At 61.5% G+C, this 244,755-nt stretch overlaps 12 protein-coding genes across 15 annotated transcripts; 4 read left to right on the top strand and 8 right to left on the bottom strand.

Annotated features, from left to right (window-relative positions):
* Positions 1–5,404: 5,404 nt before the first annotated feature.
* On the top strand, positions 5,405–68,765 carry FRMD5 (FERM domain containing 5; the record flags this gene model as incomplete). 2 transcript variants are annotated; one of them, XM_084268322.1, is made up of 14 exons in its annotated part: positions 5,405–5,506; positions 52,616–52,720; positions 53,270–53,312; positions 53,811–53,889; positions 57,250–57,347; positions 58,787–58,910; positions 59,916–60,003; positions 60,791–60,879; positions 61,897–61,960; positions 62,531–62,622; positions 64,077–64,151; positions 65,005–65,073; positions 65,234–65,340; positions 68,182–68,765. In XM_084268322.1, the coding sequence occupies 14 exons, from the start codon at positions 5,405–5,407 to the stop codon at positions 68,763–68,765; spliced, it is 1,719 nt and encodes a 572-aa protein (XP_084124448.1). The 2 variants fall into 2 exon arrangements, with proteins under 2 accessions (XP_084124448.1, XP_084124449.1); XM_084268323.1 differs by lacking the exon at positions 52,616–52,720.
* Positions 68,766–71,779: 3,014 nt separating this feature from the next.
* WDR76 (WD repeat domain 76) lies at positions 71,780–83,288 on the bottom strand (the record flags this gene model as incomplete). The annotated part of the gene is made up of 12 exons (XM_084268255.1): positions 71,780–72,180; positions 72,998–73,051; positions 73,841–73,993; positions 74,450–74,661; positions 76,274–76,426; positions 77,564–77,717; positions 77,800–77,843; positions 77,927–78,031; positions 79,063–79,180; positions 80,368–80,423; positions 81,866–81,958; positions 82,887–83,288. The coding sequence occupies 12 exons, from the start codon at positions 83,286–83,288 to the stop codon at positions 71,925–71,927; spliced, it is 1,800 nt and encodes a 599-aa protein (XP_084124381.1). The 3' UTR covers positions 71,780–71,924.
* Positions 83,289–84,231: 943 nt separating this feature from the next.
* Positions 84,232–101,174, bottom strand: BLM (BLM RecQ like helicase). The gene is made up of 17 exons (XM_084268099.1): positions 101,071–101,174; positions 99,435–100,183; positions 98,090–98,266; positions 97,360–97,478; positions 96,104–96,217; positions 95,219–95,317; positions 94,973–95,121; positions 93,989–94,095; positions 93,119–93,279; positions 91,921–92,116; positions 90,898–91,088; positions 90,180–90,327; positions 89,661–89,860; positions 88,719–88,911; positions 88,182–88,304; positions 86,084–86,291; positions 84,232–84,444 (listed from the first exon to the last, which is right to left on the bottom strand). The coding sequence occupies exons 1-17, from the start codon at positions 101,163–101,165 to the stop codon at positions 84,264–84,266; spliced, it is 3,210 nt and encodes a 1,069-aa protein (XP_084124225.1). The 5' UTR covers positions 101,166–101,174; the 3' UTR covers positions 84,232–84,263.
* A 4,323-nt stretch (positions 101,175–105,497) lies between these two features.
* Positions 105,498–112,567, bottom strand: CTSH (cathepsin H). Its single transcript, XM_084268021.1, has 12 exons — positions 112,451–112,567; positions 111,971–112,002; positions 111,772–111,877; positions 111,600–111,670; positions 111,102–111,206; positions 110,736–110,822; positions 109,960–110,015; positions 108,878–108,959; positions 108,732–108,800; positions 108,232–108,338; positions 106,431–106,556; positions 105,498–105,825 (listed from the first exon to the last, which is right to left on the bottom strand). Exons 1-12 carry the CDS (start codon positions 112,524–112,526, stop codon positions 105,750–105,752), a joined length of 993 nt encoding a protein of 330 aa, XP_084124147.1. The 5' UTR covers positions 112,527–112,567; the 3' UTR covers positions 105,498–105,749.
* A 750-nt stretch (positions 112,568–113,317) lies between these two features.
* On the bottom strand, positions 113,318–144,467 carry RASGRF1 (Ras protein specific guanine nucleotide releasing factor 1; the record flags this gene model as incomplete). Of its 2 annotated transcripts, none has more annotated exons than XM_084268192.1 (27): positions 113,318–113,771; positions 115,725–115,793; positions 115,940–116,057; positions 116,783–116,862; positions 117,558–117,755; positions 117,998–118,082; positions 118,346–118,449; positions 120,080–120,140; positions 120,472–120,584; positions 121,174–121,280; positions 121,606–121,776; positions 122,236–122,361; positions 123,376–123,746; positions 124,891–125,160; positions 125,876–125,958; positions 126,807–126,943; positions 127,170–127,233; positions 128,050–128,210; positions 128,666–128,784; positions 129,461–129,570; positions 130,002–130,195; positions 130,668–130,747; positions 132,096–132,349; positions 133,337–133,429; positions 134,160–134,307; positions 135,199–135,305; positions 144,192–144,467. In XM_084268192.1, 27 exons carry the CDS (start codon positions 144,465–144,467, stop codon positions 113,679–113,681), a joined length of 3,792 nt encoding a protein of 1,263 aa, XP_084124318.1. In that variant the 3' UTR covers positions 113,318–113,678. The 2 variants fall into 2 exon arrangements, with proteins under 2 accessions (XP_084124318.1, XP_084124319.1); XM_084268193.1 differs by having other exon boundaries at positions 124,891–125,139.
* A 37,435-nt stretch (positions 144,468–181,902) lies between these two features.
* ANKRD34C (ankyrin repeat domain 34C) lies at positions 181,903–183,504 on the top strand (the record flags this gene model as incomplete). Its single annotated transcript, XM_084268034.1, has 1 exon — positions 181,903–183,504. The coding sequence occupies one exon, from the start codon at positions 181,903–181,905 to the stop codon at positions 183,502–183,504; it is 1,602 nt and encodes a 533-aa protein (XP_084124160.1).
* Positions 183,505–185,108: 1,604 nt separating this feature from the next.
* On the top strand, positions 185,109–187,895 carry TMED3 (transmembrane p24 trafficking protein 3; the record flags this gene model as incomplete). Its single annotated transcript, XM_084268373.1, has 3 exons — positions 185,109–185,270; positions 185,720–185,968; positions 186,713–187,895. 3 exons carry the CDS (start codon positions 185,109–185,111, stop codon positions 186,947–186,949), a joined length of 648 nt encoding a protein of 215 aa, XP_084124499.1. The 3' UTR covers positions 186,950–187,895.
* An 838-nt stretch (positions 187,896–188,733) lies between these two features.
* Positions 188,734–191,447, bottom strand: LOC311194989 (gonadotropin-releasing hormone II receptor-like; the record flags this gene model as incomplete). The annotated part of the gene is made up of 5 exons (XM_084268254.1): positions 188,734–189,188; positions 189,319–189,523; positions 189,751–190,286; positions 190,925–190,976; positions 191,382–191,447. The coding sequence occupies 5 exons, from the start codon at positions 191,445–191,447 to the stop codon at positions 188,734–188,736; spliced, it is 1,314 nt and encodes a 437-aa protein (XP_084124380.1).
* A 2,861-nt stretch (positions 191,448–194,308) lies between these two features.
* Positions 194,309–195,622, bottom strand: MESP1 (mesoderm posterior bHLH transcription factor 1; the record flags this gene model as incomplete). The annotated part of the gene is made up of 2 exons (XM_084268370.1): positions 194,309–194,371; positions 194,723–195,622. 2 exons carry the CDS (start codon positions 195,620–195,622, stop codon positions 194,309–194,311), a joined length of 963 nt encoding a protein of 320 aa, XP_084124496.1.
* Positions 195,623–199,131: 3,509 nt separating this feature from the next.
* LOC311194988 (uncharacterized protein) lies at positions 199,132–200,899 on the top strand (the record flags this gene model as incomplete). Its single annotated transcript, XM_084268253.1, has 2 exons — positions 199,132–199,885; positions 200,799–200,899. 2 exons carry the CDS (start codon positions 199,132–199,134, stop codon positions 200,897–200,899), a joined length of 855 nt encoding a protein of 284 aa, XP_084124379.1.
* Positions 200,900–201,280: 381 nt separating this feature from the next.
* On the bottom strand, positions 201,281–206,909 carry ANPEP (alanyl aminopeptidase, membrane; the record flags this gene model as incomplete). Its single annotated transcript, XM_084268367.1, has 20 exons — positions 201,281–201,704; positions 201,974–202,055; positions 202,169–202,309; positions 202,391–202,558; positions 202,641–202,751; positions 202,924–203,015; positions 203,168–203,315; positions 203,397–203,452; positions 203,558–203,691; positions 203,808–203,884; positions 203,983–204,155; positions 204,358–204,423; positions 204,567–204,632; positions 204,767–204,910; positions 205,033–205,146; positions 205,225–205,379; positions 205,497–205,623; positions 205,704–205,840; positions 205,927–206,069; positions 206,284–206,909. 20 exons carry the CDS (start codon positions 206,907–206,909, stop codon positions 201,546–201,548), a joined length of 2,919 nt encoding a protein of 972 aa, XP_084124493.1. The 3' UTR covers positions 201,281–201,545.
* A 4,377-nt stretch (positions 206,910–211,286) lies between these two features.
* On the bottom strand, positions 211,287–221,034 carry AP3S2 (adaptor related protein complex 3 subunit sigma 2). Of its 2 annotated transcripts, XM_084268371.1 has the most exons (9): positions 220,774–221,034; positions 220,542–220,633; positions 220,332–220,443; positions 218,973–219,044; positions 217,455–217,546; positions 217,246–217,357; positions 215,828–215,899; positions 212,295–212,402; positions 211,287–211,873 (listed from the first exon to the last, which is right to left on the bottom strand). In XM_084268371.1, the coding sequence occupies exons 1-9, from the start codon at positions 220,840–220,842 to the stop codon at positions 211,745–211,747; spliced, it is 858 nt and encodes a 285-aa protein (XP_084124497.1). In that variant the 5' UTR covers positions 220,843–221,034; the 3' UTR covers positions 211,287–211,744. The 2 variants fall into 2 exon arrangements, with proteins under 2 accessions (XP_084124497.1, XP_084124498.1); XM_084268372.1 differs by lacking the exons at positions 218,973–219,044; positions 220,332–220,443; positions 220,542–220,633; positions 220,774–221,034 and adding an exon at positions 217,669–217,826.
* Between the last annotated feature and the right edge of the window lie 23,721 nt (positions 221,035–244,755).

Below are 244,755 nucleotides of genomic sequence, written 5' to 3'. Positions count from 1 at the left end.
CCTTCATCCTTCCTCTTCTCTTTCTCTCTCTCCTTTCCTCACCTTTCTTCGTCTCCTCCTTTTCTCCTCAGCTCAGTGTGGACCACGCTCACAGAGTGTGGTGGGAGGCAATGGGGCACTGGGGCACAGGAAGACACCACTGAGAACAGCAGCACCTTCCTCTCAGCAGGGGCAGCTGGAAATAGTATCTGGATCTATAGAAAGAGTAATGGGACCAAAGGCACACACAGACACACGCAGGGCATAGAATCGTAGAATCAGGGACTGGTCTGGGTTGGAAGGGATCCCAAGGATAACAGAGCTCCAACCCCCTGCCACAGGCAGGGACACCAACCTCCAGGCCTGGAGCTACACAAGGTTGCCCAGGGTCCCATCCAACCTGGCCTTGAACACCCCCAGGGATGAGGCACCCACCCCCTCTCTGGGCAGCCTGTTCCAGCCCCTCACCACTCTCTCCGGAAAGAGCTTCCCCCTAATACCTCATCTCACCCTTCCCTCCTTCAGCTTCACTCCATCCCCCTTGTCCTGCCAGTCTCTGCCCTTTAACAAGCCGATTCCCCTCCTGTTTCCTGTGGCCATCCATGCTCAGGAGGGGATGAAGGATGTACAAACACTGGCTGAAGGGCTTCCACACCCCACGGAGAGGCACCGATGGCGGAACACTCCCTGCCCTGCATCCCGGGAGGACCCTCCCACTGTAACCAGCATGCCGCTCCAAACTACTGGCCAAAAGCCAGTGCTGGGTGCCTTGCCTGTTACCATAGTGTTTGTGATTATTCATCACTGTAGAAAAACACTGTATGGAGAATATACAAGGATTTCTCTGGGTAAACACAGGGATACGCAGGGGCCTGTTGCGATAGCTGGGTGAGCCTGGCAGAAGAGGTTACATCTTCTTTTCCAAAACTCCTCATCAACAGAAAGTAATTAAAGGATTATCAGAGAGTTTGGTCTTTGTTTCCTCTCTTTTCAAGCGTAGAGCAAACTGAGGGCAAGTGTGACCTGGAGAACCGATGCCTGCGCCGTGCTGCAGGGAGCTGGGGAGAGCAGAGGGATGGGAGCCCCGGTGCCAGACCCTGCGAGCTGGGTTTGGGTGGTGCTGGGCTTGTGCTGTTGTTCTTATGTAATTTCAGATTCAGGTACCTGCTGAAGAGCAAAGCAAAGCTGGCAGCCACGTCTCCTGGCCCCAGATGAAGAAAAGGCAGAGAGAACCTAAACAGAGCCGGCTGCAGCGAAACATGAAATGCCCTTCACGAGCAGAGCTCTGGAGCTCTGTCGTCTGGAGCTCAGCAAGTACTTACTGCTTACAAACATCAGCACAGTTTAAAGATGAACAGTCATCCTTCATTGTGTGCCAAGTCAGAGTGCAGCTGCTGCCTCAAGAAAGCTGTACCCCCAGCCCCAAGCAGCAGGGTGTCCCTGGCAGGCAGGTCTGGGGCACCTCACTGGGGAGCACCCAGGTCTGGGGCACCTCGACAGGGAGTATCCAGGCTTGTTCTTCACACTGACAATGCATCTGCTGTGAAAGCTCCAACCAGCTCTGGATACTAAACCCCTGGATTATGGATGATAAATACTGACACACCCGAGATGGGTGAAGAGCAACACACTGTGTCTGGGCTGAAGGCAGCTATTGCACCTCTGTCTCCGTTAAGATGGAACATTGAGAGCCCTTCCCAAGCATCACCTGAACACACCAGCAGTGACTCTGTCAATCTATTGTTGCACCAAATCAATGCAAAGGAAGGCAGATAACCAGCTGTTTCAAACATTCTGGAGATACTTAGCCCCAATCACAGTAGTTCAAGCCTGGGGCAGTGATGGGGTGGGACAGGGCTGCTGGTGCAGCCTTGGTCCATAGCATGAAACCTGATGGTTTGCAGCACCTTTGGCAGGCAGAGCTCTGCAAACACTCATCCTGCTGCATGCTGGATGCTCTGTGAGGGTCTGTAACACATGTGTGGGGTGGGGGCTCACACTGCACTGGTGGGGAGCATTCTGCTCCAAGCAGCAGGCATCCCTGCTCTGTCCTCCCTGGCTCTGGAGGCAGTCTCTTGGAGCTTGACCTGCTGGATGCACCTGAGAACTCACTTTAAATGCCCATTTGGGAAGCTTTCGATTTTTGAGTCCGGCCCTGAAAGTAAGAGAGAGTCCAAAGACAGGGAATTGGTGGGATTTGCTGCATTAATTATTGAAAAGAAGAAGAAGGAAAAAAGAGAGATTGCTCATCAAAACTGCATCCGTGTCGATCAGAGCTGGGAGCACAGAGCACTTTATAAAGGCATCCCCCAGCCTTCGACAGGCTGGGAGGAAACCGTGCCAGGGAGCTGGAGAGAGAGACGCAGAGCTGCCCTCGGATGCCGCTCCAGCCACGCTCCCGGGGCCGAGCCCGAGGCAGCGCAGGGGGACGAGCTCAGCCAGGGGCTCCCTCATCACCTCAGCCAGAGACTTTAAAGCACCCCAACCTTCCTCTGCCGGAGACTGGAACCTCGGCAAGACCCTCCACTGGGTCGAGGAGGAAAGTGGAGAGCCGAGCCGTGGCACGGGGAGAGGCTCCCTGACAAAGCCGTGCCGGCGCTGCCATGAATGGTCTCTTCATTAAGCCGCTCAGCTGGCGCAGAGGCTTCTGCTGGGGATGAAAGCAGCACCTGCTAACGCTGAGGACCCATTCTTCATCCGCAGTTCAGCTGGTTCAGAAGGGGAGCTCAGAGGCAGATGAACAATTTATGCAGAGTGGGATACATGACAGAGTGGCAGCTACTCCAGTGAATACAAGCATCTTTGTGAAAGTGCCCAGATGGTTCAGGAGCGAGTCCCATTGCCGGTGAAAAGCGTCGTTGTTGTTCTGGGCTCTGCATCACGCCTCCCAGCAACGTGCTGGGCACAGCCCCTCTTCCTGGGGCACCGCAGAGCTCGGCCTCCCAACACATCCCATGCAGGCCAAGCCCCTGGCTTTGCCATCCCTTCTTCCAGCACAGTAATTCCATCTTCACAACGATGCCCGCTGCCCATGTCTCACTGCTGCAGCACCGCTGCCTGCAACATCTCCCACCCTTAACTGGGCAGTGAGTTTAATTGCCAGCTGGATACCCAGCTCAGCGAGGCAAGTTCTCCTCTGTGGCCCCTCCAGGAGCACCACCATGGCTGTGACAGCGAGCCTGGCTGGGAAAGACTCATCTGGGTACTTTGCATGGGCACAACTCCTGAACTGTGCAGCCCAAGAGAAAAGCACCAGGATCCCATCCCTGCACACAAGAGCTTGAGCTTCCCACAGTGAGGACGGTGTGTCAGGGGTATGAGAGCCCAGGGACGCACCAGCACCTTGGGAGAAGGGAAGGGCTCAGCAGGGTGTCACGGTGTGGGAAGGGATGCTGCTCTACAGCCCGGAGAGGTCTGGAAGGGTGGGTGGGAAGGAGCCTGCGCTGACAGGGAGAGGCGAGGAATGTGGGTCTGTAAACCATGTTCTGGCAAAGCTGAGACAATAAAGGAACCAGTTAGCAGCGCAGTTGGACTCTGGGGCATGAGGGGAGGACAGGAGCTGTGCTGCAGCCTGCAGACATGGCTGGAAGGATGAATGTCTCCAGGCAAAGATGAGCTGAGTCAGGAAGGTGCAGCGGGGACAGGGCCCGTGGCGCAGCAGGGTACAGCCCAGGCAGCTTCACACCAACCCTCACCATGGCCTGTTTGGTCTGAGCATTCCTCAGCACGTGAGGAGCCAGGGCAGCGGTGGGAGCAGTGCCGAGCCCCTCGGAGGGGCCTTCCTCTGCGTGACACCCAGCTGGGGCACAGCCAGGGCTGGAGGCAGAGACCTGCAGCACTGCTGGCCTGGCTCCAACCCTGGTCTCAGCTGGGCTCTATCCCTGGTCTCAGCTGGGCTCTATCCCTGGTCTTAGTCGGGCTCCATCCCTGGTCTCAGTCGGGCTCCATCCCTGGTCTCAGCTGGACTCTATCCCTGGTCTCAGTCGGGCTCCATCCCTGGTCTCCAGCCGGGCTTCATCCCTGGTCTCAGGCTGGGCTCCATCCCTGGTCTCAGCCGGGCTTCATCCCTGGTCTCAGTCAGGCTTCATCCCTGGTCTCCAGCCAGGTTTCATCCTTGGTCTCCAGCCGGGCTCCATCCCTGGTCTCAGTCCGGGCTCCATTCCTGGTCTCCAGCCGGGCTCCATCCCTCATCTCAGTCCGGGCTCCATCCCTGGTCTCAGGCTGGGCTCCATCCCTGGTCTTCGCTGCCAGCAGCTGTTTTGCTTCCCCAGAGGAGCCCCAAGCGCAGCAGAGCTGCAGCGGAGCAGCGCTGCCCATGTCTAGAGCCCATCTTGACTCAGAACCAGAAGCTCCAAAGTTTCTTTCCAGAGGGAATGACCACTAAGGGAAGGACCCCCCCTCCGCGTGGACCAGCACCCCCGTGCAGCTCTGCTCGGAGGGCCACACAGCTGACCCCTCCGTCGGAGGACAGTCCTGGTACCCGTCTGTCTGTTTGTCTGTCTGTCTGGGGAGAGAGCCGGGCGCAGGCCGGGGCTGCAGCGGTGGCTTGAGGCCCGAGCGAGGGTCGTGCTTGTCCTCCTGCCACCCCCAGGGACGCGGCCCCCTCCTTCCCGGGGCGGCAGCAGTTCCCCGGGGGCATCTCCCCATCCCTGCCCGGCTGCTCGGGGCTGCGGGTCCGCCCGCCCCGGACCGCTTCCGACACGCAAAGCCCACCGCGACCGCAGCGCTCTCGACGCCGCTGCCCCCACAAATCGGGGGGCTGCTCCCCCTTTCTCCCCCACACCTTGGGGGGGGGGGGGTGTCAGGCTGCGGGGAGCAGGGTCGACCCCGCGGCCAGAAGTTGCGGGGGGAGGAGGGGGGGGGCTGAGGACACCTGCAGAGGAGCCCCGCACCCCGCGCCCCCCCTCCCACCCCCCACCGCTCCCGCCGCGCGGAGCATCCCAGCTCACACCGCCCACCTCCCCAACCGCCCCCCGCCCCTCCGCGCCCGCGGAGCCCCCTCCCGCGCGGGGCTGTCCGGCGGAGGCGGCGGATCCGCGCCTCCCCTGCCGCATTGGTTTGCGGCGGAGCCCGTCACCGCCGCGGCGCCGAGATTGGCCCCCGCAGCCGGCGGCGGGCGCCCCCCCGGGCCTGCCTCCCACCCCGCCCGCCGTGCGCCGCGGCCCGGGCACGGGCACTGCGCTCCGCTCCGCGCCGCTCCGCTCGGCCCGCAGCGGGGGCAGGGCCGGGCCGAGCCGAGCCGAGCCGGGCGGGGAGCGGGGAAGCGGGGAGGGGGTGGGGGTGTGGGGGGGGGGGGCGCGCCCCGCCGCGCCGCACCGCCCCGCACCGCCCCGCACCGCGCCGGCAGCGGGGATGTGAGCGGAGGCTCCGCCGGCAGCGCCCGCCGCTCCGCGCCCGCTCCGCGCCAGCTCCGCGCCCCGGGAAGATGCTGAGCAGGTGGATGAGTGGCAGCAGCAGGAACCTGGACCGCGAGTACAACTGCACCGTGCGGCTGCTGGACGACAGCGAGTACACCTGCACCATCCAGGTCAGCGTCCCGCGGGGCTTGAGGGGGGTGGGGGGGGGGTCGGCGGGGGCGGGACGGCTCCGCGCCGGAGTCTCGCTGCCCCCGGAGCCGCCGGCGCTGCCGCCCGGAGCCGGCAGACAAAAGGAGCGGAGCGGCGGGGGCGGCCCGGTCCTGCCCCGCCGCCGCGAACAAAGGCGGACCCCCCCCTTCCCCGCTCCCGCCGCCCCCCGGCTCCCGGGAGGGGACCGGAGCGTCGCTGCAGGGGTCGGGCCGCGGCTGCCGGTGGCGAGGAGCCCCGGGGCAGAGCCCCCCGCCCGCGCGTCTCCCTCCTTCCCTCCCGCACCGCTCTGCCGCACGCATCCTCCTCCGCCGCGGAGGCGTGCGGGGATTGCGCGGAGAGCCGCCCGCCGCCACCCGGCGCGGTGCTGCCCGCGGCCCCCGGAGCGGGGCAGGGCGGGCAGCCCGGCACGGCCGCTCCGGGGCCGGGGAGAGCCGCGGCCGTGGCCCGCCGAGCCCGGGCGGTGCTCGCCCTCCTTTGCCGGCTGCGGAGGCTCCGCGCATCGCGGGGAGGACTTGGGTGCAAAGTAAAGTCCCGGGGACGCGGCTGGACTGGGATGCGCGGGGGATGCTGCCGGGCAGAGCCGGGTTCCCCCCGGCCTCCGCCGATTCCCGGGGTGCCCCCCTCTGCCTCCCCGCCAACCCCCAGCCCTGCCCTGATGTGCGCTCGGTTTTGTAATGGTCCGAAGCGGCGCGAACGGGATGCGCATTTCCCGTGTGCCGGGACCGGGTCCCGGGGTCCGTGTGTCCCTCCCTCCATCCCCCAGGTTGCTGCCGGGGCTGCGTGGGGCCGTCGCTCAACGCGCAGAGCCCGTGGGATGCCCTATTCCTGAAAACGAGCGATCCACGCTCCCCGTCCCCGGGAGCCGGGAGCAGCATCCCTGGCACCGGCTGCTCTCACGCTCCCTTCCCACAGTTACCGCCATCCCTGCGAGGGAGCTCGCCCAAACCCGGAACGCTATAGCGCTTGCAACTCTTCCTGCTGGTACCGGCTGACTTCAGCCCAGTCCGTAGGCAATGGAAAATTCAGGGCAGAGTTTGGAGTAAAGGTGACTCAACACCTAAACAGCAACGATTCCCGCCCCCCCCCCCCGCCCCGGCCTGCGGCGGGTCTCCCCGCTTCTCCCTGTCCTGCGACTCCGAGGAGGAGGAGGAGGAGGAGGGAGCATCTTTCCACTCACAGGCAGAAACACGCTTTCAATGATGATGCTGAAGTGTGGCTACCGAGGAGTGCCGCAGGCTGCGGGAGGCACCGGCCGCTTTCTGCTTAACTCGTCTAAAATGGATAAATACCCTGGTTTGTGCAAAAAAAAAAGAAGGGCTGAGGGATGCTGATGCTCCTTCCTCCCTCACCTCCCCCACCTGAGTTGTAAAGTGTGACCCAGTAAACAGCTGTAACGGCAACCCAGTTCATTTGGCATGAGCAAATTTGTCTCTTGGAGGTTGTTTTTGCTGCGAATTGGATGGAAAGCTGGACTTGGGGAAAGCATCAGCAGAACGGGGGGGGGGGAAAATCTGGATTTTCTCTCCTTAGGAGGATTTAACAAGGTGCTTGGCATTTTGCATGTCCTTTTTGTTTTGTTTTGTTTTTTTTAAGAGAAAATCCCAACCCGGTGGCCTGTTCCAGCCGCTTCTTTTCCATTCTGCATAGCAAACAGCGAGTCCCGGTGTTTAGTATGCGCGACCCAAGGTGGCAGGGATTAGCCTGCGGTACCCTCGCCAGCAAGGTTACCCCACTTCACCATGTGTTTTCTCCCTGCTTCCGCCCTACCTCACCAGCCCAGCATTTATAGTCGGTGCAAAATCGAAGCGTGAGGAGTAGGGACGTAAGGGTGTCTCGCGAGCGAGCGGAGCCGGCGCGGCGCAGGCTGCGAGCGGCGAATGAGTTTTGAAGGTCATTCCCTCCCGAGCGCCGATGTTCCCCGTCTCGCTGGGCTCCCGTCGCCTCTCCTCGCCCAGGCTGTTTCTGCGCCTCTTGGTTCTAATTTATGTGGTTCTATTTTTACTTAAATATGGTAGAAGCTGCCCGAAGCGGAGCGGCTGGCGGCTGCCACGGGCAGCGCCGCTCATCGCCGGAGCGGGGCGGCTCGGTGGAACTTGGTGGCGGGTGGGTTTGCTGCTGTACCCCTGGGTTGTGTGCCGCTCGCCCCGGCAGCGTGGGGGGTGCAGAGGGGCTTCGTACCCCCCCCAGGCTCATCGCCTGTCTGACACGTCAGCTGGCTCCTGTGCTGCTGGGGAAGAGAAAGAAGCCCTCAGAGGTGGAGCCGATTCTCAGAGGTCTTGCTGGCATTTCGGATGGCGGCACCAGTTAAAGCTCCCATGAGAATGACCCTCTGGCTGTGCTTGGTGAAGGTGTGTGAGGAGGGCTGGGTGCTGCCAGGTGATACTGGAATATTCTCTTGCTGAATAAAGCCCTTTTTATTTGGTTGCCCGAAGCTGACGTTGGTAATACACTTGTGTGGAATGAGAGGCTCCTTGCTGGAGCTTGGATGAATCCTTCCTTTCTCATGCCCTAATTCCCACCCCTGAACAACCCATTCGAGCAGGAGCCTGAGGAGCTCATCCTGGGTCCCATGGTGGGCTCGGATGGTTTGGGGGTTGGGATCAGGGCTGCTGTGAGCAGTGGGACTGTGTGCCACTCTGTTGGTACCTGCATAAACAGGTTTGTGTTGGGGTTTTTGTGTGTGTTCCAGTAGCCTGCAGTTTTGGGGAGGACACTGTCCCAGCACCCATCTCCAGGGGGCTTTGTGCCTGTCAGCGAGCAGGGCTGCGGGTCTCAGCCACCTACCAGGACTTGGGGGGTCCCAGCAGCTGCTGGAATGAGAAGGTGTTGGGCTTGCTTGCCTCAGAAAGGCCTTGGATGCCACAGAGGCACCTTCAGAAAGCAGAGGGGGCAGTGGTGGGAGCAGTGGTTTGCAGCGTGGGCACCGCCAGGTGCGAGAACGCAGCGGTGCCATTGATGCTCCATCCCTCGGTGTTCTGCTGGCTGCTGGCCTTGGGTGCTGGGGACCCCAGTCCTGTGGGAGTCACCATCCCCCAACACAGCCCCAGGGAGTGGAATGGCCGGTAGAGAGGGGCAGCCATCCCCAAGGGCTTTTCGTTCATCCCATGGCAAGGAGCTGGTCTGGCAGTGCCTTTAATTTCTGTCCAGATTCGGGCTCTGGGTCTCTGGGTGCGCAGGCGAAGCTGTTCCAGCACGGCTGCCTTCCGCTGCCCGAGGAATAAAGCGAGCTTTGAAGGACCCGGGGCGATGCTCTGGCGCTGTGGTTTTGCTGTGACTGAGCTGCTTGTCTGAGGGAATGGTTTAAATTCTTCGCCGCGGTGTCAGTGGTGGTATAAAAGGCTCCAAATAATTAATGATTTGCCATTGCTCCGTGCATCGAGCTCTTTCCCCGGGACACAGTGGGGTTTTGTTCCAGCCCCCAGCAGCGGTGCCGGAACGCGGGGATGCGAGGAGATAACTACAAAAATGTGGTTGGATTCCAAACGTAGGAACTCCCTTATGTAAGACTGAAAACAAATGAAAACGGGCCCTTGTCTGTGCTCCTGGGTGAACCCCGCGCTTCCCACATGAAGCACAAAGTTCATTAGGAGGCCTGACAGGGCCATTAATAACAGGCAGTCAGCACAAAGGGGAACCGTGGGGCTTGGCAGCGCTGGCTGCTGTGAAGGTTACTTCTTCCTTATCTTTTTATCTTCGGAGAGTTTCCCGTGGCTTTTAGCTGGGAAATAGGTTAGCAGGGCGCTGCTGGCGCTGCAGGGACCCTTGTCTGAGGGCCTGAGCCCAGGTGATGTGTCCTGCACCGGAGGCTGACGAGAGCGCCGGAAGCCACGAGGCCTCGTGCCGAGAAGTTTACATCTGTTCCTGGAGCCTTTCCCTCTCTCCCACAGCCCAAACCCGGGGTGCAAACCCTGTCATCAAGGAGCAGAGTGATGTGGACCTTGTGTCCAGGGCTGTGGGTCCACACCGCGCGTCTCTGAGCATCCCCGGTCTCACAGCCCAGCACCAGCGAGGCTCTGGCAAGGCCACGGAGAAGCCCATCCGCAAAGTCTCTGGGCTGCAGCGAGGGCAGGATCTCGTCCCTCCCAGCCTGTGTGTCCTGGCACAGGGAGAGCAATGCCTGTGGCTGGTTTGCTGATGGTGCCTTTGGAAGCAGTGCCTGTGGTTGCAGTGTGGGCAGGGTGCTCACCACAGAGCCCCATCCGTCCCGCTCGGCAGGGCAGATCCACTGTGCCCTGCTCCGGCGTTCACACACTGTGGGCTTGGAAGAAACCCACCCACAGCGTGTGGGGAGTCTGAAGGCAAAGCAACGGAGCTGAGGCTTCATCTCCTCTTCCCTCTCACGTTCCTTTCCGAGGATATAACTAAACGCCAAGGGTGCAGACAGCAGCTGAGGAAGGCACCCCCTGAATGTCCCCTGGAAAACCAGTGACTTATCTACTTGCATGTTAATGGGCAGCAGGAGCACGAGTTGTTATGGAGACACGTTGGGAGCCCTTTGAGTGCTGCTGTGTCTTCCCAGCTGAAATGTCTGTTTCCCATGAACTTTCCGTGCCTGCTTTGCCATGTCACCTGCCCTGAAACCTCCAGCTGCCACCTTGTAGGGAACAGAATCCCAGAATCCACAGGTTGGAAAAGCTCATCAAATCAAACCGTTCCTGTCCTGTGCTAAACCATATCCCTGAGCACCTCATCTCCCCATCTGTTAAACACACACAGGGCTGGGGACTCAACCCCCTCCCTGGGCAGCCTGTGCCACATCCTCACAACTCTTTCAGAGAAGAACTTTTCCCTCACATCTGAGCTGACCCTGCCCTGGTGCAGCTTGAGGCCATTTCCCCTTGTCCCATCTCCTGTCCCCTGGCTGAAGAGACCATCGCCCACCTCTCTGCACCCTCCTGTCAGGTCAGTGTAGGTGGGGAGAAGGTCTCCCCTCAGCCTCCTCTTCTCCAGGATGAACACCCCCAGCTCCCTCAGCCACTCCTCATAGGATTTGCCCTCCAGCCCCTTCCCCAGCCCAGTTGCCCTTCTCTGGACTCGCTTCAGGACCTCAATGTCCTTCTTAAGGTGAGGTCCTCGAGACAGGTTCCTGAAAGAGCCACACTGGTTGTCACTGGCCCGTAGAAGATGCTGAAGACAGAGAGAGATGCGCATGCGCGCGGTGAGCCCGTGGTTGGAAGGAATGCACAATAGCGTCGTGAAAGGAGAAATTTTCTGCTTCTGTCATGTAAAACTTGGGTAACATGCAGTAGGAGGCCTTTGAGAGGGTGTCTGGGGAACAGTCAGAGCGCCTCGAGCAGCCCACTTATTTTTAATTTTTGACTCATTCTTCGGGAGCTTAAAGTGATCCTGCACTTGGGAATCAGGCCTGTGGCCACCTTCAGCCAAGCCAACCCCTTCCCAATGCACGATAGCTGGGCAGGGGGCTGCAGTCCCTCACTGGGGGTACACTCAGCAGCTCCCTGTGGTACCCAAACCCCCAACTGGGTTCTCCCGGGCACCACCGGTGAAGATGGGGAAAGGCCCGTGACGAGCAAGACCCTGGCTGAGATGTCAGGGCAAGGTCCTGAGGGAGGTGCCGTCAGTCTGTGGAAGTGTCCATAGCTGGTGTGGGGGTGGGTGGTCCTGAGCACGGATGGGTGCTGGGGATGCCTGTTTGGGTGTCAGTGGGATGTGGAGTCCCGGTTGCTGGGGGGATGCGACACCAGAGAGCCGGCAGCGCTTGGCCTGGCCTGCTCCAGGATGGTGTGACAGCTCTTCTCTTCACATCGTGCCACACAGGTGAGGGTTTGTTGGTGGGGAAACCCAAACTCTCTGGGCAAAATCCACCCCGAGGAGCTTTGGCTGCTCAACCCTTCCACCTTGGAGCATCGTGTGTGCAGTGGTGAGCACAGTGTGAGCAGGAAGCCCAGCACTCTAAGAAGCACCCACACATGGTCCCACCCCAGCAGGAGCCATCCCTCTGCCTCACAGTTGTCGCTGAGGGGGGTGGCATCCAGCAGACCCCCCTGAACTCACCATCCTCCTGCTTTCTGAAGGGCAGAGGGAATGGCAGCGCAGTGCTGGAGGAGGCTGGGGAGCAAGCAGGGCTCTGCCAGCGAGGAGCACAGTGGTTTCTGTGCTGCCTGTTCTGTGGAGCACAGACAATACCTTGTTAGTGCAGGGGTCAGGCGTGGGTGCTGCTGCAGAGAGAACCCAACAGGGCTTCTGTCATCAGCCACTTGTTTGCCATCAAAAAACCCCGGTGACTGTTTGGTTACAGAAAGCTTGGGAGCCGCTCCCACAAACGGGGAGGTCTCAGGTCAAATTCTTCTCTTTGAAGTTTCTCTGGAGGAAACGATGGCAGCAGCACGAGAGCAATTTCATATTGATGATCCAGAATTGCCCACGAGGCTGAGGAACCCAGCATCTGCAGACAGTGGCTCCTGCATGGCGAGGAGGAGACGGGCAGCAGGCTGTGGCTGGCGCAGTGTCTGGGGGCTGGGGTGTATCCTGCTGGGCTTGGGCTGGCTGAAAGGGACGGGGCTGAATCCCCTCCTGAGGCAGGGTTTGGGGGGCTCTGGTTATTTTTGGTGGCTGTTCCTACCAGCTCCTGGAAACTTCGGGGCTCAGGAAAACGTGATGCTCTTTGTTTCTTCATCCACCCAGCTGCCAGTAGAGTTACGGCTGACGGGGCTCTTGGTGGCTTCCTGACGTCCAACCGGATTTGTACAGCTCCATCGTCACCCCAGCAGCTGCCGTGAGCTGGCAGAGCCCTGGGAAAGGCAAACCCACCGTCCCTGGTCCCAGCATAACAGGATTGATACTGGGAGCATTTCTTGGAGCTTTGGCCTAAACAGGGCGATGCCTCAACCAGCTGTAATCCATCACAGGCACTGTGCCAATGAGTCCCCCCAGCCCCTTTGGGACACTGACCCCAGGAGTTCCTGCCACTGGTGGTACCTTTAGGTATCCGTTCTGCCGTTTGCTTCCAGACTGGAGAGTGCTGGCTGCCTTTGTTCTGGCAGCAGCTGGAAACGGGAGGAAGATCAGTGAGGTCTGATGTCACTGTGACCTCATCCCCTACGTCTGCATGGAGACATGACGGGCACGTGCCATTCCATCTCTCTGTCCTATTGGGCACTGGCATGGGGTTTTGCTATGACCTGGTTTTCCAAGAACTTTCCTGGTGAGATGCACCAGGGTTTGGTTGTTTCTGGGGTGACCTGTAGGGTCTGGGGCTGGCCGGGCGGTTTTCCAGCTCGGGGACGAGGTGGTTGTGTCTGTGATGTGATTACAGCCAAGGCTGAACTGAGCATCTGCACAAATGGCCAGACCCTTGGCCTGGGGGCTTTTGAGAAGGGCCAGTGCAGATGGATGACAGGGGAGCTCCTGGAGAACGGCTCATTTTCTGAAGCAAAAATTGGGTATTTGTGACTGTGGGTGAGCTGAACCGGTGCGATCCTGGGGAGCAGCCGGGTGCTTTGTTCCTCCCACATCATCCTTTAAAGATACAGACCATGCTTTGCCCTTAATTGCACTGGGGCAGTTACCATCCCTGTAGATTACCATCACTGGTCACAGTGGTCTCTGTTGGCAGAAGTGACTCAGCAGCCAGGATTCTGTGGGGCGCGCAGCCCCCAGCCCATTCTGTGCGAGACGCCATCGCACTTCCCCATCTCCCTATCGTCAGGGACAGCGGGGTGAAGCAGGGTAAGACCGTGCTCGCTCAGCGGAGTCAGCAGCTGTCTCTCCGGATGCAGATCAGGAGCTGCGCTGCCGAGCAGGATGGGGCTGGCTGTGCACAGTCAGTGTGTAAAGCGGAGCAGCCTTCACGCTACCAGCTCCTCTGGCCGCTCCGACATCAGCTTTGTCCTTCCCTTGTGGGGATCCCCGGCTCTCCTCATGGGAACTGGGGGGTCTGTCCTCCCAAATGGTCCCATCTTCTGTGCCCATGTAAGTGGGGATGGCTTTTCCACAGGCAAGGGACTGGGCTGGACAAACCATCTGGGTTTATGGGATGTTTATGGGATGCTGTGCAGCCACAGAGGTTAAAGAATGCCTTTCACCAGTGTTGCTGGGCTCAGAGCTGCGGGCTGGCTGCACCCTAATCATTTGAATATAATAATTAAAACATATTTTCTTTAGATTTCTGAGCTGGAGCCTTCCTCTGCTCCTGGGTGGGCTGTGGCCAAGCCGGAGTCTGGTGTTGCACTGAGACCCCTGCGCTTTCCCTGGGAGATCCAGATTTTGGCACCGCCTGAGCATCCCGTCGGGAAGTCGGGTTGCCACGGGGAGTAATCTTCCACATCCAGCAGTCAGGAATGTAAGCACTGGGCTCCTGAGCCAGGAGAGGAGTCTGAGCCTGGTTCGGGATGTTGCAGGAGCAGGGAGATCAGGCCGGCCAGTGCTTGCAGGGGACCGGTGTCTCACCAGATACACGCGGTGTTTTCCAAAGGGATGACTGACAAAAGCTTCGTGGCTCCATGTTTCAGGAGGCCAGTTGGCCTCGTGTTCACATGGGATGTCAGAACTTGATCAGTGTTGCAGCTGGAAATAGGCTGGTTTGGCTGCATAACGGTGGTTACTGAGGGCTTTAATCAGGGCAGCGTAGCTGTCCTACCGATGGGGTTCCTCTGTTCTCCAGGGGTTAGAGCAGGGCCTGGCACCAAGCCTGGATCCATCCCAAAGCCAAACCCATCTTCCCTCCTGTATGAAGTTTTTCTCTAATAAAAAATGATTTAAATGGATGAAGCCACTCTGGAGCTTGAGAGAGACTGTTGGGATCTATGGATCAGGCAGTTTATAGCGATTGCAGCTATACATTATCTATATCCTTAGCTCAGAGAGTGGGCAATGTACTGGGACTGGAAAACCCCCGAATCCAAGGTAGTTATATCGGAAAGACAGGGAGGAAACGTGCTGAGCAGGTGCTTTTTGTGCATCGATTTAACTCTCATTAGCTGCGTGCTGACTAATACTGCTGGGCTGCGAGCAGCGATGGCCTTGAGAAGGGAGCAGGGAGTAGGAACAGAGCGCCTTTGGGCCCCGAAATCCAGAGGCTCCAGGGGCTGCTGGAAGAGGGAAAGGAGGAGGGGAAGTGTGAGGGCACCAGGAAACGTTGTGGGAGGAGAGGGATGGGGTTGGGGGCAGGACCAGGGCCGTAGCAGTGCAAGGGATGTTAGCCATGCCAGCTCATCCTCACTCCGCACGGGGACCCCCGTGACCCCACGCTGCCGGGGCCACTGTCTGAACCCAGCCTTGGCTCCTGCCCGTGCAGCCACGGCCAGAGCTCTGGTTCCCCCCATGCCTTCGGGCACCTCGCTGCCAGCACAGCAAGGTTGCTCTTCACGCTGGGCGGGTGCCGGGATGGGTACGTGTTCTGGGTACACAGACACTGGTGGCACTGCCACATGCCATGGGGAGGCAGCAGCACATGCAGCAGGGGAGGGCTGGTGATTTAAAGGCGACCTTGTTTCTGTCTGCAGCTTTCCGAGCGCTGGCTGGTGGCATCCATGGGGCCGGTACCCCTTTTGCTTCCTACGATGGCAGCAGCAGCAGGCCCAGCTCTCCTTGGCCAGTCTCATGCACACAGATCCCAGCTGGACCAGGGCCAGGGCTGGGCTGTGGCAGGGGGCTTGGAGCTCTGTGATCCTTGGGTCCCTTCCAACTCAGCCCAGTCTGTGATTCAATGGGTCTATGATGGGATTATTTAAGATCCGTGGGCGCTTCCCGGGAAGACTCGCGCTGGTGCACCCCGCGCCCTGGCCACGTTGGCACCCAGAGGCTGCTGAAGGCCCTGTGCTGTTCCTTCCCTGTCCCGGTGTTGTCTCTGTGGCTGGGCAGAGGAACATGGTGCTGGGCAGAGGAATGTGGTGCTGGGCAGAGGAACGTGGTGCTGGGCAGAGGAATGCAGTGCCGGTCTGCTGCCGTGTCCCTCCGAGCGAGCAGGCTGGCATGGAGCAGCACCCAGAGCCAGGGAGGTGAGTGCGTACGGCCCTGCCGCCTTTAGGTGTGTTTGGGGAAATAAAATCACCGGATAAACGGCAGGAGCCAGAAGAGATCACTTGGAATGCACTCAACTCCTCTCTAAGTGCTGCAATTACGCTGCCCTTTATTTAGCGTGTCAGCTAACGCCGGGAGAGCACCAGGGCGAGAACACACCAGGGCGAGAACACACCAGGGTGAGAACACGGCGCTTTCACCCGGCTCCCATCCGCTGGGATGGGCTGGGAAGGGCCGGCAGAGCCTGGGGCTGGGTTAGCAATGGATTCACTCAAGCCCTTAAAACATTGATGGTGTTGTTATCCATACCCATTTTAAGCACATTTGACATCACCCTGCGCCAGTCTCGGTCTGTTGTTGCTGATGGAGAGGCTCTGGAGGGGGCTGCAGGTACCACGTGCCCCAGGTTTGTGTTTGTAGCTGAGATTTAGGATGGGGCTGTAAAGTCTGTTCCTGCACCTGCAGAGGGGACTGACAGATCCTGCAGCACATGGGGTCGTTCGACTGTGGGGGCTCAGCCCCTCTTGTTCACCCAGAGCTGCCCCCCACTCTGCCCCCGGCTCTCCCATGGGGGAAAGAAGCCTGAGGAGAAGATGCCTCAGATGTTTCCTCAGTGACTCGAAGTCAGCCTGTCATTCACTGCATTCCCAAGGCTGTGGCCACCGCAGCAGCTCTGAAGGGACAGGAGCCTCTCCTCTCCAAAAGGAAGAGAGTCCCTTTTAACCACCCAGTTGCCTTCTTGCTTGAGGGATAATTCTTGTCAATCTGCTGCTTTTTCCTCTGTCAGGCTAAAAATAGTGTATTATTTCCAGGCAGTAATTGCACATCCTGTACCCGTAATGAGCTCTTAAGGTAATTACATTTTGGTGGGAGAGAGCTGAGAGTGGGGTGCGTTGGGCTGGCGAAGAGGGGTGCAGTAAGCCTATGGCTTCCACACTCACTCAGGAGAGGGGGTCCCACAGCAGGGGGAAACATCCCCATTTCTCCAGTGCTGGGGGAAGGGCGGCCTCCATGACACATCACCGCAGCCTGTGCCACGTCTCCTGGCAGCACTGGAGTTGGCAGCAGCGGTGTCACCATACGGAGAAGGGGCTGTCACCTGGGGAGGTGATTGGGGTTGTGGGAGTGATCGGCTGCCTGCATGGACGCCTGTGGCATCCCTTCTGGAAAAGGCTGTTAGACGTGTTTAGCTTCCTCAGAGTCCAAACACACGTTGCCACAGCTCAGGGTCAGCGCAGCAGCAGTTACAGTGCAGCCTGAGGAAGGGTGACATGCCACCCGCTATCCCACTCTGCCCTACGAGCAGTTCCCCTGCAAGCCAGCCCTTCCCTGTGCACCCTTATGAAGGCTCGATGCTGGGGGGCTGCCAGAGCGGGCAGGGAGGGCATGGACCTCCTGCAAGCTGTGCCAGGGTCAGTACATAATCCCTTGTCCTGCTGCTTTGCCTCCCAGCTCAGTAAATCAGTTTCCCGTCCTGTAGAGTATCAGCGCTTGCATGGAGCAGGTAAATTATTTCTGCTGCTGGTGCACCTCTGTAACTGATTTGATGACATATTAAGACTATAAACCATTTAGAATGTTTTTGTCTGGACCAGTTTCCCTCCCACGAGACAGAGGTGCTGATCTCACAGCGCCATGCGTTCCTCAATCCTCTGTAATCCCGTGGCTTCCCCTTATCGCTGTCTCCAATGTATTCCCACAATTACAGGAATTTATCCCCACAATTACAGCCAGATTTACCTACCTGCCGCTCTGCTCCCGCACGGTGATGCTGGGATGCAACCTCCCCAGCCTCGGGTTTCTACAGCCGCCCCAGGTACACACACACCCCCCTTGCTACAGGCGCAGAGCCTGTCCAGCTGTAATTCACCCTTTGCAGAGCCAGGATTTCTCCTATTCCTGTTTTTTCCGAGCGTGGCCATAGCCAGCAAAGTGCTGGTGTAAACCCAGCCCAGTCCTGCTGCACTGGTGAGGTGGGTGTTAGAGCTTCCTGGCAGGTGAGGTGGGTGCTGTGGGTTAAGAGCTTCCTAGCAGGCATCAGGGAATAACAGGGGGGGGCTGGATTCTCTGCGCGGCCCCTCTTGCTTCCACCCTGGCCTGCAGCAACTGGTGGGACCTCAGCATCCTGGCCAGCCAGTGTTGTGTGTTGCTTTGCACGACCTCTTCTGAAATACAGGCCCGGATGAGGAGTCAGGCCCTGTAGCCGCCTCGTGAGCCTTGTTGGTCAGGATGAAGCTGTCGGAGTGGATTGAGCGCGGTTCGCCTGACGGGCCTTCACTGGCTGCGCGGCTCCCAGGACAAAAGCCGGCTGCTTATGCAATCCCTGGGGAGTGGGGAAGGATCCCAGCCCTGCCCTTGACACCTCTGAAGCAGCCCTGATGGAGCCAGCAGGGTGATGGGTGCTGCAGGACGGACTGACAGCTGACGCTGGGGACGGGCTGTGTTTAACGAGCTCCTCCAGGCAGCAGGCTGGGACGTGGCTGGGTGCCTTTGCCTGGCTCCATCTGTGGGTGCCCCAGACCTGTGTCTCCCCCCACGCCAGCTCGGGGGTCTGCTGGGGCCCAGAGGTGCAGGCAGAGGACAAGGGGCTGTCCAGAAGCTGCTGCAGTGCCATTAGAGCAGCTACTCTGCAATATAAGTGTCGTTGCTTTAACAATCCCCCACGGATTTGTGGCATGCAGATAATGGCCATCGTGTGGGATCAGCATAAGCAAAGAATTACGTTAATAATAACTGCTGTCCTCATGGTTAGAAGGATGCAGAGGTGGTGTGTACGCCTGTCAGAGCGTGGGGCTACAGGCTGAGGCATGAAGTCTTCATCCTTCAACTGGGTGACACCGTGTGTCATCACCTTGGCTGGTGCAAGACATTCGCTGTAATTAACACTACCAACCACATCTGTTGGGGGGTGCAGGGGGAAGCCCTTCGTCCTGTGCAGGTGTCTCCCTTTATTGCTGTTGGGGGTGTGACCAGACCCCAAAAAGCACAACCTGCCCGTGCCTGTGATGTGGGAAGGCGCTGGGCACAGGGTGACCCTCTGGGGCTCAGCTGGTGGTCCAGAGCCCCTGTTTCCCTTGCCAAGCTCCAGGAACTTCGTCCGAGTGACAGAGGGGGAGCCATGCACCTTGGAGACGGCGAGCAGTTCGACATTGTGTTCCTGTGTTGGATACGGGGCTGTTTACAGGGAAGCCGCTGCCTGGATGGCAAGGGGAGGTGACAGCTCTCATGCTGGCTGCTCTCCCTGCTTCTGATGCCCCATCAGCGCTGACCATGCAGGTCCCTTAATTTTTTAGCAGCTCAGAGTGACAGGCCGGTACTCCTCTCTCAATTTACCCATCTATTTCTGCAGAGCAGGGACCTAATTGAGCGAGTAATCCCCAAGCTGACGGCTCCGAAAGCCATCGCACGGCACGCAGTGTTTGGGGAAAGCTTTTTATTTAGAGCTGTTTGCTGTGCCCAGGCAGGGTGCTCAGTTACTGACACACAGCCCCTGTCCCTGCTCGAGGTCAGCAGGACACGCATCCTGCCAGGGTCCCAGTCCCTGGGAGTCTCCGATGTGGGGTTGTACGGTGGGCACAGGGTGATGGAGGGAGTCTGCTTTGACTCCCGGGGTTGCAGCATCAGTCCCCAGCATGGTCAGGTGGAGCCCAGGAAACATCCCTGGTACAAACATCCCTGTTCCTTTGGGAAAGGGCAGGTCTGACCTGGGAGCTCAGTGGGGTTCCTCAGTGGGACCTCAGTGGGGTGCTGGTGCTGTGGAGCTACGGGCCCCTGGGGAGATGCTGAGCAAAGCCAGTGCCCACTTCCAACCTTTTTTTAAGGCTCTCAACACAAGACAAGGAGTGAGTCCAGAGGAGGCCATGAGGATGATCCAAGGGCTGGAGCACCTCTGCTACAAAGCCAGGCTGTGAGAGCTGGGATGGCTCAGCCTGGAGAAGAGAAGGCAGGCTCCAGGGAGATCTTACAGCACCTTCCAGTCCCTGTAGGAAAGCTGGGGAAGAACTGTTCCCGAGGCCACAGAGTGATAGGACAAGGGGTGATGGTTTAAACTAGAACCGGGGAGATTTAGGTTGGGTGTTAGGAAAAAGCTCTTCAATAGGAGGGTGGTGGATCACTGCCCCAGGTTGCCCAGAGAGGTGGTGGAGGCCCCATCCCTGGAGACATTCAAGGTTAGGGTGGATGGTGCTCTGAGCGACCTGATCTAGTGAAGATGTCCCTGCTCACTGCAGGGTGGGACTGGGTGGCCTTGGAAGGTCCCTTCCAACCTCACACATTGCATGATTCCAGATGTGAGCAGAGCCCAGTCCCTGGCAAACCACTGGAAACCCAGTTTGGCCCAGTGCTGAGCCCGGAGGGGCTGTTCCTCTTGTACCTCGGTTTAGTTTGTGCTGTGCAAGCATCCGCTCTCGCAGCCAGAAAGGGGGTGTCCAACCCCCCCAAACCCACCCGATCCGCTGCGCACCCTGCGCGCTGTGAGCCGGCGTGGATGCGCCTCGGCTCCGTAGGTGTATCCCCACCCTCCTTCCCGCGGGCTGCGCGAGGCATCGCTTCCCGTCAGCGGGGCCGCGCTCTAATGAGATGTGAAACCCGGCCTGACGTGGGTAAGTGGAACAGACAGGCAGAACCTTTCCGACATCAAACGTGAGGCGCGGAGCCCCGTGCGCGCTGTGCTGGGTGAGTGTTATCTGCAGCCTGACACCGCAGCTCCGCGCGCTCGCGCGCTCCCGGGACGCGCGGCTGCGCCTCTGAAGCCGCACGGCTCGGTCGCTCCCTGGGAACGGTGAGGTGAAGAGCTCAGGGAGCTGCTGTCGTTGGGGCTGTTGCCAACATGCGTCCTGGTCTCCAAGGGTGGGTTTCTCTTCCAGTCTGGTCACTCTCTGCTTTACGTGCCCCTCGTTTGGGTGGGGGGGGGGAGGGGTTAAAGGGCGTCTCCAAGGCTGGTTAGCCTGGGAGTTGACCTGTTGTTGTGCTGTCACATCTCAGGAGGTCCCCATGGGGCTGGGCCAGGCTTTGCTGAGTGGGGAGCACTGGGCGAGCCCCTGAACCATCGCTCTCTGTCCCATGGACAGTGGAGGGAGCGCTGCACGTGCTCTCCCTCCCCAAACCACCCCCTGTCTCACCCCACTGTGGTTTTCCCAGGCCTGAGATGACCCACCGGCACCGGTGGGTCTCTGTTTGGCACGGGGTCATGAGAAACTCCTCCTGGGTAAGTCAGGACAGAAAGCCCCAGCAGAGAGGGGGTGAGGAGAGGCAGAAACAGCCCCTGAGCTGGGGAGTGGAGGTGTTTCTCTGTGCAGGCATCAGTGAAGAGGCAAAGGGGGCTCCTACATTCCTGTCTTGTAGCAGGAACTGCTGCCGAGGAGGAAGAGGAGGAGGAGGGCTGCTCTCTGTGGCAGTGGCACAGGGCGCTGCCTCGCTCAACCCCACGTCCCCACGCCTGGACAGCATAAAAATCAGAGCTGTGCCCTGCAATGAGGGCTGGAGCTCTCCATCACCAGCAGCACCTCAGATCATTAAGCCTGAAATAACTATAATTGGATCCAGAATTCACAAGAGAAGGGGTTTTATTTCTGTGTCTCTGCTTCTGCTGCCACTGTGGACTGGACTCCTTTTCCTGCTAGCACAGCCGAGTCCCTGCGCAGCGGTGGCCTTCGCATCCCGCTGCTGGGTCTGCTTCCAGCACAGGACAGGATTTAAAGCCTGGGAGAGAAGCATTGTGCTCCCTTTAGGGGGGGATCAGCCCCACTTGAAGAGCTTGAAGCTGTTGATGTGGGTCGTTGAACCACACTCTGAGTTTCCTGCAGAGTCCGTTCCCCCGGGAAGGAGCCGTGTGTCCGGGGGGCCGTGTCCCTGCCCCGCTGCCGGGGTGGGTTAGGGGCGTGCAGGGGAAATAAAATGTCACCATTTTTGGCATGTCCCCATTAAAAGCCAGGCTTTTGTCTGAGCAGCTGAGCGCCAGATCAATAACCCTCACCCACAGACAGGCTCCTCCAGTGATGTGTCTTTACAGCACGTGGACGTCTTACAATGTGTTAGGAGCTGATCAGACAGGGATGATTCAGTGCCCTGACTGCACGGAAAGGCGGGGGAAGAGTCAACATTAAAATCTGCCTTTAAATAGACTGGCCTAAGAACATTGGCAGCCCAGAGCACGGTGGGTCCCTGTAGAACAGGGGTGGAGAGCTTTGGTGTTGTCTGTAGACTTTGGCAGCAGCAGGGGTTGGATACAGGAAGGTGCAAAGATGCCACAAGGCTTCAGAATTAAACTGTGCTTGGACAGAGCTCTGCAGTGGTCCAGGTGTTGGAGCAGCAAACAATTTCAGTGCCTTTACCTGGAGAAGAGGAGCCCTGGTGGGAAGGTCCATAGGAGAGGGAAGAGCCCTTGTAGGAAGGTCTGTGGGAGAGGGAAGAGCCCTTGTAGGGAGCTCCATAGGAAAAGGCTTGTTCAGATCAGTTCCTCCCTCACAGTTCTTGCTCTCTTCAGACATTATGGAACAAATCTCATCGTCTTTTATGGCAGGATCAGGCCTGGGAGATCAGGATGGTGGATGTCCCCAGGTGGGATCCTGCCCGGCAGCCTTGCTGTGTGTAAGCCAAGCAGGAACCTTGAGCGCTGAGTCGGTGGTGCCAGAGCCGAGCTCGGCACAGCTCCTGGCTGGTCAACAAACCTTGGCTGCGGAGGGGTTGGTGTGGGATTCAGGGCGGGTATTTCTTGCTGTGCTGAACTGCTGGTCATGGAGCATCTGATGGAAAACCTGTCGTGGGGAAAGCTGCCGCTGTTGGCACAGCTCCAGCCCGGGTGCCTGGGAGGATGCTGAACCTCAGTAGTGGGGTTAAAATGGGACGGGGAGGCTTCTCCTGGTCATGGTGGGGCTGCAGATGGTTTGCTTGAAGCAACTGGGTGATGCTTCAGAATGTACCCAGGGAGTGTCCCAGGGAGCCTCGGGGGTTTAGTGGGATTTGAGGAAGGCTCTGCTATGTGAGCAGCACGGGGCTGCACGGTGGTCCTGGCACAGTGGTCCTGGCATGGTGGTCCTGGCACAGTGGTCCTGGCCTGTGGCACTCAGGTGGCACTCGTGGGCAATGTGACACAGCAGGCTGGGAGTCAAGAGTGGGGGTCGTGGGGAAAGGGGCTTACAGAGACCTCAGCAAGGGCTGGGAAGGGCAGGCTGGCAGGGTCTGGAGCTGGCTGGCGGAGCAGCCAGGGACTCGGTCCCAGGCTGTGCGGGGTGCCGGCGCCAGCCCAGCCCTGCCCTTGGCCTCGGTCCCTCTCTGTGGGCGTCTGGCGAGTGGCTTTCGAGGAAACACCCCCACACCTGCGGCTCTCCTGCCCGACCTGCCCACGCTGCCACTGCTCCTGTGGCACCGGCGAGCCCCCGGCATGGGCAGGGGCTGCCCACCGCCGAGGGGTGAGGGGATGTGCAGCGTGATGGGCAGGGCTGTGGGGAGAGGCGGGTGCCAGTTGTCACCCCAGCGCCCAGGCAGCGCATCCATCCCTTGCAGGGAATCCAGCACCGGTCGGTGTGTGCGAGGGCGGCAGCGCCAGCACAGCGCGGTCCTGGTTTGGGGTGCCCTGAGCTCCGGGCAGAGGCTGGGGGCTCTGGATGCAGCACTTGTCCTCCAGCCTGGCTGGGCATTGGGTGAGCTCTAACATGAAAACCAAGGACAATTTGTGTGCAGGTCTCGGAGCCAGGGTTTGGTTGCTGATGTTTGGTGTTTCCTTGCCCTGACAGGTGCCCGTGATGCCATCGGGTCACCCCGAATTTGAATGTTTAACAAGATGCTTACATATTTAATTGCATGCTGTGAGTGTGTGGCACAGAGGTGCCGTGATGCTGCTGCCAGGGAGTTCATTCCATTCCAGCAGAACAGGGGGCAGTGGGCGGCTGTGGGCAGGGGTCTGCAGAGGGGGGCACATGTCCCGGCTGGGCACGGCTCCCAGCGCTCTCCCAGGGCAGCTGGGTTGGGATCATCCATCCTGCTGCAGTACTGAGGGCTCCTGATGCTGCTGGCTGGGAGCCACGATTTGGGGTAATTCCTCCAGGGATAAAAGCTGAGCCCCTGTCCAGCGCAGGCAGGGCTGGTGCCTCTGGCATGCGCAGCAGCCCCCTCAGAGAGTCAGAGACCCTCACTTGCCCTTCCCCTTAGTGTGGCACTGCCTGGCCCCTTCTTGTTCTCTCTCCTGATGCCTCCATCGCCCTTTCTGCTGCACCATAAACAGGGAGTTTGTGCCTTTCGTGCCACCTTCCCCGGGGGGCTCCTGCCTGTGCCCCGGCCCCCGTGGTGGGATCAGCTCCCAGCTCGGAGCGGGGCTAATCGGCCGTGCGCTCACTGCAGCTGAATTCGAGCAGAGAGAAGCAGCTCATGGCTCCAGCGTGTCTCTGCTCGAGGCCATCTGCAACTTGCTGGGCTGCAGTGACGTTCCGTGTCCTCTCTGTGGGTTCAGCTGCAGCTCCCACAGCCAAACACAGCACCCACCACGCCAGGGCTGCGAGAGCGGCTGGGACGAGCCCGAGCACCCCCCCGCCCCCCAGCTCTGACCCCCAGGCTGGTTCTGTCTTGGCTCCTTGTTACACAACCCAGAAACTCCCGTCCTATTTTTATTGGTAATTATTACTGTCATCCAGGAAGAGCCCTGATGTGGGGGTACTGAGGTGGGCTTGGCTGGCCCGGGAGCATGGCAGGACACACACGTGGCTCTGCCCTGTTGCAGCCATGTCATCTCTGAGCCCCTCTCCAGGTCCTGGACTGTCACAGAGGGGCAAGATATTGTTCCTTGTGCTGCCCCTCGGTGAGGTCCCACTGCCCAGGCTTTGGGTAAGGTTGGGTCCCAGGGAGCAATGGGTGCTCCAGGGAAGCCCAAAGCATCCCCCAGTGATGAGATGCTCGGGGTGGCCCTGGGGTTAGCAAGCCAAAGGAGCCCAGCAGCGTGTCTCGTGCCACTGTGGGCATGGTGATTTCGGGGTGCAGCTGTTGCAGAGGTGCCCAAGCCTGTGGATGCCGTGTTTTCTGTTAAAGGAAGGTGCAAAGCCCGTGTCAGGGATGTTCTGAGGCTGTGCTGGGTGCTGGAGGTGGTGCACCTTCACCTTTCATTCTCCGTTCACATCCTGTGCTGATGCTGCCACCTGCCATGGATGAGGCAGAGCTGGCAGCAATCAGCCCAGTTGCTGCTGATGGAAGATGCTCTTCCTCCTCCTCCTCCTTCTCCTCCCTGGCTATCAAAATCCCCGGGGCTTTCCATGTTGGGAATTTCCATGTTGGGGGTCCCCAGTTTGGGTGGGAGGGTGGGGAGCACTGGGAGCTGTGGCTGCGCTGGCACAGTCCTGCCCTTGGTCCGGCTCCCTGGGGCACTGGTGGGGGGGTGAGTTTGGGGGTTTGGGTCCCCTCCACCTCGGCCTGGGGAGGAGGTGGGTGTCAGAGCAGTGTCTTGGCCCCGGCTGGCACAGAGCCTGCGGGCCATGGCCAGGCTGTGCAGGGCTGAGCACAGGGAGTCGGGGCCGGCTGCTCCCCGCAGCTGAGCACACGGTGACCCCCAGAAGCCAAGGGCAGGCAGTGGCTGGGAGGGACAGACATATCCTGTGTGCCACCGCCAGCCTGTGAGGATGCTCCCTTAGGAATACCGGAGCAGCTGGATGGAGCAGCCGTGCTGATGCGGGTCTCACCCCGGCTCCCATCCTGCCCAGCCCCGTGTGCTCAGCAGCAGCACTGGGGGTCCCCAGCACTGTCACAGCACAGATGTGGGTGCTGAAGGCCAGGAGGTGCCTGGCAAGTCGGGACCCTCAACTGCACGGGGCTGTTCCTGGCGGTTCCGTTCCTGGAGGTGAAGGTGGAGAGTGTGTGGAGGGCAGAAACGAACCATTCCCTGGGTCCATGTCTGGATCCTTTCCCGCCGCCCGCGGGGTGCTGGATGTGAGCAGCCTGCCCAATCAGCCTGCCAGGCAGCAGTGCCAAGCTCCAGGCCCTGTCGTGCTGTGGCAAGCCCGAATCACGCTGGCAAACCTCTTCAGTGGCTTTATCCTCCTGGAATTAGGAACCAGAATCACCGTTCGTAAATACTGACACTGAAAACCCTCCCAGGGCTGGATCCTCCGCCGCAGGTTCCCTTCGGTGCCCGTGCCCTCCGCTCGCGGCTCCTGCAAGGCTGTTATCTCCAGGATGCATCGTTACACAATCCTCATCCTCATGCTGCCAACGGCTTCATTATGGAAACATCACATCAAAGCAGAGCCAGAAACAATCAAGTTCCTGTTCAGAATCCAAGATGTTTGGGGAGGATGGAGAGTTCAGGCTTGCAGAGGGCTCCAGCGAGCGGAGGAAAAGCGGCTCCGTCCCCCTGCAGCCTGGCAAAAACTTGGGGCTTCTCCTGAATTCCTAAGCAGAGATAAATGTGGAAAGGCTTTCATGGCCCAGTAGGCACACTGAATTAACTTGAAGTGATTGGGAATAATGTGTGAAATAAATGAACGAGGAGCCCGTGTATCTGCTGCCTGGAGAGCGGGAAGTGGCTGGCCCGGCAGAGCGGGATGCTGGAGCAGGATGCTGGAGCAGGATGCTGTGTGCTCCCTACGTGTCCACCCTGCCCTGCATCTCTCCGGCTGACCAGAGGATTCTTCCAAGCCCAGAGACTTCCACAGGGTTTGAGATGTCAGACCCCACAGGGTCCTCTTGTGCTGGAGTGACAGGGATGAGGGTTTGGGGGAGTGTCCCAGTTCCCTCCCTGCTTTGGCTGGGGCAGCTCTCCGTGCTTCAGGGCAGCGTGGGGGCTGTGGATGAAGGACCTTGCATCATCCTGCTTTAACGAACTCCTTTGCCAGTCCAGGGCATGGACTAATTTGGTTCTGGTACCAAAGGGAATTGGGTTGTGGCTGGTGACCCCGAGGGTCTGTTCAGCCACCAGGGAGCTGCTGTGTCTCCGCAGAGTAACAGTGTTACCTGTAACCACATCATCTGTGTGGCTGATGGGGAGGAACAGCGGTCCAGCTCCTGTTACACCTCATGGGCATCACTGGAGCAGCTGCCCAGCCATGGGGAGAGCGGGAGCAGGGCCAGCACGGCACGGACCTGCTGTAGGAAGGCTCCCTGCTCTCTTGTCCTCCACATCCCAGAATTCCTGCTAAGCAGGAGCCCAATCCCAGTTAGCCCTTGCTGGAAAAACCATTTCCTAATGCCAACTTTGGAAGAGCCTGAGACTTTTCGAGTAAATGATGGATCTCACGTAGCACTAATGAACTGCTGGGTGTTATTAGCAAGTCTCCATCCTTTCTTCTGTTCCTCAGTGTAACAGAGGAAGGAAGAATTAGTCAGGGAGCCGAGCTGAATTGTAAAGTGCCAGGAAGGAGAAGTGGATGGCACGAGGAGGCAGCTCTCCCGTGGCTGATGACTCCGGCTCCAGTAGCCCTGCAGCCGAGTGGGGCAGCCGTGGTGTGAGGGAGGGTGGGCAGTGAACAATGCCCATGGTGTGCACCACACAAAGGGGCTTTTCTTCACCCAAAGCGCAGGCGGCCGCTTGCTCCGGCTCCTCTTTACCCCCAAACAATGGCAGGAAAACCCTTTCTTGGCATCGGAGTTCCCCCTCTTGCTCTCATCCTCCCAGGCAGGGGCTGCACAGTCCGGGCTCAGCTCAGACCTGGGGCAGGGGGAGTTGGAGCCTTCCTAATAAATTCCCTGAGCTGGTGGCAGGCGGTGGCTTCTGCACGAGTCGGTTGGTTTGTGTGCTGGGCATCATGGTCCCCATGGCATGAGCTGGCAAAGGGCTGGACCTCATCCTGCCTGTCACTTTGCAGCTCCCAGCACCCCTCCTCCCGGAGACCCTGGGGGCTCGGCCCCAAGCACATGGTGCTGGTGGTGGCATGGCCAGATCCTGCTCCATCCTGTTGTGGGAAGGAACCTGTGGGTTTGCCCTGTTACATGTGCTGCAGCACCAGAGCTGCCTGGAGCTGGGAGTGGAGCTCCATCCCAGCCTCAAGAATCCCATGGGAGGTTCCCATCCTGCCCTGCTCCAGCCCCCCCACTCTGTCCGATCTCACCCACGTGAACAAGGCAGGGAAGATGTTTTAGGTCAATAACTGGTGCAAACTGTGTGAATGGGATGCAGGACACTGGCAGGTGTGTAGGAAGCAGCTTCACAGCATCGGTGGGCAGGAGCCCCCCCGAGGGCCGTCCTGGGGAAACTGAGGGATGAACCTTCCTGATGTGGAGAAGGACTCAGCTTCCCATTTTTCTGACTGTGGCTTTGGGTGGGAATAGCAGGAACAGCATCAGCGCTGTGACCATGAGGAGGATAGTAATTAATGAACCCCCTTTTTCCTCTTTAAACCAGGTGCTTTATCTCTCTGGGCACCCTGTGTGCATCAGCCAGTCGCTCCTCCTGCCCCACCAAACTCACTGGAGAAGCTGGAGCAGCTGGGCTATGATGCCACATGGATGCTGCTCCTGCTGCTCTCTGTGCTTGTGGTTGGGCTCAGGAGCTCAGCTGCTGCAGCCAGTTTGGCAGTTTCCAGCTTTCCTGGGTTGTTTCATGTTTTAGAAAGGTTTGTTGGAATCAGATGCCGGATGAAATGCTGCTTTCAGCTCGCTGACCTGCTGGGGAACTGCAGCCTTCCGGCGGTGCCGGCGGGGAAGATCCAAGCCTTAGAAGTTTCCCTGGTATAAATTAATCCCCTCGTAGGTGTTTTGATGCAAAACTGCATTAAGCAGAAAGGGGGGTTGGGGCACCGTGTCTGTTGGCTAAAAGAGGAAACTTCTCCCTTGGCTGGGATGGCCGAGTCATGACCAGGGTTGGTTTGGGATAGTCTTGGAGCGGATGCTGGTGGTGCTGTGGAGCGATAACAGCTCCTGGCAGAGGCTGGATGCAAACCCCAACCTGCTGCATGCTCCCAGAGCCAACCACAGCCACACAGAGTCGTGGGGAGGGCTGGATGAAGAGCTGCTCAGAACAGGAGAACGTGGGTGAGATGAAAGACGTTGTAAAGACCTTGTTAGGCGCCGTTTCTCCAGAGCCTTCCTGAGGGTGATGGTCTCAGCCCCCACACCAGCCGCCTTCGGCCACAGCAGGGTGAGATGAGGGTGTTTAAACTGAGCCTGCCCTCTGAGCTGCGCCTTGGTAAGCCTGAGCTCCACTTGGCCCTGATGGCACGTAGTGCTGGTGCTCTGCCGAACTCCGCTCCGAGCTGTGCCCTGGCTGGGGGACACCAGGCACAGGCCAGTGCGGGGCACTTGTGGGGTGCTCTGGTTGCCTGAGGCTGCAGGATGAGCTGTTGGCACCTGACCCAGCTGCAGCCCAGCACTCTGGTGGGGTAGGATGGAGACTTCCATGCTGGAAGGTCCCAGGCTAGTGGGACTGGGCAGCTCTGCCCATCCTTCTTCTTCAGTGCTGTGACGACCCCTGGGATTTAAACTGACAATGTGGGGAGAAAACACGCCAAGCTCAGCAGCCACATGACCATCACTTTCCCCCCATTTCACCCTCCCTCTCACCCAAAGCCCTGGGCTGGGAAGGTCCCAGGAGTGGTGAGTCAGGGTGGGTGAAGCGATAACCCCAGGCAGCATCTGGCTTTGCTTCCCCAGCAGCATCCGGCTTCGCTTGCCCGGTCACCCCGGGTAACGTTCATCAGTTCCAGGTGCCATCGATACTCCTGCTCAAAGACCAACCAGCCAATGGCCTTCTGATGTTCAGCCAGCAAGCCCACTCCCAGAAGCTCAGTGAAACACAGCACTCCCCGGCAGCGTGGGCACTCCTTTTCCAGAGATGCTCGAGATGCTCTGTCCCCTGAGTGATGGGGAGCATTCCCCTGGGCTCACAGGAGATGGGCACGGGGAGGGCTCCAGTTTTGGGGTGTGTTTCAGCAAAGGGAGCTGGTACCCGCTGCTGTGAGGCAAGGGATGTCCCGTGCCACTGGCAGCCCCCAGGACAGGGAAAGCTCCGGCACAAAGTGGCACAAAATGGGGCACAATAAACACGCCTTTTTTAACTGCCCTGCTATTAATTATTAATCACTGGCTCTGTGTTTCAGAGCATGCAGGCATGGCAGGGAATAGCAAACCACTTAACTCGGAGCTGTGTCTCTGGCGTTCAGCCTCCGAGGAAACGCTCTCCAGGTTTTCCTGGAGAGCTCGTTACAGAGACAATAAAGGCCCATGATAAATAGGATGCAGCCGTTATTAACACGCGGTCCCTGGAAACTGCTCTGAAAAACTCGGCGCTTGGACAATAAAACTGTGTCCTTGATTTGTGTGGTGGCTGTTCCCTCCCGTTGCCATGGCTCCGGCATCCTCCAGCGATGCTCCCAGCTGCCGCCTGGAGCCTGCTCGCATTAACGGTTCTCAGATCTCTATCTCCTCGGGTGGGTATTTGCATTTTAACCCCTCAGGAATGCCTGGATTCAGAGCCATGAATTCCCATTTATACCCTTCCCGGAATTCTGCCGGGGTGGGAGCAGAACCGCCTCCCCTGGCAGAGCTGGCACAGGCACGGCGTGCCCTCTCCGAAGGGAAGATGGCAGCGAGCTGCATCGCTGCCTCTGCACTAAAACCTGTGTGTGGGGAAGGGGCTGCGTACCAGAAGGGCACAGCTTTGGCAGCCCCAGAGTTGGTGCCAAGGGGTCCAGGCAGGTGCCCCCATCCCTGGGGTCCCACCGAGCCCCTGCAGCCTCGGCCCCCCGCCCCATCCCTGCCACCCCCAGCTTTGGTACTCCCTGTGCACAGGTCCATGTGTGCCCCGTGCCGGGCACGCTGGAGGTTGGGGATGCAAAGTGGGTGATGGAGAACAGCGGGTGATGTCCAGCACGTGGCCAAACGCCGTGTCAGAGGAGCAGCCCCGTGACATCCCCAGCAGCTGTGTGCCCAGACCCGTGCCAGCTCCAGGGGTACAAGCAGCAGTGCAGCGATGCTGGCAGGAGCTGGGCTCAATGTGGGGGGGGTCAAGCTGTGGGATCCCCTGCTTCCCGGTGCAGTTTATTCCTCTACCTAATCACCCACCGTTTTACAAACCACATCTTGTTTCTAATTCCAGTTTGCCTGCCTCCAGCTCCCAGGGGCTGGTTCTCTGCCGCTTTTCTTCACTTGATTGAAGAGCCCTTTAGTCGCTGGTATTTTCTCTCTGTGAAGGCACTTACCCATGGTAATCGTGTCACCTCTCACTCTTCTTTTTGATATATAAGAGACACTGAGCCCTTCAGCACTCCCACTGCAAGGCAGCTTCTCTGGCTCCCAGACGATTCCCGTCTCCCTTCACAACCCACCCAGTGCTTCACCTCCCCTGCACTGTCCTGGCTCCGACCTTCCCATTCCCTTTTCCCTTTCCCCTTTTCCCCTTTTCCCCTTTCCCTTTTCCCTTTTCCCTTTTCCTTTTTCCCTTTTCCCTCTTCCCTTTCCTCCCCAGCGTTTCCCTCCCCATCTCCCCTTCCCTTGCCTACAGCATCCCCCTGAGGCCAACCCCAGCCTCGGTCAGTGCAGGCCATCCCCTCCATCTGCCAATGGAAGGGCTGGGCATGAAGCTCAGACTCGGGGCAGTGGGGTTTCTGCACTGGAGGGAGCTCCTGTCCCCGGTCCCCTCGTAAGGCACAGCTACCTCTGCCTGCCAAACCACGGAGATCCCACAGAGAAGCCAGTTGCTGCCTTCTGGGGTTGAAAACTGGGCCTGCCCGTGGGCAGGGGCTCTGGGCATCCCCACACCAGGAACGAGCCCACCCATCCTGCTGTGGAGATCGCGGTCCTGCCTTCACCAGGGAGGGAGGTGCTGCCCTGCATCGCATCCGGACCTGGCTGCAGGGAAGGGGATGCCCTGGACACTGGATACTGCTCCGGTTGGGAATGTGATTTCAGAGCTGAGAGTGGCCCTTGGGCGACGGGTGCCGCATCTGGCTGTGGACATGGTGCCACATCCCTGTGTGCCCTGGCAGGATCTCTCAGCTCCTTTTCTCAGCCGATGGGGTTTTGCTCAGGGAAGCAGCGAAGGTAAAAATGTAAATGCAAACACAGAGAGAGGCTTTAGAGCGAACAAACTGGAAGGCAAACTCAGTGGAACAAGGAGAAAAAGCCCGTGACACACAGGAAATTGTGTGGTTGGAGACCGAGCTCAGCCAAAACCAAGCTGGCTGCATGTTCCCTCCCCAGATAACTACAGGGAGGTGAGTTCCTGCGGTCTGGAGGGGCTCTCTGGGTTTACTCTGCTCCCTCAGCTTGGAATGAGGGGCTGGAGCTGGTTCTGAGGGTTTGATTTATCAAGGGACTGCCTAGGTGGGGCTGGGCTGGTCCCACACCAGGCGAGGAGCAGGATGGAGGGAGCAGAGCAGGTACAGACCCAGCATGATGCTCTCCGGGCGCAGCACCGACCAGTATCTGCCTCCTCCACAGGGCTCTGTGGCCAGTCCCCAGCCCCTGGGTGTCTGCTGGGAGGGGATCACAGAGACCCACAGGGATGCAACTGCCCACCCAGCGCCCACAGCTAGCAGCCCTGGGGGTCACTGCAGCCCCACGGGCTTGTCCGTGGCGCTGCCTCCTGATCCAGCTGCCGGAGCAGATTGCCGCCTCCCTCGTTGGCGGGCGCCTGCCTGACACAGAAACAAGGTGACACTTTTGCACATGATGTCACACCCATGTAAAAATACTCCCAGCTGTCCACCAAGATCTCTGTAGAGCCAGAGCTGAATCTGGGCCATCGGTGCCCAGGGCGGCGCGTTTCCATGTTGCCACGTGCCGTTAATAATCCCATTCCCCCCGCTCCCGTCTCCCTGGGAGCAGAAGGGGCTCGGTGCTGCAGGGATGGATCTTTGTCACTCATTAGCAGGGGGGTTGTGGGTGGGCACGGCTGCCAGCTTGGTCACCATGGACAGGATGTTGGGGGGAACAAAGGGAACGTCCCTCGGGTGCGCTGGGTGCTGCGGGATGGGCCCCGGGAGGGTTGCAAAGACTGTGGAGGTGGGTGAGCTGCAAATGCCCTTTCTGGACCTTCTCTGCTCTCTCCTGACATTGGTGTTTGCAAACAAACCCTTGGTGCTGACCAGTCCCCAGAGCAGAGCCAGACGTGTGCCTTGGGGACACGTGGCCTTGGGGAGACGCCGCAGCCTCGGGGAGATGATGTGGCCTTGGGGAGACAACGTGGCCTTGGGGAGACGTGGCCTTGAGGAGATGGGGCCTCAGGGAGACATGGCCTTGGGGAGACAACGTGGCCTTGAGGAGACACAGCCCCTTGCCCCACAGCACCAGGGAGGAGGGAGAGGGAAGGCAATGCTATCTGCAGCATCCTCCAGACAGCACGTGTGCCCCTTCACTGCGGGGAGCAGAGCCAGGCTGTGGCCACGTGTCGTGGGGCAGCTATAGACCCTCTTAGGAGATGCCCCTTCCAGATCCTGGTTTCCTCTAAGAACTCCTCCCAGAGCTCCATCCCAGCCGTCCCACTGCGCTCCCGGGGGGTCGGAGCCGTGGCTGCCCGGGGGTGTTCACGTGCACACGCACACATAGAGAGAGGACGACGTGTGCAGCGTCTTTCCAAGTCCTTTGCAAGGTCACCTTATGTGACAAGGGACATCAGCGCTTCAGCGTAAGGCGCTGAGCGATGGTGAAGGCTCAGCCAGGCGCTGGGATGCTGCACGGGTCGCTCTACCAGTGTGGCTGACTGGAGGGGGTGGTTGTGCCAAGGCGTGGTGCCGATCCGTGAGGCAGGGACCAGGCTGGTGTGGGGTGAGCGAGGAGGAGGAGGAGGAGGAGAAGGAGAAGGCAGCACAGGATGCAGGGCTGGGGGTGGCAGAGTGGTGATGCTGCAGCAGCTTGGCACTCAGGGGACAGAGATTTGTAGGTCACCTGGGTCCTGTAGCTGGGCGCATCCTGGGGTCCTGCAGCTGTTGCTTGAGCCCCTCGGGTTTCTTCTGCTGGGATGGGTAATTCCAGGGATGTCTTGGGGGGAAAGCCCCCCTCCAGCTGGGTTTTCTGCTCTCCTTACCCCCCCTCACAGCCCCAGGCTGCCTTTTCCCTCGTGTTTCCCCCACGTTTTCCCCGCTCAGCACTTTAAGATGGGTACAGTAAACAATGTCATTAGTAGGTGCTGGGAGGGTTGATTTAATTATCGCAGGCACAACTGGAGTCCTGAGGGGCTCCGTTTTCCTCTCACAAATGTCTCTGTTTCAGTGTCACAAACTCTGAATAATTCTCTCTGGCAGCTTCTCCTCTTCATGGCAGTAATTAGCCAGAGAGTAGCACGAGGATGACGAGCGCCGGGCAGAGCTGCCCTGGGATCCCTGCTTGAGAGCTGCACAGCACAGGCAGGGCACCTCCCAGGCGGTTTAAAGGTGGCAGAGACCCCAGCAGTTAATAAGGGGGCACCTGAGGACCCACAGCCAAAAACTTCTGCTCCAGAAGGGGCAAACGGGGCACTTTTTCTACCAAAAAGTTGCGTTTTGCTCCCCATGGGGGGATGCTGTGGGGTCTGAGGGAGCCAGGCTGCTCTGTCGGGCTCAGAAGTAAGGAACCTCCCTGAGAGTGTTCAAGGCCAGGTTGGATGGGCCCTGGGCAGCCTTGTGTAGCTCCAGGCCTGGAGGTTGGTGTCCCTGCCTGTGGCAGGGGGTTGGAGCTCTGTGATCCTTGGGGTCCCTTCCAGCCCAGCCCATCCCATGATTCTATAATTCTATGAAGGAGAGGAATGAGAAGATGCCACACAAAGTCCAGGGTGGCAGGGACTGGGCAGGGACAGGGACACTGATGGCACTGTGAGGACACAGGAGGTGGAGATGTGCTGCTGAGGAACCAGCTGCTTTGCACCCCTCACAGCAACAGTGCTGAAAAATTCTGGTCCCACCCCGAAAAGATTGCCAGGTGCATGCACAAGCTTCTCCTGGTTGGAATGTTTGGAGGCAAATTGGGAACGGGCACTGACTGGCACGGGACACCCCTGGGAAGGAGACATGGACCTTTGCTGAACTGATGGCTGCTGGCAGCTCCTCCATGAAACCCAGGAGCAGCTCAGAGCTGGAAGGCAGAAGGGGAGGAATCATGGAGCTGAGAGCTGTGGTCTTCTGAGGGTCACTGGGGATCCAGTGACCTTCTAGGGATCCAGCATCCCTTGGGAATGTGGAACCCCCTGGGGTTTGTCTGTGGTGAGGTGGTTCCTCCTCTTACGGGTGTTATGGGAAACTGAGGCTGGGCCCGAAGCCAGGGGACAGGTTTGATCCTGCAGGATCTTGGGTGGTGCTGAGCCCCCTGAGAAGGGGGCACTGGGTGGGTCTGGGTCGTGGGGGGTGTCTCTCCCAGCCCCTTTCTCCGGGAAGAAAGTATTAATGGTCCTTCATGTTGTTAATGGTCCTCCCAGCAAGGTGTTAATGGTCCCAAGCGCACCCAGCTGGGCTCCTGCTCCGCCCCACCGAGGCGGGGCCTGGACTACTTATGGGGAGCAGCTGTGGGGCAGGGAGCCCTTTGGGTGGGTGTTTCTTAGGATGTTTGTGTGGTGAGTACAGAGCCCTATGTGAGATGCTGTGGTGGTGCCAAGCTCGGTGGGATGGAGGGAGGTTTGCTTGGGGTTGGGGGGGGGGTTTACTTGCCCCTTGCAGCACCTCTCTGGGGTGGGCTTTGGGCTCTGTGCTGGGACCTGCTGGGGGAGATGCTCTTGGCTCCCTGCTCAGGGTGAGGCTGGGGCTGAGAGAGGCTCAGCAGAGTGCTGGGCTCTCAAGGGTGGGAGGAGAAATGGGTGTTGGGGGCTGCAGGGTGGCAAGCATCCCCCTCCCATATCCCTTGGGACTTTCAACTTGGATCCTGTTGTGATGCCTCTGCTTCCAGTGAGACCTTGGGGGCTGGTTTGGTGGGACACAAGGCCCATGGTGGGATGGGGGCTGTGGTGGAGTGTGTTGGGCAATGTGAGGTGGGTCCTTATGGAGAAGAGCAGAGGAGTGGTCCCGAGGGTCACCAGTGCTGGTGTCACAGTGGAGGAGCAGAGCAGGAAGCTGTGCCCCTCCAGTGAGCAGCTGATCCCAGTCCAGCCTTTTCCCTGCAGCTGTGTGAGGGTGCTGATGCTGCCTTGGGGGCAGGGGGGCCTCCCTGAGGGTGGGCTGTTGGAGAGGGGTGCTCTCATTGGGGAAGAAGGGCTTTGTTCACTCATTCTTATGCTCTGCCAGGATTTTGGGCTGGGCTGAGGCTCAGCTGTGGCCTGGGGTGGGGTTAGGTTTCTCTTTGTGTCCCCATGAGGCTTCTCTGGGGCTGCCCCATGGATATGGGCAGGCTGTGATGTCCCCACCTTGGTGCCTGTGGCTCCCCATGCCCACCCCTCCACCCTCCTCACCACCCTGTGCTCTTCACTCCCTTCCCTGCTGTGAGACAGGGATGCTTCCTTACCTTAAGGAGGGAGCAGTGCAGAGCACTTCCCATTCCCTGGCACAGAGGGGCTGTTGTTTTTCAGCCTGTGTTTAGCTTACTGGCAATTCCAGTTGTGCTGTACTGGTGGCCTGGCACCTTCTTGTTGGCTCCACGTCTGCCAGCACCAGCACCATGCTGCCTGTTTGTCTGGGGGTTCAGGTAAAAACCCAGGAATCAGACCAGGGTTGTTTTTTGGAGGCTCCCAGTTAAACACCCAGCAGCAGCTGCAGCATCCTCAGCACGTGTGGTGCCTGTCATGGAGATGTTGTGTTCTCACTTTTAATCTCAATGTCCTGTGGTACCAGGTTGAGTGTCGTAGGGGAGTCTAAATGTGTTAAATCAACACTGTCACCTTTATTAGCCAATTCCTAAGCTCATCCAAGAAATGAAATGGATTTTCCAGGGCCTGTTTGGAGATGCAGCAGCTTGTCTCTGCCATCCCTTCGCTGCTCCCTGGGTTGGGGCTGAGGGATGGTGTTACTGGTGGGCAGGATGCTCTCCTCCTCCAGGCCTGTGGAGCTGCCCCGTGGGGGGGTATGAGGTGGGATGGATCCCTGGTGCTGAGGGCTCTGTGTCACCCCAGAGCACCCTGTCAGTCCCTGCCCCATCAAAGCTGCAGTTTGAATCCTTTCACCCAGCATCTGCCTGATTTTCTCCTGGATGTTTGAATCCCAGCACTGGATTTGAAGTGTGAGATGGGCCCTGTTGGGGTGGGGGGGAGGGAAAGCTAATGAGGAATTGACTAATTGCCTCAGGTTTGGTCACCCTGAGATCCCTGACTGGGAATAGGGATGGGGGGGGGAAGAGGGTGGTGGATGTTCAGATCTGCCCTTGGTCCTGCCAGAGCAGATCCAGGCTGGAGCCTTTTCCCTTGGCTTCCCTGGGAAGATGCTTCCCCTCCAGCCCAGGGGGGTTCCAGCCTACCCGAGTCTAATTTATGATAATTATTTTTAATATCACTTTTATGTGGCAATATATTGTTTTAATCTCCTAACAATGCAGCATGTGATGCTGAGCGTTTCCAGCCGGGCTCCTGCTCCCTGAGGCCGTATTTATTAGAGTCTTTTGTGTCCTTACTTCATGTTTATTACTGCCATCTTTAATTAAGGGAGGTAAATATTGCTGATGTGGGCTGAGGGGCCTTTTTAACATGAATAATTTGAAATGCTCTCGGTAATACAAGGCACGGCAGGAGGGGGAAGGAAGGAGCTGGGGGGTGTTACTGCTGGCTGGGGGCAGGGAGGGGGTGGGATGCTGGCTGGGCAGGGAGCTGCTGAAACAGGATGGACACTGCTGACACCAGCTGTCGCTTTCTTAAAGTGTTTTTATTTCTCTGTGGCCGGGGGAACCAGCAGTAGGGGGACCCTGCTTTGGTCCCAGCCCCTTCATCTGCAGAAGCAAACCTTGTGCTTGGGAATTCTCTCACCCTTGGGAGAAACTGCCCATCGCTGTGCCTGGTGCTGGCGGCTGAGCAAGCTGCATGTGGGGGCTGCCTCCAGGCTGGGGGGTACCCGGGATGCTGTTGAGGTGGTGCAGCCAGCATCCCAAACGTCCCCAGAGCTGGATCCCATGGGGGCTCGCTGAAGTGTGGCTGCTGTGCTGAGTGGGGGGTTCCCCTGTGGCCCGAGGGGCTTTGGGGCTTGCCTGGGGATGCTTACCATGGCACTGTGGCTGTGGGAGCCTGGCCCTTGTGCTGTTCTCTGGCCCTGCTCCAGCATCGTGGGGATCAGGGCTCTGGCCTCCAGCCCCCTGAGCACGGCTGCTTGCTGCTGTTCTGTGTGCTGCAGTGTCTCTGCTCACAGCCATGGCTTTGGCCTGTGCTGATTAGAGGTCTGGGGTGTGAGCTGTGGGGTGGGTGTGTCTATCTGCCCATTGCAGAGGCTTTTTGGAACATGAGCTCCAAATGAAATGTGCTTTGGCCCCTTGGAGGGGATCCAGCCCCATGTTTGAGGGATGTGGCTGTGGTGCAGACCTGGGAGCAATGGAGCATCCTGGAATCTGTATCCTTCCTCTGCATAGAGCTGGGCTGCAGAATGGGGTGCTGTGACACGAGTTCCTGCAGTGGTTGGGGGCACATGCTGTTGTCCCCCCATAATAGGGCTGTTGGGGTGGTGCTTTGGGAGGTGGCAGAGGCTGTGGCTGCTGCTGCCCCCAGATTGTTCTGGGCTGGTGAGAATTCGTTACCAACTGTTGGCACATCTGTTGCCCCCCTGCTCTGCAGACCCAGCCAGGAGAGGGTTGAGCTCAGAGAAGCCCTTTGAGGAGCAGCTCAAATGCCTCGTTTGCGAAGGTGGTGCTGGGATGCTCTGGAGATGCTGGTCCCTGCTGTGCCTAAAGGAGAGGGGCTTCTTTTGTGGCTTCCCTTTGCTCAGGCTCCTGTGTTCTCACTTTCTTCCTGCACCTCTCAAACAGTCACCGTGGAGCCACTTTGTCAGAGCTGAGTGGTTCCTCTCCCTGCGCTCGCCGCTGTGGCACGGGGTGAGCAGGATGGTCCAGTGTCTGCCACTGAGCAGGACCCCCTCCCCATGGGCAGGGATGTGCTCCATCACCATCTCCCCGCAGAGGAAGGAGTCTCCCATGGAGGATGGCATATCCTTCCCAGGGAGGTTGCCTGCCTGCTTCCACAGCTTTAAGCATCACCCCAACCCCTTGTCTGTGTGTGCTCTGAAGAGGAGCCGATCCCTCTTCCCAGCTGCGGAGGGGAGCTGGTGAGACCCCTGAAGAGGGGGATGCTGGGGGAGGGGGGGGGGCTGGCATCAGGTGCAGCATCACCCACTCTGAGCTCGAAATGGCCTCAAGTCCCCTGACCTGTCTTCTGCCAAATGCCATGGTGCTGTGTGCTGTGGCTGCTCTCGGGGACGATGTCAGCCCACATCACCATCCCCGACTCGCGGTACCGGAGAACGGGCTTTGCCCTCTCAGGTGGCTCTGGAAAAGGTCGTGTGTGGCACCAGTGTGTGATGGGAAGGGCAGAGGCCTTTGGGGCTTTGCTTTAAAAATAGCAGGGGTGCACTGAGGCCCTCGCAGCTGGAGATGTTCCATCAGCACCACGACAGCTCCAGGCTCAGCCCCTCGCTGGGCTCGCTGCTCCGTGGCCGTGTGTGCTGCTCAAGCAGGGTCCTGGGGGTCTGTGGGGATGCAGTGTGCTCAGCATGGTGCCTGCAGCCCCTGTGCCTGCTGCTCGTTCTGGAGCAGAGCCACCAGCCCTCCCAGCACAGGGAGCAGCGGGAGGTGCTGGGCTGTGCAGACCCTGCAGACCCCCAGGGCTCCTCTGTGGCCAAGTGACGTGATGCTGTGACAAGCTGCAGTCCTGACTCGCTGCCTTGGTGACTGCAAAGCTGGTGTCTGTTCTCACAGTGCTGGGCATCGCTCCTGGTGTGGGCTGTAGAGGGGCAGTGGCACAGCTCTTACACAGGACAGCTGTGTATCCATAGGGTTCCCAAGGACTGGTTAATGTTTCCTTTGTGAGAAGCCATTACCACCCACCCCCCATGCACACCACAGTGGGGTTGGTGGGCTTTAGAGCTGTGGGGTGGGTGTTACTTCCCTTACCTCTCCCCATCACAGCTCCTTTTGGTGAGCTGGAGCTTTTGTCTTGCTGACCAAGCCGCAGAGCTGGGGCTGCAGCCCTGAGGCCCCTCATGACCTTTCTCCTGTTTCATCACATCAGAGACAAGTTGTTTCCCCTGAGATATCTCAGTGCACCATGTGCTAATGTTGTGGTCCTTCAGGCAGAGCTTTGCATCCTTATGTAGCTTGTTGCTGGCCAACTAATATTTATCAGAAGCAGTTGGAACTGCTTGGGTGTCCCCATGCACCCCCATGGAGGGGACTTCAGCATCCCCTGCCTGGTGCAGAGCTGGGGGGAGGCACCACTCTGCTGGTACTTAGTAGCTCCATGGGGTAGCTCCAGACCTGGCCAGATCCTGCTGTGGTTTGAGGACCCCAGGGCAGCACCGTGGTGCTGTGGCACCAGCCATGACCAGCCTCTCCCCAGCAGCCCTTTGGCTTGCAGAACTCTGATCTCCAAGCACCTTCATCCTGGTGCCCATCACCAGGGTGCTGCTCCGGGCCAGCACAGGGGTCAAAGGTGACCATTCTTCCCAGCCAGGTCAGAAAGTCCAGGTTGTCTTCAGAGGCTCTGGTTCACAGATGAAAGCAGAGAGAGGTGGGAAGTGAATGGGAAAGGTCAACATTCATTCCTGCAGAAGCTTTGGTTGGGTCCCAGGGAAGCCAGAAATTTGCATTTAAATGAATATGTATTTTGGGCCGTGAAGCCCAGGGGTGATAACGGCTTTGCTGGGCTGACAGACAGACGTGTTGCTGCTGGGGCTCGCTCCTGCCCTTGTGCCAGGCAGTGCCTGGAAATAAAACCAGCCTGGTTAAAGCAGCTTTTCTCCCTGCTCTGTGCTGAGAGCCCTGGCTGGCTGGAAACACTCCGTGCAGACCTGATGGTGCTTAAATGATGGAGTGACAGAACTGTTGAGTTTGCAGGGTCTCAACAGGGACTCTGCTGGGAGGCTTGTGCGTGGGCAGGCTGAGCCCTGGGTCCCACAGCTGGAGCACATGGCACCAGCTTGCTGCTGTTGGGGCACACACAGTATGTCTGGGACAGCCACTCGTCCAGGCTGGGACCTGAGGTGGCTGGTGCTGCCCTGGGGTCCTCAAAGGCTGTGTGGCATCTTCTGTGCTGAGTCAGTGCTTTTGATTCCCAGTTGGTGCTGAGGAGATGGGAGCTGCTGACCTGCCCTGTGCCACCACGCTGCTCTGTGTGGGAGATGCAGCCATCGCCCGGTCGCAAAGGGCTGCCAGGGAGGCGGTGGGCAGGGGTCCTGTGCCTGCCCAGGGGGTCCTTGGAGGGACAGGCCCCATAAAACACACAGTTATGGGGCTCTGTCGCTGCTGCAGGCTCCCATCCCAGCGTGGTTGTATCTCAGGCTCGTGCTGAATAGAACAAGGGCTCTTCCATGCGCTCTGAAGTCGACACCCAGCTGCTTGACAAGCTTGTAAAGCGTTTAGTGGAGGAGCGGGGCTGTGATCAAACAGGTCTGCTGTCTGCTCACACGCTCCCGGGGCTGACAGCTGGCAAGAGGCAGCTCCTTGCCTGGCAGAGGTGATGCCATGCTGCCTGTGCTGCAGCCTGCACCACAGCCTGCCCCCCAGAGCCCCTGCCCACAGCCCTGCCTGCTCCTCTGAGACGTGGCTTTGGGGTACCAGGGCCTGGTGCTCCTTCCCTTGGCGTCTGGACAGTGGAGGGGCTGGTGGGGCTGTGGCATGCCTGGGGTCGGCTGCATCCCTGAGGGCACACAGCAGCACAGCTCTCATGATGGGAACATGGCATCCCTGCTCACTGAGGGGCTGTCCTGGCACAGACCAGTGCTGGCACAGCTTTCCCTGTGCACCTCTTTGGGAAGAGGGCTCGCAGCATCCCAAGGCATGCCCAGCCCCTGGAGGCTGCTCTCACCCAGGCTGGGCTCTCCGAAAGGCATTGTGCGGCCCCCACGGGTTATCTGAGGTTTATTCCTCACCCTTGTCAGTGAAATCACGTCGCCATGGTGATGCGCATCATGGGGTGCTGGTGTGGGTATCTCATTTGCTTATTGGGAGGTCTCTTCTGTCTGTCCCCTCGTTGGTGTGGGTCGTCTGCACCCCGGAGTGGCTCTCCTCCCCCTCTCAGAAGGCACCTTTCTGAGGATCAGCAGCCTCGGGGTCGGGTGATGCTGCCGTTATTAAAACAAAAACTCAGCCCTGTTAGTATTCAGGGAACGCTGTGATGTCTCTGAGGACAAAGATCATCTCGCTGCTGGGTAAATCGGAGTTCATTATCATGCTAATCCCACTGATTGCGGGCTCCCAGGAGGATTCCACTATGGTCATTTCTGTTGTGCAAATAGGATGGGCTTTGCCTTAATGGCAGGGCTCTGCCCATCCTGTCCTCCTCCCACTGTCTTTAGTCTTGATGGGCACCTTGGGGATGCAGAAGTCACAATGGCTTGTGAACCTGCTCGTGGGTCTGATTCCACGTCGAGGTTTTGAACTTGTAATGTGTGTTGGGATTCAGGGTTTGGTTCTGGTTTTGGGTCCCCAGGAGCTGTGCCCCCTCCTCCGTGCAGGGGAACATCACTTCAGGGGAACAGCTCTGGGGGAGGCTGCAAGCCTCAGCGCTAGTCTCAGAGGAGGAGTGGGGTCTGACATCTCACACCACCTTATTCCAGTGGCTTACTCAGCACGACAGCAGGGGCTGGGGATGCTTGATGCTCATGGGGTGCAAAACCCTGTGAGAGAGTGGTGAGGGGCTGGAACAGGCTGTCCAGAGAGGGGGTGGGTGTCCCATCCCTGGGGGTGTTCAAGGCCAGGTTGGATGGGGCCCTGGGCAACCTTGTGTAGCTCCAGGCCTGGAGGTTGGTGGCCCTGCCTGTGGCAGGGGTTTGGAGCTCTGTGATCCTTGGGGTCCCTTCCAACCCAGACCATTCTATGATTCCATGAAAGCAGTTAAACTGCTCATCACACTGGGCTGCTCGGCCTTGCCTGCAGCCCCATCTCAGGGATGTGGCGCTTGAGCAACTGGTCCAGCGCAGCTGTGGGGACCCTTGGGGTGTCTGGTTTGGGGTCTGCATCCTCAGGGAGCTGCTGCCAGCACCCACCCACTGGGGAGGGCAAAGAAAAGCTCAGCTGGCCTGCGGCTGCACCAGGCGTTTTGGTAACTCTCCCCCCTCCCTCACTCCCCCCAGTTTCTTCCAGCTCCTCACTTCTCTTTCATGAGAAGTAAATTTTTTATGAGCCATTTATAGTTTTCTTTCTTTTCTCCCCTGAGCACTTTGCTGCGTTCAGGAGCTGGGAGAGAAGCGAGCTTCCTGGCAGGAACGCTGCCAAGAGCGCCGAAGGTGCCTGCTCTCCCCATTGAGTGCTCTGCACAGATTTATTCCTTTCTGCTGGTTTGTTTTATTTTTCATCAGCTCTGTGTGTGCGATACCAGCGCCTGCAGCCTGCCTGGCTCCTGCCCACGAGGTCTGGGAGAGGATGCTGCTGGGGAAAGGGAGATTTCCCATGGGAGCTGGTGAATCCCCATGCTCTGCCCTCAGCTTGGGGCTGCCTCGTGCCCAGGGTCCCAAGGGGCTTTCGAGGGTCACAGTGGGAGCGTGTTGCTTGGCACAGCCAGTGTCACAGCTGTCCTGAGGCAAGTGGCCTCTTGGTTGTGTGAGGTCTGACCAGGCTTTACTGAGGCTGGAGGGTACTCAGCTGCATCCCATGGGAGTGTGGGAGCTGGGTCTGGGGAGCGGTTCCTGGGGTGCCAGGGTGCCAGCGTGACTCTGGGTACAAATGCAAAACTTGGGGTGCAGCAGCTCTTGGCACCAGCTCTGCAGCATTGGGTGCTGCTCTGCAGATGGGAGATGGCTGAGGCTTGGCTGCTCCTGGGCTGAGTTTGGAAGTGTGGCTGTGCTATTGGGGAAGCAAAGCCGGGTGCTGGGGCTGTTCCCTCGGCTGTGCAGCTGCTGCTGCAGCCGTTGGAGTTCCTGTGTGCTGCAAACAGCACCCCGTGTGTCGGGAGCATCCCTTGCACGCAGTGAGCAGGGCTTGTGTCTGCCAGGGCAGCATCCAGCATCGGGTGATTCCCTGAGCGTGCCCATTCGCCTCCAAGTAAAACAAACCAGAGTTAGTGGCTCCAAGAACACTTGGTGTGCTGGTGGAAGAGGGGCCAATTTAAACAAGAGCACGTGTGGAGCCGCTCCAGCAGCACAGATGACAGAAGGGAGCTGAGTTATTGGGAAAACCAATCTGGTTTTATGGAGAGAGGTTTTCAATGCCCCTGAATTACAGTGCTATAAAGCCTGAATTTAATTCATAACACTTACATGGTAGCAAAATGTAAGGTGACGTGTCATCAGTCACTGGGACATCAGGGATTGCTCCAGAGCTGCCTTTGGAGCTGGAGGATGCTTCACACATCGTCTGGAGGCTCTGTGCCAGGACCCATGTGACACTGGCAAGGCTGGTGTCACTCCAGGTCATGACTGGCAGAGGGGAACATCCTGCCTTGTCCTGCCTGATGTTGGGATGGATGGAGCAAATGGTGCTGCTGGTGATGAAGAGCCACTGACTGGATGGGCAGCGATGGTCTGCGGGTAACGCCATGGGTGTTGGAGGGAGATAAGGAGGGTCAGACAGTGAGGTGCTGTGCTGGTCTCTGCTCCACTTCCAGCACCATCCTGCTCCAAGCTGAGACAGTCCCAGTGCTGTGGGGAGGGTGCCAGGGGAGCTGCAGTGCTGGTGCTGGGCTGTGTGGGGAAAGGGGGAAGGACAGAGAGAGTCTTCCAAGAGCCATGGGGGCGCAGAGCTGTCAAGAAAACTTCCCACCCCGTGGTAGACTCTTCCCTAAATGGAAGCAGAAACATTTGGATAGACACTCAGTGATGGAGAGCCATGGAGAGAGGCTCTTTTAAACTGGCACTTTAAAACCTGCCAGTGACTCAAACCCAGGAGTGGGTAATCCAGAGCCAAGGCTCCCTGTGTCACTGCGTTAGGAACTTCCCTGCTCAAAAAGCCTTAAAACTTCTGGAGCAAACTGCCCAGAGAAGCCTCAAAGCCAGAAATCTCCGTGTCAGCGAGGAAGGGGGATTACAGCTCACCGGGAATTAGTGCTGAAATGCTCAGGCTATAAATACCACAGGATTACAGTGCTATGTAAAACCCTTCTCCTTCCTCCCAGGCTCTTTGGGGGGCACGGTAACCATGGGCTCCAGCCACATCTCCAGTGGGCTCTGGTGGGAGCACTCTGTGTTTCCCTTTTTGCTGCTTGCTTGCTGCTGCTGTTGGCTCTTTGGGCGACTCAGCTGCTGTGAGCAGCTCTGCTGAATGGGTATTGCAGAGAGCCAGTCGTTTGGATGTGCCAGGAGGCTTGGTGGCCTGGGTCTCATTTGGGCTGGGCAGCAGTGTGACCCCAGCACCTTGCCCTTGGCATCTGTGTGTCCCTGGTCTGAGTCTTCCCCTTTATCTTCCTTTTCCCCCACCCTCTGGAAGCCATCCACGGTGTCCCTCCAGGAAAATTCATCCCACTCTGGTCCTCATCTCTCCATCCCTTCTTGGTTGCTGCGGTGGGACCAGCATCACCATGGCACTGGGCACTGGTTGAGGTCTGGCTGGAAGGGTGGCTGTGCTCACCCCTCTCCTCGTGCTCAGGGCTCCTCCCTGCTGTGTGCTCTCAGAAGCCCAGGGACCCTTCCCAGACGCTCTCCTGCCGTCCTCAGTTCCCCCACGGCTCCCAGAGCATCTCCTGGGGCTGCTTAATGACACCGAGGGTCTGTGGTGTGATGAAGCCATTTCTGGGAGGGAGGTTTGAGCTCCTGCCATGCTGAGTTCACATGTGTGAGGCAGAGGTGTCACGGGTGGGCTGAGTGACATCACTGTGGTGGGGTCCTGGTGCTGTGCAGCCCGGCCACACATGTCCTGGGGGGCACCCAGCATATGCAGAGTGAGTGCATCAGCAATAACCGTAATGCTGGGGGGCTGTGGGGCCAGGAGGGACTGCTGCAGGGGAAGGGGGCTGTGAGGGTGCATGGTGCCTGGCCCTCTGCCCCATCAGGGACCGTGCTGTCCCCTTGTCCCCCTCAGGACCACCCAACCAACACTGGTAGGGACCCTCAGAGGCTGCCCCTATCCCCCTGCAGCCCCTGTGCCCCTGCAGTCTTCCAGGTAATGCACCCCAGTACAGCCTCAAGCACTCTGCTCCAGGCATCACCCCAGCTCTCAGAGCTGCTTCTTCCTGCTCTGGAAATGAATATTCTGGGTGTATTTTTGCCTGTTTCCCCCTTGCCTGGCAGTTCAGTTCAGGCACCAGTTCCCTTTGGGGCCGAGCAAGCTGCTGGTGTGGAGGGGTCTGTCCTGCCTGCACACCCAGCGTTAGCTTTGCTGAGGGATGATGAATCCAGAGCTCACACTGTACAATGCTGAGTTCTGAAAATGAAGCTTTTAAATCCCACTATTGCCATCAAATTGCTCAGGAAAATCTCCTCGTGTTGGCAGTGGGGCTGGTGGGTCTTTGATCTCTCCCGGCTCGGATGCTGCTGCCAAAGAGAATTAAGCTTAAACTTCACTTTGTAAAATAGACATTTTTTTTTTTTTTGATGGTTTCCTGTAAAACTAATCTCCTCTGAGGCTCAGGGAGCCGGGAGGGATGGGCAGCCCCACCATGAGATTTCCAAACAGAACCGTGCAGGAAGGTGCTGCCCCCAACTGCTGCTATTTCTGCCCTTAATCCCCAGGGTGGCTGTGGGGGGATTCACAGCTTCAGCTCCAGCACTGCCAGCATCAGCGTGGGCTGGGGTCCAGTGCTGCTGCAGGCAAGCATTGTTCTCTGCAGCCCTGGGACCAGTTGGGCTCCCTCAGCCCCCAGGCTTGGGGTGCTGCTGCTCATTGGTGTCCCTATTCAGCTGCACTCCTGCTCCTCTCTGGACTCTTTTGGCCATGTCTGTGGGGAAGATCTAGCCCTGCTCAGGCACTGGGGCCAAGAACTCAGCTGCTCTGGGCTCTGAGCCACTGGAGCCCTGTCGTGGTACCTCCCCACTGGTGTGCTGCCAGAGCCCCAGGGCTGGCACGGTGAGGAAAGGTTCTGCAGGGTGTGTGGAGGGGAACACCAAATTCTCACGTGGGAAGGAAGAGGGAATCTGTTGGGTGGTTCGGAGTGATCTTGGGAGGGGGAACAGCTGTTCCATGGTTTGGGATGGTGCTGGATGGCTCTCTGTGGTGGGTGGGATGAGGTGCAGCAGAGCCATTGAGCTGCTCTGCTCGGACATTCATTCCTGGCTCCATCCTTCTCTCTGGAGTAATACTCTTCCCCCATCTCCCTGTGACCACAGCTCCTGCTTGCTGGCTTCATGAAGCCGTAGCTGTGAAGTCAGTGTGGTGGTTGGGGGCACCAGCTGCTCGCTGAAGCTCCTTGTGCTTTGGTGGGCTCTCCCCGCCATCATCCCCTCAGCCAGGACCTTTGTGAGGAGCTGGGTTGGTGCAGGACCAGGGGCTGGTTCTGATCCCTGAGCGTGCGGTGTGAGCTCACTGTGGGAGATGGGAAGACCCTACCTGCCTGCTGGGGTTTCTGGAGATGTCCTGTGCCCTGAGATAGCTGGGCATCATGATGCTTGAGTGAGTATGTGGTACCCAGCTGACACTGTGCCCTCACAGGAAGCATGATTTGGGTTTGCTGCTGGGCTTTTGCAGCTGGTGTAATGCCCCATGCACGGAGCCATTGGCTGGACCCAGCCGAGGGGGCTCCTTGTGCCCAGCTTTATGTGGAAGTGGCCTCGCTGCTCTGGCAGGTTTGGGCAGCAGCTGTGCTGGGGCTGGTGCAGGAGGGCTGTGCCTTTAGCTGGCTTTGTGCTCAGGGCTGCACAATGCCTGACTGAGACCCTGGAGCCAAATAAAGCCGTCACGGCACACGGCGAGTGGTGCAAACCCCAGCTCTGTGCCCATGTCCACAGGTGAGGCTGTAGGACGGGCTGGGGTCTCATCCTGCAGCATAGAGCCACCCCCTGCCCTCTCCAGAGCATGGCTGGGGTGTGTGGACGTGCTGCTGGGGACCCAGTGGGATGGGGAGCACTCCTGCCTGGAGCTGTTCCTCAGCACATGTGCTGCTGCTTTGAAATCTCCCCTTTTTTTCCTATTTTTTTCCTTTTTTTTTTCCCTAGCTGCGGATGACCCTAATTTTGGCTGAGGAGCTTAGAGCAGCTAAGAACGCCAGGTTAGTTTAATCTTCTTAAACTTTAAAAATCATCTGGGATTGTTCTGTTTGATAGTGCTGGTGGCGCTCAGCTCCCCACAGAAGCCTTGGTTCTGTTTTGAACTGTGGTGTGAAAACTCCCTGTGCTCCAGCAGGTGCCAAACATCACTGTTCTGCACTTTTCATCTCTGGACACTTCATGGATGCTCTTGCTCAGCATGGCACTGGGCTCCTCTGCCCCATGCTGGGAAGGGAACCAGGGGATCCCTCGTGTCCGTGCTGTGGGTCTGGGGCTGGATGTGGCTCAGCTGAAGTTTGGCTCTGTTGAAGAGCAGACACCCCCAGTCCTTGGCATGGTGAGGTTCAGGGCACAGAGCCATGGGTCAGGAGCATTTGTGCTGGAAAATCCCGTCAGGATCTCCCTGCCACCAGCACAGCACTGTAAGGAGGGATCATAAAACTCCCTGGAAGAGCTCGTTCCCTGGGCCTCCTCCCTGAGCAGTGCACATAAATCTCCCTGTTAAGCTGTGGCTGACATGTTAATGCTCCTCAGGTACCTTGTAGAGATGCTGTGGGGCCACTGGTTCTGACGTGCTCTGCTGAGCAGCAGCACCAGCAGCGATGGATTCCCGGTGCCAGCACTGCTCCTTGCTCCTGTGGCAGCAGGATGCAGCCCCCGTTGGTCTTGTCCCAAGTCTGTCCCCAAAACCCCACCCACAGAGGTCCTGTGGGGCTGAGCCGGGGTGCTGGGCTGTGCTGGGGGCTCCCTGTAGGAATGGGAGTGCCAGGAGATCTGGTCCCAGAGCCCTTGACCAGGATTGGGCTTGGGGGAGGATGCAGGGGCTGAGCTGGGGGATGTCCATCTGCTACAGCAGCATCACCCCACACTGCCCTGCAGCACTGAAACCCTCAGGGTTACACTCATGCCTTGGGGTGATGCCCAGCACGGCTGGGGACCATGCAGGAGAGTGAGTTAGGGGCCGCAGTTGTCTACCTGAGCCCAGCGCATCCGTCTGAGCCTTTGCCTCCTTTAGCACATGACCAGGTGAAATCAGGGACTGGGAACAATTCGGTGTGGTGCAACCTGGAGTGCCAGCAGCCCGTGTCATCCTCCATGGCACAGCCTCAGCTCCGCATGCCACCATCACCGGGAACGCTCCCTGGTGTTCTGCTGGGTGGGCCGATGGGAATAGATGCTGTAACACAGCATCCCACAGCATCCAGCCCTGAGCTCTGCTTCGCTCCGGCTCCCTGTGCTTCCAAGCATGGCAGAGCAAAGCCATGAGCAGCTCTTCCCACCGGAACACGGCGCAGGTGAGGTTGGCACACGGCGTTCCCCATGGTGCAGCCAGCACCCGGCTCTCTGTAAGGCTGCTGCACCCTTGGAGAGGTTTGGACCTCAGAGACACGGGGCTTGTTTGGTGGGAACACGCAGAGATTTAAGCTGGCGTTGGGCAGTAGGCAGATCTCTTAACTGGGGATGGGTGAGGGCAGCTCAGATAATTTCCTGAAAGACACACTCGTAATGATTAATTTAGAGTCTGTTTAATTGAAGTTAGGGAGATCAAAGAGAAGCGTTCCTCCCGTTGTGCCGTTTGCGCTGTTACACTTCCAACACATTCTGCTGGTTGGGATGTGGGGGTGTGTGATGGTGATGATGATGGTGGTGGTGATGATGATGATGGTGATGATGATGTTTGATTTGTCCTTCGCTGGGATTTCTTGGTGCTGAGCTCTCAGAGGGCAGCATGCAGCCGCTGTGCATCCCAGCTTGGAGCACGGGAAGGGGCAGAGGGAAGAGCCTGGGGATGATCCCTACAAACCAATTTCAGGGGTGAGGAGACCCTCGAGCTCAGGACTCCTTCCCACAGGAAGAAGCTGACATCACTGTTTGTTGTCAATTCCATACTGGGGAGCTCCGGTGTCCCCACCACTCACCAGGCTCTCGGGCATCTGCTCTGCTGCTCAGAGGCTGCTGCTGCAGTTTGGCCCTTTCCAAGCTCCGTGATGAGGTAGGTTTAAGGAGCAAAGGCCAGCCTGCTTAAGGGAGGAAGAGGAGGATGGGTGCAGGCAGTCTCCTTGTTCCTGTCCGTGCCCTTGTACCTGAGCGGGCACACAGCCTGTACCAGCAGCGCTCGGGTTTGACAGTGATGGATGATGCACAGAGACTCAATTAGCCTATTAATAAAGCACGATCTAGGCCACACTCCCCCAGGTTCAGCACCTCAATCCATACTCTGGCTCACAAAGGAGCAGCCCAGGGAGGAGTGGGGAGCGGTGTGGGGACGGGAGCAGGTGCCTGTAGCCCTGCACCCTCGGAGCGCTGTGCAGGTGAGGGGTGAAGAAGGGGAGAGCAAGGGCTTGCTCCCAGGGCTGCTGGGCTGTGCAGATCAGCCCATGGCTTCAGACAGCTCTGGGGCCGCAGGGCTGGACCTGGGGGGCAGCTGATGGATCCTCTTCTCCATCTCCAGGTATTTTGGGGAGATCACCGTGCCGGTGCTGGGAGTGCAGAGCTGGGCTCCCAGAGAGGGGAGGGCTGGGGGCTCTGACTGTGACTGCTCCAGGGCAGAGGGTCAGGGCACTGTGGCCAGCTGAAGGAGGGAAGGGTTAGATTAGATATCAGGGGGAAATTCTTTACAGAGAAAGTGGTGAGGGGCTGGAACTGGCTGACCAGAGAGGGGATGGATGCCCCGTCCCTGGGGGTGTTTATGGTCAGGTAGGATGGGGCCCTGGGCAGCCTTGTGTAGATCCAGACCTGGAGGTTGGTGGCCCTGCCTGTGGCAGGGGGTTGGAGCTCTGTGATCCTTGGGGTCCCGCCCAGCCCAGTCTGATGCTGTGATTTTCTAAGGAGGCTTCATGTCTGTGATGGCTTTGAGCCCATTGTCTGTGACCAGTTCTGCTGGGCAGCACTGGTGTCTTCCCCCCTACCTGGCTCCGGGGCTGCCCACCCTTGGTTCAGGCACTGTCCATCCTTCCCATCTTCTGTTGGGCCTGGAGTGGGTGCTGCACCCCCTGCATCTCCCATCCCTTTCCAGCTGATTCTCCCACTGACTCCATGTGTGGCTGCCCGAGATGCTCCATCAGCCAGTGGCTGCTGGCCGAGGGCCAGTGCTGCAGCAGCCAGGCGAGCAGGACGGCATCGGCTGGCGAAGGCTGGGCTTGTGCCCTGGGAGCCGGGCTGGCTGCTGCTCCGGTGGCAGCACAGCCTGGGGGTCTCTGTGCTGAGTCTCCTTGCTGCTGCCTGCCAGGCACTGAGGGCAGCTTGTCTTGGCAGCTGCCTTATCACAGCCTCAGCTCCGTGGCTCCCGAACCGGAGCCGTGTTGGTGTGAGACACAGGGGCATCTGTCACACCGTGCCGAGCCCCAGAGCGGGCTGTGCCAGGCTGCAGGGTTCCCCCCTCGCAGGGCTGTGTCTGCTGGGGGGTTATTTGATCTGATAATGCCTGTGTTACAGCTGTTTGTCGGGGAACAGGAAAACCTGTGTTAGCTGAGGGAGACAGCGTGGGCTGTCAGGAGCAGCCTTTGATCTGTGGAGACGCAGCAGCTCTGTAAAGCCGCTCCCCCATCGTGCAGCACCGAGCTCCATCCCTTCTGCACACCCCAGAGTGTGCCAGAGGGCTGGCAGGGCAGAGAGCCCAGGCAGGGCTGGCAGCAGGCAGGACCAGATCCTGCCAGAGCATCCCCAGCAGCCCTGTGCCCTTTGTGCTGCCATAGAGACAGAGACAGGTTTAGGAGTCCGAAGACTTTTGCCTCCTCTCCCTCCCTGGCCCTGGCTGGGGTTCTCAGGACAGCAGTGTGGGGATAAAGCTTTTCAGAAACAGAATTTGGCCCTGAACCTGACCCAGCCAGAGAGGATCCTGCTTGCAGCAAGTGCTGCACCTCACAGCTCTGCTCTGCACAGAGCTGCTGCCCTGGGACGGATCTTCCATGGCCCCACTGAGCAGAGGTTCACCAGTTATTGGGGTGTAAAGGGGATGTAGGGGGGGTTCGTGTCCACAAGCAAAATGTTGGAGCGGGATGTGGAGTGTCTGGGTGGTGAAACTCCTGCGGCACCGAGGTGAGTGTCACGGATGTGTGTGGTCTGGGTGAGCCCCACTCCTGATAAATCAGGTCCCAGAGGGTCCTGAGCGGGGTCTGTCAGGGTGGGCTGGTCCTGGAGAAAGTGGAGATGTGTGGAGTGCCCCTGCCATGGCTGCAGTGATGGCCCAGGGACAAGGAAGGGGGAAGGATTTCTCCTGGAAGCCCAGCAGCAGAAAGATGCTGTACCTAGGTGGGTCAGTGCAGTCCCCACGCTGTAGTGCCAGCCCAGGGAAGGTGTTGAATGGCACTGGGAGGGAGCAGGAGCACTGAGCTGATGTGACCTGTGCCAGGGTGCCAGCACAGCAGGGTGACGATGGCAGCAAAGCTGTGACCTTGCTGCACTGCCAAGGCACCCAGTTCCCAGCTGTTAAACTCCCCCATCGCTGGTGCTGCACGTGTGTGTGGGGTGGGGCTGGAGCAGCCTGTGGGCCAGGCACTCTGAGATCTGATTTTTAAAGCTAAACCAAGGTCCTGCCCTTCCCCAGGGCTGCAGACCCCAAATTCACAGCTTCCCCTCCTGGCACTTCACTCTGCCCTGTGCTCCAGGGTGATTCCCCAGCGGGGTCCCACCTTGGGCACAGTTTTCCATATGCCTTTAGAATGCCCTGGGTGTTTGGGGCACTGGGGCCGTGTGTGGGGCGGTTGCTGTTCTGGGGATGCTGCAGTGTCCTGCCCAGCCCCGGGCAGCCCCAGCATCCTGCCCTGGCACAAGCTGTGGGTCCCTGGGTGGGGATGGGGACTGGTGTGGTGGGGGGTTCTGCTCCTGCGGGGTCCTGCTCCTGGCTGCTGTGGGGCTGCCCTCAGGTGGGTGGGAGATGCTTTCTCCTGGTGAAGCACCAGGAGGGTTGGTGGGTGTTGCACCACCAGATTTCATTTTCAGAATGAGCCACATTCCAAGGTTCAGACCCTTCCCCCAGCCCTGCAGCCCCCCCCACTCTGAATGAGTTTCCTTGTCTTGCAGAGAGATGCCAAGGGCCAGTACCTGTTCGACCTCCTGTGCCACCACCTGAACCTGCTGGAGAAGGACTACTTCGGCATTCGGTTTGTGGACCCCGACAAGCAACGGGTGAGACCTCGTGCTGGGGGGGGTCAGACTTGTCCTCACTGCTGTGGCTGGGAACTGGGGTGCCAGGCGAGGGGGTGCAATGAGACCCAGTTTAGGCAGTGATGGGGAGCTCCCCCCAGAGATCCTCCCCCCTGCCACGCTGCTGGGGACAAGCCAGGGTTTGTGGGCACCGTGACAGATTGTTGTTTTGCCCGTGGGAAGAGCAGCTACTCACAGCCCCCCCCACCCCAAGCACCCTGGGGAGACCACCCCCTGCTCTGCCTCTTCCACCAGAGCCAGGGCTCTCTGCAGAGAAAGAGACATCAGGTGGGGGCGCTGGGGCTTAGGAGCCTCCCTCGGCTCCAGGACAGATGAATGGGCTGCAGCCCCCTCTGACACTGCCGTGCAGCTCACGCCTGTGCTGCACATGGGGTTTTATTTCAACCAGGGGAGGGGGCTTCAGGCTTCTTCAGTGTTGCCTGGAAGAATCCCTGCTGTCGAGTGAAAGTACTTGTGACTGAGCTGCTTCCCTTTCCTTTTTCCTCCTTTCCTTCTCCCTTTCCCTTTCAGCATTGGCTGGAATTCACCAAGTCAGTGGTGAAGCAGATGCGGGGTGAGTATCTCTGTGTGCTGACATCCTGGGTGCGTTCCCTTTTTTAGGTGTATTTCCATTTTGCCCCCCACTATCCCCTCTGGGCTCCATCCCAGCACATCTCCTGTTATCAGCCTTTTCAGCTTTGCCTGGGTGGCAGGTGGGGTGCTTCCCCCTGGTCCCCCACAGTCAGAGCCAGCCACCAGCCCTGGCATAGGGGCACGGGGCAGAAATGAGGGGGGGAGCAAAGGAGTTTCACCGGTGCCGGCACAGCGAGCAGGCAGCAGGGTGCTGGGCTGGCAGAGGGTGCTGCTGGTGCTTCCCCACGGCTCCCCTGGGGATGTCTGCCCCCCAGCCCCATGCCCCTCTCGTGCCTCCTCACCAAGGGTGTGTTTGGGTTAACGGGGAGGGCAGCTGAGACCCCTGTTGATACCTGATACCTCGAGCGGGGTTATTTGGGAGGAGGGAGCAGGCCAGCCCCGTCCCGTGGTGACGGCAGCATCGCTGTTCTCTCCGCAGCCCAGCCTCCCTTCACCATGTGCTTCCGTGTGAAGTTTTATCCCACCGACCCCGCTGCGCTCAAGGAGGAGATCACCAGGTAAGATCCAGACCCTGGCACGCAGGGACCGGGCACCCCGCACCAGCAGGCACCGGGCAGCCGGGACTCGGCCAAGGCAGGAACACGTGGGCTGCGTGGGTGCCAAGGGAGAGCAGCTCTGGTTGGATTCCCCAACCAACCCAGATGCATCTGATAGGGGAGATGCTGGTCCATGCTCTGTGAGTGTGTGGAGCCGGTGTGCCCAGCCGGGAGCACTCGTCTTGAGGCCAAACCCAACAGCTTGTGCTGAGTCCAGCCCTGCTCATCCCCTCATCCATCACGGCTTCGGTACCATCCTGCCAACGCGGGACCATTCCTGGGCTGCGCCAGGCACATCCCTTCCCTCCAGCTCTCCCAAACCTCCCCTCCCAGACAGAAGCCCCCACCTCAGCCCCTATGGGATGGGGGGTGCTGAGCAGGGGCAGCCCCTCAGCTGCAAGAGTCCGATCTCTGCTTCTGCTGCTGAGTTGGGTGTCTGTGCTACTGCCACAGCGCATCTCCAGCTTGGCTCAGTGTGTGTGCTCTGCCAGGAAGGGTTTGAGTGTCCCCAGTCCCCTCACTGACCCCTGGAAGGAACGAGCCCCGTCCCTTTTACGTAAGGGGCGCGGGGAGAAGCGGGTGACAGGCTGCCATGCAGAAAGCTGACAGCGCCTCTCCCGAGTTTCTATCTTTAGGGGCTCTTCGTGCCGCTCTTCCTGCCGGAAGGAAGGACACAGAGAGCACTCAGGGAGAATCACAGCAGCTTTGGAAAGCCGGATGGGACTGTGCATCTCCAGAGCACACAGCCCCTGTGCCTGCCGTGGCTGGAGCATCGGCTCACTGCTGCTCAGGGCAGCACCTTTGCTGAAGGCTTCTGCTTTTTCCCCCCGGAATCTTTTTCCCAATATTGCCACAAACAGTTCCGAGTTGTCTTCATGAAGCCTGGTTTTATTCCCTTCTCCCTGTGAGGAGGAGCGGTGCGGTGGCATAGGCACCCCACTGTACCCCCCAGCCCAGGGCAGGAGCCCTTGCCCCGCTGGCAGCTGGCTGCTGGGGATGTTGGGAGGTGCTGCAGGCACTGGGCAGCCCGTAAAACCAGGGACAGGAGTCACCCAGCTTCTCCCAATCTCTCCAAGCAGGCTGGATATCTCCTGATACCCACAGAGAGCTGCAGGACCCCGATGCCTTGGCCCTGAACACCCATCAGACAGTGGCAGATGGACCCGTCACGCACGTGGCTCGGTCACAGCACCCCAACCGTGCCACCCCAAATCCCTCTGCCCATCCCAGCCCCACTGCCTTTAGATATTCCCTGTGAATAGCTGGGGTCTGTGCTAAGCACACTGAGCATCCAGCAGGCTTCACTGACAGAGCTGAATGTATTCCAGGGTTTAATTCTTGGGGTTTTCAGTCTGTTCTGCAGGCCGTGGATGGGAGGGGATGGCTGGGCTCTGCTGTGCAGCCGGCTCGGGATGTGCCTGGGCTCGGCTTGGCACTTGGGTTTGGTGCTGGTTTCGGGCTGTGCTGGGTGGGAAGCGGTGCTGAGTGTCACAGGACCCAGTCTGGAAAGGACCCCAGTCGGGGGACACGACCCAGTCCCGAAAGGAATGCTGTTTGGAACCCTGAGAAGGTTCCAGCCTGACCTGAGGCAGGAGCTGGGGGTGAGGAGGAGAGGCTTTGTAAGGAGCCCTGTGCACGCTTGTGGCTGTATGTCTGGAGCAGCAGTCTGTCCTGCTGCCAAGCTGTGTGCTGGCATCAGCTTTCTTGGGCAGGATGGGTGGGTTTCTTTCCCACCAGCACATCACAGGGGCCCCATGGAAGTGCCTTATAGCAGTTTCACAGGATCCAGCTCCCTGTTTCACTCAAGAGGCATTTATTTACTCTGCAGATTTTACATTTACTCCCAGCACTGCAGCCTCAGGCCTTAATTTGAATGTGGAACGGCCAAAAGCATCCTCTGAGTAAGGACAGCTATTCTGTAGGCATTAAGCTGTGCATACAATATGTTAATTGTATTTCTTCTCTTTAATCAGAGATTAGCAAACATCTGCAGTTGTTAAGCACAGTGAGGGGAATTGAAATGCGGGTCACAGGTTTGCCCTTGGAGGGTGGGAGCTGGACCAGGCAGCATGGGGATGGGGGCATGGAGCTGGACCAGGCAGCATCTGGGAATGGGCTGGGGGATGGAGAGGGAGGCATGGAGCTGGACCTGACAGCTTTTTGGGATGGAGCTGGGGGGATGGAGCTGGACCAGGCAGCATTGGGGCTGGGGCTGGGGGTTGGACCCAGTCCAAGCTCAGAAATAATTTCCTATCCTTAACAACACTCTATGAGGCACCTTGCCCCCTCCCAGGGGTATTCCCAAGGCATAGGGAAACCAGCTCAGCCCCATAGACCTTCCCTGTGTAACTGGAGCAGGGATTTCTGAGTGCACTGGAATATCTGGATTTCTCTTTAATCTCTGAACAATACCAGTTTGTCTCATGATAAACACGGTCTTGAAGAACAGGGGGTGACTGAGGTGTTGCAGGGTGTGATCCTGATCATTTGAACCCATTCCCGAGCTCCCCGGTTCCCACGTTGTTCCCTCTCTCTGTGAGTTGTGTTTTATGAGGCTTCCCCAGCGCTGCCACCTGGCTCAGCCCTGATTGCTCTGTAGGTTCCCATTCACTGGGCTCTGCAGTTTCCCAGTATGGTTTATCCTTGGTGCAGGGAGTTGGATGAGCGCTGTGGGTGATGTAGTTGTTGGAGCAGGGAAGTGGGTGTGTATGCAGAGAGCTGGAAGGATGCAGAACTTTGGGGAAGGAGCTGCTCGGGTCAGGGGAAGCTGAGCTGCTGGTCACAGCTGCAGGACTGGGGAGCACGGTGGTCCTTGGTGGGCTCCAGCCTGTAACACCCCCCTCAGAGCATCATCCCTGGGCACCTCAGACCTGGCGACCTCGTGATGGGCTGGAGCGGTTGCAGTTGTGTTTGGGCACCACAACAGAGTGAAGCATCACAGGGATGCCAGGGGCAGTGGGTGGAGGGGACCAGCACCTCCCTGTCTTTGAGTTCCCCCTTCTCCATGGTTTCCCGGGTGGGAACACGCATCCCAGTGTCTCTGTGCCCAGGGAGTCTCTGCCAGCAGCTGGTGGGCACCCGGGTCGGGGCAGACCTTCATCAGCCCTCGGCTCAGGCGCAGCCCCGGAGCTGGGGCTGGATGTGCAGAGCTGAGCCCCCACGGCCAGGGAAGTGCCGGGTAATGAGTGTGTGTTCGCTCCTCTCAGGCTGCCCGGAGACAATCCCAGTGCCAGCATCTCGTGGCAGGTTTTCCACTTCTAATTCACCTGTTTAGGTAATTTAAACTTTGCTTAATAAACGTGCTCTCCCTCCTGTCCCCAGGTATTTAGTCTTCCTGCAGATCAAAAGGGATCTCTACCACGGCCGCCTGCTCTGCAAGACGTCGGACGCTGCCTTGTTGGCTGCCTACATCCTTCAAGGTATTTGGGACAGGGGAGGTTTGCTTCTCGTGCTGAGTACTGGTGGCATCATTTCACTTACAGCAGATCACTGCACCCAGAATCCAAACATCACCCTGCCCATGTGGGGCTCACGTGTCACAACCGTGCTGGTGCCAAGCGGCACGGGGCTAGGGGAGGGCGAGGGTTGGGGTCTGGGGGGGGTCTCACCCATGGCAGAAGCACTGAGGCAGGAAAACCTCTGCACCCTCCTGCCTGCTTTGCCCTCCTGCCCACATTCCTGCTGGCTCTGCCTGCTCTTGCCTCTGCTGCCTGTGGCACTGGCATCTGCTCGGCGAGGCACAGTGCCTGGGTGCTCAGCGAGGACCTTGGGGCTGTTTGGAGGAGCTGAGTGGTACCAGCGTGTTGGAAAAGCCCCTTGGCATCGTGAGCACCACAATGCTGGGCATGTGAGTGGGCTGCCTGCCCCAGGCTGCTGCTCAGCGTGATGCGGCGCCGGGGCCCCTCTCTGCAGCCCCCGGTGCCTGCAGTTGTGTCTCCAGGATGAGCTGAGGAGATGCTCCCAGTGATGAAAAAAAGATACATTTCAGCTCTGGAGGATTTTTGAGCTATTTCCCAATGTCCCCTCCTTCAGAGCTCCAAGCAGGAGAGATGAGAAGGGATGCAAGGTCTCCGTCTCACTTAGGAGCTGGGGCTGGGGGAATTAAAGGAGAGCGAGGTCCTTTCATCCCCGGCGGCGGGAGGCTGCGGATTGCTGGGAATCCCCGCGGGAGGCTCCAGCTGCAGAGCTGTGCTGCAGCGAGATGGCAGCGGCGACCGCGGGGGCCTGGGAGAGGGAGCGGAGCTGCGCCGGCGCCCCGAGGGGAGAGCTCTGAAATCGGCTCTGAAATCCGCTCGTCTGCACTCCGGCCACGGTGCTGGGGCCGCTGAAGCACAGACCTGTCACTGTGCTCGCTGCTTCCCTGGGCTGGAAGTGGGTTTTCCGGGTGTTTGTGGGGAGGAAGGTCAGTCCCTCCCCGTCCCGGTGATCACCCCACAGCACCCCCCTGGGTGGGGAGGAGGGGGATGGAGCTTTGCTCAATGTCAGCTTATGGATTTGCAGCTCACTGTGACTTTTCCAGGTGTCTTGGCACCCACAGGGCGAGGGGTGGGATGCCTGGGGGTCTCCCGGGGTGCTGGGGCTGAGGAGCTGCTGTCTCACAGACCCAGCGCAGCTTCGGGGGGCTGAGGCAATTCATGAATTGGGGACAGTGACCATCTGCTGCCTGGTGATTCCCCAGCAAACGGTGCTGTTAATGGGATGCAGTTAATGCCTTACAAATGATGCTGGTGGGAGCAGCGTTCCGGGGATGCCCTGAGCCCCGACCCCACACCCCGTGGCAGGGCACTGTCGGGATGGGGGTGCACCCTGCCGCCCGCGTCGCGGTGCTGCTCCTCACCAGCTCTGTCTCCACCCCCAGCTGAGATCGGGGACTACGACCCGGGGAAGCACCCGGAAGGCTACAGCTCCAAGTTCCAGTTCTTCCCCAAGCACTCGGAGAAGCTGGAGAGGAAGATTGCGGAGATCCACAAGTCGGAGCTGAGGTGGGTACGGTGTCGTGATCACTGATGCTTGGCTGGTTTTTATCCCTGCCCGGGGACTTCAATGGGATGAGCCCTCCCTGCTGTGGGCTTTGGGTCCAGCCAGGAGCCAGCAGTGCTCCAGGCAGCTCTGTAACAGGAAAATCATGGATTTGGGAAAGCAGGGTGTGTGGGGCTTACAGGGTTGCAGCACATCCCCACATCAGCAGAATGAGCCCCAAACCCCTTCCCCGGGGGGGCTGAGGGGTTTTTCCTGCTCCTGGCTGTGGGCACAATCTAGGGGGGTCCCTGATCCTCCCTGGTGGGATGGGGATGGTAACCAGCCCCCATCCCCCAGAGATCCCTCCTGCCACCTACCCTCCTGCCTTAGGACATGAGGGGTGAGCAACCATCAGCTGACCCCCCATCCCATGGCTCCAGCTGTGTTTCCAGCACCACATCCCCACCCAATGGCTGTGTGCTGGTCACCAGGGATGACGTGTGGTTTGAACCCCCCAAAACACAGCAGAGCTGTGCCCTTACAGCCACCACCTCCTGCCCCACAAACTCCCCCCAGGAAATGCCCACACGGCGCATTGGGGGCTCGGCCACAAGTTTTGTGGATGCTCCTGAGCTTTGGGTCTTCCCAGAGCTGCTGGTGCAGCGTGTCCTGGGATAGGCCAGGCTGGCGGGAGAAGAAAGGGTGGGGGTTGGCACTGAGGGTTGGCACTGGGAATTGCTGCTGGGGGTTGGTGTTGGGGATTGGTGTTGGGGTTCAGCACTGGGGGTCAGCACTGGGAATTGGTGCTGGGGGTCAGCGCTGGGAACTGGTGCTGGGGATTGGTGTTGGGGTTCAGCACTGGGGGTCAGTGCTGGGCTCCTGCTGCCCATGGACTGGGCTAACTAGCGTAGTGGGGATGTGCCCTGAGTGATGCCACTTGCTGTTAGCAGAAGCCCCATAGCCAAGGGCTGATGCTCCCACTCACGTCTTCCAGGGAACATCCCTTCCTCTCCCCTTTTCCCCTGCAGCGGGCAGACACCGGCTACTTCAGAGCTGAACTTCCTCAGGAAAGCCCAGACTCTGGAGACCTACGGGGTTGACCCCCACCCGTGCAAGGTGAGATGCTTCCCTGACCTTCAGCCTCTGGCTCTCACCGGTACCAGGGCATCATAAGCACCAAACAGAAATCCTTCCTCTGTAACCACCTCAGTAAAATCCCTTGCCTGCTGCTCCTGCCTGGTGCTCCAGAGAGCCCCAAGCCTGGTGTGCAGCTTCCCCTGAAGCCAGCATCCTTCGGGAGCCGCCCAAGCATCTGCCAGCCAAATAAAACTCTGGGTGAACTCAACAATCACTGAGTGGCTGCAACTGTCCCCTCGTATCCTTAAGATTCAGCGTGGCTGTTTGTTTTTCCCTGCATCCCAGTGCAGTTAATGATCACTTCCCTGGAGTCTAGACATTATGATTAAGTTAAACCACTGCCTGGCTCTGTAAATGACAGTAATTATTGGTCTTAAACTGCCTCGGTGCCGCCCAGCTGCACTGGCTGTGCGGGGCTCCAAGGGAGCCACATGTAACGGGGTTCTACCCTTCCCTGGATTAATGGTTAGGGAAAGGGTTGGTGGGCACTGCCTCTGCTCCTCCCCGGGGAGCCGATGGGATGGCTGGGAGCTGTGGCACGGTGTCTCCTCATCAATGCCGCCGGTGCTGCTGCCCCGTGATGTGGCTGCGGGTTCTGCTGTGGGCACAGGATGTCATGGTCCTGGTGAACCTCCCAGGAGCATCCCATGGCAGAGATGGCACAGAGGGGTCTGCATCACTGCTGCCTTAGTGCCAGGGTCGCCGCTGGTCTGTGAGCTGTGCCAGCTCAGGGACGTTTCACTGAGGAATTGCTGGTTCCTTCCAGGACGTGTCGGGGAACGCGGCGTTTTTGGCCTTCACTCCCTTTGGCTTCGTGGTTCTGCAGGGAAACAAGAGAGTCCACTTCATCAAATGGTGAGTCCCTGCCCTGGCACCACCCTGGGAGCCACACCAGTTGGCTTGTGTCTGCTCCTGTGGGGCTCATGGTGTGGTGGGGAGGCGTTGGTGAGCCCCCCGTGTTACCCTGGGGCATTTGGGGGGTGCTCGGGTGAGCTCCTATGGAAGGGGTGCGGGGGTGATCCCAACGCCAGGTGCTTTCCCTGGGTGCTTGTGCTGGGTGATGTGCACGTGTGGAAGGCTGGTACCTGCACTCAGAGCCCACATCTGAGCCGGGATGGGGTCTGAGCAGGGGATGTGGGGGTGAGTGATGCTGCGGCAGCTGGAAAACCCACCCTGTACCCTCACACCAACACACCCGTGCGCTTCCACGCTCGTGTCCCCAAAACAGAGGAGCAGCCAGTTCCTCTTCCCCGTGCCATGCAGCTGCTGTGCTGCTGGGGCAGCAGGACCATCCTGGGATGGTGAGAGCAGCGCTGAGCAGAGCCGTGTGCTCTCAGCGGGTCCCTTCCTGCTCTGCCCAGCTGCAGCCATACGCTGGGTGCCAGCTCCACGGGCCCCTAAGCTCCTGGTCCATATGCACTGGGGCTCCCCCAAGAGCTCTGTGCTCCCTGTTTGCACTGTTGCCCCCAGATTTCTTATTTTCCACATTTGTGTATGTTAACCTGTGCTGTCCATGTGCTGGCTGAGTCCCCTGGACCTGCCCCAGCCCCTCTGAACCCCATCGCGCTGTGTGTCACCTCCTGGATGGTGTCCCTGCCACTGATGGCATTGCCACCTGGCCAGTGCCTGTGTGACAGGGTCCCGTGACTATGGGATGAGTCTGGGATGCCCCACTGACCATCAGCTTCACCCCAGGGCATTCCCCTGCCCGGCTGTTGGGTTCTGCACCAGGGCTCCTCTCACCATCCCTGGGACTGAAAGCACCCACATCCACCCCGAAACCCCCAGCCCATGTCCTGCAGCCCCCAGCATGCCCATGTCCAGGGCTGTGCCTGCCAGGGGCCGCTCACCTGCCTGTCCATGTCCTTTCAGGAACGAGGTGACCAAAATGAAGTTCGAAGGGAAGACTTTCTACCTGTACGTGAGCCAGAAGGAGGTGAGTCCCTCCCCTTGGCACCGCGCTTCCCGAGCCCCTCGCTTTAGCCCCTTCCCTGCCATGCTGATGGCAGTGCTGGGGTCACCTCCCTGCTCCTGCTGGCACCCTGCTCTGGGAGTTAGCACCCACGATATGGGGTCAGCCCCAGTTGTGCCGTGCTGGGGCTCCAGTGCAGCGCCTGGCAGCTCCAGCAGCTTCTCACCGCAGCCACGTGCTGCGTGTGGGGTTATTGTGGTGTGAAAAAGCAGCTGGAAAATCTCGGGCTGAAATTCCCCCTTGAGCAGCCAATAGTGGGGGGGTTTTTGGGTAAATGTGTTTCTGGAGACTTGCAAAGGAAGGGAAGGCAGAGGAGGGGGTGGCAGGGCAGCAGCACCCATCCCTCGTGTGAGGTGCTGTGCCGGGGTGCCGGTGGGTGCTCCTGTGCCTCCCAGCATTGCAGTGGGCTCAGGAGGAGGGTCTGGCCCGTGTCAGCGCCGCTTTCCAGCTCCAGCTGCTCCAGCCCTGTTCCACACTCCTGGTGTGGGCTCCTCTTGCCTGTTCCCCTGCCAACTCCTCATCTTCCTCCCTCAGGAGAAGAAGATTGTTCTCACGTACTTTGCGCCGACACCGGAAGCCTGCAAACACCTCTGGAAGTGTGGCATCGAAAACCAGGCCTTCTACAAGTGAGTGCTGGGCACCACAGTGGGGTCTGCATCCCCCGGGGGTCTGTGCTGCCCCACATGGTCCCTGCCTGAGGGCTCGGTCCAGGAACTGGCACTCAGGCACTGGCTGTCACCACAGCCTGTCCCCTGTCCCAGTGCCCCCGCGCTGGCTCTTGTGCTCAAATCCCTGCTGAGGTGCAGCTGGTGCCCTGGGGTGCAGGGGCAGAACCTGCTTCTTCATGGGGAATGTTAAACCCTTCCCAAACCATCTGCTTCCAGCCGTTGGGACCAAGATGGGAAATATTTGGGGGGCTGGGGAGGGGCTGCACAGGCTGGGCTGCAGTGAAAGCCAGGGTGCTGGAGAAGGTGGCTCGAAGGACCATCACAGCCACTGCCTGGCATTGCGGGACCTCAGGGCTGGGCATCACACCCAGGTGATGGGACCCACTGCCTGGGGAGGACAGGGAAGGTTTTCCCCTTCACCAGGAGCTCTGGGCTCCCCAGGACATGGCGATGGAGGCAGCCTTCTGCCCCTCGGGTTAATGGGGCTGCAGGGAAGGGTTGTGGAGGAGAAGGGGAGAAGTGGAGGACTGGCTGTGCCGAAACACCGGGGAGGTGCCAGGCAGAGCCAGGGAGGTGCCAGTCAGGGCCGGGGAGGTGCCAGGCAGAGCTGTTGGGTTTCACCATCCCCTCCCGTTGTACTTAAAAATAGGCAGCTTTGTGCTGGGTAATGAGTTTTATTCTAATCAGCGAGATGCAGCGTATGCTGTATCCACCCTGGGAATACTGCAATCAGCCCTGCAATCAGCGGGCTTCACTCCTCATTAGCTTAACATGAAATGCAATTGCCATATTGCTTTACAAATCTCCCTCTGATTAATCACGTCAGGATATTGCTGGGGGATCGTGAAGTGGCCTGTGGGCTGGGCAGAGGGGCTGCTGGGCGCCCATTGGGGTGAGGGACCGGCTCAGGGATGAGGAGGAGATGGGACCAGCCCTCCCAGAGGTTCTGCCCGCTGGACTGGCCCCAGGGGCTGGGGATGGGATGGATCCTACACCCCTGTGATGGAGAGGTCCTGGAGGCTTTAGCCCCATGGAGAGATTTGGCTCCTGGCAGCTCGGGTGTGGGGTGCTTGCTGGAGGCCCTGGGGGACCCGGTGTGAGCTGCAGCCCCTGGCACAGGCTGGGCGATGCTCCCACCCTGGCAGGACATGCTGCAGGGTGCTGCTGGGGTGATCCAGGCACTCGTGTCCTGAGAGCTGATGCCACCCCAGCAGCTGTGTCACATCTCCAGGGCTTTGCTCGTGGGGTTCAGCCTGGCTGCTGTTGGCAGCACGCAGCTCCCTCCCTCTGATGGGGAGGATGCTGAGAGCATCACCAGAGCAACCAGTGCCCGTCACTGGTGCCCTGCCAGGGTGCTCAGCGCCAGGCCAGCGGCGCAGGATGCTCACCCAGCTCATGATGCTGTTCCCCAGGTTGGAGAAGTCGAGCCAGGTCCGGACTGTGTCCAGCAGCAACTTGTTCTTTAAGGGCAGCCGGTTCCGATACAGGTAAATGCTGTTGGTGTGCTCTGGGATGTGCTCTGGGTGTGCTGGGGGGGGCAGCTCCGGGCTGCTGCGGTCTGAGGACTTGCTGGGTCCTCCTGTCACTGGACATCCTCCCATGGCAGCACTGCTGCCTTGCTGGGGCTCTCACTGCTTCCTTCTCTGTGGCACAGCTCTGCTCCCTCGCTCCAGCACAGCAGATTAAAGGAACCTCTCTGCTGGGAGGGTGGCAGAGCCCTGGGCCAGGCTGCCCAGGGAGGTGGGGGAGCCTCCACCTCCAGAGACCCCATGAGCCTGGGTGCTGTCCTGTGTAGCCTGCTCAAGGGGATCCTGCTCTTTGGGGTGGGACTGGGGGATCTCCAGAGGTCCCTGCCACCACCCCCCCAGTCTGGGATTCTTGATTCTGTGACTTTCAGAGGGCTGGGGGTGGAGGAGGGAAGAAGACTGTGGCCTTCGGGGTTTGAGAACAGGGAGTGAAAGGAATCTCCACAGTCCCTGGGGGGTGTTGCTCCTTATTGGCCCTGGAGCAGGAGCCTGGACCTGGGATGTCACATCTCTGCAGGATGAGACCCCCCACCCAGCACATCCCCCGTGCCACCCTCCACACCCATAGTGTGTCCCACCCCAGAGCAGGGTGACCCCAGGGTTCCCAGCACCTCGTGCCAGGAGAAGCATGGTCAGCTCAGCCCCTCCCTGCTCTTCCCTGATCTTCAGCAAATATTTCTGCTTTCCCATGCGCCGTGGCAGAGCCACCCACCAGCCCGTGGGCATGGGGAGGGGACCAGGCTGTGCCGTGGGGGCAGCTCGGGGCTGGTGTGGCCATCACACCCTCAGGCTGCTGTCCTTCCCCTGCCTGCAGTGGCCGCGTTGCGAAGGAGGTGATGGAGTCCAGCGCCAAGATCAAGCGGGAGCCCCCCGAGATTCACCGGTAAGAGCCGGGCAGCGCTGGCACGGCGGGGTGCAGCCCGCGGCACCGGAGCCCGCCAGGTGCTCGGTACCCGGCTGCCCGGGACAGTGGAGGGATGGAGGTGTGTCCAGGGCTCTGACACCCGCCAGGGCGCTGACACCATCCCCATTCTCATCCCCAGGGCAGGGCTGGTGCCGAGCCGGAGCTGCCCCTCCATCACCCACGGCCCCCGGCTGAGCAGCGTGCCCCGCACCCGCAGGAGAGCCGTGCACATCTCCATCATGGAAGGTAGGGCACGGGCAGCTCTCCCTGTTGCTGCCGGGGTGTGGGACCCACACAGCCCCAGCGCTGGGCACACACTCACCTGTGCACCCACATACATGAACATGTGCCCACACACACATGAATCTTGTAGCCTCTGATGCTGGGGTGGGGACGTGGGGGTGGGGAAGGTCCCAGCTGTGTTCCCAGGGCCTTACAGTGCAGCTTGGCAGCACCAGATCTTCAGTGGCTGGGGCCAGAGGTGCAACAGAGCCTGGCAGAGCCAGGTGTCATGACAGCCACTGTGCATGGGAACAAGCTGCTCTGCCAAAGAACTTGTCCCCCACAGAGGAGCTGCCAGTGCCAAGCCTTGCCTGCAGAAATGTCTGGTCTGCCCGGCTGCACCAGTGCCAGCCTGTGGCAGGGAGCCTGGGACCCCCCCACTGCCAGGGTCAGTGCTGTGCATGGTGTGTGGGTGGGATGTCCCTGGGAAGGAGGGTTGGCAGAGGGCTGAGATCAGCCCTGGAGCTGCCCCACAGGGCTGGGGGCCAGGGCTGTTGTACCCGGTGGTGACAGCAGCGTGTGACTACTGGTGACACTGGGGTGACAAATAGCTTGTGCATGGTGGGTGATGTCAATGCCACATGAAGATGTACAGAAGGTGAGAAAACTGGGAGGTGAACGGGGGTGCCTGGGGGCTTGGGGCCGGGTGCACCCCACAGTCCTGCCCCACTCATGGGCAGGCTGTGGGGCAGCCCCTTCCCCAGCACAGCAGCACCGACCCTGCTGCCCGGCATCCAGGCAGGGACAGGGTGTGGAGATGCTGCCTGCCCAAGGACAGGTCCCTGGCAGCAGGAGAGGGATTTACACCCAGCGAAGGAGCCCAAGGGTGCTGTCTGTGCCACATGCTGGGGTGGGAGCACGCCTGGAGCTGCAGAGGGGTCACCCCTCTGCCCTGGCCAGGGTGAGCACCCCATCCCCCCCTCCCCCCACCTCTGCGAGTATTAAATACCTTCCCACAATAACTGCCACGGAGCTGGCACCGGCTCCAGCACCACCCCTGTCCCGGCAGCTCGTGCCCTGCCACCAGCTGCTTTTCTTCCCTCTCACCCCAGCTCTGCGCTGTGGAAATGAGGGAGCCCAAAATAACCCTGGCCCCGGGGCCAGCAGCACCAGCCCTGCTTGCGTCAGCGGGCGAGGAGCCGTCCCCGCGGCCCCTCACAGTCCCCGTGTGCCGTGGGCCAGGCCGGTCGCTGCCGGTGCCGCCATGGTGAAGTGCCTGGTAAAGATTAAAACCAAGGTCAGCGTCCACCTGCGGCTCATCAACCACTGCTGCCGGGGGGTGAGGGTCCGGGTGCTGGCGCTGGGGCCGCGGCTGCTGGCCCGGGTGCTGGGGGCTTTGCCGCTCCTCCCACCCCTCCCCAGCTGCAATGCTCCGCACGGCCCCCAGCATGTACCCACACCAGGTAACGCTGTGCTGCGGGGCTGGCACGGGGTCAGGGCTTCTCTTCCTCAGGAGCATCCCCGGGGATCCTGGGGGGATGCGGGAGTGTTGGGTGCAGGATGCGTGCTGTGGGGAGAGGGCTGGGGTCTTTCATGAGGGCTGGGCTGGTGGTCGCTTGAGTCACCCCATGCAGCAGTGCTGGTTTTGGGGCTGCTCCCAGTTTCCCCAGTTTCTCCAGCTTTTTTATCAGTCTTGGGGGAAAGTAGGATGCAGGATGGTTTGGGGCTGGAGGGGCTGGCACTGCTCCCATGGCAGGGATGAGTGGGGGGACCCTCCCTGGGGAGCCCACCCCAGTGGGTGCCCACCCCAGGCAGGACACGGAGGGTGCAGGGAGAGGATGTTGCTGGGAGCAGATGTAGCCGTCAGGGTGCGACTGCGTCTGTCCCTCCACTGCACCCAGCACCTGGGCTGCCCCCACACCCAGTGCCCGCACCAGCACTGGTGCTAAGCCGGGCTGATCCGGGGGCAGCCGGGGAGGATTTACAAGTGAGAGGCTGCAAAGCCCTGGGGAATGCTGGCAGGATGGGCACCCACCATGCCGGGCACGATGCTTGGGTGTCCTATGTCCTCCCCACCCTCTGCCCGTCACAGAACTGGGGACCCACCACCACCGTCAGACACCCTCCCTGGCACGGGGCTCTGCCATGGCACTGCCCACGCGTGGGGCTTGAGGTTGGCCTTTAATCCAGCCCTTCGGGGCCGGCAATGCTCGTCCCAGTCCTCCTGCAGCCCCCTAGCTGTGCTGCCCACCCTGGGTCCAGCTTGTCTGGGACCCCCCACCCCATGCAGGAGCACAGGGCTATGGCAGGGGGGCTGTGGGGGCAGATCCCTGCGGATGACAAGGTGAGGAGCGTGCAGGGGCCAGGGGAAGAGCTTGGCCCCGGCTCAGGGATGGCAGGGACCTGGTGGCTGCCCCAGTGCAGACCTTTGGGATGTGTTTCTGACCCCCCCACCACTGTTATTGCCGTGCTTCCCTACTCATCCCTGCCTGTGTCTCCATAGCACAGACAGCTTGGCCACGGCCGCAGTGCTGCTCATGGCTGGGGTCCTGAGGGGCCTTTGGCCCACCCTGGGGGCTGCTGGGCAGAGTCAGCACCTCATCATTCCCAGCGCTGGGCTGTGTCAGTGGGTGCCTGACCGCACACCCAGCCGGACTGACAGCCAGCGCCTGGCGTGCCGCTGATGAGTCACGCGGGTGTTGGAGTGCTGCCGCCGCGGCGGTCACGGGCTGCAGGGAGGGAGGGGGCTGCGGGGGCCACAGCTGCCGAGCGAGGGGGAGATTCCAGCAGTGGGAGGGACCCTCCCTTTGCGTGCTGAGCGTCCATCTGTCCCTCTCCCCCCAACCCCTCATTATCCCCCCCCAGGCCTGGAGTCTCTACGTGACAGCGCCCACTCAACCCCCGTGCGCTCGGCCTCCCACGGTGACGCCTTCGTGGGCCCCGGCCGGAGCAGCCGCGCTGAGAGCAGCGAGCGGGTGGCCGTCATCGCCGATGAGAACTACAGCCCGGCGGACAGCGTGCTGCCCACGCCGGTGGCCGAGCACAGCCTGGAGCTGATGCTGCTCTCACGGCAGGCGAACGGGGCCCCGTGCAGCATCGAGGAGGAGAAGGAGTCGGAGGCCGGCACGCCGGCGGCCGAGGCGGAGGAGGCGTGCGGTGAGCTGCGGGCCCTGTGCCCGGGCGCTGGCGGCCTGGGGGCGGCACAGGCGGAACAGGTGAATAAGTTTGTTTTAAGTGTCCTCCGTTTGCTCCTTGTGACAGTTGGACTCCTCTTTGTTTTGCTCCTCCTCCTGATCGTCCTTACCGAGTCCGACCTTGACACTGCCTTTTTCCGCGATATCCGCCAGACCCCCGAGTTCGAGCAGTTCCATTACCAATACTTTTGTCCCCTCAGGCGATGGTTTGCCTGCAAAGTCCGCGCCGTGGTAAGCCTGCTCATTGACACCTGAAGGCAGGAGCCGCCACGTAACTATCTGGGGGGCCTGGGGAGAGACCTGCCGCCGTTCCCCCCCCCCTCCCTGCACTTGGGGACCTGCCCGAGGCGCCTTCGGCACACCCCCACCCCCACACTGACCCTCCCTTCCCAACTCAGAGCACAGCACGGCCAAGGAGGCGGCTTTCCTGGAGGAAGAGGAGGGTGGGTGCAGCCCCCCCCCGGGGGCCTCCTCCTCGCCACGCTCAGCCACGCTGCTCTCCCCACCCACCCACCCCCCCCCACAACACTTGGGCCTTCCAATTCTCTGCGGAAGCCCCGGGCGAAGCGAGGAGTTGAGTTGGGTTTGGCTCCTGCCCCCTCTCCCCATCGTGTGAGCACCGGGCGGGCAGCTCAGGATGCAGTGTCACGCAGGAGCCACGGCGATGGTGCTACGGAGCAGGAACCCAACACTCGTGTCCTCCTCCAGTATGAACTGTGCACAACCCCCCCCGCCGGGTGCTGCTTTGCAGAGACCCCTCCCTGCTGCCCGGAGTCTCCTTCGTGGCCACACGCGGCGTGATGCTACCGGGCGGACACCCCAATACCCCCCACATCCCCAACACCAGCTCCCCATGGCGCCGACTCAGCCTCTCACGGCTTCTGCTCAGCCTTCCCACACCAGGCAGGGGGAGCACGGGCAGGGAGAGCTCGCCGGGCACCCTCAGCCCAGCCTGGGCGTGTGGCCAGCGGTGACCCCATTGGATTTATTAGGAAGAACTTTGGCCTCCAGAAGTCGTTCCTGTTTTGTACAAAAAAAAGGGGAAAAAAAAAAAAAAGAAAAAAAAAAGGGGAGGGGGGAAAAGAAGAGACTGTTTCAAGGTCTATTTTACCACCAAAATGCTATTTTGTTATTGAATCTAATCGAGTCTTTTTTTTACTTGACGGCTTGGGCGCCGTACGAGCGGGGCGTGTCGAGCGGCTGGTTTGGGAGCAAATGGTCCCGTAGCCTGGAAGCCAGAGTAACCCAGGGCTGGTGCAGGAGCCGGGGGAGGACCGGGACCTTTGTGGCTGCTCTGGAGATCAGAAGGACACAGGGGAGTGGAGGGGACACTGAAGAAGCCGGCAGACACCCGTCAGACCTGTCTGTTCCTAATCAAAACCCAACAAACCCGGCTCATCGTGACGTACCCACGGGCCCTGCGGTCACCTGGGAGGCAGCAGGGAGCAATAATCGCCGGGGCTGCTCAGCGTTGGGCGACAAGTCGGATGTACTTTTAAAGAGGAAAAGGAGGTGAAGGCAGGTGAGCAAGTTTTATTTCATCTCAGGGAGAGATTTGCCGTAAGCTGGGGCCATAGCTGCAGCTCTGCACCGCCTGAGGTCCGTGTCTCCGAGCATCCCACATCCATCACCGCACACGCCAGCGCCGCGGCCCCCGGAGCGTGGCGATGCCGCTGGCCGCTCAGACGCCACGACGAGCCGGCTGGATGTGGCTGGTTTGTCCCTGCAATAATGAGCCAGGTCCCGTTTGGCTGCTGGAATCCAGCCTTGGGCCCTGTGCCCGGAGGGTTCCGCATGAAGCCCCGGTGCCGGAGCGGGCAGGAGGTGCCGCAAGCGCTGCCGGGAGGAGCGGGGTGGGTTTTATACCCCCACAGCCCATTTTATGCAACATAACAAGCGTAACTCTTAGCGTAGTGTTCCTACCTCAGCCCGTAGTCACTGGTGTTTCTATGCAGTGCGTGATAGTCCCTGCCCTGTTGTTCTCCCACCCCCCCCCCGGGTTGAAGATACAGTGTTCCCTCCTCACCGCTGATGTACCGCGTGATGTTGTAGCGGCACGGCCCCCGTACACCAGACATCTTCCTCCTCCCAAAGGAAGCACAGCCCCTGGTACCCCTCTGGGGTAGTGTTTCACCCCCCTCACCCCACCCCAGCCCCAGAACTGGGGACCGGTCGTTGTATGTCCCTCCCGGCCGTTGCCCACATTACGTCTCGTGTTCCACCCCCCCCCAGTTAGTTTTACCCATCGTTAGACTCAAACCCTCATCAGTCCTGTAGATCCTCGTGTCAGGAAAAAAGAGAACAAACAATAAAACTCCTTAAACTCTGTCGTTAACGCAGCAGATGGGAAGATTCCTGAAAAAAATGTGAATTTCTTAGTTTTCATAAGAAAAAAAACCCCACTCTAGAAATGACCCTTTCATGTGCCAAATACTGTAAGTTGTTTTTTTTTTCCTTTGAAAAAGAGAAAAAAAAACCACCCTTACCTTTTTCTACATAACTCAGTACCTTCGTTAGCATAAAATCATCGGTGCCATGAGAAGTATTTTTAAATTTAAATAAATATTTAAATATCAGGAGAAACTGAGTCGGGGTGTGAGTTGGTTTTGCTTCTTTAGGGGTGTTGGTACTGATTTGTTTCACTTAAAAAGCTCAGCCCAAGAGCACCCAAAGATGGGGCTTGGGCTCCACTGAATATGTGGCTTGAGCCCAAGCCCCCAGCAAGTCCACCGGTGGAACCCTCCTGCTCTGGAGCCAGGCTGGGTGAGCTGGGCTGGCTCAGCCCAGAGAAGAGAAGGCTGCTTCTGGGGAGAGCTCCGAGCCCCTTCCCAGCCCTCCAGGGGCTCCAGGAGAGCTGGAGAGGGGCTGGTGCCCAGGGCAGGGAGGGCCAGGCCCAGGGGAACATCCTTTAGCTGCAGGAGGATGATGGAGAGGGGCTGGGAGGCAGAAATCCTTCCTGGGGAGGGGAGAGGCCCTGGCACAGGGTGCCCGGAGAAGCTGGGGCTGCCCCAGGATCCCTGGCGGGGCACAAGGCCCGGTTGGATGGGGCTTGGGGCACCCTGGTGTCCCTGTTCCCACCCACATCATGCTGGGGTTCTGGGATCCTACGCTTCCCTCCAGAAGCACCTCATGCACACAGTAAGGCTCCAACTGCTCCAGCCTCTTGTCACTCCAGTACTGGGGAAAAAATCCCAGGCTCGGTCCCAGCTGCCAGGACAGGAGCCCCTCTCTTGGGTGTTCTCAGAGTTAAAGGTGGTGCTTATTTTAATTCGTTTTATTTATTTTTAATCCTTTAAAATACACTTTTGTCCTGAGAAAATACAGTTAGAGCTGGGGGGAGGGCTGAAAGCAGAGGAGACCAAACCTAAGGCAAAGGGCCAAAAAAAAAAATAAAACCTCTGGGCCTTGTTTCTTTTATTCCTTGAAGACGTGAAGGCGGCCGCTGGCGTTGCCACCCACCAAGATGTTCCTAGTGGGATGAACAACATTGATGGAACAGATGGAGCTGAGGCAGTCAAGGTTAGAGAAGGAGTGCAACAACTTTCCGGTATCCTGGAAGACTTCGATCTGCCTGGGCCGTGCCATGCTGCCCACCACGAAGCAGTCCTCCTGCTTGGGGTCCCAGATGGCTCGGAACCGGGTTAACCAGCGGCCTGTGTTGTTGTTATGCCTGTGGGGAGGAAAGGAGGGAGAGAAACATGGCTCTGAGTGAATCTGGTGGGTATAGGCAGCGTCTTTCTCTGTCCTCGCTCTTTAAAGCCCCTTCTATGAGCATGTCCAGGCGCTGGTGCTGCCCAGACCCACCCAGCACGTTGCCATCCTGTGAGGGTGGGGGTTAGGGTTGGGGTCATTAGGGATTGCCCAACCCACCGGCAGATCAAGCACAGGGTACTCTGACCCCAGTGATGGTGTCAGGGTACTCCCTGGCTGCACAGTGTAGTAACACAGGACAAAAAGGCATCGGGCCTTTCAATAACCCACAGCCGGAGCCCTGTCTGGCCTGGTGCAGGCCAGGGCAGCTCCTTCACACAGCACAGCAGAGGTGCTGCAACTGCCCAAACCTGAGGCTTTACCCTTAAAAGTAATGTCTGGTATGTAAAAAGGCACAGAGGTCAGGCGTTGTGAACTCAGCTGTGGTGGTTTAGCCCTGGCTGGAGGCCAGATGCCCACCACAGTCAGTCTATTACTCCCCTTCTTAGTTGGACAGGGGAGAAAATATATATTAAGAGGCTCAGAAGTGAAAATAAGGACAGGGAGAGATCACTCTGTCATCCACAGCACGGGCAAAACAGGCTCAATGCGGAGTGAAGAAGGAAAACTATCTAATTTATTACACTACAGTAGAGCTCAGAAGTGCCTCAAAAGCCAGGCCGGGGGTGCTCCAGGTGCCCAGGAAGAATTCAGGCTCCCCCCAGCCCATCCCAGCCCCCTCTGAGCTTTCAAACATGCCAGAGCGCGCCAGCCCTGCCCCAGGGTATCCAACTTACTTCAAGTCGCAGACCACTGTGGCGACCGACGACAAACTGGTCGTGTCATAGACCCTGGGACAGGAAGGAGACACATTAAACAAGGCAGCCCCTTCCTCAAAGCACCACGGGCCCAGCGTCCTGCCTGCTAACGGCCACAGCCAGCCATGACACAAGGGGAAATGGCCTCAAGCTGCAGGGTCAGATCAGATGCGAGGGAAATGTTCTTCCCTGAAAGAGTTGTCAGGGCCTGGAGTAGGTTGCCCAGGGAGGTTGTGGAGTCACCAGCCCTGGAAGGATTTAAAAGGCATGTGGATGTTGTGCCTGGGGTCATGGTCTAGAGGTGGGCTGGGCATGGTCAGGCTGTGGTTTGACTCAGTGATCTTAAAGGTCTCTCCCGACCCAGGTGATGGTCTATGACTTGCTCAACTACAGGCACAGAACTAAAAAGCAGAACTCTGTCTCTGACACAACAACTCGGAGCAGTTCATTGAAGGGCAGGCTAATTAGGGGAGAGCTGGTATGAGCACAATCTAGGTACCAAGTGAGTAAAAATAACTCGCTCCTGAGCACCCTGGGTCTGTACCTGTGGGGATGAGCCAGTTCCTTACTCATTTCTAAACACCAACAGCACCCGTTTTACTGCTCAGGGCTGAATATTCTTCAGGAAAACATGAGCTGGGGGGAAGCATCCCAAAGCCGACAGGAAGATGGTGCAATGCTAACAACCCCTGTGCAAGTACACCCAGCTTCAAACAGCGATGGAGACGGCAAACTCTCACCAAGGGCAACGCAGAGAGGAAATACTGGCAGTAAGAGGGGTCACCGTTTCCCACAGGGCTTGGTCCTTCCCACACCCCTTACCTCAGCTTGTCGTCCGCACACACCGTCACCACGCGGTTCCCCGTGACAGGGGAGAAGTAGGCAGAAGCCACGCTCCTGGTGTGCCCTGTGAGGGAGCCAACGGGCTTGGTGCCCCTGCGCTTCACCTGCCGAATGTCATAAATGCAGACGTCCCTGCAAGAGATGGCAGGAGCCCTTGGCAAGGCGGCAGCGGGGTCACCAGCGTCCCCTGATCCCCAACAGCAGCACCGCGGGTTTCACACACGCTGCAACTACAGCGTTACACCAGCGGTGCCTGTTCAAATGGCTGGTGGCTCCGAAGGACCCTGAGCCCACTGCAGCCAGGCCAAGCCCACGGCTCAGGGAAACCCCTCTTGCTGAACCACCCCAGCAACTCCCAGGCCCATTCCATACCCATCACCACAAGGTGAAGCAAAGCCAAAGCATATCATGCCAGGAGCTAAAGAACGCTTCCTAAAAGGATCCAGAGCTCTTCTGAGCACACACTGAGGCTGACAACCCATCTGCCTCGCCGAGAGCTGCCCCTGCCCTCCCAACGTGCCGCTCGCAGCCGGCGCTGGCCGAGCGCTGCCAGCACGGAGTGACCATGGCTCCTTCTGAGCTACATACACCGAGCCAGCAGCGACGAAATACTGCTTGTTCACAGGGTGAACGTGGACTGTCCGTGTCCTTTTGAAGCCAATGTCCACAGAGAGCTCTGGAGATGTCCTTTGTGTCCGTCTGTCCACAACAGCGATGCCCCCATCCCAGTATCCCACGACAGCGGTGGCGGCACTGGCTTCCAGGAAGTCAAAGGAAGACAACTCCTCACTCCTGTGTATCTGAGTGCAGAGAAGGTCACACGTTACAGAACCACTCAAGGAATACAGATAATAATGCCCAAGACGCTCCATGGGCTGCAGAGGTCACACTTTCCCTTTTTAATGGGCTAAAATGACTAACGAAGGCTAATTCAGTATCTCCAGCCTTTGCTGCCCAGGTGGGTGTCCTAGAATCATAGACTGGTCAGGACTGGAAGGGACCTCAAAGACATCCAGTTCCACCCCCTGCCCCGGGCAGGGACACCTCTCCCCAGCCCAGGGTGCCCAAGGCCCCATCCAACCCAGCCTTGAACACCTCCAGGGAGGGGGCAGCCACCACCTCCCTGGGCACCATGTGCCAGGGCCTCACCACTCTCAGAGTGAAGAATTTCTTCCTGACATCTGATGTAAATCTCCCCCCTTCCAATTTAAACCCACCCCCCCTCGTCTCATCACCCCATGCCCTTCTAACAAGTCTCTCCCCAGCTTTCCTGTAGCCCCTTTAGGCACTGTATGATCTCCTGGACTCTTCTCCTCTCCAAGCTGAACCACCCCAACTCTCTCAGCCTTTCCCAAAACCCAGCATGCTTTCCAAGGGGGCAGCAACTAACTGCCTGAAACAAGCTGGCACCACTCCCCAACTCCCACCAGAACCCTCCCATGCTGCCATCATCGGGCAGCTGCTATCCTGGAGCACACACAGAGCGGGGATTAAGGACTGTGTCCCCCTCCCCAGTGCAACAGACACCACCAGGGCACAGCTGGGCATTTCCCTCCTGTAATCCAGGGGATCGGTCAGGCTGCTGAGCCCCCTCCCAATACCCTGGCAGGTCCCTCTCAAAACGGGGTTGTGGGAGTGCTTCTCTTCAGTGCTTCTCTCCCTCGCTACTTTCCCCCCCATCTAGAGCTACCACAAGGCTGCAAAGTCAGGCTACAGTCATCAGAGCAGGACTAAGACACGTTCTTAGGAGCGCTGGCCCCCAAAAGCGAGCCCCCTCTGACCTTCCCTGGCTCTGCCCAGCCAGGTACTGGCCTGCTGCAACCCCACAGCAACTGTGGGGCTCTAAGGGTCAGCAAAACCCCTCTGAACTGCTGTAGCTTGTGGCATCTTCCCAGCACTGGAGAGCTGAGCAACGTGGATGGATGGGGCAGAGCCCAGCAGAGCTGGAGCCATGGAGCTCCGTGGCTGAGGGGCCTGGCTCCAGTGCAGCCCAGTCACCGTGCTTCGCTCATTTCAAACCAAGAAAGGCAACGTCAGCTCCTGCTCTGTGTTTGGGAGCACAGAGTGGGGTTCTGGGGAGAAGATTTAGTCCTTCAAATTGCTCGTTTGCCACCATTAAAAGGCTTCTGGGAAGAGGCACACGCTGCTTGAGCAGAGAGACAGGAAACCCAGCTCCATATCGCAGCAGGACGGGAACTGGGAGTACCCAAGGTGTCAGCCCGTGTTCCTACTAGGAAGCACCCCCCCTTTTTGTGATGCTGGCTAAAGCTCACTTCATGTGTCCTCATGGAAACCCAATCTCCAACTTTCTTGTTGCCAAAGCAGCCACCAAATAACAACTCAGGTCTGAGGAGGCTACAACTTCCCAGCAGAGCGCCCGGGAGGCTTCCGAGGAGCCGCGGGCGCACTCACCTCATCAAAGACAGCTCTGGTGACATCCCCACATCGCAGGCTCTCGTTGCTCAGGGACAGCAGGTGAGCAGGGTTAGCGGGAGAAAAATGCAGGCAGGTGACTGGGGAGTTGTGTGGGATGAAGATGGACACTCCATCTTTTGACCTGGAGTTCTGAAACACAGTAGGGATGCCAACCACCAGAGTTATCTCTGCTCCTTACTGTCCCAATTAAAGTCTCTGGCTTGCAGGCACACTCAGCCCACTCTGGGGTACAGCAGGGAGGTGGCAGCAGGGTGTACCACATGTGGGGACATCAGCAAGGGTAGCACACAGCTGCCCAGGTCTCTGCAGGGCAGAGAACAGTCCCTCCCTGGGGCTACCCAGCTCAGCATCGCCAGGCTACGCCCGCACACCCACCCCCCAAGCCACCCCCATACAGGTGGTTCAGCTCAAAAGCACCCAAAGAATCTACTTCTGGGTTGGGAATTCTGCTTCCTTCAGGAAAAGCTGCAATTTAAGCAGCTGCTGCTGCAGCCCTCAGCATGGCATCTGCCCCAGCAGCAGCATCGGGCTCTTTTTTAAGGGCAGAATTGGTCCCTGGGGCTGAGCACCTTGCTGAGGAGTGAGTGGATGAGGACACCTGTGCATCAAATCATAAACACTTGAGGTTACTCAGACCTCAAGCTTAGTTACGGCAACCCAAACTGAACATAAAGTACAATCTCCTGTTCCTTCCCTTGAAGAGCAGCTTTAAGAGTTCCAGGCTTCCACTGAAACATCTCCATGAGGCTGCAGAGAGCCTGTGGCACTCAGCCCTCGGCCTCCCCATCACCACCTCACACAGCAGTTTCATCCTAGCAGTCTTGGAAAACAGGGGCTCACCACAGCTACCCAAAATCTGTACAGACTCAAGCCCCAAGTACTCGAGCACCATCTCCCCTCCCTCCCCGAAGCCTGGCTGTGCCATTGCCACACCAGTGCCGTACTTAAGATCCTGAACTTCTCCATGGCAAAGTACAATTTCAGCCCCTTTTGCTGGTATTTCAGCTGGCAATCCATCTTCTTCCACTCAGCCCCCCAAAATTACCAGTGCGACCCCTTCCCCCATCAAATCAGGGCTTGCTGGGGACCTTTCAAGCAGCACCAGTGACCCTCAGTTTAACAGGCAGCCCGGTGTGACCCACAAGAACAGGGAACGTCTGAAATACCAAGGGGAGCCCGAGGAAAAGATGCCACAGGCTATGCCCCAGCTGCACCCCACCTGTGGCCAACAGACTCTGCTGGGCATGGGGCACCCAGACCACTCACCACGTCCCAGAGACCGATCTGCCCAAACTTGTCCCCCGCTGCCACAAGGATGATGCTCTGGGAAGGGTGGATGGCCATGGAGCACACGCGGGACTTCACCACCTTTCTAACGGCATCCTCGCTGAGCACCATGCTGCTCAGGCTGTCCTGGTACCTGGAGAGCACCACGAGAAGGTTGGTTAGTGTAGAGGCAGGAGGAGAACAGGACAGTGCCCGGTGCCCAGTCACTGTGTTACCTCTTCACGTCACACGTGTGCTTCTCTGTACTGGGGGCTTTCTCCTGCAAAGGGAACACCAGGGTTAGGAGCTCAGAACTCCAGCTGGATCACACTGTCCCAAGCTAACTGGTGGTCACTGAAGTACCTCACTTATCCTCGTCCACGTGGCCAGCAAGCCTTCTGTCTGTTGGCTGCTCTCCTCCTCCTGACCTTCTGGAATCATCGGGAAAGGCCCGGCTGGGACCTCAGGCTGGAACGACACGAGCCCCGTGCGTGACTCAACCGACAGCGAGGGGAGGCTGGATGAGGCACACAGGGACGTGGGGGAATGATGGAGGGGGTGGGGAGGGTGTGGTTGGGCTGGGTGATCTCAGAGGTCTTCCCCAACCTTAATGATGCTGTGACCAGAACTACAAGCAGGGCGATGGGCTACCCCCCACGCTCCCAAGGAGGCACTGACAGCGACCCAATAAATGACCAGAACAATGGGGAGAGCTTCTGTCACCTTTGTGTCACCTCACAGCACTTTACTAAACACCACCAGTGACGCTGCATCTCTCCCTCTCCTTTCTGGCACTTGGGCAAGGCTGATCCTTACAAACTGCATTACAGATCCAGCTTTAGCCGGCGGCGCTGTGGAAGATTTCAATCCCCACCTCTGGGAGCAATGGGAGTTTTATTTGCTGCTGTAAATATTTCACTGGAAAATAAACTACATCAGAAGTTATGGCGAAGGAGCATTAAGGGAAGAGTAATAAAACTCTGTCACAGTGAGGGTGAGGGAGCCCTGGGACAGGCTGCCCAAGGGGGTGTGGAGTCTCCTTCTCTGGAGATATTCCAGACCTGTCTGGACACCGACCTGTGTGACCTGTCCTAGGGACCCTGCTCTGGCAGGGGGTTGGACTCGATGAGCTCTGGAGGGTCCTTCCAACCCCAACAGTTCTGTGAGTCTGCAATTCAAAGCTGCTGAAATCTAGGGGCTGATGACAAACACCACAGGTTTTACCTTGGGCCCCTCTGAGCATCCAAATTGTCTCTGTTCCACTGACCTGAGGCGTGTGGCACCGACTGCCTCCCCCGGCACATGCAGCTGCTCAACACGCCCGAGGCTGGAAGGATTTACCAGTCACTACTGCCACCCTACTGCACCTTCCAGACACCCAGAAGTGTCCACAGAGAGCTCAGCAATGACAAGTGGCACCAGCCAACGTCAGCAGCACTGGTGCTATCAAACTTCTGCATACACCCCCCCCTCACCTCCCCACCCCTTCCCCATCTTACATATTGCTCTTCTGGCTGGGCAAACACCTGCAGCAGCGGCATTTCCAAGGGCTGTACTCTTTGCAGACGCATAGATCTTCGAGGCACTGTCTCATCTTCTGCCTTCTTAGGCTTAGGCCTAGAACAACCCAAACATTCCCAAGCTGCAGACACGGTTAAACAGTGTAACCCCACTGGTTTAAGTACCAGACTGATGCAGAGAGAGGGAAGATGCAGCCAATCAATGTGATTGACAAAGCAACTTCAACTTTATTGTGAGCACACCCTTCCTTTGATACTATTCCTACCACGTGTTGTACTTGTCCTATTCTAACTGGCTCTTAACTAAAGGTTACATTTATGTACTCCACCCATCTTGCAGCTTGGAAATCATGGCTCTTTCTCAGTCCCAGGAGCTCTGAATCCTTATCACACCTCCTGCTCCCACATTTTGTGGCCTTGCTGCACGATACACAAGAATACACTGACCAATTGTTGACCCTTCTGTCCTCACCAAGACAGTGTGGGGCCTGGTCTTACTAAGCTACACAGGTGACTGCTTGAACAACTGCTCCACAGGCCTTGCTTCTCAAGCCATTCTGCAACACCAGACTCCACCTCAGACACCCAGTGCTCAGCTCAAACCTCCCATCGCACCGGCTCCCACCTGCTCCTGAAGCATGATTCCTTATCCCTCCAGTGACAGCATCACACAACAGAGAGAGCACAACATGTAGGTATGTCTGTATGTATGTACTGCTTATCTGTCTGGCTTGTAAAACATCCTGTTGCTGTCACCTGTCTCCCTCCTCATTCATAATTCATCTCTCTGCTCGCTCGTCTCACCACCGTTTCCCACCTACTTCCATCACCTCGTTCTTTGTTGGGTGCTTCAGCTCACGTCTCTGCTCTGCCTGGCACTGGTCTGGCACAGCCAAAAGCCCGGCCTCTGTACACCAACCAGTCACCCCAGGCCCTGCAGCTCGTCCTCCCCACCTCCTGCTCCCCCAAGCCCTCTCCCATCGCTGGCTTTCACAGTTTAACATTCCCTCCTCCAGCCAGCACACAAAAACACTTTCAGAGAAAAGTGCAAACACCCCAAAAAGGAGCAGAGTCGGCAGCGTGAGGAGAGAGCCTGACACCATCATCTCCTTCATGAGGGGATGCAAGGGAGATGCACCACCTAGACGCGGTGTGACCGTGAACAGGGAGCTCAGGACCAGTCCATTCAGGTCCAGCTTTGGGGGAGACCCCTCCCCAGCTCTCCCTCTGCGCAGGGTGAGGTAGGGTGGGTGAGGCACTGGAGGTCCTGCAGGGCTCTCTTACCTCTTCACAACGTGCAACACTTTCTTCGTCGCGATCTGCTGGAGTCTTGCAGCTGACTTGAAGAGAAAGAGGGGGAGATTAAAACCACACACGACAAGCAGCACACAGGAGCTAAAGGCTAAAAGCTGCAATAAACTGCACTGCAAGTATCTGCAATGGTGACAACAGGGACCTTTCAGCTTCAAGCTGTGCTGTGCCCGCTGTGCTTCCACACACCAGGAGCTCCCAGCTCTCCATGAGCAGTGTGGATGCTCCACAGCCACAGAATCCCAATGCTGGAAAAGACCTTTAAGATCATCAAGTCCAACCATTCCCGTCCTGCGCTAAAACATATCCCTGAGCACCTCATCTCCTCATCTGTTAAACACACCCAGGGGGGTAACTCAGCCCCCTCCCTGGGCAGCCTGTGCCACAGCCCCACAACTCTTTCAGGGAAGAACTTTTCCCTCACATCTGAGCTGACCCTGCCCTGGGGCAGCTTGAGGCCATTTCCCCTTGTCCCATCTCCTGTCCCCTGGCTGAAGAGACCATTGCCCACCTCTCTGCACCCTCAGGTCAGTGGAGGTGGGGAGAAGGTCTCCCCTCAGCCTCCTCTTCTCCAGGATGAACACCCCCAGATTCCTCAGCTGCTTCTCATAGGATTTGCCCTCCAGCCCCTTCCCCAGCCTGGTTGCCCTTCTCTGGACTCGCTCCAGGACCTCAATGTCCTTCTTATTTACTGACAAAGAGCCCTTCTCTTTACCAACAGGAAATGCATTCTAAACACCCCGCACCAAAGACATGTGGAGGGAAGCCCACACCCACAGAGCCCCCCACTCCTTCCCTGTTACGTTTTGGAGACGGGCATTCAGCTGGTTTGGGCTCCAGGAAGCTCAGACACATCCCACTCACCCCAGGAGCTCTCACTACTCCCAAGAGCTGCTCCCAGGGCTGTGAGCTGAACCCTCTCAGCAGCCAGAGACTGGCCACCAGCCACCTCACTGCCACTGCGGCCTTTCCATTAGATAACTGGATAACCCCTGGGTACTGCGGCCGGGTGAGTCGGTAACCAGCGTGCACCATGGTGGGATGAACAGGTAACCCACAGGCACTGCATCTGAGACCCAAGTGCTCACCGCCCTGGGCAGGGAACACCAGTGCAGGAGGGCTGGGAGTGAGCAGGACCCAGCACACACACACACACAAGCGCCTTCACCAGCTCATCCAGTGCCACTGGGTCTGCAGCTCCGGGACCAGGCGCTGGGCAGAACACCGTGAGAACCAAGTTTGGCTTTCCTCACTCTTCCCAAGCATAGCCAAGGGCCTCTCCTCACTGCCAAAAACTAACTAGCAGCACAAACCCATCCTTTATCCAGGCAGAGCGGTCCTGGTGCCTCAGGAAGCTTGCATGGCTTCCCTCACAGGCTGCTGGTGCTGGGGAGGGGTTTTGTGAGTGGGACAACAGCAAGGTGGGCATTGCAGCTGGACAGAGCACCTTTGGATACTGATCTCTACGAACCTCGTGCAGCTGTAAAGCAGCGAAGAATTTAGCATTTTCTGTAATGTTCTTCAGCCTTTTCCTCTCGTAAGCTGAGAGCTGTGAGTCTCCATCCTACAGAAAGAAAAGCCAGTTACTCCTCATCCTATGGTTACACGGCATGCAAGAGATGTCCCAGGCTGCTGGGAGCCTACACTGGCTGTCTGAACTATCTAGAAGCGGTGTGATAGACTTGTAAACAGAAAAATGCGGTAGGAACCAAGCTGATCCCCCATCAACACCAAAACTCCTCCGTACAGGCACCTGCCTCCCCCCAAAACTCACCCCCAGCACTACAAAGGATCAGTTATCGAAACCCCGCTAGAACTACAGCACCCAAGTGAACCATTGAACAGCCAAGGACCCAGCAACACAGCGAGCCCGGCACACAAACCCAGCACAACCTTCCACAGAGGTGGGCTCAGCACCTCGGAACAATGAATTAACTATAACTGAACATGGGCAAAACTTAACTGAACATGGGCAAAACTTTCCCATCTTACAGCTGCGCCCGTTGCCAAGTGACTACGGCAGCACCAGAGCACTCAATGCCTTCACTGCCAGGCTCTGTGTGCTGGGGGCAAGAGCTTTGACTCCCATCCCTGGCTGCTCAGGGAAGGGGAAGCTTTGTGCTGCAGGCAGGGAAGCACCAGCGGGAAATATGAAAAGGACTGCAGGAAGAGGGAAAAGCCTTTGGAGCTGTGCTGCTCCTCCGAACGCAGCTGGTGTGTGCCAAGGGCACCTAAACCCCCCTAAAACCACTTAAAACCCACCTACACCCCCCTAAAGCCACCTAAAGCCCCCTAAAACCCTCACCTGCCCCCGCAGATCCCCCACACTCTCCCTGCCACCCCCCACACCCCCCTGCCTCCCTCTCTGTCCGTGTCCCCCCCCCGCAGACCCCCCCGCCTCACCTTTGCAGCCTCCCCCCCCCCGTACATCCCTGGCCTCCCCCCGCAGACCCCTTCCCCACTCCTCCCTCCCCGCAGCCCCAGACACTCACCGGGGCCGCGTCCCCGCCGTCGCTCCCGTCGCTGTCCGCATCCCACTGCCCGTCCGAGTAGCCGCCCGGGGAGGTGGCGGGGGCCGAGGCGGGCGCGGGCTCCGTCGGGCCGGGCTCCGGGCAGAACCTCTTTCCCGGGGGCGCCCGACTCTCGGCCCCGCCGCCCGCTCCCAGCAGCCGCTTCTGGAGCAGGCGCCGGTCCGCTCCCGAGAGCGGCGTGAGCAGCACCCGCAGCTGCTGCCCGACTCCCACTCGCCGCTCGCCAGGCGCTGGGCCGGGCTGGGGCTCGGCGGCGCCCAGCGGGGTGAGCTCCTGCGGAAGGAGAGCCGGAGGCTCGGCGCAGCCCGGCCCGTTCCCGCGCTCCCTCCCCAGCCCGCGGGCCCGGCTGCCCCACGCTCCCATCTCCTGGCGGCGCCGGGCCCCTCTCCCAGCCAACCCGCCCCCGCACCCCGCTGCGCGCAGCCCCGGCCCCTTCCGCCCGCTTGCGCCGGCCGGCCGGCCGGTTCCCCCCCCTCCTCCCCTCTGCCCGCGTCCCCGGTTCCCCCCCCTCCCCCGCCGCGCCTTCCCCTACCCTCGCCCCGGGCAGACGGCCACCCCGCTCCTCACCCGCCCCCGGACCTGCATCCGTTGCTGTGTGCACGGCGACGGCTCCTCAGCCTCCAACGTCTCCGTCCGCGTGAGCGCCATGACGGGCCGAGCGGCGGGCGGGGGCGGAGCGGCCGCTTCCCGCTCCTACGAGGGGCGGGCCGGCGGGCTCCCGCCTTCGGGGCCTTCCCGCCGGGCTACGGACGCCGCTCCCGGGTCAGCGCCGCCCCGAAGGGTCCGCAACACCCCCCCTCCCCCGGGCGGGCCGCGGCGGCGCGGTGGGATGCGGCCCCGGGAGGGAAAGCGAGCGGCTCAGCGGCGGGGCAGGGCTCTCGCCGCACGGCCTGCGCGGCCCCGACCTCTGCAGCGCGGGGCCGCGGCTCAGGACCCACCGAGCCTCAGCCGCCAACGGGCGCCGGGGCAGGGCTCGGTGCTCGCTCGCAGCCGGCGAACGCAGCTCGCACACAGCGGGCGAACAGCCCCCGGCAGCCGTGCTGAGACGAGGCGCTCGGCTGCTGGGCAGGGGCGAGGAACAGACTCCTCGCTCCCCGGGAAGCTGTAACGCCAGCTGCCGGCAGGTTGGCATCACGGACAGAGCCCGGGGCTCCAGAACCGGTGTGGGAGCAGCACAAAGAAAGGCCCAAATAACCTCAGGAAGTTTTAAAAAACATTTATTTAACATGAGGGTTCCATACCTGACAAATGTACAAGTCTCAAGTGTATTAAACCTCCCCATTAACGGATTTAATATGCACTGATTCCAGCTACTGTACACTATCTACATGTGCCCAGTCAGACGATGGAGTAGGAGGGCTGTAGGAAGTGCCTGTACTTGGGTTTGGGTGGTGCCATGATGCCCAGCTTTGCAGCTCCGAGCACGGCACTACCACGGAGGGATGCAGAGCCACAGGCAGAGGAAGCTGGAGCCTTGGAGCTGGGCGGCCTCTTGGTCCTTCTGTATTTGCTGTAACCGCTGCAAAATTCAGAGGGAAGGCACATGTGTCAGACAGCCACCTTGCTTGCCCTGCTCCCTCCACCCCCAGCATACCTGGATACACAGCATCCTTGAAAATGAAAGCATCATATTCCAGAAAATGCAAAAAGGGGTTTTTTTTAACACACAGGGCTGCAAAAATACCTTTGGGATGTAAATCGAGCATAGCTGTTGCTCTGGCATGTGCCTGAGGGCAAGAAACACACAGGGACAAAGAACCTGAACCAACCTGCCACCTATTAATCCAATTAGGAGATCAACACTTGAGGGGCAGCTGCATTCAGTGACTAATAGTGGGAAGGTGAAAAGGGTGGGAGCAAAACTTACTGAGCTGGGAAATGCCCTTTGCTACAGAAAATCAGAGGCCAGGAGGACAAACAGGGCAGAGGAGAGAGGCAGGGGTGGGCAGCGATGAGGGTGAGTTGGGATGAAATAGACCCTCTCTTCTCTTGGATGATGAATGCAACGTTAAAGCAGTAAGCAGCGAGGAGTTTGTATCCCAGTAAAACCCAACAGCCTTTACAATTTAGGTGGGGATTGCACAGGCTGCTTTGGGAAGCACGTTAGTACCGTTCAGAGCTAGAGCAGCCCTTCCAAACGGCACGAGTCCTCCCCGTGGAAAGATAACACGATTTCTATGACACACTGAAGCTGGATAAAGCCCCCTTCGGAATATTCCAGGAACACAAGCATAGGATGTCTTTCCTACCTCGTGCTGCCCATCTCATACCAGCCCAGTGATGGGATTAAGTGACCCAGCCACAGCACACTACAGGCAGCATCAGCTTGTTTCCTCACCACGCAGGGCACACTACGAGCACAGCAAACCTTGCCAGGCACAGCCATAAAACCCAGCTAAGAACTTGCTCCTCGAGCCTTAGATATCAGGGGGAAGTTCTTTCCAGAGAGAGTGGTGAGGGGCTGGAATGGGCTGCCCAGAGAGGGGGTGGATGCCCCATCCCTGGGGGTGTTTAAGGCCAGGTTGCAGATCCAGACCTGGAGGTTGGTGGCCCTGACTGTGGCAGGGGGTTGGAGCTCTGTGATCCTTGGGGTCCCTTCCAATCCAGCCCTGTCTGTGATTCTATGATTTACAGCTAAAATAAGGCAGTTGGCCCAGAGGGTGAGGCCCAGCCCAGCTCTTTGGTGGTGGATCTGCCCCAGGAGCTCAAGGCCACCCCAACTCCTGGATCCAGACAAGATGGTGTTTACACAGGTAAACTGCATGGCACAGTCAGAGACAAAGCTCTGAACTGACAAGGGGCTGGGAACCAAAGTTCAAATATTCCATCAAATTACCCAAGTTTCAAGCTGTCTTTGTGTTTCCAGGCACAGAACCAGCCAGGCTGCTAAGAGCAGTCATGCAGCACGCTGAAATTCAGCAGCCAAGAGTGAGGCACAAAGGACAACTGTTAAATGCCTGTCCTCAGAGGAGCTTTTTAAGCAGGCAGTGCTTGAAAGCCAAAAGGAGCAGTTGTTTCTGGGTACCTGGATAACTCCAGCACCGTGCTTAAAGCCCACACCGACCCAAGAAAACGCAGTGGGAACACAGGGCAGTTCTGGGACCATCACCACGCTGCCCTGGACTAAGAAGAGCGACAAGCGTCCGCACACCACGTACCCTCTGGGGTGAGCCTGCTGGCTGCCAGCACTACTTGTCTTTTTCCTCTTTGATTCTCGGAAGTTGGGTGGCCTTTTCCTCTTCCTCCTTTGGTTTGTGTTATTGCTGAAGTAGCTGGAGGTGGTGACTCCGTCTTCTGCTTCTTCATCGCTCTGGGGTGTGCTGGTGCTTCCTGTAGCTGTGTCCACGCTTTGGCAGACAGCCTCATCTACAGACAGACAAACTAGTGACATCAGGACAGGACACACTGACTTCACCAAACCTTGTCCTGCTGCTCAAAGCCTCCCTTCTGAGGGGAGACCTTATCTATAACTACCTGTAAGGAGGGTGTAGAGAGGTGGGGGTTTGTCTCTTCTCTCAGGTGACAAGAGGAAATGGTTTCAAATTGCCCCAGGGGAGATTTAGGTCAGATATCAGGAAGAATTTCTGTACTGAAAGGGATGACAAGTACTGGAGAAGGCTGCCCAGGGAGGTGGTGGAGTCACCAGCCCTGAGGGTATTTAAAAGGTATGTGGATGTTGTGTCTGGGGACATGGTCTAGAGGTGGGCTGGGCAGGGTCAGGCTGTGGTTGGACTTGGTGATCTTAAAGGTCTCTTCCAGCCTAAGATATTCTAGGATTCCTCTGCACTGCCTTCATGCCTTCATCCTGGTGATGCTCTGGACTTAGCTAGAGGCACTGCAGAGGTTGGTGCAAAGGTTTATACCCTGACAGAAAGTGTCCTGGACAGTCCTAGTCTCTCTAGCTTGGCTGCCACCACCAGGGTCTGCCTGTGCACTCTTTCCCACAGCAGCTGGGAAGGATTATGGAACACACCATAAATAGTACCAACAAATGGGGTGCTTGGTTTTAATGCCAGTATCAGGAGACACTGCCAGGCTCGGAGCACCAAGAGCTCCTTCTCCATAGTCATGGCCCAGAGGGTCATGGTTCTCTGCACAGCCAGCAGAGAATCAGGTTTTTGGCTGTGTACCTGCTGGCTCTGCAGCAGCACAGCTGCCATGAAGATGAATCACTGTGAAACTGCTGCCCCCATCTCGAATCCAGTCACCAAGCTGTGTGAAATACTCCAGTTACAACACAGGCTCCGTGCTGCACTCACCTCACCTTTACCAGATTTCCTGCTCTCAGGGCTCAGTCCCCCACAGAGCTGAACTTGGCCCAAGGTTAGAGCTGTGCAGAGGCCCTGTCAAACGCTGCCATTCTGCCCCAACAGCTACTGTATTTTAACTCCTGGCTTTGAGAGTTCTTCATGTTCGAGCAAGGGCCAGTCAGGGAAGACCTGAACTTGCTGATGCCAATTACTACAAGGAGTTACCTGCCAGCTACATCATCACCCCATACACAGCAGGTAACAGTACACAGGGATGGAGGACCTTTAATCTGAGGGTCAGCATCCTCCTGCCAGTCCCAGTAGCCCATGGGCTCTGAGCAGAGCAGTCTGCCTAGCTCTTGGCATCCTCTGAGCTGTTCAGAGATATTCTGCATGTAACTAGTGAGGAGACAGCAAAGACCTTGGTATGTTCTGAAAACATGCAATTGCTCCCTTTTTGTAACTATTAAACCATGAGGAATCATAGAATCCCGGACTGGTTTCAGCTGGAAGGGACCCCAAGGATCACAGAGCTCCAACCCCCTGCCACAGGCAGGGCCACCAACCTCCAGGCCTGGAGCTACACAAGGTTGCCCAGGGCCCCATCCAACCTGGTCTTGAACACCCTCAGTGATGGGGCACCCACCCCAGTCTCTGCCCTTTAACAAGCTGATTCCCCTCCTGTTCCTCTGCTCCCTTCAGGTACTGGAAGGCTGCAGTGAGGTTCCCAGCCCTCTGAGCATCTTCGTGGCTCCTCTGAACCTTTTCCAACAGTCCCACATCTTTCTTGTATTTGGGGCCCAGCTCTGGACACAGGACTCCAGATGGGGCCTCACAAGGGCAGAACAGAGAAGGACAATGACCTCCCTGTCCTTGCTGCCACCCCTCTTCTAAGCAAGATAAACTTTAGAGTGAAGGAAAAACAAGGTAACTTTAGAGTGAAGCTTGGGGTAGAGGTGGGCAGGTGCTGAGTGGGACAGGCCCCTGGGTGGGGAGCATACTGCACCTGGTCCAGTCCATTCTGAGTACTTCTCCATCACTTTGATAATCTCTGCCCCATATTTCTCCAGTTTGTCCTCGGTGACACCGTCGATCTGCAGCAAAACCTCCGCGTCGGACGACAAGGTTTCTGTAAGGTAACAAGGTGCCAGTCAGACACGTCACAGCCTGTTTTCCAAGAAAGGGAGCACTCTGGAGGACACTTCTAGTGCCACCCTGTGTGTTAAGCCCTTAAGGAAGCCTTTATTCCAGCAGGTTTGCTTCTCCCTGGTTAGCACAAGAAACAGCCCAAAGGTTTTCCCTTGCAAGGCTTCCAAGCCAGTTTCACAGCACGATGACTCGGGTGGCTCCTGTGCTTCCCAGCAGGACTGCTACAGCATAAAGTGCAGCTCCAAGGGGTCCATGCTGTGTCACCCCCCTCCCTCAGCACCCCCTTGGTTCTGTGTGCTCACAGGGGTTCTCTCCACACCTTAACCTGCCCAGATCTGCTGTCTGCACTCACACACTGCCGACAAGGGTTCTGAGCACCGAACGCTGACCTTACCTGCTATTTTCTTCAGGGTTGAAGTACTGAAAATATTGAAGTAGTGCACATCAAAGACCTTCCCAAGCGTTTTGCAGGTGTCTGTAAGTTCCCCAAGGCACTTTTTAACCATCTCTTCCCGCTGGGACATCTTTGCCTCAGACGCCCTTTGCCTCCTGATGGCGCTGGCGCTCTCTGTTTCGTGAAACTCCACCTGTTAAAAGAAGGTGACCAGTGAGTTCTGTCAGGGGGTACTGCAGAGACACCTTTAGACTGACTGGTAGCACTGGAGAACAGCAAAGGACACCAAAAGGGTTCTGGGAGGGACCAAAACACTCTTCTTCAATGATTTTTTTTTCCTTTTCCTTTTTACAGGCCCCTCAACCACCCCTAAGTGTCTTCTACAAAGAACTAAAGGAACATAAGAACATAAAGGAAGAACCTGAGACGCTGGTTCACAGGTAGCTCCAAAAAGGGGTCATGAGCTCTGACACTGAGGCTCTGCTCCTTCCCAAACCCAGCACCAATGCAGAGGAAACACTGCCTTGAGCAGTTCTGGGTTCAGGCCCATGACCTTCTGGAAACACCTTTTCCAGAGCTCACCACTGTCTGGAAGAATAGAGGAGCGATGGCAGGAGAAGGCAGCACTGTTCCTTCTTAGGTAGCCTTCTTCTGCACTGCTCCTAACCTTCCTTTCATGTCAGGCTGGAATCAGATGCATGGGAAGAGAAGGGAGAGATTTCACCCTGTCCCATCCTTTCACCTCATGTTATTATTAGAATACCAGACCAGAAGTCATGCTGCATGGAGTCTGTTCCCTGCATCTGCTAAAGATCAGTCCTGTGCTTCCCCTGGCAGGCCAGCTGTGTGTAAACCACCCTGGGGTATGTGCTGCTGAAAACCCGCAGGGTGTCCCTCCCAACAGCACATCAGAGGGACAGCCACCAGTTACCTGTCACGTACCTGCAGCAACCCACTCAGCACAGCCTGAGCCTTCTCCCCTAGAACCACATAGGCCACTGCCTGGTCATTAGCTGTGATGTACAAGTCTTCATCCAGGATCTTGTCCAAGACCAGCTTTCTGAAGAGTCGTTCCACGTTATGCCTGGAGTAGGCAGCTCCCTTCCCAAATATTCCCGACTGAATCTTGGCGCTCTTTGTGCCTGTGTGACAGCAACCACAGGATCAGCTTGTGAGCAGAGAGCACCCCGAGGGTGCTCACTCCAAGCACACCAAAAAGGCAGCAGAAAGTCCAGGCACCCCCTGAACATCAGTGTCACAGCTGCAGCAACCCAACATGGGTCAAAGCTTTAGTCTCATTTTTTTGGGGGTCATTTTCCACCAGGAAATTCCCAGGAAGAGTAATTCTGCAAAATCTCTGTCCTTTTAACCACTGCTGGCACTGCACAGACCCAACACTGCATCAGGAAGGCACCACAAGGCCATGCAGGTGGTGTTTCAGGAACAACGAAACAAACTCACCCAGGAAAATGTCAACCATCATATTCAAGGTGTATCTCCCAGCACCCACGTTCCTCCTCCCGTTCAGCCGTCCTGCTTGGCCACAGTGCTCCTGGACAAACCGGATGATGCTCTTCACTTCTTCTGTCACGTTCCTGGATGTGTAATCCTGTTAGAACAGGCTTGGTTAGGAAACAAAGCAGCCAGTTACTCACCAACTAGGTTTTCATTGCTGAGATTCCTCCAGCTGTGAGCTGCTTTTCCTGGAAACACAGGAATGGTGATTTTCTAGTTCATACACTTCAGGAAGAGTCACAGGAATTCTGGATCTGAGAACACTCTGGAAAATGCAGCAGGCTGTATAGAACCTGTTGTGTTAGTGCTACGGAGCGAGCTGCAGGGTTAGAGCATTGAGGAAGCATTCCTGTGTTGTTCTGCTGCTGTGTGCTACAACTTATACCCATGTTAAACTAAGACTGGATGGAGTGTGTGTTGCTCTCATCAACTGACACCCAGGAGCATCCTTACACCTCGCTACTCTTCCTCCCACAGAAACAGGAGCAGCCTAGCTCTGTGGAAAGCCTGTGTGATTCTAGGCTAAACCTGAGAAACCATCTGAAGCATCACAAAAACACAAGACATCTTACTGACTTTCTCCATTTGCCTTCTCAAACGTGCCTTTTTTAATGCAGCTAAACTCAAAATCAACTCAATGCCCCTGTAAACAAGAGACTTTTACCTTTTTTCTACTGCAGTTATCACAAATGACCTCTGGGTGGTCTTTGCAGAAGGTGGGATTGAAGTTGGTTTCCCCAAAGTAAGCCAAGAGCTGGATTCTCCGGCAGTCGACCACGTTCTCGCAGTAGTGAACCATGCTGTACAGGTTGTTGAAGTGGGTCTGTCTGGTGTGGCTGTTGCCATCTTTCTCCACTGAAACACAACAATGTGTGTATTAAATCTGCACCCCTGCACTTTTGTAAGCTCTCAGGCAGACACAACACAGCAAACACAGCACTGCTTTTCGCTTCAAGGGATGGGTCAGTGCAGAGCCAACCTGAGGCAGATTCTACCTCTCAAATTTTAAGGAGCAGAGGAGAGGAAGGTGACTGAATGACAAGACTTGAGAGAAGGATGGGTGTGTATGAAGCAAAAAGGATTTGGCTAAAGTGAAGTGCAAGTGACAAAGATGTTTTTTACAGAAAACCTCTGGGGTGAGGGCACACAGTTCACTGTGGTGCCACAGCACACGGGGTGCTTCTGAGGGACAGAAGAGCATGGTCCAAATCAAGAGACTGTTGGGGAAGTGACCTCTGTGATGGTGCAGGTCCAGGTCACTCTTTTAAGTGACCTCTTTGATGGCCTCTACTCAGAGGGCTGGGAACCTCACTGCAGCCTTCCAGTACCTGAAGGGAGCATAGGAACAGGAGGGGAGTCAGCTTTTTAAAGGGCAGAGACTGGCAGGACAAGGGGGATGGAGTGAAGCTGGAGGAGGGAAGGGTTAGATGAGATATTACGGGGAAGCTCTTTCCAGAGAGAGTGGTGAGGGGCTGGAACAGGCTGCCCAGAGAGGGGGTGGGTGCCCCATCCCTGGAGATGTTCAAGGCCAGGTTGGATGGGGCCCTGGGCAACCTTGTGTAGCTCCAGGCCTGGAGGTTGGTGTCCCTGCCTGTGGCAGGGGGTTGGAGCTCTGTGATCCTTGTGTCCCTTCCAGCCCAGCCCAGTCTGTGATTCTATAGTGTCTCGTTACAGATGGAGAACTCACTCAGGATCAGCCTCCTCAGCCTGGTCACATCGCTGTAGCTGTAGAAGAGCAGGCAGTGCGACATCTCCCCGTCCCGCCCAGCTCTGCCGGACTCCTGGTAGTAACCCTCTATGGATTTGGGGAGAGAGGCGTGGATGACGTAGCGCACGTCAGGCTTATCGATCCCCATCCCAAAGGCGATTGTCGCACATATGACCTAGGAAGGAAACAATGACTCGTCACATGGGGTTATGAAATCATTCCTGCAGCAGCCTGAGCCCGAAACAGGCAATTGGGGGTGTGAAACCCTGCGGAACCTGCAGTTTCCACCAGTGCAAAGTAGCAGAACCAGCTCTCCTTTCAGAGGGGCTATTCCAGACAGAAGGAAAACTCCACACCCGAGTCCCAGCACATGACCAGAGCTGATTCAGGAGCCTTGTGCTGCTCCAGTCCTTCCTCCTGAAGCATCGTGCCTTGCTGCAGCACTGCACTCCTCAACATGCAGAATTCCCAATACAAAGGCAGTGGCTATTGTGTTTGGCAGATCACAGAACCACAGAATCACAGGGGTTGGAAGGGAACTCCAGAGCCCATTGAGTCCAACCCCCTGCCAAAGCAGGGTCCCTAGGACAGGTCGCAGAGGTCAGTGTCCAAACAGGTCTGGAATATCTCCAGAGGAGGAGACTCCACACCCCCTGGGCAGCCTGTCCCAGGGCTCCCTCACTCTCACTGTGTAAAATTTCTTCCACATGTTGGTGCAGAACTTCCTATGCTCTAACTTGCAGCCATTGCCCCTTGTACTGTCTCCACAGACCACTGAAAAGGGGTTGGCCGTTTCCCCCTGCATCTCATACTTAAGATATTTATAAACATTAATAAGGTACCCCCCTAGTCTTCTTTTCTCCAGGCTGAACAGTCCCAGCTCACTCAGCCTTTCCTCATAGAGGAGATTTTCCAGGCCCTTAATCATCTTTGTAGCCTCCTCTGGACTCTCTCCAGGAGATCCCTGGCTTTTTTATTACAGGGAGCCAAGAACTGAACTCAATACTCCAGGTGGGGCCTGAGCAGGGCAGAATAGAGGCAGAGATCCCTTTGGATCGGTTGTTTAACACTGCACCTGACCTGGCAGGACCCTTACGCAGTACGCTTCCGTTTACCAGACCAAGAGGGACACTCTAAATCCCATTCACTTTTCTCCCTGCAGGTGCTCCTCCCTTACCTGGCACCCTTCCTGATTGATCCACTTCTTCTGCACCAGGTCCCTGTTGGAGTCGGTGAGGCCAGCGTGATAGGCGAGCGCAGCCAGACCTTCCTGCTGCAGAATCGCCGCCGTCGTGTCACACTCGTGCCGGGAAAGGCAATAAATGATCCCAGAGTCATCTGCAAACACATCCAGAAAGATCTGTACTACAGTGCAGCCCTGTTCCCTTCCAGAGGCTGGTAACTGTAACACACTAACTGCTTACTAATAAAGACCAGTAATCTCACTAACATCAGATGGTTTGTTGGTTTCTCCACACCCAGTTCCCTGGGGGTTTGGTAAGATGGAATCAAGATAAGTTTTCCTGCTCAGACTGAGCAGTCTCAGGATTTAAAATATGTGAATTAAGAACTAGTTCAGTCCATGACATACAAGGTTACAGCGCTGGGGAAACTGATGGGACCACGGTGTAGTCATCTTCCAGCAGCAGGAACTGCACAACTCCAAAAAGGAGATAGAGAGATGGGAATCTCCAAAGCTATCAGCAAGGGGAGCCACAGACAAGCAGAGCCACAGACAGACACTGTTCAGACAGTATGGCTGTTAGGTGGCCTTTATGCTCCAGAGCAATGCTAAAAGCTCCATCAACCTCCACAAGATTTCTCACAGGCACTACCAGAGTTTACTCTTCCCTCTTAGCCTGAGCTCTGACTTCAGGTCACCCCAAACCTCACCCCCGTTATCAATAACACCTTTTTGCCCCCACCTTGTTTCCCTCACACATGTATTAGCTGCTTACAAGGCAGCAGAGGTCTGGGGGCTTCACAACTTTATAAGCCAGTCCTTCCTAACACTGCACACAAGCATGCTGTGCTGCTCAGTACTCACAGGGGTGATACTTTTTAATCCACTCCAAGCAATCCATGGCCACCTTCTTTGGCTTCTTGGGCAACACATCGTATTTCAGGTTATGCCTGTTGAAGCTCATTGTAAACCTAAAACAGGACAGCGCACGGGCGCTCGTCAGCTCCATGGGCACAGCAATCCTTCCAACTACCAGGTACTGACTGGAACGTCCCAACTAACTGCTACTGGCTCCCCACTATCTCTGCCCTCGTGAGGCCCCAGCTGGAGTCTTGTGTCTGCAAGGGAACCATCATTCCATGGTGCCCAGGGATATTCCTGTTGCCCATACCTTGGGTCACCCATACCTGAGGGCTCCAGTGCCTGCACTCTTCCTGTGGCTGTGAAAGGAGCAAAGCTGCACAGGCCCACGAAGCAGCAAGAAATGCCCCAAGCCAGACCCTCACAGGTGATCTGCCTCGCCTCCATCTTCCTTTTGAATACTCACATCCATGTTCAGCCCATCAAACTTGCAAACCAGAGCATCCTCTCCCTCCTCCCACTCTAAAATACTCCTCTAAAGCAAGAAATTCAACAGCACAGAATGATATCATTTCCATGGGTACAATGAAAACACTACAATGCAGCCCAGGCCCGCTGATACCTCATTATCCACGCTCCTGCCAGTGCTAATTAAGGAACACTTCCAGCTTTCCAGCACTCTCATGAAAAGCACCCTAAAGTACAACTTGCACATGCTGTGAGTGACACCACTTCATGACGTCACCTCTATTACACAGCTTCCTTAATCTCCCAAGGAAGAGTTTGGTAAGAGTTTTGCCTTCTTACTTCAGCATTTTGCATGTAACTCCCATTAAATGAGGAAGGTTGCATGGAACCTGGCCAGGCACCCCTCCAGCAGTGCCTCCCTGGGCCCTGTAATCCTGTTCTTACTTGACTAAGTTTTCCATTCCAAACTTCTGTGGCACAAAGAGATTGTTTCAGGACCGCCCCCCCCCAGCAACTCACACTTGTGGTCTCAGCATCTCAAGCTGATTCTGGATGTCCTTCTGGACCCTGGGGTTGGCAGTGGCAGTGAGAGCCATCATGGGGACGCAGCGGAACCTCCTGCGCAGCAGGTTCAGGCGTTTGTAGTCTTGTCGGAAGTCATGACCCCACTAAGATCAAGCACAGAGTTCCAGTGGAGCTGAGCAGGATGCTCCATGAAGGTCTTTTGTCGGATAATTAACAAGGACCACGAGCCACGGTGCTTACCTGGCTGACGCAGTGTGCCTCGTCGATGACGAAACGGGCCAGGAGTTTCCTGTCGTAGAGGTTCTCCAGGGCAGACATCAGCCGGTTGCTGGCACAGACCTAGGAACACACCACCGCAGCGTCAGGAAGCGTCACCCTACCTGACTAAGCCTATAGAACAGTCGGTCTGTGCTGCAAAGTCAATCCTGACTGCACAGGCGAGGCCGAAGGCACGGAGGAGGGCACAACCAGCTTCACTGCCACTGGCGAAGCAGCTGGCGTGGGATTTCCAGGATCATCTATCCAGAAGCCCTACAACCCTGAGTAAATTTCAATGACTTGTGTGATGACAATGCTCTGGCAGGGGGGTTGGACCCGATGATGTCTTGAGGTCCCTTCCAACCCCTATGATTCTGTGATTCTGTGACGCAGGACGGGGAAAGACGGCGCTGAAGAAACGTCCTCATCATGCTGCACTGTCCCCTTGTACAAGCTCTCAGGAGTAACACCACCTGTACAGGCAGCACGTCACTCCCTACATGCAGCCTGCCAACAGCCGCCTGCTGCCATGACAGCTGTGTGTCTGCTCCCTGTATGATCCCCTCCCCAGCAGCCCAGACTGATAGCTACCTGGCAGCAATTAACCACTAACGTGCTGTAAGATCCATCAGAACAGGGGGACACAGGGAGGGGGGGTGTGTGTTAGGACTTGAGGATGTACAGACAGAGTACTCAGGTCCTGGTTAACTACTGACTGAAATTGGTTATGTCTGTACTGAGTCTTAATGAGTTGTCTAAAAGCTATGTGAGGATTTCTTCCCCCAGCAGCCTGCTCCAATGCAGAGTTCCCCCTGTAACCTGCCTCTTGTCACCCCCCATGTTTTACAATTCAAGGGAAGCACGAACCTTCTCAGGGGTAACATACAGGAGCTTTATTACAGGGTCCTTTTTTGACAGTTGCATATATATTTTGGAAGCGTCGGCCTCTGTCCTGTCACCAGTCAGATACGCTGCAGCAATCTGCGTTAAAGAAAACCAGAACCTGAGTTTCAATATGAGCACAGCAGAAGCATCTCCAAATATAGTCCTGGAGCTATTTATAAGCCAGAGGAAAAAAGCATACACATTTACTATCCTCAGTGAACATAACATATTCAACTCTCCTTTGCATAATAACGTGTAACATCTGAAGCCTCGCCAGACTGCAGGCATCACAGAATGTTTCTCATGATAAAACTACAAGACTTTAAGCCCAATTCTGCTCCCAACTCTATCGACAGACTGACTGCTGACTTAGGGATTTGCCTTTCTTCAAACTCTCCTTACAGTAAAGGCAACACACGTGGTGTTTGTTTACTGCTCAAAACACTCCCCATAAGTTTGTTTTCTGAAGTCAGAGCTCTTAAGAGAAGAGCCAAAAGCTCCCGAGCAGCACCCCCCCATGGTAACACCCAGTAAGAGTGCTGCTGAATACTTCTGAAGCACTGCTTCAGAAAGCTCCCAATACTACTCAGAGCAGCACTTGGGACACTGAACTTACTATTCATGATGAGTAGTAAGAAAGGAATTGGGTCCTAAAGACAAAAGCAACATGAGGTCACACCAACAGAGCTGATTCTGCCTCTGGCCCACCAAGACATCTCTGTTTCTGCCCCAGCTCTGTGTCCCAGCTCCCTCAATCTGAACAGCACGCTAAGGATGAGAAATACACTGTGGTGAGGCAAGGGTGGCTTGTAAGCAGTCAGCCTTTGGAGCACACATCTCCCACACCTGCCCTGATTTTCCCTGTGCACTGCTTTCCAAGGAACACTTAACTCCTCCAGAGCTGTCCTGGCTCAGGAGCTGCTTGTGCTTCCACTCAGAGCCAGGCTGCTCCTATGCAGGCTCCTATGCTCGATACAGCTCTCAGGATCTAAGATCAGTCACCTGTACTTGGAAACCAAGCTCCAAGAATAAACCCACACAAGCACCAATAAATGTAGCAGTTGGACTGCCAAGATACTCTAACTCATCTAATTTAGTTCTTCACAGACGACTGTGTGTGCCTTTCAGAGCTTCATCAATTTCTGCAGTTTGCATTTCAGAAACGTGAGATTTGCTGTAAAAACCTCAGATTCAATGATCTGCAGCTCAACTCAATAAAGGAAGCTGTTGGAACTTACATCTAGAGTCTTCAGCTTCTGAACTTGATCTATGATCAGTGACCTCAGCGGAGAGATAACGATGGTGACTCCAGCAGAGACACATGCAGGTAGCTGGTAGCACAAGCTTTTCCCTCCACCTGTGGGGATTAAATAGACACAAAAAGTGTAAGATGAGGAAGGGAGAGCCCAGGGAGAAGGAGCAGAAGAGGGGCGACCCGTTTCTTCCTGTTTTACAGCACTTTCCAAAAGAATGAGCTATTACCAGTGCCTGCCTTCAGTATGGTATGGAGGAGTAATCCCACAAAATATCATGGCAGGTGGAAATTCAGTCATCTCATTCATTAAATCCCAGCCTGGTGTGGGTGGGCAGGGCCCTCAGCCCCCTAGTGCCCCCCTGCCACAAGTAGGGACATCCCACCCCCCAGCCTGGTGTGCCTGAAGCCCTATCCAACCCAGCCTTGAGCCCTGCCAGGGATCCTGGGGCAGCCTCAGCTTCTCCTGGCACCCCTATCCCAGTGCCCCATCCCCACACAGGGAAAGACATTAAAATACCACGCTCCATAGAACATCCCAGAAGCGCTGCAGCCACAGAATTTAAGCAGCACAATTTATCACCACCTCCACAAAGGCAGAGAGGAAGAGAAACGCTCATCACGGGCCATGCAGAAGGAGCTTCGGGTCTCTACTTCCACCAGCCCGCAGAGGCCAGCAGCTGTGCGGTACCTCCAGTCCATCTGTCCGTCCCTACCTGTGGGCATCAGGATGAAACAATCTTCACCCAGCAGAGCAGCGTTGATGGCCTCCAGCTGGTTGGTCCGAAAATAGTGCAAACCAAACTTCTTGTGAAAGACGTTCACCATCTCCGCCGAGTGGGAGAAGGTGGTGCCCCTGAAGCGCGCCAGCGCGGGGCTGCCAACCACAGCGTCTGCTGAGCAGAGAGAACAGGCGCGCAGTAAGGTACAGCACCGCGCTCTGTTAGACATCATCTATGTGAAACTGCTTTGGTATGTCAGGTGCCTTAGCTGCCCCTTCAGCCCTTTAAACCTTCTAAACTCACACCAGGATTGATTAAAAACCAAGTTCTTTTCCTCTAGGATTCTGGATGGGCTAAAGTGTGACTCCTGATTATCCTGGAAACAAGCTTTCTACCCCTGACTGCGCCCCTGTACTCGGCATTGTGTGGCTGCACCTCAAGTGCAGTGTCCAATTCTGGGCTCCTCACCATAAGAAGGACATTGAGGTCCTGAAGCGAGTCCAGAGAAGGGCAACCAGGCTGGAGGGCAAATCCTATGAGGACCAGCTGAGGGAGCTGGGGGTGTTCATCCTGGAGAAGAGGAGGCTGAGGGAAGACCTTCTCCCCACCTACACTCACCTGACAGTAGGGTGCAGAGAGGTGGGCGATGGTCTCTTCAGCCAGGGGACAGGAGATGGGACAAGGGGAAATGGGCTCAAGCTGCCCCAGGGCAGGGTCAGCTCAGAAGTGAGGGAAAAGTTCTTCCCTGAAAGAGTTGTGGGGCTGTGGCACAGGCTGCCCAGGGAGGGGGCTGAGTCACCTTCCCTGGATGTCTTTTAAAAATGGGTAGATGAGGTACTTAGGGATATGGTCTAGCTTAGGATGGGAATGGTTGGACATGATGATCTTAAAGGCCTTTTCCAACCTAGTGATTCTGTGACTGTATGAAACACACTTCACCTCTACCACAAACTATTATCAATGAGCTCCCTGTTCACAGCGCCCTAAACCTAGGCACTGGTGTAAAAGGTGACAGAGCATTGGATGACAGGGGCTAACATGTCCCCCTCCCTCCCAGCCCCAACCCTGACCAGCCCTGTGCCCCACAGGGATCAGGTTTTGCTTCAGCAACTGCCGGTTCTGAACGTTTTGCATAAGCAGCTAAAACTGTCCTACAGCTCTGAGTTAACAACTCCAGAGTCGTTATTTCATTAATTAGCACACTGAGACATTCCAGTTTCCAACTTTAGCAGGTTCCTCTTCCCAGCAACCCGCAACCTGCCCAGCAAATCAATACTTGAGAAGTTCTGGCCTCACTTAGAAGCAAATAATGATAATAATGCTAATTAACACAACTTGCCCGAGTGGTTCTTTGTTGCCATCGAGAAGGTGGGTTTTGGAGCAGGAGGATCCGGTGCCACAACAGCTCCTTTGGCTCTGGACATGATCTTTGACAGCAGCGATTTGGTGGGCGGGCCTTCCCTGACAGGCTGGTGCAGCGGCACCGGCGGCGTCCCGTGTGCCGAGACAGCACCAGAATCGTCCCAATCGTCCTCGAAATCATCGATATCGAAGTGATCGAGGTCAAAGTCGGTGTCGTTTGCAGCTGAGCTGCTCTCTGCAGGCACGCTGGTGGGAGATCTGCTCTGGCCCTTCAGAGCTGTGCTCACCAGAGGCCCCTCCTGCACAGCAGAGCTCCCAGCGCTGCTCAGCGCCCGCGTTCCTGTTCCACAGCCACTGCTGAAGGACGTCCCAGGATGGAGGCTGCGGGAAGCTCCGTCTCTGATGTTCCCTTTGGAAGATGCCAGCGCTGCAGGGCTGGAGATCCCCTCAATACTTTGCTTGGAAGCTAAAGAGGTATCCCAGGCACCACACGTTTTGGGAGGGGTGGTAGAAGAATCGCTTGAACGCCCAGTCCCAGGAGACGTAGGTTGGGGAGCTGTGGATTTTGGTGAGTTTCTGCCAGAACTGAAGCTCCAGTTGAGGCCAGAACGTGGAGTGGTCCCAGGATGGGTTGGAGGGTCCCGTCCCACACATGTCTGCCAGTTCCTAGGGGTGCTGTTTGTGCTGCTCCTGTTCAAAGCGACAGAACTGGCCAGCAGTTTCCTCCTGGGATATCCAGCACGGGAAGGAAGAAGGAAAAAAATCCATATTGAGTCACAATTTATCAAGTTCTACAGCTACAGTAACAGTTTTGTCTCCCACCTTTCCCAAATATTAACACAGGGTGCTTATGTCACCTTCTGTGTCACTGTATTTCAAAAATACCCCAAACTTGTCTAGGAAGGAGACAGTAACCCCAGAAATAACTACAAAATTACTACATCTTCCCTGCAGAGAGGAAAAGAATCCTCACAGCAAGGACTGCTCCCATGGCAGAACACTGGGACCATTAACACCTTCAGCAGTTTGGGGTAAGCATCCAGGTGCTGGGGAGGATGCAGAGATGGGCAGCTGGGCTGGCTAAGGGTCTGGAGAACAGGCCTTAGGAGCAGCTGAGGGAGCTGGGGCTGCTCAGCCTGGGGAAGAGGAGGCTGAGGGGAGACCTGATCACTCCTGACAACCACCTGAAGGGAAGGTGTGGTGAGGGGGGGCTGGCCTCTTCTCCCTAAATAACCAGCAACAGGACAAGAGGGAATGGGGAGTTGACAGAAGAAGTTGCACCAGGGGGGGTTTGGACTGGATGTCAGGAAAAATGTCTTCATCAGGAGACAGGTGAAGCATTGGAGCAGGCTGCCCCGGGAGAGGTGGAATCCCTGTCCCTGGGGGTGCTCAAAAACCCAGCAGATGTCATGTTTTGGGAGATGGTTTAGAGGTTAGGGTGCTGCAGGGCTGATGGTTGGGCTAGATGATCTTGAAGACCTTTTCCAACCTTGGTGACCCTAGGACTCTATGTGAGCTTTCCAAACCTTTCCATCAGCATTTTGGGAGCGACAGAGACACCCACAGGCATGAGGCCAGAGTGTGGCAGCACGGGGCTGCTCCCTGCAGCTCACCTGAGATCTCTCTGCAGGAGAAGCTCTCTGGCACAGGACAGGCACTGCAGCTCCTGGAGGGGAATGGCATCCACCAGCTTACAGATATCATCCATGACGCCGTAGAGCTGCTCTTCCACACCTTGGTCTGCCAGACAGAGCGGTTTTAGCACGTGGTAATACTCATTCTTTTGGAATACAGAACAAGGTTATATCAGCCTCCCAAACACCAAAGTAAACAGCAATAAGTAAGTCTAAATAGTCCACTTCCATATATTTTTTTTGCAGTAACTGTTTCTGGGTGTGTATTCTGTCACTCTACATGTTTTGCCCTTGCCTTTAATTACCCACCTATACATTACCACCTAAACATACGTTCTCCAGACCTTCTCATGGGTCTCTCCAACCCAGCTCCACGAAGCCATTCCAGTTTTGATGCTTTGCTCACCCTGAGGTGCCCTCCCCAAAGACACAGGCTTTAGGACAACACAACGCTGCTATAGAAAGCACTGCAGAAACCCTCCCCCTCGTGGGAGTCGGCATTGGCCACCCTGTGACCCTCCCTCCCAACATGGTCTGGATTCTGCCCTCGCCCCCCACTGAGCCTCAAAGCGCTGCGGGGGCCGTGACCCCTGGAATATTGCTGTACTGACAGTTCCGAAGGTGTGATTTTTGTACTCTGGAGAGGAGGGGCTGGACCTGCAGCCCTACAACCTGGCTGACCTCTCATCCCTGAGTGCACTCAGAAACACTTGGTGTTCCCCTCAGTGCTCCCCAAAGCCGATCTGCAGGAATGGAAGGGAAGCACCGAGGCAGCCCCAGCGTACAGCACTGTGTCTCTGTGCCAGAGCTGACTTCAGGAAGGATCTGGCCAGCTTGGGCTGTCAAGGCCTGCAAAGGAGGCCCGTGCCATGTCCCAGGCCACTCCTGACCAACCCAGGATCAGGGGACACCCCAGAGCCCACACAACCTCTGAAAATCCTGCACGACCCTCGCCCCCATCAGCCCCCGCTCTTTCATGCACTGAGATCCCACGGGACACACAGGACAGCCAGGAGTCACACACTATTCCCAAAGTCTCAGGCATAAAACCTCAAAGCATTTCACATACCTGCATCCCCCACACCAGGATCACTGTCAGCAACAGGCTGTGGTGCAGCAACCCCCCCAGGCAGGGACTTGGGGCTGCTGGCTGCAGATCCTCCTCCCGTAGGAGATTCTTTAAAGATATTACTAGCATTAAAAGAAAGAGTCATTAATGTGCAGGTACCTGTAAGTTAGCACATTTCCAGGAGAGAAGCCTGTCTTTTGGAATAACAGCAAGTTAAGATGTGTGGAAGGGGCAAACAAATTCCTGAAGACCCAGTTAAAACCCAAGGAGCAGAGCAGCCTGTCCCCTCCACACACCAACATGGATAGGTGTGCTCCAATGGTTATTTTTTTTCCCCCTCTCACTGCAAAAGGAAAAATAACTCTGCTACTTCTGGAGTAAAACCTACAGTAACCACTGTCCATCAACCAAAGAGTATTCCAGAGTATTCCATCAAACATTAACAGCCCCCCAGTAACCTGCCCCACTACAGGCACAACCAGCTCAGCCTGGGAGTTTTCCACAAGCGCTTCGCTCCTGTTTCAGTCGTCCCACAGACAGACAGTTCATCAGAGAGCATGGTTTTACCTGATGCTTTTTACTGAAGGGGAGATGGAAGGCAGCTCCTCTTCAGGGGAGGGTGGAATGACGTCCAGGTAATCATCCTCTTCCAGCTCAGCGCCTGCGAGCGACTCGACGTCATCCGCAGCCAGCTCCGGGGGGACGGATCCCCCATCGCTGCCGGGCTGCTGGCTCCCACCACTTCTGGCAGCAGCAGCTGAAAGGGAAGTGCAGCAACGCTGTAAACTCATCCTGGGACAAAGGGAAAATGCAGCAGAACAGAGAGGAAGATGGCCAGCCAGATCTCGAAACACCTGTTTATACAGATTCTGACTTTTAAAGGCCAAAAGAATTAAAATGATTGCAGCTTCCTTTTCCCCCCATTAAAAACCAACAGACAAAAACCCAGCAAAGCTTCCCTGAAGTGCAAAAGTTACACAGCTCACCCACAGCTACCTTACCCTGTAAGAACAAATGTAACAAGATTTGTTTTCCAACAAGGGACCTTGCAGAAAGCTACTGTTACATTGAATATCAACTGCCACGGTCCCTATACTGGAATTAGAAGATGAAGTTACCTCACAAGGCAAACCCTACTGAGACAGGTATGTATCACTATGATATTAAAACTCCTGTCACAGAAGGAGGGGAAAGGAACAACGTTTCCTCAAGAGGACAATCAGCACTCACAAATCCCTTCACCATGATGGGGTCACCACAGAGCACTGCTCGTGCCTTCAGGAGGGCTCTTCTTCCCACAACACCCCTGTTGGTGACTGCACTCCCTTTCCAGGATACCATCTGGGAAGCTTTGTGCCTCCAGCCCCAGGGCAGCACTTGCCATTTGTGGTCCTATGCTTCCACAAGCAATGGCTACCCAAATGAGATCCATGGACCCACAGCCACCCATCAGGTATCACAGAATCACAGGGGTTGGAAGGGACCTCGAGAGATCATCAGGTCCAGCCCCCCTGCCAAAGCAGCTCCCCAGCTCATATTGCACAGGTCGGCATCCAGATAGGGCTGGAATATCTCCAGAGAAGGAGACTCCACACCCCCTGGGCAGCCTGTCCCAGGGCTCCCTCACTGGGTAAAAGTTCTTCCTATACTCTAGCTTGCAGCCATTGCCCCTTGTCCTGTCCTCACAGAGCACTGAAAAGAGGGTGGCCATTTCCCCCTGCATCCCATACTTAAGATATTTATAAACATTAATAAGGTCCCCCCTTAGTCTTCTTTTCTCCAGGCTGAACAGCCCCAGCTCACTCAGCCTTTCCACACAGGGGGGATGCTCCAGGTACCAGCACATGGCCCCTTCTGATCTCAGCCAGCAAACACCCACCCATTTGCTTCTAGCTCACCAGTAAATAAAACCAGCAGTTACCTGGGCAATCCTCTCCCGTGCTGCCAGCCGGCAAACTCTCCCAACCACCCTCATCCTCCGGAGCCACATCCTCGAGGCAGATCACAGATTGCTGTGACAACGGTCGGCTCTCAGCCTCCGGAGATGCTTCCCTGCGTGCTGCAACGCTGAGGCCCTGAGACCCCATCCTGGAAGAGGCAGGTGGGAGAGCATCCCGGCAGGGCTGAGGCCGGGAGACAGCCCGCTGCACCTCAGGGGACGGTGCCACCGCCCTGCGGTACTTCTCTGAGCCACACAGGTCGAAGTCGTCGATGTCATCATCCCACTCGCCGCCAGACGTGAGGCCCGGGCAGGCCGCGGGAGCTCCAGCTCCCGCGGCCTGCCCGGGCCTCACGTCTGGCGGCGCCTCAGTCGCTCTCTTGGCCACGGAGACCCCCTGGTAGCTGCCCGGCCATCCTCGGGGACCGGCTGCTGCAGGGAAGAAGCCCCGGGCGCAGGTCTCCTTGCTCTCCGGGGCGGCCAGCGAGGTGTTGACATCCTTGTCCCGCAGCGCGGCCAGAGGCGCCTTCCTGAAGGTGAAGCCCCTGGAAAGAGACAGGGCCCCCCCCACACTCCTCGTTAAGCCGCCTCCCGTTAGCCAGGCGCTGGCTGCTTTCCGCTCGCTGGGCCTCTCATACTCACGCCGTGCGGGGCCGGGCTGGGGCCGGGCTGCTGCGGGCGCCGCGGGCCGAGTGGAGCCGCAGCTGCTCACGGAGGTTGTTCAGAGGCACGGCCGCCATGCTGGGGCAGCCCGGCCGGCGCTCCCCGCGCCTTTCGCGTTCGGCGCCAAGCGGGCGGCCGCCGCCACCATTGGACGGGCGCGCTGGGGGTGGAAGTGACGGTAAAACCCTTCCCGTTCCGATGTGAGCCCACGCCCCCCGACCCCGCGGGAGGGGGCGGGCCTGTGAGGCGGGAGCGGGGCCTGTGAGGCGGGGGCGGGGGCCTGTGAGGCGGGGGCGGGGGCCTGTGAGGCGGGGGCGGGGGCCTGTGAGGCGGGGGCGGGGGCCTGTGAGGCGGGGGCGGGGGCCTGTGAGGCGGGGGCGGGGCCTGTGAGGCGGGAGCGGGGCCTGTGAGGCGGAGGCGGGGCCTGTGAGGCGGAGGCGGGGCCTGCGAGGCGGAGGCGGGGCCTGCGAGGCGGAGGCGGGGCCTGCGAGGCGGGAGTGGGGCCTGTCCCGCCGCCCCAGCGCCCCGCCCTGCACCGCTCCGGGAAGCGAAGGGCCTGAGGCCGCATCGCCCGCCCTGCCGGTACCGCGCCCCGCGGCCTCCCGCTCAACGCCGGGAGGAGGGCGGTTTTCCTCCCCAGGCCCCCCACACCCGCCTCCCGGCCCTGCTCCCGCCCACCGTTCGCTCAGCCGCCGCCCCGGCCGCTCCGCTGCGTTAAACACCCGTGACACCGACTCAGAGCATCCCTTTAATGAGCACCGCGGCGCCCGGCTCTGCCCCTCGGGGTTACAGCGCAGGGGAAGGGGCTGAGCAGGGCCGGTGAGCAGCCCGAGGCCGGCTCCCAGCCGCTTTGGCTGGGGAGCGGAGGTGGCGGGGGGCTCGCTGCTGCAGGACGCCCTGTGCGGGCCGGGAACCGGCGAGCGGACGTCTCGTCTCGTTCAGGATCCAGGAGCTGAGGTCGGGGCTCTCCCCGCCCGCGCTCTCCTCTCACACCTGCGGCACCGGGTACGATGCGCAAGCAGCGAGGCCGCACATGTTCTTGCCCCGCTCAATGAGGAAGTACCTGGCAGGAGACAGGAGTGCGTGTGAGTGGCCCCTGCTCCGGCAGACACAGCACCACAGGCCCTGGCATCAGGCGACAGCGCCCCTACCAAGTTCCTTTCACACATCAGCCAAGGAGGAACCCCTGCTACAGCGCTTAGAGCCACAGCCAGCCGGGCAGACCTACACCCATCCCCTTTCAATCACAAACGCGTGCCTGACTCCCCAAAAAACGTCATCAGCAGCTGGAAATACCTGCCGAGCAAGAGAGAAAACTCGCTCCCAGCACAAGCTGCTCTCCCCTCCAGCCATGTAACCTCATGAGGGGCACGGGGTGCTCAGTGAGTGGCTCTGCACCTGCTGGCCAAGCCCCCGCTGACAACAGCAGGTGCAGGGATGGAGGGGTCTGCTGAAACCACAGTGCACAAAGCCACGTCTCCTCCCCTGCCAAGGCTGGGGCGATGGCCCCTGCCACCCCACAGCACATAAGGAGCTGCCACACCACAGCTCGAGAGCGTAAGGGCAATCAGGGGCTGGCGAGGGCAGGCAGAAGCCCACACACACGACTGTCCTTTTACTGGGACCAGGGAGACCGTGGTGGGCGCAGCAGCACGGGGAGCTCCTTACCCATCCATGCCCCACTGCGGGCCCCAGGAGTTCTTCACAATCCAGTAAGGAGTCCCGTTCTCCTCCCCGTACCCCACCGCGAGCACAGCGTGGTTCACCTTGTCGGGGGTGTGCTCACAGCGCGGGCTGCAGAGGAAAGGGAAGAGGAGCACAGACTGGTTACGTGAGAAAACGGCCTAATTAGCTGTGGATTAGCCAGCATTCCTGATGGCACTCCAGCTGCAAAAGAAACTACTGGGTACTCATAACTTCCAACTGCGGAGAGCAGGGAGGGAAGCCAAGAAAATGAGATCTGCTTCTGTTTTCTCTGATTTCTGAGATTTTTACGGGCTGTATCCAGAGCCTGGGCAACAGGCCACACAGACCTCTGAGCTGTTCAGAACCAACATCTCTGTTGTCACACAAGAACGAGCTACAGTGAATCACTGAGTGCAGGGATTTTTCCAATGAAAGCCAGGAGCTCTCTGTGCATCCCAGGAATGGCCCGTTCTGCCCGCAGCTCAGGGGCTTTCCACACCCTGCACAGGGAGCAGCGAGTTCCTCAGTCTAAATACACATCTCCTTGTATTCCCTGGGAACTCCCAGGTTTTACACTGTGCTGGATGAAAGCTGCTGCTTGTGACAACAGGAGGCACAAGCTCCCATCTCCAGTGTTTGCACCCCGCAGACAAGGCCAGGAATGCCAAGGACAGATTTCGTTTTCTTATGTCTGTAACAGCTGGTTGGGGCAGCACGGGCTAAAACCACTGGAGGGTCAGTTACCCCACACACTCCCACCTCAAACTCACCCAAGACTGCCAGTTGACAGCAACCCAGTGCTTCCACCTGGGCTTCTGCTGCAGAGCAGCCTGCCTGCCCTCCCACCCACCCGCTGCCGTTCCTGCCAGTAGCCTTGAGATGGCTCTGTGGCGCCAGCAAAGCCACTCGGTCGCGGTGCTTCCACTCTCTCCTGTCCAGTTCCCGCTCAGACTCGGAGTTTCGTTTTCCCTGCAGTTCATCACCCCTCAAGCATTTCGGCAGCGCTCTCCAGACGTGCCCTCTCCCCGTTCCTTGCCCAATACCCCGCTGCAGCCAGCTCCCACAGCCCTTCCTATACACACTGGTCTCTCAGGGCTCTTGGCCTTGGCTGCAGAGCTGACACAACGCTCAAGACCTGCTGCTGCTGCAGGTGAAGCTCCTCCAGACCTTCACTTCATGTCTCAAGCTGAGTTTCCATCTCTGCCACTTCTCTGGTCCAGCTGGGGAGGTGGGTGCACAACCCACAGGGTCAGCGCGTGGGAGCTGTAATGCAGGGCCCCTGCCCCCCCATAACAAACCCGGGGAGGCAGCGGCTGGGGTGCAGGGCAGCTCACCACCCTCTCCTACATCTCCCACTGCAAGAGCTGCCCGAGCCCCACAGGAACCTCCCTTGGTTCAGGGTTACCCCAGGCAACCGTGCTACGTTCGGCTGCGACACTGGGGCCCTGCTGCTGCGCAGAGCTCAGCCATGGACAGGAGCCTTCCCCAGCTCCACAGCAGGGCTCACAGAGCTTCTCCTCAAATCCAGCCTGCTCTTCAGCCCAGACTGGCTCCAAGCAGCAGCTGGCTGCAAGCACACTGCTCCCAGCTGTGCCCCTTCCCCTCACTGTGCTCCCAACCCTCCAGGAAATCAGTGCATCCAGGCTCACTTTGCTTGTGTTTCCTACATTCTGTTGAACAGAAAAGGTGAGGATGCCACCCAGTGTCCCGTGCCACAAAGGGGGCGAAGTGAGGATGCGAGTGATTCCAGCCCCCCTCAGCACCCAGGCCCAGCAGTACTCACTTGGAATAGATGCCTTTTCTGTAGTGCATGAAGTTAGCTGTCACCTCGAACGCAAAGCTCACCGGGTTGTGCATCCCCACAGCTTCCACCATGCCGTCCTCGTCGTACTGCAAGAGGAGGGTCCCCGTGTCACCCACCTCCTGTCTGCGCTGGAACCAGCCAGGATCCCCAGAGCAGCAGTCAGGGTGCAGTGGGGATGCCCAAGCCCAGCTTTCTGCTTGCAGACAAGGAAATGAGGACCAAGACTTCCTCACAGCCCGGAGTGGGCAGAGACCCAGTGCCTGTACTGTGCTGTGCTTCCTTGGTGCCGCCCCGAGAGACGGGGAGTCAGCAGCACGCAGGAGAGCAGGGGAGTGCACACCAGTGATGGCTCCTCTCCCAAGAACAGGCAGGTTCCAGCTTGCGCTGCAGAGCCTGGCACGCCTCAGGGCATCCAAGTGCCTTCCAGACCAGGCTTGGCACAGCCCTGAAGTTGGGCAGCGTGTCCCTTGGGGCCTTACCTGTGTGATATTGATGACATCCTTGACAAACGCGATGGCCTTTTCCGGCTGGAACTTGCAGGTGCCGTTCTGTGCACACAGAAAGGAAGCGGTGTGAGATCCTGCTCTGCCGCTGCGGGGAAGCCTCCGCGCTGCGCTGGCCATACCTCAGCCCGGTACGGGTACGTGTCCTCCCCCATGAGCCCCTTGTTATACAGGATGTATTCAAAGGCTTGGCTCGGCAGGCCCCTGCAAGACACCACAGCCAGAGTGCAGATGGATTAGGATGGTGATGCCACAGCTTCTGTGCAGCATCAACCTTCCACAAAGTCCTGCAGAGCGTCCCCGCAAAGTGAGGGGAAAGGGAAGGACGGTCTGTCCCCCAGACCCTCTCAAGGCAGGAAATCCTGCCTGTTCCTGCAGCATCTCCCTGTCTGGGATGCCTGGCCTCACCCACCACGCTCTTCAGGTGCCTAATGCTCACTGGGGAACCCCGACACAGGAGGACACCCCGAAGGCACAAGGCCACCTCACCCTTGCAGCTCAGCCCTGCCACCTCGCAGACTGGAACATGTTCCTCCATGACCTGTGCTCAGCTGCACGGCACAGTGAGGGGAGGACAAGGCACCCCCATCTTCAGCACACAGCTCCTTCCTTCCCCGGCCACCTCCAGGCAGCACACCTCACAGAGGGAGGAAGAGGGGAGCGTGCTCCAGGTGTGCTCACAAGGAGAGGACAAGGAGGAGCCATGAGAACTGAACAGCACCAGGAGTGGGTTCACTCAGCTCTCCGAAGGTTCCTCGGAGGCTGTAAGGTTTCAGAAAACTTTCTGCCTTCTCTCACAGTGCCAGTAGGAATTTACCCAAGGGGAAGCAGAGGTTTCTGTGGGTTCCTTAAAGTGTCACAAGATGCGTGTGACCCATGAGCACAGCAACAGATAAAACTCCCTTGGCTTTCCCTGAGCACGCTGAGCGGAGCTGCCCTGCCCCAGACTGCGGCAACAGGAGATGCTGCACAAAGTAAACAGGAACACCACGAGGAACACCAGAGGTCTGGAAAGGCCAGGGGTTCACAGAAGCACTCCAACCTCCAGGAAGGGCAGAATCAGAGTAACCAAACCCAGCCAGATCTGTGCCCTGATGCACCTTGGCCCCAGGGCAGCAAAAACCATTCCAAGGTCTGGAAGGATCCCGACACTGGACCTTTGATACTCACTCGTACTTCTGTTCCTGGTGACTTTGTCACTTACCCACTGCAGCCATGGTTGTTAAAAGCCTGGGCGCAATCAACCAACTGCTGTTCCGCCTACGGAGAAGTGTTTTGAGTCAGCACAGGCTTAGCACCTGCGTTCAGAACCACCCAGCACCCAGCCCCCCCGGCAGGCAACCCACAGCGGGAAGCAACCAGCCCAACAGCTCCACGGCCCAAGGAGCAGGAGGAGGGGAACATGGAGCCAGCAGCCCGGGACACTCGGGCTGCAAGAGGTATTCCTCTTCACGCCTGCCGGGCCCACGTCCCACCCACTGGGATCTTTCAAAGGTCAAGTTTGTTTTTAACACGTAGACCCAGCCCTCAGCAACTCTGGTCAGTCATGTGAGCCACTTACTGTCTTTCTGGTTCTTTGAGAACACAAATCCTCTGAGAGTTTAAAAATAAACAGTCTGGCAACGCGCTGTTCTGCGGTGAGGAGCTGCTGCCAGCTGGCAGCACCAGGGCCAGCTCTAGCTAACCACACCAGCTCCCAGCTGCAGAGGCCTGCCAGCCTCAGGCCTCCCGCTCTCCTCCTGCTCCAGTGAGGGGCAGAGGGATGCTCAGGGGCGGTTGGTAACCGGTAGGGAGCTCCCAGCCACACTGGGCTCACAGGGAGTGGTGAGGGAGCTGCAGGTCTAGGGGTGCTTGCCACAGCCACACGCAGTGGTGCGCAGCTGGACTCCACGCAGGAGCAGGCAGGCCCCGCTGGCAGCTCCACCGGCTGACTGGTGGCAGGACCTGCCCTCCATGCACAGGGAAAGAAAAATCTCTTACCAGGGAGAGGAGCTTTCCCGTCGCAATAGCAATAGCAGACTCCAGACAGCCCGTGGTGGAAAAGGTCCAGCAGCTCCCGCAGGGACCCTGTGTTAGGAATAGGGGGGAACTGCTTTTAACATGCTGCGGGGACACTGGTCTCCCAAAAACGCCAGGTCCAGACACACCAGGAGCACAGCACTTCCCCCCACTGCTGGCTGTGCCCCTGCCACAGCCTGCCCTGACCCCAGCCCCCCCTGCCCCACGGAGGGGCTCCTAGGGCAGCTTGCTTCCCCACAGACACGCGACCCCAGCACTCCTCTTCCCTGCCCGCAGCAATCAGCCCCAATCCCAGCCCACACATCATCCATGCCATGCTCTGCTCACCTGGTTCTTCACAGGTGTCACGTAATTTCCCTTCTTCCTCCAGTCAATGGAGTCAGGATACGGCCCAGAGCTGCGCAGGAAGTTCCCCTTCGTGGCTGAGCAGTTCTACAAGTGATGTGGGAGGCTGTGGCAAGCTGCCGTGCCAGTGGTCATGCCAGGGGACTGTGGCCCACAACTGGCCGCTCTCCCTGGGGCAGACAGAGTGGGGACTTCCACGCTGCTTGTGCAGGAGCTCCTGGCTCCCTGACAGCCAGGATCAGACCTTGGGGGTACCCTTAAGAATACAGCTCCACATGCCAGGCTCTAGAGGCGGCTGAGGCAGGGCACGGCACAGGGAGGGGGGTCAGAGCTACCCAGGCTCCATCGGAACAGGATGCTGCGCTTCACAGCGCGGATTTCAGGCATGTGATGGGGTACAGACCCATGTGTGGGGCACAGAGCCCCCACGGCGGAACCGCCAGCCCCTCCACCCAGCCCCAGCCCCTTCCTGTGACTCACCTGCGGCTCTCTCCACAGGAAAAGCTTCTTAAATTCCGTGAAGGTCAGGTCTGAGAACTGGTTCAGGCTCACTGGGAACAGGAGGAGGGAAGGGGAGGGGTCGGCTGGGCTCGGCTCGCTGGGGTCCAGCCCCACGCCAGAACCCGGGGGCCGGGAGGGAGGTGGCTCCTACTCTGGAAGCTGTGGTTGCCGGCGTTGTGCTCCTCGATCCGCCTCTTGTTGCCGAGGAAGACGCGCAGCCGGCGGGGATACTCGTCCGGGCCGTAGCGCCGGTTGTGCTGCGGGGGCAGCGCCCGTCAGCCGCGGCCACGGGCTGCCCGCCCGAGCCCCGGCCCGGCGCTTCCCTTCCCGCCGCGGCCCCGGAGCGTTACCTGCAGCATCCAGGCCTTGAATTGCAGCTCCTCTGCGGGAGGGAGGGAGGGAAGAAGGGAGAGAGCGCCCAGGCGTCAGCGGCTTCCCCGGCGCGGAGCGGCTTGTCCGGGCCTACCCGCGGGCCTCGGCATTGAGAGCGACCGGGGCACCGGGCCGGGGGCGAACCAAGCCGGGCCGGGGCGGGCAGACCCGAACGGAACCGGGGCGGGCTGAACCGGGCCGAGCCGAGCCGAACGGAGCCGGGCCGGCAGAGCCGGACTGATAAAGCCGAGCCAGGCCAGGCCGGGCCGGGCCGGGCCGGGCCGGGGGGGGGCTGAACGGAGTGGAGCCGGGCTGATAGGGCTGGGCCCGGCAGAGCCGAGCCGGGCCGGGGCCGAACCGAGCCGAGCCCCAGCGAGCCAGGCCAGGCCGGGCTGAGCCACACCAAGCCGGGCCGGGCCGAACCAAGCCTCCCCCTTCCCCTCCCGCACCTCCTTTACCTTCGGCGGAGGGTACCCATGAAGCAGCAGCGGGCACCAAAACCCCGGCAACAACCAGCAACACCACCCAGCCCATGACCGAGCCGGGCTGAACCGAGCCAAGCGGGGCCAAGCCTCCGCCGGAGAAGCGGGAAGGAGCGGGGCGGGGTAAGGTCTTGGGGGCCGCCCCGGGGAGGGGACCCCCCTCCCTTACCCCGCCCCGCTCCTCCCCGCCGGCAAAAACCTCGCGAGTCGCGATTCACCCTGAGATAGAATAGATTTATTAGCAAGAGGTAATCAGGAAACATATATTTTTACAAAAAAAAAAAAAAGAAAGAAAAAAGAAAAGGGAAAAACAAAGAAAAAAAAAGAAGAGGAACTATTATCTTTTTTCCCAAACAAGCTGTTAAATTGAAAGAGTTTGAGGGGCTCGAAAGAGGAATTCTCATACCACGAGGTATTGCTTACAGCAAAAAAGTGTTCGGCTGTCGGAGTGGAGCATGCCTGCCGCCGCCAAAGTTCCACTTGTGTTTTATATACTGTACAATGTAAAAAATACATGGTAATATTCACAGAATAAGCACTACATTACTATATTCCTGCTAGGAGGCGGTTAGACAGGATTACAGTATATGTAATAATAATAAAAACACTCGGGGTCATCGGTTTCTAACTCTACGTCATGGTACTCAGAGTGGTCACAAGGTATTACGGATCTACGGCATATCAACAGAAGCTGGTCGTGAGCCGGAGGCAGCGAGGAGAGGCAAAGGGACCTTTCCATCTTCCCCACAGAGAGGGAGCGGGGATGGGGGGGGGGGATGTCCACGCCGGGGAGGGCACGGTAACCCTCAAATGTGTTCTTCTTCCCCCGCCGTACCGTCGGTAATCGTCCGAGCAAGAGATGCTCCGCGCTGCCCCGGGAAGGGGCAAGGGGGAAGGAGAGGGGTGTGGGGAGCGCAGGAAGGGGGTTGTTCGCCTGCCTGACCGCCAGCCCCCTGGAGAAGGACAAATGACAAAAATAACATCATCGAAAAGAAACCGGGGCTCCGGCGAGGTGTCGGTGCGTGAAACCTTAAACGATGCGGGGAAACCCTACGCGAGGTCTAACTGCGGCCTGGGAGCGAGGGGGGCGGTGGGCTCGGAGAAGCACAGACGTGGAAGTCACTCCAGGGCGTCCAACGGGACCAGATATATACATATGGTATATAGCGCGTGTGCACGGGCGGCCGCCGGCCGCTGCTCCGGCTCAGGAAGGCAGCTTGGGCTCTATTCGCAGAGAAGCTTCGTACAGGGTTTCTTCGTCCATCACAAACGACTGGTCCAGCAGGTACTGCGTCACCTGGGGAATCAGAGGACCACAGAATCACAGACTGGGCTGGGCTGGAAGGGACCCCAAGGATCACAGAGCTCCAACCCCCTGCCACAGGCAGGGCCACCAACCTCCAGGCCTGGAGCTACACAAGGTTGCCCAGGGCTCCATCCAACCTGGCCTTGAACACCCCCAGGGATGGGGCATCCACCCCCTCTCTGGGCAGCCTGTTCCAGCCCCTCACCACTCTCTCTGGAAAGATCTTCCCCCTAATAACTCATCTAACCCTTCCCTCCTTCAGCTTCACTCCATCCCCCGTGTCCTGCCAGTCTCTGCCCTTTAACAAGCTGATTCCCCTCCTGTTCCTCTGCTCCCTTCAGGGACTGGAAGGCTGCAATGAGGTCCCCCACAGCCTTCTCTTCTCCAGGCTGAACCAGCCCTGCTCCCTCAGCCTTTCTCTGTAGGGGAGCTGCTCCAGCCCTCTGAGCATCTTCGTGGGAAGCAAGAGCCCAGCCAGGACCAGGCAGCCCTGCTGCGCCCCACCATCCCAGCCAAACTGGGGAGCCCAGCGCCGAGCAGCGTGGCACACACGGGAGAAACACCCACAGCTCCTGACAACTGACACAGGCGTCGCATGTGCTTGTTGCACCCCATGTTACAAAGCCCTGCCTGGTCCCTAGCTGCCCTTCTGCTTTTCTGGCTCAGTTCTCCTCTCTGACACGGTTTCATCAGCCACAGAGCCCTCTCCGGCGAGAACACCACCCCCTGATGGTGAGGGCAGGGCCGAAGGACACTCTCCTGTGGCAGATTCACTCGCAGTTCCTGGCAGCCTTTTTCCCCAGTTGCTTTTGGGCCTCATGAGCCCCGTGGGGTGCACGGGCAGCTCTGGCAGATGCCTGCACGGCAGCGGCACAGCTCGGCAGGGTTTGCCATGCAGAGAGAGCGGAAGCCCCTGCGGTGAGCAGCCCAGTTCCTGGGTGGTTCCGCAGAGCTGCGGCAGAGGAAGCACGAGGGTGGCTGAGACCTTTCACCTCATGACACGTGTGGTTCAGCCACCCAGCTCCACGCTCCACAGCCAGCCTGCCCCTCCCCAGCTCGGGATGGGGGTACTGCTATTTCTCATGGTCTCCAAACTTGGCTGTGCTGCTGGGAGCGACTGGTGAGGTGCAGGCTCCACTCCCGGTGCAGAGGCACCAGCCACATTCCCGCTGACATGGGCAGGCAGCGATGGGCACGAGGTTTGGCAGATCCTGGAGCCACCCACCGCAGAAGGATTCCTGCTGGGATGGGCACAGCTTCTCATCCCGACAGGCAACACACAAGCTGCAGCCGAGTTCATGTGCTGGAGCGGCTGTGCCACAGGATGGGACCCCCTTGGCAAGGCCCAGGCTCGTCCTCATGCCGTGCAGGTCTCTGCCTTGGCTGACATGTGTCTGCCCATGGCTCGGGATAGAGAAGAGCCCTGTGCCTGGGCTGCCTGCTCTCCTGAGCCCTTCCTCCCCTGCCCCACTGCCCGACCACAGGCACGCTCCAGCCCCAACTCAGCAAGGCCATGCCTGGCTCTGTGCCCCATGCCCGCAGCTGGCACCGGAGCGAGCGGCAGTCCTGGCTGCTGGGGAGAACCAGCAGCAAAGCCAGGGCCGGGCAGCAGCAGCACCGGCATGTCCTGGCTGTGGCTCAGCCAGCGACAGCTGCATCCTGCTTGGCCAGCCGTGCAGCGTTGGCATTCCATGGGTTGTGTGGCCGGAGAGGCACCAGAGCAGGAAGGTCACCGGCCGTCTCCATGCCTGTCCCCCTCCGGAGCATCTCTCCTGACACAATTCCCCCTCCCAGCACTGGTTCTGCTGGCATTTCAGCACTGTGTTCCTTACAGAACCATTCTGCCTGCCCAAGGAGCTGCTAGAAGTTGGGGGCTGCTGGGATGCTGCCACTGGAGAGGGAGAGGAGGAGAGGGAGCGCGTGGCTCCCGGCACACGACCATACCTTGGGCTGGTGCTCGATCTTGTAGGAGGTTTGCTGGAACTGGCGGATCTCTCTGATGATGTGTGAAATCTGTCCAGAGATAAACCACGGCAGCCGGTCACAGCATGGCCACCACCCAGCACCGTGGCACCAGGAGCCACGGACCCGGCCATGCTGAGCCGCATGGCTCCGAGCCGGCCCCCACACACCGGCTGCGGTGGGGCTGGGAGACTCACCATCCTCATCTTGGAGAAGTTCACCAGGCCATCCTCAGTGTAATTCGGGGTGCCCTCCTCGATGAACGCCAGGTCGGTCAGGTACATGCCCAGGTAGGGGACACACGGCGGGTCACAACTTGGGGGGCAAAGCAGGAACAAGTAAGGGTGAGAAGTGCCAGGCTCTGGGGTGGGGAGCAGGGCCAGGCCCCACAGCTCACAGGTGAGGAAGGATTGCCCCCAGTATGCAGGGACCCCCCAGGGCTGTCGCTCCCCAGGAAGGCTGCTGGCTCCCTGGGCCGCATCCTGCAGCCGCTGTGCCCACAGGCTGGGCAGGCCAAGCAGGAGCTCTGGCCGTGCCCCACGCAGAGCTGGGGGTTGCGGGAGGTGATGCACAAGCCCACAGGGATGCACGAGCTCAGGGGCAGCTCAGCACCCTGCTCCCCAGCACCCGCAGCTCCTCAATCTGTGGGACCAAGCAAGGAGGATGTGGGGAACCCTTGTGCTGGCAACGGAGCCAATGCCATCCCCATAGGGTGTGGGGCTTGCTGCCAGGGACAGGGAAGGCTCCGGGGCTCTGGCCATGATTTCCCTGCTATGCAGCTCCCCCCCTTGCTCACATCTCTCCATGCCACAGCCCAAAGCCACAGCTCCCAACCTGGGGGTTCTGCAAGGCCCCTGCCCAGTGCAGCACCAACACAGCACCAGCACAGCTCAGAGATGCTGACACGAGTGACACAACATGAGGGGTCACAGTGGGACTGAGCTGCCCTACCAGCATGGGGTGCGGGTTGGATGGCAGCCCCCCACCACGGCAGCCCCCCACCATGGCAGCCCCCCGCTGCAGGATCACGGTGCACTCACTTTTTCAGTGCCTCCCTCAGGTTCTTGAACCGGCCCTCGGATGACACCAGCTTTTGCAGCTTATCAATCAGAGCCTTCGTCTGAAAGAAACACAAAGCACTGCCTGGAGAAGGTTCTGGAGACCCCCCCCAGCCCTGCCATCCAGGGGTTGAAGCCTGCAGAGCCATCACTCCCATCCCAGCCCACCCTGTCCGCAGCAGCTGCCAGGACACGTCATCCAGCTGCTGCTACTGATGCCGCCCCAGCCGTGACACACAGCTGCTGGTGACCCCTGAACGTACCAAACCCAGGCTATGCACCCCTCTCCTCCTCACCTCCCCCTCTGCCTGGTTAATTCACCCCCCACAGAATTTGTGAGGCAGAGGGGCCCCCGCAGCGGCTCAGCCTCAGCTGGCCCCCAGCTCCACACCGGGCAGGCACTGGCCATTACTGGGCCAGTGACAAGAACCCACCTTCCTCACCCTGACTTGGGCTGAGATGACCAGAAAAGCAGGTTAAAGAGGTGTCTGTGTGTCTGATGTGTGTGTGTGTGCTGCTCAGAGACTTTGGGGAGTCTCCTCCTCTGGAGACATCCAAACCCTGTGATCCTGGATGAGTTCCTGTGGGACTGAATCTGGGTGACCCTACTCTGGCAGGGGTGGGACTGGATGAGCTTTGAGGGTCCCTTCGAACCCCTTTACGCTCTGTGATGCTGTGATTCCAGCTGGTTTTCCCATGCACACGCCCTGCATCACCCCAGCCGGCCCAGCCAGCAGAGGCTCAGCCCTGCCCCTACCTGCTTGGAGACCTTGAGCCAGGTCTTCTTCAGGCGGAAGATGGCACTGCGGTTGAGGGAGGAGGTGATCTCCAGCACGGCGTTGTAGTTGTGCAGGCACCGGCAGATGTCCGCCACCGCCACCCACTTCTCGATGGCGCTCACCCGCGCGTTGATCTCCTCGTTCCGCAGGATCTCCGACGCGATCAAGTTACTGACCTGCGGGAGACACGGCCCCGTGTCGGGATGCGGGGCGCCAGCTGCACCCCCGGCCTCCCAGCGCCATCTCCCTCCCCATCACCTGGGGATGCTGCTCCCACAGCGGGTCCCCAGGGCACAGAGGCGACCCTGGAGCACTGCGTGGGCAGATGATGCTCGTACATCCCAGGCTGTGGCTGGGGACGGCCCCTGCACTGCCCGGCCCCCTCCCCTTCCCTGTCCCCCACGGTGGCTGCACTCACGTCATTGAAGTGTTTGGTGTTCTTCATGATGTACGGGGTCCTTTCGTTCTTTTCAAGCTTCATCCAACCTTGCCCAAAGAACTCTCTGCAAACCACAAGGTCCAGGTCAGCGCCGACTTCCCAGTTTCCAGGACATCCCCCCACCCACCCACCCTTGGCCCTGCGCTGCCAGAGAGCCAGAGCACCAATGGGCAATGAATGTGAGGGCTGCAGGAATCTCTTCCAGAGCCGGGCACCCCAGGGACACCGGCAAAGAAGCTTTGTGCCACGGGTTCCACCTGTGCCAGGCTGGCACTGTGGGGTTGGGGCAAGTGGAAGGCCCCCTCCTCACCCACTGGGATCACTCACTCGTATGGGATCTTCTTGAAGACCAGGTGATCCAGCAGCGTGAGCTGCTCCGCTATCTCCAGGGCCGAGTGGTTCTCGAAAGGCTCCGCCTTGACCCCCTCAGCCTGAGTGACAAAGGCAGTGAGGGGAACACCGGTGAGCGTGGGGAGAGCTCCCACTGCCCACCCACAGAAGAGCAAAGCTGAAGCCAGGACCCCAGCCCAACAGCTTTATCGCACTGGAGCCAGCGGTGCCACGCTGGTCCGACAGCCCCAAGGCTCCGTGCCGCATCCTGCAGCCCCAGCACCACACGTCGGCATCACACAGCCCTGTAAACCCAGCAGTGTCACTACGGCCTCATCCACACGGACACGAAGGGAACTGGCCTCCCTTTGCTGGGTGTTAGCTACGGACAGATCCCCACACACTGAGTTCCGCAGCCTTCCAGGGGATGGGGATCCTGGTGGGACCGGTGCTGCCGCCTGTGCCTGGCTACCCCCACCCTGGTACCCCAAGCTCAGAGCCGCTGGCCCCAGACCCACACAGGCGTCAGCACAAACAGCCTGAATTCAGGGTGCTCCCAGCAGCATGCGGTCCAAACAGCATCCCTCCTCCTGGGAACGGGCAGCAGCATCTTCCCTGCTGGGGTCCCGGGATATGGGCGGTATGAGGTCCCAGCGCAGGGAGGGGGCTGTGGGGGCGTCACAGTGGGACAGGGCAGCACTGGGGATGGCTCTGGGGAGCTGCCAGGGCTGAGATGCCAAGCGCAGACTGTGTGCATGGGTGGGCACAGGGTGGGTGTGGGCGCTCCATGCTGCCCCGTCCCAGTCCAGCCAGTTGCTCACACAGCCGCTGGACCCTCCCCACAGCCCTCCCAGCACAGAACCCCCTCGGGCCAGCACCAGCCAAGAACCCCTTGCGAAATCAGGGGTGGGAAAGGGGTTGTGAAAGTGGCTGCAGGAAGCAAACACCCGCTGGGCTTCCTCTGCGGGGCTGGGGTGAGGCTGTGGGGAGGGGGCACATGGGGTGCAGGCTGGGGGCGCACACCCTGACAGAGCATGGGGCGCTGCTGATGGCAGACACTGGGGGGCTGGTGGCACCGAAGACCCCCGAGCTCCCCTGAGGACTCGCCAGCTGAGCACAGGGCACAACACACACCCCCACCCTGGTCCCACAGCCCCCCCTTCCCCGTGTGCACCCCCAGCCCCAGGGCTGCCTCGTGTCCCAGTGTGCCCCTGTCCACAGGTCGCCAGGCTCGGATCAGGGGGCAGACCAAAACCCTCTGGTTTTGTTTGTCTTGGCTGGAGGAAGTTTCAAGCACCGGTGGTTGCAACCAACAGCTAAAAACCCCCAAAGGGCCCCAATTGCCCTGAAGCCTCGGCTGCTCCCAAGCCCTGGGATAGGGACAGAGCCTGGGACAGAGCCAGGGGCAGATCCAGGGACAGAACCTGGGGACAGAGCCTGGGACAGATCTGCTGCCGTTTCAGGTGCTCCAGCTGAACTCAAGTGCCCTCCTGGGTTTTCCCAGGAAAACTTGTGGGGTTTTTAAATGCAGGAAGGCAGCAAACACACTGCAGCCACACCGACAGCTGTGCCCACAGCTGCCCCTGGCCCCAGACCACCGCCATAGGCCCCACAGCCAGCTCGGAGCGCTGCCCTCCCCGAGCCAGGAGAGCCGGAGCGCGAGGGTCTCGAGCTGTTCCTCCACGCTCACAGTGAGCTGGCCAGTGGAGCGAGGAAGGGAAAGGGATTTACCATCTGCACAACCTCCTCCAGCGTTATCTGATTGTCTCCAGGATCCTCCTGCGTCAAGGTCCTGCAGCACAGAGACAGCGTTACTGTGGCTGGGACCTGCGGTGCCACGGTGGCACCTCAGGACGCTTCTTGGCCCTGTTTCCTTGACCAGTGCCATGGCTGGTCCCACGTGTGGGGCAAGGGAGGGTCACACCTCACCCCCAGTCCCAGCTCAGGTCCTGACTTCGCAAGGAGTTGGACGCACCCAGCACTGCCCACCCTCCTCCTCAGCCCCTCTGAGCTCCTCCCAGGGGGCCTGTGCCCGCATTCATCCCGCGGGGAAGCAGGATGCAGCCCCTGAGGGCCCAGCACAGCGTGCAGAGCAGCACCATACCCCACCCTGATTATTTCACCTGATGATGTTGGCAGCAGCTTTCCGCTCCTGGGTGAGGAGCTCGGGGTCGTGGATAACCTCCTCCAGGAAGCCAATCACCCGGAACTTCAGCTCCTCATTGGTTTCGAAGTCCTGCCAAGGCCAGGACAGGCACGAGGGTAATGCTCTGTCATGGGGAGCTCCGCTCCTCCCACCCCCCCCCAACCCCCTGCCAAAGCCTGGCTGAGACGGGTGGCCCCGTGGTGCCTGCATGGCAGCTGCCTCTCCCCTTGGCAGCCCCACGGTGCCCAGAGTAGCCCCTTGGTGCTTGGCAAGTGGGAACTGGCCAGGGAGGCACCGGGCTCGCTCTGTGCCACCGTGTTGGCATCACCAGCCGGGAGAGGTGCGGGGGCTTCCCGGTGCCAACCAGCACAGCACGGCTCCCAGTGCCCCCAGATCCAGCAGGAAAGGGACAGGGAGGAAAGGCCTGAACCCCCCCAAATCTACCCCAGCTCCTCCTCCAAGCCCCGCTGCGGACCCCACTCCGTGTCCCTGCTGCACACCCAGCTCCCCTGCCTCAGTCTCCATCCCCTCCCACATCCCCTCGTTTGCTCCCTTAAAACACCGGTGCCAAATTGTCTTTCCAGCCCCAGCCTGACCAAGCTGGGCAGATTCACCCCAGCAGGGACAGAGGGAGGGTCCCTGCAGCACTGAGCCCCCCCCCCAGCCACCCACCACCCACCTGTGAGTGTTTGGAGACCCAATGCCGCAGTACGTTGAGGACACGGTTGGTGGCCGCTCTCCGGATCACAAACTCCTTGTCTCCGTTCCGCTGGTCCGTGGGGAAGCCTGAAACTGCCCCTGAGCCCTGAGCACCCCCCTGCTCCGGCAGGAACACCCCCATCTGCCCAAGCTCCCCTCAGCCACCCTGTGCCACCAAGGCTCCGGTGTGCTCAGCCATGGGTGCCGAGAGCTCGGCTCCCTGCAGCCTGCATGGTCCTTGGGCAGCCCCCACACCCAGGGACCCCAGCCCGGAGCAGGTGGGTGCTGGGTTGTGGGTGCTCTGGGCACCCCTAGCGAGGGTCCCCTCACAGCCAAGAGGCACCCAGGCAGGTACAGTGGAAAGGGGCACCCCAAAAGCTCATCCATCCCCTCTCCCTTGGCAGCCCGGTACCTGCGCTGGCCAGGGACATCCTGCGGTACTTCTCCTTGGTGGGGGTCCCCTCGTTGGCTCCCGCCGTGGCGATGGCGAAGGCAGAGGCGGCGGACAGGGCGCTGCGGGTGCTGTCGAGCTCCCGGCACGACGTCATCACCACCCCGTTGTTGTAGGAAAACAGGGAGAAATCTGGGGCGGGGGGAGAGCAAAGCCAACACTGTGCTGATCACTGCCCAAACCACGGGCCCCCCACAGTGCGTGTGGGCACCCCCTGGGACAAGGGGGGATGGGAACGGGGTCACGGCGGTGTCGGTGGGGCAGCCCCATCCCGCTGGGTGGACTGGTGACATCAGCACACGCCACGGCGTTGCACAACACAAGGGTTGTGGTAACATCAGGGCCACTCCAGGCCCACGTCTTGGGCAGTGTAACCATCCCCCAACACCCCCCCCATCCCTCCAAAAAGGGGTGAGAAGAGCTGCCAGGGCGGCTCTGCCATGGGGCAGAGGGCTCTGCCTCTCCTGTGCGGGGAGGGGAAGGGTGAAGTGTGGCTCTTCCCATGCCCACACCAGCTCCACACGGGCAGGGCCAGGGCAGCAGGGACACCCCGGTGAGCCCCACGCAGCACCGGGCTCATTCGCCTGGTACCTGAGGAGTTTTTGCACTTGATGGACTTGGGGGTGGTGGGAGATTTTGTCGGGGATGTTTCAGCTTCTGCTTCATCACTCTGGTTGGGATCTGTGTCCGACTCCTCCCGGACAGACACCTCAGAGCCTGGGGGAAGAGGGGCCCCGGTTACACCCCGTTTCAGCGCTTCCCGTGTTCCCTGAAGTCTGAATCATCTTGGCTGGACGCAGTGGCTGGGTACAGGGGAAGTGCGGAGCCCCGCGATGACGTCGGTGGAGTTGGGGTACAGCAGGGGTGGTTTTGGGTGGGTTTCTGCTTTGTTACCACAATTCACTCGGGTTTCAGGTGCCCGTGGCCTCTGGCAGCTGTCTGTGCCCTACATGGCACGTGCTTTGCCAGTCGGAGGATGGGCAAGGGGCAGCTCATGCACCCCATGGCAACAATGGGCTGGGATCAGGACACCCCTTCCAGGGCACAGGGAAACTGCCCAGCAAAGGGCTGTGGGATGAGCTGGGGGGGGCTGTGCCCCTGCCTCTGGCTACCCGACGCACCAGCCAGGCACCCCGGCACCGACAGTGCTTCTGTGGCAGGGAGAACGCTGGGGTGCAGACAGGGGGGTGCAGCCTCCTCCCATTTTGGGTAGGGACAAGGAAGCTGCCAGTGCTGCCAAGCTCATGTGGGACGGCGGGGCTCCAGCCCCACAGCCAGCAGGTCCCAGCTTAGTGAGCGCCGAAGTAAAGAGGGTCCTGAGGGTCCCCAGTACCAAAGCACTCCCGTGGGGCTGCACCCAAAGCCGTGCCGGGCACGTCAGCACAGGGGGATGCAGAGGACAAGGACTGTGGCTCCCACGGTGTTTTGCTCTTCCCCCATCAGCCCCTTGCTTGAGGCCACACCGCATCACCAGGACCACCACCACCAGTGGGACTCACCAGCACATGGGGGCTGCTGCGTGCCCACTCAGGGGGCTGGGGGCTTCCCACACCCACCCTCGGCAGCAAACAGCTGGGCCACCTGCCCCTGCCCAGGGCTGGGCTGCTGCAAAGCGCTGGCGTGGTGCGTGCCCAACCCCTGCGCTCATCCCTGTGCCCCACACAGCCCCCACCCACACCAGCCCCCTGCCCAGGCCAGACCCCCACCCACCCATAAACCCCCAGGACTGACCTGTCTTGCTCGGCAGCGGCTCCTCCTGCTTTTCTGCGGCCGCTTCTCCCTCGTCAGGGATTTTGTTGGGGTAGTTGCTGGACACGTAGAGCTTGTTGATGTCCAGGGTGGTCTTGCTGAAGGGGGCCATGGAGGAGTACATGGAGGCATAGCCATTGGAGGAGCAGCTCAGGGCGGCCAAGTCCAGCGCCTTCCCTCCCGTGATGATGGGGATGTTGAGGGAGAGCTTCCTGCGCCGGCTGGGCGATGAGGACTTGGTGATGGAGAGGGGGGGCGGTGAGGAGAACTTGCGGTTGGCTCGGGGGGACTTGGGGGGCTCTCCGTACAGCAGCTTGTTGTTCTGGCTGTTGGCAAAGAGGAGCTCCAGGGACCTTGGGGAAGGGGGACAGGGAGAGGCTGAGCTCGCTCCTTGATCTGCCTGAGACTGTGCAGAGACCCCCGCCGGCAGCTCCAGCTGGGTCTGGGGGGGTCATGATGTGTGGTCTCTGAGCCCTGGGCATGGCACAGCTGGAAGCAGGGACACCGGCGTGAGCAGAGCTTCCCCAGTTTGGGGGTGCCACGGTTTGTGGGACCAGGACAGGCGAGGCACCAGGACAGGCAGGTCAAGGAGCAGAGCAGGGGATGGCGGGGCAATGCCGCAGCCCCCCCATACCCCCTCAGAGGGCAGCAGGGGATGGTAGGGCAATGCCACAGGCCCCCCCATACCCCCTCAGAGGGCAGCAGGGGAAGGTAGGGCAATGCCACAGCCCCCCTAAACCCCCTCAGAGGGCAGCAGGGGATGGTAGGGCAATGCCACAGCCCGCCTAAACCCCCTCAGAGGGCAGCAGGGGAAGGTAGGGCAATGCCACAGCCCGCGTAAACCCCCTCAGAGGGCATCAGGGGAAGGTAGGGCAATGTCACAGCCCGCGTAAACCCCCTCAGAGGGCAGCAGGGGAAGGTAGGGCAATGCCACAGCCCGCCTAAACCTCCTCAGAGGGCAGCAGGGGATGGTAGGGCAATGCCACAGCCTGCCTAAACCCCCTCAGAGGGCAGCAGGGGATGGTAGGGCAATGCCACAGCCCGCCTAAACCCCCTCAGAGGGCAGCAGGGGAAGGTAGGGCAATGCCACAGCCCGCCTAAACCCCCTCAGAGGGCAGCAGGGGATGGTAGGGCAATGCCACAGCCTGCCTAAACCCCCTCAGAGGGCAGCAGGGGATGGTAGGGCAATGCCACAGCCTGCCTAAACCCCCTCAGAGGGCAGCAGGGGAAGGTAGGGCAATGCCACAGCCCGCCTAAACCCCCTCAGAGGGCAGCAGGGGAAGGTAGGGCAATGCCACAGCCCGCCTAAACCCCCTCAGAGGGCAGCAGGGGAAGGTAGGGCAATGCCACAGCCCACCTAAACCCCCTCAGAGGGCAGCAGGGGATGGTAAGGCAATGCCACAGCCCGCCTAAACCCCCTCAGAGGGCAGCAGGGGATGGCAGGGTGATACTGCAGCCCCCCCCAACCACCCTGAGAGGGCAGGACACCAGCCTCACCGTGCAGGGATGGCGCTGATCGGCTTCTTGTAGATGGTGATGAGCTTGTCGAGGACGACCAGGGCGGTGGTGAAGACGCGATAGGAGTGCAGGAAGGTGTTCAGAAAGTCGATGCTCAGGAAGCGCAGGTCCGTCAGCCTCTCCAGCAGCCGCTCCACGCTGGCGTAGCGGATCTGCAGGACCTTGCAGGAATTCATCGTTTTACTGAACCTAATGTCAACATCATCACAATAGAGGCTGGCGTCAGACCTGCGGAGAAACGAGACATCCCTGGCTCCAGCCTGGAACGACACCAAGAGCGGCTCCGCGCCCACAGCTGCTTCACCCCCACCCTGAGGCGCGCAGGGGCCACACAGAGCGGTGTGGGAACTCAGCATCGATGGGGCTGCAGTGGGACGGGGTGTCCCAAGTCAAAACACCTGGGAAAAGCTGGGAAATCTGGATGCTCTGGGTGGGAGCATCACTGGGCTCGGTGGGACCATCAGCCGGCACCCCTGGGCCTGGGCAAAGTGGGGCAACGAGGGTCCCAGAGGGAGACTCATGAGCCTTCCCCATGAGTGGCAGTGGCCTGCAGCTGGGGGTGGGTGATGCAGCCAGGGGTGGGTGATGCAGCCAGGGGTGGGCAATGGAGCCAGTGGGGTGGGTGATGCAGCCGGGGGGTGGGGATGGGCGATGCAGCTGGGAGATGCGGTACCACCACTCATGCTGCCCATCCCCGGCTGTGCCTGGCATCAGTCGTGCCAGACACGTCTCCCCTTGTGCTGGGGCAGCCCTTGGACCCACCCTGCACCCCACACCCCTCTCCTCTGGGGGTGTCACATTTCCCCTCCCCTTTACCACTACTATTTTTCCTCCTGTTTGACTAATTAGTGCTGCTAATCACTGGGACCAGCACAGCCAAGTGCCTGAGCTCATGGGAAAGCTGCTGGGCACCTGGGGCTCCCAGCAGTGTCCAGCTGCTGTGGGGGGTACTGGGGGGACTCACTTGATCATCTGGGGGACGGTGACCTTGGAGTTCTCCTCGAAGGCATTCATCATGAGCCCATTGCAGCGGATGTTGTCCACACACTGGAAGAGATGTGGGTGGGAGGTGGGGGAAGGTGGTGGGGGCATCCCCCTGCCCACCCAGCTCGGAACAGGAGCCTCAGGACCCCGCACCTACATCCCTGTTCCCAGGGGAGCATCACCCAGGGCTGCTCCCTGCTCGCCCACCCCAGCGCTGGCCTGTTGCTGGCACACACAGGGGCACTGCCAGAGATACCTGAACCCCCTCCCATCCACTGCCATATTAACCCACCCCGGTCCCTTCATGGGGGACTCACTGCTGGGCTGGAGTGGGGGCTGGGGACCCACACACAGGTAGGACTGGCCCGGACCCCCGCTGCTGTGAGCTAACAGGGGCTGGGACCACCACTGTCTGTTAGGGACCACCACAGGCCCCCCCCGCACCACCCCATGTGGCATCACCACAACCCCCCACCACCACCTGTGCAGGACCACCATAAGCCCCCCCCACCGCCCCTCGTGGGACCACCACAGCCCTCCACCACCGCCTTGTGCCCCCGTCCCTCCTCAAGCTACCCAACAGCAGAAATCTGCAGCCATGGCCAGGCTTTTGGTGCCACCCGGCTCCAGGTCACCCCCAGCTCGCCCAGGATGCCTGCAGCTGGGTGCCCCCCACATTGTCACAGCATCCCGAAGCAGCGAGACCTCAGCCCGCAGCACGTCCCCAGCACCCTGATGCACCAGGGAAGTGCCCATGGTGCAAACCCAGCTGGGTGCTACAGCCACAGCCACAGCCCCAGTGCAGAGGTTAACACTGGGAGCCCAAAGGCACAGCCCAGCCTGTGTGGGGTGGGGTGGGGGGGTCTTGCCCCCAGGGATTCTGCACCCCGAAACCTCCTGGTCCGTCCTACCTGGCTGATGTCACTGGTCCATGCAGCCTTCTCCTGCCTGGATGAGGCCACGAGGATCACAGTGAAAGAGGAGGAGTCCTTGGGCTCCACCACGATCTTGAAGTCAAGGTGGTCGATGTCTTGTCCTGATGCTTTTGCTTTGGGACAGAGGAAACAGGGATTGGCACAGGATTCCCTGCCCTCCCTCTGCCAGCCCTGTGCGAGGCTGCGGGGAGCTCGCCGTGTTTGCGGGGTGCCTGTGGTGCCGGGGGGGGATGCAGTTCCCCAGCACGTGGTGAGGATGAGCACAAGAAGCCCCTGGCTCTTCACAGGAGCACATCCAGCATCCCCCACCTCAGAGCACGGAGGGGTGGGGGTACCTACCGTCCTCGTCAGTGCTCTCCTGCTCCTCCACCAGCGTGCAGTCGATGAGGGAGATCACACCGTTCTGCAGGGACGGGAGTCGGGGCTCAGCCAGGGGATCCTCCGGGGTGGCTGCCCCAGGACCCCCACCCCATGTCACAGGCCACTGCCCCGGGAACAGGGACAGGGACAGAGAGTCTGCCCTTGCTGGGGAGCAGCAGTCGCTGACCGTGGGGACACCACGGCTCCCCCTAAACCACTGAATCTGTTTGTCAATCATTTAACAGGAGCTTTAATTAATTTTCCCCAAAGTCTGCTGTTGTAATTACCAGCTCTCCGCCACGGACCGTAATTCTCCAAACTGATAATTTAATGCCAGTAATGAGCAATTTCTGTAAGATTCCTGCTCAATTAGCTGAGAAACTTCCACCAGGAAGAGCGGGAGGCTTGGAGCGGGCTGACAGAGCCGGGAGTGGGCTGGAGGAGCCTCCCAAGAGGGCTGGAGGAGCCCAGAGCGGGCTGGAGGAGCCCCAGAGCACCCCACACACCCCCAGGTTGGGATCAAACCTCCTGGACACACTGCCAAGGCTCCAGCTGCAGATCCAGACAACTTCTGTCACCCAGAACTTGCCATCTCTTCCCCCCACCCAGGACTCAGCACCACACATCACTGCAAGGAGCCTGGGCCATACAAAACAAACCCTGCTCCCAGCCCGTACCCCAAGATGCTGCAGCCAGGGGGGCACACAGGGGGTCCTGGATCCCCAGTGTGCCTGGGAGAGCCCGGCCAGCTTGTGCTGCAGCAGTGCTGGCCCTCACCCCTTCCCTGGACATGATCCAGCACCCCAGGGAGCAGCCCCAGCCTCCAGCCCGGCTGATGAGCCCCTCCCATGCCCCCAACCTTGGTCAGATGCAGTTTGCCTCCGGAGCCCCTGGTGCAGATGATCAAGTGCTTGGAGAAGAGGAAGCACTGCCGCTCGCCCTCCTTCTTCAGCGAGAGGGAGCCCAGCCGCCCCCGCGTGATCTTCCCTTTCTCCGACATCGGCACTTGGATCAGGGACCCTGCGAGGGGGAAGGACCAGGCCCTGGTATTGGGGGCAGCTGGACCAGGACCAGGCCCTGGCATCAGGGGCAGCTGGACCGGGCATTGCTCCATGCCCAGAGCAGGGCACTGAGACTGGGACCAGCCCCGCAAGCCACTGGCTGCCCTGGTTATCAGGGTCCCAGAGACCAGGTGGGCACCAGCCACAGGCCTAAGCCCACCCTGGCACCCACAGCGCTCCCACAGGGCCAAGCGTGCCTGGGGAGGGGTCAGGATGTGTCCCACTCCCCCTCAAAAGCCGTGATGGCTGGAGGACATGTTTTGCCCTATGACACAGTACGAGGTGACAGCAAGGAGCTTCACAGCACGGGAAATGCAGGAACAGGACGTGCCTCTACATCTCAGAGCTCACCAGACAGGGGGTTGGGGGCTGCAGGGCATTGAGGTGGCCCTGGGGATGGGCTCCCCGTGGTACCTTGTCTGACGAAGGTCTGGCTGGTGTCCAGCAGGATCTCACAGCCCTCGATGATCATCCTCTCGATCGCCAGGTTCTTCCGGATGTTCTCGGTCTCGCTCACCTCATCGTGCATTATCCTGAGGGGAGGGAAAGGGGAGCTGGGGCCTGGCTGAGCTGATGGATTTCGGAGGAGGGATCCTTTCACCCTCAGCAGACATGCAGAGGGGTCGCGCTGGGTGAGACCCCCCCCGTGGGAGGGGCGTGGGGGGTCAGTGCTGCCAGCTGGGTCCTCACAGAGCTGGCAGTGCAGGGGGGAACCTGTGCACCCTCCAGACCCAACCCCTGGATTTCCATCGACTGAAGCACGCCTTGCTCAGAAATCACCAAGGATGGACAGACCCCCCCCAGACCCACAGCTCAGGGGGGCTTTCACCCATGTTGGGATGGCCGGTGGGCTCCAAGCAGACCCCAGACTGTGCTTCCCCTGTGCCCACACCAGCAGGACACCACGGCCTCTCCATGCCCATCTCTGCCAGCTGCACCGTGTAGGTGCCATACAGCACCCAAGCCAGCCCCCCACCCCCATCAGCACAGCACCCTCCCCAGACCCCAGGGTCTGTCTGCCCCAGCCCCCTCCCTGCCCAGCAAAAGGGCAGTGCTGTGTCCCAACAGCCCCCCAAGAGCCCCCCTGCTAGTCCAAACTGTCTGGGTGTGGGAGCAGCTCCCCATCCCACAGCCCTTCCATCCCACAGCCCCCCACAGCCTGCAGGCCCCCCGGCTTGCAGCCCCCCCAGCCCGCAGCCCCGTCCTGACCTGGACAGCTCTTCCAGCTTGGACTTGGCGTAATCCAGGCTGTTCCTCTCCACGTGCTCGTGGGGGGTGTGAGCCAGCAGCTCGTGCAGCGTCAGGATGTACCTGGGGATCTGTGGCACAGCCGAGCATCAGCCGCGGTGTGGGGAGGGGGCATTGAGGGGCTGTGGGCACCAACCCTCACCCCGTGCTTCAGACATTGGCCCCAGGGGGTGATGGAAGTGTCAAAGCTCCTTGTGCTGAGACTTCAGGGAGGGAGGGGAGGGTGTGGGGCTCTGTCCACACCCTGCTGTGCCCCATCCGTGTCCCAGAGGCATGGGGCAACCGGGAAGCCTCACCCAGAGTCCTCCCACAGCGCTGATGGACCCAGCAACAGCCCAAGCAGGTCCTGGGAGCAGTGTGGGACCCCACAGCATCCCACCCCAGGCCATCTTCACCCACGCTTTGCCTCCCCCAAACACCCTGTGGCCTGCTGCAGGGCTGGGGATCGCACTGCCCGCACTGGGGTGGCATCCCCGGGGGCGATCCCAGTGCCACCCATCACCTGGAACATGGGGTAGGTGAGGAAGGTCTCCAGGGTGCGCTCCTCACAGTCGGGCTTGGCCTCGTAGTGCTTCAGCAGCTTGTCGAAGTCCCGGTTCTGCTTGCAGTGGGCCAGGATCTGCAGGCTGTACTGGTGGTTCCGCACGAACTCCTGGTAGATGTTCAGCATGGGCAGCAGGATGTCGAACAGGTCGGCTGCGAGCAGAGCGGCACTGGGTGTGCAGCTCCGGCCCCCGCCCCGGGGTCCCGGCACAGCCTCCCCAACCCCACCCCAGCTCACAACCCTCCTCTCATGCCGCCCCAGCGCTGCCAGCCCCAGGATGGGCTCTGAACACCCCGTGGGGTGGGCGAGGGGCTAACCACACACTGCGATGCTCTTCAGCGCCCACAGCCCCTGGGCAGGGTCCCGGCCCAGGCCCTCCGCCACCGCCCGGCCCAGCCAGGGACGCAGGAGTTGGGGTTCTCTGGGGTTTATTTTGCTCTGGTCCCCACTTCCGCACCCGACAGGAACAGATGGCGATGCGCTGTGCACGGCGCTTCACCGCAACCCGCCGGCGGAGCCGCCGCAGGAGGAGGAGGAGCAGCGCGGGCAGCAAGTGGGAAGGAAGCACGACGAGGCCGCGGCACAGTCACCCAGCACCAGCACTCACCCAGCACCAGCACTCACCCAGCACCAGCGTGGGCCAGCTGGAGATCCTGGCCTTCAGGCCCTGGTAGAAGATTTGGTGCAGGAACATGATGGTCTCACTGGAAGAGAAGTCAAGGCAGGGTGAGGGGGACGAGCGATGCCGCCGTGCCACATGGGTGGCATCCCCAGCACGGGCAGGGGGATGCACAGGGTGGGTGCAGAAGGGTCCCAGGAGTGGTGTATGAGGACAGGAGGAGGGCAAGGAACCAAGCAGCCTGAAGCCCCTCAGCACTCAACCTAAAAAGCAGGGGACCCCAGACCCCCGTTCCCACAGGGGAACAACCCCCGCCCACTCCCAGCCCGGCCCCTCAGAGCAGCAGGGCAAAAACACCATCAGTGGAGCTGTGCCAAGCCAGGGCATCCCCACTCCTGCAGGGAAGCAATGCTCAGCAGGGCACAGCCCCCCAAGACCCCCAGCTTCCTCCCCACGCAATGCAGCTGCCCACCCCTGGCAGCTCCACTTATCTCAGGGAGAGCAGTCCCCAGGCCCCCACTGGGGGGGTTCATTTGCCAAGAGACCCCACGGTGAGAGACCCCACGGCCACGAGACAGAGCGAGGCAGGGGAGGGGGCTGGGGAGCGCTCACTCTGTGCCCCCCCCAGCCAAGGCACCGGCTTTGCTCAGCCATACAGGGGGGGAAATCGGGAATTTGGGTTGGGCAGTTTGGGTCCCTCTCAGCTTCCAGAGCTGGACAGACCCCACACCGCCCAAAAAGCAGCAGCAGCAGTGAGGGTCATGGAGCGGGTCAGGAGCGACCCCAAGGAGCTCCAAGTGCCGCTCCTGGAGCTGCTCCACCCCTGTGGGATGGGGCCCAGCACCCCGGGCTGCCCGATGAGACCTTCTACCAGTGCCGGCACCGTCTGCAGGCTGGGGCTGCTGCAGCTGCCATTACACCTGGCAGATACGGTGACGCGCTCAGCACCACTGTGGCCGGGCCAGACTCGTGCCACCTCCCACCTAACCCAGCGCCTGGCTGCTCTTGAGGTGCTTTGCAGCAGCTCTGGCTCTGTGCCACAGCTGGGGGGATATGCCTGCTCCCCCATACTCCCCCTGCAAGAGCTGTATCCACCCTGCTCTGCGTCCCTTGTCACCTCGAGCTGCCACCGACACCAAGGGACACCATCCTGCCAATGCCAGAGCCAGCGCCTCATCCAGAGGGACTCGTGGCAGCCCCAAGACCCTGTGGCAGCCCCTCGTGGCAACCATGAGTGCCTGGGAGGGTCCTTGTGCCGGCATCCCAAGGGACAGGTAGCTCCCATCCGTGGTTTTGGGGCCAGGCTGCAGCCTCCCAGCGAGTCCCCCAGCCCTGATGCTGGATCCCAGGGGGCTGCGGACACCGACCCCTGCCCAGAGGCCACCGGCTCCGCCGTGGCGCTGCCAAGCTCTGGGAGCCAGGGCGGCCCTGACCTGTTGAGGAATATGCTGCTGACGTCATCGTGCGTGATGGGGGGCTTCTTGGAGCTGGCCGCCATGCGCAGCGGCCGCAGGAAGTTGTTGACGAGGATGTGGAGTTGCTGGACGTACTCGGCCTCGGCCTCCAGCATGCTGAACACCACCTGGTTCCTCTTGCGCATGCTGTCAGCGTGGGGGGACCTGATGTAGTCCTGGATGATGGTCTTCCACTTCCTCCGGCACAGCCAGCCGCGCAGGAAGCTCTGCACCTGCCGGGAGAGCAGTGGCCGCAGTGGGGTCGGGATGAGGAGCCGGGCAGGATCCCCACTGCCGGGGCTGCCACGGCTCTGCCGTTTAAAAGGGTAGGCAATGGCAGGACAAGGGGGATGGATTAAAGCTAAAGGAGGGGAGGTTTAAGTTAGATATTAGGGGGAAGTTCTTTCCAGAGAGAGTGGTGAGGGGCTGGAACAGGCTGCCCAGAGAGGGGGTGGGTGCCCCATCCCTGGGGGTGTTCAAGGCCAGGTTGGATGGGGCCCTGGGCAACCTTGTGTAGCTCCAGACCTGGAGGTTGGTGTCCCTGCCTGTGGGAGGGGGTTGGAGCTCTGTGATCCTTGGGGTCCCTTCCAACCCAGACCATTCTATGGTTCTATGACAGATCCCTGGCTCTGGCGTGGGTCGGTGCCTGTCAAAGCCACTGCCCAGAGTCCTCCCAGCTGGGAAACAAACAGTAACTAGTTTAAATGCAGGGTCTCACTGCACCACGCTCCTGCCCTTTGGCACAGGAATGTGTGGAAGGCTCCTGTGTGAAGCAAGGGTCCCGTGCCAACTCCTGAACACCCCTGGCATGGGCACAGAGACCCAGTCCCCTCCGTGGCACTGTGGAGAGGCCGAGGCACCTCCACATTTGCCAGGCTCAGGGAATTGTCTGCAGGAGCAGGACGCATGCCAAGTGCTTTGTTCTCCTGCTGCCTCGGAGTGGGTTCCTCACGGGCTGTGGGCTCCTGGCAGGGACACCAGGGAGGTGGCATCTGGTTTGCCAAAGCCAAGGATGCCACCCCAGCCACAGGAGCACGACGCAAGAGGAGCAGTTTGGGGGGGTCTCGCTCAGGCCCCCACAGCCAGCACCAGGCTTCCAGGTCTGCAAAGACACCTCTTCCTCCTAAAAATGCCAGTGTGCCAGCCGTGCTGCCGCGAGCACCAGGACCCAGCTGAGCCCTGTTGCAGCCCCCCCACACCACTCCCCTGCCCCCACCCACCTTCTTGATCTTCTTGATGTCACTGTCATCGTCACTGGGCGCGCTGCTCTGCCCGGCCTGGATGCGCTCGTGGTCCTTGAGCAGGGAGGCGATCTGCAGGCACAGGGGTTGAGCGGGCACACTGGCCGATAAAGAAACGCTGCCGGCTCCCCAGCACCCACCCAATGCGCTGCAGAGGTGGGGACCTGGAAATCCGGGTACCACAACCACATCCCTGTGTCCTAAGGAATCCTTCCCAGGAGAGTCACCAAGCTGGAGGGCAGATGGCAGGAACCCCTCTAGCGCTGGCGCCCGGAATCCTGCTGACGGGCACAAGCTCCGCCAGCACAAACGGGATCCAGTCTCTTGCTGGGAGCACTGGTGTCTCTCCCCTTTTCCAGGGCCCGCTCCAGCTCTGCACGGCCCAGCAAGTCAGAGATGGCACGTGGAGTGGGCTCATCAAGGCATCAAGTGAAGGAACAGGGAGGGAAGAAGCCTTCACCCCACCCCAATAGCTACCCCTGAACCCCAGGGAGCCGGGCTCCTCAGCAGCTCCTTCCCCCACGCTCGTTGCTGGAGCAAACCCTTCCCGACCACAGCAGCATCCCGGAGCCCGTGCCGATCCCCACACATGCTCCATGGGAAAAGCCCCAAGAAGGCAATGCCCTTGCCCCTCTCGGGAAGGGACCATCCTGACATCGTTAAAACCAGCGTAACACCATCAGCTGCCACGTCCCCCAGCCCCTGCCCTGCGCCACTGCTGCTCGCTCGCCCGCAGCCCGCGTGTCACCCCGGGGAGCAGAAGCGCATCCGCGGGGCAGCGCATCCATCCCCGGGGCTTCACCTCGGCCTTCAGGCGCTCGATCTCGATCTCGCCGTCCTCGATCTGCTGGCGGAGTTGCTTGGCAACGGTCTTCTCCGTCTCCACGATCTGCAGGAGATGGAGGTACTTCTGCATCAGCGCCTCGTGCTCTGTCGCCAGGTTCCGGTAGCTGCGGGCAGACACGGCCGTCAGCACCCCTCGGACCCCCAAACCCGCCGCCATGGACCCCCTGATCTGCCGCCACAGACTCCCGGGATGTGCCAGGAAGATCTGGGTGTCCACTGTAGTTTGCAGCAGGGGGGGTTCTTGTGGCACATGGCATGGCACCGCCGAACCCAGGGGTGGCTCTCGCTGTGTGGGATGCCCTACCCAGGACTGAGAGATCTCGAGGGCACCCAGGGTCCCCACAGGGGCATGGAATTTAGGGGAAGAGCAGGAGGCAAAGGGAAAAGGGAAGAGCCTGCAGCCCAACCTCTCTTGCCCACCACACATGCTCCATGGGAAAAGCTCCAAGAAGGCAATGCCCTTGCCCCTCTCGGGAAGAGAAGGGACCATCCTGACATCATTTAAACCATGAGCCCAAAGGCTCAGTGATGAGGACACTGGCAGCACAGGGTCCTACAAGCATCTGTGCTCATTAAGATGCCGCAGCAGATTAAGATCCTCTCATCTCCTGCTGCCAGCCTGGCACCCTCCTCCGTGGTAGTGCTGGGCTGGTGACCGGGCCGCACTGTGACCCCCTGGCACAGACACACAGGCTTGGAACAACCTTCTGCCCCTTTCTGCTGTTCCCTGATGGCCTCCAAACCCATTGGGGAACCCTCTGGCACCAGGCTGTGATGGGCAGCACCAGTGTGGTCACCCCACGTGGGATGAGGGGGCACAGCTGGGCACAGCCTCCTATGCGGCACATGGGGGTCCCGACACAGGCTGGGGGCCAAAGGTGCCCTGCTCTGCCTGCCAGCAGCACCTAGCCCCACGGCTCCCTGCTTGCAGTCCCCTGGGCATGGCTTTGCCCCTGACACCCCCATGGCCAGGCGTGCACTGGCAGAGGCGGTACCTGGCGTGAGCGATGGCTGCCACCCACTCGTCACAGTCCTTGGCATCCTCGGTCCTCAGCTCCAGCGGCTTCTGGTTCTCATGGTTGAAATTAACAGTGAAGTAATGCTGGGGGAGCAGAGAGAGGGGGATGTTACTGCTCCTCAGCATCAGAAACGGGTCCTGAGACCCACCACAGGGCACCTTGGTTTTAACAAACCCCCTGAAACCCTGGGAAAAGCCACTCCTGGCTGGTGAGCAGCGTGGCGATGCTAGGGGTGATGCTGGGGCGGGGGGAGATGCTCCAAGGGGCAATCCCACCAGGCAAACCCTGGGCTTGGGATACCCCTAAACCCACCACGGCATGGGGGCTGCAGGATGGGGGCACAAACCCTTGTGTGGGAAAGGGGCAGGATAGCAAGCAAGGGTGCTCAGCCGGCCCCAGCCCCACATCCCTGCCTGCACAGGCAGTGAGCATCCTCAAGTACCACACAGAGCCCCTGGGCTGGGTGCTCAGCCAGAGCCAACCCCACATCCCCGCCTGGACAGGCAGCGAGCATCCCCAGGTACCACACGGAGCCCCAGGCTGGGCACTGGGCAGAGCCCAGCCCCGCGCTGGCACTGGCACGGCTCTCGCCGGGAGGCTCCGGCGGGCAGCGGTGCGGCAGGATGAGCGCAGGGCTATATTTAGCCTCCCTTGACATTTACAGTATCTGTGCTAATTGTGCTGTGTGGCAGCCGCGGCGGCTGGGGCTGGTGCTGCTCCGGTGCATCCCTGCGGTCTCCTAGGAAACAGGTACCACGCTGCAGCGCCGGATACTGCCCAGAATAACCAGGCTGCAGCCAGCCCCGCCAGAAAAAGCTCAGCCTGACATTATCTGCTCCTCTGACGGGCTTGACGAAGGACCTGAATTAACAGGCATCTCAGCACAGAAAAACAACCTCTCCAAACCAGGCGTGTTCACTGCCAGGCACCCCTGCTCCCCAGAATGGCTGCATCCCTCCACCACCCAGCCCTTCCCTGTCCTCCCCTCCTCTCCCCTCCCCACACACCTTTACTCCCAGCCCCTTACCCGCTCCAGAACAGGGGTGCTAAGAAGATGGAGCCGTGGGATGCAGGGAGCTTGCAGTGCTGCCAGGACCAGGAAACTGAGGCACAGCTGGTCGCTGTTCCCTGGTGATGCCAGTGCAGTCAGCACAGACAGACAGATGCTCAGCTCCCCCCATCCAGCACTGCCTGGCACCCACTCTCAGCATCACCACGGTCCTGGCCATGGGGACACAACGGGCAAGGAAAACCCCTTTTGGGTCCAGGTGCCTCCACGAGCTCCCAGTGCTGCGGGGCTGAACCGTTGCCATGTGCACCTTCCTCACGCTGTGCTCCACTGACACCAACAGCTGGAGCTTGGTCAAGCATCCAAGAAGATAGAGCAGGCCCCTGTGGCTCCCAGACCAGCCCTGCCCTGTCTGGGCGCTGCGGGTCCTCGGGGGACAATGCAGCACCCGTGGGTGACCCACCCACTCCAAGCCCTGCGCCCACAGGCATGGCAATGGGTCCAAGCTCCCAGATCTCCCTGAGGGGACCCTCTGGAAAAGCAGCACCACACACATCTCCAGAGCCTGTTGGATTTTCACGGCTGAGGTGGCCAAGACTGTGGCAGGGACCGGGCAGGAACCGGGGATGGACACCCACCTGCCTCCCCTCGCTTCGCTTGCCAGGCCAAGGAGTGTTTTGCTGGGGGGTGCTGGCTCCTCCAGCCTAAACCCAGGAGCTCTGGGCAGGGCTGGGCAGCGGGGTGCCGGAACCTGCCCACCGCAGCGGCCGAACCGCAGCCCTGTGCGCGGTGAAGAGCCGGTGCTAGCGAGGCACCCGCTGCAGCTCCCGTGCCACTGGTTTATCCCCAGACAGGCAGCGCTGGCAAGGAGGAAGTGATAAATATGAATAGTAAAACTCCCACCAGCTTATATCTCCTCCTGAATTACCAGGATCCTGCTCTGCCATCGCAGTGACACGTCACACCGGGAGGGCGCCCCGGCCCTGCTCCCAGCATGGGGACACAGCTTGGCAGTGGCCCGGAGCGGGACAGGCCCAGCCCAGCCCTTCACCAGCACTGGCACTGGCTGCTCACCATCACCAGCCCCTCACCAGCACCAAGCGCAGAGGGGGAAGCAGGATCAGGCCCCGCTGGCATCACACCAGCACAGTCAGCGCTGCTGGCCCAGCCCAGCACTGAGCACCAGTCACCCACAGCGTCCATTCGCTCCCCCAACACAGGTCTTGCTCGTCTGAAGACCCTGTTAACGCCCACAGAGGCAGGGACACCCCCAACTCAGACCCCCCTTGCTCTGCTCCCTGGCAAACCAAGTAGACCATAGCATCTCCCGGCTGGAAAAGCCCTTTGAGATGTCAAGTCCAACTGTCCCCATCCTCTCCTGACCCACATCCCTGGGCAACTCCTCTGCCCGTCTGTTAAATCCATCCCGGGTGGGTGTCCCAGCCCCTCCCTGGGCACCCTGTCCCAGAACCCAATGACTCTTTGGGTGGGGAACTTTTCCCTGATGTCCAACCAGAACCATCCCTGGCACAGCCTGAGGCCATGCAATTCCTTGAGCAAGCCCCTTGTTACGGGGTGCTTTCCAGCCCCCCCGTTTCCACCGTGCCTCCTGAGCGCTGGCTGTGGGACACATCCCCCCTACACATATCCCAGTGCAGAGGGATGCATGGACCCCCAGCACCATGGGGGTCCTATTTCAGGGGGACACGGTGGATCTGCCTGGAAGAGAATTTCAGGTAGAGAAGGCACCGGGGCCAGACACAGCCTCAACACCGCTGTGGCTGCCCCTGCACCCAGCCTACAGCTGGGACAGGCCATGCTGGGCACCATGGGGCTGGTACTGGTGCCCCTGACATACAGAGACCCTCCTGGGCTTGCTGAGATGCAGCCTGGGGTGTCAGAGCCCCGCAGAGTCCCTCCTCACCAATCTCAAGGGCTATGCCAGCTCTTCACCAGGGGAAGACTCTGGGCATCCCCTGCAGAAGCTGGAGGGGTCCCATAGACCCCTTGCCCCACAGCTCGCAGGGAGATGGTCACAAGCGGCTCTCAGCAGAAGCTTTTGCTTCAGCAGCAGAGGCCTGGAGCTCTCCCAGAGCCCTGGCATGGGCAGCTTGGCAAAGCCCCAGACCCCCAGTGCCACAATGCAGGGTGCGGGCAGGACAGAGCCCAGGCAGGGGCTGCTCCCCCAGCATCCCACAGCCCCGCCAATGGCTCCAGAGACCATTTCCAGTGCCTGGGGACTGCTCAAGGGACCGGGGCTGGCACCCACTGTGGCCCTGGGCCCCTGAGCCCACTCCCCAAACCCTGCTCCCTCTTCTGCCTGCCAAAAGCCCCTGGCACCAGCTCGGCTCTTTTCACTAGAGCCAAATGCTCCCCAGGAGCCACTTCTGCTTCCCAAACCTCGGCAGCTGACTTTGAGGTAATGACGCAGACGACCTGGGTGACGAAGGTGCAGGGACCACCTCCCCAGAGGCCCCGCAGCGTGCCTGACGTCCTGGGGCTGGCATGGCCTGTGCTGCAACAGCTCTGCCCTCCTGCCATGCTCAGCGCCAGAGCAGCAAAGCCTCCTATGCATGCACCCCTAGATGAGTCCCTGCCCCCCCATCCCTGCACCCCTGGATGCAGAGCCCCAGTGACCCCAAGGTGGGGGTCCGGCACAGCTGGGATGTGCTTTGCCTACATCCATCCAATGCTCACTCCCACTGACCGTGGCCGGGACGCTCGGGCTCCTCCATCCTCCACATCCCCAGCAAATCCCTGGGAGATGATTCCAGCATTCGCTGGTGCTTTGGGGGTTCCCAGGCCAGGGTCTGGCTGGGACACAGCTCGACGCAACTGGAAGGGCGAGGGAGGAGGATCCTGCTCTGGCTGCACAAGGCCACTGGACCACCTTGACTAGTTTGCTGGCAATAAGGAACCCCCCCCCCCGAGCAGGAACATGCGTCCTCTGCTTCAGGCTGCGTTGGCAGGACACTCAGAGATGGGCACGAGAGCCGAGCATAAGCTGGGCTGTGGGGGCTTCACCCATGAGCAGGGGTGCAGCTCTCAGATGCCTTCAGCTGCCTTGTCCCCAAATGCCCTCATGGGGATTTATACACCATGGAATAGTTCCTCATCCCAGGGCAAGGTGGTTCCCACAGAGGGAAGGTGTCAGTGCTCAGACAGCTGCAACCGCGTCATCACGGCCCATCGTGCTGATCCCAGCATGGCATCCTGTCTCTCCTCTCCACATCCCATCCCTCCGCTCCACATCCCATCCCTCTGCTCCACATCCCATCCCTCTGCTCTGCCTCCCAGCCCCCTGCACGGCACCCCACAAATGACAGGCAGGACGGTGGCCATGCCACCACTCAGAGGGACCCCCAGCACAAAGTCAGACCCTCAGACAGATGACAAACGCATTACCCCCTGTGCCCGGCACGGACCCACAGGCAGCCAGACACACGGCCAACACGGCATGGCCGGCATCACTCGCTGTCTCCAGGCAGCCTCAACACACCAACTGGCACCTCACAACCTCCCTTTGCCACCTGCACCCTGCTCTGTGCACCTTGCCCCCCTCACCCCTCAGCCCAGGACGGTGCAGGGGGTGCCCGGGGTGTCCACGGGCATGCTGCTTGCCCTGAAAAGGAGCTGATCTGCACAGGGGTCCCTGTCCTCTCCTGCCACCGAGGCAAGAGCTGCACCCCACTCCAAGCCCTCCCCTGCCTGCCCAATTCATGGGGGCTCTGCTGCCACTCCCCTCACTGAGAGCCCTGGCTGGCCGGGCTCAGGAGGGGAACCCATCGTCTGAGGCTCCTGGCCATCACCAGAAATGGACGGGGGTCCTGGGGATCTCGGGGGTTCCACACACACCACCCATCATTGCCTCGGCAGCTGGGAGAGCAGCACCCAGAGGTCTGGGAAACCAGTAACACCAGCACCACCTTCCTCACCGGAGGGTCCCACAGCGGGCACCCACCCAGCCTCTCCACACAGCATCACCCGCAGTAGCCCTGTCCAGGGGTACCAGGACCCCTGCACTGGTGAACCCCCCGCGCAGGGAGGGGCACAGCCAGATCTGCATCCTGTGCTGCCACACCAGCGGAGAGCCACCCGAAGTCACCAGGATGGCTCTGTCAGCGGGGCCTGGGGCTGGGCTCTGAAAGGGGGCACGTCCCCTGCGGCAAGGGGATGGTCTGCCTGCCCCCAGCACAGGCACCCCCAGGGTGAACAAGCATCCCCCAGCTACATCCCCCTCCAGCTCTTCCAGTGCCGCGGGGCTGGGTGTCACTGCACTCCGGCTGTGCTCAGCACCCACTGCCCTGTGCTGGTGGTGCCAGCAGGAGCCATGGGGGGCTTGTGCTCTCCTGGGCTATGCAGGGAGAGGAGCAGGGCTGGGGCTGGGCACAGCTCCGAGACACGGGAGACAAACTCCTTCCCAACATGCTGGCAGGAGCCATATCCACAGCTCCTCTCCACGCACACCCACCGGCCACCCGTCACCCACCCACCGGCCACTCGCCCACAGCTCCGCTTCCCTTGAGCCTCCCCTGCTCCCCCCCCCAAAAAGCACAGCTGATAAATGTGCTGGCCGGCCCCAGGAAACGCTTTGGAGATGGGGAAGCAGCTCTCCAGCTCCCGGGAGCAGCTCTGGCTGCGTGGGAAGAGCCTCATCGCTCCCAAGAGCTCCCGAGTCTGAAGTCAAGGGCCTGGCGCAGCGCTGCCACTTGACTCGGCAGCGCCGGCTCTCACGCCCGACATGGAGCGCGGCCGGTTAAGAGCAGCTCGAGGCTCAGGGCACGGGGCTGTGGATCAGAGGGACAGCTGGAGCGCTGGAGTACACCCAGCCAGGACTCCCACTGCACGACCCGGGGCAATGGAGACCCTGCACCAAAGCCAGGGCTTTGCTGGACACAGCCTCGAGGTTGGGATGGACCAGCATTCCCACCAGCAGTCCCACTGGGACCCCCTGTGTCCCACTCACCCTCCCGGCAATGCAGCAGGGACCCCCCCGTCTCATGAGGCAGGAGATGTGACCACGTGAAAGCACACACCCTCCTTCATTTTTGGGGGTGGGGGGCCACATGGCTTGGACACCCCAGCAGAATGAAAAGGAGGGTCCAATCCCCCCTTGCACCCACTGTGTCCATCCCTGAGCAGCCCCACCGTTCACCTCCTGCATGGAGCGGGGCAGTGCTGGTGGTCCCATCAGACCCTTCCGCTCGGCCGCAGCCCAAAGCCCACCCAAAAATAAACCATCTCCCAACTCCAAGTACTTTGAAAACAATTTCCTTTGTGGAAGAACAACACAAAACCAGACAACAAAGTTTCCAGACGCATCCACATCCCCCCCGACATGTTTTAGTGTTTCAAGTAACCGGGCTCCTCCATTCCCACCCGCACCCCAGCCTGGAAACACTCAGCATCCCCAGCAAAACAACCCCCATCGAACACATGACTCGGAAAAAGAGGGGTCTACAAGGCCTACCCCCCAAAATTCCTCCTTTGTGGAGAATTTGAAGCCTTTTGGGAGGAATCCAAACCTGGGACAGCTCTGCTGTGGGAGCACCGACCGCGCAGCGCCAGGGATGCTGCCCAGGGACACAGACACCACAGGAAGCACCGCACAGCCATCCCAGGCGATGCTAGAAATTTCCTCAGCACCGTCCCCTCAAAGGCACTGCTGGGCACGGCTCAGTGCCAGGGGAGCCAGAGGAAATCGGGGCTGGCTCCCAGGGCTGGGACACTGTCCTCTCTGAGCTCTCCGTGCCGTTGGCCTCTGGCACAGACCCGGCTGCAGATCGGCACCGTGAATGTCCTGCCGCTGCTCTCATGCGCCGGGCGGTTACTTGGCTTGCAGAGCAGCACGCGCCGGGCGCTGGAGCTCTTCCACTCAGATCTGTCCTAACAAATTACATAAAACCACGGGCCTGGCGCCGAACCAACCTCGGCACATCGGCGCCATCGGCAGCCGGGTGAACATGCGGCGGGGCAGGACCTCGCTGTGCAGAGGCGGCAGCCCCTCCTGCACACCAGGCATAAACCTTGCTTCCAGGTGCCCTCCGAAATGGCAAGGGGGCTGTGGCATCCCCTCCGTGACGCCAACCTGGCAGAGAACCCCTCCCATGCACCCACCAGGAGCGGGAACTGGTGAGGAAGCCTGGCTGAAGCCGAACCGGGATGGCACGACGACATTGCTTCCGACATCGCTACCCATGGGCAGGGAGGCCATGGGCAGAGCAGGCCAGCTACAGGAGCACACACAGCCCTGGCCGTGCTGCCGTAGCCAGGTGCAAGGGCTGGGTCTGGGCATGCACCAATGCTGGTGCCACCGCAGGAAAACCACCCACCAAGCACACAGAATTGGGATCTGGATGGGGGAATATTCCCGGGATCGCTGCTGGGAGCCAGGAGAGGTGCCACAGAGTGCCGGTGCCTCGTGCTGGTGCCTCGCTCCACCATCCCGGCTCTCTGGAGTGGTGAGCGTGTCAGGATTAGCCAGGGGCAATGAAGGGGCTTGTGCCCAGGCAGGGGGGTGCCCACGGGGCCTGTCCCGCAGTCTGCCGGCAGCGCTCCCACCACCTCGCCGGGAGCCGGCTCAGGCAGGAATTATGCAAGATCTGCAGAGCCGGACCCGAAACGCACCGTTCCTCCCGCAAGCACCCAGCCTGCGCCGGGAAAACCAGCCCCCCGCTCCTTGAAAGGGGCTCCCCAGTGCCCCCTGCGACGGGAAAACCGGCTCCCTGCTCCTCATGAGGGGCTCCCTGGTGTCCCCCACAACACAGGCACCCAACCAGGGGCACGGCCGCAGCCCACGCACAGGGATTGAGGGGCAAATTGAGCCCAATGGGCTCCTCTCCCACCCTCATGGGGCTGGATGCTATTTTGGAGTGAGGGACGGGGATTTGCAACCCCCCCCCACCCCAGGCTGGAGTGGACGCCAGTCCCTCCTGTCCCCCTACCCAGCAGCAACCCCCTCCCCCCACTGGTATCTCCAGCACACCCCAAGCTCCAGCCACCAACACCAAAGGAGCCCGAGGTTGCCAGCACCACGCTGCTCCATGCCACCCTGTGCGCCCAGGCAAGGTGCAGCTGGGGAGGATAAACCCACGCTGGGGGCTACTGTCCCTGCGGCTGGGACCACAGGTGCCACCAGGGTGAGGAGGACACGACACCTCGATTCTCCCAGGGCCTCTCAATGCCTTGGAGAGCTGATCACCTGCATCTGGCAAGGGGCCCTGCCACCAAGCAGTCGCCCCGTGTGTGGTGTGGGGGTCCCTGGCTCTGCATCACCCCACTGCCCAGGGCAGACACATGCATCATCACCAGAGGGGTCTGTGCCAGGAGTATGAGCTGTGGGTGTAGGAACAGGCTGGAATCCTGAGGAGAGCAGGACCCCACAGCCCCACACACCACGCGGGTTTGCCCCCCAGCACCCCAGCCAACCCACCCCGAACCCACACACCGGGGGGGGGTGTGCTGTGGGCCGGGCGATCTGGGGCAGAGTCATGGCGTGGGTGGAGCAGCCCCACGGGAGCCCCCGTGTCCCCCCGCGCCGAGCCCCGGAGCTCGGCCGCGCCACGGACACGCGTGGGGCCGCCCTGCGCCAAGCGCAGCCCGCGGCCGCCGGGGGGAGCCCCGCGCCGCAGCCCCGCCGCCAATTACCGGCGGCTAATTACCGGCAAGGGAAGGGGGGGGGAATGGAGGGAGGGGGGCTCCGGGCTGAGCCCGACACCCCCACAGTAACCGTACCCGCCGCTCGGGCCAGCCTCGCCTCCCGCCGCGGTCACGCGTGGGGCAGGTCCCGGGTCCACTCGGCTGCGGGAGCCCCGGGGCTGCGTGGAGAAGTCGGGGGCGGCCGCGGGGCATCCCCCCCCCCCCCCAACCCCTCCGCCAGCTGCCGGGGGGGGGCAAGGGGAGGTGATGGAAGGGGCGGAGGGGAAGGGGGGGGGCACCCCCGGTCCCCCGTGGCTCCCACCTGCTTCTCCAGGGAGTCCTTGGCCGAAAGGGAGGGCTTGGGGGAGGGCGCCCGGTCGCAGACGCAGCCCTCGAGCAGGTAGAGCCCCGAGGGCCGGGAGCTGGAGTCGGTCTCGAAGTAGAAGAGCATGTTGTGCAGCAGCGCGAACCACTTGGTGTGCCATTTTGTGTTGTCGGAGCTCCGCTTGCTCAGGTAGCCCTTCCTGGCGCCGTCCTTCTTCGCCAGCAGCCCCAGGTAGGTGACGTGCCCGTCATTGAGCCGCATTCCCTTCTGCATGGTGGCGGCACCGCCAGCTCCTCACATGGTCCCCGCCGGGCGGGCGGCGGGCGGGTCCCTGGCGAGCAGCCGCAGCCCCCGCATCAGCGGCGCCCGCTGCCCCCGGAGAGCCGGCGGCCGCCGCGGAGCCTCATGCCGCGGCCGAGCCCCCCCCCCAGCCCCGCCGCCCTGCCCGCGCAGCAGCGCTCCTCTCCCTCCCTCCTTCCCTCCCGCGGCGACGGCTCTGCCCGGGGAGCGCCGCGTCCCGGAGCCGCGTCTCCCGCAGACGGGCGAGTCATGTGATGCGGGAGCCGGCGGCGGCACCGGGAGCCCGTCAGCGCCGGGCCGGGCCGAACGGAGCCGAGCCGGGCCGAGCCGAGCCGCGCTGGCCCTGCCCCCGCCGCGGGGGTGGCCGCCGCGATACTCCCCGGGGCCGCCCCCGGGGGATGCGGGATGCTGGGGCTGCTGCCGCCCCGCATCGTGCAGGACTCCCCCGGCATGCGGGACCCCCGGAGCCTTACCCGCAGCCGCCGACCCGGAGACCTCCCCACTTCCCGTGAGCCCCGGGACAGGAGACCCCCACGACTTCCCGGGAGCCCCGGCACAGCCGGAGGGAGCCCTGGGCCAAGAGGAACCGCAGGGTCAGACGCCCCAGGTGCAGGAAGCCCTGACCCTTGGACCCCAAGGCAGACAGGGACCCCTGGGTGAAACAGGACCCCCAGGCCAAGTGGGGATCCCCAGTCAGATCAGCCCTGGCTTGCTTTGAGCCCCTGGCTGAGCAGGACCCCCTGGAGCAGGTGGGACCCCCCAAAGTAGGAGTGTGCTTGGCTGGGCACCCAGCCCAGACACCCACTCCGACCTCAGGTACGAACTGCCCCACGGTCCCAGAGAGGCCCCCTACATCCAGCCCTGTGCTGACCATGGGGTGTCCCTGTTTGTGATCTTCCCTTTGGTGGGTCCCACGTGCAGCCAGCACCCCCCACCCCACATCACGTAGCTGATCTAGTCCCTGCACACTGCAGCCCTCCAGACTGCAGTGATGGGGACACAGAGCCCCAGCGCGGTGTCGGTGGGCAGGGCCCTCAGCCCCCCAGTGTCCCCCTGCCATGGGCAGTGACACCCCCCAACCCAGCCTTGAGTCCTGCCAGGGATCCCAGAGCAGCTCCAGCTTCTCCGGGCACTCTATGCCAGGGCCCCATCCCCACATGGCGAAGGATTTATCCCTAATATAAGGTATTTTTTCCTTAATATAGGGATTTATCCCTAATATAAGGATTTATCCCTCAAGCCGGGGTGGTCCTTCCACTCACAGAGGTACCGGCACCACCAACACCATCTTCTCCCTTCCCACCCTCCACCTTCCGTGAGGGCACCCCAGTAACTGCACAGCTGGTCCCCGATGTCACACAAGGGACAGAGCAGGACCCAGGTTCTCCCTTTGTTGCTGCTGCTCTCGCTCCTCGATCCCTCTGCTCCATCCTGCCCCAGTGTGCTGCGCCAGGGCAACACTGAGCAGAGGGTCCTGGTGCTCCCTGTGTCCTGAGGGGCTCCTCACTGGGCCGGTCAGACACCACAGTAATGGGCACGCGGGAGATCCGGGTTGGCTGCGAGGCGGCACGTGAACCCTGCTTCCCACATCACCAGAGGAACTGGCCCCAGCCACAAGCGTGCCCCAGCAGACAGGAGGGCATCAGAAAACCGTATTAATTAGCTTTGTTTCCACCAAAAACGCTGGCAGATCTCCAAGGAATTCAGTGAGGTCACAGGTTGCCACGGCAACGGGAGGGAACTGGCTGGAATTGGGAAGGGTGATGGCATTTCCAGGATGGAGCCGCTTGGCCTGGATGCTCGCTGGGACTGGGATGTGCACCTGTCACTTCCATGAGGGACCTGGCCTGGGTGCTGGAGAGGGACAGGGCAGCCACGGCCAGGAGCGGGAAGCGGGCCTGCATGCTGCCCTGGGCACCCGGTGCTGGTGTCCTGGCTTCTGGGACCCAAACTGCAAGCAGGAGCTAAGCTCCAGGACCTTCCCACCGCCACGGCCAGGGCTCGCCCCTCTCCCGTGGTCCCAGCCTGATCGGTGAGGTCCCACATCCCATAGCTGGGTCCCGCATCCCGTAGCTGGGTCCCGCATGCCGCAGCCAGGTGCCTGCAGCACAAGGTGCCCGGGCTCTGGGGGTCACGGGGCTGGCAGCATGCTGCCGTGTGGGGTTCTCTGGTGCAGCTCCACATGGTTGTGGATATACAGACAAGCTGGAGGCTTCCCAGCAGCATCAGTTGGCAGAGACCAAGCAGGTACCTGTGGAAACACCAACCTGAAGGTTTGGCGAGCTGCAGCTGGCACTGCGGCACTACCGTACCCCACGGTATCGCCAGGTTTGGTGTCACCAGGACAGCAGCCCCAGCACTACTGATCCCCAGCCTGCCTGGGAATAAACAGTGGGATGAACATGGATTTGCCAGATGGTTTTACCACGGAAGAGCATCTTCCCTGCCCGCCCTGGGAATCCCCCTGTAGTACCCGGTGCCACGAGCAAACAGCCCTGAAGACCTGCCAGGGACCCCTCAGCTGAAGCGTCAGTGGCTGGTGGAACCAGGGAACAAGAGGGGTGTCCCCCGAGCCCTGTGGGCTTTAAGCCCCCCTCCTCCTGCTTCCAGCCCACATTATGTAAGAATGCAAATAGCGCCCGTGCGGAGCCGCAGAGCCGGGAGTGCCCGGTGCAGCGCTCCAGCCAGGAACAACCCGCGGCTCCCGGGCATGGGGATCACCAGCTGTTTGCTTTGCAAGGTGATGGGAGCTCAGCGGTGTAAAGGCCTCGGTGCTGGGGCTGTGCTGTGCCAACCACCGCTGTGCCGGGACGGCAAACGTGCACCGACCACGGTCACGTCCTTGTCAGCACCTGGAGGGTTTGCAAAGCTCAGGTCAGAGCTGCCAGTTGGCTCCGTGGCTGGAGGAGCCCACAAGGGATTTGGGAATTGGTGCTCCCCAGGTAGGTGGGAAGGATGTGCTGTGCTTTGTGTGTCTCTGGTGGGATGGGGATGGGAACAGGGAGGGGGGTCCTGGCCAGGCTCAGTGCCAGCACTCCACAGGGCTCACTGGGGAGCTGAGACCCCTCTCCCAAACTGGGCTCTGCTGGTCCCAGTTGCCTGGGGGAGTGGGGAGAGAAGGGACGTGTTCTCAGACCAGTGATGAGCTGTCGACTCTTCCTCCTGCACCCAGCCTGCCCCGTGCTGACCCAGTGGCTCTCCTTGGCCAAATCCTGCCAGCCCAGAGCCCTTGGAGTGAGACATGACATACGAGGCCTGTTACCGGGCTGGCTTCTGTCCCTGGGAACACTGTGCTGTCACCCAGGAGGTCCTGGGCTGCTGGAGGGACAAGGTGCCCCCCATGCACCCACCAGTGGGAGCAGGAGCCTGGCCTGGGACAAGAACATCCACCGACCTGTGGGGCTGGAGCCTGCAGTACTGTGGGGCACACCCGCCCAGCCCGGGGGGGAGCAGTGAGTACCTGGGCACAGACAAACACCATCCCCATCCCGTGGCAGTGCAGGGCGGAGGGGGGAGGCACCCAGCACCCCAATGCAGCCCCTGAGCCGCTGCCCCCCATCTGGGAGGACACACAGGGCTGGCAGCCGGGCCCCACATCCCGCAGCCACGCGATGTGAATCATTAAATCTCCACGGAGAGCTCCCGGGGGGGAGTGCACCGCCGCCACGGGGGCCGTGTGTGTCCTGCGTGGGGGCCGTGTCCTGCGTGGGGGTCGCGTCCGCCACGCACACGGCCCCGGGACCAGCGGGCAGGCTGCTGGCAGCGTGCGCTGCAGCACGCCGGGCAGCCCGAGCCGCCGTGGGAAGGCTCCCCCCGCGCAGGCGGCAGCGATGCGGTAACCCAGCGTTATTTTTAGGCGCCTCCGAGGCAAACCCCAGCGCTTCCTGAGCCTCTCCCGATGCACCGCGGCTAACCGGCATCCCACGGAGCCTGCACGCCGCAGAGACCAGGGTCCCCGCTGCTCCAGCACTGTGCCTGCTGCCCGGCTGACACAGCGGCACCAAATCCCCCCCACAGCCGCGGCTGCAGCCCCTTTCCCAGCCCCACGGGTACCCAAACACCGTTTTAGGGGCCATCTCCACGCTGCAGCTCACGGCAGTGCTGGGCATTCGCTGCAGGAGAAGCTGGTGCTCCGCAAAGCAGTGGATAAGGCTGAAGGGGATCAGGCTCCTCACAAGCCTGGAGCTTGTTGCCCCACTTCGTGCCTCCCTGGCCGCTCGCAGCAGTGGGAGAGCCCGTTCCCAGTGGGATTCCCTGGCCCCACGGGTACTCACACAGCAGCTCCTGCCATCCCACAGACTGAGGAAAGAGCTGCCTGTCTACCCCCGAGCATGCAGCCGGTGACACCCGCAGCCGCAGTAACTCCACACGCTTTCCCTCATTAGGCTTCAGAGTTAACAGCACACTGAGGTGGCGGGGAAGGGCTCACACTGCTCCCAGCACCTGCAATATGAAACAGAGCCCGACTCACACAGCTCCTCTGCCATCCCCATCAACCCCTGGGACCTGGTTCCGAGCATCTTGCCTGGGAAGCGCAGGGAATAAACCCAGCTCTAAACCCTCCCTCAGCCGGGTCTCCGAAGGAGGAGCGTGCTACTTTCTGTTCTCTAATTAAACTAATATTGCATCTCGCCAGCCAAGAACAAGTAAACAAACAATTAAAGACTTGATGAGGTGTTAAATGTGACACTGGCAGGAACAGGGACGAGGGAGGAGCCGAACCCCAGAGCCGTGCATGTGCAGGCGTGTGCGTGCACACGTGTGGGTGCCGCGTGTGGGAAGCCCGTGGCCCAACCAGAGCAGCTCAGGTGAAGCTGCCCCGGGCAGGAAGGTGCCCTGGTGAGACTCTGACATAGAGCATCCTTCCTCTCTCAGCAGGCTCTGTGCATCCCAAAATAAGGCATTGCCAGACACATGTATAAAAGAGGGGTTCCAGTTCAGTACCTGTGTGGAGGGAGCTCCAGCCCCTCCACCCATCGCTCAGGACCCCACCAGACCTGCGTCTGGCAGCACCAAAAGCAGATCTGGCAAAGTCTGTTCCCGACATCCCCCCCAACACCTTGGGAAGGGAGTGCTGCTCCCGGAGCTGGGAGGGAAGAAAACGGCAAAGCCCTGCCCAGGGGGGGTTGGGGTGCTCCGGAGTGCTGCCCTCTCCCCTTGGGATAGAGGTGCAAGAGTGGAGCCCCAGCATCCCTCCTGGGACAGACCCAATGTGGAGAGCCAGGGCGCAGACCCACACATGGCCAGCTGATCCCAGAGCCACAGCTCAGGCTCCAACCCAGCTCCGGCTCTACCGCCTGGCCAGGGACCATCTCAGCCACCTCCAGGCCTGGGACAGACGTGGGCTATTAATGCCCTGAGAGATTTTGGCAGCTGGGTGCCCAGGCAAAGCAGCCACTGAGCCAGGATGCTCCGAGCTGGGCCCCTGTGTGCCAGTGAAGAAGCTGCTGCGCGGCCAGATCACCCCGGACAATTGGTCCCAGGGCTGGACACGCCGTGCCCAAGGGTGTGTAATCCCCGGGGCTGGACACACTGTGCCCAAGGGTGTGTAATCCCCAGGGCTGGTAGGATCAGCCCAAGGAAGCAAGGCCAGCCCGGCACCAACACTGCAGGGGCTCCCCGGAACGGCCCTGCCCCTGGCGAGCTCCCACCTAGTGACACAGGACAATTTAGCCCATCTCTAATTAAGAATTTAATAACTGGATCTCTAGAAGCAATTAATTACTTCTTGCCAGGGAGAAATTGTTCCTCCTGCAGCAGCTCTGGGAGATGGCAGGATGGTCCTGCCTGTGCTCCGAGGAGGCAGCTGGAGAGTGCTGGGGATGCGGGTCCAGAGCCAGATAGCAGCAACACTGTGACTATGCTGGGCAATGTGGGCAGGACCAAGGGCCATAGGCTCACCAGTGAGCTCCCCCCTCACCACACAGCCAACGCTCCCAGTTACCAACCAAGTGGCTCCGCATCAGCCCTTCCATGGGTGGCAGGATTATCCGCACCAAGGGCGCCATAGGGTCAGCAGCACCACCCTCACTGTCCAGAGCAAGTAGGGAGCAGGGGGTCCTGCTCCCCAGTGCTGTGGAGATGGGGCCACCTATCTTCCCCATCCAGAGCCATTCCCTCCCCATCCTGGGATGCCCCTCAGCCCCAGGGGCTGAGGGAACAGCCCTGAGGGTGCCAACGTGCACACCCCAAGCCCATGGCTCCAGCTCTCCACCCCACACACTTTGGCAAGGCCAAAGGCACCCACATGCCCAGCCCCCCCTCCCCCCCACACCGGGCGTCTCCCCTCACCCTGCCAGGACGGGGCCCCGCGGCTGACTGAGCCTGGCTCCTGCCCAGGGCAGCGTGCCACGGCCATACCTGGCTCCGCAGTGCATCAGCGACACGCTGCGTCCGTGCCTCCTCTCCCAAATCCATGAGCCCAGAGATGACGATGCAGCCCGTGGACCTGGGAGCTGGGGTCTCGCTGCCGTGCGGGAGGGGGCATGGGCTGCTCACACAAGCAGGGTGCTGGGTGCTCACCACTGTGCTGGGGAGAGGAATTTGAGTCCGGTTCTGGGAACACACCAGATTCCCCATGCAGGGATACAGCAACCCAACTGCCTCACCTCACATCACGCAGGTGGGGCCCCCAGGGCCACCCTTCCCCACGCTGCAGCACCCTTTGCCCTGATCAGAGTCCCTGCACAGCTCCTGTTCCTGGAGCAGAAACAACCCCAAGTGCGTCCCCATCACACAGGGGGGTAATTACCTGCTTCCCCCTCTGCTGCACCCAATGGGAAGAACATGCTGGCCAGGCCTCCAGCCTCATTAGCTGCCATCATTAGCAGAAGGGCTTTGGCCCCACCACTCCCCAGCTCCCACCCACCAGCCCCTGGCACAGGCAGAGCTCCCCACCTGCCCACAGCAGCACCCCTGTCATGGGGCTGTCCTGGGAGACACAACCCACATCTGCCATGTCCTCACATCACCCCACACCACCTCCCTCACACCCCAGCCACCCCTTCTGGTCACCCACCCTCATTGCAGCAGGGCTGAGCCCCTCATGCCATTACAGACCCTCAGCAGTGCAGGGGGTTTGGGTTCTGGACAGGGCTGGCTCAGGCCAGGGAGTGGGGAGGGGAAAGGACCCTCCTGGTCTGTTGGCATGTGCCCATCACCATCCTGGCGCTGCAGGGAAGGTGTGCAGATGGCAAAGCCACATTCATGAGGTCCCATGGGAGCCCCAGGCAGCGTGGGGAGAGAAGTGGGGTCCCTGTGCCCTCAGAGGGCAGTACCGGGCATTAATTAACACACAGAGAGGACAGGGAGTCCCTGGAGCTGTGCCAAGGGGACCCAATCCCTTCCCTGGAGCTCAGGGGAAAGAAAGCACCTGAGTTTGGCAGGTGCTGCTCAGTCCCACGGTACAAGGGGATTTGCTGTAACAGATCCCTGTCAGTCAGTTAGAGGAGACAGGTTTATTTTTAATCAGATTAAGCATCTGCTGCTGACAGAGCACATCTCCACAGGCCAGGCAGCCAGTGCCCGTGGGGCAAGAGCTCCAGGGAAGGCACTGGCTGAGCTCTGTTGGCTCATAGACGTGTTTTAAGGTCATTTGAAGCCAGATGCCAGAGTGTCCGTCAGGGCTTGGCCGGCTCTGAGCTGACCTCGGCCCCACTCACTGCCAGGGGCTGGCACCACGGCGGGTGCCGGGCTCTGTAGGATGTTTTCATGTTGGTTATAAAAACAACTACAACAAAACATTTGCTAATGCAGGGAGATTCTTCTGGATGAGGAGAATTAATCAGATGTGATTCAGCCCTGCGCTTTCCCTGCAGGAGGATTAGGGAGCCGGACAGGAGTGGGGCCACGTGAACCCCGGATGCCCAAAGGCAGCAGCAGCTGGGCAGCAGCATGTGGGGCCGCTCCAAGCATCACTGCCAGCTGAGCAGCATCTATGGTCATCCTAGTGAGCCCAGGAGGAGTCAGGAACCTGTAGGAGCCACTGGTTTAACTCCGGTTCCGGCTCCTCCTGTCGCTGCCGGCTCAGGCAACCCGATGCCCAGGGACAGAGTCTCCTTCAATGGGCTCAACCTGCTCCTGTCCCAGTGTGAGGAGAGATCTAAACCTCTGCCTGCCACCCTTGAGTCAGGCCCAAACCCCTTCTCCAAACTGCCAACGAGCTTTTGGTGTCCTGCTCGGGCAGAGCCCGGAAGGAGACACTGGTCAGACAGGGCTCATGGCAGCAGTGGTGTGACACAACGCTGTGACATCGTGTGCTCTGCCATCACACCCAAAGGCTCTCCAGCTCTGTAGGACTCAGCAGCACCACGGGCACCCAGCTCTGCCACATCCCCACCAGCCTCAGCCCCCCTGGCACACGCCAGGCACCAGCACCATGAGCGAATGTGACCTCACTGCTTTAGTGACCAAAAACCCCTGTGAAGCTCAGCCCACCAGAGCCTTGGGGAAGACAGGCTTCCCCTGCAGTGGAACGGGGGGTGCATCACCCACACCCCCAGCACCCCAAAATGCCTGGGGGATGGTGCCTGGTGACCCCACAGCAGCTTCTGAGCATCGCCACAAAGTTAATGCAGGTGCTTGGGAAGGGCTTGTAGTGACACCATGGTGTCTGTATTCGCACTGACTTGGCCCAAAGACACGGGGTGACACGAGTTACACACCCACACTTTGATAACCCCCTGAGCACACTGTAAGGAGCAGCCCGCTGTGCTGTGGGGGTTGTCAGCCCCTGCACAGCCAGACCCCACAGCGCAGGATGGGCTGTTGGGGGGGTGGGGAGGGGGGGATGTGGGGGGCCTGGCATACACCCCAGTCACTGCAGCCCTCCAGAACCAGCCCGCTCTGACCCACTCTGGACTGACACACACATGGGAGAGGAGCATTCAGCCTGTGATGCTGCTGTGCCTGTCACTCACAAAAAACAGGGGTTGCTTTTTGTGGCAGGTGAATGCCAAGGATTAATAAATCCCCATGAATACTGCATCAGGCTGCCAGCTTCCCCATAGATCCATCACCAGGAGAGCACCTCCAGCAGCTGCTGGTGCCTGGAAACCAGGACTGCAGGGGAACCCAAATCAATTGCATCTGAACGAGGGCATTTGCTACTAAATCCTATTGCTCCCAGGGGCATGATCCACACAGGAGCTCCCACAGCAGCTGGAGTGATGGGTTTCCCCCCCAGACACAGAGTGAGGGGCCAGGGACCAGAGCTGGTGCCCCCCCACCATGGGCTGCCAGGCACCTCCACACCCCCAGCCAGAGCAGCGTGCACAGAGGACACAGGGTGAGGACAAGCAGCAGCAGGGTGAAAATGCAGCAAGATTTAAAAAAATAAAGCTTTTGGGGCTGTGGGGACACCAGAGGATTTGCAGTCTGGTTGAGCTTGGGGAGGTGACCCTGCTGCAGAATCCAGGTCTCCTGCTTTGTCCAGCAACAAGAACCATCAGCCATGGTCCATCAGCCTTGTTCTAGCAGGGTCCAAAGCCCCTCTCCACACCCTGGCATGCTGGTCCGTGCGGTCCCTCCCAGTCACACCACGTCTCAGCTCAGGACGAGCCCCCATCCCTGCCCATCCCATGCCCTGTGGGGTTGGCAGGCTCAGTGCTGCTCTCACCAACACAGAGAGGTTTCCTCCCTGGGTAAGACCAGCATCCTCCTCAGCAAGTCTGCCTGAGCAGACGTTGAATCACGCAGCGAGCTGGCATTTAAAGAACAGGGATTTCTCCTCATAGCAGAAACATTGCTCAGACCTGGGAAGAGAAGAGTGAAGATCTGCTTGCTGGGCTGGGGGGCTCCATCCCAAATAGGGGTGCCCAAAGCTCAACCACAGAACCCATGAAACCTGACCTGAGCCGGGTCTAACCTTGAGCCATGTCTAACCCTGAGCCATCCTGCTCTGAGCAGGGGCTCCCTTGCTGGGTGCTTCTCCCACCCCAATCAGGGCAGACACCCTTTAACAAGCCACAACAGCACAGTGCCAGCTACCAAAGCACACAGCACCCTCCGCTCAGGGTGCTGCTCACACGGGTCATGGGTCCCTGCCCTTGGTACCAACCATTCAGCGATGCTCGCTCAGCCGCACCGCGGGGACAGGTCCAGCTCATCCTGCATCACCTCATCAGCGTGGGGCACAGCTCTGGGCGACAAGCAGAGCCCATCTCATCACACCTGAGAGAGCCCGAAGCCCCCAGACAGCCCTGGGTCGTGTCCCACCGGGACGGGGCAGGCAGCATCACCCGTGGATGCCCGTCAGGCACTGCGGGGTCCAGCCGCTGGCCCGGCCCGTGCCCCAGAGCCCACTCCCGGGGGGACAGGGACACCGCGGTGCTGCCGCCCCGGCTAAGCCCTGCCGGGGGTCTGCCCCAGCCCCTTCCCGCTCACAGCCGCCCTTTGCGAGGCGAAGGGACCCAGAAATAACGCTGCTCTCCCCTCCATCCCGGTTCTCACACACCTCGGGCTGCCGCCGCTCCCACCAGCGCTGCTCCCCCCACCCCCCCCCCCCCCGCTCCCGGTGCCTGCTCCCTCCAGCACAGCTTTCCGTGCTCCCCAAACCCCCCCGGCTGCGCAGCCCGGCCCCCCGCCGGCACTCACCCAGCCCGGCAGCCGGGATGGGCTCCCCCTGAGCTGCTCGGGAGATCAAGGACGGACAGGCTGAGCCCGGGCGCTGAAGCCCCAGGTTCCAGGACGAGCATCCTGCGCCAGGCCGGGGGCTGCACCCCCCCCGTTTGTGCCACTGGGAAGGGACTCCCATAGGAATCATTGGTGCTGGCCGGGGGGTCCCTGCACAGCCCCCCAAACATCGCAGACACGAACCAAGCCGCGTTTTCCCTTTTATCGCTGAAAATGACCCAGAAATGCACCACCACCCCCCCCCCCCGCACCTGCCTTTTGTGGTGCGCCAGCAATCAAGTGCTAATGAGGGCTAATTTGCCCCAGGCCCTCACCCTGGGGCTTCCCAAGAAGATGCTCTACCCCCTCGCCCCCTCCCCGGGGCTCCCGGCAGGAGTCGGGTCTTGCTGCTGGACACCGGGCTCACCCCGAGCCCTCCCCGGGACAGGCAGAGGGGCCCCTCCTGGCCACCCCCGGCACGATCCCCCAGTGGGGGGGACAACGCCGTGTGCGGGAGCCGGAGCCAGCTCCGGTTCCAAAATAGCTCCGACACCGTGCCCAGCGGGAGCGGCACCTCCTACGAGGCGTCCCGGGATTTGCCGGCTGCTCCCAGCCTTCGGAGAGAATCCCCGGGCTGGGGGAGGCGAGGGCAGCGTGTCTCCACCGGCACCGTGTGTGCAGGGACCGCGGGGAGTGGTGGTGGGGGTCTGTCGCGTCCCCCCCGCATCTCCAGGCAATGTTTTGGGGTGGGTTGGTGCCCCTTTCGCCTTTAGGTTTATTGCCCAGGTAGGAAGGGGCAGGGGAAAGTGATGCTGTGGGGGGAAAGGGAAGGGGGTGGAGAGGGTGCAGGGGGCTGATGGGTTACGGCGAGTTCCCCGCATCCCTCTTGCTCTTGAACTGCATCCCACCATGGGAACCAGTCCCAGGACAGGCAGGGACAGGCAATGGGGTGACAGGCCAGGCCCTTGGCAGGGCCCGTTTCAGGAGGAGGGAGCTGGGCAGCATCCAGAGAATGGAGCCCTGGCCGGGTGGCATCCCTCCTGCTGCATCCTTTGGGCTGCATCCCTCGGGCTGCATCCCACCTGCCACATCCCTCCTACCACACCCCCCCAGGCTGAACCCAGGAGGGCGAGCAGGAATGGACCCGGGGTGAGCGAACACCCCTGGGCTGCCCAGTTTGAGGCCCAGGGAGAGGAGAGACAAAACCCAGTTCCCTTGCTGGAAGCTTCTGGATGGCAGCAGCGTGCGAGCCCGTGAGCGTTCAACTCTCAGCATCCCATGGTGCTGGGGAAGGGGCACCATGTGTGCACATGGTGGCTCTTCAGGGAGTGTTATTCAGCACGTGAAGCAACCCTAGAGAGCCAAACACGGAGCAGCATCTCAAAGCTCCACGTGGTTGGGGTGTTTGGATAGCAGCGATGCCTGTGACTGCACACACCCCCTGCACACACCCCCGGTGCTGCTGGCTACGGGCAGGGAACAAAGCAGGCGTGTGGGTATCCAAGAGCTCCCCCGGAGCCTGGAACCACGCAGACACACCAGATCTCTGCTATTTCCAAGCCAATTTCATTATTACAGCAGAGATTTATTTTATTTTATATTTTTTCCCCCCTGATCTGCTCTGTTCCTAACAGTATGAAACCAGAAAATGTGGAATTCCTGTGCTGAGGAGGGGAAAATACAGGATAAATGCAGAAGGTTTTGCCTGGCAGGGAAATAAGTGAGTTTGAAATGTCAAGCCTGCTGGGTTTGCTGCATCCGAAGGAGCCTTTCCAAGCTGCTGAGATGCTGCAAACGTCGGATTTTTGTCTCCCTGTTCCAACTGACTTTGGTAAATGGCAAAAAATGCCAGTAAAGCACAGCGACTGGCAGTGCTGGTGCACAAACAAACAGGCTTCTCAGCACTGCAGGGGTGGGGTTTTTTTTCCCATTTTCCAAGTTAAAAATCTCCTGGATGCCAAACGCCCCCCCGTTGGACCCATCCCCCTGTGTACACACAGTTAGTGGGAACAGGATGGGAACGGAGCTGGGGGAGGTGTAAATACGACCTCTGAGCCTGGGCTAATTAAAATGTGCTTGAGAAGAGAAGAGAAGGGGAATGAACCCCCCAAACTGATCAGTCAGGAGTCAGACAGAGAAAATATCTATGGGGAAACAGGGGATGCACACAAGGGCCCAGACACTGCATCCCAGTGAGTCCTGGGTGGAAGACCCTGGAGTGTCCTGAGTCCGTGTGTGGTGCACGGGGTAACCCCTCACTCCCACTGGGAGCCTAACTGTCTCCCCCAGGCCGCTTCCACTCTCCCACAGCCGTGCTGGGAGCATGGACATGCATCCCCAGCCATGGCAGGGCAGCAAGGGCCTTCGTGGTGCTGAACACAGAGGGAGAACCAGGCTCTGTGTGGAACTGGAAGGAGCTGGGGAGCCAGACCCTGACCCACATCCCCCTGGGCGAAGGGTGGTGGGTCTGGGATGCTCTTCCTACTGGGTGATACCCCCTCTCAACACCTGCACAGGGATGCAGGGGGCTGGGAGCCCTGTGCTGCCTTCACCAGGGTGTGATCTGCTGCTGCATCCACTCTGGGTCCAGCTCCAGCACCAGGAGCAGGGGGTCTGGGGGGCTGACCTGGGCACAGCGCCGGGCTTGGCACTGACCCAGAGTCACTGGGATGGGGGGGAGCTGTGGGCACCCAGCAAAGCCACAGCTGGCATGTGCAGGGACACGGCAACAATGGGAATGGGGATGGGGATGGGGATGGGGATGGGGATGGGGATGGGGATGGGGATGGGGCGGGGATGGGGATGGGGATGGGGATGGGGATGGGGATGGAGATGGGGATGGGGATGGAGATGGAGATGGAGATGGAGATGGGGATGGGGATGGGGATGGGGATGGGGATGGGGATGGGGATGGGGATGGGGATGGAGATGGGGATGGGGCTAGGATGGGATGACGCTGGGGATGGGATGGGGATGAGGAGCGGGGTGGGTTGGGAAGCCTGGAGAGGCGAATATATTTAGCGTGTCTCCACCACGAAAAGGCTGCGGTAGCCCTGGCGCCGGGGCTCAGGGTGCGCCCGGAGCCTGTCAGCGCCGCTCATCCCAGGCTGCGGGCTCTTGGCGTGGCAGCTCGTTTGCAGGTTGTCAGAGCGGATCCCGCCGGCGGATGGGAAGAGCAGATCAGGTGTCGGTGCCGCCGAGCTGTTTGTTTCGGGGATGGAGTTAGAAACTCAGCCGCAGGAGAAGTAGCCGTGCCGGCAGCCCGGGCGGTGCCGCTCCCCAAGAGGTCTTCCCAATTGCAGCACATCACCTGGCAAAGCTTCATTAGTGACGTGACACCCACCCGTCTCTGCTGCTTGTTCGGACAGGGAACAACTAGAAAAACAGGGGGCTGATGGCTCTTCCCACCCGCACGGGGCACGGGCTGCCCCGGCACTGGCAGGGGACAGCGAGCACGGCACAGGCTGTGGCTGGAAGGGGTGCCTGGGAGATGGGGGCAGCCCTTTGTCCGCCTTGGGGTGCCCCACAGCCACCTGGGTGAAGGGTGGTGGGGCCGGGATGCTCTTCCCACTGGGTGAGACCCCCCTTTTGACACCTGCACGGGGAGGTGGGGAGGCTGGGAGCCCTGTGCTGCCTTCACCAGGGTCTGATCTGCTGCTGTATCCGCTCTGGGTCCAGCTTCGGCACTGGGAGTGGAGGGTCTGGGGGGCTGAGCTGGGACGGGGCTGAGCTCTAGCATGCTGCTGGGACCAGGCACTGCGAAGTGATGCCCAGAAACACCCCTTCAGCACCTGGCAGACACCAAACCACCCAGCACCGGCGCTGGGACGGGCAAGGGATGCGCAGCTGCAGGGGCCGGCGTTCCCGGGGTCAGATCCAGCACCCTGGAGCTTCCCTGCTCCCCTCAGCTTCCCGCTCTGCCCTGCTGCAAGCAGAGGTGTGGGTGAGACCCAGGGGTGGGTAGAAGGCCCCCAGCCCCAGCCCCTCCCATCCCGACCCCCCACACGGCCCCCGGGACGGATCCAGCTCCCCAGGCGCCGCGCAGCCGTCACAGGGTTTGGCTGGGAGTCAGACCAGCGTGATTCAGTGCAGTAACATTTCCCAGGGCTTTGCCGCCACCAGCACGTGGGCGGGGGGAGCTGGCAGCCACCTGTACCGGGAGAAGGGCAGGGGGGTGAGGATGTGCTGGGGGAAGAGAAAGAGCCAGCCCAGTCCAGGGGGATGGGGCAGGGTCCCATCCCAGTCACCCACAGTGGGGTCCCCCTGGCATGCACAGCTCAGCACTGCTGGAGGGCTGTTGGCACTGCCAGGAGGCTATCAGCACTGCCAGGGGGGCTACTGGCACTGCCAGGTGGGTTCTATTGAGATGTGCTCAATCCTCCTGGGTCCCAGGCTCCAGCAGCCAGGGCCTGGCCTGCCTGGGGGCAGAGTGGACCCACAGACCCCTCGCAGGGAGCCAAGGAGCAGCCGGGACTGGGCTGTGCTGGGTGAGGGACTGGGCTGTGCTGGACATGGAACTGTGCTGTGCTGGGCATGGAACTGGGCTGTGCTGGGCATGGTGTTGGGCTGTGCTGGGTGCTGGACTGGGCTGTGCTGAGTGAGGGATTGGGTTGTGCTGGGTTGAAGCACCTGGTGATGCTGCCCGTGGCGGTGCCATCACTCCCCAGGCAGGGCTGTGGTACTAGGATGGGTACCAGCACTGTGGCACGACTCCCATTCCCATCCCATCCCCATCCCATTCCCATTCCCATCCCCATCCCCATCCCGTTCCCATCCCCATCCCCATCCCCATCCCATCCCCATCCCCATCCCATCACCATCCCCATCACCACACTTCCCAGCTTTGTGTGTACAGGAGAACGTGAACCACACGCACCAGACAGACCCGGGTCTAATTAGCAGCCGTCAGCCGCAGCCCAGAATTAGTGCTAAAACGTGGCAGTGGCTTTAATTAAAGCTGCTGCTGGAGTGGAATTCTGATGAGCCGATGTAACGCGGTGCCGCGGCGAATCCCGGGAGCCGGAGTGACGGCGGAACCGGCGCAAATGGCTCACAAATTAATTTACGTTTCTGAAAACAGGCGTGCTGCTCGTTATTAGAGATTAATTACTCGTCGGGGGAGGATCCCCAGCAAAGGTTACGACAGCGCTGGCTGCCGAGGTCCGGGTGCCGCTGAAGGGGTTCTGGAGCTGCAGTGTGTTTGTGTGCCGGGGATGCTCAGTAACTGGGGACCCTCTGGGTGAGATGGAGGGAACCAGGGGGCTGAGCAGCCCAGGGGGGCTTCGCTCTGGGGGGGGCACAAAGCAAGATGGTGGCACCGTCTGGCTGTGGCACCGCAGCAGTGCCCGGCTGTGCCAAGCAGCTGCCGCAATGGTGGGTCACTTGGGAGAGCAGCATCTCTGCCCCACCACATCCCCCTGCCCCAGCGCCATGTCCCGGGGGCAGCAGCGGCACAGGGACCCGTGGGGAGGGACCCCCAGAGCTGCGTCCCCAGGTGTGGCTGGCATGGAGGATGGAGCTGGGGCTCGGGGAAGCTCCAGCCTCTGGAACCCAAGCGTCCAGCCAGGCAGGATGGGGTGGGGGGCGGCTCTGCCGGGACCCCCAGGAGTGACAGGACCAGATTGACACCGCAAGCACCAGGAGGAGGCTGAGCCGTTGTCTCGAGCGGCCCTGGTGAGCACACACGGGATCCATCCCCATCCCACCTCGGGCTGCTGTATTTTTTTTACTTCCCCTGGTTTGACACATTTTGGTGATGTTTCCATACCCCGTTGCCATGGTACCCACGTTGGCCTCCCAGCTGCTGTGGCATCCTTTCCTCCGCAGAGCATCCACAGCTGTAGCGCCGGGCACAGGCACCCCGGGCTGTGCCACCCAGCCGGTCCCAGCACCACGAGGGGCCCCCAAAGACCCCGTCAGTGACCTGGCTTTGGGGGGGGGCTGCAGTCCTGGTGCAGCCCCATTGCCTTCCCCAGGGCTGCCTACATCATCAAAATCCCCCTGCCTTGCTCCGTCCCCCCCAGCCGCCACACTCCCAGCACGTGCCCCACCACAGGCAGCACGGACCCATCACCCCACCAGCATCACAGGCCGTGGGACCAGCTGCCAGACCGGAGGTGAGGTGGTGGAGATGCCGGACGATGCTGGGGAGCGGGGCGAGGGTTCCCCATCACCACCCAGCCCAGCTTCTTGTGGGGTGGGTTTGAGGAGCACTGGATCTTCAAATGATCCAGCAGCCACCCAGGACTGTCCCTAGTGAGGGCAGGGAGCCCTGCTCTGCCACTGGCACTCCCACACAGCCTGCCCCCTTGCCAGCCCCGCTGCCAGCCCCACTGCCAGCCCTGCTGCCTGCCCCACTGCCAGCCTGTCGCCCCAGCAGCCTCCACAGCCTGCACAGAGCTGCTAGAGATGCACTCAGAGCCAGAGGAGGACCCCTGACCCAAAGAGGGTCCATCCCACCGCCTGGTGCTAGCAGGACCCCCACAGTGAGTGGAGCAGGCAGGACCCACCTGAGACGTTTTAAGCTCATCTCACAGGGACAGACTGAAGGACTCCTGGGTGCATCTGGGTGCACCATTCCCTCTCTGGCACCAGCCAACTTCCCCACAGGTAGAAGGAGCCGGGACAGCACTGGGCTGCAGCCCTCCTGCTGCACCCACAGCACCCTGGGCTCAGAGCATCATCCAGGGAACAACCACACACTACATCCTGCTTGCATGTGGGGTGCTGGGGCCAGCGGCCCCCGTCACATCCATGGGGCAAGCTAGGCAGGACCTGTCCAGCACGAGGAATGTGGTTGGGTTTGGGGGGGGTGGGCTGAGTGGCGGTTCCAGCTGGCTGCGCTGGCTCTGCTTCAGATCACAGCGATGTTCCCCGGAAGATGGGCTGTCAGACCTCATCTCCTCACGCATCCCTGCCACGGCTGCTGTGCCGCCGCAGCCCTCTCCGGCAGCGTTCCGCGTGTTGGCACATCCCGGCTGCTCCCATCAAAGAGTTAATGCATCCCAAGCAGGGGGGAGCACCAGCCCCCACAGCCCCTGGCTTGCTCAGCAGCGACCACCCATTTATTGTGCTGGAAGATGCCGACGTGGCGGACGCTTCAGCATCTCCAAGCCCACACCAGCTATGACGTCCCGCTCTGGATCCAACGTGCTGGCACTTTCTGCCCTGGATGCTTGAGATGAGATGGGACCCAGCTGGGGTGCACTTGGGAACCATCCTGCTTGGGAATCCCCCCACAGCAAGCAAGGGGTGCAGCCCCCAGCCCTGCACATCCCCTTTCCCTCCTGGTTTGGGGGCTGGGAACTAAGGGGCTGTGAGGGGGGTGGGTGAGGCTGGTGGGTCAGGGAGGACCTGCCGTGCCTTTCCCGTGTTCCCGACCTGTGTGTTTCCCTTGCACCAGTGGCCAGGCTGGGATGTGGGCTCAGGATGCGGGACGCCCGGGCTGTGGGTCTCGGTCCTGAGCAGGTTTCGGAGAACCCCGCGGGCCGGTGCAGGTGCCACATCGATCTGTCAGCGCTGGGGTGACGGGTTCAGAACATCTTCCGCTCGCATTCCGCTGTCTCGGCGGATCAGCCAACGGGCCGCAGCCGGGGCCTGTCCATTTAATAACAACATCGGTCGTTAGCCGGTGATTCAGCCTGGAAATACCTCGTTACCACTCGGGCGTGTGCAGCCTGCCGCTTACGAAAGCTTCTGAATTAGGACTAATTACGTGCAGGCCGAAAATGATCCCGGAGCAGGGGCAGCAGCATCCGTCGCCGTGTGGAACGTGGCGCATGAGGCCGAGAGCCCTCCCCCCCCCGGACTCTGGGATGCGAAGATGCCGGCACGAGGATTTGGATGCTGAGAGCAGCAGGATGCTCAGCAACATGAGCCTCTCGTTAGCAGGAGGTTAAAACTGCTAATTAATTTCTGCATCAATCACTGAGAGCTCTGCTGGGTGTGAAGCCCCTTTGAACAAACCCCTCTTTGCCCCCCAAAAAGCTGGAATCCTGCACCCTACACCTGCTCAGCTCCTCCCAGCCAAGCACCACGCAGCTGGGGGTCTGGCTGTGCCCCCAACCTGGCTGTGACCCCCCCCCCCCGCCCCGCCCAGGACACCGTGCCCCAGCAGCTCCAGAGGGATTTTAGGGTTTGTTCCCCTGGGAAGCGAGGGGGGGGCTGAGCCTCTGGCACTAAGAAAGGGTCTAAAAATAAGCATTTAAGACACTCCTGCATCCTGTGGAGGCTTTAAATAGCTGCTGGGAGCTGGAGCCTTAAAAACTGTCGAGCTCAAATCACTGGTGACAACTTGAGAGCCAGAAATAAACGGGGGGGGGGGGGGGAAGAGGAGGAGCCCGTCCCCCTCGCAGTCCCCCAGGAATGCCCACAGGCTGAGCCCACTCCAGGGCTGGGAGGGAGAGCAGAGTGTCCTGGGGGTCACCCCAGGCTGGGGGGGGGTGTATGGGAGAGCCGCTCTGACCCCACCGAGGCCCTGACACGCTGGAGGTGTGGACTCCATCCAGGTCCATTCCGTCCGACAGCGGGCACAGCTCTCGGGGTGCCACACACCGATGCTCACTGCAGCCTGCACCGGGTGAAATGGAAGGGCCACGGTCAGAGGGACCGGCCGTGGTTACCCAGCAGGGCAGAGGGTGGGAAGGACACGGGGAAACTGAGTCAGGGTGACAGGCGAGCTGAGAAGTGTCTCTGGAACGCGCGCTCACCAGAGCCACCTTCTGACCGCGTCGGGTCTCGTGATTTTGGTCCCCTGCGGAGACGTCCCGCCACCCTGTGAAGTGTGAGACCCGCTCCAGGCCGGTTTGTACTCCGGAAGGTGCGGGGAGCGCTTGCCTGTCCCCGCAAAGGGACATCGGTAGAGACCAACCCGAACTCTGCCCCAGCTTAGAGACGCAGATTGGTGTGCGGCGCCCTGAGAAGCCACTTTGGCCCCGAGCAATTCGGCAAACAGCCTGTCCGTGCGGTGGGGTGCTGGTCCCAGCCCGTGCCAGGGGCTGCCGTGGCTTGGGGGGCTGTGGCTGCAGCTCGGGGGGCCCTGGCTGTGGCTCAGGGGACTGTGGCAATGGCATGGGGGGCTCTGGCTGTGGCTCAGGGGGCTGTGGCAATGGCATGGGAGGCTCTGGCTGTGGCTCAGGGGGCTGTGGCCATGGCTTGGGGAGCTGTGCCCATGGCCGTGTCCGGCTCTCACAGCCCTTCCAGGCTCTGCTCTCCGGAGAACTGGATCCTGGGGCCTCTCACGGTGAGGAGACTCGGTGCCGGGAGCTCACGCTGTTGGAACCCTCCTCGTGCCACGGCAGTCCCGGGATCCACTACCACATCTTGTTCTCTACAAGACCACCCGAGGGCAGGGCCGACCCCTGCATGATGCAGGGCTGCTGCCATCACCGGCAAGGCTGCCTCGCGTGGGGCAGCCCCACGTGTCCCCCCTCACTGTGCCCAGCCCACGCCGCAGCCTGCGATGTGCGCCGGGCTGGAAGCAATTGGTGCTCTCGGGCTTTCCAGAAATACTCTGCTCTCCTGCTCACTGAACTTTGATCTTTTATTCAATCCTCATTCTTCTGGAAAGCTGAGGCACACAAAGGATGCCTGGCACTCCCCGGCAGGGAGGAGGCTGCACGCGGAGATGGTGCTGCCGGCCGGGCCGGGATGGCAAGGGAGCTGGTGGAGGGGGTGTGATTCAATGGGGCTTCAGGGGCTCGAGAGCACTAGAGTGATAATTCCACATTTTTGGGGCCCCGCAGGACCCCTGGGCAGGCACCGTGCTCTGGCTGATGAGGGGGTGAAGCGTCCCCCTTGTTGCCCCTGGGCTGGACCACGGGACTGCTGCCCTCAGCGGGGAGATTGAGCCACAGTTCCAGCTCAGCTCCTCCATCAGCTGAGTGGGAGGTGATGGAAGAAGCTTCTTTCCAAAGCCCTGGCACTTGCCACTGTGCCGCTCGGCTCTGGCTCCACACACAGCTCACCACACAGCTCCACACACTCCCCGCAGCTGGCCCAGCACCAACAGGTCCCAAGGTGTGAATACGACTGCAGCATCACTCCCTTTCACTGTGCAGCATCTGCTCTGCCAGCAGCCCCTCGCTGGGGCAGGGTGCTGGAGCATCCAGGGTGCTGGAGCATTGGCTGCAGCCATGGCCTCCCCGAAAAGTGTCACCTCAGCACCAAGCTCCCGGCATGAGGCTCCAGCCACAGGCAGCTGCCTCCACCCCGGCACTCAGCCAGCATGTCAGCTGGGCAGCACATACTGCATGGTGGGTTAGGCAGCCCCTCCAGCCCTCCCCCTGCCACCCTGGGCTTGGGGTGACCCATCCCAGCCTGGCACCACGCTGGCGCTGCCACGCAGCTGCCATGGGCGCCAGAGCTGCACTCAGCAGTGGGACTGATGCAGGTCCCACTCAACACCTTCCCCAAAAGCACCGATGTAAAATTAGGAGCAACCTTGTGCCCATCTTTCCTCCACTGCCAGGGGGGCAGGAGGCTCGGTGGATCGGGCCCCTCCATGGTGCTGGGTTCGGGTGCTGTGCCGAGGTGCTGGAGGCAGTCTGGCACGATGAAGAGGATGTGTCCCCTGACAGCCCAACTGTGAGGATGTGACAATGACACTTAATAGGGAATAATTTGGTCTCAGGCGATTAAAAAGAAAATCCAAGGGGAAGCATGTTGTGCTTGCTGTTGTGTCACTCCGGATGACAGCGATTCCGTGGCTCTTCCCAACCCTTCATGGAAACGTGGGTCCTGAGCAGCCCTCCAAGTGCCTGGGCAGGGTCCCTGTGGAGCCCTCTGGGCTGCACAGGGCTGAGCAGGGCCTGGAGCTCCCAGATCCATCCTCTTGGGCTCTTTTTCAAGGAGAAATGTTGGAATATTTGTGTCCACCTTCAACACCCCATTACCCACCTGCTGCTGCAGCCAGGACCCGGACCCATCCCCTGCATGGGGGGAGGCTGGGGCATGGACAAGGGCAGAGCTACAGATGTCACCTATCTGGATCTTCACACAGCCTCGGGCATGGTCCCCACAGCATCCTTATCCCTACGTTGGAGAGATCAGGATTTGATGGCTGGGCTGTCCAGTGGATGTGGATGCTGGAGGGGATGTGGATGCTGGGGTGGGGATGGGGATGCTGGTGGTCCCTGGGCCCCCCCAGCCGGCACCGTGAACAGCCTGGGATGCTGCCGAAGTGGTTAAGCCCACAGTGACAGCCTTGGAGAGCCCCCGAAGCCCCAGCATGGCTCCATGGGGTGTCCTGAGCTGTTCCCTGCTGGGTTCCCATGGGACCCCACTCCCTGCCCATCACCGTGCCCATGGGGAATGCATGGGCAGCCGGGGAGCATCGTCACTTACTGAATAACCCACGCTCACACGGGCTGCATCCACTAAACACCCTCACTGGGCTCCTGTCGTGTGTCAACCTTTACCAGGGATCTCTCACCTGGAGTGAGCTGGGATGAGCATCCACAGCCGTGGGGCAGCGTGGGGCTGGGGCAGGGCCCTGAGCAGAGGGACGTGTCCCAGCCAAACCAGCCTGCACGTCCCACAGCAGCCACGGCCGTCCAGGCTCATCCCTCCCAGGGCTGGGACCCGGGAAGATCCAGAGTGTCACCCTCCCTGCCGCAGGGGCTCCAGGAAAGCCATGCCTGGCTGCAGCCCCTCCAGCCCACAGCAGCCCTGCTCATTCTCCATCGCAGAGCTGCTGTCCGGCTCCATCGCCCCGCAGCCAGGACCGACAGCAGCCGTGCGGCACTGACCATGCACAGCCCATATTGCAGGTGACATCCAGCGGCTGCGGGGAGGGAATGCAGCCCCACTGCACGCACCCTGCATCCCCCACACCCCGCACCCCGCACCCCGCATGCGGCTGGGCCCCACATCTCCTGGGGCTCGGTGGCATCTGGGTGATGCTGGATCCCGCTGTGCTAAGAGGGTTGTGCAGATGTCGGGCAATTTGGAGGGGAGCATCCCGTCCCCACACCGGTGGCACGGTGCTCCCACGCTCTGGGCATCGCTCCTACCTCCCCAAATCCTCACCCTGAGTCGTGAGTGAGGATGGGACAGGGACTGAATTGGGCAAAGTCCTGGCATAGCCCCAACTGTGCCCAGCTGCTCTCCAGCAAGCTCCCTGTGAGCTGCCAGGAAAGCCCTTCCTCCTCCTCTGCCCAGCACCGAATCCAGCTGCCAGGCAAGCACAGGGACAGGGGCAAGGACACTCTGCACCCCAATCCAGGGACAAGTGGGGTGCCCACACCAGGTCGGGACCACTGAAAACCAGTTGACAGCCAGCCATAAACTGGAGCTTTGGGAATCTATACTGCTGCCAGTGCAGAGCCCTGGCATGTCACCCCGAGCTGCCTGCAGGGCATGAGGCTGCCGCCATCTCTGGAGCCGGCTGGACGTGCCACAGTCCCTCAAGCTGGGCAGCAGGAGCACCCAGCAGCTCGGGAAGGGGGATGGAGACGGGAGGCACCAGGAGGTATTTGCAATTTCCTCCCTGCCCCGCGGGGATTCTGTGTCCCCTCTCCAAAGGGCAGCAGGAGACAGTTTGCTCCCCGTGCCGCTCTCCGTGCCGCTTTACAGTGCGGCTTTAATAACACAAGTATGTGGGGGGAGGCCGGTAAGCACAAACATCTGCGGGCTCGAGTACTGGTGGAGGAGCTCACCTGGCACCCAGGGCCCTGACGGGAGCATGGACCAGGCCCCCATGAACCCTTCCCCAGCCCTGGGGAGCGGGATCCCACGGGACACCCAGCCGTGGAGAGTGGGACCCCACAGGACACCCAGCTAGGAGCAGCCCAGCCTTTTCCCTGGCTGCTGGTGGCTGCAGGAACCGGCGTGTCAGCACCGGGCTGTCTGAATTCACTCAGGCCTCACCCAGTGCTGCCAGAGCCCCTCGTTGCCATTCAGCCCAAGGCTCATAGCACATCCAGCTCGGCACAGCTGGGGGACAGCGGGTCCCTTGTGCCCCCTCCCTCCCATTTCCACCCCTTCGTAGGGGCATCAGCCCCTCCGCCATCACGTCCCCTGCCCCGCAGGGCGCGTTGGGAGCGCGCCGTGTTTACTCTGAGCCAAATGTTCACATCCCTCGGAGCTGCTCAGCTACAAAATCATCAAAGCCCCAGGGCTGGGGCCTCTGGCTCCCTTTGTGCGTGTCCACTGCCGCTCCCAGGGATAAAAGCCTTGGCTCTGGCTGGCTGCAGCCATTCCCGGGGGCTCTGTCTGGCTGTGCCCGCTGTGCGCTCCCACCGCGCCAGGCCGGTGGCACCCAGTCAAGGCACGGCAGTGCTGGAGCAGGGGGCAGCACTGTGAGAGCCCCCGGCACTGCCAGCAATGCCGTGGGACTCGAGCCACCCTTGCATGGGGCTGGAGCCTCCTGTGCCCCCCCCACCCAGAACACAGGGCTCTTCCCAAACAGCCCCCCCCAGGAAAAGCTCTGCCTGTGTTGGGGGTGCTGCAGGGCGGCCTTTGGTGTGGCCATGGGGTTGTCCTACGCCTCCCTTCTATCCCCCATCCAAACCAGTAGGGACGTGACTGTCGCTATCACCCCCTCTCCCCATCCAGAGAAGTGGGGCAGTGCAGTGGCGCAGGGCGGGGGCAAAAGGTGAGGGCCAGGGTCCCAGCCCTGGGGGGGCACAGGGAGTGCACAGCCCATGTGTGCCGAGCTGTGACCATCCCGTGGGACCCGGTGGGACACCGTGGGCACGTGGAAATGTGCCCAAACGCAGTAGCTGGGTGGCAGCGGGTGCTTCTACCCAGCATCCCCGGCAGCGTGCAGCATCGCCGGCCCCAGACATCTTCCCCCATCCCCCAGATGTGTGAAAGGGGCTGTTTGTACCTTCCAGACAAGCCCATCACTGAGCGCAGCCTCGGCCAACAGCTGGAGTCCTGGGAAGCTGCATGCTTCTGGAGCTCTGCTGGGTGGGACCGAGGGTCTCCCCACATGTTGGGGATCCCTGGCCAGCAGCTGTGAACTCCCAGATATGTTTTCCAGGCAGGGGAGGCTGGAACACCACGGCCAGCGCCTGACTCAGCGGGATGTGCACGGGTTCCTGTGCGTGCCAGCGCTGGATGCCAGGAGCCCGTGGCCAGCAGCAAATGCAGGAGGACTTAACATGGCTCTGGGCACTGCAGCAGGTGCCATTCCTGAGCTGAGGTCCCTGCACCCTGAGGTGATGGCCTCAACCAAGCCCCCATGACGAGCAGAGACCCAGGGGCATGTGGGGCACGAGGGGCAGCATGGGCTGCAGCTGCCTCCCCATTCCACTCACCAGTGCTTGCCAGTGCTGTCCTCATTGGAGCAGGTAAATCCCAGCTGAGAGTGGGGTGAGCTGCAGACAGAGCTGCTTGGAGCTGGGTGGGGGGTACTGGCCTTGGGGGCCATGCTGCCCGGTGTGTGGAAGCTCCCTGAGCTCACTGCTCTCCCACTGAGGAACTACACCAGAGTTTTAGTTGGGAAAAGAGGCTATTTGCACCCAAAAGGTGACCCTGTGCCACCCTAGGAAGGGGAGTCAAAGCCCCTGGGGAAGTGTTCGGTGTGTGGACAGGGAGAGGTTGGGCGGGGAGAGAGTGGTGCCCCAAGGGAGGACACAGGTGCCGGTTTACAGACTGCACCCAGCCAAGCAGAAGTGTCCCCACCTTGTGAGGGGGCTCACTCCCACCCTGGGGACACCCAGGACCAAGACCGAAGCACAGGAGGATTCTGGCTGTGGGACGGTTGTGCTGGGAGCATCAGCTTAGCATCGCCCTGCCCATGGCTCCAGAGGAGTCCTGGGGGTTCCTCTGTCACTGACTTGTGCCAGGAAGGGTCTCTGGTTTGATCCCAGCACCCCCTGAGGTGCCTGGCCCAGCACCCTTCCCCGGGGCAGCTCCACGGCCCTGACAAGCTCATACACGCCCAAACCAGGGAGCAGAGGCTGGGATTCCTGGGCTCCAGCTTCAGCCCCACTGGAGCTGAAAACAGGGGGGTTGGGGTGCTCTGGGGCTGGTCACCCCCCTGGAACATCTCCACAGGGGAGACACAGTGACATGGGCCTTGGGGCATGGGATGGGCATGGGGCTCAAATGGGCGCTGGGGCAGGGCTCTGCGTCACAGGCTGTCCCATCCCCCTCAATAGAGTCCTCTTGCCCTTGGGAAGTGGGACACCCCCTGCCCTGGACCCCCCGGCACTACCCGGGCAGGGGGCTGGGGAGGGCAGTGGCTGCTGGTGCCTTTCTGCAGCGTCAGACGAATCCACCCAGCCGAAACCCCGCGATTTATACAGCTTAATCCGGGGCGGGCAGGCCCCCACCCGCACCCCGCCAGGCCGGGGTGCCGGGCCCAGCCCTGATGGGTGCAGGGCAGAGGGGGGGGGGGGGGAATGGTCCCACCCCGCAGGGAGGGGACTGAGGTTATGAAATTTGTGAATGGGGAGTGTCCAGGGGGCTGGAGCTGAGCGAGACCCCGGGGCGCGGGCGCTGGCTGCGGGCAGCGCAGGCGGGACGGGGCTGCGGCGCGGGCTGAGGCCACTCGCAGCTTGGGACACGCGCGGCCGTCCCATCGCCGCCTCCCGCCCTCGCCAGCACAAAACCCCGGGGCCTTCCCAGGGCCGACAGACGATGAGGATGCCGAGCGGAGAGAAGAGGCGGCCGGTGATGTCCCATCCTTCACCTCACCATTTGCCCAGCGCGGTTCTGGCACTGCCAAAAGCTTTCCAGGGGGATAGGGGCGGGGGGCGGGGGGAGGAGGGGGAGTAAGAGACGTCTCCTGAGGCCGCTCTCATCTCCTTATCACTTTTCCAGCCCAGCTTCTGCACTCGAACTGTTGGACGGAGAACTGATAAGGGTGTGCGGGCGACACGAGCGACCGGCACGGCACGGCAGCCCCCCCGGCTCTCCCTGGCTGGGGCTGGGACGCAGCAGGCGTGGGTGGGTGGGGGGGTGTGGATGAGGGCTCTAAGTGAAACCGGCTGCAAAGGGAGCACGGGGGCTCTGTCCCTCAGGGCTGTTGGGGGTTTGTCCTTCCGGGCTGCTTCTCTTCCAGTGTCTGCAGCTTGGGGGGTCCCGAAATGAGCGTGAGGGGTCCTGAGGCGCCGTTCCAGCTGTGTCTGTGTGTCTTGGTGGAGTCAGCTCAGCGCTCCCTGGACCTGGGGACACTCACAAGTATCGGCCCCAACCGTCTGGTGATTTTACAGGCTCGACCTGCCGCTGGGGACGGGACCACGCTGCCGGGAGGGCGGATGCTGAGCCGGGATTTGGGGGAGCAGAGCGGAGCACCAGGTACGGGCACGTTCGCGGGGCGCAGAGGCGAGTGGCAGAGCCCCGGGTGCAGGCGGGGTGTGTGGATGGGGCTGTCAGGGGATCCCCCAGGGGCTGCCCCCACCTCCTGAACCACTGCTCTAAAGCTCCTGGGATTTACTTCTCCTTTCCAGCCTCCTCCTTCCAGTTCTCCAGTTATTCCAGTCGGGCAGATCTGCCCTGTCCCCTGCCAAGTGGGGAGCCGGAGAGGCTGTGTGGGGTGGCAGAGCTGGTGCTGGCACGCCAGTGCTTCCGGGGCAGGAGGGGATGGATTGGGGTGTTCTGACCTGAGTGAAGCCCACTGGGCATGCATCCCACAGCCCCCCAGGCTGCCCTGGTCCCGCCAGTGCCCCCACAGATGGCTGCATCCCATGAGGTACCCTCATCCCCAACCAAGATGTCGGGGAAGGGGCGATGCTGGCGCAGGCAGCCCCAGCCTGCAGCTCCCTGCACACCCCTTGGCTTATGGAGGCTGGAGGGGGTCCCGCAGCTGCCCAGGTGGGTGCCCCAAATGCCTGCACTGTCCAGGCATAGCATCGGTGCAGGGGCTGAGGCAGCTCAATGTCCAGCACCGCCATCACCAGCTGGGCTGGAAAGGGGCTGCACCCCCCTGTCCAGACCTCCCCGCTCCCAGAGCCCCATCCTGCCCCTTGAGACCTGGCCCAGCCCCGGAGTGTGAGCTGGAGGCACAGAACCACTGTGGAGGTGCCAGACCCCCAGGTTCATCCTCCCATGGCCGGTGGCTGCAGCCGTGCAGGGAGCACCAGGCTGCACCCTGGGTGCCCCCTCAGCACCGGCACAAGCGCAGCCCCCGCCGACACTGGGTCATGGGCCATGGCCACCACCTCGTGGCAGCCAGCCCTCCCGGCCAGTGCAGGCATCGCCTCGGAGCTGAGAGGGACACGGCAGCACTTGGGACGGGCTCTGTCGCCCCTGCCTTTTGGCATTCGCCTCACCGGTGTCGGGAGCTGATAGTGGTGCTGTGCAGCCCCCGCTGACACAGAGCCCAGGCGCAGGTGGCCGGATGGGGCCCGTCCCCCCAGCACAGCTCTGCAGAGCAGGACACGGATTCGTGGGGTGGCAGCCCAGGCAGACATCCCGAGCAGGCTGGCATTAGCGGGCATGGGGCTCGCCAGGGTCTCAGGACACCCCCCCAGCCGGGGAGCAGGAGGGTCAGAGCGCAGCTCTACAGACACCCCCTCCACTTCCTAACTGAGTGGGGCAGTTCCCCTCACCGGGGGACAGGGGGGTGACCCCTGTGAGCTGGCCCCGGGCACCAAGCCCCAGTGCTCCTGGTGTCCCTCGGCCTCGTCCCAGTGGTGCTGGGCTGTCCTGGGGAGACCCAAGAGCTGCCAGGAGCCACAAACTGCCCAGGCTGGTTCATCTGGGTTCTCACAGCTGCTTCTGCATGAGGGGTTCAGCAGTGGGATGGGGCCTGGCCTGATCCCTCTGCAAACAGCCGCCGGCGGCTTGTCAGGGTGCATCTGGCCCCAGCCTGGCAGGGCTGCAATTAGCCATGAAAAGCAGGCTTAGGGCCGGCTGGAAAACTACTGAGGCAGCCGAATTCCCTGCACTGGGTCCAGCCCAGCCATGGGCAGCAAGCCGGGGGGAGTCATGGCTGGGGGGGGGAGTCAGAGCAGAGGGAGAGCAATGGCTGAGCCAGCACCGGTGCTGCCGCTGCGCAGCCGCTTCTCTCCCAGAGCACGTCGCCCTTATATTAAACCCAGAAATAGGAAATTCCACTTCTGCAGAAAAAAGCAGAATCCGGATATTTCATAAGTGTCCCGGCGGACATGAAAGGCAGGCCAGGAAATTTCACTCAGCGGAGATATTAAAACTGCTGCTGACCTTCAGCCACGGCACAGCACCTGTGGCACGGCACCCGTGTGGCACAGCACCCACAGCACAGCACCTGTGGCACAGCACCCACAGCACAGCACCCATGCCCCGGCGCAGCATGAGGTGGCTCCTCTGCTGTGTGTTTCACCACCCTCCCATCCTCCCTCCCTGCCAGGACCCTGCAGGCCACAGCCACAGCAAGGGGTGACCCCGGGTTTAGGAGAGCCATGGGAGAGCATTGTCTCCCACCCACCCCTGCTGCCCTGGCTGGGATGGCAGCTCTGGTGCCGGCACTGCACCAGCTGGCATCTTCCCAGCACCGTGGGACCACTCCAGGCTAAAGGGTCTCCTCAGGTGGCTGGAATGGAGCCAGCGCTGGGTACACACCGATGTGCTCATGGTACCACTCCACTCACAAGCCATGAGCTCCTCAGAGCAAAGCACCCCGGCACAACCCCCTTTCCCATCCCCAAGGCGTGGCACAGGCCAGGGCGGCAGGATGGCACCGTCCTCAGAGGAGGAAGACAAGCCATGGCTGTGCAGGCACTGGCCCCACTTCCACAGCTGGGTGAGGGGCTGGGGAGGACTCTGCGGGTGTGACAAGAAAAAACAGCAGCTGATGAGCCCCCCTCAGAGCACATGGCAGGCCAGGGGGGGCTAGGTTTACCTGCCCACTCCTGGCCTGTGCCACAGCTGTCCTGCCCCCTGCCTTGTGCTCTGCCAGCAGCGATGCCCATTGGCACCAGCCATGGCCCTGCCACCCACGGCCTTGCCAGTCACGCTCCCACCAGCCATCAGCTTTCACAGCCCATCCTGGCACCTGACAGTGCCGGCGCTTGGCCACATTCGGTGCCCACGGAACACAGTGCCCGGCTCTGTGCCCCTAAAACACCACACCGGGGAGAGAGGGTTCGTGCTGGGAGCAGCCACGTCGGTGCCGGCAGCACCCACGGCACAGAAGTGCTCCCCCCCCCTCCCCGTCTCTGCCGGGGAAGGAGCCGCCCCCACGCGCGCGGCGCAGAGGTAATTGCGGGTTATTACTCGGCTCTGTTGTTAAATACCCATCAGTTCTCTTCCGACAGGCGCTCGCTGGAATGCAAACTCCAATCATCTCCCTCCTCCACCCAGCACCTCTCCTCACCTCCCCAGAGCCCCGGCAAGTCACCGCGGTGGTGGGGGATGGCATGCACACCCTGCCACCGCCATGGCGGGGGACGCCGTGTGTACCGTGTCGCCGCGACGGTGGGGAACACCGTGAGCATGGGACGCACCACAGACACGACACAACAGTGTCACCCGGACTCAGCACGTTTGCCCAGGGAGTGGGGAGGGGTTGGGAGTCCTCAGGCCAGCGAACGCTGTGCCACCGCGTACCCAGCCGCTCCATCACCTTCTTGCCGAACTCCCGGTGTGCCCCGTTCACCATCTGCCCGGTGAGGTGCTGCCGCAGCACCGTCGCTTCCCCAGGCATCACTCTGGGGTGCTGCCTGTGTCCCCGGTCACTGGATGTCCAGTCGCAGCCGTCCCAATGATTCACCTGGTTTTAAGACAGAGCTGGGGGACATGCAGCGTTCAGCTGGGGGGGCTCAGCCCCAGCCCCACGGCTCAGCCCTGGCCCCACAGCTCAGCCCCAGCCCCATGGCATGGCCTCGGCCCCATGGCTCAGCCCCGGCCCCACAGCTCAGCCCTGGGCCCACAGCACAGCCCGAAGTGACCATGGCTGTACTTAGACACATGTAGAGACGAGGAAGGTCACTGTCCTGGAAAGCCAAGGCCCCTGTCCAAATCACTGGGGGTGACATGTGGCCACCCCAGCCTGGGGTGAGCCCGGGCTTTGGCACAGCTGGAGACCCCCCATCCCAGACCACTGCAGTTGAGCACCTAAACCTCCCTCGGGCTGACCCCAAAAATCACCCCCCATGCCTCCAGCGGGGTCCCAGCTGCTTCCATGCTCAGCCCAAGTGCTGAGAGCCCCCAGCCCCACATGGCCGGGCAGCAAACACCAACACACAGGGCTGGAGGGGCTGAGCCGAGCACAGGGGTGCAGCTCTGCCAAAACTGTGCAGCCCAGGCACGGGGAGCGGGACAGCCCGGCACGGTGCCATGAGGTGCATGGTGGCCACTGCAGCTGCCGAGCTGCCAGTCCCACAGCACATCCTGGACATCTTTCACCTCTGAGAACACCCATCACCGTGCCTCAGGCCGGGAGAACTGAGGGAGTCTGGGCACTGTGGGGCCGATGGGACAGGCAGGGGTTTGGGGACAGAGTAGTGAGGGGCTCTGTGCTGCCACACTCATGGCCTGAGCCCCACATCCCGAGCCCCACACCCTGCACCTTCCTCCCCTCAGCCCGGAGCAAGCCCAGCACGGCGAGCAGCTCCCAGCAGCAGGGCAAGTCCCGCTCCCCACCGCAAACCCCCGCCCCCCCCCCTCCCCAGCACCGCATCCCAGCAGCTCTCCCCGCCGGGGCCCGACAGCTCCGAAAAAGCTGCCGCACTATTTTTACCCCGCGGTTGCTATGGAGACATCAGCCCCACGCGCCGTGAGGTGATGCATCCTCTTTGGGAAGCGCCGCATCCCCGGCTGCCTCCCGCCTCGGCGCAGGACTCGCTATTTCGGGCAGAGCCGCACCGGAGCTGGACACAACCCGGCCTGGCCCCAGAGACCCGAGGGTCCATCGGGGCCAGGGAGACGGGGATGGGGCAGGACAGACGGACTTTAGAACCTGTCCTTGCGTCCCACCCAGCCCCGCCACCCGCCATCCTCTTTCTCCCCTGGGCACCAGAGCCTTCGGCCCCGGCTGCCTGTGAAAGTGGGAAGGGAAAGGCTGAGGTTGCCTGACACAGGATGTGTTGGGGCTCAGGAGCTCACGGAGCTGGAGATGAGGGACCCCAGGCGCTGGATGCAGTGCCAGGTTTGGGAAGGAAGAGGCAGCAGCTTTCTGAAGGCATAAGGAAGGCTGGTGCGGTGCGGGTCCCCCCGCACCTCCCTCCAGCTCCACCTGCCCTGCTGAGGGGTGATGCTGCAGGACGTGGGAGCAAACAGCCTCCTGCTCACAGACACCAGCCCCGTGGGGGCTGGCAGGGACCTCTGGGGGTCAGCCAGCCCGACCCCTGCCAGATCATGGTCCCCTCAAGCTGGGCACACGAGACAGTGCCCAGGACCCCAGGGTCAGGATCTCCCCAGAGAAGGAGATTCCCCAACCCCTCTGGGACCTCCCCAGGAACCATGGCCAGGGCTGAAGTCCCCAGGAACAAACCCACCATCAGCCCAGGGCAGTAACACATCCCTGCAGCATCGCCAGGGCACTAAGGTGGCATTTGGAGCTGGTGGCCCCCTAAAACGCCAGCGCTGAACCCCCCATCACCTGTGCTCATGGCCCCCCCCAAAATGCCAGCTCTGAACCCCCCCATCACCTGCACTCATCCCCGGGGCAGTGTGTTTATAAGAAGCAGCTGTGTGTGGAGACGCTGGCAGGAGGAGCTGCACGCTGCAGCGTGTGAGAGGATCACCAGCTGCTCTACAGAACACCCAAAATAGAACCAGCCCCAGCAGCCCCCGGGGACACGGCCTCACTCACCCCCCACCTTCCTCCCCTGCTGCTGGAGCAGCCGCTGCTCCCAGGGGGTCTCAATGCAGTCAAGGGGATGGGGCTCTGGAGGAAGCCCCCTCCCCAGCAGATGGAGCGGAGTCTGACACACCATGGGCTGTTTTGCTGCGGCTCCTCTGGCACTTCCAATGAGCCAGGATTGCCCTATCCCGTCCCATCTTGTCCCATCCCATCCCATCCCATCCCAGGTCCTGCACCCCCAGCCTCCACGCCCCAAGCATCACAGGAACCAGTCAGGCCTGTGAGGGTCCCAGCAGCATGTGGCTCCGATGGGCCATGCCAGGCCCCAGCCGTGGCTTCGGAGTGGGACAAAGCTGCCCCACAGCCTCTCCGCAGGGAGGTACCACCAAGGGGCCCAGTGAACACCCCACACCTCTGCTGTTCTCTGCGGTGTCCCAGCTGTTCCTCCTCCCCGATCTCTCCCTGCCCAGAAAGAAGGCTTTGTGGGGGAGAAGGGGCCCCTCTGCCAGGGCAAGGGTTTGGGGATGGCATCACCCCATGCCCACAGCAGCACCCAGCCCTCAGCAGCCTGCCTGGATGTTCTGGGCCCAGCATGTGTGGGGTGGCACCTCAGGCACCACGAAACCACCTCCCTCTCGGTCTCACCCCAAACTGGTCAGACCTGGAGACCACCCGCAGCCCCTTGAGCCTGCCCAGGGCATGACTGTGGTGCTGGGGAGCACTCACACCCAAGCTGCGGCTCCTCCAGCAGCCATCCCTGCCGGTCCCGTTGCCATGGCATCCTCAGGGGTGGCAGGGATGCTGGCGAGGAAGATGAGGAGGATGAAGGTAGGTGGATGCATTGTCTCTGCATAGCCAGGATGGGGGAGATCCGGGGTGGGGTGGGGGGCCTTGGAGCAGACTGGGTCTGTTCCTGCACAGGGAGGCTCCAGCTCTCCAGGATCATCAGCTGCTGCCCCCAGGTCTGTCCCTGCCCCATTTCCCTCTCCAGGCCACCTGACCCTCCCATGGAGCTCAGCCCAGGCTGGGTTTGGTGTCCAGAGCCCAGGGGCAGCTGCGCTGTACTGTCCCGCAGCAGAGGCTGTCGGGATGCTCAGCCCAGGTGAAGGCGGCACAGGCGACGCTTCCCTGCACCCTCACAGCTCAGGGGGGGAGCAGGGATATTTGGCACATCCCCTATTCAACCCATCACCCATTTAACCACAATCCCCCTTGTTAGGTACCAGCTGGACCTCAGACTCAGAGCCTGGCAGGCCGGCACCAGGCCCCTGGGCCATGGGCAGGGAGCAGGAAGGGTTCCTGGGGTCCCACAGTGGGTGGGCAGGGGGCAAACCCCGGCCCAGGGAGCAGTGCAGACGTTACTCAGCAAAGCAGCAGGAATGGCCCTGGAAAAGGGAACCTGTGATCGTATGCAAATGGAAACGGGGTGGGGGGGCTGCTCATTAATCACACGTTATGAATTATTCAACAAGAGAGAAGCAGAAGGAGGCGCAGAAACAATTGGTGTAGAAATGGAATGGGTTATCACCCCCTTGGCTCAGCCCTGGCTGGGATCCCCCACCCTGCACAAGAGCAGCCCCTGTCCAGTCCTGCCTCTGGAGCCAACAGCAGGCAGCCTGGACCACGCATCCCTGACCGGGCATCCCTGACTCTGTGCATCCCTCCCCGTGCATCCCTGACCATGCATCACTGACCATGCATCCCTGCCCCCTCAGCACAGCCACCCACCCCAGGGCTGGCTCCCCCTGGCTCGGAGCCATGGCTGCCATCCCGTCAGCACCCAGGCTGCAGCCTTTGTCCTGGACGACCCTGCTGTGGGTCCCAAGGCACAACAGGGCAGGCAGGCTGCTGCTTGGTACCCCAAAAATCACTCAAAAGTTGTTGGTCATCGACGCTGTCCTGTTACAGAAGCGTCTGGTGAGAGGCCACAGGCAGCACTAGCCCCTCTCCTGAAGTGCCCCCAGGAGCACACGGGTCCAGCACCCTCTCCTGACATCTCTGATGCCCCAGGACCTTCCCTCTTCCCCCTCCCTCGCTGTGGCTGTCCCCAGCAGTCCCTTGACAGGTGACCGAATCTCCAGGTGCCCCACAACGAACATCATCAGAGGCAGCGGCTCAAGGACAGAGCCACACATGACGTGGGGTTTATTGGGTGTTTATGACCAGTTCCCCCCCCTTCCACCCCGTCCCCATCTCTGCTGGAACTGCTCCTGAGGTAACAATCCTCTCCAGAGCCAGGGAGCACCGTGGGCTGGGGGCAGGGATGCAGGTGGGACCTGGGTGGGATCTGGGTAGCAGACCTGGGGTGGCGGGGAAGGGGGTGAGATCTGGGTACCAGACCTGCTCGGGGACAGCAGAAGGTCCCAGTGACCCCCACTGACGGGGACTCTGTGCCCTGGGGAGCAGCACGCAGGGACTCCGGCTCTCCCCGGCATGGCACAGAGCACTCGGTACCCCAGACGTACAGACCGCCGGGCCAGCAGCATCCAAGGGGGCTTCAGGGGTCTCTGCTCTGACCCCCTGCTCCACCTGGGGTCGGCTGTGGGCTCAGGTGTCTGCTCAAGGCCGGGTCTCACCAGGCCCCCGAGCCTCTCCGGGGAGCCCACGGGTGGTCCCTACGGTGACACCTGGGCACCGTATCACCTGGGCACACAGCACCGCGGTGGGCGCGGGGCCCTGGCAGCACACCCGTGCCATCGCACACCCACACCCAGGGCACCCACGGGCACCAGGGAACACGTGTGGCACAGTGTGTGTCCCCCGTGGGCATGCAGGCCCCCGGGACATGGGCACCTCAGTGCATGCGTGGGCACACGGGCAGACACGTGTGTGCAAGGACACACAGACACACAGGCGGGGGGATGCGCCCAGCACGCCCCCCACCGTGTGCACACGCACCTTGCACACTCACGGGGACACGCTCACCCCCCCAGCACGGACACGGACACCTCCGAGGTGCCGACCCCCCCCCCCCCCGCACCCTCTGCACACAGACACCCACGCGCGGCGGGCGCGGGCACTCCCACACCTCCCACTCCCCACCCCACTCCCCCACCCCCCGCTCACGGACCGGCACCCACCCGGACACGCTCCCCCGCCCCCGCACCCCCCACGCCCCGCCGCTCCCCGCACCCACCGGGGGCGGACGCGCCGCCCCACGCGGACCGGGCAGCAGGGACCGGGCAGCGGCGGCGGGTGACGCAGCCGCCCGGAGCGACCACGTAAGGGACGATGCGAGCGGGGGCGCCGGGGGGGGCCGGGGGGTGAGCGCGGCACCGGGTCCCGGCGGCTGAGCACGGAGAGCTGGGCGGCAGGTACCTGGCACGGGGGCGGCGGGCGCCCTCACATCAGCGCCCACCCCCCCCAATCAGCACCTCGGACAGGGGCCGGCGGCTGCGGGACGGACCCGGGGCGGGGGGGCACCTCCCCGGGTTCCCGTTGTCCTCCCCCCCCCCGCCCCCGATGTCTCTGCAGCCCCCGGCGGGCAGCGGGAAAGGACAAGGCGGCACCGGGGCCGGGACCCCCCCGGCCGGGAGACGGAGGTGAGCGCGGGGAGGGTTTGGGGGAGCTCCCCGGGGAAGGGGGGCTGGGGGGGGGACGCGGCCGCGGGGGGAGCTGGGGGCTACCCCCAGTGCGAGCACTTACAGCGGGTGCTGGAGTCGCGGGGTCCGGCACCGTGTGCCGAGCACCGCGAGCGCTGGGTGGGGGGACTTGGGGGCCCGGGCTGAGCAGGAGACCCGCACAGTGAGAGCGTGGGGCGTGCGAAGGTCTGATCCTGAGCCTCCGGTGCCTCCCCGGTGCCGAACACCCGCCGGTCCCCGTCCCTCCCCCCGCACAGCTCCGAGCTGCCGGGTGCCGGTCTCAGCGCTGCGGGGGCTGGGGTCCATCCCCAGGGATGCGGGTGGGAGGGCTGCAGGGTCCCGGCACACACGCTGGAGCCTCCCCGGGCCCAACAACCTCCCCACAGCCATCCCATGCCAGGCAGCTGCCGGGGAGCCTGTTGATCCCTCAGAACCAGTCCCACTGCAGGCTGTCAGGGGGAAGCTGCTCCCACGCCGCGCCCCCCCTGCACAGGGGGTCCTGGCACAGCCCAGCAGCACAGGGTCAGGGCTGGCATCACACCAGCGCTTCCTCCCGCAGCAAAGCAGCAGCAATGGTGGCTCCAGCCCCAGAAGCCGCAGACGATGCTGGCGCTGGCTCTGTGTCACATCCCAGGGGACATCAAGGATGCCCTGGAAACCGCCTCAGCATCAGGACCATCCTGGTTTCACTGGTGCTGGGGAACTTGGGCTGCATCCAGGCCAATGCCAGCACGGCTGCTGGGGAAGCAGAGCTTGAGGAGAGCCAGGCAAGAGGTGCCGAGGCGTTATTGCCAGGCAGCAGCTCAAGCAGAGATGCTCTGAGAGGGGGGACAAGCTGTAAGCTGAGGGGGACGGGCTGGGACAAGACCCCATCAGCTGGCCAGGGACAAGGCAGTGACAGGTCTCAGCAATGGTGATCACCAGGGCAAGGTGGGGGGGTCCCAGTCCCTTGAACAAGGCTGGTCAGCAGGGCTGGATGGAGCCTCGGGCACCCTCACAGCTTAACTGGGGGGCTGCAGCAGCATTGAAATAGAGCCCCCAGCCCAGGGTAAAGGTGGGCAGCTGGGTGGGGGTCTCAGGAGAGGCTGGTCAGGGCAATTGAGGCCAATTAGTGCAATGGCTCCTGGCATGCCTGGAGCAGAGGAAGAAGGCCCAAGGGTCCCTGGCCAGTCAAGCACTGTATGTCCTGAGACGAGGTCACTGAGGGGGCCCAGCCCCCTAAAATTAAGTAACCACGCAGTCCGGCCCCGAGACAGCAGCACTGAGACATCCCACAGCCAGCAATGTCCTGGTGTGCCCAGGAGGAGAATCCTTCCTGCCCTGCCCTGCCCATACCCCAGACACACCGTGGGCAGCCAGAGCAGCCGTGGGCAGAACCGGTGGGGCAGCCAGGTGGGACGGCCCTGAGAAAGCAGGGCCAGGGTGAGGGCCTGGGACGGGGAGCCGGGGCTGAGGGCCAAACCTCATCTCTTCCCTGTGGTTCATTCCACAGCTGCCGACTGGTGCTGCCCGTGCCCACCAGTAAGCCCCAGCCGGTGCCATGGATGAGGTGACAGAGCTGGAGATGGGGGGGAACTCCCTCCTGAAGGCTGTCTGGCTCGGCCGGCTCCGGCTGACCCGGCTGCTGCTGGAAGGTGGGGCTTACATCAATGAGAGCAACGAGAAAGGGGAGACCGCCCTGATGGTGGCCTGCATCACCAAGCACGTCGACCAGCAGAGCATTAACAAGGCCAAGATGGTGAAGTACCTGCTGGACAACAGAGCCGACCCCAACATCCAGGACAAGTCTGGGAAAACAGCCCTCATGCACGCCTGCATCCACGGCGCCGGGGGGGACGTGGTGTCCCTGCTGCTGGAGAATGGGGCAGACCCCAGCCTTGAGGACCGCTCCGGGGCATCAGCGCTGGTCCACGCCATCAACGCTGAGGACAAGGACGTGCTGCAGCACCTCCTGAACGCCTGCAAGGCCAAGGGGAAGGAGGTGATCATTATCACCATGGACAAGTCTGCCTCTGGCACCAAGTCCACCAAGCAGTACCTCAATGTTCCCCCCTCGCCGGAGCTCAAGGAGAGGGCAGTGCCAGAGGCGGGCACGGCACCCTCCAGCGCCCACCCGAAAACACCCGTCTCGGCACCTTCCCCCACTGAGAAGGAGAGCAGCGTCTTCAGCCCGCACCCATCGCACCCTGGGGACGGCCCCTCTGCCAGGGGTGCTGATGAGCCCCCCTCCCCAGGCCAGAGAGCTGGCATGGCCAGGAGAGCCCGCCTGCCCCAGCTGAAGCGCTTGCGGTCGGAGCCGTGGGGTCTGGTCGCGCCCTCGGTGCTGGCAGCCGCCGCAATCTGCGACGACACGCGGGCCTGCGTGGATGACGAGGCCATCATGGGCATCGCCGACCTCTCCCTCTCCAAAAAGGCCCCCCTCTCCCGGAGCGGCAGCAGCAAGAGCAAGGACCCCTCCCTCTTCCCCCCGGTAGACGAGCCGGCTCTGCGGCCGGTGCCGACGCCCGGGCTGCTGGCACGGAAAGTGGCCTACGAGAAGAGCCAGGCTGCCCACCAGCGCCTGCCCCGCAGGAGCACGGTCCCTGAAGAGCCCGAGAGCATCAGCTTCGCGGCCGCTGGCTCTGCTGCCGCCATGGATGCGCTGCACCGGCGGCGGCTGGGCACCGAGCACTATGACTGCGACCCCCAGCTCTCCAGCATCCCCAGCCCAGTGGGGGAGGTGGGGAAGGTGCCATCGGAGAGGAGGAAGCTCAGCGGGTCCCACCTGGCCTTGCTGGATGGCTCCTGGGAGTCCCTGGACAGCACCCCTGGCACGTCACCCCCTGGGACCATCCGGCGCCGACCGCCCGGTATGCTGGAGAGGCGCGGCTCTGGCACCCTGCTGCTGGACCACATCTCCCACAAAAGGCCGGGATATCTGCCCCCCCTAAACGTGAACCCCAACCCCCCCATCCCTGACATCGGCTCCAGCAGCAAAACCTCCTCCCCGCTTGCTGGGGGCTTGAAGTCCCTGGTGCCCATCGACCCCAGCTCGCCGCGGCGGGCCGACCTGCGAGCCCAGAGGAAGCTGCTCCGCAGACACTCCATGCAAGCCGAGCAGATGCGGCAGCTCTCCGACTTCGAGGAAATCGTGGCCCAGTAGCCCTGTCACCGTTCCTTCCCCAGGGAGGTCACCAAAGGAGGATGCTTTCTGCAGAGAGCAGGGGGGGTCGCCTGGCTCCAGGGAGGCACTGGCACAGGGTCAGAGCTGCGCCTGGGGGGGTGATGGGGAGGTTCCTGCTCCCATGTGCCCGAGCTGTAAGGAGAGCCCGGGCACCCAGCCCAAATGGCTGATGTCTCTCCAGTCACTTCTGGACTTCTGCCCTGGAGCGAGCACCCGAGAACGATCCCAGACCCACAAGAGTGATCCCAGACCCCTGAGAGGGATCCCAGACCCCTGAGAGCGATCCCAGACCCCCGAGAGTGATCCCAGACCCCTGAGAGGGATCCCAGACCCCCGAGAGCGATCCCAGACCCCCTAGAGCAATCCCAGATCCCCAAGAGTGATCCCAGACCCCTGAGAGCGATCCCAGACCTCCGAGAGTGATCCTAGACCCCCGAGAGCAATCCCAGGCCCCCCAAGAGCGATCCCAGACCCCTGAGAGCGATCCCAGGCCCCCCAGGAATGTCTGGCTTCGTACCAAGCCTCCAGCCTGCCTTCCACTCAGTCTACATTATTCACAATCCACTTTTCTTCCATCCGGCCTCTCTGCGCGGGGTCCGTCTGCCGAGGCCGGGGACATGGGGACGGCAAGTTGTGGCACATGGTGAGCATCACGGCTCCGTCCTGGCATGGGAAAGCCACTGGTGCAGCACCACATCCCCGACACCCCTCTGCTGACCCTGGGGCAATGACATACACCCAGCCCAGCCCTGCGCCACTTACCCGGCGTTTTGGACTCACAGCCCACCCCGGACATCGTGGACGTGTGAGGACCCCGCCGGGGGTCCATTCAGCAGACCCCATGAGTGCTGGTGCCGCTGCTTGGGCAGCATCGCTCCGGCGAGGAAGCAGCAGCTGCTGTCGGGTCCTGGCCCTGCCTCCACCAGCCCAGCAAGCGCTCCTGTCTGTCCGTCTGTCTGTCCGGTGGGACGGCTCCATGCCCGGGACAGTAACGACCGTTTTTGGGGCCGTTGCAGGGTCTGACAGCCCCTGCCCCGAGCGGCGCTGCGTTTCGGCTCGGAGGGCGCAGGATGCTCCCCGGGAGCGCCCCGGGTTCGACACTGCGCTGGGGGCAGAGGGGGGCTTTGCTTTTCGGACCCTCCAGAGCTCGGACTCGCCGCAGGCCGGATACGGCGCCTCTCTCCCGGCCGTGACGTGTGCCACGCGTCGGTCACGCTCCCGCGCTTCTCCCTGTCCCGACATATCGCGCCGCAAAGCCCAGCATCCCGCGGGGCCGGGGGTGGCCGGGAGAGACCGGGAAGTTCGCGGGGGATCGGGAAGTTCTGGGGGGCCGGGGGGGTTCGGGGGGGGCTCTGAGGACCTCGCGCGCGCGTCCCGCCGCCAGCAGGTGCGGGGGGATGACGTCACGCCGGGGCTCCCGTTGCGGGACCAGCCCCCGCGCCCGCAGCCCGCCGGGCGGGGAGGGGCCGCGGCCGGGACCGCCCCCAGCGGAAGCGGAGCCGGGGCCGGGGCCGAGCGCCACGTCAGGCGGGGCGGGGCCGGCGCGGAGCGCGGGGCGCGGGATGCCGGGCGCGGGGTGCGGGATGCGGGGGCCGGGGTGCGGGATGCGGGTCGTGGCTCTGGCCGCGCTGCTGTGCGCGCTGCGGGCCGGCGGCACCGAGCTGACCTTCGAGCTGCCCGACAGCCGCAAGCAGTGCTTCCACCAGGAGCTGGAGCGCGGCCTCAAGTTCTCCCTGGACTACCAGGTACTCCCCCCCGACCTTCCCCCGCAGGCACCCCCTTCTTCTCCCGGGCCCCTTCCCCGGGTACCCCCTTCCTCCCCCGGACCCCCATCTTGGGTACCCCCTTCCTCTCCTGGCCCCCACCCCGGATACTCCCTTCCAATCCCATGCCCACCGTGCCCAGCCTGGACCTGGCACCGGCATGTGCCCACCAGAGCACCCAGCCCCACCATCAGGGCTGGCTCTGCCTGTGCCAAGTGCAGGCATCCCACCCGAGCCGTGGGCAGCGTGGGCGCTGCTTCCCAGGGGCTCCCATCCCGGGGCCCCGTCCCCTGGCAGGCAGCCCTGGGCACGGTGCCTGGGTGCCGAGGGCACGGCTGCGCACACAGCGTGGGGCCGGGCAGAGCCGCTCCTCCCTCCCTGGGGCTCTCTCCAGGTGGTTGGGCAGGTGCTGCCTCCATGCCCTCGTGCAGGTCATTGCTGGGGGACACTACGACGTGGACTGCTACGTGGAGGATCCCACGGGCAGGACGATCTACAAGGAGACCAAGAAGCAGTACGACAGCTTCCCGCACCGCACCGAAGTCGAGGGCGTCTACACCTTCTGCTTCAGCAACGAGTTCTCCACCTTCTCCCACAAAACCGTCTACTTCGACTTCCAGGTGGGCGACGAGCCGCCCATCCTGCCCGACATGGGCAACCGTGTCACCGCCCTGACACAGGTGGGTCACCTCACACAGGGTCTCCTGCCGCTGCTCCTGCTCGCAGTGGGACGGCGCCACGGGACGACGGTTGGGAGCCCGTCCCCCTTCCCCCTGCCAAATGCAGAAGTGCCAACCGCCAGCCAAAGCCACATCCCCGGGTACCCCTTCCAGCCCCATGCCTGCTGTGCCTGTCCCAGAGACGGCGCCAGCATGTGCCCACCGGAGCCCCCAGCCCCGCTGTCAGGGCTAGCTCAGGCTGTGCCATGTGTGAGCATCCCACCCGAGCCGTGGGCAGCGTGGGCACCACTTCCCGGGGCCTCCCATCCCAGGGCCCCATCCCCTGGCAGGCAGCCCTGGGCACGGTGCCTGGGTGCCGAGGGCACAGCATAGGCAGAGAGTGACAGGGGGCTGCTGTGGGTCTGAACCCCCATGGCCTGAGCACCCAGGGTCTGTCCCGCATGAGGGAAGCACAGCGAGGCTCTTTCACCCCTTGGCATGAGCCCGTGGGGCTGATGGATCCCCAGGCTGGGAGCCAGACCCTGCCCTTGGTCTGTGGCACTTCAGCGGGGCCCTTGGCTGTGCCCTTGGTGCTCCCTCAGCCAAAACAGCCCCTTTGAGCAGAACCACTCTCGTGTCGGGGCTGCCAGAGACCCTGCAGCACAGGGAGCTGCTGCCCCCCAGCCCAGTCCTGGGGTCCCTCGGCCACGAGCCCCCATCCCGAGCTGTGCTGTGTCGGGATCAATGGGGCACTTGTGTCCCCAGATGGAGTCCGCCTGCGTCAGCATCCACGAGGTCCTGAAGACGGTGATCGACTCCCAGACTCACTACCGGCTGCGGGAAGCGCAGGACCGCAGCAGAGCCGAGGACCTCAACAGCCGCGTCTCCTACTGGTCCATGGGGGAGACCGTCATCCTTTTCGTGGTCAGCATCGGGCAGGTGATGCTGCTCAAGAGCTTCTTCACCGAGAAGAGACCCAGCAGCAGCGGCGCCGGCACCTAGAGCCACGGCTGCTCCGTGCCCGGACTCCTGGGTCACGCTTTGCCTCCGGCTTCTGCGGGTGCTGCCGTGGGGAGGTGGCTGGGAGCGGGGAGCAGGGAATGACGTGATGCTGCTGAGCCTGGTGGAAAACGGTCCCCAAAGCGCTGGCCTCCCTCAGCCCACCCCCCCGCTTCTCCTCCCGCTCTGCCCTCGCCTGCCCTGCAGCCCCCTCCCCTCACCTGGCTGCTCTGTCCCCACTTCCCAGCTGCGTCGAGGCAGCGGGTGGGTGCGCTGGGGTTTGGGATTGACGCTTTGTCCCCATGTCCACTTCGGAACCCGACATGGCAGCAGGGCCCAGCACGGCACCCAGCACAGTCACGCACTGCCCGTGCAGCTGGGCAGGGGTCTTCCCCAGGCTGGGGAGGGGCTGGGGTGGCACTGACACACCCCCTCCAGCACTCCTGCACCGAGCGAAGCGCTGTTCCCCTTTCTGCCTGGGGCAGGCAGGGTGCAGCAGAGCCAAAGCCGTCAGGAGCATCTCAGGAGGTCCCGGCTCAAAACCAAAAGCGAGGCTTCAGTGGGGCTTTTTTTGGTGATTCTCTTTGCTTTGCCAAGCCTCCTCCTCACAGCCAAGCCTCTCCCAGGCCCTTCCTTGCCCATGCCAGCACCATGCCCCGGTGTTCCTGTACCCACACAAGTCCATGCCTGGGCCTTGGCTGTGCCATGTGTCTCACCGTGCCTGGCAGGCAGGAGGCACAGGCACAGCTCTGCTCTGCTGGTACCGAGGGAGCCCCATCTCTGCCCCAGGAGCACCCATGGGGGACTGCAGCCCCCTCCCCTGCAGTCCCACAAATCAGAGACCCCCCCCATGAGAGCCCCTGGGTGGACGAGGGATCGCTCCTCTGGAGCCCCAGCAGCACCACTGGTGTTTTACTTTGCCACTTGATAATAAATCCCTGCGACCGTGGTTCACGCAGCTCTTACTGGGCACCAGCCCCAGGGGGGAGAGCCTGGGGTGGGCACATCTGGCTGGCCCTGCCTGGGGGCCTCAATCCCCGCCAGCACCTTGCAGACACACATCCCCCCAGTGTGCTGAGGCACACTGCTGCCCAAGCGGGAAGGTTTGAGTGCCCGCAACCCTGCCACACACCTGCATTGGCATTGCCCAGTGCACAGACAGTGAGGGGCCCCGGCACCCCCTGCCCCTGCTCGAGGGGCAGAGCCACAGCCCCCTGCCCGGCCTCTCCCAGTCCCAGCAGCTGCTGCAGCTCCCGCGGCAGCACTGGCCTTGGGACAGTTGCCACGCAGCCGGGAGCAGCCCGACCCCCGTGCCTCGCAACGACCTTCAGCAGGAGCCAAGAGCTCCCGCCTGGAGCGGGGCCAGCAGTGGGTGCCAGGCTGCTGCAGGCAGTGCACAGCTCGGGGATGGCCACCAGCTCAACGTTGGCAGTGGGGACCAGCCCTGGGAGCCCCCCGGGACAGACAGACCCAGCACCCAGCTCTGGCCAACATGTGGGGTGTCCCTGGGGTCCCAAGAGCATCCCACGGCAGGGGCGAGAGCAGCTGCCCTGGGGGACAGTGAGCCAGGGTTCCCATCCAGCCTGTCCCCCGTCCCCAGCCACGCTGGCTCTGGGGACCCCCAGCCCAGAGACAGGGGCAGCACTGGTGGTGGCTGCGGGACGCTTTATTGCCTGGCTGGGGTCTGCTGGGCAGGGGCACCCACACCAGCCCCCCCATCCTGCCCACAGCCCGGGTGCCTGCTGAGCACCCCGGGGTGTCCCCGCAGGTGCAGGGCCATGCCCAGCTCACATGGAACTGCTCTGGCAGGAGCCAGCCCCAGCGGGCAGCTCTGGCACAGGGGATGCCCGCGGCCCCTGTGCCCCTGGGATGCCCCGTTTGGGTGGCAGGGAGGAGGCTGAGCAGCGGAGGGAGCCGGTGGCTGGTGAGGGCGGCTGGGTCGGGGGGCCATGCCCACAGGGACATCCCCAGCCCCTCTCGAAGGGGATGGTGAAGAGCCCATAGGTGATGGGGTCCAGGCAGGCGTTGAAGAGGCCGAAGATGAAGAGGATGTGGGTGAGGGCCGGGGAGACCCTCTTCTCCATGGCCCGTGGGCAGAACCAGTACCAGAGCCCCAGCAAGTAGTAGGGGGTCCAGCAGAGGATGAAGGAGGAGACGATGACCAGGCTCATCTTCAGCATGCGCAGCCGTGCCCGTGGGATGTTGTTCCTCGAGCACCTCAGCGACACGTCCCGCGAGGAGACTGGGGGATAACGGCACATGAGGGAGGGCTGGGGAGGGGAGTGGGGTGTCTGCACAGCCCCATCCACGGCTTCCCCCTCCACCCCTCACCCTCCATCCCAGGGTGTGGTGGCCAGTGGCCGGGCACTCACAGAGGCTGGAGCCCATGCGACGGGAGATCTCCAGGAGGATGCGGGTGTAGCAGCAGACCATGATGAGCAGCGGCAGCAGGAAGAGGCAGGAGAAGCCCAGCATGTTGTAGAGGGTCTCGTGCCAGGGCTGGGGGAAGCTGCCACGCGTGGTGCACTGCGTGAAGTTGTGGGGGGGCCGCAGGGTCACCGTGCGGAAGAGGAAGAGCTGGAGGCAGAGCAGAGGGGTGAGAGGGGCTCCTCACCTCCCAAAAACAGGGCACTGGGGGTCCCAGAGCAGGGACCTGGCCATGGGAGTGGGACCAGTCACCCCTACACCAGCTCCGCTCCCCACTCCTGGGGGGCTGGGGCACGCAGCAGGGACTGGGGCAGAGCTGGTGGGGGGGAGGGGGGGGGCACGCTGCCAGGGCGTTCTGGAGAGCAGCCGATGGGTACCTGCGGCACCGAGAGCGCGGCGCTGAGGAGCCAGGCGACGTGGAGCATGATGCGGTTCCTCCTCCGCGCCCGGGCGATGGCCAGTGGGTGCAGGATGGCGGCCTGGCGGTCCAGGCTGATGACGACGGTGACGAAGGCCGAGGCGTACATGGCCAGCAGCCGCAGGTACATGAGGAGGCGGCAGGCCAGGTCGCCCGCCCGCCACTGCAGCGTGATGTTCCAGACGGCGTCCAGCGGCATCACCGCCACCGTCACCAGCAGGTCGGCGGCAGCCAGGTGCAGCAGCAGCAGGCGGATGTGGGACCGCCGGCCGCCCCGCCGCCCCCCCGCCGCTCGCAGCACCGCCAGGTTACAGCCAGCGGCCAGGACAAAGAGGGCGAAGGTGACGGCCACCCGGGCTTGAGCGGCGGGGGAGAAGGTGGGCAGCTGCAGGGGCTCCGGCTCACCCTCAGCCTGGGGGCTCCAGGCACAGCCCTGCTCCGGGAGGGGGGACAGGCTGCTGGTGTTCCCCAGCGCAGGGTCTGGGTGTCCCCCTCCTGCTGTGACAGGCAGATGGGCAGCAGCAGGACCCCTGGGGTGGGGTCTCCGGGGGTGGGGGGGGACAGGTCATGCTCAGCATGGGAAGCCCTGTCCCCTGGAGCCCTGCCCAGGCCTGGGGTGCCTGGACCAAGATTCTCACCCCAGCTCACCATGTTTCCACCTGCAGCTGCTCTCTGCATCCCCCCCCCACCCTTCCAGAGCCTCCAGCAGCCCCCAGAGCCCCCCACAAACCACAGTGCAGGAGGAGATGATCTCAGCCAGCCCCCAACTCACTGCCTACCCCAGGCCATTCCCACAACCCATCCATCCTTCCCCAGAGTATCCTTCATCGTCCTGCGTGGGGATGGAGACCCCACAGCCCACCCAGCGCTCCCCAGGCGACCAAGCCCCCCACTCCCACCACCCACCTCACCTCCATCCAGCACCTCCTGCCCATCACTGCCCCGTCGGGCCATGTCAAGGGCTGCTGTTCATGCAGTGATGCTGAGAGCTCCTGCATCAACACCGTGCCTGGTGGCAGTGCCAGTGGGGACGCGGGGGGGCAGTTGGGTGCCCTTGAGTAGCTCAGGTTGCTCCTTGACGTAGCCAACCCCCCCTGGGGAACAGCTTGGTCCTTTGTCCCTGCACCACCCACCCGCACAGACGCGGATGCGGCTGTGCGGGTGGGTGGTGTAGGGGTGAAGGACCTATGGAGGGTGGGACAGAGGGTCCCCAAACCCTCATCCTGGGTGGGGCTGGGGGAGGGGAAGGTTGTTTTGCATCTCAAAGGCTTCGTCTCTCTCTGGCAGACGGAATTAACATTATTAGCAAGTCATTTCACAGATAAGTGGGGCTCATTAGCCCCCAGACCCCCTGCTCTGGAGCCCCTGGAGTAGGTGGAGACCCACCCTCCCCATTCATTCACACTGGGCTGTCAGGCCCCCACTAGCATCTCTGTAATGGGCTCAGTGCCGGTCATGGGTCCTGCACCCTTCAGGGCACTGCTTGGGAGGTGAGGGATAGAAGGGCCCCATCTGCAGCCCCCCACACACACATACATGGGGTCTCCAGCCTGATGGGGCAGCCCCAGCCCTGCACAGCTCAGCCCTTACCCTGTTGCTGGACCCCAGACCCCCAAACTGACCCCACACATGGGGGTTCACACAGGCACCAGCCATGGGGCGCAGGCAACATTCAGCTCCCACTGAGCCTCACGGCTGGATTCAGAGGGTGTTGGTGACCTCCCCTCCCCATCCAGGCCCTGGGGCTGGAGGTGTCGCTCCGGATCCTTCCCAACAGTGGCTTTCCCAGCTGCTGCTGGACCCCTGCCCACTGATGCCTTGGAAAGCTGGAATCCAAACTCACTGGCCTTGGTGACTCTGAAGCAGGGATCCTTTCTTGCAGCGCTGGGCACACAGGGGATCGATCGCTCCTCCCAATGTGTGCACCCATTAAAGACAGATTTCTCATATTTATACAGATTATTCATTATAATTTCTAGGAAAAGGCAAAGTTATGCAAATTATTTCTAAGAAGTCGTTTATATTAATTCCTCACAGATAGAGCATGCCCAGTGACACTTGGGGGGGGGGGTCTTCATCTTCAGGGATCAAGGCTGGGCAAATTCCTCGCTCTCAGCACAAGTCCTTTATGTTTCTTCTCCATGCTTATCTGGGCTCCAAACACATTCCTGCACCAACTAGATAGGAACCCTTTTCACTGAAAACAAGATATACTCTGTCTCTTAATTGGTCGTTGGTCTGATTATTTATGACTCCCCTGTCTCCTACTTTCTCTAGTTTCAAGGCTGTTGCACTGTTATGGTTAAGTTTTGTAGCTGCTTTCTTGAAACAGCTTATGTGATTACAGCCAAATTCTGCTAAAATCCAAAACTAATCTATTCCTAAAAGCACACAAATTCTTCCTTCTTTATCTTCAAGGCTGTTACTGTTGCATTGTTATGGTTAAGTTTTGCAGCTGCTCTCACAAGCAGCTCACACAGTTACAGCTTTCTCCTAAACTAATCTGTTCTTAAAACCATGAAAATTCTTATATTAAAGTTATATTAATTGTCTCTTAAACTACACCTGTATCAATCTATTCAGCATGATTACATTTCATTGAATCATTCCCCCCCCCTTCATTATCCTTACAAATTCTTTTGTAATCTCAAATTATACTACTCTATTGCAATGCTAAGAAAAGTATTCACCTGTTTTTGTTTGATGTCTGATTTTATTCCTTCTCCGATCCCTGTACGTTATACTGGTCTGTTTATAACACCACAAAGAACATTGAATCCCCACACAAGAAATTAAAATTAAAATATTTATCAAAATAACAAATGTGAAAAGTTGTTTGAGCCAGGCAAAGTTTGGGAACCAGGGAATGAACTTACTCCAAACCATTTTAAACCCCCATGATGTATCATCTTGAGCTACTTGGTGAAGAATCTTTGTTTGCTCCCACGTATTATTTAAATCTGTTTCAGTTTCTTTTTCCTGATTTATGTATGCACAACAGCTTTGATTTATTACCATGCACACCCCTCCTTCTGTGGCCAGTCGTTGTTAACAGCACCTGGTATGGTCCATCACACTTCTCCTGAAGAGGATCACTTGAACATTTTTTAATAAAATCCCAATCTCCAGGATTAAAAGGGTGTTGTAAGGTAGTCTAAACCTTTGGCTTTGGTTTCTAAAACTCTCTTCTTAATTTGTTTCAATTGTTTTCCTAGAGATATCAGCTAATTCTGTAGATAAGAATCTCCTAACTGATCTAGATCCTCTCCTTTACATCTGGTGTGATATGGGCTTCCATATAACATTTCAAAAGGACTTAGATTCTCTCTAGCTCTAGGCTTTACACGTATCCTGAGCAGAGCTATGGGTAATGCTTGATACCAATACAAGTTTGCTTCTTGGCAAATTTTAGCTGTCTGTTGTTTTATTAAATGGTTCATCTCCACCTGTCCACTCACCTGTGGCCTATAAGGAGTGTGTAGCTGCCAAGCAGTTCCCAATAGCTGGCTCACTTGTACTACCTGCACACAGAAGTGTGACCCCCTGTCTGATGAAATGACCGTAGGTACCCCAAACCAAGGTATTACTTCATTTAGCAGTACCTTAGTTACTTCTCTTGCTTTGTTAGTTCTGCAAGGGAAAGCTTCTGGCCATCCAGTAAAAGTATCTGTCAGTACCCCCTTTTCTTTGGAGTTCAGAAAAATCAATTTGCCAAGTTTCTCCAGGAGTATTTCCCTTTCCAATCGTACCCAATTTTATTCAATTCCCTGTATTAGGATTATTTCTTAAGCACAGTGCACATTGCCATGTGATCTGTTGAACAGTTGCACACATATTTTTCCCTATCCACTTTTGACTTCAATATTCCTATAAAGCATCTGCTCCCCAATGGGTTTTATCATGTTCTTTCTTAACCACATTCCAAATCAGAGTGGAGGGTATAATTATCCTTCCATCCTCTAAAAGTGCCCATCCTTTAGAGGGGATTTGTACTTTAAGTTCTGACATTAATTCCTGATCTGATTTAGAATATTTAACATTTTCCTGATCACATAATTCAAGTTCATAGTCTTTATTGGTCGGAATCAGAGTTAAAATTTGATTTCCAGATGTCCTTTCTGCAGCCTGCTTAGCTTCATTATCAGCCAATCTGTCACCTTTTTCTGGATCAGCGTTACTTTTGGTATGTCCAGTGGATGATGGCAACCTTGGCTGGTAGTTGTACTGCTTCTAATAAGCAAACTCTTTCTTCTGCATGCTTAATGTGTTTCCCTTGACTTGTTGCCCTGGAGTTTCACACCATGACACAGGCAGGAGGGGACACAAGGGTTTATTTATGTACAGGCACAGCCCTCCCAGTCCCCCCAGCACAGCTCCAGGCTCACACAGGAGGGATCCTGTCCCCCCACCCAGCTGTCCCGGGGGGCACACATGTTCTCTGAGCTGCAGGCATCCAGATGTGGCGTCGCGGGGCCTCCTGGCACCCGGAGAACCAGGAAGCGGGGGGCTCGTCTGGGTCAGTCCTGGGGCTGTGGTGGGAGCAGAGCCTCCAAGAGAGAGAGCAGGTCTGCAGACAGCTCCTGAGGGAAGGAGAGGGGGGGTGAGATGAGGGGCTGGGGGAGGATGGGAGGCTCAGGGGGAGGAGGAATGGGGCTGACAGAGCCCACCCACTGGGAGGGGACCCGGATGGGGACAAGCAGGACCACAGCCCCGGGCTGGCGCAGCTGACGGGACCCCAATAAACGTGAGGGAGGGTGGCACCGGCACGACTGGAACAGGCTGAGGGGGATACACCTCCCCCTTCCCACTGTTCCCCCAAAACTGGTACCCACACTGCCCCACGCCAAGGGCTGGGGGTCTCCAAGCGCACTGTGTGGGCTGAACTGGGGGCCTCCCGGAACCACCGCGATGCCCGACCCCAGCACACGTACCTGGGTGACCATCCCCGCATCCACGAACTCCGGCAGCATCAGCCCCGCGTCCAGGAGGGGGTCGCTGTGGAGGTCCGGGGGTGCCCCGGCCCCCGCGTAGTGAGGAGGGGACGGCCAGGAGGACGTGCTGGAGACGACGGCCCCGTGCAGCTCCGGGGGGGTCCCCGCTGCAGGGATGTAGGAGGGTGACCCCCAGGCCCCCGTCCCCATGCTGGGAGCCCCACGCAGCTCCGGGGGGCTCACCGGAGCGGGGCCATAGGGGGGTGATCCCCAGGCCCCCCTCCCCACGGCATGCAGCTCCGGAGGGGTCCCCGCCACAGCAGGTGACCCCCAGCCCCCGGGGCCGGCGGGCGAAGCATCCCGCGGGGCCGGCGGGTGCAGGCGCGGCTCCGGGGGCTGGCAGCACCCCAGGCCCTGAGGGCAGAGGGGGCAGTGCCGGGGGGCCGCCCCCCGCTGCCGGGCCAGCGCCTCCTCGCTGAGCCCCAGCAGGGCCGAGAGGTGGGCGATGTAGCGGATGGCGAGGCGCAGGGTCTCGATCTTGGTCAGGCTCTGCCCCGCGGGTGCCAGCGCGGGCGGCAGGTAGTGCCGCAGCCGCAGCAGGGCCTGCGCCAGCCGCCGCATCCGCAGCTTCTCCCGCTCGCTGGCGCTCTGACGCGGGCCCCCCGCACCCCCACTCCGGACCCCCTTCCTGCCCCCGGGGCCCGGCCGCAGGCGAGGGGTGGCAGGGCCGCGGCAGGGTCCGCGGGTGGCAGCGGGGGACGAGAGGCCGCAGGAGTCCGGCGAGGCTGCGGGCGAGCTGCTGCTGTAGCCCTCGGGGTCCGGGTGTCCGCGGCAGCCCCAGTCCTGCAACAGGGCCGTGGTGGGCAGCGGGAGGCCGGGGGCTGTCGAGCTCTGGGCCATGGCTGCAGGCCCTGTGCTGGTGTCCCCCGGCCGCCCCGGCTTTATGCTGGGCCCGAGGTGTGAAGTGGCACCTTCGTGGCTGCCATCAGCAGCACTTCAAAGGCCGGGGGCCGGGGGCGGCCGCTTTGAACACGCGGGTGACGAATTTTACCCCGGCGCTGTGAGGCCGCTCGGTGCTGCCCACACCCCCCCCCAGCCATCACCCCCCTCAGCCATCACCCCCCACCCAGCCATCACCCCCCCAGCCACCACCCCCCCCAGCCATCACCCCCCCAGCCATCACCCCCCACCCAGCCATCACCCCCCCAGCCACCACCCCCCCCAGCCATCACCCCCCCAGCCATCACCCCCCCCCCAAGCCATCACCCCCTGCACCGTCATGAGACCCAGGCCCCACGCGCTGGCTGCAGTGGGGACGATAACGGGGTCTGGGGGGAGTCTGCAAGGGGTCGTCAGGGGGGCTGTGGTGGGGTCTGCAGCGAGGTCTGCCCTGGGTCTGCAGTGGGGTCTGCGGTGGGGTCTGCAGTGGGTGGGAGCTGCAGCAGGGTCTGCACTGGGTCTGCGGTGGGTGTGCAGTGGGGTCTGCAAAGGAGTCTACAGTGGGGACCTCAGGGGGGCTGTGGGGGGAGCTGCACTGGGTCTGCAAGGGGGTCTATGGTGGGGTCCTCAAGGGGTCTGCACTGGGTCTGCCGGGGGGTGTATGTTGGGGTCCGCAGGGGTCTGGGGGGACTACTGCAGTGGGTGGGAGCAGCAGCAGCACCGGCTCTGGCTGCCCGCCCCCGCCCCCCCCAAGCAGCATGGCCCCAGCCGCGCATCCCCGGTACCCGGTGGTTCTGCGGGCACCGACCCCGCGCCCGGTGCCGGGGGTGGGGTACGGGTCCCCCGCGGCCCCGCTAATGGCGTTTCACACACCGCCCCTAATGAGCCGCGGGCGCTGCCCGGTGCCGGGGGTGCCGCGGGGGGCGGCGCGGAGGGGCGGGGCTGGGAGGGGCTCCCCCGCCGCGTTCCCAGGCTCCGCAGGTGTCGGTGCCGCCGGGTGCGAAGGTTTCCAGGGGAACCGGCCCCGCCACGGGAAGGAAAATCCATCAGGGAGCGGGCGGGGGGCGGTGCCATGTGCCCCCCATCCCCGGTACCGGCCCCGGCCCCGGCACGGCGCCCCCGCCCCGCCCCGCGCTACCTCGGGATACGTAGTCCCCGCACCGGGTGTGCGCGGCTCTGGGGGCACATGGGTGGGCACAGGACCCTTGTACTGGGTGTACAAAGCCCTGGGAGTACATAGGTTCTCATGGGACCCCCGCACCGGGTGTGCGCGGCTCTGGGGGCACATGGGTGGGCACGGGACCCACACCCAGCCCCCCTGCATTGGGTGTGCAGAGCCCCAGGGGTACGGTGGTGGGCACAGGATCTCCCCCTGCACTGGGTGTGCCTGCTCTGGGGGCATATGGGTGGGCATGGGATCCCCCCTCGCACTGGGTGTGCAGAGCCCCGGGGATACGGTGGTGGGCACAGGACCCTTCACACTGGGTGTGTGCAGCTCTGGGGGCACATGGGTGGGCACAGTAACCCCCACACTGGTTATGCCAGGCTCTGGGGGTATGGCAGTGGGCACAGGACCCCCCACACCAGGTGTGCAGGAGTACAGTACAGTGGTGGGCACAGGACCTTTGCACTGGGTGTGTGCAGAGCCCCAGGGGTACAGCGGTGGGCACAGGACCCCCCACACCAGGTGTACATAGCCCCAGGGGTACAGTGGTGGGCATGGGGCCCTTGCACTGGGTGTGTGCAGAGCCCCAGGGGTACAGCAGTGGGCACAGGACCCCCCACACCAGGTGTACATAGCCCCAGGGGTACAGTGGTGGGCACGGGGCCCTTGCACTGGGTGTGTACACAGCCCCAGGGGTACAGCGGTGGGCACAGGGCCCTTGCACTGGGTGTGCACAGTCCTGCTGTGCTCCCAGGCCGGTGCTGCAGAACCGGCTGTGGGCATGGGGCCAGCCATGGGGCTCAGTGCTGGGCACGGGTCCCAGGACTGGCCTCGAGGTGCAGGTCTGGCCCCTCGCAGGGAGCTGCGGGCCCCACGGCGGGTGAGCCAGCTCGTGTTTCCCAGCGTCACATGAAGCTTGCTCAGTTCCCCTGGGCAGCACCGTGACACAGAGGTGACAGATATATCCTGCTTATCACTCACTGCAGCCGCGCCGTGTCCCCGGAGCCAGGAATGCCGCTCAGCCCCGGTGTGCCAGCCCTGTGAGGACAGTGGGCATCCAGTGGCATGGGGGCTGTGGGGACCTGGTGCTGCCCTGCCCTGGGTCCCATCCTGCCGGGAATCGTGCCATGGCACCCAGCCCCAGAGCTGTGTGGAGCCACGTGCACCCTGAGGCATCACGCCCGCAGCCCGGCCCCGATACCACACCGCCTGCCAGGCACCCTGTAGTGGCACCGGGATGTGCCGTTATCTCCCCACAGATACTGTCGACATGGCACAAAACCCCGGGGTTAATTACTTCCCCTTGCCCTCACTGGAGGAAGTGCTGTGCCACTGCCCCATCCAAGGTCCGACCGTGCCCGTGCCAGCCCGGAGCCGCAGCACACTGCCGAGGGCGTGGATGCTGGCACGGTGCTGGAGAGGGGACCTCAGAGGCTGGGGGTTGCAGTGTACCGGGGTGCTCTGCACCCAAAGGCACAGTTTGGGGCAAGGCCCCTTCCCCACACGCCCCTTGGTGCTGCCCCAGCCCCACTGCCCCCCCTTTCCCAGGCCCCCTCCCGGGTCTCATTAGCTGATGAGCTCCTGGGTAATGAGTTCTGCGGCCCCGCTGGGCAGCCACTTCCCACCTCCCCCCATGTTTAGACAAGTGCAGGAGCGCGGCTGGGCTGTGACAGAGCTGGCCAAGGGGTCAGAGCCCCCCTGGGGGGACCCTGCACCCCCTCGCTCCTTGGTGGAGAGGGAGTCCCCCCCACACCACTCCTCTCTGAGTCGATGGAGGGTGGGCATAGGGCAGTGGGCTGGACATGTTGAAGGCCCTTGAGGGGTACCTCTGCTCACAGCTGGCCCCACCATGAGGCGGTCAGTGGCCCCACACACCCAGGACCTCCGGCCACTGGGAGCTGTGCAGAGGGCAGAGGAGGTGTGGGGACACCCTTGGGTGCTGGGTTGGCTGCTCAGGGTCCCAGCCATGGAAGGTCAAGTCCCCGGTGCTGTGCAGAGCCGCTGTGGCGAGCAGCGCGGGCAGCAGCAGGGCTGGTGGGCGCATTAGCATCTCTCAAGGGCGTGTGAATTGGTCCCTGCACACTTCCCAGCACCGGGCAGCGCCAATTAAGGGCCGGAGGAGTCAGAACTGACACCTCTGCAAATGGGCCCGGCATTCCCAGGCTCCCGGCCAGCTCCAGTCCGGCTCTGCGGGCTTTGACACCTCCGGGCGGTCACTGAGGTGTCGCCGAGCACCCCAGCCCCACATAAAGCCAGAGCCCACCCCGGGCACCCCCAGACACGGGTGGCAGAGCAGCCCCTGGCCATGGCCGGACCCCCAGCCCTGCACCTGCCTCAGGTCCTCCAGACCCCCGCAAGCTGTGCCCGGCTCCAGGACCCAGCCGAGGCCTTGGCGGACACCACCTCCTCAGCCCCTTCTGCAAAGCCCCCTCCAACATCCCCATGCCCCCCACGGGACCGACAGCCAGGCCCGGGGGGGCGGCATGGCACTAGGGGCAAGCCGGGGCGGTGTGGGGGTGCGGGGGGCCCGCGTCAGAGCGCCAGCGAGCGGGAGAAGCTGCGGATGCGGCGGCTGGCGCAGGCCCTGCTGCGGCTGCGGCACTACCTGCCGCCCGCGCTGGCACCCGCGGGGCAGAGCCTGACCAAGATCGAGACCCTGCGCCTCGCCATCCGCTACATCGCCCACCTCTCGGCCCTGCTGGGGCTCAGCGAGGAGGCGCTGGCCCGGCAGCGGGGGGCAGCCCCCTGGCACTGCCCCCTCTGCCCTCAGGGCTTGGGGTGCTGCCAGCCCCCGGAGCCGCGCCTGCACCCACCGGCCCCGCGGGATGCTTCGCCCGCCGGCCCCGGGGGCTGGGGGTCACCTGCTGTGGCGGGGACCCCTCCGGAGCTGCACGCCGTGGGGAGGGGGGCCTGGGGATCACCCCCCTATGGCCCCGCTCCGGTGAGCCCCCCGGAGCTGCGTGGGGCTCTCAGCATGGGGACGGGGGCCTGGGGGTCACCCCACTACATCCCTGCAGCGGGGACCCCCCCAGAGCTGCACAGGACCCCCAGCTCTGTCTGTGGGTTGTGGTCATCACCACCATGTAACCTCGGAGCAGGGACCCCACCGGAGACTCCTCAGAGATGTGCCGCAGCCACGGGCACCAGAATGGCTTCCTGCTGCTGCTCAGTGCCTGCAGTCCCCCCACAGCCTCCCAGGGCAGGACTGATGGACACGGCCCTCCCCGAGACCCCCACTTGTGGCTCCCAGCTGCCTGCACACCACCAGGTACGCACAGCCCCCTTCCCAGCCTCTGCTCCCACACCCTACCCTCGTGGGTGGGGGGCGAGGGGACAGCTGAAGAGTGGGTGGGAAAGGGATGGGGGGCAGAAGATCCTTGTGAGGTGTGGGCACAGCCACCTGTGCGCTGGGGACAGGGCGTCTGCGTGGGCTGGGGGGCTCAGCGTGAGCTGGAGGGTCAGCTCGGGTGGGGGGCATGGGGTGGGGGGTAGGGGGCACAGTACCAGCCCACAGCCGCTTGCCTGACCCATCACTCTCTGCACAGCTTGGCAGCCCACCGGACAGGGACAGGCCTGTCTCCCCAGCCCCCTGTGCAGACCCCCGCCTGCCCAGCTGCACACCAGCATGGCACTGGGGGTGGTGGAGCTGACCCCCCCACTCCTGGCTGGAGAGGCAGCATGGGGACAATAGCACAGACCACCAGAGCTGCGTGGGATGGACGCCGGAGAAGGGCCCCTCATTAAAGCTGCTGAGCCCCGCCATAGCATGTCTTGTCTTTGTGGGACCCCCCCACTGCACCCCTGTCCCACACAACCAGGTGCTACCCCTGGGCTGGGGGCTCAGAGCCCCCTCCCAGCCCACCCCACAGCTCCGGGTGATGCAGGTGGGACCCACCACCTGGGGGGCTCCCCGGCCCCCTGACCACTGGGAGGGCAACTCCCACCCACCTATGGGGTCCCAACCCACCCTAGTGTTCTCCATCCCTGCGGGGTCCTGGGCAGCCCCGGGGACAGTCCCCGAGGAGGCGGCTTCCAGCCCCTGCAGCAGGGCAGTGCAGGGAAGCCATGGCTGACCCAGCCCGGGCGCCTGGGGAGGGATCCCTGGGCCCAGCAGGAGGGCTCGCATGCAGCTGTCAGACGGAGGGGCCAGGGGGCTGGCGTCGGCAAAGCCCCCAGAGCCACTTAGCACCAGGCTCTGAACGGCCCCAGGGGTTCTGCACCCCCCCGGCCCCTGCCCACCCCCAGCCCACAGGCACTTCCTGGCTGAGCCCTGCCACAGCCCCCCATGCTGCCCCCCAAGCTGCCCCGTGCCCCCAGTATCCCATGAAAGCTGCTGTGCAAGGATTTATTTACACCCCCCGGGCCTTGCACAGGGCCCAGCCCCGCTCGGGGCAGCCGAGGGCAGTGGGCCCCTCGCCAGCCCAAAGCCCCCCCGCCCCCCCACCGCTGCCCATCATACAGGCTCCAGGCCCTGCCCAACAGCAGCGGCCTCTGCCCCTCATGAGCAGCGAAGGACCCAACCAGGGTGGGGGTCACCATAGAGGAGAGTGTTTGGCGCTGGAGGGGCTGGAGTGACTGGGGCTGGGGAGTGGGCGAGGGTCTGGGCCGGCCCCAGCACAGGTGGGCTGTGGGGGTGTCCAGCTCGGCCCCTGCCAGCCCGTCCCACACCAGCCGGCCCCACGGCCTGGTCAGGAGGAGAGCATGGCACTGGGGCCGTGATTAGCTGGACCTGGTCTCACTCTGGAACCATTCCAGCACCGTGGCCTGGTTCTCCTTCACCCAGTTGATGTTGGCGCGAGTCCTCTCCAGTGCCTGCTCCAGCGCCCGCGTCCCCGACCCGAACCCAATGTCCTGGTTGTCTTCCTTGAACTGCTGCAGCTGTGGGGAGAAGAGGGGCTGGAGTGAGGGGCAGCCCCCCAGCAGCCCCGCAACAGCCCCCAGCATCCCCCCAGCAGCCCCCGGCAGCTCCCTGGCAGCCCCCAGCAGCCCCAAACAGCCCTGGACAGGGCCAGAGGTTGCCCAGAATCCTGTGCAGACATGGGGCAGGGGCACGAACCCCCTTCCCAAGGGTGGCAGCACAGAGCCTGGCCCCTGCTCCTGCCGGGGCTGGGATCCCTGGGCCCCCCCCTGCCAGGGTCCAGCCTCACCTGCTGCAGCTCAAACTCCGTGGAGAACCGCTGGGTGACGGATGAAATGAGCCGGGAGAAGGAGAAGGAGCCGCCACCGTACCTGGCAGAGCAGAGGGACGGCTGAGCCGGGGCCCCGGGCCCAACATCGCACAGCCAGGGAGGGGACAGTGCCACCCCCAGCCCCCCGCAGCCCCCTCCCCACGCGGTGCTCACTGGGTAAAGAGCATCCTCCAGTTGCTGCGGATGAAGTCCCAGGCCAGGGGCTGCCCCAGCACGTTGCTGGCGATGCTGTTGATGGTGGCGGTGGCATCCTGCTTCCGGATCTTGGTGGGGTCGAGGGTGTACTGCAGGTACCTGGAGAGGGGGTTCACACCGCTGGGTGAGGGGTCGGCAGAGGCAGAGCCATGGCGCCCTACACCAGGGCCCTACACCCACCGTTGGAGGATCCAGGGAACGCGGCTGCAGGCGAGGGCCGTGCGGAGCTTGTCCGCCTCGGACACGACGGTGGCTGCTTTGAACCTCTCCCAGATGAAGTCCCAGGCCTCCTCCCCACCTGTGGCCACGATGCTGCAGTAGATGGAGGAGCGCAGGTTCGGGGTGATCCTGGGGGAGAGAAGAGCCAGCTCAGCACAGAGCCCCGTGTCGTGCCTGGTCTGGACACCCCTGGGGCACGCTGGGCACTCACGGGTTGTTGTTGCTGTCATTCCGCCACTGCTGGTAGTAGCTGGTGGCCAGCTTCTGGCACTCGGTGATGTCGTAGGAACAGGCTGTGTTGATGGCGTTGACCTCGTTGTACCTGGGTAGAGAGGGGCCGTGGCGCTGGGGACCTGCACGCCGCGGTCGGGCACCCACCAGCCAGTGCCAGTCTGCGAGGGGGCTGTGCCCTCTCCCCAGCACACCCCAAAGGGGCCATGCCCTCAACCAACCCGAAGGTTGGGCAAACCCTGGGGGAAGGGCCTGGAACTCACTGGTCCATCAGGCCCTCGGGGATAACGGTCCAGTTGCTGGTGACATTCTTGTAGTGCAAGAAGAGGGGCAACACCTGCTTCTGGATGTATTTCTGGGGGGGGGAAAGGGACGGTCAGCACCCAGCAGCATCAGCAGCAGCCCCTCACCCAGCTCTGGGTGCAGACCCAGCCCCTTGCCCCCATTCCCCGCCCCGGCATGGGGCTCTGCAGAGCAGCAGGGCCCACGGCAGGGGCCGGGACTCACCGTCATCACCCCGAAGACCTCGCTGCGGTCAAACATCAGCTGGAAGTACTGGAGGTTGCTGAGCGCTGCCTCCCAGGGCATGTACGCCGTCTCGTTGCTCAGGAACCGTGTGGTCCTCAGCGCCAGGGTCACGTTCACATACTTGGCCCTGTGAGGAGTGAGAGCGGCCTCAGACCCCCACTCCACAGCCGCTACACCCCCCACCCCAGCCATCCCCCCCCCAACTCACCTGGCCAGGTTAAAGGCATCATCGATGATCTGGGCACGGTTGATCACAGGGATGACCTGGGAGGGGGCAGAGTTGGTGTCTCAGGGCAACCCTGAATGGGGGTGCGGGGCTGCAGACCCCCACCCATGGCCCTGTGGACCCCTGCCCACAGCCCCACGTACCTGGTGGTTGCTGGAGAGCTGGTTGAGGAGCTGGTCCCAGTTCTCGGGGTTGTAGTTGACACGGAAGTACCCAGTAACGTTCAGATTCAGCAGGAGCCAGTTGTTGCCTTCCACCTTGAACTGGCTGACAGTACCTGGGAAAGGGACATGAGGGGCTGATGGAGCTGCCCCCAAGTGCGAGGGGTTCCCGACTTCTGCCAGGGCAGGGGAAGGGGCAGCGAGCCCCTGCCCAGAGCAGGGAGCACTGTACCTGAGGCAGTGGTCAGCCAGTAATCACCCACCATCCCTTCCGCTGTCATCCAGGTGATGGGGACGATCCAGATGTAGCTGTGCCGGGACAGGCAGGCAGTTGGGCTGTCTGTCCCTCTCCCCACAGCCTCCCCATGGCCCCGTGGTGCCATCAGCCCCCCCCCCATCCCACTCACTTGAACTCAGAGGGTCTGTCCACCGTGGAATTGGGGTCCAGCAGGAAGTGGGTCTGGTTGATGGTGCCGCTGAGGGTGTTGACCGTCACCACGGGGAAGCCCATCTGCAGCGTCCAGCGTTCCATGATTTCGCCGATGTTGGCGGGCAGCTCGACTGAACTGTTGCTAACCGCCTGGGTAGGGGGGAGCACCATGGATCACTGGTGCCAGGGGTCCGGGAGGGGCACGGGGCTCAGCCAGCACCGCACTTCTTGCATAGTGCGTGGGGGATGTGTGGCCAGGACCCTGTCCCACCAGCAGCCCCCCAGAGCCAGGACAGAGATGGGGAAGGCGCTGGGTCGGGAGGAGCACCAGGAACAACCAGCCCCCTCCTACCTCTTGCAGATGAGTCCAGAGGTCGGTGTAGACGGTGTTGTTGTACGCGAAGGTACGGAGGTAGGACTGTGAGAGAACACCAGGAGAGGGGTGGGCAGGGGCAGGTCCTGGGGGCAGGACCCCTGCAGAGCACCTGGGGAGAGGCCCCTGCCGTGGGCCACCCACCCCACGCTGGGGCTCGGAGCCCCCTGGCATGGGCAGAGTCTCACCCGCAGCCCCTTCCGGAACACGTCCTCCGTGAGGAAGTTGGAGAGCATCCGCAGCACCGACGCGCCCTGGGGAGACAGCGGGTGAGACCCACAGGGCACCTTGCAGCCCACCCCCGCACCCAGGACCCCTACACCCAACGACCCCCGTGCCCCAGACCCCCTGTCCCAGGACCCCCGCACCCTGGGACCCCCGTGCCCACCTTGCTGTAGGCAATGCTGTCGAAGACCTCGCTGATCTGGGCCGGGGTGTTGATCTCGTCCTCGCGGAAGGAGAGCGGGTGGGAGGTGGTCAGGGCGTCCGTTGCCATCACCGCGTGCAGCTCGTTCAGCACCATCAGGTCTTTCTGCAGGGGGAGCCCCAGCACCTGCCTCAGTCCCCCTGGCAGCAGGGGCAGCGCCGGGGGTGCCAGGGCAGGGAGGATGCTGTCGTCCCTTCCCTTCTCCCCCCCACACCCCCAGCACTCACAATGTTCCATGTGGGCTCAGCATAGTCGGCACCCAGATACTCCACGTAGGAAGCGAAACCCTCGTTCAGCCACAGGTCATTCCACCAGCGCAGCGTCACCAGGTTCCCAAACCACTGCGGGGGGACACAGACCCCCCGTCAGCTGGGCCCAGGCAAGGGGGGGGGAGCGGGCAGGGGGGGCCTGGCTGGTACCTGATGGGCCAACTCGTGGGCGATGACGGTGACCACCCGCTCCTTGTTGCCAATGGAGGAGTAGTTCTTGTCGAAGAGCAGCGAGTTCTCCCGGTAGGTCACCAGCCCCCAGTTCTCCATCGCACCAGCGTTGAAGTCGGGGAGGCCGACCTGGTCTGGGGGGGGGGAAAGGGGGTCCCATTGGCACGCTGCTGCTGGGGTGCAGCACTGCCCGCCCCTCCTGCCCTCCCCCCATGGCTGGTGGTGCCTCCCAGGGACCCAGCAGCACGCACCAGACTTGGGCAGTGGGTACGCGGTGTTGTAGTGCTGCTCGAAGAACTCGAGGATGGGGCCGGTCACCTGGAGTGCGTACTCGCCCTGGCTAGCATTGATGGCACTGGGGCGGCCACAGATGCGGATCTGGAGGGATGAGAGTTGGGGCTCAGGCACTGCCCGGACTCAGACCCCCAGGCGGGCAGGGGTGCCCCCTCCCAGCTTACCTCCACGCTCCCTGAGTTGTTTCCCACGCAGCTGAACTGGCTGACAATGAAGGCCAGCAGGTAGGTGGACATTTTGGGGGTGGTCTCAAACTTGGTGACGTTCCAGCTCTCCTCACCTATCTGCTGCATCTGGGTACCTGTGGGGAGCAGAGGGAGGGGGTCACCCCGCAGCCACAATGGAACCCCTGACCCCCCCCCTACGAGGGTCCCCCAGCCCACTCACTCTGGACAGGCATGTTGGACATGGCGTTGTGGTCAGAGGGGTGGATCAGCGTCACCGAGAAGCTGGCTTTCATGGCTGGCTCGTCGAAGCAGGGGAAGGCTTTCCGGGCGTCGGGCGCTTGCATCTGCGTGGTGGCCACCACCCTGCGGGACAATCCCGTCAGCTGCAGGTCCTCTGTGGGGTCTGCACCCCAGGACCCTCCACTCGCCCCACGCCCCAGTCCCCTCCTCACCGGGCTGGCACAGAGCCTCCCTGTACCCACCCCTCCATCCCAATGCAAGAGGAACCCCAAACCTGCCCCGTGCCCTCCGCCAGCCCCGCATCCCCCCTCCCCTTGGCCCCCTGCTCTCCACCCACTTGTTCCCGGTGTCGTCTGAGTATTCGCTGCGGTAGAAGCCAGCCAGGTCGTCAGCCAGCTCCCCGGTGAAGATGCTAAAAAGCCGGTAGCGCTGGCCCTGCTGCAACTGGCTGTCCAGCTGCACCACCAGGTACTGGGTGAGGGTCTCCAGCCAGGTCCTGGTGATTCTGGGCACACTGGAGCTATCCACCGCTTGCAGTGAGACGTGGAATGTCCCCTGCATGGTGTAGTTGAGCTTGTTGCTGTGGATGAGGATGAGGTCAGTGGCTTCCATGCAGAGGAACTCCACGGTGCTGTTGCCCTTGAAGATGTACATGTTGTTTTCATTGGGCTTCAGGAAGGGCTGCAGGGTCACCTCATACTGCTCCGGCTTCAGCGCCGTCGGCAGCCGCCACCGGTTCCAGGGGTTGTTGGGGGCGGCAGTGGTGGTGGTGCCAGTGGTGGTGGTGGTGTTGGTGTTGGTGCCAGTGGTGGTGGTGGTGGTGGCGGTGGTGCCGGGATCTGTCCCCTTGTTCTTCTCCTGGGCGTAGACCACCGAGAGTGCGATGATGGTGGCCACAGCCCCCAGGCCCAGCACGATGGCCACGATGCCCACGGTCTTGCTGATGAAGAAGCCGGCCGCCATGGCGCGGTGCAGGAGCTGTGCCCGTGAAGGAGGCGCTGCCCGGCTGGCACGGCTTTTAGCCTCTGGCTCCCACGGGGTTTATTAGTCCAAGTTAATGGGTGAAGTATTAAACGACCATGAGGCCCGGGGCGGTGACAGCCCCCAGGGTGGCTTTCCACCCGCCCACCTCCTGGCCTCGCTGGAGCACTAACACCCTGTGCCGCTGCACCAGAGGGTGAAACCGGCACCTGGGGATTGCAGCATCAGGGATGGGCAGCGTGGGAGCGGGCACGGCCCTTGGGCCAGGACTCCTGGATCCCTCCCGAACACCTGCCAGGACCTGTGAAAGGAGGGACAGTGTGGGGGGGTCACAGCTGACAGCTGTGTTCCCACCCTGCCAAAAGCACCTGAGCTCAGCCTCTGACTCCATGTTGCCCTCTTTGCCCCTGAGTAACAGGGTCTGCACCGCTACTGGGGAAAGGGGGGGTCCCGGCCACACTTTTGCCTGCAAGGGACCTGCTGCTGGGGTTGAGGGTATGGCAGGCAGGGGCCAGAGCAGCACCCTAGCAGGGGGGCACTGGGAGGGTGAGGGGTGCAGCCCAGGGGGGACACAGCGGCACAGGTGGGGCCCAGGGCGTGCTGGGGAGGGGCTGGCACTACCTGCTGTTCCCGCAGCCATCTCAAAGTCCAGGGTCCCGTCCCCCTGCTCTCACCCTGAGGACAAACTCCAGGTCCCACAAGCCCAGCCCAGGCAGGTCGTGCACACTGCCTCTAAACACGGAGCATCCCGCAGCCCACCTGTGTCTGGGTCCTCCCACCACCCACAGCCCGGGCCAGCTGGGGGTCCCACCTGGCACAGCACATGGCTGGGACCCAATGAGTTGCATGGGCATGGCTGCACCCCATGGTACAACCTCCCCCCAGCCAGGACCTGGCTGGAACCCAGCAAACGTGACAGGTTCAGGGTGTGGGTGCACAGGGCACGGGCACATGCTGCCCTGTGAGAGCTCTGCCCCACAGCCCCGGGGCAGCTCTGGGAGCTCTGCCAGAGGCTACTCCAGCCAGGTAGCGGAGCCAGCACAGCAGAGAGCCACGGATCCCTGAACAGGGCAGGGCAGGGAGGTGCCGCCTCTTGTCCCAAGAAGAAATTCCTTTTCCCAACATCCAGTGTCTCTGGCACGGGCATATTTTGCCAGGAGCCATTGCTCTGGGACAAGGGTCAAGTGAATGGCTGAGCCCTCAGAGAACTGTGCCCCGTCCCTGACAGCACCCACCTGCACCCGCCGGCATCACCGAGCCAGGCAGAGCAGCCCCGGGATGCTGCAGCGACCCTGACACCCATGGCACAGCCCGTCAGGACATGCGGCCTGTCCAGCCTCTGCTGCGTGTGGGGCTGCAGCGTGGGCCCTGGGTGTGGGGCCTGGGTGTGGGGAATGGCAAGCATCCCGTGGCAGCTGGGCCATGACGGGGCCACACCAGCCAGGAGGGTGCCAGGCGCCCCGCACGCTCGCCGTCCCACACTGCGCTCCCCCTCCCCACGCAGACCCCCGTGGGCATGGCGTGCAGGCACACCCTGGCTCAGCCCACACACCCCCCCCTCCTACTGACACCAGCGGCCCCTGCGCCCTTCCCCACGCCCCTGCACTACCCCGTGTTGCCCACACCCCCAGCCCTGGTGCTCCTGCACCCCCCCCACCCAGAGCCCCCCTTCCGCGGAGCCCTTGCTGACAGCGCACACACGTGTCCCACGTCCCGCACGCAGACACCCGGGGCACAGATGGGGGGTTGGTGTCACACACCGCTCCCTTCAGCCTGGACACCCCATAACCTCGCACACACTCCCCCCCACAGAGCACTCCACAGCCTCTCGCGCCCCGTGGACCCCCCGAAGCCCTCCCTTTCCCCCATGTGGGCTCGACAACCCCCATGCACACCAACCCCGCGGCCCCACCGCCAGCCCCGCTCCCCGCATCCCCACACCGGCCCCCGCACAGACCCTTCCCCGCCCGGCCCGAGCCCACGCTCCCCGGGGGAGGGGCGGGGACCCCCAAGACCCCTGACCCGGGGTCCGCTCCCCCAGCCAGCGGGGTCCGGGCGGCGGTCTCGCCCCCCACGCACCTTCCTGCGCTCAGCCGCGGGGAGTGGGGGGCTGCGGGGCTGCGGTCCGTCCCCACCGCGGGGTCTGCGCTCTGCCCGCACCCGGCTCCCGGCGCTTCGGCTCCGCCGGCCCGGCCGCCCGCGGGACGAAAGTTTCCTCGGAAGCTCCAGGGGGAAGTAACCCGAACCTCCCTCGCCCCCTTAACCCCTGGGCTGCTGGCCGGGCCGGGGGGGGGCTCTGCTGGGGGAAGGCGCCTCCGGAGCTGTGGGACCCCCTCCCCAAGGGTGCCGCGCTGAGGGGGACTGAGCCCCCCGCTCCCCCGACACGCCAGAGCCACCCCTCCTCCCCGGGGTCCTGCCGGGGGTCCCCTCCCTCGCAGCAGCCTCCACCGGGCCCGGTGGGTGCAGGAAAGGGGACAGACCGTGGCCCCGCAGCTGCCAGGAGTGCGCAGGCACAGCGGGAAGGGGATCCTGCTCGAGGGGTCCCTGAGTGCCCCCCGGCCCAGCACGCCGCCCCCAGCCCCGCCTGGCACCCCTCACCCTCCGATGCCCGGTCCCTGCAGGGCCGCGGCCGTTGCACAGGTGGGTTCGCTGGGTGTAGCCCCCGGGACGGGGTCTCTCTGGCACGGGCTGTGCTGGGGCTTGGCAGGGCCAAGGCAAACAGGTACCTGCTGGGCCCGGGCCAGCCTCCAGCGCCGGGAGGGGGGCCTGGCCTCAGTAAGCACGGAGCGGGGAGGACACACAGGTTTGGGCAGGCAGAGCCCGGCTGGGCTCAGCCAAGCCCAGCACCCAGCACAGAGCCTGGCTGGGCACAGGGGGCGACAGGGCTGGGGCCAGGGGCAAGACCAGCCACGTCCCCCATCTCTGGCCCACGCAGGCAGCCGGGGCCACAGAGCACTGAGCCCCCCGGGCAGCCCCTGCCCATGGCGAGGGCTCTGGTGACCTGGCCCTGGCCTGTGGGGGTGTGACACCAGCTCGTTGCCAGAGCTGGTGCCACAGCCCTGGCCTGAGCAGGAATGCAGCTGGAGCCAGGTATCGGATTCAGTGTGGCCTCCTCCCTCCACCCGGATGGGTTACACGGGGCTCCTGTCCCCAGTCAGGACTTCGGGGTCCCTGGGCACCCAGAGCACCAGCCCCGAGGAGCTGGGGTTGCCAAACAGGTTGGGGGTGCTCCCGCACAGCGCTGGGGGCATCAGGGCCCTCACAGGTCACCAAGGCTCATCCTGGGGTGAACCACACTAGGGCCTCTGCTTTCTTCCACACGGGACAGGGGAAAGAAAAGGAGCAGCTGGGAGCAGGAGGGGGACTCACCCTGTCCCAGCACAGTCCTCGGCCTCCCGCAGACCCCCGGGGCCGAGGCTCCGGCAGAACACAGGACAGAGCTGGTACCAGAGGCAGCCATGCCTATGGTGGGCACCGTGCCACAGCGTGGGGCTGAGCACCGGCAGGGCCCATGGCAGCCAGGGCTGACCCCCCAGACCCCCGGTTTCAAGGCCCGAAGCAGAGCACAACGTGGGTGCCACACACGGACAAGCCAGTGATTTCCCCTCCGGCCACCCCAGCGCCTGCTCCGGCGGCTTCAGTGGGAGAAACAGGAGGATGAGGATGAAGACAGCTGGTGAGGATGTAGCTTACACCACTCTTTGACCCCCACCAGTGGCTCTGGGCCAGCTGGGGAAGGGTTAAGCTGCAGGGAGGGGAAGAAGGCAGGAAAATTCCTTCCAGGCAGAGTCACGGTTTCCCTGCCAGGGGAAGTGGAGACAGAGCTGGGGGAGGCAGCAGCCAGGAGGGGAAGCAGAGGAAGGGGCCCTGAGCCAGCCCTGAGGCTGGTGGCCAGATGGAGTTGAGTCAGAGCCCCCTGCTCCAGGACCTCACTGCCTGACCCCACCCCCGGCACCAGCCCCACTCCCCCAGGGCTGGGGGGACACAGCCCCAGCCCCACAGCCTCCCCGGGAGAAGGCAGGAAGGCTGGAAGGAGGGTGGAGACAGCCGCCGCCTCCTTGGGCCCAGGGCAGGGGCCGCTGCTGCCACAGCCCACCCCCTGCCTGCTTCAGAGAGGAGAGCACCGTGCAGGCAGGGACCCTGCCCCTGGGCTACCCCAGCACTCCCGGGGTGGGGTCCTGGGCCCCATTTTGCACCCCCACACAGCAGCTCAGGCACCAGCCTCTGCCAGCCAAGAGCCCCCCAGGGCTGCAGCCACCCCCCCGAGAGCTGCCCAGAGACCCACAGCCCCCACAACCCACTCCCAGTGCCGCCCCCGGCCTGGGCCACCAGCACCACAGCAGACAGACACATGCTGAAACATGTTTATTAGGACACAGAGACGTGTTGGGGGTGCTCAGCCTGCAGCAGGTGCCACCCCCCCCGCGGGTCCCAGCTCCAGAGCCCCCAGGAGCCCCCAGGAACAGCCCCTGCTCTGGTGGGGGCAGGCACAGGACACAGGGACATGGAGCAGCCCGGCCCAGAGAGGAGGGAGACAACACTGCACAGCAGACATGAACTTGTAACCCCTGGGAACCCCAGGAAGTGCAGGGAGAAGGGGGAGCTGGCTCTTCCCTCACAGCGAGGGGAGTGGGTGCATGTCCCCAGGGCAGGGTGAGCCGGGGAACAAAGGCCATCGGTGTTGGGAGACAGGAGCTGAGCCCAGGGCCAAGCTGAGGGGGGGTTGGCAGCACCACCCCATTCCTGCTGAGCCCCATCACTGAGCCCCCTGCATCCCCAGGGGCCGAGACCCCCGAGGGGCAGAGGGGTCCCCTTGCTCACATGAACTGCGACAGGTTGGGCACCTTGATGTTGATGTCTCCGATGTTGATGTTACGAGGGATCTCAGGCAGGTTGATGCTCTTCATGGCCGACACCGCACGGGAAGGGGCGGCTGAGAGGCCTCCCTGTGATGGGGGACACTGCTGACTCCCACCTGCCCTCCTAAACCCCTGCAAGGGGCTCCCAGCTGCTCCCCACTTTGCCACAGGAGCACCCCAAACTCTCCCCTGCCCCGAGCCGCCCAGCCTGCCCTGAGCCCTGGGGCATCACCCCCCAGGCATGTCCCCCCCACAGCAGCCCCTCCACCCAGCTCCCACCCCACAGAGGGACCCTCCCCTCCCTGCAGCAGCCTGGTGGTGCTTCCCCGCTGCACGTTCAGCACCAAGGGGTGATAAACCACCCCGGCCCCGGGGTACAAACCTCTGCAGCCACCCCCAGCCCGCTCCCCAGGACTGGGCACACTGGGGGTGCCCCATATGTGCCAGCTCCAGCCCCCCCCCAGGGCCGTCCCCTCGCAGCAGGGAGAGCTGCAGCGTTGCCTCTCACCTCTGCCTTCTCCAGCTTGCTCTGAGCCTCCACCTGCGCCACGATCTCGCTCATGTTGGTCTCCAGCACCATCCCACCTATCACCACCTCCTGCAAGATGTGGTGAACCTGTGCAGAGGCAAGGGAAAGGGGGACCCAGCTCATGGAGCAGCAGCGGCCATGCCAATCCAGCCCCATCCTCCCTGCAGCCCAGAGAGTGAGGGGATGGCCGTGGCCCCCTGCATGGGGGGAGCCTGGCAGCCCCACTGGTCGTTCTGGAGGACACCAACCATTGTTGCCCACTGCAGCGCTGGGCAGCCCCCGGCAAGGCCAGCTCCCACCTGGCCTGTGGGCACACACTGTGCCAGCTCTGGCTCCTTGTCTGATCCTTGAGCCCCACCAGGATCTGGCACAGCCAGAGCAGCTCACTGCTTGGGGAGTGTGTGGAGAGGGGCCAGGGGCTGGAACGGACCAGGACACTTCTTCCCTCGATCAGCCAGAGCCCAAGTGCTTTGCTTCCCCTTAAGAAAAACACAAAACCCCACAAGAGGGTCTGCTCCTGTCCCCACACCACCCCACCCAGTGCGAGGCTGACACTGGGGAGGGGGCTGGCGATGCCCTGCAGCTGGGACCTGTCAGGGTTTGCAGCCCAGGTGAACCCCAATGACCCCAGGGCAGCTGCGGGGCCGCATCGGGCAGCAGTGACTCGCACCCAGCCTGGCACAGGCTGCTTTGCCGAATCAGCAGCTCCCAACAACTGATAATGAGTTTGTGGGGCTCTGTTACCGCCATAAAACGGGTTATTGCTGGAAGATAGTTGAGTTATTAGATCGGTTTATGGCTTGGGGAGGGCAGGCTGTGCTTGTAAACACTGCCAAACACTGGCAAAAACTGCCCGGGCAGCACTGTGCAGGGACAGTGAGGCAGAGGACCTGTCAAAGGGGAACCCACCGCCCCAGCCCACCACCCCTCAGGGCTCCCACCCCATGGGCCCCATCCTGCCCTGGTGGCACCAGGAGCTGCAGGACCAGCACCGCACAGGGCGATCCGGAGGCGATGCGGCGCCGTAGCGCAGCCGCAGCGCAGGCACCGCACAGCCCCAGCACAGCCCCGGCACACAGGGTACCAGCTCACAGCTCCCTACAGCAGAAGAGCACTGGAGCTGCAGGAAGGGTTGTTCCTCTGTGGTTTGGCTCCCACCCGAGCTGGACCCAGACCAGCTGGGCAGGGATCCCAAGCCAGCTTTGTTTTCCAAACCCAAACACAGCATTTCCCGGACACGCCGTGCCCTCCCCGGGACCTCACAGCTGCTGAGCAAACCCCACGTTCCCTTCCAAGGCACCAAGTGCAAGAGGGGCTGGGCACGAGCCCCTCCTGGGCCTCCCCATGGTGCCATGGCTCCATCAGGGATCCATCCCTGCAGCTCTGAGGCCGCTGCAACCAAAGCTGAGGGCCAACAAGCTCCAGTGCCACTGGTGCCAGAGAACCTCAGCCCCTACAGCCCCATCCCACTGGCCCCTGCAAGAGGAAGGACCCAAAACCTGCTGCACCTCTCATTTCACAGCCCCAGCACTGCAGAGGGGCATGAGGGGCATTTCAGGGCAGTGAGAGAACATCGCAGGGCTGCACCCAATTCCCAGCCTGCAGTTTGGGGGTGTCCACAGACGAGTCCCTGCTCAACAAACCAGCCCTTTCCCATTGACATCAGCCTCCTTTCTCCTGTCCTGGCCAGGAACTCACAAGCTCTGTGACCGACCCACCACACAGAGCCCTGCCCAGGCACCTTGAGGGGCAAGAGCCAAGGAGCAGGAGGATGCTCCTGACCCTCCCCAGCACCCTGACGCCACGGGCACTCAGCATGAAGGCATGAGAGAAACACATCCAGCTAAAAATAGAATGAGAGGCAAGAGCACCCTGACAGGGGTCAAGGTCTGGAGTCAAGGCAGGGATGTGGTGGGAGCAGAGGAAGTACACAGGCTGGGCTGGTGGGAGAGCCGCGGCGCGACCGGGCACAGCGCCTCTGCTATCAGGGACCTGTCAGCTCCCATCCCCTTTGAACCCTTCCCCTGACAAGAGAGTTCAGGGAAGGGCATGGGTGCTGCATACCAGCCCAGCACCAAGGTAACCTCCTCTTCCCTGGGCTGGGGATTAAGGGCGAAGCCGCCGGGCTCAGGCACGCCAGAGTCCCTCACCGAGAGCAAATCCTCCCCAGGTGTGGTCAGAGGGGACCTGGGTGGCTGCCAGCACATGGGACTCCTTCCCTAAGGCCCCTCCTCCTCTGCTTTTGCTTGGGGAGCAGTTTTGTGTAGCAGTGGGTGGCTGGAGGGGTGGCAGCTGCCCCAGGCTCTCCCCATGTCCGACACAGACCTGCTGGCCAAGGCCAAGCCCAGCAGCACCGGGAGTTAAGGGGAAAACCCCCCCAGGAGCGACCCAGCCAGGGGGAGGAGCGAGGTGTGAGACCAACCCTGCAGCCCCAGGCCAGCGCAGCAGCAGGGCAGCAGCAGAGGTTCCCCTCCAGCCCTGCAGAAGACCCCGGGGAGGCAGGCTGTCCCTGTGGCCATGGAGGATGATGATGGAGCAGAGATCCCACCCGCAGCCCATGGAGAGGCCGGCGCCGGAGCAGGTTGGCTGGGGAGGGACTTGTGACCCCAAGGGGGACCAGGCTGGGGCAGCCCAGGCCTGAGGGGCTGTGCCCCATGGAAAAACCCAGGCTGGGGCAGCTGGGGAGAAGCTGCAGCCCATCAGAGGGACCCAGGTTCGGGTTTGTTTCTCTGGCAACAAACCAACCCCATTCCCTCAGGCTGAGGCAGTTCTGCCCATGACAGTCCCTGGTGAGAGATCTCTCCCTGCCCTGATCCTGACCCACAAATCCACCGACCCAAAATCCACCAAGCCTCTGGATGCATCACCTCCTCCCGTGCTGTGCTGCTGAGGAGGGGGTGCCAGAGCAGCTGGGGAGGGCCCCTGGCCCCCAGCCAGGCTTATCTCTTTGGTAAGAATGCTTTTGCTGATGAGATGATTGACCCCGGTGCGTTTCTGGGAGTTTACAGCCGGTTATGAAATCCAAGTCTTACTTCAGGCATCACCAGGATGTTCAGCTGATCCCAATCCTTCCAGCAAGATTTGCTCACTCCCTTTCCCTGCCAGTGACTCCCAGTCACCCACAGAAAGGCAACTATTTTTCACAGCCTTCTTGATTTTTTTCCCCATTCCTCTTTTTTTTCCTTTTTATCTTGGCATGTTTTTGTTTTCTACAAAGCAAGATAACCCTTATCAACAGCAGCACAAGTCCTGCACACTTCAGCTAAGTCTGTCCTTCCTCTCAGCACAGCCCCAGCTATCTTCAGCCCCATCTAGGAGATAATCAAAGAGGACAGGTTTCCGCCCAGAAACTCAGTCCAGCTCAAGAGGAAGCGTTAAAGGCTGTGGCTCAAGCAAAGTTTAGCCAAGATTCTGTATTCCAAGCACTCCCATTGTTCCCTCCCTTTGTTTTCCTGCAGCTCCAGTGAAACATTAACAGGCTCCTGGAAGAGCAGGGGGAGCCCCAGACCTACCTTGTCCATGTGGAAGATGAGGTCCAGCTCGCAGACGTTCTCAAAGCACTTGTCCAGTGTCTCCACAAATACCTGAGGCACCAGGACAGAGGGGTGAGTACACAAGGGCAGCACAAGCCGCTTCCCACACACAGCTCCGGGGCCCACAGGCCAGAGAGACACAACCCCAGAGGGACCAGGAACCCTCCCTGAGCCCCAGGCCACCCCCTCAGCAGGGACAGAGTCCCCCTGCAGCTCTCACCCCCTTTTCATGCCTCCTCTCAGGGCAAACAGAGGCAGCCCCTGCATGGCAGTTGGCGGTCAGGGGGTTACATGAGCACCAGTGCCAGCCCTCACCACACCACAGAAACCCTGCAGAGAAGCCCAGGCCTGCCCAGGAGAGCACTTGGCCTGGCAAGGGGCCCATGGCTGGCTGGCAGCAGAGCTGGCACAGCTGGGCCGTGGCGATGGGGCAGCCCGGGCACAGCCAGAGCCTCTCGCTGCAGGACACAGACCCAGCCCCAGGCACTGGGCATGAGGTCAGGGGTGCCGAATACCCAGCCGTTCTGTGGGATACGGCCTCAGGAGGCACCGGGCCAAGGGCCGGGCACCGGGCAGGGCCACGGCCTGGCAGGGGCTGGGACAGGGAACCAGGTGACCACCCCGAGACGGGCAGGTGGCTCCTGCTGCCTCCTGTGACCACACCTCGTCCCGCCGCGTTCAGCAGAGGGGCCTCTGGAAGCCACAGCGTGCAGGCTCAAAGGGCACTCGTAGCTTTAAGCCCCTCCAGAGAGGCAGCGAGGGGCTGAAGGGTGTCCAGGGAGGGGCTGAAGGGTGTCCAGGGAGGGGCTGAAGGGTGTCCAGGGAGGGGCTGAAGGGTGTCCAGGGAGGGGCACGGAGCACAGACAGGTTTGGAGCACACACGTCTTGGGAGGAGTGGCTGAAGGGCCTGTGGTGCTGAGCAAGGGAGGCTGAGGGCCACCTCCAGCACTGGAAGAGCGGCTACAATGGCCACACAGGGAGTCACAGGGAGGGGTGACGGGGCCGAGTTACTCCTGGGAAGGCTCCACTTGGACACAAGAGGATTTTATACCCTGAGGCCAGTCGGCTGTTGGAACAATGTCCCCAGGCCAGCGGTGGATTCCCCAACACCAGTCATGGCTCAGGTCTGACCAGACTGGGTGCTGGGCCACCTCACCAAGCCCGTGCCTTTGCCAAGAGCAGGCGAACCCGGTGATCCCTGTGGTCCCTTCAACCCGGTGTTGTGCTGGGTGACCTTAGCTGCTTCCAGGTGGAGGAGCTGTGTCTCAGCTCACACCCGGGCAGCCTCCAGCCAAGTCCACCCACACAGAGAGGCTGTGGGCATGAACTGGGACTGGGAGGGTTCTGGGCCAGACCAGGCTGGTCAGGGGGAAGGTGCAGGCTGCGCAGACACCGACCTGGATGAGGTCCAGGATGCCTAGCTCGCTCTCCGAGGGGTCCACGCAGAAAACGAAGTACAGTGTTGCATAGTGCCGGTAGATCAATTTGTAGTCTGAACCGCCAAACAGGCTGCAGGGAGAGGAGAGGATGGGCTAGGGATGGAGGGAGGCACAGGGCAGGGTGCCCAGCCCTGCACCCCTCCCCTGGCAGCAGGGTCGGGGGGTACCTGCCGCACTCCAGGAAGTTGCAGATGCGGTCATCTCGCTTCAGCACCAGGTGGAAGGTCTCCCGGAGGATCTGCTGCTGGGCCTCCTCCGCCTGCCAGGACAGGGGTGGGTGCCTGTGGGTGCGGGGCCCGCGGGCACCCCGAGGGCCCGGGCAGGCGGCCCCCGGCCCCGCAGCGACCACCCCACGCCCCCAGCCCGCCCCCGGCCCCGCACCAGGTGCTGGTAGAAGCGGACGAGCCGCGGCTTGCCGTGGTTGTTGAACACCAGGATGGCCTTGATCATCCCGGCGTCTGGGAAGGCCGGGCCGGGCCGGGCGCAGAACTGCGGCCACCCCCACCACAAGGAGCCCCTCACCCTCCCCGGGCGGCCCCTCGCCTCGCACCCCCCGTTCCGAGCCTTCCCCCGGCGGTGCCGCTGCGAAGGCCGCGGGGAGCTCCCGGGCCGGGGCCGGGGCAGCTCCTCACGCCTGGTCCGCAGCGCCCCGCACCGCCCGGTTCCGCAACGACCGCGGCGCGACGGAAGCCGCGTCGGGTCAGACCGCGGAGCGGACGGGGCCGCGCTCGGCGGCGGGGCTGAGAGTCGGGCCCCGCCCCTCCCTCCATAGCGCCCCCGGCCGGGGCTCTGCGCGGCGCCTGAGGCAGCGGCCGCGCCGGTCCCAACGAGCCGACCCAGCCCCGGGGGCTCCGGCGGCACCGGGAGCCTCGGGGAGGGGGGCTGCGGGGCCCCTTCCCCGACCCGCACATCCCGGACACACGGCGCGGGCGGCAGCGACTGGCTGAGCCGCGCTTCTGCCGGCCCCGGACCGGCGATGCCCTGCAGCTGGGACCGGTCGGGGTTTGCAGCCCAGGTGAACCCCAATAACCCCGGGGCAGCTGCGGGGCCGCATCGGGCAGCAGTGACTCGCACCCAGCCTGGCACAGGCTGCTTTGCCGAATCAGCAGCTCCCAACAAGCGATAATGAGTTTGTGGGGCTCTGTTACCGCCATAAAACGGGTTATTGCTGGAAGATAGTTGAGTTATTAGATGGGTTTATGGCTTGGGGAGGGCAGGCTGTGCTTGTAAACACTGCCAAACACTGCCCGGGCAGCACTGTGCAGGGACAGTGAGGCAGAGGACCCACCAAAGGGGAACCCACCGCCCCAGCCCAACACCCCTCAGGGCTCCCACCCCATGGGCCCCATCCTGCCCTGGTGGCACCAGGAGCTGCAGGACCAGCACCGCACAGGGCGATCCGGAGGCGATGCGGCACGTTCCCAGCACGGGCGCAGCGCAGGCACCACACAGCCCCAGCACAGCCCCGGCACACAGGGTACCAGCTCACAGCTCCCCACAGCAGAAGAGCACTGGAGCTGCAGGAAGGGTTGTTCCTCTGCGGGCTGGCTCCCACCCCAGCTCAAGCGAAGTTTAGCCAAGACTCTGTATTCCAAGCACTCCCATTGTCCCCTCCCTTTGTTTTCCTGCAGCTCCAGTGAAACATTAACAGGCTCCTGGAAGAGCAGGGGGAGCCCCAGACCTACCTTGTCCACGTGGAAGATGAGGTCCAGCCCGCAGACGTTCTCGACGCGCTTGCCCAGCATCTCCCAAAATAACTGAGGCAGCAGGACAAGGGGGGTCAGTACACAGGGGTAGCACAAGCCGCTTCCCACACACAGCTCCGGGGCCCACAGGCCAGAGAGACACAACCCCAGAGGGACCAGGAACCCTCCCTGAGCCCCAGGCCACCCCCTCGGCAGGGACAGAGACCCCCTGCAGCTCCCACCCCCTTTTCATGGCAGTGAAATGTCTCCTCTCAGAGCAAACATAGGCAGCCCCTGCACAGCAGTGGGGGGTCAGGGGGTTATGTGAGCACCAGCGCCAGCCCTCACCACACCACAGAAACCCAGCACAGAAGCCCAGGCCTGCCCAGGAGAGCACCTGGCGAGGGTACAGCACGGCAGGCCCAGCCCGGGCACAGCCAGAACCTCTCGCTGCAGGACACAGACCCAGCCCCAGCTCAAGGCACCAGGCGTGAGGTCAGGGGTGCCGAATACCAGCCGTTCTGTGGGACACGGCCTCAGGAGGCACCGGGCCAAGGGCTGGGCACTGGGCAGGGCCACGGCCTGGCAGGGGCTGAGGCAGGGAACCAGGTGACCACCCCGAGACGGGCAGGTGGCTCCTGCTGCCTCCTGTAACCACACCTCGTCCTGCCACGTTCAGCAGAGGGGCCTCTGGAAGCCACAGCGTGCAGGCTCAAAGGGCACTCGTAGCTTTAAGCCCCTCCAGAGAGGCAGCGAGGGGCTGAAGGGTGTCCAGGGAGGGGCACGGAGCACAGACAGGTTCGGAGCACACACGTTTTGGGAGGAGTGGCTGAGGGGACTGGGGTGCTGAGCAAGGGAGGCTGAGGGCCACCTCCAGCACTGGAGGAGTGGCTACAACGGCCACACAGGGAGGGGTGACAGGGCTGAGTTACTCCTGGGAAGGCTCCACTTGGACACAAGAGGATTTTATACCCTGAGGCCAGTCGGCTGTTGGAACAATGTCCCCAGGCCAGCGGTGGATTCCCCAACACCGGACATGGCTCAGGTCTGACCAGACGGGGTGCCTTTGCCAAGAGCAGGCGAACCCGGTGATCCCTGCGGTCCCTTCCACCCGGTGTTGAGCTGGGTGACCTTACGGACCTTTTCCAACCAAAATGATCCCATCTTTTAAAGAGATCCGCTCGGATTGGCTTCCCCCACTGCTTCCAGGTGGAGGAGCTGTGTCTCAACTCACACACCTGGGCAGCCCCCAGCCCAGTCCACCCACACAGAGAGACTATGGGCATGAACTAGGACCGGGAGGGTTCTAGGCCAGACCAGGCTGGTCTGGGGGAAGGTACAGGCTGCGCAGACACCAACCTGGACGAGGTCTAGGATGCCTAGCTTGCTCTCCGAGGGGTTCATGCAGAAGACGAAACACAAGGTTGAGTATTGCCACTGGATCAATTTGTAGTCCGAACTGCGGAAGAGGCTGCGGGGAAGAGGAGGGGATGGGCTGGGGTTGGAGGGAGGCACAGGGCAGGGTGCCCGGCCCTGCACCCCTCCCCTGGCAGCGGGGTCGGGGGGTACCTGCTGCACTCCAGGAAGTTGTGGAGGTGGTTGTCTGGCTTCAGCACCAGCTGGAAGGTCTCCCGGAGGATCTGCTGCTGGGCCTCCTCCGCCTGCTAGGACAGGGGCGGGCACCTGTGGGTGCGGGGCCCACGGGCACCCCGAGGGCCCGGGCAGCCCCTGACCCCACAGCGATCGCCCCACACCCCCAGCCCGCCCCCAGCCCCCCCTCCCCGTGCCCCCTGCCCCGCACCAGGCGCTGGTCGGAGCGGACGAGCCGCGGCCTGCCGAGGCTGCTGAACCCCGGCATGGCGTTGATCATCCCGGGGCCTGGGGCGGCCGGGCCGGGCCACCCCGCGCCGGGCGCGGAATACCGGCCCCCCCGCGGGGACCTCGTGCCCCGGGGCCAGCGTTCGGAGTCTCCCCGCCCCGGCGGGGCCGGGCGGTGCCGCTGCGAAGGCCGCGGGGGGTTCTCGGGTCCGGGACGCGGAGAGGAGCGGCAGCTCCTCGCGCCTTCTCCACAGCGCCGCACACCGCCCGCGGCGCGACGGAAGCCGCCTCGGGTCAGTCCGCGGAGTGGGCGGGGCCGCGATCGGGGGCGGGGCTCAGGGTCAGGCCCCGCCCCCTCCTCTCCCGAGCGCCCCCCGCCGGGGCTCTGCGCGGCGCCAGAGGCAGCGGCCGCCCCGGTCCCAACGAGCGGACCCAGCGCCGGGGCACCGGCGGCACTGGGACGTCCGGAGCTTCGGGTCGGGGCTGAGGAGCCGCCCCCGCCTGGACACCCCGGACACACGGCGCTGCCGCCACGGGTGGCAGCGATTGGCTGAGCCGCGCTTCTGCCGGCCCCTGATTGGCTGAGCCCTCCGCAGGCGCCGGGCGCCGCCACTGCCACGAGTTGTGGGCGCTGATTGGCTGCGGCGGCTGCACCCTGGCAACGCCTCATCCTGATTGGCCGCGGCGGCTGCTACCTTGTGTCTCCAGATTCTGATTGGCTGCGAGGGCTGCAAGCTCATCTCTCCTCATCCTAAGTGGCTGAGGCAGTGCCTGCGTGCCCTGATTGGCTGGTGTGTGGCTCCGGCCTCATGTCTCCGTGCCCCGATTGGCTGCGGGGCCTCTCCCCGCCTCGCCTCGTCCAGCCACGGCCGCGTGCGCCTGGCGCCCTGGGTGCCTGGGTGGCCCCGGGAGCTCGATGGGGGCGAGTCGCCCCCATCCCTGAGCCTGCTCTGCAGCACGAACATGGCGCTGGGTGCTGGGCCAGCGGCGGCTGCGGCCACGGGGAGGGAAACCTGCATCAGGCGAAGGTCAGGTCGTCCCCGGCGCGGTGAGTGGTGGCAGCCGGAGGCACCAGGGTAGCAAATGTCACCCTGGAACAAACACCAGCGCCGGCTGGGGAGGAGATGGCGTCTGCCAGACAAAGGACAAACTCCTTGGTCTGTCCGGCCGCACCTGCTGCCGCGGAGGTGGGACCGGGATGAGTCCCAACCCGCTCGCATGTGCCCCATCCACGAGGATGAGCCCCCCAACCCGCTCGTGCCCCACTGTAGGACATGGGGCAGCTGCCAACCGCTCTGTCACCACCCCACATCACCGCTCCGTCCCCCTCTTTGGGATCCATCCGGCCTCCCCATCACCACTTTGCCCCCTCCCCTCACCGCTGCCTCTCGCTTCCCTGGCTGGGGGGGCAAACAGCATCATCCCCCCCCCAGACCCTCCCATTTCTGGCCCATCCCAAATTCCATTCATCCTATTTTTGGGGCAAAGGGCACCCTTGCCATCATCCCACAGCAGGTTTCTGGGGTGCAGATGCTCTTTCCCATCCACCCCCCTCTGTTGCCAGCAGAAGAGGCTGACACCCAGCAGCCGACCGGGGGAAAAGGGGTCCTGTCACCCTGCTGACACAGCTCCTCCCCCAGCATCCCTCTGAGGGGTGATGAGCCCCCACAAAAAGCAAGGGATATTCCTCCCTAGGTCCGTGGGGAAGGGGATGCTGCGGGGAGCGGGGGTCGGGATGGACAGGACCACTGGTCGCATCTGACTGGTGGTCCTGTCACCCCTGACCCCGCTCCCCGCAGCATCCCCACGCAGTGTGGAGAGGAGGGGGGGGGGAGCCCATCGGACACCCCCTCCCCATCCCTGTTCCTACATACGAGCCGCGCCCCGCAGCTTTGTTCCCCGCAACCGGTACCGAGGGCGGACCCAGCCCCGGGGAAGGAGGCGGTGGAAGGGGGGTGGGGAGCGCGGGGGGGTATTGCGGGGGGAGAGGGGGGGGCTAAGCGAGAGGTTCTCGGTGCTCGGGGAAACTTGGTGGGGGGGTACGCGGGGGGCACATGGCGGGGAGATAAAGGGCGGCCGCCGGCGGCCGAGTTAGGAGGAGCTGTTTTGCATCCCTTCACGTCAGCCCTGCCTCATTCCCGCCTTCTTCCTTCCTGCGCACCCAGCGCCGGGCCCGGAGCTGCTGGAGCCGGAGCCGGAGCCGCCGCCACCGGGGCCGCCCCGCGCCCTGCGGAGCCACCGCGGGAGCGCACGGTGAGTCCCGTCCCCACCCCCAACGAGGGGCACACCCCTCCCCCACCCCCACCCCCCGCCAAACACCTCCCTACCCCCCCACACTCCTCGTCCCCGCCGCTACCGGTGCGCCGCCGCCTTCTCTTTCGCTTCCCCCCGCGACGGAGACGGGAGCGATGGCGGCGGGAGGGACGGCGGGGGGGGGGAGGGAGGGAAGGAGGGGAAGGGGGGGTCCCCGCTCCGCACGTGGGTCCCCCATCCCCCCCCTGCCCCCCCCCAGCTCCCCGCCGATAAGTTTCCCTGTCGCCTTTCGCAAACTTTTCTCCGAGGAAGTTGCGGGGAGGGCGGCCCGGCCCGGCCGCGGGGTCGGTACCTGTTGAGGGGGGCAGCGCGGCCGCCCCCGGGGGCAGCGTCGGGCTCCGCAGCACCGGGCGAGGGGCAGGGGACAGGACCCCACGCGCGGGTAGGAGTCCCCGAGGGGGAGTGGGGCGGTTTGGGTGTTGAGCAGCACCCTGGGTGCCCCGACACGGCGCATCCCGGCGGGGGGTGGTGGTGGGGGGGTGCTGAGGGGCGGCAGGTTCATGGGGGCCGGGACCGGCTTGAAGGGGCGGGGGGAGGGTCCCCGCGGTCCGCGCCCCAAGTTTGGGGACAGTTTGGAGGTGCCGGGTGGTAACGGCAGAGCAGGAACGTGTCCGGGGGGGACTGAAGGGAAACGGGGGGGATGTCTGCGTGGAACCGGTGCAGGGAGTCCCGGCTGCCCTGTCCCGGAGGTGTCCCCGGACGCCCCGGTACCGGGACCCCCTGGTGGCACCGTGGAGGGTCGGGGGCCGCTTTGTCTTGGGCCTCCCGGTAGGGACGGGCTCAGCGGGATACCCCGGGTGTGCAGCCCCTGGATGGCTCCCGGCTTGTCAACAGGATGCAGTGGTTAAATTAGTTCTAATTAATTAATTAGTCAATCATTAGTAGTTTCTTTGTAAGCAGCCTGTGTGGGCAGAGCAGGGGGAGTGATGAGAGTGGAAGGCAGCATCCCACAGCCCCCGACCTCCCTCTGGCTCCAGACCCAGCAGCGTCGCCAACTCCTCGGGGCTCCCAGAGAAGCCCCCTGTAGCCAAGCATGGTTCCCATGGGTGCAGGTGGTCTGGGCAGCGTTGGAGCAAACCCACCTCAGGTTGGAGTGAGACCCCAGACCCATGGCCTGCCCCCAGAGTGGCAGCAGTGGCACTTACCTCAGCATCCCCTTTGGGGTAACCATCTCCTCAATGCCCGCTGTGGCAGCCAAAACCCTCTGCACCCAGTGCCCCCCTGCTCCTACTCGTGGGCGATGCTTCAGCACCCATGGAGCGGCCATGGGAGCCAAGCATCCCCTCTAATTGTTGCTGTGGGCAGAGCCTGGATCAGGACCCAGCTGGGCTGGGCTCCTCCCCAGTGAGAGGCTTCCACTCTCCGAATGGCCTGATCCCCCTCCAAAACGGTGAACTTGAGCTCTGCCCCACACTGAGACATCCCCAACCTCAGGCTGGGCGGTGATTCAGGTGGTGGGACACAGTACCTGTGGTGGAGGGAGCGGGAGCATCACCCCAGTGCCCGGCAGCGTGTCTCCTCCTGGCCCCTTTGGCCCTGGCAGGGTTCGGCTCAGCCTTGGCCTGGGCGGGTTGGCTGCAGTTGATTGGTGTGAAGAAGGTCTTTAATTTCTAAATGAGCTCAAGAGGCAGCAAAGGGGAGAGTGCAGGTGGCCTCCTGCTCTTCAGGGCAGCTGGAGATGGGAAGGAGCCGGTGGCTCCGTACGGCACAGAACGTGCCGGTGTTCAATCCTGAGTGCACCTCGTGAGGAAGCCGGCGCTGCTCAGCACCCCGTGCTCACCACCCCTACCCTGTGCCAGTGGCATGGTCACATCCCCAGTGCTCTGTGAGGGACTGGGGCTTCCTGGCGGTTTTGCTGCTGTTGCTCCCCCTTCCCACAGTGGGTTTTGGGTCCCTGGGACCGGTCGTGGCTCCTCCTGTGAAACGGGCACTGGGATGTGGGAGCGCGACTCCCGTCCAAGCAGAACGTGTCCTGCCCGACCGTGGGTACCCCAGCAGCATGGGGAGGCTCCCAGAGCCCTGCTCCAGGCATGCTTGCCATGGGGGTGCCACGAGTTTGGCACCATGGTCCTGTCCCTGTGCTGTCCCTCAGGACAAGTCCCAGTCCCCACTGAGCTGCCCCAGCCCTTCCCTCAGGGCCTGACCTTGGGGACTGAGGCCTGGTATGGGCTATGAGCCCCAAGGGAAACGTTTTCCCTTTGTCCCACATTTCCCTCCTCCCGCCCTGCACAGCTCTCTCCCTCCCCAGCCCTCCCCAGCAGCAGCACATGGGGTGTGAGGGGAGAGGGACCCAGCTCAGCCCACCCACATCCCGGTGGGGCTCTCCCTAAAAACGCCTGTCCCTCGCTGGTGTGAAAGCAAAGCTCTGACAGAACCAAACAGAAACAAGGTGTGAGCATCCCCTGTAATCCCTCCATGGAGCCCATCACTGCCACGACGCCCTCGTGATGGCTTCCCGGTTCTCTGGGCATGTGTGGTGTCCCCACAAAGCGCCGTGGGGTTTGGTGGGGAAGGGTCTGCTGGGCCAGGGGGCTGCTTGGCTTTTGGCTGCCAGGATCGCTGTGAGCGTTCCCCGATGGGGACAGGAGCCATCGGCTGCCCTTCCCTCCTTGACCTCTCCAGTCCCATGGCACAGGGATGAGGGGGATGGACAGCGCAGTGCCTTTGGCACCCAGGATCTGTGCGGTCTGCTGGGGCTGCGGTGGGTGAAGTAGGACGGGGGCTCCGGCTGCATGGCGAGGGGCTGCCAGCGTGACAAGGACCAGGAGCAAGGGGGTTTCTCCCAGGCCTCGTGCAGCCCATCAGGAAGTCAGAGGGGTCCTGTCTCACCCTGAAAAGCGATGCCAGCTGTCCCAGGGAGGAATGGGCAGCACGGCTGGAGCGCGGTGACCGTGACACGGCACATGTGCAGCTGACGTGTCGCGTGGTGCCCTGCTGAGGGGCAGAGCTGTTCCTCACCCTGCCAGCTTGGCAGTTAGACAAATTAACCAGGAATGGGATCCCAGTGCTGCTGCCGGCAGCTTGGGCAATGAGATTTGGGGTGCAGCTCCGCTGGGGAGTGCTGAGGGTGGGGGTGCTGCCCCCACTATGTGCTGCAGGAGAGATGGTGCCCCAAGTTTTCAGCAGAGGTGGCGTGGGGAGTGTCATCCTGCACCCAAAGGAGGGCAGCGGGGCAGCAGGGGGTCAGATGGGAAGGAGGGGGTTGGTGTGGGTCACACTGGTGCCAAACATGGCACGGCTCGAGCACCACCCCAAAAGGGGCTCCGTGCGTCCTGCTGCCACACATCCCCGTGCCTTGGGCCAGGGGCTTTCAGTGACACAGGTGCTGCTGCGGTGCCTGGCAGAGCTGTACCCGGCACGGCGCTGGTGATGGCGGCTCCGGTACCGCGGCAAGAAATGCAGCTTCCAGCATGAGCAGGGTCAGAGCACTTGAAATGCCTGAATTTGGGTAAAATCCAAACTCTTCCTCCGTGCCCCCTTGCTCTGCGACCCCAGGCCCGACAGACAGCACGCTTCCTCGCGCACACGCGTGGCTCCGGCACCAAGCGATGGGCACAGAGAGGTTTGGACAGAGGGGGAGATGTCAGTCGGGTCGCTCAGGGCTCTCGGCACATCGGCTTGGGGAAGGACGTGTTTTATCTGGGAAGCAGCACACAGATGCACTCGTGTTTTACTTCCACGTCTGGTGTCCGTGGATCCGTATTTGGGACGTGCTGTGGGCAGTGTGGGAGGAAGGGGAATTTCCCAGGGGTCGCAGGCTGAGGCTCGATGCAGGAATGAACCCGTGGGACCCGCCGTGCGCTGTCCATCCTTCCCGGAGAGGTGCCACCGTCTCCCGATGCAGCTGGGCTGGGATTGCTCCTTGGGCTGGGCTGGCTGGAGCCCACATGCTGCCCCCAGCCATGGGCGACCTGGGAAGGGAGAGGAGGGGGAGGAAGGATGGGCAGAGCTGCAGGAGGAAGAGCGCTCGCCGGCTGCCTCTAAATTTATCCTTCCTGTTTCTCAGCAGCGGCTGTGCCTCGTGCCCGCGCCCCGCAGTGCCAGGTCACTTCTCCCCTCGCCACTGGGTCTCCTGACGTGTCATCACTCCCCTGTGTTACCCATCCCTGCCTTCCCATCCTGCCCGTGCCCCCCGGTAGCTGAACTCCGGGCCAAGGGGGTCTCCGGGGTCTCGGTGCCTGTGGGCTCAGCACTGCTGGGGCTGGAAGTAAAGGCACGAGCAGGGGGTCGGTGCTGGGGTGTTTCCATTTGTTTCACACCGAGCACACCATTCTCTCCCAAAGTGGGGGCTGTGGGTGCTGTCCCCTGACCTGTCGCTGCTTCGGCTCTGTGTGTCCCCTCGCTGAGTTCCTCCAACGTCGGCTCCGGGTTCAATGCTCGGGATGGTCCGAATGGAGATTCCAGCCATACCCTGTGTTCCGGAGCAGAGCCAGCAGAGGCAGTAGGTGTGTGCCTGGCTGTGAGCATCCCGGGCATCCCCCTGGGCCTTGGGGGAAGATGTTGAGCAGGTCGGTGTCGTTGGCGCTGGTCTGGCTGGCTGCCACTCCGAGGAACCATTCAGGACAGGCGTTCCCAGGAGCTGAGCCCTGCTCCCAACCAGGACACACATCCGCGGGGGTTGCGGGATGCCCCTTCCTCACAGGGGATCCCCCAGCTCTTGAGTACCAACCATCACCTGCCCAAAACAGGGGCCTGGTGACACCTGACCTGTGGCATCGCCATGCTCCAGGCCAGAGCACTTGAGCTGTCACCAAGCCACCCCTCCCTGTCCTGCACCCCTTGACGTTTCTCCCTTGCCCAAACTTCCTCTCATCCTTCCCCTTGTATCCCAGCCATTCCCGTGCAGCCCCTGGAGTGATTGCAGGACTGGTCTGCAGAGCGTGAGCCCTGATTTATGGGGGTCTGGGGGGGGTCCGGGTTCGGTTGATGATTACCAATAAGGAACACAGCTCAGTGAAGTACTTTGGCAGCTGAATATTCTGTGTATCAGAGAGCAAGCGTGACGATTACTTGGGTTGTGATGGAAATGGAGACTGGGGGGTTCAATGGACCCGAGCGTGAGCCAGCGTCAGCGCTGCTGCGGCCAAGACAGAGCCACAGGCACCCTTGGCTTTGGGGATGCGTGATAAAGTGTTTGTTAAGGCGAGTAAAAAGTAGGAACATCCCCACTCCCACAGCCCTGGCCAGTGTTTTGCCCGCTGCAGCTTCCATCGTGCTCGGCAGCGCATCTTTCTGAGTGGGAGCTTCGTCCCCTCTGGCACCCATGGCAGCTCTGGTGTCTGCTCAGGGCCTGGGAGCTGTGAGGCCATGGGCACGGCGTGGGCTGAGCATCAGGCTGAGCCTTTCCGTTGCGATGGCCCCGGTGGGTTCTGGCTGACCTGGAGGCAGGAGTAGCTGAGCTTAGAACTCAATCATTCCGCAGATTTGCTCTTCCAGACTCTGTCAGTCCCAAATGACGGATGTGGGGCTGTGTTGGGCAGCTCCCGTCCTGCCATGGCCCTGCTCTCCTCGCCCTTCCTCAGGGCGGGCGCGGTGCCTCTGGCACAAGGAGGCGTTGGCCGGATCCGTGGCTCCGGCTCCACCGGCTTCCCCATGACGTGTCGGTGTTTCCGGCTTTGCTCCCGCGCCCGGCTGGCTCCACACTGCAGCGTTCCGCCCTTCAGTGACCCGGTTTGGCATTGAGAGCCGGGCCCTGGTGTTCCCACTGGGCCTCTGCTAGGGGCTGGGGCCTGGGAACAAGCCGCTGTCCCCAGTGAGGGGTGTGGGGGTGGCTGTGGATGGTGTGAGCCACCGGAGCAGGTGCCATGACAGGCAGAACCGGCCTCTCTGTGGCTGGGGATGTGGGAGGAGCCCTTGTGCCAGGTGCTGCTGGAATAGAGCAGGGCAGTGCCGGTGGCTTCCGTGGCCCCGTTTGCTGGGACATGGTTTTGGCTCCTATGGCCAAGGGGGCATGAGGGGCCCACAGCCAGATGGGCCTGGTGTGCCCGCTGCACCGGCGTGGGGTGGGCTGCCTGCGCCACACCTCTGCCAAGGAGGAGGAAGGCAGCACCATGGGGCAGGGCTGGAGCCCTGGAGCTGGGCAGAGCCCACATCCCCCGGGGTGTCCGTCCCATCCCATCCCCTGCCCACACATCCACCCATGCTGCCTGTGCCCCGCTGGCAGCTCCGGGATGCCTGTGTCTGGCTCTGGCCCTGCCAGGAGGCACTGCCAGGGGTTGTTGTATTTCCCGTGTCTGACGTGGTTCCTGGGGCCAGCCCCGTGCTGAGATTTCACCCTCCGGACAGTCCCTCCCAGTCCCAGTGCCCTCGTCCCACCGGGCTCTCGGAAGAGGATCCGAAACACATCTCTCCCTGCGGCTCTGAGGGCAGCTGGGCTGGCTCCCAGCACCGTGCAGCAGCCTGGTCCTCAGAGGAAGGAGAAGTTCCCCAGGGGCCGCACCGGGTGCAGCTGGGAGGGGGCCCAGGGGCTCCCCTGCCCAAACCTCCGCCTGCCTGTGCTGGGACAGCCCCGTGCTCCCTCCTTTCGCTGTGCACTGATGTGTCCGTGATTTAACATCTGCCCCCGCAGCTGGTGCTTGCTGGGGGGGATTGTATGCTGGGTAATTCCATGAGATGCTGAGCCAGGGGGATAATTAACACACTCAATTACACCCTCTTGGCACCGGCCATCGCGTTACCTGGCCTGGCAGATGCGGTTGGAAGCAGCCCTGGCTTGTTGGGCACCGGTGTCCATCCAGTGCCCTCCCTGGGCTGTGTGGTGGAGGTAGAGCTTGGCTCCTGCCCGGCCATGGTGGGCGACTCATGCCCACTCTGGACCCTCACCCTCCGGACAGCCTTGTGGTTCAGGCTCCAGCGTGGTGCCCGCAGGAACCGGGGCTGCCCAAGGTCCCTCGTTGGCTTCTGTCCCGGGGGGCTCCACCTTCCATATCCCCTCTCCATGCTCTTACTCACCTGCAGCCCCACACCAAGATGCCTCCTGGCTGCACTTCTCTGCTCAGCCCCACACGTGAGGGTCTGTCAATCCCCCTGCCCCAGCTGAAGGTGCTGAGCAGGATGGGGCCACGATGGGGTCCGCAGACCCACGGAACGAGCTGGGTGCTCCTGGCAGGGGTGTCCATCCCTGCTGCTTCCACACATGGGTGGCTCTGGGGTTGGCACAGTGCAGGGGGCTGCACTGCCCACCCACCCTTCATCCCCCTCCCTGGCACATGGGCTCAGACCCCTGTCCTGCACTGGTCACCAGCACCCCTCTCCCAGCCTGGTGTGGTTTGGGGGTGCCCTCAGCTGCCGTTGATGCCCACGCTCATTCCCACAGTTCTGCTTTCTCAGGGTGTTTGCTCCGGGGAGGGCGCGTGGGCTTTTTGTCTGGGGGACCCTCTGCATGCGGACAGGCCCTTCCCAGGCTCAGCACAGCGCTTTGCATCCTTTTCTCTGGCTCTTTTCCCTTTTCCCCCTTTATTTTCCATCTCTCCGTGCATGGTCACCGGGCGAGGGGTTTCTCAAAGTGGCTCGGGGAGTTCGCACAGAGCAGATTTATTTTCTGCTGTGCTGAGAATTAACTCCCCTTTCCCCCTCTTCCCTCTGCCCCCGCTGGAAAGAGAGAGAATGCAGGAAAGAAGAAAGGATTTACATTGTGGTGGTGATTGGCACAGGCTCTGAATGAGAGGTCATTTCATCTGGCTGTTTCTTTTCAAGCCTCTTTTTTTCATGCACACTGTATTCAGGCTGGGAGCATTCTTTCCTTTCAAAGCTCCTCTGTCTGTCTCTCTCTTCCCCCTCCTTTATTTTTCATCCCTTTTCTTTACTTTTGCTGTCTTTTCACTCTGTTTTTCCCCACCCCCTTGGGGCTCCATTTTTTTCTTCCCTCTTTTCCTCTATTCAGTTCCTTTTTTCTCCCCTCGCATCCTTTCTGAATAGCTCTTCTATTTTCGGAGAGGGAAGGGAGTATGTCGGAGAGAAGTCGTTGCAGCAAGGAGGAACTTGAAAGTCTTTCTCTCCCTGTTTATTTCACTTAAAAGCAAAAAAAAAAAAAAAAGCCCAAACCAACCCTGTTTTCAGAGGGGGGGGGAGGAAGGAGGTTTCTGTGCGCAGCCCTTGACGCGAGGCCAGGACGGCGGCGGGGTGGCCGGGGTGGGATCTCTCCCAGCTCCTCGCCACGCCGCCAGCACCGTGGGTCCCAAGGACACCCAGAGCCTGCAGAGCACCAGGAGGTTTGTGGGGCCAGTGGCCAGGTGCTGGGAGAAAGGGGTCTGGGCCTCTCTCTCCCCTCCCTGCCCAGGCTCGCCCCGACGCTGCTCGCCCCGCACCGTCGGACACCGGCCGCTCGCATCCCCTCGTCGGCTGCAGTGCACATGGACAGGAGCGCTCGCAGCATGACGTGACAGTAAGCTCCGAGAGCCCCAGAGCTCCCCGCTGCGCGGCGTAGGGAGGAGGCCAGCCCGTGGGGATGGAGGAGGCCAGCCCGTGGGGATGGAGGGGCCGTGTCGTGGCAGTTTGAAGGGCGATGGTTGCGCTGGCGGGGACGGAGCGCTGTGCCGGGGCGGGGGCGGCTGTTGGCTGTAGGGTGCCGGTGTTACCACGTGCTTTGGCCCATCCACGGCGGAAGAGCGGGAAGGGTCTCGTTGGGGGTCCGTAAGACCCCCAATTCCAGCTGGGACTGAGGGTAACGTCCTTGTCTAGCAGCATGGGTCCGGTTCCTGTGCCGCTGGTCCCCGGGGACAGCTTGGTCCCTTGGTGTGATCCTGGTCACTCCGGCGCCTTGCTTCGATCCCGGGGTAAAGCCTGGCCACTTTGGTCTGCTGAAGCAGGGGGAGTCTGGTGCTGAGCAGCAAAGTGATGGGAGCTCCTCGAGGGGGGCAGCTGTGGGGGCGACAAGCGTTTCCCTCGATGAGTGTCCCCCTCGATGAGCATCCCCCTTGATGAGCAACCCCCTCCCCAAGCGCCCCAGTGCTGGTCCAGGTGGTACCTGTCAGCCGGTTTTGGGGGAGCAAAGGTTCTGTGACCCCTCGGCAGCAGCGTCTGCCTTGGCTGTTGGAGGAGACTTTCCTGGTGTAGGGGGAAGCATTTGTGGCAAGGGACCTGCTCCAAGGACCCGAGAGTGGATCCTCCCCTGCTAAAACAGGGCACTGGGTGAACGGTGAGAGAGCACAGGGGAAGGGGGGAGAGTACAGGGGAATGGGGGTAGCTCGTGCCCCAGCCGTGGCAAAGAGTGGGCAGCCGGGGCTGTGGGCACTTGGGGGGTCTGGTTGCCTAGATCCTGAACATCTCCAAGCGTGAGAGGAGAATTCTGCTTCCCCTTTGTTTGAAGGGCTTCAGGGGATGGTTGGCAGGGCCTGGCCAGAGTTTGGTAGGGTCAGTGTCCTCTGGCAGAGGGTCACGTGGGGGCTCAGGTGTGGGCGGGGGTCCTGGGCCATGGGCGGGAGTCCCGAATGGGCTGCAGGAGTGGAGCTGGTGGCGCAGCGGTTAATGAAGGAGATGGGTTTGTTTAAAGTGGGATTCAAACAATTGTGACCCCGATGGATGGAGAGGAGCTGGGAGATGAAAAGGGAGAGAAGGGAAGGGAGCGAGGACAGAGGTTTGGAGCAGGGAGGGAGATGAGGAGAGAGATGAAAGAGGAAGGAGAAAGATAAGAGGGAGAGAGGGGACAGATCTGTGCTCGAGATGGGCGTTGCCAGGGAAACGGGAAGAATGAGGGAGCGGAGGGATGGAGGATGCTGGGGGCAGGGAGCGGTGATGGAGGGATGGAGGCTCGGTCAGGGCGGAGGAGGGAGGGTGGGTTCCCAGCAGAAGCAGAACCAGGAGCAGCGTGTCCCGGGTCAGGACGTCACCAAGTCAGTGCCTGGGCTCACCGTGTCTCCCCTGTGAGCAGCCACCGCTGCTCCAGGCAGGCTGAGCCCTCTGACCCCATGTTCCCTCCAGCCAGCACGGCACCGGCCCACCACAGGGACAGGGACACTTCCCTTGGGAATGGGAATGGGGCACGCTGCACTCGTGCCTGGTGACGCCTGCGGATCTTCTGGGGGCTGCTGGGAGGTGGGAGCAGATCCCTGGCCCCGTGTTTGTGTCCCAGCCCCAGCTGGTGCCTTTCAAAGATAAGGAAAGGTGACAGGGAGGCCGAGACCAGCGCAGGGAATGACGGGCACTGAGGGGCCGTGCCTGCTGTGCCAGCCGGCGAGGGCAGTGCCAGAGCTTGGCTGGTGCTGCAGCCAGCCCGGATCCCCCACCTCACAGGCTGGTGGCTCCCCAGCACACAAACCCCCCAATTCCCATCCCAGGGAGAGAAGGTTCCCTGGCAGAAGCCCAGTGCCGGGTGGGGATCCCTCCCGGTGTGATTGGTGGTGGGTGGAGCGGGGGGTCCCGCACCCTGGGATGTCACACGTGTCTCTCCCTGCGGGAAGCGTGGCCGAGGCCGAAGGCCACAGCTCCGCTCCCCCACCCGCTCACGCCGGGCCGGTCTGTCCCTTCCTAGGGAAGTTCTCCTGGAAAAGCTGAGTTGGGTTGTGATGACAGGGAGATGGAAACTGTTCCGGGTCCCTTGGACACGCGGAGCTTCTGTGGCAGCACCGGCCCAGCGCCCCATGTCCCCTCGTTTACCTGTGCCAGGGCGACCCGTGAGCCGGGCAGCAGAGCCGCAGCCCTGGCAGAGCGCAGGAGACACCCCCCACCCCCCAAATTCATCCTTCCCTTGCTAAGCCCCAGCTCAGCCAAGACCAGTTCATAACCCCTCCAGGCCCAGGACCATCCCTGGTGGGTCTGAGGAGGGATTTTGGTTGTCGTGGTTTCCAGGACACAGATATTTTCCTCTTGGAGCTTTTGTGGGCGCTCTGGGCAGCGCTGGGTGAGCAGCACAGGGGGAGATGAAAGGCTGAGCTTTTTCTTTATTAACTTTAAATGAGAGCTGCTTTTAGGGAATGAAGAAAAATAAAATCAAAGGTATCCCCACCAGTATGGCAGAGCTGGCCATCAGCCATTTCCCATTAAGAACGGTCGGGCAGTTTTAATGCCTCTTCCCCCCAGCACACACCCCCCTGCCCAACTTCATCCTGTTGTCTTTAGACCCAGTTTAGGGGGGTTTAGAACTGGGTTTAACTCCCCAGTTTAGGCTCAGGTTCTCCTCAGCACCCTGGAGCTTTGCACGGTGCTGCCGTCGCTGCACCTGCCCCATGTGCCAAGCTGTGATGGGGGGGGCTCTGCAGAGGGGTCCCACAAAGGGGTCCAGCAGCCGACCAGCCCTGCCAGTGCCTTCCGTGGGGTGGGAGCCCTCCAGAGTTAAGGTATGGGGGGACGTGTCCGCCTTGTCTGGCCAGTGTGGGGATGTGGGTCAGGGTCCCACAGCCCCCAGGGACTGGGTGCTGTGCAGGCTTGGGGCAGAGAGGCTGCAAGGGAGGGGCTGGGCCCTGCCCGGGCATCCTGCTCGGTTCCTTTCGGGGAGATGAGGTGAAGGGAAGGATCAGGGGAAGGAGCCTGGATAGGGCCCATCCCTCTGGAGAGCAGAGCTGCAGAGTTGGGGGGGACAGTCCTGTGTGGACGTGGTTTCTGGGGGCTGCAGCCCAGGCAGCTTGTGGGAGTGGGGGGAGCAGGGAGTCCTGCTCTGGCTCCTCTGCACGGATCTGGGATGCTGCAGGGAAGCCTCATGTGTGTGTGGGGGGAGAGATCTTCATGACCCCCACAGCTTTATTCTGTGGGTCATCGGGGTCCCATCCCCAGAGCTGTGCTGTCGGTGGCCATGGCTCGGTGGGTGGGATGCCAGGTGAGGTGTCAGAACAGCTCCAGAGCATCTGTGTGAGACTGGGGGAGTTAAAGCAGCAAAGGGAGAGAGAGATGTGGCCAGAGAGGGACGGCTCTTGGTCTGGGGGCTCTTCTCTTGGTGCGGGGCAGCAGCTGGGAAGTCTGGAATCCCTCAGGAAATGCACTGGGGATGAGGAAGAGGCAAAGTGGAGCCATGGTGAGGGGTGGGGGGAGCACAGGTGAGAGCTGTTTGGTGCCTGATGGTGGAGCACAGGGTGTAAAATTACATAAAGGAGCAAAAGCTGCATAAACCCACCAGTTTTCTCTGCCTAAAGACCAGGAGGTGGGTGAGGGGCTGGCGGGGGTGGCTGGTGCCGGTGTGGGAGCCATGGGGATGTGCCGGGGCAGAGCTGGCTCTTCCTGGCTGCATGGAGGAGAAGAGATTGCACCAAGGAGAGACAAATCTCAGGGAGTGGGAGGAAAATGCCAAAAGACCACCGAATTTCACAGCCCCCCAGGGAGCAGGGACCCCCAGCTGCCGGCCCTGGGCGCCTTGGAGAAGGAGACCTGGAGTACAGCATGTGCAGCTTCTGAGGAGACACCAGCCAGTGTGACCATGTGCTGCCGCATGTGGGAAAGGTCTGGGCATGCATCCCATCCGGGAATGGGCTGGAGGACAGGGAACCCCCCAAGGGGGTTTGGGTCCAGCCCAGGGTTGGGTTCCCAGCTCTGGGTGCAGGAGGGCACCTGCGCGGTTCAGCCACGGGATGGATCAGGAGCCAGAGCTGGGGAGGATGGGGAGTCGCCCCGGTGCTGCGCTGGGATCTCCCTGGAGACATGTTTGTTTCATTCTCTGTGGTTTTCCTGGTCTGAGAGGTGGGACAGGGTGATGAGCTGAGCCAGAGCTGGGAAAGGGGGGTTCAGGAAGCCAGCGCGGAGCGGCACAGGGGTGACGGGAGGAGTGGTTGATGGGGCAGAGCAGAACAGACCCCCTCCCCAGTGCTGCCTGCCCCTGGGTGGGAAGTGTCCTGGCTGGTGGGTTGGTTGTTGGCAGCCAGGAAGAGGTGGGATGAGGGGGCTGTGAAAGCCAGGAGCTCCAGGCAGAGCCGGAGGAGGGGAGCGAGAAACAACGGGGTCAACTGTGAGAAGTCAGCACTGTGAGTTGCCATCCGTCTGTCTGTCCATCCGACAGGAGCGGGACGCTGCCAGCCAGCACGGTGCAGAGCTCAGTGCTGAGCGTGGTGTTACAGTGACTGAGGAGCTCGGTTTGTGGGCATGGAAGGGAAGGGCAAGGCTTGGATTGCAGGAAGAACCTGGGACAGGGCTGGGGGGCTGGGGGAGAGGGGGAGCTTTGTCAGGTTGGTGAGGCCCTTTGTGCAGCTTGGACAGGTCTGTGCTATGGAGGGACGGATGGTTGGAGCATCCTCACAACTCCCAGACACCCAGCCAGGTGCTCTGGCACTGGCAGTGTTGCTCCGCCTGGACAGATGGACAGACAGACTCCTCTCCCACCCACACTCTTCCAGGGGTGCCCAGTGCCACCCCTCCCGAGTCCCTGGCCGCAGAGGGACGGAGCTGTGGCATAGCTCAGCCAGTGGCACTTTGTCTGTGCCAGCAGCAGACCCCAGCCCTGGGCTCCCCTGGCAGCCTGGGCTGGGGCACAGGGGGGCTGTGGGACGCTTTGGGAGGATGAGATCTCTGCCTGGGTTTTAGTTCGGGGGTGCAGTGCTTCACCCCGGGCTCGCGTCGCCTCTCTTCACCTGTGGGATGGGCTGTGGCACACCAGCGCTTGGCTGCGGCACCAGACCCCAGACCCCCCCGCAGCCGATGCTTCGGCCTGGGGAGCAGGATGGGAAGTGGCTCCCTCGAGAGCAGAAGTTTGGCCGGAGCTCCACACCCCGAGGGGTGTCAGGGTGTTTCCTGGTGAAGCTTAAATCCCTGACCTGAGTTCACTTGTGTGTTGGGAAACAGCGTTACCAGCTGGCTCCGTGAGCGCCGGCGGGGCTGGATGGGGAAGCGGGAGTGGGAAGTGAAACGGCAGCATTGGCCCGGGCCCCGCACCACAGCGGGGCAGCTGCACCCGCAGCTCAGAGCTCCGCTCCCCACGTCAGCAGGGAAAGGGGCAGGGAGCCTTGTGTGGGACACGGAGCTTCCATCCCTGTTCCCAGGGCGCAGAGCAGCGGAGCCTGTCCCTTCCTGGGGGGGATCCACTGCGTTCAGCCTCCTGCAGCCCCCGGTTTGGGGTTGCTCCTCTCACACCATTGCGATGGCAGCTGTGGGCGCACGTTGTTCTTTCGGTTCCCATGTCTCCTGGTGCCTGTATGTGGGGCAGAGACCCAGGGCTGTGCCAGGGAGGGTGCTCCTGCTGCCCCTTCGTGGTGCTGTAGGCATGGGGTCCTATCCTGTACCATGCTCCCTGCTCCCGTCCTGTGGCTGCCAGCAGCCTGCGGGGCCGCCCAGGTCCTGCACATCCCTTGCACGGTGCATCCAGCACCTGCACGGGGAGCAGGACTCGGCTGTGTCCCCACAGGGGATGACATGGGGGGGGTCTGTAGGGTGCCCACGGTCAGTGGCTGCAGAGGAGCCCCAGGGGAAGCCGTATCTCACCCAGCTGGATGAGCAGCCCAGCTGAAGCGATGCCTTCCTGCTTCCCAGCCACCTCCAGCTCCGGTCAGGGCAGAGCAGGGAGTCCCGGCTGAGACACCGGGGTGTGGGCTCTCGACTTCAGCTCCCCCAGTTCCAGCGGGTCCCTGATGGCTTCTGCTCCCCCCGCCTCCCCGAGCCCCAGCTTCGCGCTGCCCCTCACCCAGGCGCCTGGCCTGCAGCTGCTTGGCACCTGGCTTGGGATGGGGGCAGCGGGGGTTGGGGGGGATCTCGGGACCGGGGGCTGCCGGGGCCGGGGGCCGCAGGGATGCTGCTTTTCCCGGCTCCCCGCGGGGATGCTCCGATGCCCGTGAGCTGCGTGGGCCTCCCGCGGCAGGGGGACACCGGGACACCGCGGGGGCCCCCCCGGGAGGAAGAGGAGGAGGAGGAGAACCCGCCTGGCACTGCCGCAGCGCGGGAGGTGGATGATGGGCGATGGGACCCCCCGGAGCCTCCCGGGGCGGTGGGGCACCGGCCGGCGAGGGACGGCCCCGGGCCCGGGCTGTGTGCCGGTAGCCGCCTCCCCAGCTGCTCCCTCCTCTTCCTCTCCACCCTTCCTCCCACCCCTCCTCCTCCCACCGCCACCCTCCCCCGCTTTTCGCTTTGTTTCGCTGCCTCCGCGCTCGCCCTCCCCCCTCTCTTCCCCAGCATCCTCCCCCCATCCTCTTCCTCTTCTTCCCTCCCCTCCTCCTCTCTCCCCCCATCCTCTTCCTCCTTTTCCCCTCCCTCCTCCTCTCTCCCCCCATCCTCTTCCCCTCCCTCCTCCTCTTCCCCCTCCATCCTCTTCCTCCTCCCCCATCCCCCTCCTCTCCACCTCTGCCCAGCTCCACAGGGTTTCTCCCAGCCCACGCAGAGGTACGAGGGGCTGGAGGTGCCCCCCATGTCCCCCCTTCCCTGGGCTCTGACCAGCAGCCAGGCAGTGCCGGATCCGGTTAGCAGGTCCTGAGCCCCGCCCCGTGCCGCACACGGGGATGCCGGCTGCCGAAGGGGCCAGTACCCCCAGGCTGAGCCCCAGCCAGCAGACCCCACACAGTCGGTGTCTCAGTGCCTGCCCCCCTTCTTTGGCCCTTCCTGTTTCCACCAGATGTTTTCCCCATCACTTCCCCTTCCCCATCCTTTGCTCATCCCTCCCCCCTCCCTCCTCCATCACTTCCCCCCCATCGCCACCTCACCAGCCACCCCAGGGCTGTGGGACCCCCCCCCCCTCTGCCATCCATGGGGGTCTGGCTCAGCCAGGGTTGTCAGGCAGCACCATCCTCTGCCAGGAACTGCAGCATCCCCCCCTGGGACCCTCTCTGGGGCGGGTGCAGGGCTGTTGGGCCCCCAGGCGCAGGCGAGCCGAGCGTGGGCACCTTCTCAAGGTGTTTTAATCCGAAAGCTGAGCACAGGAACCACCCCAGGGCTGAGGGGAGTGTTTTGGCAGCCAGTGGGGAAGCGGTAGGCCTGCCCGTGCCGCTATACCTTGCTTGGTGTAGCCGATGATCTCTGCTCCCTGTGTCCCAGCCTGAATGGACGAGGAGCTCCTCGGCCATTCAGGCTGGGACACAGGGAGCAGAGGGATGCCTCTGGGCTCTCCGAAACAGAAAGGGTGCTTGGGGAGGACCGCTGGCTCCTCAGACAGGCCTCGTCCCCATCACAGCATTTCGGTGGCATCACACCCCATGCTGTGCCCTCTCCCCCCCTCCCTCTGGGAGCTCCTGATTTGTCCAGGCTCAGGAGTGGAGCGTCCATCCCCGATGTGCTGCACGCTGGGTGCTGCGGCGGTGCCGGTGGCCTGGTTGACATCCCCCTGACCTTTTGGGTCTGTGGTCCCCAACTGGGATCCGCTGCTCCTGGTGCTGGTTCCCCCGAGTTGCTCATGGGGGGCTTGGGCATGAGGGGAGCCAGACCTCAGCCTCAGGGCTCGGTAGCCTGGCCAGGAGGGCAGACATGGAGCCCAACTCCCCCTCTGCAGCCAAGACCTCCGGCACTATTCCATCCCTTGTCCTGGCACGCATGGTGCCAGGCTGCCCGCTTCGGTTAGGGGCTTGCTGGGAAGGGGGGTGGTGGGAGCGAGCCCCTTGCGTGGGGGCTGCACGGTGCAGGGGTGTCAGAGGGGGCTGACGTCTGTCTCTTTCCCTCCCCAGCCATGACAGCGTAGGCCGGTGGCGAGAGATGGATCGCTTCACCGAGTGCGGGACGCAGACGGACGCGGTGGTGGTGCTGTCCCTGGCACAGGCCGCGGTTCTGGGCCTGGTGTCCAAGAATGAGCTGCTGGGGGCCACCGTCAGCCCCGCCGGCTTCTTCCCCGGGCTGGGAGGGGAGCTGCCGGACGCGGCCACCATGGAGCCTGCCGAGCTGGAGGGTGAGTGCCAGGCGGAGGGCGAGGGGCAGGCGCCCGGGGACGGGCAGGAGGAGGACGCCTTGGAGGCAGAGTCCTCCCTGGAGAAGCACAACCGGAGGAGGAAGCGGCCTCCCGTGAGGCTGTTGCCCAAGGTCAAGAGCGAGAAGGCGGAGGCAGAAGAGCTGTACGAAGGGTCCGTCCCCGGAGACGAGGAGGCCGAGCAGCAGCGCAGCCGCCCGCCAGGCCCCCGGGACCCCAGCGGGGAGCAGACGGTGCAGAGCAGCGCTGTGAAGATGATCGACCTGGGCGCCTTCAGCAGGAAACCCCGGCGCCTGCGGCACCTGCGCCGGCACACGCGCCAGGAGCCAGAGGGCACCCAGCGCCGCCTGGGCAGCACCGGCGTGGAAGAGGGCGGCACCGCGGACAGGGCCCCTCGGACTGAGGGCACCTTGGAGGCCGGTGCCCCATCCCCCAGCGAGGTGGAGGCCCCCGCACCGGCGTCCCCCGAGCAGGTGAAGAGCGAGCAGGGCTTCTCCTGGCAGGAGCCGGGGGAGCTGGAGCTGGAGGCGACCGGGGCCCCCAGCGAGCGCAACAAGAAGGCGCAGCTGGACCGGCTGGACATCAACGTGCAGATCGATGACTCGTACCTGGTGGAGGCCGGCGACCGGCAGAAGCGCTGGCAGTGCCGCATGTGCGAGAAGTCGTACACCTCCAAGTACAACCTGGTGACCCACATCCTGGGCCACAACGGCATCAAGCCCCACTCCTGCCCGCACTGCAACAAGCTGTTCAAGCAGCCCAGCCACCTGCAGACCCACCTGCTGACGCACCAGGGCACCCGGCCCCACAAGTGCGAGGTGTGCAGCAAGGCCTTCACCCAGACCAGCCACCTGAAGCGGCACATGCTGCTGCACACCGACATCAAGCCCTACAGCTGCCGCTTCTGCGGCCGGGGCTTCGCCTACCCCAGCGAACTGAAGGCCCACGAGGTGAAGCACGAGAGCGGCCGCTGCCACGTCTGCGTGGAGTGCGGGCTGGACTTCTCCACGCTGACCCAGCTGAAGCGGCACCTCTCCACGCACCAGGGCCCCACGCTCTACCAGTGCCTGGAGTGCAGCAAGTCCTTCCACTACCGCAGCCAGCTGCAGAACCACATGCTCAAGCACCAGAACGTCCGGCCCTTCGTCTGCACCGAGTGCGGGATGGAGTTCAGCCAGATCCACCACCTCAAGCAGCACTCCCTCACGCACAAGGTAGGGGCGTCCGAGCCGTGCTGCCTGTGCCACGACCAGAGCAGATGTGGTGGATGCGGGTGCTAGGGGTGAGGGGGGTCCTGGAGCCCTGTCCAGCCGTGGGTGCTGTGGGAGGGGAGAGGTGCCCATAGCCAGCGTTCGTTTGTGGCCCTAATGAGCTTTGAAGGGGCATTAAGAGAGGCTGAGGGAGCTGGGCTTGTTCAGCCTGGAGAAGAGAAGGCTGTGGGAGGATGTCATTGCAGCCTTCCCCTCCCTGAAGGGAGCAGAGAAACAGGAGGGGAATCAGCTTGTTAAAGGGCAGAGACTGGCAGGACAAGGGGGATGGAGTGAAGCTGGAGGAGGGAGGGGTTAGAGGAGAGATTAGGGGGAAGTTCTTTCCAGAGAGAGTGGTAAGGGGCTGGAACGGGCTGCCCAGAGAGGGGATGGATTCCCCATCCCTGGGGGTGTTCAAGGCCAGGTTGGATGGGGCCCTGGGCAACCTTGTGTAGGTCCAGGCCTGGAGGTTGGTGGCCCTGCCTGTGGCAGGGGGTTGGAGCTTTGTGATCCTTGGGGTCCCTTCCAGCCCAGACTAGTCTGTGATTCTGTGATCACTGTGGGCAGCACCCAGGGGTGCCCACCCTCCTTCCTTCAGGGAGGCTCAGACGTACTGTGCTGCAGATGCATCTCCAGCCTGGGTGGGATGGTGGCCTCTGGGGTGGGGGCAGGAGCAGCATCCTGCCTGCTGCAAGACCAGGCAGCTGGACTCATCCCCCAGGGCAGCGTGTGGCTGGCCTGAGGCCCTGTGCTCACAAGGAGGGGGTAGACGAGCTGGTGAGGGTCAATCTCCAATCCAGTTCCTGTGGTCCAACCTGCCTGGGGTCCACAGTGCTCTGCTCAGCACAGGGACACTGCCCCACACCCCTTGGGGAGCACACGGCTCTGCTCTGCTTCATGCCCAACACCGCTCTTGTGCCCCCAACTATTGGGGGGGGGGGGTGGGTGTCCATTTGGAGACCCTAGGCTCTGCCCCAAGCCCACAGTGCTGTGACCCCCCTTGCAGGGTGTGAAGGAGTTCAAGTGCGAGGTGTGCGGGCGGGAGTTCACGCTGCAGGCCAACATGAAGCGGCACATGCTGATCCACACCAGCGTCCGCCCCTACCAGTGCCACATCTGCTTCAAGACCTTCGTGCAGAAGCAGACGCTCAAGACCCACATGATTGTGCACTCGCCGGTGAAGCCGTTCAAATGCAAGGTACAGGAAGGGAGCGGGCAGGGGGGTGCCCGGGGAGGGGGCTCAGCGGGTGTGGGGAGGGGGTTTGGAGCACCACGCTCCGGGGGAGTGCATCCGGGCTGGGTCGAGTCCTGAGGGATGGAGAGCGGTTTGGTGATGCCTCTGTCTGCGGCTGCTGTGGGCCCGGCACGGCACCGCTGGTGAAGGAGGGTAATTAGTACCACTCCCTGCCCAGGGATGTGCTGGGGGTCCCAGCAGTGCTCCCCTGGCATCCCTGAGGCCCCCACCGCGGGGCAGGGAGCAGCCTGGTTACTTTTGGGGGCTGGTGGGAACACCCAGGGTGAGGTTCGCTCTGGACAGCCGGCATCCCCGCGTCAGCACCGGCTTTGCCGGGAGCGGCGTTGGGAGAGCCCCCTCCGACCCGGGCACGCTGCCGTAGGTCTGCGGAAAGTCCTTCAACCGCATGTACAACCTGCTGGGCCACATGCACCTGCACGCGGGCAGCAAGCCCTTCAAGTGCCCCTACTGCTCCAGCAAGTTCAACCTCAAGGGCAACCTCAGCCGGCACATGAAGGTCAAGCACGGGGTGATGGACATCAGCCTGGACAGCCAAGGTGGGTGCCAGCGGCCGCCAGTCCCCGTGGCACACTGTGCTGTAGTTTTCCTGGCTCTCTGCCGGTCGCTTTGGGAGCGGGGCTGTGCCATGACAGCATGGGCAGCGCCTTTCGGCGAGCTCTGGTCCTGGCACCGCATGGCCGCCCTCAACTTGTTGGTCCTGCCATGCCCCCCACCTCCCCGCTGTGCCCCCCACCTCCCCGCTGTGCCCCCTGCCTCCCTGCCATCCTCAAGCACCACACAGAGCCAGGGGAGGTTTGGTGACCGTGGGACAAATACATCAATCTCCTCATTTCAAAGAGCAATTAATGGGCCCTCCAGGAGCCATTGAGGCTTTGGCCCCCACACAGCCCCGTCCGAGTCGTGGTGACGCTGCGACTCTGGTCTCGGTTGAAGGGGTTTGGGTACCAGGGGATGGGGTTGCTCCTGCCCTGGTCTCTGCCACCGCGCAGGGAGAGTGCTTGACGTGAGCTCTGGCCCTTCAGTCCCCACCATGTCCCCAGCAGCCTCATGCCCACTTCCAGCACAGCCCAGGGACACTGGGACGGACCCCACCACGGTCGCTGAGCTCCCAGCCCGGCTGAGCCTCAGCCAGTGCCCAGCACCACGGTGCAGGCAGGGGGGTGCGGGCACAGGCGTGGCACAGGGAGGATACCTCTCCCACGTTGCTGTCTCTCCTCCCACAGCGGGATGGGTGCCACAGACCACCCAGCATCTGAGCAGAGCTGTAGCTGTGGCCTGAGCGGGGCTGCAGCTCCCAGGGCATGCAGGGCTTGAGGCCCAGGGTGCTGGGGTAGGATGGGTGCTGTCGGCCGCGGACTCTCAGCGCCACAAAGGCCAGTCCAGCATTGTGTGTCACTGCTGAATCCTAGATCCCATGATGGACCTGGCCGGGGCTGACCATGCCGAGCTGGATGGGCAGCAGGAGATGGACGACTTCGAGGAGGAGAACTCTTACGGCTACGGGGGGGTGGGCAACCCTCCCGATGAGCACGCGCTGGCCGAGCAGGCCATGAAGGAGATGGCGTACTACAACATGTTGTAGCCGAGGCTGGGGGAGGCTGCCGGGGCCCTGCCTGGACTCTTGTGTGCTGAGAAGAGCCGTGGCCAGCGGGGTGCAGTGCCAGCCAGACCTGCACCTCCGCCCCTGGAGATGGGGGGCAGGGGGGGCTCCGCGGAGCTTGGTGAAGGAGAAAACAGGGATAGCCAAGCGCCTTTGCCAGGACAAAGGCAGCATGGGGCAGCGGTTGCTGCCTGCCATGGGCCTGGCGATCCGGTGTGGCCAGGGCTCAGCGCTGCCAGACCTCCGCAGAGCCTCGGTGGAGCTCTCGCCATCGCTGGGGTCCTCCCCCCTTGCCCCCCACCCCAGCAAGGGAGAGAGAAGCGGTGCTCCAGCTGCCTGCAGCCCCCCGCCCGCCGCAGGCCAGGCCCTCGCATCTCCCTGCCGGTGCCAGACCACGGGCGCTGCCAGCAGGACAGGACAGGGCCCGTCCCAGAAGACGATGAGCATTACGAATTATTCTACCTCCTGGGTCCTCCCCACACCTGCGCTGGGGATGCAGCCCGGCCAGCTCCCCTGGGGAAGCCCCTCTACCCGTGGGACCCGGGGTGGGGGGTCACAGTTCTGGCTCTCCCCCCCCACCAGTCTCCCAGGCAGGCGAGAGGCCGCCCCGCTCGCTGCGGGCTGGCACAGGCGAAGCCACGGTGATGGGTGCCAGGCTGTGGGGCCCATACGAAGCAGAGTATTTTCTTAGGGCCCCCGGTGAAGCTCGGGGCCTGGCGTGGCTGAGCAGGGGGGCGGCCCCGACCCCCCTCCCCTTGAGCAAATGATGGTATTTTGAAAGTAATTTTATTTTTTCCAGACGTGCTGCGTGGTTGGGT

This window comes from Gallinula chloropus (genome assembly GCF_964237585.1).
Source record: "Gallinula chloropus genome assembly, chromosome: 9".
Classification (NCBI taxonomy): domain Eukaryota; kingdom Metazoa; phylum Chordata; class Aves; order Gruiformes; family Rallidae; genus Gallinula; species Gallinula chloropus.
This window is presented reverse-complemented; position numbering and strand designations above follow the sequence as displayed.

Coding starts and splice junctions, on each gene's coding strand:
- AP3S2 (XM_084268371.1), bottom strand. CDS start 220,842: ATGATCAACGCCATGCCGGGGTTCAGCAGCCTCGGCAGGCCGCGGCTC. Junction 220,444..220,541: donor AACTTCCTGGAGTGCAGCAG/GTACCCCCCGAC, acceptor TCTTCCCCGCAG/CCTCTTCCGCAGTTCGGACT. Junction 215,900..217,245: donor GCATCCTGGACCTCATCCAG/GTCGGTGTCTGC, acceptor CTGGTGCCTCAG/GTATTTGTGGAGACACTGGA.
- CTSH (XM_084268021.1), bottom strand. CDS start 112,526: ATGGGCTGGGTGGTGTTGCTGGTTGTTGCCGGGGTTTTGGTGCCCGCT. Junction 112,003..112,450: donor ATGGGTACCCTCCGCCGAAG/GTAAAGGAGGTG, acceptor TCCCTCCCGCAG/AGGAGCTGCAATTCAAGGCC. Junction 111,878..111,970: donor TCAAGGCCTGGATGCTGCAG/GTAACGCTCCGG, acceptor CTGCCCCCGCAG/CACAACCGGCGCTACGGCCC.
- BLM (XM_084268099.1), bottom strand. CDS start 101,165: ATGGATGATATCTGTAAGCTGGTGGATGCCATTCCCCTCCAGGAGCTG. Junction 91,089..91,920: donor GCTGAGGAGGCTGATCCTGA/GTGAGTTCTCCA, acceptor GTTGTGTTTCAG/TGGAGAAAGATGGCAACAGC. Junction 88,305..88,718: donor AACCCTGAAGAAAATAGCAG/GTAAGGTCAGCG, acceptor GTTACCTTACAG/AAACCTTGTCGTCCGACGCG.